At 43.3% G+C, this 288,358-nt stretch overlaps 4 protein-coding genes across 6 annotated transcripts; 2 read left to right on the plus strand and 2 right to left on the minus strand.

Moving 5' to 3' along the window:
• Positions 1 to 7,778: 7,778 nt before the first annotated feature.
• Positions 7,779 to 55,105, minus strand: SUSD1 (sushi domain containing 1). The gene is made up of 16 exons (XM_066612618.1): positions 55,018 to 55,105; positions 50,181 to 50,306; positions 48,499 to 48,654; positions 46,203 to 46,355; positions 40,773 to 40,958; positions 38,072 to 38,251; positions 33,244 to 33,423; positions 26,485 to 26,576; positions 25,733 to 25,919; positions 22,804 to 22,901; positions 21,316 to 21,505; positions 16,253 to 16,346; positions 15,181 to 15,439; positions 12,422 to 12,461; positions 10,271 to 10,364; positions 7,779 to 7,853 (listed from the first exon to the last, which is right to left on the minus strand). Exons 1-16 carry the CDS (start codon positions 55,103 to 55,105, stop codon positions 7,841 to 7,843), a joined length of 2,136 nt encoding a protein of 711 aa, XP_066468715.1. The 3' UTR covers positions 7,779 to 7,840.
• Positions 55,106 to 65,036: 9,931 nt separating this feature from the next.
• PTBP3 (polypyrimidine tract binding protein 3) lies at positions 65,037 to 124,254 on the minus strand. 2 transcript variants are annotated; one of them, XM_066614108.1, is made up of 14 exons: positions 124,176 to 124,254; positions 94,670 to 94,745; positions 89,607 to 89,776; positions 87,912 to 88,058; positions 82,717 to 82,881; positions 80,507 to 80,617; positions 78,718 to 78,892; positions 77,148 to 77,225; positions 76,690 to 76,829; positions 75,856 to 75,889; positions 74,453 to 74,545; positions 73,344 to 73,560; positions 72,696 to 72,773; positions 65,037 to 71,458 (listed from the first exon to the last, which is right to left on the minus strand). In XM_066614108.1, the coding sequence occupies exons 2-14, from the start codon at positions 94,692 to 94,694 to the stop codon at positions 71,326 to 71,328; spliced, it is 1,566 nt and encodes a 521-aa protein (XP_066470205.1). In that variant the 5' UTR covers positions 94,695 to 94,745; positions 124,176 to 124,254; the 3' UTR covers positions 65,037 to 71,325. The 2 variants fall into 2 exon arrangements, with proteins under 2 accessions (XP_066470205.1, XP_066470207.1); XM_066614110.1 differs by lacking the exon at positions 124,176 to 124,254 and adding an exon at positions 112,026 to 112,038.
• A 30,242-nt stretch (positions 124,255 to 154,496) lies between these two features.
• HSDL2 (hydroxysteroid dehydrogenase like 2) lies at positions 154,497 to 183,256 on the plus strand. Of its 2 annotated transcripts, none has more exons than XM_066615167.1 (11): positions 154,497 to 154,604; positions 159,726 to 159,889; positions 161,777 to 161,875; positions 162,055 to 162,169; positions 169,995 to 170,098; positions 173,834 to 173,932; positions 175,123 to 175,317; positions 176,764 to 176,835; positions 177,776 to 177,994; positions 179,743 to 179,871; positions 182,327 to 183,256. In XM_066615167.1, the coding sequence occupies exons 1-11, from the start codon at positions 154,588 to 154,590 to the stop codon at positions 182,437 to 182,439; spliced, it is 1,326 nt and encodes a 441-aa protein (XP_066471264.1). In that variant the 5' UTR covers positions 154,497 to 154,587; the 3' UTR covers positions 182,440 to 183,256. The 2 variants fall into 2 exon arrangements, with proteins under 2 accessions (XP_066471264.1, XP_066471263.1); XM_066615166.1 differs by lacking the exon at positions 154,497 to 154,604 and adding an exon at positions 154,866 to 154,960.
• Positions 183,257 to 198,395: 15,139 nt separating this feature from the next.
• On the plus strand, positions 198,396 to 279,872 carry KIAA1958 (KIAA1958 ortholog). The gene is made up of 8 exons (XM_066612619.1): positions 198,396 to 198,475; positions 220,361 to 220,460; positions 226,863 to 228,054; positions 251,565 to 252,573; positions 271,156 to 271,265; positions 271,482 to 271,547; positions 275,364 to 275,536; positions 278,898 to 279,872. The coding sequence occupies exons 3-8, from the start codon at positions 226,887 to 226,889 to the stop codon at positions 279,672 to 279,674; spliced, it is 3,303 nt and encodes a 1,100-aa protein (XP_066468716.1). The 5' UTR covers positions 198,396 to 198,475; positions 220,361 to 220,460; positions 226,863 to 226,886; the 3' UTR covers positions 279,675 to 279,872.
• Positions 279,873 to 288,358: the final 8,486 nt, after the last annotated feature.

Below are 288,358 nucleotides of genomic sequence, written 5' to 3' on the forward strand. Positions count from 1 at the left end.
TCTTCGAGGTAGGTTTTTCAAAATGAATTCTCTGCCTCTGTAAAGATGCGTACTCATGGCACATTACAAGAACAGTGCAAGACAGCATTGAACTCTTGTTTAAATGCTCCCACATGCCAAATAAAGGTTTTGTTGACTGTTGACTGACTGCTCCCACATGTAAGGGTCTAACTAAGTGCACTGGGGGATGAAAGGCCCCTGCTATTCCATGGCTTCTCCAACAGAGGACACCTGCAGACAGAGACGAACACCGCTGGTTCTAGTTCCAGGGGCTCCTGATTGTAGGTTACCTTTCCTTCTGAAAACACATTCTTTTTGACTCCTCTCTGTGCCATGTAGCTTGTGGGCTGAAGTGCCAAAAGACCAAAGAAACATTATTTCCCTCTACATTAGCAGGTATGCTTCCTCCAGCAGCCCTTCGTTTGCATTACCAATGCAACTTTTTTGCCTGTGTGTTCACTTTTCCAGCAGCAAAAAAAAAGAGGAAGCTCCATATTTCCCATTTGCAATTAAGACAGCTTTACAATTATTTGCCACTAATGGCTCATTAGCAACCATCTGTCACTGGATTTAATACTACACCAGTCAGCAAGAGTCCTGTGTTGTTCTTGTGGGTAGGCATTTTGTAAGAGATCTCTGGCTATATACCACCCCTATGCGCTCAATCACGGCAAAAGTGTCTCAGGCTGCGCTGAGTGATGTAAAAAAACCTGTCGTGTGACTTCCTTCCTGTAGAAACCACACTATATTTCTGATTTATAAAAAGAAAACCAAAAATGAAACGAATGTACAAAAATATAACCTGACCACATGGAATACTTTAGGGGCTGTCTGGCTATGAGAAAAGATAATGTGGTCCAATTCTGTAGCTTCTCTACATCTCCTGACTTTTGCAGTAGCACACTTGCTATGATAAGGAAAAAAAAATTCTAGGCTTCAGGGCCAATTCTGGACTCCTAAACAGGACGAGCTGCTCTCTGCCCTCTCCCCAGAATAAAGGTGTGCAGTGCATTTGGTAGCTAGAAATGGGTCTTGCAGGCAGTTCAGTTTGGAGATAGAGACTCTCCAACACAGTGATTCTCACACATTTAACACTGGGACCCCCTTTTTAGAATGTGAATCTGTCAGGACCCACCAGAAGTGATGTCATGACCAGAAGTGACATCATCAAGTAGGAACATTTTTTAACAATCCTAGACTCCAATCCTACCCACACTTACCCAGGAGTAAGTTCTATTGACTATCATTGTTAAAAGAATATACATAGTAGCTTGTTAAAAGTACAGGTCTATAAGATTTCCCCAAATTGCAGTCTCATCCCATGGTACCATCAAGTCTAATATATTAAAAATAAAATATTGAAATGAATGGGGACCCACCTGAAATTGGCTCACAACCCACCTAGTGGGTCCTAACCCACAGTTTGAGAAACACTGTTCTAACACACTGAACTCCCTTCACTTTTAAGAAGATTTCCTGCTTATAAGTTGCAGAACAAGGCCTACGAAAGGAGAAGCTACTCTGCTCTGCTTAGATAGTGCATGCTTTGCAGGGGGGGTGTAAGTCACTCGTATGGGCCATCCTTGTGGTGTGCAGAAATTTGGCAACAGCAACCATGATCAGCATGTATGAAGTTGCTTTCTGCGAGCCAGATTCATTGGTCCATATAGTTCAGTATTGCCTATACAACCTGGCCATGGCTCTCCAAGGTCCCAAACAGGGATCTTGACAAGCTTTATCTGGAGATGCCAGGGACTGAATTGGAGACTATCATATACAAAATAATGTGCTGTATCACTGAGCTATGATACAATGATGATCATCCTCCACCATGTTACTGTTACTGGCCTGTCAGAGTTTAGCTACCCCTGGTTGGTCACTCTGGGGCCAAAGTACATGTAAAGTTAAATGTGTCCACCATCGTGCACAGCAATCATGCAGGGCTCCAGTTTGAATCAGGATTGCAGCATGAAGGTCAGAGGCATTTAACCCTTCACTTCTGTATATTTCCTACTGAAAACCTCTTCTGCTAAGTGGCTATTTAACCCTAAAATGCCATTGCAGCAAATGGATAGCAAAGAGTAATCAGCCAAAGACCAGCACAGCTATTCTTACACCTTGAAGGCAGTCTATTCTTCCCCAGTCTCCACCCATTAGCTATTGGTGTTCCTGAAACATCTTGCTATGACTTGGATTGAGAATTGCAGGAGCATCTCATAAATAATGTTGCATGGATAGATCAAGCTTTGGGAAAGGAACTTCGTGAAAAATTCTTTTAAGCCCATACTTCACCTTCTGCTTTGTTCACGAGTAAGAAGCAAAAAGATTGTTTTAACAAACATCCCTGTTGGAGGGCACATAAGCACCAGAGGGACCAATTGTTTAATACTGTGACAAGTAGCATCTTGACAGTTCTTCAAAACAGAAGGCTTCTGTCATTGGCAATTTGCACAGACAGCCTCAGTGCAAGTTTAGAAGCCCCACTTTGTAAAACCAGCCAATACAGACTGAATCCCTGTCTGGGAGGCCCACCAGACTTTTTCTCTGTGGAGCACCTGCTTCTGTGCATACAGACTGAAGCTAGAAATCAATACAACAGCCATCTGTTGTAATTCACAGCAGGTAGAAGCACCTTTGGAAATCTCCAAGAACATTAAAACATTTAAATTTTTATCTGGTGTTCCGTATTATGATCTTACAATTTCACTCCCAAGCCATATGGATTTCAGTAAAGCGCTAGGCGCTTCCAGGTAATACAGGAAATTGTTTCAATTAGCTGAACATTCTTGAATTTTTTTCCTGGGCAACTTCTAGAAGATTAACATTGTGATTTCCAGATTCAAACATGGCGGTTTTCTAATTTAACTTCAGAGCTTGGTCGGCTTTCCACTGCACCAAACCTGACCATTATAGCCCAAGCCTTTTGACAGAGGCTACTGGTGGAAGAGTCTGGATCCAAGAGACTAGTGGATCCAAGTGGAAGTGCCTGGATCCATCATGTTCACCAATGCTACCCAAACACCATCTGCCAGTGCCAGGTTTGGCAGTGGAGGGGACAGGCAGCGGTAGGAATGGGGGCATTTCTGGGCAGGGAGGGGGAAAGACTGAGGAAGGGAAGAGATGGATCAGGTCACAATAGTGCAAGTGGAACTTATCCCCTCTTTTGAAAACCTCCCTGCCCCTTTTCCCTCCTTGGATATAGACCACCAAAATAGGTATTGTATGTCTGAGGAGATAAATTACACAGGCCAACACACATTTTGCTTCCTTAAATGTTACACCAATTCCTGGGTATATTTGGGGTGCCGATTCAAAAAATGGTATCCGTTTTGCCCTGTCACGTCTAGTTTTGGAGACACAGCATAGCCTCATTAGTGAATGGTTCAAGCAGCTTCCTCATGAGGAAGCCTACACCATGGCTTCCTCGTTATCCGAGTTATTCATGCAAAACATGTTATTCATGTTATCCAAGTTATTCATGCAAAAAATCACTGCCTAGAAGCAAATACCATTCTTGCAGTGGTTTTAGTTTAAAATGTGCTGCCATGATGCAGAAATCAACATTAGGAAGCTGTGGTTCTACACTGTGTTATGTACATCCCTGAGGACAATTGGAAGCCACTGTGTGAAGATGTTAAAGATCTAAACTGGCCCCAAAATTATCTTAAGGGGCCTACCATGTGAAAGACAATACTGTTGCCCCATAGAGTGCCTAGGGTAATGGATATCTAGGATGGGCTGCTTGAAGCAAAGGGTAGATCCCACCCTGGAGGAGGCCAAGTCTACCAGCCATTCAAAGCAAAGGGTAAACCTCGCCTCCACCTCAACATCTCTAAGGGAGGCAAGGTCTATTGGCTGCTCTGTGGCACATTTGATGCCCTGGGTGTATTTGACACTCAGAGTGGACTGCCCCCCCATCCCGGCCTTGGCACACCACTGCGGAGGCCATCTGTTTAATATGCTAGATTTTTGCTTTTAAAGAGCCTCACTATGAGGAAATTGCAAAACACCATGCTTTTGCAGGTCAATTAGTTATCCTGAGTTCATCTTAAGTAACTGCTAAAAAATGCCAAACCATACAGTATTAACACATATTCTTTGTGAAACCTGGCTGAAAACCCCTGAAGCCTTCTTAGCAAGGAGAGTGTCCTAGAAACAGAAAATGAAATATCAAAAAATGAAATTAAACATCCAATGTAAAAATGAAAAGCAGAAAAATGCAGCCCACTGAAAACTAAAATAACCTTTTCACCAGAAAGTTGCAAGATCTTGTTCTTAGCTAGTAAAGCTTTTGCATAAAATTCTTAATTTGAAGCTGACACTAAATACTGAAAGTCTAGATTATCTTTTACCGAAACGCACCGTAAGAAATGTTCTTTCTTGAATTGACTGGTTTTGGCAAAAGGTATATGGAAGCCACAAGCCAAGAATAAAGCTTCACTCAAGCTACACTTGAAAGTGATTGAGGTTTCATAATGAGGCTACATTTATTCTAAAATAATTCCTCTGGATACTTAAAAATAAAAGGGTACAGCCCAACTTTGAGCTTCATAGATGGAGAGGTTTCCGAGTTATCAAGCCAATGACTGAGAGGCTCCTCACCAGAGACTGTTACAAGCTCCATGTTGATTTCTGCTAGTTTAAATAGCACAGTAGGAAATTAAAGTAGGTCAATAGAGGTGGCACTGCCCAGATGATGGACTCTGAAGCTATTGTACAAAACTCTATACAACAGTGGTTCTCACACATTTAGTGGTTCTCACAAGTGTGGTTCTCACACTTTTTAGAATAAGAATTTGTCAGGACCCACTGGAAGTGATGTCATGACCAGAAGTGACATCATCAAGCAGAAACATTTTTAACAGTCCTAGGCAGCAATCCTACCCACACTTACCCAGGAGTAAGTCCCATTGACTATCATTGTTAAAGGAATATATATAGTAGCTTGTTAAAAGTACAGGTCTATAACATTTTCCCAAATGCAGTCACATACCATGGTAGCATCAAGTCTAATAAAAATAAAATAGTGAAATGAATGGGGACCCACCTGAAATTGGCTCACGACCCACCTAGTGGGTCCCGACCCATAGTTTGAGAAACACTGCTACACAACCTTTAGGTCTTTTTCTTTCTCTCTCTCTCTCTTTCTTTCCAACACTTTCAATTTAGCCATAAATAGCACAAACAGCAGTGCAGAAACCGACCCCTAGAGGCAGCCTTAAAGATGGGAGACTAAGCAAAGGAGCTTACCAGTTACAAGGCCATTTAAAATGTTCCTCTGTAAGCAAAAATCTTTCCACACAGACTGGCTTGAGGATTACAGACAAATGACCTGTCTTTGCACTTTGCAGAAGCAGTGATGCATATGATCCAGCCTTAAGGCCCTTGTGCAAGATGCCTTGCCACCTCTGGGATTGGGACCAGCTCTGATTCACGGATTGCCACCGACAATACCAGAGCCAATACTCCTAAGTCCCCTCTATAAGGGACCTTTTCAGGGCAAGTAGGATGGCAACAGCAATAATAACATCTGTATAGTGCTTTCAAGTGTTCAAATTCGTCACATTAATTATCTAGTTGTAATTCATACAACAACTTGGCAAGGTAAACCAATATGATTATCACCGTAGTGCACCTGGAGAACTGAGGCTGAGAGGGAGCAGTTATTTTAAAGCCACCTAGTGAGTTCATGGCAGAAGTGAGATTCAAATCACGGAAGTGCTCAGCTCAGTCTTTGGGCCACCACACTTAAACTCACTTTGTCAATTCTGTTTGAGAGCAATTAAAGGGTTGCCAAAGGATTCCGGATGGCCCAGTTTAATACTAGCAATTTGGAGCCAAAAGAGAGGTAACAATGGGCCCTTGGTATCCACAGGGGATCCATTCCTGGAACCCCTGTGGATACTAAATTCCGTGGATAATTAAATCCACGGGGTGGGGGGAGCGCTCCAGCAACCAGAAGTGCCTCTCTGAAGCGTCAAGGAGGCATTGTGAGGCACTTCTGGTTTTCCAAAAAATTAGAAGTTCCCCTGCCTCAGAAGGCCTCCTGCATGTGACCAGAAGGCACTTCTAGTCATGTCCAGGAAGTTCTTAAGACCCTCCAGATGCTGGGTACCAACGCTGAGTGAAATTCATGGGTGCTGAACTCGTGGATGGCCCACTGTACGTCGGAGATTTAGAACAGTTGAAATGGCTAGAGGGACAGAGCTTGATTAAAGAACAATGTATCATTTCACATTTTAGCAGCACAAACTTCTGCTTGAAAAGCAACAGCTGACACAGCCTACTAGAGCAGTGATTTTCAACCTTTTTCATCTCACGGCATGCTAACAAGGCACTAAAATTGTCAAGGCACACCATCTTTTTTTTGACATTTGACAAGGCACACCACACTGCCAGTGTGAGGCTCACATTCCCCAAAGGCCCTACAGATAAATAAACCCTCCCCCAAACTCTTGCACCACACCTACAGACATTCATGGCTCCCCAATGTGCTGTGGCACACTGGTTGAAAATCACTGTACTAGAGTCCAGACATGAGGAATCTCAAACCATGTTACATTCAAAAACATGTAAATGAAATCCAATATCCTTTTTTAGGCTGAATAGCCTTGGGGTGCAGGTGGGGAATTACAAGTGAGTCCTTAGTTCTTTTCTTGCATAAAATTGTGCCCCCCCCCCCAGCTGAAGTTCCTTTTCCACTTGGTAGGATTTCAAATATTTGATAAAGATTGGGAACATGACTATAACAAGCAAAGAAAGGGGTAACAATCCCATTTCTAACACACACACCCTGCCAATGCAGATGCTCCAATAGAGAGGCATCCTGGCACACACTGGTGCTGCTGGGTCCGCCATATGCCTCCCACTCACCTTCTCCCACCCCGGGCAACCTCACTCCTCCCCCTCCCCATTCCTCTCATTGCCTGTCCCTTCTGTGCCAGATTATCTACACTCCAGCGGCAGATGGTAATGGCGGTGGGTCACCAACACTGCTGCTGTTTGTTGTGGTGGCTCCGAAATGGCGGCTGTCAGTACGATATGTACGCTGCCATGTGGCCATTTACAGCTGCAAAACCACTCGGTTGTAACTCCTAGTTAGGACTGGGCTCTAAGTGACACATCTTCTGTGTCGCTTTTTTCACTCTCACTCCCCCTTTCCCCAAACAACAAAAAGAGAGAGGTTAGGCTACAGTCACATGTGTTTGCATGTAGCATGTAGTTTGGCTCTAAGAAAGCCATATGGGCATATGGTGGACCCATATAGTTTGGCTCTAAGAAAACAAAGCACACGGAAAAGAAACACTGAAACTAAAATACATTTCAAAAAGTGAGAGATGACAACAATGTGAAAAATAAAAGCTGTTTTTAAAAAAAAATTCAGTAGTCAGCAGCACGGTTTTGCAAATATTTTGCGCACTCTGAGCATTCAAGATGACTGTGGGACAACTGAATACCACCATGCTGTCATTTCTTTCATTCTGTGTGCTGAGTGATTGGTAGACAGACACATCTGAGTGGAGAGACAGATGGTCTGAACCTCTTGAGGTGATGTACTGCTGTTTAGTGACAGATAACTGTCCAATCTCACTGCAAAATGTTCTTCTGTCCATCGTATCTGGAGATATGTGTACTGCTGTATTGTACAGCTAAAACCCAAGGAACAGATATGGGGAAAATTGGGGAGACAGTTAAAGCCAAAATATTTTAGTAGCGAAAGCACGTTACAAACAAAAACAACAAAAGCTCAAGAATCGCCAGTTTTAATTGAGGAATTTTGTGTTTTGAACTGATGTTTTAATTTTGAGGTGCCTTTTGTGTTTTGAACTGATGTTCTTTCTCAGGAGCAGAAACTATAAAATAATACAAACAACTTGTCAATAAAAATACAAACACTGTACAAACAATTCTTATAAATGATTCATTAAAACAATATCCCTATCAATAGACCCCATTAAAATCATACTTAAAAAGAATAACACAAATCATAGATGCAGACCATCTCATTAAAAAAGAAAAGTTATAAATAGACTTTCAAGAATTCCATATATACTAATTTTTAGATTGCATCGCAATTCAAATCAAAATGTATATAAACACAGCCTGGTGACAAGATTGCCACAATCGCACTGCTGCCAGGGACAAAAGCGGTTTTTTAGACTTACTTGGGTTTCACTATGACTCTGGAGGGTCTGGGGAGCCTGCAGCCCCTTCTGCAGGGCTCCTAGCATGTCAGAACTGCTAAAAAATGTGATCACAGCCCACTTCTGGTTTGCAATTGTGAAAAGGGGCTCAAAAGCAGTGCTGGCAGGGTGGTACAGACCACCCCACTGACACTGCTTATTTGCAAGGTGTTACAATGTGTCTTATGGCATGTTTGCTACACCCTCTGCCAACACAGTAAGCACATACGGACTGCACTCTCTGAGTCAGGAATGAGAGGGATGAAAAACACTGATTGCCCATATGGGTGGTTAAAAGAGTATTTCATGCACAATATTGTTAAAAATATTGTACAAAATTACCTTCAAGCTATGAGTTTAAGGTGAATTTGAAACAAATGAATTTTGTGTTTGGACTTGGGTCTCATCCCAAGATACCTCATTATGTATATGCAAATATTCCAAAATCTAAAACACTTCTGGTCCCAAGCATTTTGGATAAGAGATACTAAACCTGTATTTACACAATCTGGAAAAAGTTCACCCCAAACTCTGTAGTATACAGAAGGAACTCTTGAAGCAAGTCTGCAATCATGTAGTAAAAGTCTACCAATGCATGCAGGCATCTTTTCTTTTTATGGGATAGTCTGATTTGAGTCACTCATTTCAATTATGATTTTAAAGCGTGTTTTGAGATTTACATAGTTTCTCTCTAAATTATTTGTAAGGACTATTTGAGCAGCAGGATTTATTGATGAGGCTGCATTATTTTATAAAATTCCTTTTGTCCTGACAAAAATCACCACTTTGAAACAAATTGTGCATTTAATTCCTTAGTCAATTACTGGCTGTACCTGCAGCTTTTCTCTTCTCTTCCAGTTTCCTACTGCTGTGAAGGACTGCCCTTCTCTTTCTTCCCCTTTCTGAAAACACTTAGCCATGATTGTACCTGTTTATAAGGTTAAACCATATTGGATATAACCTGGAGAAATATTTTTAATCATACTGCTCTGAAATTTTTCATATTCTGTGAACTAACAACACTTTTGATGAGACCATTTTCACCTTCTAAACTGGTTTGCTATTCTCAAAATTGTCATCTGGTTTCCAGCTGTGAATTGTCACCATGCTTATCATGAACATTTAAGCTTTCCACCATGCTTACAGCCCATAATTACAGCCCAAGCTGATCTAGACATGTACAGCATGCACGCTGTACAGCCACCTCATCAAAATTCCCTTACCCTGGGACAAGCCTCTGCTGCCCTAATGGGTTTCTTCAGATCTGCACCAGCCATTTTGCTGGCACAGAACTGAGTAAAGGGAAAGGGGATAGGATTCTAGCACATGCACTAGTTTATAATATGTTTCAAGATTCAACAAATATGTCTTCACATAACTCTATTAAAACATATACACACCTGTAAACCCCAGTTTGCCAATCAACCGTGCCTGTTTTACAGCTTTAGGTATGTTTTTAACTAAGAGGTATGTCTAGGGAGGCTTTATTTCTGTTCTCTTCCTGACATCTCATTTGAGAGGCAAATAACCTACATTTATTTTGCTTTAAGAGTTACAGAGGTCTGATCAATTTAAGCTGCTTGTTTGGCATTCAAAAACAGAATGGCATAAGAGAGCTTGAAGAGTCAAGGAGCTGAGGAGAAAGAGGATTGTGATGTTAGAAAAATTTTAATTAGATTCTCATGATCCAAATCCCAGAGCAAAATTTCCAAAGCGTCTTTGTGCTATTAATGGTAATAAGTTAGGTAAGTGACACAGGCTTCTGCCTGGTTGTAGACCTCATGAGGGACGTAATACAAAATGGAGTTCTCTCTCAATTGATAATATTTAGGATTTAATGTGCTTGTGTAATATATAGAAGGTATTTAGTTAGTTTGCTATAACTAGTAGATCAAAGTAGAATCTTGATTTACTGTTACTAGTACTCCAGCCCACTGGCAGCTCTGTAGTACATGCTCTGACTGCCTTTACGTCTGTCTTCTTCCTTATTTCCCAGAAACTTAGTGACTGCATTGTTCACGATTTGAAAGTACTGAACACCAGAAGACAGATTAGAGTTATTGGAGTTGATACTTAGTGCTACATACCATGCAGCAAGGAGGGACAGTAACAGGATGGAGCAGAAAACAGCAACTGACCCTAATAAAACAACGGCCACATGATGTGCTGGGGATAACAGAGCTGAAAGAAAACAAAATGAATAACTCAAGTGGACTTTAAAATTAGAGTGATATAAAACTAATAACTGAAATGGAGCAACTAAGGGCCCAGTCCTAGCCAACTTTCCAGCACCGGTGCAACTGCAATGCAGCCCCAAGGTAAGGGAACAAATGTTCCCATACCTTGAGGAGGACTCTGTGACTGCCTCCCCACCACAGGATGCAGTGCACGCCCATTGGCATAGCTGTCCCGGCACTGGAAAATTGGATAGGATTGGGCCTGAAGTTTTGTGAGCCATTTTTTTTAAGGAACTGGTTCAAAAACTCTTAACTTAATTCAAACACAGAATTATTGTTTTATCATGGAGCAACAGAGTGAACCAAATGAAGGATTTCATTATGAGCTGATTCTTATAAAGAACTGTACTCTATTACTTTCTTGATTCCCTTCCTTCACTTCCTGGGACAGACGGAGACACTGTCATCCAACCTGCACCTACAAGCAACCCACGGACACTCAACACCTGGCCCAAGTGCAAGCAGAGTTTAAGCAAAAGGAGATCAACACCCCAGCACATGCAAATATTCACTGAGAACTGAAAAAGCAGGCAAAACATCAAAGCGTAGGTGCAAGGCTGCCATGTGATACCCACACCCACACCCATAGGGCTGGGCTAGGGTGCCCTATGGAGAAAAGTTAAATGCCAATTCTCCACTGCAAATCATTTCCCTGGTCAAGTTTGTTTTTTAACTGTTTCCTCCCAGCTGGGCTTTGGGATTAGCAGCCCAATCCTGTCCTTTACATCTCCCACATCAAGGCAACCACTTCAAAAAGGCATGCACTGTATCCAGCGGGTGGAGGGGGGAATCAGGAGGCTTCAGAAGGGAAAGAGGAATTATGTCCTCTTACCCCTCCATAAGCTTCTCAGGGCCCATTCCTATTCAACTTTCCAATGCAGATGCAGTCCCGAGGTAAGGGAGCAAATGAACTTGTACAATGAAGAGGCCTCTGTGACTGCCCCACTGTGTCTGCACCACTGCAAGGTGCAGTGCATGCCCTCTTGGTGCAGTTGCATTAGCACTGGAAAGTTGGATCAGATTGGCCCCTCATTCTGCAATGGGTCTCCTCAGACCTGTGCCAACTCTGTAGCTGGCACAAGTTTGAGGAGAAGATAGGAGGCTGGCCTAGGTTTAGGTAGGTCCTGATAGATGGTGGTTTTGAAAACTGCGTTGCTGTGTAAAAAGTTTGGGAACCACTGCTATACAGGATTTGCACCATAATGGAAGACAATCACAGCACCTATTGGCAGAGCAGCTGTCCTCTGACCAAAGAAGACAACAGCACAGCTGGAGCACATTATTTGCAGGGTAGGGTGACACCTTTTGGGAGACTACTCCTCTCTTGCAATTGATATCTGGACTAGATTTGAGCCTTGGCATCCTCTGCGATTAGACACTAGCAATAAAAAATCCAGATGTACATTTGAACACAGGCTAATCAGGACACAACAATGAGGTGCTATATACTTTGGGACAAATGAAAGCACATTTCTTTGAGGCAAAATAAAGAGCTTTTTATAAAGGAAAAAAAAGAGGAAACCCTGTGCCATTGCATGGAAATAGGAGCAAAATATTAGCACAGGTTATTTCTTCAGGGTTTATGTTTGCCTTTTTCAGTGAAGAGAATGAAACACAGTACTGATTATATGCTCAAAAACTGGTAGAAGATACAGCTATAGAGAAGCTGCCATAGCAATGGCAACAGCACCTCCAGGATCACACCACCACAGCAAAAGAAAGGGTGTTTTTTCACTCACCAGGGGTAACAGCCTTCTGGAGGGCATGGGGGCCCCACAGTAGTTTCTGCGGGCCTCCCTGTGCCTCAGAATGGTTCCCTAATACAACCCGCTTCCAGTTCTGGAATCATATTTTTCCCTAGTTTTTTTCAGGTCTTCATGCCTCCAGTTCTGCTTGTGCTATAGTACACCACGAGAATTTGTTTAAAATACCATAGAAGCTGTTGTTTTCACAACAGGAGGAGCTGGCAGTTGTTACTTCTTCAGTAACTTGAAAACCTACCTTTTATTTCAGCCCAGGCAACACAGGATTGCATTATCTTCTGAAAAAGAAAACATGGTCTGTATTACAGGTTGAGTCTAGGTATTCATGAGGGTTCAGTTCCCAGAACTCACATGGATGGCTAAAATTGCATTAAAGCAAATCCATTAAAAAAACCAGTGTCCCTTTGCTAGGCAATTTAAAAACAGCCTTGCCGACCTTTGTGATGTAAGACAGAGTCGGCAGACAATCCATCAATCAGTCTCTCTCCAGGCACTTAGAAAGGCTTCACTCCGAGCCAGTGACCCCTCCCTTCACCCAGAGTGCAGTGCTGTGAAAATGCAAAGTGATTATCTTTCTTTCATGTGCACAGGGGGAAGGGAGGGATCGCTTACCTTGGAGTGAAGCTGTTCTAAGTGCCTAGAGAGAGAATGATTGATGGATTGTCAGCCAGCTGCCCTTTCTTGCATTAACATTATTGTTAAACAACTTTTTTCCTTTAATTTAAAGAGCCCTTCTCATCACGTTGAGATAAAACCATGGGTAGGGTAAAAAATCCATGGATAATTAGGTTATACGTGTACTGTGTTTCTAAAATTCTGTCTGACCTAGACTACTTTGAACTACAGGTTACATTATTAAAATCTTCACACACACACACACACAGCCCCATGCCCACGAACAAAGAAAGATAGCATGACAGGGAGAAGGGTTCGAAGGTTAGCCTTCTTCAGGGATTTTTTTTGACAGAGTATAGAAGAGCATTCAGTCATATGAGTCCCCATCTGCAGCCTGATAAATCAGCCCACATAACGCACCTTTCCCAGGCAAGGGCGGGCGCACAGAGGCCACCACATGTCCATGCACCGGACTAACTCCACTTAGGTCGGCGCAAAAGTACTTTACGGCACTTTCACGACAACAATGGGCCAGTGCAAGGGACTTGCATCCGCCCATCTACCCCTCTGGATTTGCGCCCTAAATATATTAATAATACAGGTGGTAAGATAAGTTGGTAAGCATCCAAAGCCCTGCGTTAGCTCAAATACGTACATCCTCAGTGGAATTTTGTATATTTTTGTATCCCCATGTCGTATCACAGTGCTTTTGAAACTCACTCCCCCCCCCTTTCAAATACGATTTGCTCTGTGGAGCAGCTGCTGTGCAAGAAACTCATCCAGAAGCTCCTATGGAGTCATGGAATTAGTTGTGCTGTTCTTTGAGTCCAGGACATGATGAGCATCCATCTCATACTTGTATTTTGCAAGGGAAAACTCAAAGGCCTTGAGGAAAACTCAAAGGCCTTGACTCTTGGGAACTGTGGTTGTCATTGAGCTATTTGGGCTTTAGCAGAAAACCAGGAATATATCATCTGCTTAGGGCGCTACACTATGGTTCTTTTTTCCCTGGGGAAGTTGTGTACAAGGGGATGTTAGTGTGATGACACTGAGCCATCTACACAAGACCCAAAAGCAGTCGGTTCAGGGTCTTACTATTTTGTGTGGCAGCTGCCTAACAGCTTTCCTTTCTACTTCCTGTCCTACTGAAGTGTCCACAGTGAGATATTCATGCATAGCCTCAGGAAACTGAAACAAAGTGCTATGAAATTCAGAAGAAAAGAGCCAGACAACAACTAACTATTGTTTGCTAAATATTCACATCTGTCTTTTCAGCATATGAATAGGATTTGGTAAACATGCCTCACAGAATAACTTAATAATCCTATTTCAGTACATAAAGATATGTGTCTTTATGCATGTGATAAGGATTTCTGAAAGCACTACTAAATTTCATCTGAATGGGGTGGGAGAGTTAAATAATTTCAAAAACTAGACCAGGGATGTCAAACTCGTTTCATACAGAGAGCCAAAGTTAGCATTCAGGGCTCCAGCTGAGGGCCGGAAGTGATGTCATTAAGCATAAAGTGGCATCATTAAGCAGCTAATGGTCAGAAATCAGACCCTGTTCTCATATAGAAACTGATTAACTGCAAATGACAGAAGAAGGGTCTGATTTCTGACCATTAGCTGCTTAATGTTATCATCCTGTTAATGAATAACAGGATGGAGTAGACATGTCTACACATGTTAAAAGTTAGTTCAACTTAAATTTAATATTATCAACACACAGCACCCTTATTAAAAAATACAGTGCTCTTTCACAGTGGCCCCACTGCTCTGAAAATGTTGTGTACATCTCCACACAAAATGGCCCATCTAACTTGAAAGCTTATACACTCTTGCACTAAGAGACACTAGTTCAATAAAAAAAGATACATCACCTATACATTATGTTTTACATGCTATTATCATTCAAACAAAGAAGAATTAAACCAATAGGGGACATCATCCTGCAGGTCTCACTGCCATCATCAGAAACTTGCCAGCAGTGACACTAGAGAAGGTCTCCTATGTGGTGGCAGTACAAATGTGGAACTCCCTGCTTACTGAGATACGATTGGCTCCACCTGTCGGTATTATGATGGCAGTCAAAATCCCATTTATATTTTGTCCATGATTTCTGGCTCAGACCCTGCCCTTGACTTATCTGTGAGATCAACCTATACTCAAATATCTGTGGTAATTTTGCCTCATTTTTGTTTGGTTTGGTTCTTTGCTGCCACATTAGGTTGCATTTTTGCAGTACCGCTTGATTTTCTCGTGGTTATGCTTTTAATTGTGGTTTTATATTTTGTAAGCTGCCCTGACCTCTCTTTAGGAGGGGAAAGGCAGAGAACACATATTTTAAATAAAATAAATAAATTTGGAAAGCACCCTTACCTCATTCCATTCACTGACTGTCCTGAGTATGATGCAATAATCTTTTCCTTGTTTCAAGGGGGCATTGTAAAAATTCCCATAATAAAGTCTGTCTCCAAGAGCAAAGACTATCGTGTTGTCAGCAATGACCTCGGCTGGGAATTCAGCTGTGACATAACCATCTGAGTCAGTGCTTTTGCTGAAGTAGGTGGGACGACTCAAGGAATAACAAGCAAAGTTGCACTGTGCGCTCCAGGGAACAACAATCACTTGGTAAGAACTAGAAATAGACAGAAAACCAACAAGTATTAGCATAAGTCATTTACATTCAATTGGCTCTGATGTCTGCTTCAAAGTCCTGCTTTGTTTAAAAGTTTTCAATAATGGGCTATTACTGAACTGCTTATAACTTATTTATTGTTTATTTAATACATTACGGCTGTAATCCTAACCACATTTTCCTGAGAGTAAGCCCCATTGAACAAAATAGGACTTACTTCTGAGTAGACCTGGTTAGGCTTGTGCCCTATGCCATATCAAATAAACTGCAGTCCTAAATTAGTAAACTATATTTACATCAGTAGTGTAAATATAGAAGACATTGTGCTTTTGGTAGTGCAAACTGTTTTTCAACTTCAATCCTTCATTCAACTAGCCTGTCAGACGATTTCCACCTTTACGATTTCACATTTTACTTATAAATTGGAAACTGGAGAAATGTCCAATGTTAGTCCAAAAAGGCAGCCTCAAAAAAGTTATCTCTTAGTATTCTTTAATGATTCTATCACACTCAGAGAGTGGGTACAGCATGAAATAAAATGGACATTCAAATTTGTTACTAATTGAAATTGAACTAGATTGTTGTCTGGATTAATTACTGAACATAAGCACAACATTCTGTGATTTGGAGATTGTTGAATATTTGAGCCAAGAAACAGATATGTGCTAGAAAGTAAAACCGAAACCTTAAATAGTGTGGCAAAAAAATTAAATTCCTTAAATTATAGTGAAAGGGAAAGGATTTGACAGAAACTAATCTAAATTCAGACAAAACAATCAGGTGTTCTTCGGGGGCTGTATAAAATCCAGCTACCTTATAGGTCCATTTATTTCTTCTGCCTTCTTCAGAGTGAATAAAGGGATAGACCCTTGTACTGATATGAATTCTACTTCTGGGGATTGAGGTTCTAGAAAGCAAAGCATACATCATTATTTTTGCATTATATCATTACTTTTAATGTGCAAAGTGCTGTTTACATATATTTGCCCTCAACATCAATTATGTGAAACAGCTCGTTCTTAATGCCTAAAGACAATAATCTGAGAGCTCCTGAGATAGCAATTTGCCTCGACAGACCAACCAGTGAGAAAAAGACTGCTGAAATTTGGTTGCTCATGGTCTTTAAGTGTTAGCCACTGGACCACAGTGGTTCTCATATTTTTTAACTTTAGGTTAGCCCAGGGGTGCCCAAACCCCGGCCCTGGGGCCACTTGTGGCCCTCGAGGACTCCGAATGTGGCCCTCAGTGAGACCCCAGTCTCCAATGAGCCTCTGGCCCTCTGGAAACTTGCTGGAGCACACACTGGCACGACATAACTGCTCTCAGCATGATGGCCAACTCTGACCGCTAGCATGAGCTGTGGGGTGAGGGCTCCCTCCACTGCTTGCTGTTTCACATCGGTGATTCAGCAGCAGCAGCAAAGGAAAGGCCAGCCTTGCTTTGTTCAAGGCCTTTTATAGGCCTTGAGCTATTGTAAGACCTTCATTCATTCATATAAGTTCCACCTCTAGTATATTAATTTATGTAAATTTATTCAAATTTTAAATGTAAATTAATTCTTTTCCCCCCTGGGCCCCAACACAGTATCGGAAAGATGATGTGGCCCTCCTGCCAAAACCTTTGGACACCCCTGGGTTAGCCTGATGACTCCATCTTAAAAGTACAGAATTGCATTTCCTAGTTTCTAAGAATGCAATCATGAGATTTTAGTGGGCCGGTGTAAGTCCCTTTCACCAGCTCAGGAGTGTTGCCAAGTGTGCAGTAAGGCATGTCTGCACCTGCTTTTGAGCCAGTGCAAGGATGCACGCCAGCTGTGGTTGAGGTGAGTTCATGTCAGTGGTGGACCACTGGCGCAGGGGTTTGGAGAGGGTGGGGGAGGGCAAGTGGTAGGCAACCAGTGGGCAGACTGGGCCCAGCCTCCAGCACTTGGGCCAGATCCTAACAGACCCTAACCCCTCTTAGCTGGTGCAGATCTGAGTAGTCTCATTGCAATTGCTTGAAGCCTGCAAAAGTTTATGCTCACCCCAGCTCCTGCCCTGTCCCCAGTATGAGGTCATGGATATTTTCCATCCTTTTCTCAAACCCATAGAAGGGTGACAGAGACCTGTCAGACCCCATGCTGACTTTCTGAAAACAGTGGGATGTCTAAGCTTTCAATGCTTTCCTAAATCCATGCAAGTTCTGGGGGATTTTCCACCTTTCCCCCACCTCAGGAGAAGGTCAGAGGAATCCCATCCACATTAAAAACAAGTGTCTGCAGTGCATTGCAAGCTCAGTTGTGGGCCTCTGCCGATAAACTTTATCAACTGACTTTACGTTAACTGCAGATGAACACAGTACTAGTTCATAGAGGATATACGTTTTAATACTCTGCTTTTCAATTCTCTGTGCAAGGGTCCATTAAAGTTACTAGTCCACAAAATCTTGGAAAGCACTCCAGGTCTGGAATCAGCCTCCAGGACACAAAAGCCTACGTCTGTAACACAATAATAGTCCCAAAATAAAAGCAAATCTCAGCTCTCTTTCAAAACACAGGAGCTTGCTTGCCTTAAGGCAATTCATTCATGCCACAATAAACTTGTAGGATAGCTGTTTACAAGCCTGTTTTAAATTCATGCCCAAGGTAAATAAAGTAGCATTCTACCTGCCTGACCTTCCTTAGAGATCACTTACAAATGGGAAAAGCAAGTTTGGAAACAATATACAGAATCTTTAAAGAGAACTAAATGAATAAGATATATCATATTCACAACAGATAGTTTTCTTTTGAAAAGGCAAGTAGCTTTACCAGCAGTCATGTTCTCATCTATTTAGGGCTAGAGGGTAATCACCACTCAGAAGTAAATTACATGTAAATACCTATAATGAAATCCTGACACCTGGTTTTGAGAAACAAAAGCTGGGAGGAAGAATTTATGTGTAGGGCAGCCGTTCCCAAACTCCTACTTTCCTGCCTCAGAGGATACCTCCAGAGGGGGCTTGGGGGAGGCCCAGAGGGTGCACTGTGGACCCAATCCATGGATAAGTGAATCAGTGGATATGGGATCCACGGGTGGGGGGGTGACCTGTATTTCTTTCTTTCTTTTATGACAAGACAGTGCTATTTCATCATAAAAGAAATGATTAAAAAAACAAAACAGAACCAACCCGGTAACTGAAACATCTTCCCTTGCCCATGGGAAGTAACAGCTCACGAAACAAAGGGCAATTCTGCATTAATCTCCCAGCCCTGCTGATCCTGCTATGGATCTGGATGACTGCTATGTCTGATAAAATGCTGGTGGGCGAGGAAACAGGTTCCTCACTGAGCTCTTGTAAAATAGGGAATTATTAACAATACCTGGCACACATAATATATTTAAATGTCATAAAAATCACTCTTTTGTTTCTTCAGAATAATAAAACAAAATCCAAAGATACTGAAACAATCTATCTGCTGAAGATAAACAGCTTCACCTAGTGGAGGATCACAGATGAAGAAGAATGTAAAAAGCTTGCAAATGTTTCTTCTACGTTGGCAGCTTGCTGGCTGAAAGGCCTTTCAGTGAATTGGAAGAGTGCATGAAAAAAACAAGGATTTTTCAAGAACAGAGAACTTTTTTCTTTTTCTTTTTTTGCATTTTAATGCACTTTGTCTTGCTTCATTTTCTCAAACTCTTCCTCTCCTTTTCTGCCACCTCAGGTTGCAATAATTTTTCAGAATCTTCACTATCATTCATCTGAGGAGACCCATTGGGGCAGTGGAGGCTTGCCCTAAGGAACAAGGAGATCACTAGACTCCCCCACTCCTCCCCATGCCCCAGAAGGCCTTCTGGAGGCCTCCAAAAGGCATTTCCAGTTTTCATGAAAACCAGAAGTGCCTTTTGGAGGCCTCCAGGAGGCCTTCTGAGGCATGAGGAGGCTGCACATGGCGTCCCCAGGCCTCAGAACACCTGATCACATAGCAGGGAAGATTTTGCACCTGTAATGCTCACAGAGATATGAAAGCCACCAAACTACAGTCAGTGACTTGCCCAAAGCCACTCTTGTCCTCTGGTGATTGGAAAGGAAGCCCTGGTGTCAGCACATCCCTTTTCATCTTAAACTTGCCCTTATGCCAGGGCCAAAATCAGTAGACTTTGCTGCCACCACAAAGCTAGGCAGACAGAGCCACTCCTCAAAATCCTCCCTTCCTTCCAATTACATGGCTCTCCACAAGTCTGTGCTGTAATACTGAACCTTACACATAACATAAGAACAGCCCCACTGGATCAGGCCATAGGCCCATCTAGTCCAGCTTCCTGTATCTCACAGCGGCCCACCAAATACCCCAGGGAGCACACCAGATAACAAGAGACCTGCATCCTGGTGCCCTCCCTTGCATCTGGCATTCTGACATAGTCCACTTCTAAAATCAGGAGGTTGCACATAACCACTATGGCTTATAACCCATAATGGATTTTTCCGGCAGAAACTTGTCTAATCCCCTTTTAAAGGCATCCAGGCCAGATGCCGTCACCACATCCTGTGGCAAGGAGTTCCACAGACTGACAACACGCTGAGTAAAGAAATATTTTCTTTTCTCTGTTCTAGCTCTCCCAACACTCAATTTTAGTGGATGTCCCCTGGTTCTGGTGTTATGTGAGAGTGTAAAGAGCATCTCTCTATCCACTCTGTCCGTCCCCTGCATAATTTTGTATGTCTCAATCATGTCCCCCCTCAGGTGTCACTTTTCTAGGCTGAAGAGGCCCAAACGCCATAGCCTTTCTTCATAAGTAAGATGCTCCAGCCCAGCAATCATCTTAGTTGCTCTCTATTGCACCTTTTCCATTTCCATTATATCCTTTTTGAGATGCGGCAACCAGAACTGAATGCAATACTCCAGGTGTGGCCTTACCATCGATTTGTACAACGGCATTATAATATTAGCTGTTTTGTTCTCAATACCTTTTCTAATGATCCCAAGCATAGAATTGGCCTTCTTTACTGCCGTCGCACACTGGGTCGACACTTTCATCGACCTGTCCACCCCCCCCCAAGATCTCTCTCCTGATCTGTCACAGACAGCTCAGAACCCATCAACCTATATCTAAAGTTTTGATTTTTTGCCCCAATGTGCATGACTTTACACTTACTTACATTGAAACGCATCTGCCATTTTGCTGCCCATTCTGCCAGTTTGGAGAGATCCTTCTGGAACTCCTCACAATCACTTCTGGTCTTCACCACTCGGAAAAGTTTGGTGTCGTCTGCAAACTTAGCCACCTCACTGCACAACCCTGTCTCCAGGTCATTTATGAAGAGGTTGAAAAGCACCGGTTCCAGGACAGATCCTTGGGGCACACCGCTTTTCACTTCTCTCCATTGTGAAAATTGTCCACTGACACCCATTCTCTGTTTCCTGGTCTTCAACCAGTTCTCAATCCATGAGAGGACCTGCCCTCTAATTCCCTGACTGTGGAGTTTTCTCAGTAGCCTTTGGTGAGGGACCGTGTCGAACGCCTTCTGAAAGTCCAGATATATAACGTCCACAGGTTCTCCCTCATCCACATGCCTGTTGACCTTTTCAAAGAATTCTATAAGTTTCGTAAGGCAAGACTTATGCTTACAGAAGCCATGCTGATTCTCCCTCAGCAAGGCTTGTTCGTCTATGTGTTTTGAGATCCTATCTTTGATGAGGCATTCCACCATCTTACCTGGTATAGATGTTAGGCTGACCAGCCTACAGTTTCCCGGGTCCCCCCTCTTTCCCTTTTTAAAGATCAGCATGACATTTGCACTGAGGTTACCTTAAGAAAAACAAGCATCACAAGCCCAAACTAGGCATCATGAGACTGCCATTCTCTGGAGGTGTGACCTTGTTGTAAGGAGGAGAAAAATATAAAGCAAGACCTTACCAGAAATAGGGGTTGTCATGAAGACTAGGACCTTGTGATCCAGATTTGCTGTGGAGATGTTAACAGTGAAATTGCTCCCCGGAGGTAAACCATTAAGGCAGAATTCAGGAGTGTGTGAATCTGTGGTGAAATTGAGAATCGTCTTATGATGAAATTGCTTCTGATACCAGCGCTGACCCTGTATGTGAAACTGTAATGAAGTACAAACAAGACTATGAGTTAAATGCTTTTTTGAATTAAACACTGTAACTGCTGTGTTTGAAAACAAAGTATACTCTATGAATTGGAATATCTGCTTCTAAGATAAGGTCTACACAAGGAAGTGTAAAGAATTGTACCACTTCAGACAACAGGGATGCTTCTTCTTGAATGCTCTTCCATGTAAAAAATTCCCTGCAAACAGAAAACCAGTACATCAGGGAAAAACATTTTAGGAGACCTCTTTCTCCTATTCAGTACTTGCAGTCAGAGGGTGTGTGTGCCACTCAAAAAATGTGAGCACTTTAGCCTGCAATGTGAAGTGGTCCAATCCATTCTACTATGTCAAAAGTCTACTGTCTCATTCCGACCTAATTCTGCTGCTCAGGTAAACCAGACCTCAGATTCAGATTATGTTGATTCAGGCTAGTGGACCAATCAGCCTACATTACACCTACTGAGTCCTGAGAAGAAGTTGCCTATTTCTGTGAAAACTAATATAGGATTATAACAGCTATTACGGCAGGGCCTTTGCCTACAAGGTAAACCCAGTTTCTCAACTCAACATATTACATATGATGCTAGACTGGTGAACTTCTTCTCACACCAAGGGGGTGACAGCACTTTGCCTCAAAGCCTTGAGCATCAGGCAGACTGATTCTATTTTTAGAAAACAAAAACCTGGAAATTCAAACAAGGGGCTCTGAGGGGACTAGTCAACCTCTGCATTAATAGCCCCAGCATAAAATGAGACCCGATACAAATTACATGTCTGCAGCATATTTCTAGTCTCAAAAATATCACCATAGTTCTAAATAAAGACTCAAAACACTTCCACTATTAAACACTGAAATAAATGGGCTTTCTGAACTAGAGAAAACCCATGCAGATATAGGGAGAATGTACAAACTCCACACAGACCGTAGCCCTGGCTGGGAATCAATTTTTTTCCCCCTCAACTTTATAACAAAACGACTTTAAGTGAGGACTGTATACTAGTGGCAATAATGGGATGAATATCCACATCACTGGCAGTGTTGCCTCTCTTGCATTGTTATCAACACGTTGGAAAAAATCATTGCTTGTATCTAGCTTCACTGGTGTTCCTGGAAGTGGGGGGCAAAAGCTTTTGCAGCCGCAAGTGGCTCTGAAGGCAAGGTGGAAGGGCTGCTTTATACCAGAAGTCAGGCGCCTGAAGAAAAGTAACATTTTGCCCCTTCTCAAGGAATGCCAATATCTAGCCTCAGTCTCAATACCTTCCATTGCATTCAAAAACTATGCCTCACTTACTATATATGTTTCTTCAGACTGTTTTCTTTTTGACTTCCTCTGCCATTTAACACAGGTGCTATTATATATGGAGGTGTTGCCAAATATGACTTCCTTTTCTGGAATAAAGAGGAAGAGGAGGAAGACACTGGGGGGTTAAATGCTTACAATCAACTCTAAGCAATAATAGTTCTTGTTGGCATCCTTCAGTCTCGGAAGACTATGGTATCGCGCTCTGAATAGTGTGCTGGAACAGAGTGTCCTCTCCAGTGCGCGAAGCCTGGGTAAAGTAGATATGGAGGATAGACTGTTACCCATGCAGCAAATCCCCCCTCTCCATGTCGCTGAAATGGTCCAATGGAAAGGCAGAAGCCAATATGGTTGGTTCCAGCAGCGTCGCAGGAGTTGCCAGAACGTGACTGTGTTCAGCCATGAACTGCCTCAGGGACTCTGGCTCCAGATTTTGCCTCAAGGTTGACTCCTGAAGCCTTTTCCATAACTGGATGTAGCCACAAGGCAGCGGAGGTTTGCGATCAGAGTTTTCCTTCTCTCAGATGAGCTGCCTTCCCAGGCTGATGAATCCCATCTAACCAATGGCTGTTTAGTCGCCTCTTACGACAAGTACAGCCAAACTGAGGGCCTATTCTTATCCCCAGGCCCCAGGGGAATAATAATAGTAATTATAGTAGTAATAGTAGTAATAATAGTAGGTTGTTAATAAAAATGTATCGTGCAACAATAACAAGACAGAATCTTGCAATCAAAGTACTAGCTGGTTAGTTCAAATCAATACGTAGAATTTAAACCCATTTCCCTGCTACTTTATTTGTTATTGCTTCAGGTTGCCTGGTCATTGGCTACTTTGCATGCTTCCTTCAGTCTCCTTGCTGCCCTATCCTTTAGTTTCCCTGCTTCCTATAACCTCTTGAGTCATCCACTGGCTGAGGTTTTAATTCCAGCCAAACTGACAATTTTCTCTTTCCTCATGGAAATTGAAATGCAAACTGTTTAGTTCTGTGAGAGCCCAACCCTATCCCCTGCCATGCTGTTGCATGCGGTTGTGCCGAAAAGGTGCACACTGCATGCTATGGTGGGAGGGGGGGCCACCTGAAGGCAAATGGAAGGTAAGTAAAAAATATTTCTGCTTACCTCCAAGTAAACTTACAGGCCATCTATAGGTCTCCTTGGACATATCCCAGCCATTTTTGGAGACACACGTCTGAGGATATGAAAGGGACAAGGAGATTTTAAAACAGGGGTGTCAAACATAAGGCCCTGGGGCTGGATGCAGCCCGCAGAAGCTTTTTATCCGGCCCTCAGGCGCTGAGGAGTTACTGCTATAAGGACAGCCCACATGAAAATTGGACTCTGCCATAACTTGAAATATGATCAAGATTTGTGTATTTTCTGTCATTTGCAGCTAATGAGTTCCTAAGTGCAAAAAGTGCTTTTTTTGGGTTATGACCTGATTAATGACATCATTTCCTACCTAATGACATCACTTCCGGCCCTCAGCAGGCACCATGAATGCTGTTTGGCCCTTGGTATGAAACGAGTTTGACACCCTGTTTTAAAAAATGGGGGATAGAATCTGGTGTGTGCAACTGCCACTGGATCCATCCCTTTCTTTCCCTGACATGCCCCCAGTTCCTCTCCCAACATGCCCCATTAACCTTATCCCTGCCCATGAACCACCCCCATGTTGGCTTACTGGAGCAGGTCATCGGCCACAGCAGCTGGCCAATGCTGCTGCCACTTTGTAGTGCTGGCTCAAAAATGGCAGCTGCCAGCATCCCTGTGCATCAGCAGCAGCTGATTTACCACACCGGGACAGTGTTCTGCTTTGTAAATCAGATCATAGGATGTAGTCATGGGTGACTCAACAGTTTTGAGACATATGCACACTAGAGATCTAAATCAGAAATTGTGTTTCTATACAATGAAAGTAAATGACTTTCTAGGGGCCCAGGCATCATCTGTATGTCATAGAAACACAGACATCAGAATGAATCTTAGTTACAGAGCTTATAGCACTTGCAACTCTGTTGTTTGGCCCTCTCCACAGCGTGGAGCTGAGGCAGAAGAATGTGAGCATCCTGTTGGTGCTTGTTAGATAAGAGAATGGAGCCTAACCGGCAGTTGCCAGGGACTGAGGATTCTTCCCTCAGTCCCGCACAATCTCCACCCAACCTTCCCTTTGTGTTGTCTGAGATTAGATAGTTGCCCCCTCTTGGGAAACAGGTAGTAATTTTTTGCTTGATAGGCCATAGTTGGCAATTTTTTCACCTACCACAGACTGACGTTTGACCAGGTTGGCTGACATTCTTTTTTACATTGCTTTTGGTTTTTGCTTCTTTCAAAAACCTTACTTTCAGTCACTTGAAGCAAATGTTGTGCAGGCCAGGGAGGTAGGAGTTGAGTTCCTTGCGTGAGTCTTGAGGCAGCAAGGTCAGTGGGTGAAGCAGTACCGCTCCTCAGATTTTGCTGGCTCAAAGAGGCTGGTTTGTGTTGCATTCACACAGGCCAGCTGCCTCAAACTTTATGGGTTGGCAGTGACAAGGTCCATCCATTCACAGATCACAGCTTCGAGTCAGGGTGGTCATGCTCATCCCTTGAGGAATACACAATCATTCCATCCTCTCCCCTAAATTAGATGCCCACACCCTGCGGGGGTGGAGAAATTTTAGGTTACTTGTTGCAGGTGTGTTAACCTGATATTATAAATAAAGTGGCCCAGCTTAACCCAAGCCTCTGTCTTGAATTTTTATGGGGGGGGGGGGGGAATGCATGAACAATGCAACCTGCAGAAAAATGTTGACTCTGACACTTGAGCCATCATCTCACCTAATGAGATGATGAATACTAATCTGTGTTCCCAAAAACTACAAATTTTCAAACGAAATTACTTCTTATTTACCATTTAGAACATATTTTGAACAGTGGAACCTACCAATAATTACCGGTTGTGTTATTGAAGCTTGTAAAAGCATATTGGTGGATTTCTCTGTGACTGTGAAACTGTAGTTTGCATCTTCACGTATTGGCAAACATACTGTTACATTTTTCTCTGGTGTTGTGAAGTTAATCAGCAATTCATCAGTAAACACAGATTTACTGCCAAGCATCCTCATAGTAAGCTGTAAAGGGTATAAAAAGGAAGACAACTCTCAGAACCAAGACTTCAGATCACATTTACAGTATAAACTGGTTTAATGGGAATTTCCATTCCCCGGGGATGATTAGGGGCTGTAGTTCTATAAGATGGGGCAAGGGAGACCTTTGAAAGAGAATTGCCAGTTTCCTTACTAACCAGGATACTATGGGGGAAGTCATGAGAGTTAAATTAGTATAACATTTAGCTTTGTAATGTAGATACACCTTTCAAATACATTTGAGATGGCAAGGATGGGGCTCATTTCTGGGGGGGGGGGGAAAAAGCCAATCAAGAAGTAGCTACGTATCTCAATTATGTATTTCTTAAGATCCAATGTCTTTGGGCAACTGAAACCTAATTCAATTCAGCTTTATGTTTTTGGAAGATTTCCTATGTTGTGCCATCTGGAAGAAAACCTGAGCAGAAGTGCTTTCTAAAAAGAAAAAAAAAATGAGACTTCAGCATTTTTTAAAAAAGATATAAATTCTCTCACAGACACTCCACTAGAAACTGGCTAGCATTGTAGCAAAATATTTTAACAATCTTACCCAGTAGGTTTCATTTACGGCAGTACTTCTATTATGTCTCCTCCACGTCAAACAAGAGTTCTTCAATGCAACACCAATAAACGATTGCATTTCTGCAAAAATAGGAAACAGAACATTTTCTAGCTAGACTTGTAAACTGATGTACTGGAGGGGCCCCCATATCCGTGGATCTCATAACTGCGTATTCACTTATTCATAGATCAGGTCCGAGGGCCTCCTGCATGCGCCCCTTTTGGAGGCAAGGGGAGGGCAAGGAGGCTCCCCTCGCCTCCTGAGGATCCTCTGAGCCCAGCAGGGGCCGTGGATGTCTGTATGCGAACTCTGCCAAGCTCAGATTGAGACAGGCAGTTTAAAAAAAACACTACTTCAATATTCCTCCGTGAAACCAGAAGTGATGTTTTAAATGCCTTATAAGGCATTAAAAACGTCACTTTCAGTTTCACAGAGGAAACCAGAAATAGTTTTTTTTTTTTTCCTGTTGGGCTTAGAGGACCCTCCGGAGGAGATGGGAGCAGAGCTCCCCTCTGTTCTGGAGGGTGGGGGGGAGCTGTTCACCCATATCCACGGTTTCACATAACTGCAGGGGTTCTGAAAATCCCCCCAAATATGGGGGCATGCCTGGACTTTACTTATACCTGTTATTGTTTATATTTTTGGTGGTAATTTCAAATCTAGAACCCAGTGTGTACTCCTTGATCCAACAAAGGCCTCACAGCTAACTGATAGTCTAGTATGGGAACCCAATGAGGGGAGTATAGGACTTGAACACTTAACAATTTAAAAACATTGTTAGACTGGATGATTAACTATCATTACCATTATCAATACAGATTGAGACATTCTGCTCCTTGCTATCCATATGTAAAGTAAAATCAAGTAAAGTGAGACCTGTATTCAAGGCAGACCTGAATGCCAATGTGATCATAGGATAGCCGATACTAAAATATGTGATATATTCATTGAAACAATGTTTAAGAGATGTTTAGGAGGATTATGTTTTGCAAACTAGTGGGGATTAGAAAACTACCTTACCACTTGACATCTGTTAAGGAATGTCAAATTTATTTCATGCTGGACCAGAGGTCACAGTGAACAACAATAAAACTTCAAGAAAGATGAATTTACAGTAATTTGCTATACTAATTTGCAGTACAATTACAGTAAATATGTGGTTTAAAAGAACATTCTCTCCAATTAAAAAATACTGATCTGTTCACTTCCCACAAACAAAAACAAATATCCTAAGAGCAAAAACCCTTCCCAGTTGCTGCTACATGTTTGGCACAATCCTTTTTTGGCCCCAAACAGTTACTATGTGAGCTGTAATGTACATATGGAGCTTCTATATGCTCACAGTCTCTAATTTAACATATTTATACGCCCAACTTGGTTTCAGTCATCACCAATATATCTTCTTCATGCAAAGTGTTCAAGAAGGCCACTGGGTGCCACTGTTGTTCTGTTAAATAACACATATAACTCCTAGCCACAGGATACAAACCTCAAAGTCTCTCTCTTCCAGACAATCCCTAAATTCCAAGTGGAACAGAGTGGCTAAGACAGAATCAAAGATTTTACTGCCACTTGGCAAATGCTTTTTATTCATTATGATTCCAAAATCTAGGGATGTTCTGTGCCATTCACTGGTGCTTCATCACTTGTGTTTCAGTCAAGAATTTTCTTTACAATTAGAATTAGACAGCAATCATTCATACCTGGCAGTAAGCACATTGAACACAATGTGAGTGTGTTCACACTTACTTCTTACTTCTGAGTAGAACACAATGGTATTTACTTCTGAGTAGACACGCACAGGAGTATGCCATAAGTTGGGTTAATTAATGCATGACTGTTGCCAAATTTGGAACACTGCAGCCTATAATGAAATCATCTTGGAGCTCTCTAGTATGGAGAAAGTATTTAATGTTCTCCCATTATAATTCCTTCCTTTTCAAAACAGGGTGCTTGTTTCCTTATCCCATGTATAAAAAACAGTGGCTACTTTCCTGAGTGGAAAGAACTTTAGACATCCGAGTTTAAATTGCCACTCAGTCATAAGCTTGGACAAATCACTCTCTCTCACCCAAATAACTTCACAGGCTAAAAATTATTGCCACTACACAGAGCCCTCCCATGGCTGTGGAGCAGCTTGGCAATCTTTTTGGTGACAATGTCATTATGTAATTGGAGACTTCAAGTTCAACCAAGCTCCGAGCTGCACAGAGCTCTGTTGAGAGCTGCATGGTCATGCAGCTTAGCAGGAATGCTGCTCACGGGGTTGTTGTTAAGTTCAACAGGAGGAAATAGATACCCCCCCATGTATGCTACCTTAAGTTTTTTGTGGGAAGGACGAGATAATAATAAAAAGTTGCAGTAATAATAATAATATATTCATGCTTTCTTGATGGTGGCAGATTTCAAGCACAGCAGGTGCGCCTCTGAATTTCAGCAAGTAAGCCTGCAATCCTATCCACACTTATCTGGCAATAAACCTCATTGGCTATAATGGTACTTAATTCTGAATAGACATGCATAGGATTGAGCTGTAAGTTAGTAAATAAAATATGTGCACAGGTGGTAGCATAGGAAAGACATGGGGAACCTCAAAAAAGTCTGAATGTTTTGTGGCCATATTATTTAATCAGTAGATCAAAATACTATCTTGCCTTGTGGTTCAATTGCCCCACACAGCTGCCTTCCACACTGCAGTGGTAATGTACATGTCTCATATGGGGAAATCACATGAGTGTTTCCTGCATTTCTTACCTCTCTCAAGTGGATCTGCTGACACTAGAATGGGAAATACATGATAGAGACATCCCATGTTATTGATGCAATAGGAGTAGCTGCAGGGAAGCAGGTGCAAAGGAAACATATGTATTGGTCCAGAATCTGACAGTGATGTGCATTATCCAAATATTTCAAAACAAAAAAATGGTTTATAGTGTGGGGGAGCAGTGTGAAGGCAAGAGAGGAAGAGAAGAAGAAAAGAAGATTCCCAACACAAACACCTATGGAATCAGTCAAAGACAGAAAAATAAATAAGCACAATGTGATAGACCTATTTTATACAATGTTTGTGTTATAATATACTGCATGGTGATACAGAATTATATGTATCACAACAGAGTTGTTACGGAGTATGGTTACAATATCTGACAGAATAATTCTTATAAACTTAGCTTAAGGCAGGTCTGCCTAACTCACAATCCACCAAGACTAATGCAAGTTCATGGCCTTTTAGGTGCTTGACAATTCTCATGTTGCAATCCCAGGCTGAATGATGGAAACCATTAGGACTATACCATTTAATATGGGGCAACAGCTTTGTGCCATTAATGGAAGGAAGAATTTCAGCAGGTGTGACCTCTTTTTACTAAAACACTGTGATAGACAGAACTGTAGCTACTGGAACAATTTCATTGATGCAACTGTTAAAAAGTCAGTCCAGTCCTGTATGAGTCTGGAAACCACAGGAATCCATTTAAAACTACCAGCTACTTCCCCATCAAACAGCCTGTTCCCAAACTTGCTGTTCCCAAGCCTGTTCCAAGCCTACTGAGGTCATGGTGCCCTGTCACGTGACTTAAGATGCCAGCACCCATTAGGGCTGGTAAGAAAAGGCAGGGCTTTCACATCACTGTAACATGGCCTATGACAGTGGATCCTGAGATCCACTGCCATAGGCCCTGCATAGGATTGGGCTGTAAGTGTACCACAAATTCTCTCTCTCACACAGCAGTTAAGCTGAAATGTCAGACACAAGCAAGAATAAACAAAGGCTGAGTTAATGATTTACTTCTCTCTTTGGTCTAAAAATTTCATCATTAAACTACTGGAGCAAAATAATTTATGTGCTGAAACCAAATGCCAAAGGCACTTGCAACATGAGAATGTTCAAAGAAAGAGCAGCCGTGTAGTGAGGCAAAGCGGGTCAAATGAACCAAAAACACCCTTAAGGAAAAAAAGCCTTCCACTGTGAAAGTCTGATATACTTGGTCAGAAATCTTGCCGTTACTGACTTACATTGTAAACACAGAAAACTGAACCTAGACTTGTCTTTTATAATGACTGAACCAAAGCTCTTTGACCTGAAGAACAACAGCTCTTTCAAGGCAGGCATCCATCTGTGGCTTTCTCCAAGCAATTAAAGAAGTTATCAGATGACCGACTGATGGGAGAAGCAGTTATTTACAAGTCTTCAACTCGATGAGCCTCTCCACTTCTGATCGTATGTAATTATTCTCTCTGCTGAACATGAATAACCGTTTTATCTCAACACATGTCCAGTTGCACAGCTAGTGATCCAAAGCCTGAATGACTATTCAAGTCCAGTGCTATTCCTTCTCACCTGGCAGCAAGCTTCATTGAACTCAGTGGGACTTACTTCTGAATAAACGTGCATTGCATTGGACCATTTATTTTCTAACTAAATTTAATACTATATTATTGCACATCAACAATTTCTAGTTTAAACCATAAAGTCCTCATTAGTGATAGGTGAGCTTGCCTCATCTTGATTCACTATTGGCCTGTTCTTTCTGACCTTCCTCTGAGAGTGAGCGTGAGAGAAAAACCGTGAACTCTTTATAAGACTTTTCTCTTCGTTCATAATGGTGGCTTGGATACACCACTGCCATCTCATAGATGTATGTTATCACTGCAATTTTAAAACAAGGGATGTTTTGATGGCACATAATTATTCCCCCCTTTGGAAACAAGTAATCTGAGAAACCCAGGATACATCCAATATATCCAGGGCAATCCAAGGTACATTCTTCACAGCCCAATCCTAAACTGTTCTGGCAAAGCAGGGTAGCATGGCCTCCACTGCATCCAGCACAGTTTTGAAGCAGACTGGAGAACTCGTCAGGGTAAGAGGATATCTTTCCCCTTACGCTAATGCCCCAGCCTGCCCTATGGGGCTACTCGAATATACGCCGGCTAAATAGCAGGTGTAAGTCCAAGCAGCCCCATATAGCGCATTCATGCTCTGGAGCAGGGGTGCCCAAACCCAGGCCCGGGGGCCACTTGTGGCCCTCGGGGTCTCCCAAACCGGCCCACAGGGAGTCCCCAGTCTCCAATGAGCCTCTGGCCCGATGCAACTGCTCTCAGCGTGAGGGCAACTGTTCAGCCTCTTACGTGAGCTGTGGGATGAGGGCTCCCTCCACTGCTTGCTGTTTCATGTCTGTGTTGCAGTAGCGGCAGCGAAGGAAAGGCCCTTTTATAGACCTTGAGCTATTGCAAGACCTTCATCCATTCCTATAAGTTCCATCTCTAATATATTCATTTACGTAAATTTATTCAAATTTGAAATGTAAATTAATTCTTTTTTTCCAGCCCCCAACACAGTGTCAGAGGGATGATATGGCCCTCCTGCCGAAAAGTTAAGACACCCCTGCTCTGGAGGAAAGATAGGATATAGTAGAGGCCTACTCTGCTGATCCTGACCCTCTCCTGGGTCCAATCTTCCTTCCTGCCCAACCTAGAAACATCAATCCACCCTCCCAACCTCCAGTCCACCCTCCCGCCACCCCTCCAAAACCTGGCATGACCCTCCACTGGCAGGTTTCCTTGCTGGTGCTGCTTACTCTCCAGGTGCCACAAATGTTCTTTATAGCACGTTTGTAACACCCTCGGGTGGCACAGTGGCTGCTGGACCCATAGAGAGCCTAGTTTGAATTTCAGTTTACTTTGAAATCTGCCAGATTCATCAATGGGATAAATGAGGTTGGGGGAGGGGTAGCTTGCCTATCAGCAAGAGACCCTCAGGAAGCCACCAGAGACGTTAAGAAGGCAGCAAAGACCTTCCAGAAGCAGCACAGAGAGCTGAGATTGCATTGTGGATAGAGCAAGGAAGGTGTCAATCCTACTCCCCACGGATAAGCAAATCCATGTGTTACAAATTCATGGGTAGTGAGGATTGATTGTAGCATTTCAGATCCCAGTCACATTTATTCATGTTTTCCTCCATTCTAATTAAATGGGAGTTATTCCCGCTGATCACCATTCCTTACAGAGCAAAGAGGAAAAAAGGAAATGATTTTTGATGTCGTGCAGAAATAATCAGGTGAAGCAATGTATGTTTTTTTCCAAGTCAAATACTTAGATTCATAACATTATATTAACCTATGCTAATCTTAAAGACATCATTAATGAAAAAGAAACAGACATTTTGTTAAAGTAAAAGGTATCTGCGGCAACAATAGCGAGTGCTACAAACACAGCAGGAAGTCAGTAAATCACTGTGATGCTGACCTCTTTTAAATATTTATCCAATTATGTTTTCACCTTTTAAGTAACTTTCTGAAAAGGTCTGTCTCTTTTTACACAGTCTTGGAAGCTTTAACAACTTGTTTACCTATAGGTAAAGATTAAGGTCTTCATTCCATTAATATCTGGTCTCCCTTCACCGTGACTAGCTCATCAGACTCCCACCATCAAAACTGTCAGTGACTGATACCCTACCAAAATTTATACCAGTGTGACAAAGCCAACAGACCAATTAAAAGAGAGAAATGGTCATGTTATAAAGGAGTTAGACAGAAAAAAAAAGATATAGTACCTTCTCAACATTCTCTACCAGCGTAGCCAGCCTCTCACTTGGACTATTCCAGCAAACAACATATTCAGCAGACATATGCCCAAAGGAGCAATGTCCACTTCTGAAGTGACAACCCAAACATCTCATTGTAAAAGCAAAAATTCATGTTCTACTTTGTCCAAAACAAGTGTTGAGGTTTTCATCCACATGCTTACTTTCACATCTTAGATCCAAGATCTCCCATGATCCATTCCTGGTACATCTTGACGTGCTCTTCAGGGTTGTGGCAATGAAATCTTCAATACATTTGTATTTCACAACACTTCCCAGCTGAGATGTATTATCCCATGTCATGTTTGAGTGAGGTATTAATGGAGGATTGCCACAGTTTATTTCTAAACGGAATAAAAAAACATTATTAACCCAAAAACACATTTGTCCATATTATGTGATAATAAATAGTGTTGATGGGGATGGACGAATAGACTGGTGGGAGACTGCTGCAAATAAGACCCCCTCCCTTCTCAGTGAAGTCACAATTCCAAAAAATGCTACATTTCTGGGCAGTCAAATGGATACCAGCAACCTAGACAATTATTTATCCCATTCCACTGTTTCAAACAAATGTATCTATGAGGAATTAAGTGCACTTAATTAAATTAGGACACCCCAAAGTGTCCCCTGCTTCCAAATTAATGTCAAATGGTGCCAAATACCCTTTTGAAATAGTACATACCTATTATCAGCACAGGATAGAATATGAATCCAATTGGGAAAACTACTGAGCCTGCACTGATCTCTCAGTGGTCCATATCAGCAGTGCGTAACGGCATGGGGTAAAGGACATATGTAATTGTGGTGTAGGATGCTGTGCACTTATTTGCTTCATGGAATCCATAACCTGCTTTTCTCTCTAATCTGGTGGCCCAATCAAGCAAATAATACAAAACAATCCTACATATAGCCATTTCAAAAGCACAAGACACCCTTAACTGGTGATATAAGTTATAATCAATTTAAAACAAGCGACTGTATTAAAACTTCAGTTGATTGATCTGCAAGCTCTTATCTGAATTGGTGACAGCAAATTTTAACAGCGAAGTTGGAAGTTAATGGCACATTTGTTTATTTTTGAGGCTCTTTTGATTTATTGCTCATTAAAAATATCCATAATTCCACCCTTCAGAACCAAATCCTCCTAGGGTGGCTAACTAAACAACTTAAAACAACCACAGTAGAGGACAAAACACCACAATAAAAACTAAGTAGCAGATAAATCAGAAAACCCAGTAAAAATTGGTCATTTGCAGAAGAGGGGAGGCTTTACACCCCACTTAAAGAGTGAGAGAGGCTTGAGAATTTAAAAAAAGGCTTTTGTTTTAATCATGAATGGTAACTTTTGTTCACTAAATTCTTTTAATATGCTTGTGAATATAACCTTTGTTTATAAAACAAACAAAACAAACTATTGTTTAAAAAATAAAAATGCTTGTTTTATTTCAAAATAGCACTTATATTAGTGGCAATATTTGGTTAAAGGGCAGATGATGAATGAATTAAAATTTAGCTGCTTGACAACCCTTTTAAAAATAAGCCAAATAAAATACAGGGGGGCCCTTATCCACAGAATCAATTATCTGCAGATCTGGTCCGTGGCCCCCATTGCACACTCACCTCCAGAGGGTTGTTTGAGCCCAGCAGAGGCCCTGCATGTCCATTCATGGCTTCTGCTGGGTTCACTGTGGAAAAAGTCACTTTCGGTTGACTTTTTTTTTTTTTTTTTTGCTCTAAGGCTCAGTCTGAGGCCAGCAGAGGCTGCGAACAGACATGAGTGGCCTCTGCTGGGCTTAGACAACCTTCCGGAGGTGAGGGAAGCAGAGCTTCCCTTGCCTCCAGAGGTAGGGGGCATTCCCTGGTATCCATGGTTTCATATAACCGGGTGGGAGGTTCCAGAACAGAACCCCCAGGGATACCGGGGTATGCCTGTATAATCATTATTTAGTCATTTATTTTTTGTTATGTCTACTAGGCATCAGCAGCTATTTTTTCACTTCGTCTGTTTGGCTTTTATAATTCTCTAGAACAGTGGTTCTTACATATTTAGCACTGGGACCCACTTTTTATAATGAAAATCTGTCAGGACCCACCAGAAGTGATGTCATGACCAGAAGTGACATCATCAAGCAGGAAAATTTTCAACAATCCTAGGCTGCAATCCTACCCACACTTACCCAGGAGAAAGTCCTGTTGACTATCATTGTTAAAAGAATATACTTAGTAGCTTGTTAAAAGTACAGGGCTGTAACACTTCCCCAAATGCAGTCACATACCAGGGTAGCATCAAGTAAAATATATTAAAAATAAAATTTTGAAATGAATGAGAACCCAGCTGAAATGGGCTCACAACCCACCTAGTGGGTCCTAACCCACAGTTTGAGAAATACTGCACTAGAAGGTGAATTGTGGAAGCTAAAATAGAGGTTTTAAAATAACTTTTATCAAATGGTGGCAGCAGAGGGGTTACACTTCACAGAAAAGAAACGAAGATCATAATATAAGATAATTAGGTGGTTGAGAAAGAAAAAAACCCTTCAAAAAATTCCACTGGGCAAGCCTAAGCCCTTAAGTATGCCTACCTATCTGGACCCCAACCACGACCTTGATTTTTTAAATTTTCAGTCTCACAAAGCAGATTCATAGAGCCCCATCACATAAATGTACCAAGCCACATGGGAGCCTTTATGTCATGGCACTGGCGTCGCTAGGGGGTGCGGGCCGCACCGGGCAACGCGCCAGAGGGGTGATGCGCCCTGGGGGGAGGATGCGCTACCTTCATGGCGTTAGGAGCTACCACATCATGCCATACACCGTTGGATGTGGAATGGCGAGCAGAGTGCAGTGCAAAAAACAGAATTGAAATTGCTCCTTTCGTTCAAAAGTTATGGCCAAAATCCGGAAGGAAAAAATGCATGGAGCCCTATGGAAAGTGAAAGTGAGCTGTAGTGTGCATTTACTTGCAAGTAGGCATACTTGCCATAGTCCGTTGGAAAGGGCAGGCTGAGAGGAATCCAACGACACCAGAATGGTCCCGATCCAATGAATGCAGCCCCCCAAAAACACCCGAGAAACTCCCCCCTCCCAGTTGTGAGTCTGAGCCCGAAACAAAGCCATGTGGTCGCATTTACTTGCAAGTAGGTGGACTTGCCTTAGTCAAGGCAGGCTGAGAGGACTCCAAGGACGTCAGAATGGTCCTGATCCAATGAATGCAGACCCCAAAAACACAGAGAAGGAGGTCCCCCCTCCCAGCTGCGAGTCTATGGAGTCTCATGGAAAGTGAAGCAGCCTTACGTCGTGTTTACTCGTGAGTATTGCAGACGTGCCTTAGCTGGTGGTCAGGCCAGGCAAAGGGGAATGCGAAGACACTGGAATGGTCCCAATTCATGGAGCTGGAGTGCAACAAATGCTCCAGAAGACAGCCTCCCCCCACCCCACTAAAAAGGACAAAAAAGTGGCTTGAACTGGTAAGGGGAAGATTTCTATTTTGCACTTGCAAAGCCAGGTGGGTCTTTATCTTGATATGCCTGAAATAAAAGAACTTTAAACTGGGCACTGGGGAGGGCTGGAAATTTCACTGATTCTTTTTGGGGAGTTGTTATTGCAGGCAGGCTACAAAGGAAGCTCCATTGACCACTATGGGACTTACTTCAGAGTACACATGCATAGGATTGGGCTCACGGGCTGCAATCCTACCCACACTTTCCTGAGAGTAAGCCCCATTGACCACAATAGGACTTACTTCAGAGTAGATTCACTTGGTGGAACAGGAATGGCTCCCCCGTATGTAATTATTTTATTTTATTTATAATTATTTATTTTAATTTGCTTGATGTTGTCACTTCTGGTCATGACATCACTTCCAATGGGTCCTGGACAGATTGTCATTCTAAAAAGTGGGTCCCAGTGCTAAAAGTTTGAGATCTGCTGCAATAAGGCATTAGTCAGCTGACGGGGGGGGAGGGTGTGCAAGACTCTACAAGTTTTCAAAATCACTAAAAGCAGAGTTTGGAGGAATAAGACCATCATGTTATATACGTATCAATCAATGCATAATTTCATGCACAATGCAATGAAACAAACCACATTGAAATATCTGTGTTATAACAAAAGGTACAGCCAAAAAACCGGTGGGGGCGGGGCAATGGTACATCACCACGCCCACCTGGGGCATTGCCCCGTCCACTACATGGGGTGACGTGCAGGCCTCCCACACCGGGTGACTTGAATCCTAGTGATGCCACTGTGTCATGGTACTATCCCACATGACTTCACTGTGCATGTGAGAGAGGTCTCAGAATCCTCAGAAAGGGTCCTCAGAAAGACGTAAGCAATCAGCTCAGTCCACATGTTCCAGTACTCACATACACTGGGCATCCATAAGAAATAGCTCATATGCAATTTAGCATAAATGTGAATGGTTTCATATTTATACTTGGATGAAAGGAAAGCATCCATCCATTTTGAGGACCAATGCTCGATTTATATTTCATAATCAGGAAAGGACACCAGAGTATAAAAGCAATCAACATCTTGTATTGTGAAGAATATGCACCCATTTCTTTAAATTACTCTGGTAGCAGCAACAGGGAAACAGCCGAGTTCTTGTTTCCAAGGAATTTTTTAAAATATGTTGAAAAATTAACACATATGGGCTGCATGCTTAGGGAATAAATACAAACAGAATTCAGAAGGCTCTGGTATTGTGTTCTCTGATTTCCATACCCAAATATAAAATGCAGAATGAGAATTAGCTCTTAGAGAGAGTGAAATATGAAAACTCTCCCAGGGACGTAGTTTAAAATTTTAACTACTTTGACATTGAATCTGTACTATGAAGACAATTCTTTTGCCACTGCTAACAAGAAATGATAAGACTGGAATACTAGGAGATAGAAATTTTTTCTTCAGAAAGAGAACATTATTTATGGTTATGTCTATTCATGAATCACAAGCATGTTAACAAAAGGTTAAAAATAGAATATTTACCTTTGCATTCAAAAGTAGTCTTTTCCCATTTCTGAGTAATTGTACATTGTGAAAAATTACTTCCTCCAAAAGACTGAAATCCTTCCCTGCATGTATAATATATTCTGCTTCCTAAAGTCGTGCTGTTATCCCAGATAATGTGTGTATTTGGAAGCAATGGTGGTTTTCCACAGTCTACTTCTAAAGGATGAGAGATGGAGAGAGAGAAAGAGATAACAGTGCAACAAGTAAAGGTCTATCACAAGGTTTAATGAGGCATTTGGCAAATTTTCAATTGCTCAATTCCTGCATTTTAAGAGGGCATCTGCTTACAAACTGATGATTTGAAATTTTGCCCCCTGCCCCACATGGGGCTTTGAGGACCATAAAAACAATGAAGGGTTTCATGTTGGAATGAGAGAATATGCAGCAAGTGATAGTCCTGAGAATCAAGAATCAATATTTTACACCATGGATGGCCAACCTGAGACATGAGTGACTCACTCCTTGTCTTCCCTCTCATAGTGAGGAAAGAGTTTTGGTATATGTGAACAATACTCCAGGGACTGGCTACAGCACAGTCAGGCCTGCAATTCTGCCTGTCTTTCCAGTGCACTGTTACTGTCTGCTTTTCAGCTCAGGAGGTTAAAGGAAACACTCTTTATGTATATGTACTACAGCAGAGGTCCCCAAACCCCGGTCCGGGGGCCAGATGCAGCCCGCAGCGGGCCTCTATCCGGCCCACGGCCAGCCTCTTGTTCCCTGAAAGCCTCTGGCCCACTCGACTGAACATGACCAGAACTGTGCTCTGATTGCATCTGGAGGGTGTTCTGAGGGCCAGAGAGGTTGAGTGAATGAGCCCACTCATTCATTTAGTCATTCATCTAAGTCAGGGGTGCTCACACTTTTTTGGCTCGAGAGCTACTTTGAAACCCAGCAAGGTCAGGAGATCTACAAGAGTTTTTTTTACAATGTTTGCGCCATCATAACATATAACATTTATGTGTACAATGTATGTTGGTGTACCTTGAGCCCCACTGAGTATAACAGGACTTACTCCTGAGTAGACATGCCTAGGATTAGGCTGTGAGGCTGCAATCCTGGCCACACTTACCTGGGAGTAAGCCCCATTGAGTACAATGGGCCTTACTCCCGGCATTTCCTCCCAGAGGCACCTGAAGGGGGGGGGTCGGCACTCCGCGATCTACTCATTTTGCCTCGCGATCTACCGGTAGATCACGATCCACCTATTGAGCACCCCTGATCTAAGTTATATCTCTAATTTATTTATATAAATTTTATATTTAGATTTTTTTTCTGGCCCTCAGCACTGCACCAGATATTTCATGCGGCCCTCTGGCCAAAAAGTTTGGAGACCCCTGTACTACAGCATGCATTAGATCACAATCATATACTGAATCTCATGTTTCAGACTTTGCTTGCAGCACATGGAAAAGTTGTTTTGTTACCCTTTCAATATTTCCAAATGTCCCTAATTGGTGGTGAAGGGGAGAGTCCCTGGTTCCAGATAATGACAGTTTCATGGATATGCCCCCTTTGTGAGAACACCCCGGATCCTTAACTCTGTATAGAATTAACATAGAGACTGATTGTGCAAGCCTAGGAATGTCTACTCAGATGTAAGTCCTATTTATTTCAATAGGACTTACTCCCAGCTAATTGTGCATAGAATTGCAGCCATATGACCCAATCCTAACAGGGCTTTGTATTCCAGCAACATAAGAATGCTCCACCCCTACCATTAAAGGCTGTTGCAAAATGTGACTTGCCATTCCACATGGCTTGGATGCTGCCACAAACTGCAAGTAGTTGGAACCACACTCCTCCAGACGGGGAAGGAGCTCTGGCATGAGTAAGTCAGTGAGGGGGCAGGAGGAAGGTGGGGGGGGAATGGGATGGGGGGGAGAGAATGGGGTGGAGAATTGGGCAGGGAGGAAGGCAGATTGAGGACAGGAAGGAAGCAGTATCAACAGTGTGCCACCATTATCCTATCCCACTTCCCAGTTTCAGTCTACCTTCTCAGGGCCAATATTGCTGGCACAGGACCAAGTAGACACAGCGGGGTGGTAAGGGCTACCCTGGGGTGAGGGAACAAATGCTCTCTCACTCTGATTATGGCCTGAAATTCCCCTGCATTCCACCCCATTGGGGTGGCTGTATCAACACCCAGGGAGTTAGGTTGGATTGGGCTGTTAGACATTCTAATCCAGTTGTACTTCTTTGAGTATAACACAGCACTAAAGCCATTGCTTTGCCCCAAACAACAAGTCATTCCTTGCGAGTTTGCCATACACTGATTCACAAATGCAAAATGTGTAAAATTACCCACAGGAAAATTTAGATATGCATTTGGAGTAGTTCACACATTTTTTTGCACTTAAATCAACAAATGTTTATAAATGCATATATTTATATAGGAGTACATGCTAAAAAAGCCAGGGCAAGCTGCTTCTCTCTGCCAGAAGAAACACATATTTGCAGTTAGTAATGTGTAAAGCAGCTTTGTGTACAATCAAGACAGCCTAAGCATTTAAAATGAATGAAACTTCAGTATACAGCTAATTACATGATTATCAAGGATTTCCACTGGGTTTAGGTATATCTATTTGAAATGTGTTCAAAATTAAGGTTGTACCTGCACATGACTATTAACACCGAAATAATTGCTGAGATAGGACTTTTAAATCTATGTATTCTTTACCTTTGCACAACAGATTACCTCCTTCCCATTCCCATTCTCTTCTAGAATTACAAATGGCAATCCAGTTTCCATGTTCAATGACATAACCTGGCCAACAAGAATAAACAACTTTGCTTCCATAGGTTGTTTTGTTGACAGAAGCTATATCTGCATGAGGAAGTGAAGGTGGAGACCCACAATCCACAACTATAGTAAATTGAAAAGAAAAAAATAAAAGAGAAAGGTGAATATACAAAAAAGGCAAATACTTCCAAAATTAGAGAATACGGTAAACAAAAGAGATAGATATTCCTTATAGAGGAGAAGCCTTTGATGCTGTTCACATTCTGTCTGTCATTAACAGCCCAATCCCATTTGGACACCACACTGGTGCAAGAAGCACTACATCCTAAGCTCATTCAGGCATTGTAACACCAACGCAGCCTTCCCAGTAGTATCCATGGAAACTTGACACAGCTGTCATCCATGGAGAAGTGTCCTGATAGTGGCGCAACACTGATGCATCAACGGCACAATGTCCAAGTGCCACTGCACTGCAATGCATCTATCACTGCAACTATCCAGCCCCTATGCTGGAGGCCAGAAAAGTGCTGTCAGGGTGAACCAAGCAGGGGCTGGGGAAGAATGCAGGGACAATGAGCGGTCACTGCTAGGGGACCATTCCTCTGCCAGCCACTAGGAATGAGCGACACAACAACAGGCACCACCAACAACACCAGGAGATGCCCTAAGAATAGCATGTGTGGCATCAACAGCAAAGGGGCAAAAGCAAAGAACTGCTAGGAATCCAGGGTTCATATCCCACTTACTCAAACCTGAACACTCAAGGAATAGCTTTTGGAGCATAGTAGAGCAAGGGTAGAAAGACAGCTTCATCAGAAGTAGGCAGCCACATGAAACAAACACACAAGTCTCTCCATGGTAAAGGTTCAAGTTCCTGTGGAGGCATTTACCTGCAGGACAGAACCCTTTTGTCAAGAGAGGAAGTGAGACAGTCACAATAGGAACCTCATCAGCACTTGGGCAAAGTTGGGTGAAGGCATCTCACTGCAGTCTGGGAACCAGGCAAGATGAATTTGAACCCAGTAAAAGGACTTGCTCTAAGGCATTCACCTTTTGCATAACTGGCAGAAATTCCCATGGCAGGTACAAAATTAAAAAGGGAGGCAGGCCTATAACCTGCACCAGCTGCCCCATAAGGCTGCTATCTAACCACCCAGCCACAGCAGGACACAGGCACAAAGCACCTCATCCAGCACGTAACACCTTACAACACCACGAACAGGCAGTGCAAAACAGGCTGGGATGCTGTTACACAGGGACCTGCAGGAGCACTGTGTGGGCCAGTCACTGGGCTGGTATGTAACAGAAGGCACCTATGACAGCAGTCTTCCCATTTAACCACACTCACACACCCCATACCTTTTGCAACATCACTGGCACCAGCCGATGTGGCTGTCACTATGCTGCCATCACCATGCGCCAGTATGCTGTCATCCCTCTTCAACTGTTTGCCATCAAAAGACAGGGGGCCAACAATCACTGAGGAGAGCCCCCCCCCCACCACCCCGAACCCAAGGATTCACTGAGTAAAAATAGAACAGACTCTGAGAGCAGAGATGCCCCTTCCCCTGCAGAGTCCCACCCTGAGGATAGCTGAGGTAACAAATGTGGTCAAATGTGATTATATTGAACTGTATCCGTGATAGAGCAATATCTGAAAGAAAAACACATAAGTGGGGTTGCCAAACATCTCCCAGCAGTGCTGTTGTGCCATTACAAGTTATCCAACTGACAGCCAAGTAACAGTTGCCTGTGAGGTCTGGCTGCACATGCTGGTTCACTGTCTGTCATGGAGTTTGCAAGGGCCTCACAGGAATGAGTAAGTTAGCAACCTAGATATTCCAGATAGGCAGGCCACGGGCTTCCCTTGGGGTGTGCAGTGTCTTTTCCTGTGGGACAGATGCCTGTGGGGAGCAAGGAGAGACACCCAAGAAGTTGAAATGTATGCTCATAAACATGTTTGTGACATTCCCATTTTACACTGTTAAGAGGTGGGTTCCATGTTGCAGGCGAACACACATACCATACTTTTTGAAAAGAGAAATTACTTTGGGATGGGGCAACTTTGAGCAGAGAAGCAACAAACAGGAGGAATACATAACCTCTTTTCTGCCTCTTTCATCTCAAAATCACCTCCCCAAGCAGCTAGGGAAACCACAGGCACCTAGAGTTGATCTCTAAGGAAGGGAAACCCCATGGTGGCAATTTAAAACACAAATGGTTGGTAGGATAAGGGCAACTCTTCCTCCCCCCATAGCTGTTTTAATGTTTTTAAAAAGAAAATAATGCAGCCTTCGGGCTTTGTTGAATGCTTCTGAGCATAATATACACACTTAAAAATGCAATGTGGAAATTCACATCTGACCTGGGATGCATGTTGTTTTATATATCCAAGGTCAATTTCAAGTCTACCACATGCAATGTAAAACTGAGGAATTCTTAACATCAAGAGGTAACATGTATACAACTAACATGTATTATGTCTGTAGAATGAGAAAATAAAAACAGAGCCCAGGAAGCATTTGTTTACTGGATCACATTTCATTTTCATTATTGATTAAATTAAATTGCATAGTCTCCCACTTCCAAATATAATTTGCACGGATTCTGAAAACAAGTAATTTATACTAACACCACACAGTGCAGTGGTAAAACTCCAGACTTTATCATTATTACTTTCCTTTGTTTAATTTTTATCTGAAAACCCAGTCTCTGATTTACATTTTCCCATGGGATCACTACTGCACTAGGTGTTTCCTGGGGAAAAAATGAAAGACACTTGTAGTTTAATTGTTTGCTATGCTTTTTCTTCTAATGTTACAGGCGTTCATACAACATCATAAGAACATAAGAGGAGCTCTGCTAGATCAGGCCCAGGACCCATCTAGACAGCTTCCTGTATCTCATAGCGGCCCACCAGATGCCTCAGAGAGTACACACAAGACTGCAAGATACTTGCATCTGGTTACCACCTCCCTGCATCTAGCATTCTATTTACGCTCACACACCCCAGCGAAGACACCAGATTGCAATTGGGTTTAACTTGTGCTACTTTATTAAACACAGTGATCAATGTTTAATGCATGAAACCTACTGAACATGCCTTCCCTCCCTTGCCAGTCTGGGGTAGGCGAAAAAACATTACTGTGCTAGGGTGCTTCAAAATTTCTAGAAAACAAGGATAAGAAATCAAGGTTCCTCTTCTCTCCTGCTCCCCTTCAACCTCCCTCCCTCCCTCCCAGTCACATTTTGCTTTCAAGTAACCAAATATCTGTGTTTATCCACAAGTAAGAGAGAATGGTTTTCAACATTAGTCACTAGTAATAATAGTAATAATTCCATATGGAATTAAGCGTTTTCATTAATATTGTAAGAAGAAGTATTAATAAATTGGTGCAACCTGCTATCAGCATGTTATCAGATTTTACCGTCAGCTTAGTTCCCATCCAAGGGTAGACATCACTTGCAGCCCAATCCTATGCTTCCCACCCACCAATGCAGCAGCGTCAAAATGACTTACACTGCATACTGCAGGAGGCGGAGTTCTGGAGGTCTCCTCTAGGTAAGGGAACATTTGTTCCCTTACCTGGGGGTAAGCCTCTGAGGTGCAGAGGGGTATACTCAGTACTGCACCTGCAAAATCACTGGTGCAGGTCTGCATGAACACAGGCCATGGGATCAGATCCAGAAAGAGAATTTGGATTTGGTGGTCACTACTGACACAAAACCCAACCCTTCCTGGACCTGATCTGTCCTTCCAGCTTTGTCACCACCACATTTCACCCTCCCCCCACACTGTCCCACCTTCCCTGCCAACTTACCTGGGTCAGTGGACCTTCATGGAGCCACTGCCACGTGCAGGGCTGCTCCAGCCTCATCACCGGTGCCCTGGCAGCACGCAGCTTCATGTGCTGCTGGAGACGCATAAAGCAGTCTCCACTGGCAGAACGTGGAGAACGCCAGCTGTTCTGCCACCTGAATTGCCCAATAGGATTGGGCTGTTAGGTAGTCTCTTGAATTTTTCCAGAAACCTGAGGACGTTATGGTCCAATCAGCCTCAAATTTTTACAAATAAAATAGAGATTCAATGCAAGTGTTTAAAATACCACAGGTCCTGAACATTCCCTAAGCCAGGCAGAGGTTTAGTTGAACACAGAGTCTATTATTTTGGATGGAATAAGATCTATTGCCTTTTCCAGTTTAGAATATTCAGTTTTAAAGAATACCATGGATGCTCTGCCTTGTAAAGCTGTCATCATGATCACTGAGATAAAGCATGCAAATTGCTTTGGGTGTTCGCTATATAAAGTATAAAAATTCACTATATAAGATATTGTTCTTACAGCCCAATCCTAACCTGTGCTGGGACAGGCAGGCCAGCTAGCCTTCTTTGTATCCAGCACAGGGTTGGAGGTGGCTGTAGCACAACTCAGGGCAAGGGGATATTGCCCCTTACCCCAAACACTGCCCCAGCCACCACTATGGGCTACTCAGATCTGCACCAGCTAAATTGCCGGCTCAGACCCAAGCAGCCTGGTGTTAGGCTGGGCTGCTCGGAATAGGGGTTAGTATCTGGGCTAAGTGCTGGGCGCTGGTGCCACCCTCCTCCTGGGGGCTATTTTTTTTTGTAGGACAGATGACATTCCCCAAGACATTGCATCACCCTGCCTGCGCCTGCACAATCACCCCCCTCCTCTGTGCACGCATAGCCCTGGCCCTGGAAACAGCTCCATTTCGAACTGTACGTAGAACAGGGCGGGCGGGCAGACGGCCCATTTTGCAGTATTTGCCATGCTCCTCCAGTGAGTGCAGTCATGCCCCTCCCCAGTAGAGACAGTGGAAAACCACCACTCCTCCACAGGGGGGGCAATGCACTCCCCTGGCCTAGCTTAGCTATGTCACTGACAGTGGCTCACCACAGTCTCATACAGAGGTCTTTTCAAGCACTGCTACAAAAGATTCTTTTAAATGGACACATTAGAGATTCAACCTGAGAAGATAATTAAAAATTAATGGCAAACATTCAAGCACTTGGCAAACATCACAGTGCCTTTGCACTCACTGGTCAAACATTATAAGCCGAGAACAAGCTGGGTGGAATTTTCCTGTATAGTTTTTCTTATACCTCCAGATGTTAAAAGCAGCTAAGAGACATGCACCCTTTTTTCAAACTATATACATTATCAAAGACTTCTTATTCTGTTATCCACTCTTATGGCATTGTTGTCTTGGTTTTAAAGTACTAGTTATTGCATTTTTTCATAGCTGTTTTTATTATGTGTTTTTATTATGCTGTATGCCGCTTGGAGTCACGGAAAAGTGGCATAAAAATCTTTAAAGCAAATAGTTCTCCACACATGCTCTCACCTTTGCAAGAACGCCTGTCTGTAGGTGGGTGGAATGGTTCAGTTCCATTTTCTAGACTGTATCCTTCAGTACAGTAGCATTCATAGCTTCCAGCAGTATTCACACATCGTCCTCCAAGGCCACAAATGCCCGAGACTTCACATTCATTAATATCTAGAAAAATCCATGCCAATTATGATAATTTTATGAGTATCACACTGATATTATGAAGCTGATGATAGACAGGTTTGAAAGAGGGCCAGGTTGTGAGCAGTGGGAGGGCCTGACCTGGCTCCTCATCCCCGGGCCTCCAGATAGCATCCCACGTTGGGCTCATCTCTAGTGCCAGCCCAGCATAATGGTATGCATTGCTGAGCTTTTCCCTGCCCCCCGCCCCAGTCAGACACCTCATGTGGAGTGGCCATACCCACCTGTACTTCACTGATGACAGAGGTAACATCATTGGGAACCCCATGATGGCGCAGAACTCTTAGCACAATTACACAGATGTGCCTCACCAGTGGACAGCAAGATGAAATTGGGCAGGTGCAGGAGCATCACATCCAGAAACACATTGATGCATAGGTAATGGAGGTCTGGGTGATGCCATGTTCCCATGCAATGACCCCCTGGAAATTCCTTGCCTCCAGGTACTGGGGGTCCATGCAGACCTTTTGGAAGGCAGGAATGTTCCTTCAGGTTGCCACACCAGACTGAAGCCTTGGACCCAGGAGCTGGCAGAGTACCTCCACAGCCATCCATCCAGATAGTATGCCTGGTATATTCCACTTCCAGTATGGGAGCTGGCCAGAGACCCAGCTGGGAATATAGCATGGGGTGCCAGCTGTGAGCACGGCCACCTATGTAGATGGCCACAGGCAACTGCAGGCCTGTGGCCAAGGAGCTAATCAATAGGGTCCCACTGCATTTTTCCTTGCCTCTGTTTCCTGGGGTGTCCATTTGTTTTAAATTGTGATTCCCTTTGTGACAAGGAATCTTTTTTTCAGTTATTCTGCTATGTAAACTGCTTTATGAATTTTTTTTGTTGGAAAGTGGTATACCGCATTACCTCCCCCAAAACACTGCTTCCTTTAGTGCTGTTTCATTACAGCACTCTTCATCCTAGGTGTGATTGCCAGCTGTTGCACCCAATGGGAGCAGTGTGGACCAATCAGTACCAGTTACCTGCCTTATTCTTAATGACTTCTCCTATCGCACTGTTTCACACAGTTCTTGGCTTCGAAGGAACATAACTTTCATGTTATCGGGTATTAGTACTTTATTATTAATTGAATTAGTGCTTTATTATTATAATTAATTAGAACATTTATATACTGCTTTTCAACAAAAGCTTTATTATTAATAAGATTATTTCTTATTAAATAGTCTAATTAATAATAATAAAGTTTTTGTTGAAAAGCAGTATATAAATATTCATCATCTATATATAATGATAATAGATATAACAACAGATATAATGATAATAGAAAATCAAAACATCTGGCTAGTTGATATTGCAATTCCTAGAAATGCCAGTCGATGAAAAAAAACTAGAAAAAATGATAGAATACCAAGGCCAGGCCATTGAAATCGCATGACTATGGACAAAACATACCAAAGTGGTCCCCATTGTCATCGGGGCACTTGGAACAATCTCGAAAAGTTTTGCAAATGAAATAACTGCAGCTTACTGAAATAACACCATTAGAACTGCAAAAAAAACCAGCACTTTTAGGAACATTGTGCATACTGTACCAATACCTAGTTGATACTTAAGTCTCAGGCTGAGACTTGTATCATTTGTGCAACACCTGTTAACAACTGTGTTTCAGGTAGTTTGAAATAATAATAATAATAATAATAATAATAATAATAATAATAGCAGCAAACCAGCAGTGGTCATCCCAGAAGTGATTGGCTCATTAGGTGCAGTCCCAAAAATGCTTGAATTGCATCTAAAATATCTGAATATTGACGAAATTACTATTGGTCAAATTCAAAAAACCACCCTGCTTGGTTTGGCACATATTATTCGCAAATTATGGGTGGGGCTTGACTAGTAATTAACGCCAAGTCCAGCTAAAGAACTGCGATATGAGAAATAAGTTAGGGCACAATCCTAACCAGGTCTACTCAGAAGTAAGTCCTATTTTCTTCAGTGGGGCTTACTCTCAGGAAAGTGTGGTTAGGATTGCTGCCTTAGTCAGTCAGTCAGTCAGTCAGTCAATGTATGTTATTTAAAACACCAAGGCCAAATGTCAAGTAAAACAGTTTCCCAAACCTGAATATTTTACTACAGTTGCTGTACTGTACTTACCTGCACACAATGTGCCATCATTGGGAATAAATATCTTGTTTTTACTGGAAGCCTGGTAGCCACCAAGGCAAGTGCAATAAAAACTTCCATGCGTATTATGGCATGAAGCATGCGCCCCACAAATCTTGCCTGTTCCAAGCTGGCATTCATCTTTATCTGATGGTGCATTTAGAACATGTTAGAAGTTAAACAAAAAAACAAACAAGCATGATCATCATCATCTCCACCAGAATACTTTTACTATTAGAAAAAATTTAGAGGAGTTTGCTGTTTGGACCTGGCAATAGTTATTGCCAAAGTAAGTCACTCTAGCTTGCTCAAGACTAACAGCCCAATCCTAACTAAATTTCCAGCTGCAATGCAGCCAAGCCAATGGGATTTACAGCCCAGTCCTATGCATGTCTACTCAGAAGTAAGTTTCATTATAGTCAATTAGGCTTACTCCAGGTTAAGTGTGCAAAGAATTGCAGCTACACACTGCATCCTTAGGGGGGGGGGGAGACAGTCATGAAGTCATTTATTCCTTTACCTAAGGGCTGCATTATGGCTGTATTGGTACTAGGAAATAGGTTAGGATTCAACTGTTTAGTCAAAAGCAAGTACTGAGTAGTTAGTATAGGAGTGAATGAGCCTTGTTATAGACTGAAAAGTGGAATATAAATCAATATCTTAACTTCAAATAATAAAAAAAAAATTAAAATAATAAAAATACAGGCAGTATAATGGCAAGGAAGTAAACAACAGACTACACTGACAGACACTAAACACACTTATATTTGTAAACAATGTTGCTCTGTCCCTGAGAATAAGCAGTCTGACCATTCTGCCTGATGAATTGTTCTATAGAATTCCAAACTCACAGAACGATAAAACAAAGGTTAGTTGTATAATGATGCTACACTTATCCTGCAACTCTTATGGTAATTCTGCTGGCCTTTCTTTACCGACCTGGCTCTGCAATGCAAGATTTTCTAATCCTGAAATTGGACTACTGCTAAACACTCTCTCTGGGACTCCGATTCCCTGGGGACATCGGTTTGTGTACAAAGTGCTGGCCGGGCTTTGTGCTCTACTACCTTTACTAGCTCTTTACAATCTCTTAGGCAGAGTTCAGTGGGCTAGGTTTTCTGAGCTGTAAATCCCTTTAGTCTTGAGCTCTGCTGTTAGATGCTAAGATCTGGCAAATACCTAGAGCAAGCGGGCAACTGGGACGTCCACAGCAGTCTAGTGGTACAGGACGCCCTATCTCAGTCATAATTTGCAAGCAACAGTATACATGATGAAGATGGGATTGTACAAGCCTGGGTCCCACTCCTAGGGCCCAATCCTAACCAACTTCCCAGCACCAATACAGCCGCAATGCAGACCCAACAAATGTTCCCTTACCTTGAGGAGGTCTCCATGACTGCCCCCTCCACACTGAAAGATGCAGTGTGAGCCATTTGCATGGCGGCATCAGCACTGGAATGTGGGATAGGATTGGGCCCCTAATCTCTTAACTATGGTTAAGAAACTGGGAAACATTACATCTGCACAAGCCCTGCAAAGATGATTTAATAAAAACTTAGAAACATCTGAGGCAAGAATTACCTGCCATATTTTCAGTATTATTATTCTGAATAGCATATTTTTGTACAGGCATCTGAAATCATATGTTAATTAGTTTGTAAGATTTCACCTACCTTGACAATAAGTTATCCCATTACCCAAAAATCCATAATTACAGATGCAGACATCTTTGCCATCTTTTTGCTGGCATGTGGCATCGGCATGGCAAGCGGCACACAAATTCAGCTGTGAATTGACATCTAAATAAATACATAAAATACTGTAGGATTGGGAGATTCCAAGCAATCCACTAGATAGACAGCCTTCTGGATTCAATGGTAAGAACCAGCCAATACTAAAACAAATTTGTTCCATGTATTTCAATGAAACACTGAAGCATCTGCTTAATACTGATGCAGGGACCTACTTCTTACTTCCTCCTGCTGCACCTGCAGCTCTGCCACCAGTCTTGTAAAATGACTGGCAGAAGGAATGCTAGGAGCAGAGAGTTTGCTCCCCCATCATTCTCTCCACTGACTACCTTATGAGAAGTGGTGGCAGAGCTGCAGGTTCAGCAGAAAAAGGAGGAGTCCAACAGTTGTGCACTGGGGTTGATGGTGATGCGCAGAGGTTTACCTCTTCCTGTTGAACCTGCAGCCCTGCTGCTGCTTCCTGTAAAGCTGGCAACAGAGAAAATGCTGGAAATGGAGAGTTCCACAGCCAAAAGTCTCTCAGCCAAGTCACTTTACAAAAAGCTGCAGAAGAGCTGAAAGCCGAGGCAAGCCTGCACACACCACTATCTACTCCACCCTAACATGCACCTTATTGTCTTCATCAAAGCAGGATCCTCTTGCTAGGAACCTTTCACACAATTCTTTTAAGTCATTTCTGCCTAACGTTGCATACACGTAACAGGGATCACATGTGTACACCTGTGAGCTGGGCAGAAATGGGTTTAATACATCTTCATTTTTCTTTAATACCAACATCCTATTGGACCCTCTTCTATGTTTTTCAATATTGTACAAATTACTATTCCTAGTATACGCCTTTGAACTTACTTGTTATTGCAAGGAAAATGTTCACCACCTGTTGAAAAACATGCTCAAATCCCACAATACAAGAATGGTTAGAGAAACTACAGGAAAGTCAGACATTGATCAAAATTAATAGTTTATTGTTAATTCTGATGGTGCTGAAGATACTCGAACACCTGAAATGGATTTGAGTACTCAGATCTGGTATAAAATTTAAGTACCAATATGTTTATTCTAGCATGATCTATCTATGCTTAATCACTGTATTGTTTGTTTTGCAGTGTATAATTTTGTCTCCTTTAACAAGTGCTTCTTTTCTATATACCATTATCATTGATAATAAAATAAATAACTTGGCAGTGCACTTTGGTTTGCTGTCTCGGGAACAAAGCTGTTTCTTTTTATCTTTGCAGCTGTGCCATTTACTGATAGCATTCACCACCACAATATAAAATGAAGCATGAATTCTTTATCTCAGATGGTAAAAATTATCTATTGGTGCCTTCCATCTTTATCACAACCCAGGTTTTCTCACAGAAAAGCAAGCAAACTGTTCTAATGTTTTAAGAAATTGGTTTTTAATCTTACTGTTGCACTTGCTTGTTTTGCAGTTAATCGACTTTGACTTGCAGCATTTCTACAGAATGGTGACTACTAAATTGAATAAATAAAATAATAATAACCTCTATATTACATAAGAATTCTGTCCCATTATCCCAGCATGTTATCATAGTTAGCACAGAGGTATTCAAAACATAGGCTGGGACCAAGATCACAACCCAACCTCAGGTGGTTTGTAGCAATGCTGCCATGGCCATTTTGTCTTAAGATTCAGGCCTGCACAATTTTAACAGTAACCAGGGCTCGGGATCCTAGATAAGGTACAGGTGTGAAAGCTGTACCACCATTGTGTGCTTTGGAGCTGCAGGCGGCAATGGCCAGAGGCTTTGTGTTTTTGCCAGAACTGCTCAGATGCTCTGCCAGTGCAGGTAAGGTGGCAGAGGGGGTGACTCTTGGGAGGACTGGTGTGCAGATCAGGCCAGGCTGGGGGAATGTTGAAGGCAGGCCAGTCACAGATCTTGGTAGCGGCGGCAGCACTGCTATCCTATGCAGTGGCATCCCAAGCATGTGCGCCAGGCCCAGGGCCTGAGTCATCCCCTACACTACATGACACCCCTGCACTTGCTGGAGTGATGGCACAGCATACAGAAATGATTCGGCAGTGGCACAATGACATCATCAGGATCATAGGCACTACAGAATCACTTTTGGGGTGGTTATTTCCAGATATGTGGATGCTCAGGGAGGGCCACATCCCCTGCCAGTATGGTGCCCCCTATGCTCGGAAGGTGCTCAGATGGTGCACCTGTCACCCCCGAGGCATGTCATCTGGGGTTGGGGAGCCCGGTCCTCCGCTCCATATGCTAATGATCCTATACCCCTGGCTGAGGCCCAGCAACCCCCCCCCCCTTTATTCTATTCAGAATTACACCAGCAAGAGAGCTGGCATTGATCTGAGTAAGCCCATCAGGGACCAGGAAGCAGCAGGGCAGTTAAGTATAAAAGTCATTTACTTACCCCTCTACTGCTGCCTGGTCCCTGGCCAGCATGCATCAGAAGTTGCGTCACTATCACTTCATGCTCTGGGCTGGCCCAGGATAGGTTGGGGTGTTAAAGAGTTTCCTAATATACAGAAACCACTTATTTGTGGGTAGCCATATTCTGCTTCCAATCTGATAGGCACACAATTGCCTGAGTTTGCTATTAGCATATTGATATTAACATAGCTATTAGCATATTAGCATACTGATATATAATATATTTAATAAATTTGGTATAATATTAATACAAACCCCAGCTTCAGTATTCCCCAGCCAGCAGAAGAAGAGGATTGATGCTAAAAGACCAAGGGAAAGTGTAGACACATGGAGGCTAAGGGCACAATCCTAACCCCTTATGTCAGTACTTTCCAGCACTGGCATAGCAGTGCCAATGGCGTATGTGCTGAATCCTGCAGTTGAGTAGCACTCATGGAGGCCTCCTCAAAGTAAGGGAATGTTTGTTCCCTTACCTCAGAGCTGCATTACCCTTATGTCAGCGCAGGAAAGCACTGACATAAGGGGTTAGGATTGCACCCTTAGTTGTAAATAAACAGAATATATATTTTGAATATTTACATGACACAAAGGGTAAGGCTGGGTGCCTTAACTAACAATTTCTGAAACATGATTTGTAATGAGTAGAGGTTGGAGGAAAAGGTGATAATGAAATAAAAACACATAACACTACTTTCTGCACTTCTCATTTTTGTAAAAAACCAAAACCCAAAATCTGCAAAACATAAAACTGTTTTGTTTGGTTTTTATTTTTTATTTAAAGGGGACTGTGGGCCCAATCCTATCCAGTTTTCCAGAGCTGATACAGCTGCAATGCAATTAATTATAATGTAAATTTTGAACAAAAACACATAATTGCACTTCTAACTTTTGAAAAACACAGAAATCAGTTTAAAAAAAAAACAAGACCATTTTCGCCCACCCCTGATAATTAGGTAGAATTTAAAATATTTTCTCCATCTGCAAACACTTGGAACAACCCACTGAAAGCAGAATCTACTCTAGCCCTTCAGCCATTCTGTGAGGAGTAGACCCTGGACTGCACCTGCCTAGCCTGCTCTCTCTGATGAGCACATCAGCCCTGCCCCACCATCATCAGTGTTTGCCTGCAGGGACAAATGCTGAACATGGAGAAAGACCCCTCAGATTGCCACCCTGGAACATAGGCATGCTCTTTGGAAACCCATGGGTTCCCAAAACCTGGGCTTCTGTAAAATGTGTGAATTGGGTTTTAGCTATTTTGCACTAACTAAGACAAATGAGGGCCTGAAAGTAGGTCAGTCTCTTCCAAGGGGTTATACCTGTACACAGGGGGGTACACCTGTACCTGCATCATGCATCTATCTTGCTAACTGGACAACAGGCACTGCTCCTCTTTTAGTATTTAGCAGGGGGAGAGTAACTGGCCTGCCTCACCCCAGCAGTGTCTTTTCTAGTGGCTGTCTGCTGGTGTTCTTTTGCATCTTTTTAGACTGTGAGCCCTTTTGAGACAGGAAGCCATTAGTTGTTTGTTTGATTTTCTCTGTAAACCGCTTTGTGAACTTTTTGTTGAAAAGCGGTATATAAATACAGTTTGTCATCATCATCTATGGTAAGCATCTAGGATCAGATAGCTAAACTGCCGCAAGCCCTGGAGCTACTCAAAAATCAGTTACTGTGGCAGCGAGTTATCCTGCAAAGAACTTGGCTCTTACAGTTTGCAAGCATGTGTCAATATAGGGAGATAAAGTTTCAGGGTTTTTTTTTCTGGTTATTATTACTTCTTGTATTTATTTTATTTCATTCTAGATCTCCCTTTTCAAAAGTCTGGTAAAGCTAGGTGGGTCCCGACAGAGTGTCATTTTTAAAAAGTGGGTCCCGGTGCTATCATGTTTGGAAACCACTGGTGTAGAGGATTGCATTCGGAAGACATATACAGTACTATGCCATGGTTTTTAAATGTTTTTGTTCTACTTTTGTATGCAAACGTGCATGCTGGTTTGCAGGACGGGAGGACACTGCACTGAAGATTTTTTTTTTTTAAGCAAGCGTAAAGCACGCTGCGCCTTGTGGCCAGGCAGGAGTTTGTTTGGCTGGGGTTCTCCAGCCCAATTCTCTGCATGCCTACTCGGAAGTAAGTCCCATCCGAGTCCATGGGACTTACTCACGCCCAGGTAAGTGTGCACAGGATCGCAGACCTCGCTCATCCTTTCCTCTGGCGGGGGGGGGGGGGACACTCGTGCGCCACAGCCCGAGGGCGTTTTGCTGCGGGGCTGAGCTCTGGGCCCGGCTCCAGAAGCCCTCCGGCGGGGCTCAGCGACCTGCGCTGCGGCACTTACCTCGCTTCTCCGCTGCTCCTGAAGGGAGGGAGAGGAGAAGGGGCGCCAGCAAGAGGGGCAGAAAGGGAGGGAGGAGGCGCCTCCACATCTCCTCTGCGCTGAGAGTCCCTGGCGCTAGAGCCTCTCCTGGCCCCCTCGCAGCGGCTGTCGGGCGGGGGCCACTCGCTTCCAGAGCGCTCTCGAGTCCGCCTTCTCCCCGCGCGTTCGAAGGGGCGCTGCAGTGGCCTCCCTGCGGCAGTTCTCCGCCCCGCGCCGCCTCCCCACCCCCGCCTCGCCAACTAAGCAGCCTCGGCCTTTGCTGCGCTTCGGCTCTGCGGAGAAAGAAGAACGGCACGAAGTTGCAACATGTCCGGTTCTCGTGCAGGGAGCCCCTGCCTGAGCCTCCCCTTCCTCTTCTCTCATCCTAGCCAAATCGCCTGCGCTGATGCAGCCCCGGGGTAAGGGAGCAAACACGCCCTTGCCTTGGGGAGGCCTCCGTGACTGCCCCTGCGCACCCTGTGGGCACCGACTGCTGCATCAGCCCTGGATAGTTGGAGAGGATTGGGCCCCGAGGCTGTAGAAGCCTGGCCTGCAATGGCAGGGGTGGGCGTGTGCGCGCGCACCCCCCATTAGACCTTCCCTTGCAAGCAAGTCCTAACATAAGAACTACACCAGCCATTTTCAACCACTGTGCCGCGGCACACTGGTGGGCCGCCAATGATGTGCAGGTGTGCTGCAGCAGTTTGGTCCTACTATTATTAGTAGGGCCAATGGGGGATGTGAGCCCCCCACTAACAACATGGTGTCCCTTGTCAATGGGCAATAAACCAATGGTGTGCCTTGACCATTCTAGTGCCTTGCCAGTGTGCCATGAGACAAAAAAAGGGTGAAGTCCCTTACTGCTAGTAGCTCTCATATACGGCATCTTCCAAGCTTTGAAAGGATGTCCCTGATATTTAGCTTTTGCCACTTTGGGGCCTGAATGCTATATAACAGTGACATTTACAACCCCTGAAGATGCTTTCCACAGTTGAAAGTGAAACATTGGAAGTTGATGCTAAATCCTTGGCTTAAAGACTCAAGCAACATGTTAAATTATATTTTAAACTCATCCAGTCACAAAAGCCCTAATATGTTTGTAGAATAAGTCTACATTTTCACAATACAGTTCCAGTACTTCTGCTTGTCCCCCCTGGGGGCTGGGGATAAGAATAGGCCCTCAGTTTGACTGTACTTGTCGTAAGAGGCGACTAAACAGCCACTGGGTAGATGGGACTCGTCAGCCTGGGAAGACAGCTCATCTGAGAGAAGGAAAACTGATTCCAAACCTCCACTGCCTTGTGGCTACATCCAGTTGTGGAAAAGGCTTCAGGAGTCAACCTCGAGGCAAAATCCGGAGCCAGAGTCCCTGAGGCAGTTCATGGCTGAACACAGTCACATTCTGGCAACTCCTGCGACGCCGCTGGAACCAACCGTATTGGCTTCTGCCTTTCCATTGGACCATTTCAGCGACGTGGAGAGGGGGGATTTGCTGCATGGGTAATAGCCTATCCTCCATACCTACTTTACCCAGGCTTCGCGCACTGGAGAGGGCACTCTGTTCCAGAGCCACCATTCAGAGCATGACACCATGGTCTTCCGAGACTGAAGGATGCCAACAACTTCTGCTTGTGGCAATGAGTGTGAGAATTATATTCCTGAAGAGATGGTATAATGAAGCTGCAAAGACTTTATTTGTATTCTTTAAGCTCACAACTTGGTCCAACTCAGGAGTAGTTTTGTTATTCATATTTTAGTTTTGAATATTCATATTCATATATTCAATTATTTCCTTAGGGTGATCTGTCATTTTTCCTTACACCATTCCTTTCTGAGGTCTCCAGTCCAGAAAAACACACAACTGGCTTCACTGATAAGGAGCAGATGTGATTATTTTCAGCAGGCGGGCAAGAAGTAAACAGTGGCTGAATGATTTCACACAGGAAGGTCATAAATAATTTTTGTAATTTGCTTGTTAATGTCCTTGTTCACAAACGGAATTACACTTTTTTCTCTTTTTTTTACAAATATGAAGTGCAGTTGAAAGTCTGCTTTTATTCACAGTCTTAAAATTTAACTATTACTTTTAATTTCAGGTGTATGATGTAGATCAGGACGGTCCAAGGGGAAAAAGTTAAAACCTTACTCCCTACTACATAGCAGCTTCAATATTCCAGTTACCAAAAAACTGACTTCTTTAAAGTCACAGTTAAAATGCGGAGATCTGATCACAGAACTTCAACAGCACAGAACATTTGATCTTCTAATGTCTGTGACAGTATCAAAAGTGAGAAGATACAGAAATACTGTATTTTCTTTAAAGGGGGGAAATGTAGCAATAGAAGGAACCAGCATATGAGAATAGAAGGAACCAGCATATGAGTGGATACTGTCAAGGAAGCAACTTTGGAATCACCATTCAGCATGGCATCTTACTGGCATCATATCTGCATTTTTTTTAAAGATTATGAGCCCTTGATGATAGGGCACCGTTTATTTTACTATGTAAACCACTTTGTGAGTGACTTTTGGTTGAGAAGTAGCTTGTAAATATTCTTCTTAATAATATTAGAAACCTAGAGCAGGAGCCATTTTGAAATCAGTAATAAAGGGTTACGTAAAAATTGTTCATTCCGTACAGTACTTTAATTTTTATGCCATCATTTTACAAAGTTTGCAGAGACAAACTAGTTCAACCACCGCCTTTTATCTCTTCCTCTCAAAAAAGCAAGTTCCGGTTACTCTTTTTCAGTTAAGTCTTTTAACAGTTTCATAATGCTTTGAGGCAACTGAGGGCTCAATCCTATCCAATTTTCCAGTGCCAGTGCAGCTGTGCCAATGGGCATGCGCGGCATCTGGTGGTGGGGAGGCAGTCACATTGGCCTCCTCAAGGTATGAGAATATTTGTTCCCTTACCTTGAGGTTGCATTGCAGCTGCACCAGTGCCGGAAAATTGGATAGGATTGGGCCCTGAGTTCCCTACTCTCAGCAGGGCATTTTGCAAGTTTCTTTTCCTCTTCTTAATCAATGCTGATAAAAATTATACTTCATGGTGCCACTGCCATTACTGGAGGGTGGGGTAAAATGCTAAGTTTTTCAGGTACCTGGTGTAAAGCAGCCCCACCCCTTGGCCTGCAGAGCCATTCAGAGCAGGAGAGCGAAGTGGAGGCAGGCAAGAGAGAGGGGCTGTTTTACACCAGGTTCAAGTGCCTGAAAAACTTAGCATTTTGCCCTCCCCTCCAGGAACAGCAGTGCATTGTGCCATGAGCCATGATATACTGTGTCCTCCTTCTTAATAGCTTTTGGACCATTTTACACATTTAGCATAATTGTATTTTTTTTTTTTTTCAGATTACACAACTGCAAGTTGTGGCTGAGGATGTTTAAGAGATCTATTTAGAAAAAATTATACCACAGCTCTCTGCATGCAGAAAATGAGCACATTAGGAAGAACCATCTCCCTAGCCTTCTCTCTGACCTGCTATATTTTCCCCAGGCAAGGAGGCATGCATTCAGATCACCTCACTTGCAGCCTGAAGGGATACTGTGGAGGTCAGATAAGCTTTACCCGTCCATCACTTCTGCTGCACATGTCAACTGACCCATATCTGAATCACATTGCTTTAAAAAACTAAAGTTTACTCTTCAGAAAAGCTTAAATATGCTCTTCAACATCTTGACCTACATTATTTTCAGAATGACACATACAAAGCATAAATCTTTAGATTTGAATATATTAAATATGAAATACTGTATACTTTAATGGCTCCAGTCCGTTTTTTGTATAATGAAAAATTATCCTTCAGTAGAAGTGAAAATGCATAAATGGAAATGAACTCAGTAAATACAGATCTGCCATTCGTCACACAATATATGCTTATTTTTATTTGCCATGTCAGTTGGCTGCCTTCTGAACTGCTGATATGAGAACAGCTAGACCCTGATAGGAGGCTGCCTTTGTGTGGCTTGAATAGCCTATTTGCAATCAGATTAACAATTGCCTCCTAGTACTCTCATTAGGTGACAGTAAGCATAAGCAATAAAGTTTTATGGAGCATAAAAAACTGAAAATAGGTGGGCCCTGGTTGTCTACTTCTTATCAAAATACTTCAGTGGTTATTGTGCAGCTTATAAGTTTTCCCTGTACTAATTTATATTGCAAAAACATCATGCCACCATTTGTATTAGTCACATTTCTATTAGATATTTCTTTGATTCTGATTTATAGGCTAAGTGCAGCCACAACAAAATTATTAAAACAATCTCTTCCTTGAAAGATGCATACAGTGCAGTCAGTGCTAAAGTGAACATCTAACTATTCAATGTTCAGAGCCATGTGGTGTTTATATGCATGCCAAGACTTTTCAGAGTGTCCTAATTCCCACTGCAGCTTCTCATCATGCTCCACCAAGCCATTCTTGAAGATTGGGGATGCTCAAGAATGGCAGTTGATGGAGTGCAAGACGCTGCTACATCACATTTGACAATATTTCACAGATGAAAATAGGAAGACATCCTTATGGACCTGTAGCACATCTATTCTCCCAATGAGGATGCCTCCTCCTCCCCTCTTACAGATTGCAGAAGGGTTTTTCCCTTCTGCTGTATATTTTACTTATATTGTATCCATGTTCATTCATTTACATCTACATAACTTCTAGAGCAGTTCTAGGGCAATTTTCACAATGGAGAGAAGTGAAAAGCGGTGTGCCCCAAGGATCTGTCCTGGGACCGGTGCTCTTCAACCTCTTCATAAATGACCTGGAGACAGGGTTGAGCAGTGAGGTGGCAAAGTTTGCAGACGACACCAAACTTTTCCGAGTGGTGAAGACCAGAAGTGATTCTGAGGAACTCCAGAAGGATCTCTCCAGACTGGCAGAATGGGCAGCAAAATGGCAGATGCGCTTCAATGTCAGTAAGTGTAAAGTCATGCACTTTGGGGCAAAAAATCAAAACTTTAGATATAGGCTGATGGATTCTGAGCTGTCTGTGACAGATCAGGAGAGAGATCTTGGGGTGGTGGTGGACAGGTTGATGAAAGTGTCGACCCAATGTGCGGCGGCAGTGAAGAAGGCCAATTCTATGCTTGGGATCATTAGGAAGGGTATTGAGAACAAAATGGCTAATATTATAATGCCATTGTACAAATCGATGGTAAGGCCACACCTGGAGTATTGTGTCCAGTTCTGGTCGCCGCATCTCAAAAAAGGCATAGTGGAGATGGAAAAGGTGCAAAAGAGAGTAACATGATTACAGGGCTGGGGCACCTTCCTTACGAGGAAAGGCCTCTTCAGCCTAGAAAAGAGGCGCCTGAGGGGGGACATGATTGAGACATACAAAATTATTCAGGGGATGGACAGAGTGGATAGGGAGATGCTCTTTACACTCTTACATAACACCAGAACCAGGGGGCATCCACTAAAATTGAATGTTGGGAGAGTTAGAACAGACAAGAGAAAATATTTCTTTACTCAGCGTGTGGTTGGTCTGTGGAACTCCTTGCCACAGGATGTGGTGATGGCATCTGACCTGGACACCTTTAAAAAGGGATTGGACAAGTGTCTGGAGGAAAAATCCATTACGGGGTACAAGCCATGATGTGTATGTGCAACCTCCCGATTTTAGAAATGGGCTATGTCAGAATGCCAGATAGGGCACCAGGATGAGGTCTGTTGTTATCTGGTGTGCTCCCTGGGGCATTTGGTGGGCTGCTGTGAGATACAGGAAGCTGGACCAGATGGGCCTATGGCCTGATCCAGTGGGGCTTTTCTTATGTTCTTATGTAATGTAGAATGGAGTACAAAGGGCAATAAATTCATTAGTGGAAGTTGTGCTGCCATTTTGCCTTAAAGCGGCAATGTACACTCAGCCCCTCCCCAAAAGAATTCCTCTCTGGATTCAATTCAATCTCCTGCATTCCATTCTTGATCAGTGTGTATGTAGTAGCAAACCAATGCTACCCAAGACACAATAGGATGAAACCAGTTTGCTAGACCCTTTTCAATGTGGGTTTTGATCAGATTTTGGAACTGAAATGGCATTGGTCACTCTAGCAGATATATTCAATGCTGGGAACTGGACAGGGGGAACATGTTCCTATTGGTTCTGCCGGACCTCTCAGCAGTGGCTGATACCATTGATTAGGTTAGCTTTCTGGGCTGCCAACATAGGTTGGGTGCTTGGGACACAGCTTTGCAATGGCACCACTTCATCTTGGAGGATGGTTCCTCGGCGGTGGTGAGGGACACCTGCTCAACCTTATGGGTAGGTATGGGCCTGTATTGTCCCACAGTGTTCAGTCCTGTGCCTCATGTTGTTTAGCACCTACATGAAGCTGCTGGGGGAAGATTATCTAATGAGTGTTGATAAATAGAAAGTTAAGTCCACTGTTTCCTCTATTTCAGCCTTAGTCCTCAACTTATCTTGCACAAAACTTTACCTACATTATGAATTTAAAGCAGCACTTGCATGACTATTAGCTAATTTGCAGTTTGTTGAACTAGGGAGACCAAAACAGGATGCTACTGCTATGCAGTTTGTCTTGCATCATATCACTCTTTTTGTCCCCCATTCTGTCTTGTAGAGTTAATGTTCTGTGGGCAAGAACTATGCAGTTGGAATATGGAGTATGATCGAGGCTGTGCTGAAACACCCAGTCTCAAAATTAGAATATGACTGACTACCAGCAGGCTTGAAGTAACAAACCAGTTTCAGATATTCAGCACTGTAAGACTTGAAAATATTTTAAAATGCTTGATCAAAAGAGAACAATTGTAATGATCTACTACTGCAACCGTTTTCAAACTCTCATGGAGAGTTTGCACCACTAAGTTCTTGTGGAAGTGGGGGGAAGCAGCAACATGATCCCCAGGATTGCGTCGCTCAGGAGGGCTGCAGACTGGGATGCACTCACAAGTTCCTGCAGCAGCCGTCCCGGGGTGCAGGGAGCCCTGTGCAAGCATGTGCAGGGCTCCCCAACCTGCAGAAAGTGAAAGTGGAGCAATTGCTATCACTCCACTTTCACTTTTGATGAGCAGATGCTCACGCAGGGCTCCCTGCACCCCAGGATGGCTGCTGCAGGGGCTGGTGAGTGCATTCCCTTAAGGCAGAGTGGGGCAATCGGGCCTAGCCTCCGCTAAACCAGAGGCGGAGCACGATCGCTCCACTTTCCCTTCTGACGGGGCTGCAGTGACTGGGGTGCACCCTGCAGTCACTGCAACAGCCGTCCCTGGCTGCGGGGAGCCATGTGCGAGGGCCTGCAGGGCGCCCCAGGTCAGGGAAAGTAAGAGTAGAGAGATTGTGCTCTGCTTCCAGTTTTTCATACCTAAAACAGAAGTATAAAATGCTACCCTCTCCTTTATTTGTCCTATCAACCAGGGGTGGACAAACTTTCAACTTTAGGGATCCTGGACCTTTAGCAGTTGTATAGCAGCAGGAATTTCAGCAGGTGCAGCTTGTCATCTCACAGATGACACATTGCACCTGCTGAAATTCTCTTCCCTACACAATTGTTAAAGGTCCAGGATCCCTAAAGTTGAAAGTTTGCCCACCTGAATTAGATGAAAGGGAGGAAAGGACTGCACACATACCCTTTCTTAAAACTTACCTTTTCATGGCACTATCAGCCCTGACAGGAAAGGGAAGCACTAATCCAGGACAATTAACTTCAGGAATAGGTTGAACTAGCTTCTGGCATATTTTCAGGGATCAGAATAGAATTCTTAGATCCATTTGTTTTATCTCACCACAACTACTGCCCTTGAGCAACAGCTGCTTTTAGCTGTGCTATGTTGGCAATTACTCTCCTCCATCTTTCAGATTTTCCACAAAAGGACCTTACTAAAAGGAGTCCTGTCTCCAATTGCTTTTGAGCACAACTTATAACAGTGATTCTCAAACTGGTGCAGGGGCAGAGCAGCAACACAATCCCCAGGATTGTACTGTTGCCTAGGAAGGGGGGCTATTTTTAGACTTAGCTGCAGGGTGCCCTGCAGAGCACTCCATGGGGCTCCCCACACACCCCTGGACCCTGGCAGCATGCAAGTCTAAAGATAGCCCCCCCCCATAGTAGCATGATCCTGGGGATCACATCACTGCCTTCCTCCTTCCCCTGCAAAGACTTCTCTTGGGAAATTTATTCCTGAGAAGTTTTGAGTACCAATTTCTTACAAGACTGCCTGCTTCCCACCACGCATGCGCTCAAATCATGTCTATGGGAGATATGCTTGTTCAAGTTACTAGTGGGTGCAGGTTAAACCTAACCTGGCCTGCCTGTGAGGGAGGAGCTTCCCACATGACACAGACTGATCCTGCCATGGAGATCCCACGGAGGAAAATGAAACTTATATTCTCTCTGACTTATGGGCAGCTGTGTTGCCGCTTTCAAGCAGGATGTCCTTTGCTGGTGCTTTTGCATAGGTATAATAGTGTGGGCAGGCAAGAACCACCTACTTAACTTCATAACCTACATACATTCATAACTTTTAAAGTTATGAATGGGCCTCCAGAACCTAACCTTTCCATTAGAATTGGACCATAAGTCCCCTACTATCTCCCAATGAGACAGTGAGAAAGCATTCCACTGCCACAGAAGGCCCTGCAACAGCACACAGAGCGCACTGCTGCTGGGCCAGTTCAAGCTGTTGCTGGAAAGCATCAGAGCTGCACCAGCACTCACCATTTCAGGGCAGGTAAGTTGGTAGGGGGGGTATTTCGTGGCCAGGGAGAGGAGAGTTTCTGGATCAGGAGAGGGCAGGGGATGGGGCACAGGCAGATCTCAGCAGCAAACATGCACACTGAATCTTGTCCCCCTCCTTTACAACCCGCCCTGCAGCCCCCATTCTCTCCTCAGACTTACATCACCTATACAGCTAGTATAGGTCTGAATCGACTTGCAGGTCATCAGGGAGCCTATGCAGAGGTAAAGTAAAAGTATTTTTCTTTGCTTCTCAGTTATTCCAATTTCCCCACCATAGCATGCGGTATAGGCCTGCGTAGCGCCCACTCTACTGGTGGGGGAAAAGATTGGGCTGACTGTGTAAGAATCAATTTGAGTGAGGAGGAGAGGAGCAAGAAACAATCAAGAACTGCACATGTACTGAACTAGTCTACAGTAGTGTTTCTCAAACACTAGGTAGGTTGTGACCCACTAGGTAGGTAAGTAAGCCAATTTCAGGTGGGTCCCCATTCATTTCAAAATGTATTTAATTTTTAAGAGACTTGATGCTACCATGGTATGTGACTGCATTTGGGGAAATGTTACACATCTGTATTTTTAACAGGTTACAATGCATATGCTTTTAACAATGATAGTCAATGGGATTTACTCCCAGGTAAGTGTAGATAGAATTTCAGTCTTTGGGATGCTTGTTTTAAACAGATCAGCAAGTGCTTGCAAGAGGTAGGAAGGTTCTTTATTTTAAATAAATGTTTAAAATTATACTTATTGTAAACTTTTAATTTACTTGATAGATTTGATTTTGTCATATGGGGGTGTTAAATATTCCTGCTTAATTATGTCACTTCTGGCCATAACATCACTTCCAGGTTAATGAAATCATTTTCGGAGAGTCCCAACAAACTGTCATTCTAAAAAGTGAGTCCCAGTGTAAAACATTTGAGAACCACTGGTCTACAGTATTAATACACAGCTGGGTGAATACCAACCTACTCTTGACTATTAAGTGGATTAAGAAATGTGCAAGAATTAGTTCAAGTGGACAACTATTCTCAGTGGGACTTGCGTGAATATTTGAGCAGCTCAGTCATCAGCTTAAACTTGCTTTGCAAGTGCGCTGGAAACAAAGTCAATCTTTTGCTTAAAGGTATGCCGTATGTCATAAGGATGTTCTATGGAAATGTGGCTGTCAAAGACTTCAAAAACAATCCAGAGAGCAAGTGTAGATGACCAATAGAGGAGAAGGAACACAAATAAAAAAGACAGACATTAGCTTTACAATTAGAGGAGAAAACCCAAAGCAATAGACAAGAACGCAGAAAAGTTTGAGAGTACAGATGTCATGACATTTATTAAGAGGCATGCTACAACTAGAGTTGTTAGAAAAAGAGTCAAGTATAGATACTCAAGTAATAATCAGCAGATACACAAAACTTAAAAGAAATGGAGTATACGGCAGTGTACAGAAGTTCAAATTAACCATGCACTACGCAGTTAGAAAATAGGTTTCTTTAATATTTCAACTTTGCATTTATAACATCAAATCATCTCAACAACATGGAATCCTTTTCCCCTCCAATGCCACAAGCTGCTTAACAAATGAAAGCTGGTACTGTTGCTTATCAAAATATACAAGACAATTGATTTTTTAATATAAAAACCATTTTATACTTGTTCCCAAAAACCTTTTTTGCCAGGTAAAAAAGTTGTTACAAATATTTACAGCATTTTCTTCTGTTAGATGAATCTTTTTACAAACTTAAGAGGGACTTATGAACAGATGAAAAATTAGGGAATGTCTGACTCCTGTGATCATGCTCCTTTTTCTCTGAATACAGTACTAAATAGTCCATTAGCCCCTTGCCTTATGCCATTACATTTGGTTCACATTTTAAAAAATCTAATTTCCCATCAAGCAGTCCATTCACTAACAGTATTTATATAAAAGGCCACTTTACACTGAGTCTTTCAAGAAAAAATAGCTTGAGAGAAAGAACTGGCAAGATGTCTCAATATTACCAGGGCAGACAATCTTTGGTCATTGCAATGAGGTGAGAATCTGATGCAAAAATTTGCTTGGTCAGCAACCATATATGTATTTTTATATATGTGTTTTTGAGAAAGAGGGTGTGAGAATTATCAGGAACAGGAAACTGAACTGGAAATAACTAAAACATGTTTAAAGAAATGAAAGTACATAGCTGGTTAGATTGTCACTATTATCCCTAATACTGCCCACAGATCCAAGAATCAAAAGTTCTACCAAAACATGCACCTCGAATTACAGTGGAGGATCTCTGCATACAAGGAGCTTTGCTCTTATTTCCCCAGTTATGAGCTACATGACAACCACAAGCCTATGAGTTTAACTTGGATTCCTGCATGGTGCAGCATGATGTATATTACAATGGTAGAAGGCAAAGGGGTAACAAATGCAAATGAAATAATTAACAGGTTGCACATGGATAGTTCATGGGTCATTTGGCTTTTACTATATAAATACATATTTTCTTGAAAACAAGTGTATTGATTCTAAAGACTGAAATAGCAAAAAAATTACAAGTTACTGAAGGCACATAAACTTTGGTCCCATTTTGCTTTTGTAAAAACCCTGAAATTAAATTTTATAAGTTTGATTTTTCAAATAATTCCTAATTGTTAAGATTTGCTTTAAAAAGAATGAACAGTCTCATATACAATATACAGATCTATGCAAAGACAACTAGGAGCAGTTAGTTTGCTTCAAGAAAATCTCTGTGCAACTTGAACAGTTTGCAGCACAACTGTTTAAATCTGGTAGTTTTGTTCCAAGTTACCAGTTCACAAAAATGTAAAGGCAAACAAAAATGGCTTTAATGCAGTTAACCATTCAGGCCCTCTCCTTTGAGAATAGTAGTACATACTACATATAACAGGATGAAGACTGAAAAGGGCAAGTGTTATTCCCAGAAGAAAGCGCACTTAAGATTCCTCACTTGGTCATGTGTATGTAGTTGGGAGATAGAGTTGCTCACTGTAAAATTCACATGCTTCATGCTGTATTTTACAGCAACAACATGATTCCACTACATGCAATCTCTCAAGCCTGGAAAAAACAAGGAGCTGCCAATCAGACAACTCAAGGTTACACATTCAGATATATAGGCACAGCAAGCCATCAAGACATCCTCCAAGCACAATAGTGCAAATAGTGAGAGGCGTGAAAGGCAGCCAAGTTGAGGAAAGAATTAAAATGAACATTTGTTTGAGGTTCAGGCAATTGCAAAATATGAAGGGCTGAAAGTTTTCATTAAATGGTGCAATCAAAGGTTTAATTGCCAATTAAAATTTGCCCCTCCAACAATTAGTGTGGCTAGCAGACGTCAACATACGGGCAAGGACTTGCAGCTATGGCAGGTCATGAAAATGCACTGTCTTTCCTGAGACTGTTCTGAAAGAGGAACACAGTTAAGTCATTTCTGCCCATTTCTGTTACATATATGCGACAGGAACCAAACATGTACATCTGTGGGCAGGGAAAAATGGGTTAAGATTAACTTTTCCTTTCAGTTGGTATCCAAAGCTAGCAGCAGTTTACCTTTCAGGGTGAAAACTATGATGACTTAGCCTCTTCCAATAAGAATTATAGACCATGGGAGACTACTTGATGGAAGCCAATACTGATTTTTAAATGCAGGTCTTCCACAACACTGAGGAGGCTTAGAATTATTTCTGGCTGAAGCCATTTTGACTCTGAAGTGTTTCTGTCCTTGAGAATGTTCAATTTTCTTTAATTTCATTAGAAACTTTTTCATTCTTACAACAAGTAGAAGCTTTCATTTTTTAATTGCAAATTCCTACTGAGAGATAATGTCCTCTTCCTACAGTACACTAAAAGGCACCTTCAAGTCAGTGTATATATGTTTAAATTTGATTGAAAGCCAATGTATTAAAACAATTAGCTACAGCCCAAAAAACTCTCCTAATGTGATTTTTCTATTACCTGTTGAGTTTGTGATTAAGATGCCTGACATGCAGGAGACCAACTTGAATAGCACTTACTTCCAAAGCAATTGCAAGGGCAACAGTTTTAATTGCAACCACTTTGGGGATAAAGTGTGAAAACAGAAGATTCTGTCTATACAAACATTAGCAAAGATCAAGTAGTCTGAAAAACCGATTATTCTATGCCAGGGTTCTTGTCAAGAATTTTGTTTGTGGAGAAGGATAACAGCCAATAACCACATCCACCTGGGCCCATTACAGCCCAATCCTAACTAACTTTCCAGTGCTGATGCAGCTGTGCCAACAGGCAGCATGCTGCGTCTTGTAATGGTGGGGGACCATGGAGGCCTCCCTTAAGGTAAAGGAGCCGCTGTATTGCAGCTGCATCAGCACTGGAGAATTGATTAGGATTGGGCTATTAATTCCACAAGATGCTCACTGCAAGTCTAAAGGCTGAAGAATTCAACGATAGCATTCTGCAAAGGAACAAAGGAGGACAAGAAATGGGGAATGCCATTATTCCAATCAAAGGGGTTGCATTCTAAAACATGAATTTTTTTTTTGCATAACTGGGAAGGAAAACATCAAACTTACTATTGCTGTCGTGGAACTAAACTGTTTTAACATACAAAGTGTACTGCCATTTCTCACATTTGCACTTTGTTAAAAAACCTTGTTAAAAAAACCTTGTGAAACAAAAATCAACCTTCAGACACTGAACACACATGCACAACAACCAAGTTGATTTCTACAGAAGATGACAAGACCACACAATATGAGTAAATCTGAATTTAAATTTTAAAAAAGATGTGCCAGCATATCAACTGCATTTACCACTCAGGACTGCAGGTAGTCTAAAAATGACATTTTCTAGGGACTAAGCGAAACTATTTTTCATATGTTAAGCTGACCGTTTCTCCATTAACACTACAAAGTTGTTGTTTTTTAGACTAGTTAAATCAATAAATTAAATGCTTGCAATGTGCATCAGCATACACATAGAACATTTCACACAGCACACATACACACCCCACCCTCCCCCTTGATATTATACATGCTAATGCTCATTCTCAACTTGTTTTTTCCTGCTTCACAGTTACATTCAACTCTAACAACATTCTCCTCCCCCTCTGTAGCAGCATTCAACACATCATGGTGACCAGATTTAAAAGGAGCTTACAGTGCAATCCTATGCATGTTTCCTCAGAATTAAGTTCCTCAGAGCTCACTCCTTTGTATAAATGCTTAGGATTGTGCTGTTAGTAAAGTTGTGCTAAGGAGGCATATTCATTGGGAGTCCAATCCAGTAAACTCTTGCCTAACTAGGCTGTCATCCCGAACATGCTTACTTTGAGTCATGCTCCACTGAAGGTCAATGGAGTGACAGAAGACACATTTAGGATCAAGTGCCATACTGGAATTAGGCAATAGTTTAATCACATTGCTAAACTGAGGGACTCTTAATATCCTAGGCCAGTGGTTCCCAAACTGTGTGCTGTGGTGCCCGAGAGAGCCATAGCAAATTCACAGGGGCGTTATGGGATGTCCCTGATGGCCTCTTCTTCCTGCAATCCTGGATACTGCCATCTTGGATCATGTGAAATCCACACAAGTTCTTGTGCAATTCAAGATGGTGGCGCCAGAAGACGAGGCCACAGTGAAAGAAGCATGCTGTGATCCCAGTAATTTTAGGAACCACTAACCTAGGTTATTTCTTAAACTATTTTCAAATAGCTGTGAAGCGATGGTGAACTGTGAACATTAGATAAGTTATTAATGGACACAAACATACGTTTATCTAAAGCTATCTGCTGACAAAATGCACTCACTTCAATAAAGTGTCCAAACTTTCCATGATCAGCTGACTATCTTCCAGAAATATAGCTACATAAAATTTAAAGCAGCAAAAATGTCTCACTGCCTGTCTTCATAGTACAGCAATACCTAGAAGATTGTATCTCATGAAGAAGTTACCAGTTTTGAAAGGAGCTTTCAGCTAGACCCAATGCTGTGGAATTATTTCTGCCAAACTACAACTGGTATTCACAGAATAATCTGACTAGCTAAAAATCCCAATACAAATAAGCGCTACAAGCCATTACACTCCATTTCGTTTCTTAAGTCATTGTGTCCATTTTCAAAACAATTTAAGGATTCGATAGCCTTATACTTTAGAGGAATACCTTACAAACAATGAAAATTCAGTAGACATAACATCGCAAGACATCTCTAAAAACATTGTATTACAATCATAGAAATAACTTGTTTATACCTATATTTCACAAAAAAATAGTAATTGCATCTTATCTTGCTCTCCAAATAGGAGTGAACATTCTGTATTGAAGTTATGACATTTATGAAGGAAAGCAAGTCCACATTTAGTACAGCAATCCCAGTATTGTTGGGTGAAAAGGAATCCTGAGACAAAATATTCTCAAATAGCCAATGGCTCAACAGGTTAGATACCATCCAAAAACTGGAAACATTCTTTAGAGCCCAACAGTGGTGTCACTCAACTCAATCCCCATCATATTGTGAAGAGGCCGATAGGATATGCATCGAGTTATCTTCAGTCCCACCTCCCCATCCCTGCACCAAAGCACCAAAAATCTGATTAGACTTATTAAAAACATTTTTTTAAATCACCAAACGTTTAAAAACTAAGACAAAGGAAAAAATCTCACCAAGCCACAATACAGTTTAAGATACTTCAGATAAAACTCTAAACTACTGTATCATTATAAGCACATAATAAGGCACATAAGAAATTAAGTAAATACACAGTAATTCTGATTTAAGTATTAGAGATTATAGTGGTACAAAAACCCCTTGAGGTTTACCTTTATATTTTTAAAACAAGACCTTACCAAAAATAACCTTTCTAAAAATTTGTCAAACCATATGACAGACCTGAATTTTTTTCCTTAAGAGTGTAAACATTTTTTTATGAAAGAAATGTAAAAAACTTGAAATCAGGACACGTTTCTTCTTTCATTGTCTCCAAGAACTTATTACACATCATTTCATAATAATAAAAGCTAACAATGTCACACACCATGATACCTAGTTAAAAGTGTCACTGTCACCACATTAAGACAATTTACCATTGTCAATTATACAATTTATTGGGATTTAATTATTCTACTCCATAGAGAAAGAAGGCACTGCCTTTCCTCCAATAATTTCAACAGGTGCTGATGAAAATGTTAGCTAGTTTGTCAATGAAATTTTAAAGGATACTGTATAATTAGTGTTTAAAGCCATCCGCTATTCTTAAAACATTATTTTGATCAGTTTAATGGGCCACAGAAATGTTGTGTAACATTGTTTTGGAAAAACTAAAAATTATGTTCCTGATATCGTTCGAAAAAGAGGGGGTTCTGCCAAAAAAAGTTTTGTTTTTAAATACTACAGAAGAACAATTTCTGGAGGACTATTAGCCATTTGAACAGAAAAGGATATGGAAAGATAATCCCTTGATTTGTTACTGTGTATAAAAATACACATGAACTTTGCACAAGTTTCATTATTTAAGGATGCAGCGTTGTTTTGGCTACTCCAGTCTCTTGTCTGAAGATTTTACTGGTAACTGTGGGTGGGAATAGTAAAAAGAAAAGGTCACACAAGTATCAAATTGTAGATTTAGAGAAGGAGACTCTGAGGTGATGGGTTTCACCAAGGTCATGATTATGAAGCTCAATAAGAGCCTGGATTGCTTCTTCCACAGAGCCCAACTGGATGAGAGCCATTTTGCGATCTTTTCTAAAAAGTGAAAAGAAACCAGTTTAGTCCAACCACATCTGAACAATTCTTAGTTCCCAAAGTTTATGAATATGCATTCAAGACAGTAGCTGGACAGTGAAAAAGAACTAGCAAAAACAGGAAGATTTTATGATAGTACCACCATACCAGTTTTTAGGCATCTCATGTTGGTCCTTCAACCTGCCTACATCTCAGGAAAGAAATTACTAAGCTCTATTACCACTTGGAAAATCTCTGATCAAAAACTATATCCCTTCCTTCTATGCCAGGGCTCCCTAGACTCTGGCCCACAGGCCAGATCCAGCACCTTGCCCAATCCCTTTTCCACATGAATGGCGATTACCACGGGGGAGCTCTCTGCAAAGCCCGTCTTTGAACCCTAGCCTTTGCATCAGGCAGCCCTTCCAGATTCCATCACCCCAGCAGGCTTCGTGCCTGGTTTTCTGGGCAGACATGGCTGGCTGGGATGAAGACCTGAGGTGAAGAGCGGCTTTCCTGAGACTCCCTGGCACCACTTTGGAGACCGCTGTTCTATGTAATTCTGCTAAGGCCTTGCTCCCTGCAAAACAATGCTCTGTTAAACCAAATACTTTCAACTCTAGCAGGGGTGTCCAAACTTTTTGGCAGGAGGGCCACATCATCTCTCTGACACTGTGTTGAGGGCTGGGGGGGAAAATCAATTTACACTTAAAATTTGAATAAATTTATATAAATGAATATATTAGAGATGGAACTTATATGAATGAATGAAGGTCTTGCAATAGCTCAAGGCCTATAAAAGGCCTTGCACAAAGCAAGGCCAGCCTTTCTTTTGCTGCCACTGCTGCATCACAGATGTGAAACAGCAAGCAGTGGAAGGAGCCCTCATCCCACAACTCACATGAGAGGTTGAGCACTTGGCCATCACACTGAGAGCGGTTGTATCAGGCTAGCGCAGGCTCCAGCAAGTCCCTGGAGGGCCAGAGGCTCATTGGAGACTAGGGGCTCCCTTCGGGCTGGACTGGAAGCCCTCGAGGGCCACAAGTGGCCCCGGGGCCGGGCTTTGGGTACCCCTGAACTATAGCTTTCTAGCCTCTGCACTTTCATTGATAGGAAAAGAAGGCAATGTTTAAGACATGCAAGTATACAGAACTTACCATTTGCCTAAATAAATTTTACTCATTGTTATTCCATATAACCTTACTAAGTTAATATATAAGAATGAAACTGATTTTAGTAAGTTACCACAAAAACTTACGGAAAGAACTTGAAAGCTTTCACATTACATCCAGTACTAGCAAAGAGATTCTTCAGGTCATCAACTGTGATGGAAGGTCTGTAATAAAAAAGTTAAACTATCTAACACACTCCTTTGAACTTCTATTCTTAAGTTTCACAAATAATCAGGGTTGCTTATTTAATATTTTTACTTTTCCTTTCCACACTTTAATGAGAACTCAAGCAACATTAAATTCCAGAACCCCAAACCAAAGGATCAAGTACTACTCAGACCAGCTGTTCAAAAACGTTATGGCACTTATGATGGCTGTAAGCTGCAAAGAAATATTTTGGAGCCATTATGAAATAAATGCACTTTATGCACATGAACTGTAAGCAGATGATTCTAACATGCAACAATGTCCAAGCTTCTCTTGATACAGCAGCTTGTGCAGCTCATAACAAAAGCTGCTTTTGAAAAACAAACTGCTTTTCATCCCATCTGCAAAGTGACCTGAATCAGGAAGTGTTCTAAAATAATGATAAAAGCATTAAAGGAAAACTAGTGTAGGGCAATGATTTCTTAGTGATCCATACAGAAATTTACACATTTTGGAAAGCTACCCAGCAGCTCAGATATACCGTGCTACTTCATCCCTCTCAAAGAAGCTCCTATCTGGATACCTACGGAATGTTGGAGAGGTGCAGGGTGGCAGATGGTGGGAAGATATTTTGGAAGTTCTTTGAGCCAGGTTTCTTAAAGCGATGCAAAGGACTATTACTATAGTCCTTAGTAAGGCCCTGGTCCTCTTGTCCCTCACGAGGAAGCTGCACAGCCTGATGTTTCGAAAGTGTAACACGGAGCACTTTTCCATAGAGTTTTTGACCATTTAAGTGATTCATTGCTAAAATATTCAAGCAAAAAAGGTACAACATGAGAAAACAGGAACATTTAATCTGTACATCCAAAAATGTGTTTCAGTGATCAACTCATGATATAATTGATACACATTTCACAGTTTACTTTCATTCTCATTTACAGATCTTTAAAGCCCTTCATGATTTGTGTCCAAGTTATATGAGGGACCACCTTCTTCTATACATTCTGGTCTGCCCTCTTAAGTCATCTGAGGGAGATCTCCTACAAGTGCCACCTATGTCTCAAGTTAGAGGGATGGCAGTGCAAAGGCAAGCCTCCTCTGTAGCGGCACCACAGTTATGGAATTCCCTACTGGAGGAATTAACAACTACCTCCTCCCTCATGGCTTTTTGATGGCTCAAATCTTTTGTTTTATATGGCATTTGGTGTGATGGGTTGATGGCTTCCCTCTGAAATAGTGTTTTGGTTCTGCTGTCTCTTTCTGGACCAAACAGTTACCATCCAATGGTTTTATTGCTTTTAGTAATGATTTTACTTGTTTTTATACATTATGAACTTTGTAAGCCGCCTTGAGCATTTGCTTTTGCATGGGAAAAGCAAGATATAAAATTTTTAAAACAAATTACATTTTTCAAGTTTCTTAAGTTAGTATTTCAGATTTTCACATGATGGTTTTCTGAAAGCACATATAGCTACACCAGCAAACCAGTCGAATGAAACAAGTTTCCTCCTATAATCTTTCTGAATGCTTTAACATTAAACATGAAGTTTGCTACTCAGGTGCCTTAAGTTATAGTAAACTAGCTGAATCAGGATATTATAATTTTTTATCAGAGAAAAGTATGGCATCTTAATATAAAACTGGAACAAGCAGATTGTGTAGGTATTTCTGTAACATAACTATATTTTATTAATACCTAGCTGGGCTTGTGTTGCATCTGCCATCTGAACTAAAGCGTTTTCCTTTTTATTAAACATGATTTTCACACGGTGGACATCACCATAAACACCTGCAAAAGAAAAAATGCATCTTTTATGTACTCTGAGTGATCATATATTTTACTTGAGTATTAGGCTTGCTTTTTGCTAATGTATTTAAAATAAGCTAGTATAGTTCAAGGCTCACATTGTACAATGTCCTCCTATAAAAGAGATAAATGCACATATCTTCAAGTGACTACAGTTAATTTTATCCTCAGTTAATTTCATCTTATCTTTGAATCTATGCTTTACCTTATCTTTGAAATAGTACTTTACTATGGTCAGTAAATCTGCCCTATGCCTATCTGAGAGACACATACAGTAATGCAGTGATTCCCAAACTGTGAGTTGTGGCTCTACAGGGAACCGCAGAAGCCAGCCATGGGAGCCATGGAATCCTCATGGAAGACCAACTGCTCTATACAATGTATAGGATTGTAGCTCTAATGGTGATATAGATTTTTAGGGTTAACCTAACTTCTCTCAGAGGAGGAACATTAGGAAAAAGCATGACTAGTGTTTTTCTGTTAAAAAACAGGGTAGTAAATGTCAAGATGACCTGCAGAGAGAGAAAAACATGTGCGTCATAGCTTTCCCAAAAGGAACATTCCAGGGTCTTGTGAAATCAAAGTTGCAGGCCAGAACTTCCATACTTGGCTAACAGATTTCCCAGTTAGGGCTAGAATCATGCACCAGTATGCCAAATAAGGAGAGGGAAGTAACATGAATATCACATGGGTCACTTGTTTTTCATAGAGTAAAAGTACAGAAGTTTTGGGTGTGGTTCGGAGAAATCAAAGATCCACCATGGGGTAACTTAGAACCTGTATCCATCCTAATCTATTCTTAATCTGTAACTAGCATGTAAATAAATTTTTCTATATGCTTTTAAAGGAGTCTATGTCTGCTTAGCATTTTGACCCAGAGACCAAGTCCCAGAAATCTCTCTATCAATGGGGAGCCATGGCCAGTGGTCTAGTAGGTCAAGGGAGCTGCCAGTTTAAAAAGTTTGGGAACCACTGCAGTAATGTATTTGACTTTCAAACATATGTTCTGCAAACACTGGCAATGATGCAAAGATTAGATTCAGAAAGATGGTAGAGTTAAAAGGAATGTTGGAGGAAATCTGCAAAGTGTGTGTAGTTGACAATTTTAAGTTACGCATGCCCAAACAACCTGTCTTAGATTTTGCAAATCATCACATGTTAAGTCTTTCACAAAAATTAAGAGCGGCAGTCTTTTAATACAGAACAATGCAATTTATATTACATTTTGGAGAACCAGTTCCTCAGATGTTACTTTATTATTTTGATTTTATTCTGTTCACAGATTAACTTACCGAACAGAATGAAAAGCCCATCTGGTATGATTGCCTGAATAAAGTGACAAGATAAAATAGGTTGTGAATTGTAAAAAAACAAACTGATTTATTTTTAATACTTAGACTGCCTTTCATACTTGGATCCCAAAGCAGTTTACAAAATAACTGGTCCTCTACCCAAAAGGTACCTGCAATGGCTGGCTGACAATATTGTTCTGTCCAGTAGCATGGCTAGCATTCCCAGCACCCCAGGGTTCCATTGCTGGGAGAGAGTTGACTGCAAAAGCTATGTTCCTGGACGCAGGATGCAGAATTTTAAAAAGTTTGACCCATGAGAAATCATCCTGGACCATGGGTGAGACCACCTACCACCCCCCAAAGCCTACAACAGCTGTTGAACATATAGCCCTCCAGCCCTGGAAGCTGATACAATGGAAAGAATTACAGGGGGAAAAACAGGTGCCCGATTAGGACACAAATTTAAAAGTGGCCTCTGATTCTTTTTCACAGCAGTTTGAAATGGCAGGAAGGTTATAGGGCAACTGTCCCCATGGGTGGGCAGAGTACATGTAATGGTACCCTGTGAGAAATGGTTACGATGATAATTACAGGGAAGCTGTATGTCTTATGGCTGCCAGAGAATCCTAATAGGCAACTAAAGCACCACAAATACATTATAACAAGTATTTCTGGGAGATTGAAGCCATGGTTTAATAGTACTATATCATTAACAATAAACAATTTTAGGGTTTTTGTTGATATCGATTATTCAACTTCGATTTTTGTAAATACTGCAGACTGAACTGCCAACTATGTTTGCATCATAATTCATGTTCCATATATTTTACTTACATCAGGATTGAGATTGCTGACAAGCAGAACAGAATTTCCAGGCATTCCAGTAACTCCTGGGATAGCTACTCGTCCTGTCATGGTAGAGGTGGTGATTGCAAGAGGGCCTAGTGCACTGGGAACAGCCGAGACGGAGAGACCTGAAAAGAGTAAAAATAGTTCCATAAACACATTCAGAAACATACATCACAACTCAACTTTTACATGCATTATACAGAATAAATGACATACTGAGTATACAACTGCTCCAGAAATAAAGCTTTGTATTTTTTTCTTCCTCACCTAGTTAAATGCCACATATATTAATGTTCACAGCCCACAATGACAATACAAAAAAAATAAAGTTGTCTCATCCAACTCTTGTAAAAGAAACAAAAGACCTATGTAATATATTCTGGTAGGCAACATACTGATAATGGAACAAAATTAGGCTTTAAGCACACTAATAAATAACTTGCCTGCAGCTTGTGGAAAGCCAATGGCAGGAGCAAAACCAGCAGCTCCTGCATATGGTGAGGAGATGATACCTGGAGTGCCTGAAAGGGAAAAAAAAAACAAAGATTGCAAGAGCAGCCCCTAGGACAAAGAGAAAAGGTCCAGTTCCTCATGATCTAGATGACACTTAGAGTGATTTCTTATTTCAGGGACTGAATGGGCTCATTCAAACTTCTGGTCCCCTCAGCAGAAGAAAATTCCATTTTTTAACAGAAAGCATTATTCTCCGATTCACGCACTTTACCTGCTTAATCGGGAGATAACAAAGTTTAACAATTTTGAAAATGTAAGAATAATGCAAAAATGTTTAAGTGAAGCCATCTCTTTAAAAAGGAAAAACTTGCACAAAATAAAGCCAGCAAAGAAACAGCAAAGAAACATTAAGTTTCATAATATGCTGATGTGCAGAGGTGACATGGTTCTGAATCCTCCTGCAGTATGTTTACATACCTGCTATGATACTTCTGGTTAGCAGCAAGTTGCCATGTTAACCACAGCTGCAGTCTGCCCTCCCATCTAAATGATCTCAGCCTCTTCCTACACATCTTTATCTTTAGTCACAAAATGGCAGTTACACATATATTGCAAAACATTAACACAAACTGTATAGTTTACAGTTCTAATACCTGTTCTGTACTTTGTGTGTCTAGCATTGGTAAAATAGTTGTCATTTATTCACCATTTCAATTTCCATTATATTGCACATGCAGCCAGTGACAGAGCTTATTCAGCCAAATGAGGTCTAAATACAAGCATACAGTGCTACCCTTTTCAAGCAGTAAGCAAGAGTTCTAAGCATGTAACATGCAAAGCTGTTATATTTCATTGACTTGGGTACTCTAGTGATTAATCCACTATGTCCTGGAAGCAAAGTCGAACTATTTGTATCAGAAAGAATTGATTTACTCAGGGTTTCAACACTAAATCTAAACACAATGAACTACCACCCATCTACCACCCCAAATTCTTTAAAACTGTGACTCTTTTGTATGCAGTCTACCACCATAAGCAGCAACACACAAAGTGAATAATGAAATACAGGTATTGCATTATGGCTTCAATGAGCAAGGAGTTCTGGGTTTACAGTGCATCCCACTCACCATACAGAACTGCAGTGTTGTGTACTGCCTCTCATTATACAACTTCTGCCAGTGTGTAACTCACATGAAGCTCCCACATGCACAACTGTCACATTAACTAACATTTGAAAAGACCTACAGACTGGAAGAAAACTTGAACACATTAAGGAACCTATACACATTTTAAGCATTCTATTTTAACTCTGGGTTTGGCAAACTAATCACTAACCTCATTCTGTTTAGCTAGATCTCTACCCATCCTGATGGATAAAATTCAAGTCAAGAAACATCAGCCCCATTTGCAAGATAATGGTATCCTAGAGAGGTTGACAGTCTCTCTAGGATGGTACACCAAATTTCTCAGTGCAGCAAAATAAGCAATTCCAAATATTTCAATGCTAAAAGACAAAAGCAAGTTCTTCTATCCTTCCATCAACAAGAGAACATTTCCTACCAAAAGCAGTCGCCATAGTAGGGTCAAGGGATGGCTGCCCATCACCTGAAGGAAGGTCCACACGAGTGAAGTCTCTGCTTTTATCATTGTTGTATTTTACATTAAGGCTTGTTAGCTTGGAGAAGTCAATACGAAGAGTGCAGCAAGCATTGTAAATATTTTGACCATCAAGAGCCTGAGAGAACATCAAAGTTCAATATTAGGTTTTCATCAACAGCAAAAACATTTCAGCATCTATTGGTATATGCAAGTTAGTTACTAGGGATATTTGCAACAACATTCCAGAATTCAACCCACCAAAGCGCGCACACACCCTGACAAAAAGGAGAGAGAAGCCCCACCATCCTCTGCCACTTGAAACTGATCATAGGTTGGTGACTGACCCATAGAACTATGTAGAAGATCCTCACTCTGCTCCCCAACTCCAGAACAGTGAGGGAGGAGTGTCTGACCATTTTAGTGGCATGCAACAGTTATGCTAGGAACCCCATGCCCCCCAGCACAAACATGAACTTCAGTGCTTATTTTTTATTTAGCTAAGGATTTCTCTCAGCTTTCAACCCCAAGAAAGTTCCAAACAACAAAAAATGAACACACATTAAAAACATTTCCCATGGCTCTTGAGGGGAAAGTTGGGGTTAGCTGTCTAGGGAATGGATAGCACTTGTTAGATCCCCTTTGTTGCCGGGGGGGGGGGGAATCATCTGTGCAGTTGCAAAGGTGCTTTCTTGCTTCACTGCTCCCCAGCTGCCTGGGAAGCAAGGGATTATTCCAAGACAGTGTGATCAGGACCTAAGGTAGAAATCCTATGCATCATACCTAGCGGTAAGCCACAATGAATACAGTGAAGCTTACTTCTAAGTCACAGTGAAGGGGAGGGATTAACCATATTTTGGCTTGGCTACTCAGGTCAAACAAAAGTTGTGAAACTCTAATCTTGAACAAGTTTTTGGTTAGAGTAGAAGAGGCAACAAGAAGTTAACAATTTTATCATTCCCTATATTCCTTTAAGCACTTAATCCAGCATAATTAAAAAGGAACTACAACACATAGAACTGCAATACATTACTACCACTTTACTCAAGTTTCATGACAGCTGGTTTATAACATCCAAATGAATTAATAAAAACTGCATTTGCTTTGTTCCATATTGGCATACTTAAAGTCTACTATTAATGCTTTTCTAACGAGATTACTTGACTATACTACGGTCTTATCAATCCTATAAACACAGAATAAGAGGTCAGACATTTCAATGCAAATTGCAAAGTACAACTGCTCTGCAATTTGTCAGTATTTCATAGTAAATTTGCTTTAAACAATACATTTTCAAATTCTACTGTTTACAATTCATAAAATGTGTAGAATTTATATTAGCATAACGTTACCTTTTCCAAGATCATAAATAGCTACTGTTTTTCTAACACATTTGAATCAGGTTGAGCTTTCATTTTAATATGTTATGTTAATTTTGCTAAAACTGCATATTCATGTATTTTTCCATTCTTCCACTTTTGGAACTTTGAATTTAAAGTTATTTTAGGCCCTTTACACCAAATCTTATGAGCAAACAAATGAATTATGAAGCTATAAATAAAATTAATTCTTGGGTAGACATTCATTGAATTGGCATGTGTCACATACTTGACTTGGTACTAGCATGCTCTGCAGACCCATTAGGATACTAGTTTGGGAACTAAGAACGTTAGAGAACTTAAAACTTAAACTCACAGACAAATTGTTATCAAGTTAAACTTCAAATACACTATATATATAGCCATGCACTTACCATTTTGGCATAATGTGCATTCAATGGATCAGCATATTGAAGCAAGGCCTGAAACTGATTGTTCTTTGTGAAAGTGATAATCTTCAAGACTGTCCCAAACTTGGAGAAAATCTAAGTAAAAATTCAGCCAGTCAATTCATTCTTCAGTATTTTCAATGAAATATGAAGCTATCTTACGCTAAGCAAGACCATTAAGCCATCTAGCTCAGTACTCTGCATACAAACTAACATCTCTCCATGTTTTGCAAAAGATATTTCCCAGCCCCTTCAGAAATCCTAGGTCAGTCCCTGGCATCTTCTCTATGGTACATGCTCTACCACTGAGATACAAATAAAAATAATTTTAGATGTTAACTACATGGGTATTCAAAACTGAAATGCTAGTTTCTAAACTTATATGCATGGAGGGCTTCGACTATGGTGTTAACTGTGCTATAACTGGATCCTCACCACAGACACTCGCCTATAAGTCAATCTCACAGATAAGACAATGGCAGATTCTGAGACAAAAATCATGGCATTTTCTATGACTCTCGGATAAGTTGGGGATTTAAACTAAGGGGGTGTCTGACTATAGTTTTGTCTGATTTTACCTGAGGCCAAGTCCTGAAAAATAACTTTCCAGTAATTGTTACCCAAGAATTGTACAGTCTCCAATTAATAGTATTTATATACCGCTTTTCAACAAAAAATTATCAAAGTGGTTTACAGAAAAAATCAAATAACTAATGGCTCCCTGTCCCAAAAGGGCTCACAATCTAAAAAGTTGCAACACCAGCAGACAGCCACTAGAAAAGACACTGCTAGGGTGAGGTCCCTGCTAAAAGAGGAGCACCCACTTGAAAAAGTGCCTCTTAACCAGTTAACAGGGATAAAAATTTTAAAATAAAAATAATATTTAAAACATAGTAAAAGATCATAAGATAATTTTAAAAATTCTGGTCTTCACCACCTTTATGTAAACACTATCAGTAAGTGCACTGTAAACATACCAGAAAAACAGTGGTTCCCAAACTGGGGTTCATGTACCCCCAGGGTCACGCAACAGGACCTTTAGGGGTACTTGTAAAAGAAAGGAATAATGGAAGAAAAAGGCAGGTAGTGCTCCAGAATGCCTTGCAGGACTAGCAAGGCAGGAAGGGAGGCAGCTAGTTGGCTGTGAAAGCCCCACCAAAAACTAGTTTTTGGTCAATTCATGTATGAACCAGTGATTTAAAACCAGCACAGTAAAAAGGCAAAGTAAAAAATATAATGTGGAAAGTGATCAACCACCAAGAATCTCTCAGGGCACTTCTGGTGCAAAACAGTGCAAAGGCATAGTCCTCTGTTCTTCAAACGGATAAAAAGAGAAAATACTGTGATGAATACATGAAGTATGGGTTTACCCAGGTGGACCCTTGACTGGTGCCCTACCTGGCCAATTTGATACCAGCCCCATTATTTATGCTGCAAGGAACAGAGTTAAACAAATTCAACTTGTTCAAAAAGCGATTCTTGTGGAAAATTAATGTTTAGAGAATACCACACCACAAATTAAAATGCAAATAACCCATACTAAACTTAAAAGTATACTTTGATTTTTGATTTAATATATATGATATGGGGTATGATTTTACTATAATTCCAGTAATTATAGGCATTTATACCCTTCATCATAGGCTCTAAGGGCACTTTACAATATTTTATGAGGCAATAAAACTAAAACAAATCAATTTGTAAGAAAAGTCTTTAGCAGTAACAATCCAAATTCCTGGTGTAACAGGTGTTACAGCTTTTTGAAAATGGAGACTTCTTGATCCATCTTGGTAAAGTAGTCCAAGCCCGGGGATCACCAAGGAAAAGGCCCTCTCTCACAAACATGCCAACTGTAACCCCCTAGGCAGTGGTGCACAGCGCAAGGCCTCCTCTGAAGATTTTAATGGGTGAATAGCAGCGGATGGGTCTAAGTAGTGCTTTAAATATAGCAACTAGCACCTTGAATTAGCACCCAGAATGCAATGGGTAGATAGTGTAATTCCCACAAATTGGACATCATGTGCTCTCCCAACACAGTTTCTACATGTTAACTGTTCTCCTGAGTAACGTGCAAGATCCTTACTGAATTAGGGTTATGGAGGAGGAGGAGTACTGGGGAAACAGGTTTTCAGTGCCATTAAAAACAGAGCTGACAATGTAAACATGTAATCTACTTTTTGGGCTGGATTTCTTACCTGGTGTAGCACTTCTAGAGTTACAGGATAGAAGAGATTTTCAACTATAATGCGAAGAACAGAACTCTGACCAGGAGGTAGTCCACCCTCAGTAGCTGGAGCACCAGTAAGCGCCAAACCTCCAGACTGCACAGCATTCACTGCTTGTAATGCAGCTTGAGCTCTCTGAAGGACAGGGTGGAAAGAAATGATAAAATAGAAACAAATATATATTGTCTATATAACCATAACTTGCATACAAATAATTCTATAAACCATTTATTCCTAACAGAAATCAAAAGTACAGAGACATGTACTTAGAAACATCCTCCCTGAACATGGCCTGTAACTAGGAAGAACCCACGAACACCCTCAACTTCCTCAAAAATGGCCACCTACCCTTTCAAAATACAACTTTTCTCATACTGTTCCACAGGTCTAAGACTGATTCAAGTGAGACTGAATCAACACAATAATTAGTTCAGGATGCAGATATAAACAAGATTTTGTTCTCAGTTTACAGTTATACAAAAAATAATCCATTTTTGTACAAAGTTTATTTTGTACAATCCGTGGATGAGACGGTGGTGTAGGGAAGAGGGGTTTAGATTTGTTAGGCACTGGGGAACGTTTTGGGACAAGCGGGGCCTGTACAAGAGGGACGGGCTTCACCTGAACCAGAATGGAACCAGACTGCTGGCGCATAACATTCAAAAGGTGGCAGAGCAGCTTTTAAACTGATCCCTGGGGGAAGGCCAACAGGAGCCGAGGGGTATCCGGTTCGGGACTCCTCATCCCTATGGGACGAGGATGGGGAGGTTAGAGAACAACAAGACAAAGGCAGAATAGGAGAAGAAATTGGGAATGGTAGCGTGATGGGATATGATAGACGGTTAGGCACAGTGAAAGGATGCAGGGAGAAAGGAGCAAATAAGCAGCCCACCCTGGGGCATTCTGTGTACAAATGCTTTTATGTGAATGCCTGAAGTCTCCGAGCAAAGATGTGGGTTAAATTACCAGGCCTGTGGAGCAATGTAATACTGGGGGCGTACTATTGTCCTCCAGACCAGAAATCGGAAGGGGACCTTGAAATGAGGAAACAGATCAGGGAGGTGACAAGGAGGAACAAGGTTGTAATCAGGGGGGACTTCAATTATCCTCATATTGACTGGGTCAATTTGTGTTCTGGTCACGAAAAGGAGACCGGATTCCTTGACAAGCTAAATGACTGTGCCTTAGAGCAGTTAGTCATGGAGCCCACCAGAGGACAGGTGACTTTGGATTTAATATTGTGCGGTACACAGGACCTGGTTAGAGATGTCAATGTTACGGAGCTGTTGGGGAACAGTGATCATGCTGTGATCCGTTTCGACGTGCACATCGGGGGAAGAATACTGGGCAAATCTCACAAAAACCCTTGACTTCTGACGGGCGGACTTCCCTCAGATGAGGAGGCTGGTTAGAAGGAGGTTGAAAGGGAAGGTAAAAAGAGTCCAATCTCTCCAGAGTGCATGGAGGCTGCTTAAAACAACAGTAATAGAGGCCCAGCAGAGGTGTATACCACAAAGAAAGAAGGGTTCCTCTAAATCCAGGAGGGCGCCCGCATGGTTAATGAGCCAAGTTAGAGAGGCTGTAAAGGGCAAGGAAGCTTCCTTCCGTAAATGGAAGTCTTGGCCTAACGAGGAGAAGAAAAAGGAACTGTGACAAAAGAAATGTAAGAAGGTGATACGGGAGGCCAAGCGAGGCATGGCCAGCAACATTAAGGGGAATAATAAAAGCTTCTTCAAATATGTTAGAAGCAGGAAACCCGCCAGAGAAGCGGTTGGCCCTCTGGATGGTGAAGGAGGGAAAGGGGAAAGGAGACTTAGAGATGGCAGAGAAATTAAATGAGTTCTTTGCAACTGTCTTCACGGCAGAAGACCTCGGGCAGATACCGCTGCCCGAACGGCCCCTCCTGACCAAGGAATTAAGTCAGATAGAGGTTTAAAGAGAAGATGTTTCAGACCTCATTGATAAATTAAAGATCAATAAGTCACCAGGCCCTGATGGCATCCACCCAAGAATTATAAAGGAACTGAAAAATGAAGTTGCTGATCTCTTGACTAAGATATGCAACTTGTCCCTCAAAATGGCCACAGTGTCAGAGGACTGGAGGATAGCAAATGTCATGCCTATCTTTAAAAAGGGAAAGAGGGGGGACCCGGGAAACTATAGGCCGGCCAGCCTAACATCTATACCGGGTAAGACGGTGGAATGCCTCATCAAAGATAGGATCTCAAAACACATAGACAAACAGGCCTTGCTGAGGGAGAATCAGCATGGCTTCTGTAAGGTTAAGTCTTGCCTCACAAACCTTATAGAATTCTTTGAAAAGGTCAACAGGCATGTGGATGCGGGAGAATCTGTAGACATTATATATCTGGACTTTCAGAAGGCGTTCGACATGGTCCCTCACCAAAGGCTACTAAAAAAACTCCACAGTCAGGGAATTAGAGGACAGGTCCTCTCATGGATTGAGAACTGGTTGAAGGCCAGGAAGCAGAGAGTGGGTGTCAATGGGCAATTTTCACAATGGAGAGAAGTGAAAAGCGGTGTGCCCCAAGGATCTGTCCTGGGACCGGTGCTCTTCAACCTCTTCATAAATGACCTGGAGACAGGGTTGAGCAGTGAGGTGGCAAAGTTTGCAGAAGACACCAAACTTTCCGAGTGGTGAAGATCAGAAGTGATTGTGAGGAATTCCAGAAGGATCTCTCCAGAATGGCAGAATGGGCAACAAAATGGCAGAGGCGCTTCAATGTCAGTAAGTGTAAGGTCATGCACATTGGGGCAAAAAATCAAAACTTCACATATAGGCTGATGGGTTCTGAGCTGTCTGACAGATCAGGAGAGAGATCTTGGGGTGGTGGTGGACAGGTCGATGAAAGTGTCGACTCAATGTGCGGCAGCAGTAAAGAAGGCCAATTCTATGCTTGGGATCATTAGAAAAGGTATTGAGAACAAAACGGCTAGTATTATAATGCCGTTGTACAAATCAATGGTAAGGCCACACCTGGAGTATTGTGTCCAGTTCTGGTCACCACATCTCAAAAAGGACACAGTGGAAATGGAAAAGGTGCAAAAGAGAGAGACTAAGATGATTACTGGGCTGGGGCACCTTCCTTATGAGGAAAGGCTACGGTGTTTGGGCCTCTTCAGCCTAGAAAAGATGCGCCTCAGGGGGGGCATGATTGAGACATATAAAATTATGCAGGGGATGCACAGAGTGGATAGAGAGATGCTCTTTACACTCTCACATAACACCAGAACCAGGGGACATCCACTAAAATTGAGTGTTGGGAAAGTTAGAACAGACAAAAGAAAATATTTCTTTACTCAGCGTGTGGTTGGTCTGTGGAACTCCTTGCCACAGGATGTGGTGATGGCATCTGGCCTGGATGCCTTTAAAAGGGGATTGGACAAGTTTCTGGAGGAAAAATCCATTACAGGTTACAAGCCATGATGTGCATGTACAACCTCCTGATTTTAGAAATGGGCTATATCAGAATGCCAGATGCAAGGGAGGGCACCAGGATGAGGTCTGTTGTTATCTGGTGTGCTCCCTGGGGCATTTGGTGGGCTGCTGTGAGATACAGGAAGCTGGACTAGATGGGCCTATGGCCTGATCCAGTGGGGCTGTTCTTACGTTCTTATGTTATGTTGAGTTGTTCCATGAAAGTTTGTAGCTTTTTTTCCTGTACCACAAGTGCTGATCATCATCCCCGGGTCAGGACACCCATTTTCTCCAGAACAGACAATGTAATCCCATAAGTGTTGTCAATGAGACTGGTTTTACAACTTAAACAGCAACTATAGGAAGCCAGATGGGGTCTGTGGTGGAAAGGGACTTTAAACCTTTGACCCCCCCCCCCCCCAAACACAGCAACTTATCTTTTGTAAAGTTTGGCAAGCTATCTGACTTACAAGTAGGGATAGGTTTAAAATGAGAATTGTTTTTTTAATAATCTCACCAGAGACTTTCCAAGTTTATCCTTATTTTAGGTTACATGATATTTTTCACTACAGAATGTGCACCTGTACATCTTATCTTATGTTTGCCATCTGTTTCCTGGTCTCTTTGCTTTGGTTTTATGATTTTTTTCAAAAATGTCTCTCCCCTTAATGAACCAACAAGTACATTCTTAAGCAAAAGCTGGCACTTATGACCACTGAATGCAACTAGTTATGCCTTAACAATGTATATCTTGCTTTTTAATACACACACACGCACACACACAGGTGAACCTCAAGGATTCCAGTAAAAATAAAATTGACCACACAAGACTATTAGCCCACCATGCTGTAAAATAGAAAAGATCACTATATTACAGTCTGAAACATGGATAAGGATAGGACATTTGCCCCCTTTCTGAGTTCTGGCCATCCGGGATTTTAAGGTGGTGGAAACAAGTTGGAGAAACTAAACGCACATGTGGGGGGGGAAGAGGGGAAGGTGATAAATTGCTGTTGGGCCAGTTAATGTTGGGCCAGCTGCTCCTTTTCAAGTGTCTAGATAACATATTTGCAAATTGAATCTGACTGAAACTATACCAGAAAGGATACAGCAACTGTGATCCTGGCCTCAGTGACACAAAATGCTGCCCTCCCCATGCAGCCCAAAGACCTAAAAACACTATTTTGGAAGTGATGTTTTTAGACTGGAGGCCTCAGAAGTCTCCATGTCAAGAAACTGAGCAGCGAATGGGGGAAGCTGTATAGCGCTGTGTATCCAGAACAGAAACAGAGCAGGATTCCTTTATGCAAGAAGGCACACAGGCATTTAAGTAGACAGTTCCAGGATTTTGGTCTGACACATTAACACACAAATGGCAAGGTAATATGATCTTTTGCTAAGGGGAAGCAAAAGGAGGAGTGGAAAAGGGGGGTAGAAACCTTGGATTCTTTAATGAAATATTACAGTAGTACAAAGCATAGTATAAGCACTTGTGTTCAAAACTGAGAAAGATCACTGAGACACCTGTTTGCAAATTAGCATCCTTCAACTTCACATGCAAGAACAGTATAGCTGAAGCTCTGCCACCACTGCCCAAGTTCAAATCACTTAGTTTACCTAAAGTTACCAAACTGCAGTTTCATGAAAATTAAGATGTTTTAAACAGCTCAGCAATATTTTACACTTTAACAAGTGTTATACATGGTCATGAATGTAGTATACTTACAGCCTGATTGGGTAGATTGTCAGTCTTAAGTTCTCTATGATTAGAATACTGAATATAAACAGGTTGACTGCGGAGGTGAGGTGTAACAGGAGTGTAGTAGTTCACCATAGTAACAGCAGCTTCTTCTGAAGCCATTTCTAGGAAAGCCTACAGTTAACACAAAGAGCTATGTTTTATTTGTAAAGCCACATACACTAAAAAAAATTACGCCAGCTTTGCTGATGCAATTACAACACACTTCAAAGCATCCATTAAAAAAATAAATTCTCAATAAGAAATAAATCTGCTTTAAAAGACCCCATTTTTTTAAACATTTTATAAACATTCTGGATTGGAGTCCAACTTTTCACTGAAGGTACTTTCTCCACATTTTCTCTGCAGCTCCTCCAAATCAATTTCTGAGAGTTGGGGGATCCACCAGAATAGAACATGTTGCACATCAGCTGTAGCAGAAAGAGGAGCTCTGTAGTAAATCACTCCCTTTGTTCAAATGGAATCAGCCAAGGTCTTCACAGGAAACTAAGAAAAAGAATTGGTGGCACAATACTAAGGAATTGTGTGTGCCTAAATTGTAAGTATATTATGTGTGATTTTACAAAAATGTTTTACTTTACTACTATATAATATCTTTCAAAGCCCTAATGATATTCTTTTTTTTTCTTTTTTCTTTTTTTTTTTACTTTCAGCCAGCAGCCAAGTTACAACTTTTTGTATATCACTCACACACAATCACCATTCAAGCTTCTTATAATAGGCTAGGGCAGTGGTTCTCAAACTTAGGGAGTTTTACTCCCTAAGTAAGTCTGTGCAGAGGAGGGGCTAGGGCAGAGATCCAATTCCCAGGATCATGTTGCTTACAGGGGTGAAAGGGCGCTATTTTTACTTATAGAGGGCTGCAGGAGTTGCAGGGAGCCCCATGCAACTGGAGATGGTGTCACTATCTCCGACACTTCCGCTGTTCCTTAAAGGGACTGGGGAAGCTTTACACAAGCTGGTGAGTCACAACCCACCAGTTTGAGAACCACTGTGCTAGGAAATAAAGTTCAAACACTGGAACAAGTTACCTGAAAAACTGCCCCAAATTATGAAGGCTGTTTCTAGCTTACGGAAATGGTAACTTTTATGAAAATTTATGTTATAGCGCACATACACTGTTCTTTATACAATGTGGAAAAAACAGGTTCCTGCTCCAAAAGCTCATTATGTTTTATTAGTGACAGCTGACAAAGTAGCAAGAATAACTTATCATAGGTAACAACCTTGCAAAGGTAAGAAAACCTTGGCAGAACAATTGGCTACTTAGCAGTGGATGAATTGTGAACTCAGAAAATTACATGTTCCTAATACTTTGGACCAGTTTTTGGACCGAAGTGGAACTGCTAGAAACTTTCAAATGTTTCATTGCGCTGTTATAGTGCATGGAACAATCTCTCTCATATTTTATGCTGACATCTGACTCCATTTCTTTCCACATGAACTTTATTAAAAGCCAGCATTCTACTTCCACGACAACTATGGGTGCTGACACTGGGAAATGGTCTTGATACAGATGTGTTCACGTCTTCCACAAATAGACCACACCATTAAGAAACTGGTGGCAAACTTTTGGAAAGGTTTCATACGCAAAGAGTACCAGACAAACAGTACATGAACTACGTTTTGTTGTGTTTTGGATACTGTCAAAAGTGTACATACCTGGCTTTTTCCCTTCAACATCAAGAGATTGGTTACTTTGCCAAAAGGTAGTCCTAGAGAAATTACTTCTGCTTCAGTGACATCATTTGGAATTTTACGAAGATGAAGGACTCGAGAAGGGGAGCAAGGAGATCTGTCTCCTTTAAATTTCTTGTTGTCATTCCCATTAGCTAAAATATGAAGAAATAATTCAGCAAAGAAAGCATAGTGAATCACCAAAATGCATTTCCTATTTGAGTTGTAACATTCTAGTACCTTCAGTCAGTAATAGTGACAAGCTTTTTCCTTATTAGACTCCCTCTAGATTAGTGTTATGAAAATATGCTCAGTTCCAAATTACATGACCTAAGGCCAGTCAAAAACCCAAACCACACATGCAGAAATTCATATAATAATGAGCATTTTCCACAGAACATGCACACATCAGGAACTAAAACTCACATGGGTTTTGTGCCACAGAATATCCAAGTATCTTCTGCCATCCATCACCCTCCCAATTTAGGAGTTCATATTTTTCCATGTAGGTTTTTCAACATGTTATTGCAAAAATCAAGTGGATCTTGATTTCCATGAGTTTCATAGATGAGATAGCATCCTGGGGCCCTCCAAACTGTGGCCTGGATCCTGCAGCAGCTTTTCTTCGTGCCCAATTGTCCCACAGCCACACACCAGGCAGTCACTTCCAATGCCCATCACCCCAGCTGCCTCTACAATCTGATTTTCCAGGGACAGCAGCTGCCCGGCATGAGGCTGTGGGGCGATAAGGCATGAAGACAAGTGGTTGCAGCCTGGAATGGAAAGCACCACGCCCAGCTGGCTTTTTCACAATGCAGAGGGTTGTGATTTGGAGACTTCTGTCCTAGACCATCCTTTTAGGGAGCCCTTCACCAGTTTCTACTCTCAACAGTACAGCTTTAAAAAGGTAGTCTTCTCCACCCCCTCACTTATGGTATGCAGGAAAGAAAAGTACAAAATTGGACCAAATTTGAATTGTGGATCCAAGAAAACTGCCCTCTGTCTTTGATCTCAGAACATCCATTTTGCTCATGGCAAAGAAAAGTTGTCTGGCAGGGACCACACAATGAGCTAAACAAACTGTATTCTCCTTTGCAGAGGTAACACAATGTAAGCCTCAGATGACAGGGTGGAGAGGATGGGACATTTAACAAACTGGTAAAGGCTGGCTTTCTCCTGGGAGCTCCTACAGTCAAATAAGGACATGAGTAAGAAGCTCACAGAGAACTTAAACTGTCTTCATGACAGGGACCTCTAGGAGGTAAATGTATGGTTGGAGAGGGCAGCATTCCAGCCATGACTGGTCCTTCCAACAACTTCCACTTCCATGCTAGGGGCCCTTACTCAGAGATTACATGTCGTTTGCCTGATGGTTGGCACCGTGGAGGGCACTCAGCAGATGTGTGCCTTCACAGAAAGCAATCCATCATCATGAAAGATCACCTAGCTAAGCTTGACCCTCCAAAAGCTGGGGGGGAGGAAGAAACTTTTAGAAGGTCAAACCACTGATGGGCTGAGCAATCCCCCTTATGTATGTACAGTATGTCCTCACCTGATGATGTTAAACATTGTTTCATCATAACATCGATGAAAAAAAATCAATTCTCAGCCAGGGCCACTATGTAGAGTTCGCACATTCTCCCCATGCCTGTGTGGGATCTGGCCACAGACCCATCTAGTCCAGCTTCCTATATCTCAAAGTGGCCCTCCAGATGCCCCAGGGAGCACACAAGACAACAAGAGACCTGCATCCTGGTGTCCTCCCCTTCATCTGGCATTCTGACATAACCCATTTCTAAAATAAGGAGGTTGCACATACACATCATGACTTGTAACCTGTAATGGATTTTTCCTCCAGAAATTTGCCCAATCCCCTTTTAAAGGCATCTAGGCAAGTTGCCATAACCACATCCTGTGGCAAGGAGTTCCACACACTAACTACATGCTGGGTAAAGAAATATTTTCTTTTGTCTGTTCTAACTTTCCCAACACTCAAATTTAGTGGATGTCCCCTGGTTCTGGTGTTATGTGAGAGGGAAAAGAGCATCTCTCTATCCTTCCCATGCATAATTCTGTATGATTCAATCATGTCGCCCCTCAGGCGCCCTTTTTCCAGACTGAAGAGCCCCAAACGCTGTAGTTTTTCCTCATAAGGAAGCTGCGTCAGCCCAGTAATCATTTTAGTGGCTCTCTTTTTCACCTTTTCCATTTCCATTATGTCTTTTTTGAGATGTGGTGACCAGAGCTGGACACAATACAGAACTGGTGTGGCTTTACCATCAATTTGTACAACAGTATTATAATATTATCCATTTTATTCTCAATACCTTTTCTAATGATCCCTAGCAAAGAATTGGCCTTCTTAATCACCGCTGCACATTGGGTTGACACTTTCATCAAGCTGTCCACCACCACCCCAAGATTAGCCTGGCATGACAGAAATGACCCATTGACAGAAATGGGACTTACTTCTGTGTAGACATGCATAGGATTGGGCTCTCACAACCCAAGAGTCCACACTTTCCTGGGAGTGTGGATAGGATTGGGCTGACAGTTTGTTCTTAGTCACAGGGTGGGGGGAAGGTCCAAATGCCACAGTCTTCATTCCTCTGTCTAGTCTGGGGGAAGAGGGGTGGCATCTGTGTGTTTCAGTCAGGGTGTATATGTGAGCATGCCCCCCACTATCTACTATGGTGGTGAGTTGTGGCCTCACTCTGTGCCAGCTTAGCCAAGAATCATCACCTCTTTCTCTTCTTCCTTCCACCCCCCAAAAAGAAAAAAGCCACACTTGATCAGCCAAGCTTTGTCTCCCAAAATGATTAAAACATAAAAATACACATTACTTTTCAGTAATCAAAATTTCACATATAGGCTAATGCAATGGTTCTCAAACATTTTCAGCCTATGGCTCCTCCCCCCAAAATTGGAGATTTTTTTTACCCCAATATACATTACTTTACACATCCCAAAGATCTGCACATTAGGTTACTTAGAGATTAGATTTGTGCTCTAGATTTAGAGCATTTATATACCACCTTTCTCTGTAAATTGTCCTTCACTACCATAGCTACCAGACAAGGTTGCGTGCTAGTCCCACAGTGGTTGTTCATCCTGGGCAGCAAGCAGAGCTGGAACATGCACACAATAAACCAACACCCCAATCACTACAGAGAACACATTTGGGTGCACAGAATTTTTGAAATGGGTATTTATGTAAATGTTTGGACTGGAACATCTTTGGACAAAGGTTCTTTTTGGAAACTTTGTTTTTAAAAAATTAAAAATAAACTTTGGCACTTTGGGGAGGGAAGCCATTTCACCTCACAACCTACCTCAAGCCTCTCTGACTGCTCAAATTGCAAGGGACAAGCTATGAATGTGTTGAGTTTCTGTAGGCCTCCATTAACTATGTCTCTGGCCATTCTATCTTCTACATAGATTTTATAGACATGAAAGTGTCCCACGAAATTTCTGGACAGGGATCCCCTCTGAAGAATCCCATTTTGGTGATAAAGAACAGAACTTAGAGATGGTACAAAAGACGCTACTGTTAAAAGATGGGAATTAAAAGATTTCAGCCTTGGACCTACTACTACTGCAGGGTTTTGAAAGGAGGGGCATGGAAACATGCTGCTCTGAGAAAGGCAAATCAAATGTACCACCAATATGCATGATAGATGTGCCCCAAGTTGTTTTTCCCATGCACAAAGAAAATTGTGAAATCAATGCATGGGAAACGTGGTTTTCACAACACTTCCATTCTTGGGCCATACTGTGTTTGGTAATTGATTGATGGCTTCCAGATTCTTAAGAGCTCCCTTCTCTGGTTCTGAACAGGAAAGTTGCCCTGAGAAACCTCCTAAACAGTCCTCTGAAACCTTGAACCCTTTTAAGCAGGCAGGTGTTGCTGGGATTTCTTTACACATAGGAAGTTGACAATTGGCAGGTTAGCATGACTGGTAGTGCAGATGCGGGAACTGGCATGGCTTGGGCCACAAAGATAGCTGTCTGCTCTGGTCCTGCAGCACACCTGAGGAAGCCTGAAAACTGCTGAAGTAGGGTCTAAGTACGGTCACAAAGTTTTTCTTAAGGCTTGCATGCCATTCTAGAAAGCAATGGCAGCTAAGTCAATATCAGCTAAAGCGGCTACAACAGCTTGGGTGTGCTTCTAGCTTTATAAACCACTTTGTAAAAGCAACCCCAAGGCCCAGCAGTTAATTGCTTTCTGCAAAACTTGGCTGCAAAAAACGTAGACTCAGTGATGCCAGTAAATAAGGCAAGAGAGATTGAGTAGCCGGAACGATTAAAGGTCCAGGGGAAGTTTCAAGAGTGGAATGATAAAAGGGTAAAAGAGGTTCAACAATGCTTCAGCCCATTTTACTGATCTAATGATATTAAAAATAGTATGCAAAAGGGACCAACTCTTATGCACTACCAATTTCCTTACATAGCATGCTCAAGCTAATCAGACTACCTTGGCAGGATGTAGGCTGGAAGGACATTAACCTGCTTATCCTCAAACCTAGTGAGGGAAACTTCGCAGCTGTTGCCAATTCCATAGCACAGAAAATTGAATTGGCAGTAGAAGAAGCAAATGGGTTTGAACCTACACAATCAAGGTGGCTTGCACATAGGACCCAGGCCACTTGGGGGTGTTCTCAGGTTGTTTAGAAAGTAGTGGGTTGCTATCCAAGTCATTGCTAAGAAAGTGGCTGCAAAAGGTACCATGTGAAAATGACACATATTGGGGGAACAGCACTTAGTCTTCAGCCTTTCCATTCACTGCAAATCTTTGCAGGCCACCGTTTGCTTTATATACTTTTGTCAGACCATCTTAACATTCTCTTCATATGTTTCTTACAGTATGAGATGTTCAGACTAAATCAGATTAAGCGGTAGGGGTAGGAATGGCAGTCTCTATGTCTATCTATGCTTATATTAACATATTGCATCCTCAAATGCAACTAACTCAGAAAATTATACTTTTGGCAGGAGACCAGGCAAATAGGCATCAGCAAGCCAGGTAAAAAAGGCATTTTTAATCATACCTGTAGCAGGAGTAGAATTGCTCATGGTAAAAGGTCCGTAAGTGATCCCAGAAGAAAGAAGCTCATCAGATCCACGCTGAAAAATAAGTCAAAATAGTCAAATGTTAACACACGTGGCTCACTTTGATATCTACAAAATGTATCAACTTTTTTGACAGGTACCAAGATGGACTGCTCAATTGGCAATTTTAGTCAGAGTACAAAGTTGTATTTTAAAGAAATGTTTATCATGGCTTGAAAACCACCACTGAGGTTTATCATTACGTGGCTGTTAAACAAGTTTGTTCTCCCCTGAAGTAGAATAAAGATAAAGACTTGCTGCTTTTCTGCAGCCGTGAATGAGGTGGGTGGGGCAGCATGAAACATGGTGGGGGGAGGTGGGAGAAAAGGTTGGCTGGGCAGGTAGAGATGCTGCATCTCATCATGGAGCTCTTTCCATGTGCAACCTCGCCCCAAGGACTACATTTCCCAGTGTACCCCTTGCCCTGGGCATCCTGGGATTGGTTAAGCCTGCTTGGGAAGGAAGGAGCCAGCCTGCTCCTAGTGGGGGGCGGGGTGTCCAAATGCCCCAGCCTGCATCCCTCCGTCTTGCCTGGGGGGAACAGGGGTGGCATCTGCATGTTGGGTGTATGTATGTGAGTAGCCCCCATCTACTTTGGGGTGAGTTGTAATCTTGCTGTATGTGGCTGCAATCCTTTCCACACTTTCCTGGGAGTAAGTCCCATTGACTCAAATGGGGCTTACTTCTGAGTAGACCTACATAGGTTTGGGGTCTGTGTCACCTTAACCAAAGATCCTCACCCTTCTTTTTCCTCCACCTTCAAAAAAGAAAAAAAAGCCGCACTTGATGGCTCTGTCTCCAAAAATTGATTAAAAATAAAAATCCCCATTCCTTTTTAGCCATTCCCCTTTTTCCTCCTGCCTCCTTGGGGGGGGGGGGGTACTCTGTTGGCTGCTATTGTAAGACAAAAGGCACAATCCTAGCTAGGTCTACTCAGAAGTAAGTCCTATTGTGTTCAATGGAACTTACTCCCAGGAAAGTGGGGTTAGGATTCCAGCCAAACAGTCTCTAGGTCTCAGTTTGCAATTAGCAGATACACACAAAACAAAGTCTTCCCCTCCTGCAAATTCATCATTTCCCCCCTCCCTTTCCAAAACCCTCCAGGTGTGCTGCTAACAAACTCAGGGCACAAGCCTAACCAGGTCTACTCAGAAGTAAGTCCTATTTTGTTCAGTGGGGCTTACTCTCAGGTAAGTGTGGTTAGGATTACAGCCTCAGTGTGCTGGCAGCCTTGTTTCTAGTGTATAATTATAACACCTTCATCCCCATTTTGGGGGTAACTGAGGTGAGGTGTTGTAATGGGGAGCCATGGCCAATGGCTACAAGGATCAGGGGAGGCGCGAGCCGCAAAAGTTCGGGAATGTACCTTAGATGTACACTTGGTACCCGAAATTTGCACATTCAAATTACTGGTCACATCGCCACTTTTGCACAGGTGCAATCATTGTTGTGGTGATTCTGTGCAACTGCAACAGTACTGAGCTGGTTGTTTTGACTTCTGGACAAACCTCTAGAATGGCACTGGCAAGTAATTTGGGACTTTGTACTGGAAATTCAATAAACTGAGCAACAGAGTTTATTACTAACAAACAAGATACAGTGACATGATCTTCTGTCTACTACAGTTTCTTCAATTCCTCGCCAATCTTCCAAAAACTTGGAATTCCTCTACTCCTAATCCAAAGGAACAGTTCTGGACAACTATGCAGCTGTACACTTGTTGATAAAAGGTGCACTTCTCAAACTTCTTTTTTAAATTGAAAACGTACTTCTATCACCAGCACTTCCAAAAGACATGAAGCATTCAAAATGTGGAAAGACACTAACCGTTTTAGCCAGCTGTAAAACTAGAACACATTACAACTGAAAATAGAACCCATCAATATTGCCGTAAACAAGAGGAAGTTTTAATTAAAGGGTAGAAGGTCTGATCTAGAGGGTAGAGCTGTTAAGCCGAAGGACTGATCTAGAGGGTAGAGCTGTTAAGCCGAAGACAACACTTGAACGTCACCAGTTCAAGAACACCAGAACCTTCCATGTACTTCAAAGCTGAACCTCAAAGACAGAACTTTTATTTATTATAAAAACCCCTTAGGGCTTTAGAGAAAGCCTGCCCATGTAAACCACCTCGAATAAAGCCAAAGGAGCAATCCAACAGCCAGAAAGGCAGTATATAAAATACCTGTATTATCTCAAACATTCTTCTCTGCATACTAGATAATGTCACTATTATCCAGAAACAGAATGAACAATATAAAAGCCTACAAACATCTGTTTATCTGAGCCGCCAGGGGATAAGAATATATCTCATGAGCAACAATTCTTTTTAAAGTTGCTTCAAAATACGGAAAACCACCAGGATCTGTCTCTAAAGTAACTTTACAGCACTATGGACTCTCAACAAATCCTAATGTCTTAAACTTGATTGATACACTGAACTGATGTATCATCACAGCTGGCTTCAGGTACCAGGGCTCTCAATGAACTACCTGAGCGGATACTGAGGAAGTTGCTCTGCCATCACCACACAAAGGCTATGAATAAGGTGTAACTTGACAGCTGCCCAACAATGACTCCCTACACCGTCCCAATGTATCCTCACACATGTTAATAAATGAATCAGTTGAAACACTGAATAGCCTTGAAAAATACCACCTCATGTTTTTCTGATCAGAATTGGTTTCTGAATGATTAGTGGCTTCCAATACTAACTTACATTATTTCATCTATGAATTTCAGAAAAGTTAACATAAGAGCTCCACTGGATCAGGCCAAGGCCCATGTAGTCCAGCCTCCTGTATTTCACAGTGCCCCACCAAATGCTTCAGGGAGCACAAAGACAGCAAGACAAAACTTGCATCTGGCACTCTGAGGTAGACTACTACCTCTAAAACCAGGAGCTTGCACATACTTATCATGACTTGTAACCCATGATGAACTTTTCCTCCAGAAATTTGTCCAATTCCCTCTTAAAGACATCTAGGCAAGATGCCATCACCACAGGTTGGAATAAGCATCTCTACTATTTCACAATTTCTTTTGCTTCCTCCAACATCCTATCAGGATCTCTGGAATGCTGGTGTGCTACACCTGCTTTCACTAGATCATCTTCTTAGTGCAGTATACTCTATTCAGCAGTTCTCAAACTCTCAGAGAGTTTGAGAGAGAGAGAGTTTGAGAACCAGTAAATGCTTGCAGGAGAGGGGAGGGGGCAGCAACATGATAACTGCTATCACACTGCTGCCAGGTGACAAAGGGGATTTTCAGCTCACCTGGAGGTCACTATAGCTCTCTGGAAGTTTCAGAGAGCCTGAGACCCCCTCCGCAAACCGCCCCATGCCTCCAAAGCACTGTAACAAGCAAAAAAAACCACACGCCACCACTTCTGGTTTCCTTTGAGAAACGCTAAGTAGTTGGGGGGCACGCTTTTTACAGTATTTTGGAGGCATGGGAAGGGCTGCAGAGGGGGTCTCAGGCTCCCCAAACATGCCAGAGAGCCATAGCAATCCCAGGAAAGTTTAAAAAACCCTTTCCTACCCACCAGCAGCACAATCAGGTAGCTGCTGATGTCCTGACCACTCCCCTTAAGTGGGAATAGCTTTCTTCCATTTTCCCACAGTCGCAACCTAGCAGTTTGGAGAACCACTGTTCTATCTGAACACTTTAACAGCAAATACAATTTTAAAAATGACGACATTGAATAAGAAACACAGCACAGCTCATGTGAAACCCTAGCCTGCAGTTCCCAAACTGTGCGAAATGGCACCCTGTGAGAAGCTGCAGCAGTATTATAAATTTAGGGGAAACAGCTAGAAACAGGTTAAGTATTTATTTTGGCCTGGAGTGGTCAAGAAAAAATTACTGACACACTAAGGGCTCCATGAACTGAGAAAGTATAGGAACCTCTGCCCTAGACAATAGCTCCAATCAGTATAGAAAATATTGACCAGTGGGCCAAAAATTCAAGCCACTTCTTTTGATGATTTGGAAATGGGAAACATCAGCTAAGGGCACACTCCTAATCAATTTTCCAGCACCCAGGTAAGGGCAATGCAACTTTGAGGTAAGGAAACAAACATTGCCTTACCTTGAGGAAGCCTCCGTGACTGCCCCCCCCCCAACTGCAGGATGCAGCACATGCCCCACCGGCACAGTTACACCAGTGCTGGAATGTTGGGTGGGATTTTGCCCTAAGTATTTTAAAAATCTTGCTTTAGTCATTTTGCCCATCGTTCGAAACAATTTATAAGAGATTGCTTCCATTGGAAAAGATGCTTTGGAACACCACCTCCACTCATTTTTTCCTCCAGATCTTTACATAGGTATACCCCACATAAACAGCCCCATTCAGTAAGCATACATCTTGTTCAGTCTTGCTATGCCAAAATGGTGTAATGAGATGTGAGCAAATGCAGAACTGCCTTAAGCCACAAGTGTCATTTTATAGCTCAATTGTTTCCCTTCCCCAATGCCAAGAATTGCTTTGTTCCATAATGCTTTATCCCTTCCCATGGCTACGAGGCATCAAAACTCTAACTGAAGAAGCTGACTTGAGAAGCTTTTAAAGCTTTTCTATGCAATAACTTTAAAGTATGCCAAGCTGCCTGAAAATAAATCTATCTCTGAACTTTTGTCTGAAGTGTTTGATAATTTGGGAAGCAAAGCAAAATATTCAGTTTTTAAATAATCACATTTCATTATAATTATACTGGCCAACGAATTTTTACAAACATCATGCCCCTAAGATTAGTCATTTCTTATATACTGAGGTATTGAACATGAATATGACAATGAAAATGCAAAATTGGCTATGTTTTGGGAGAGATCCATAACAGATAGTTCCATAGATGTATACTGATAAATGCCTTTCACTTTCACTGCTACATGTTTGAGAACTAGTCTACTTCTTTCCCACTATGTACACAATATATTGTATATCTTCTAAACTAGAGCCAATCGACAGATTGCATTGTCATTTTGTGTTCAGCACATTGAAATTAGTAAAGATTCACTATTTTCATTTCAGAGGCAAATTGTGCGCTGTCCAATGTTATTTGCTATACTGGGAACAATGATTGTGAATCTCACAGATACAAAGATGGTTTAAAAGAAAGTATCAAGACAATGACTATATGTGAGCTAATGTATGTCATTTGCCGAATCGGTTTCTTCATGTAATTGCATGAGAAAAGTTTTACAGAAATATGAACTTACACCACACCACCACCACTATTCTTTGCAAGCAGAAATGCCTTGTGCTCACACAATGGAATCTTTAGATCTAAGCAAGACTTTCAGTCCAAGCCTAACCCACTTTCCAGCACTGATGCAGTTGCAGTGTAGCCCCAAGTAACAAATACTCCTTTACCTTGAGGCCTCCATGACTGCCCACCACCACCACAGAATGCAGCACACCACCTTGGCACAGCTGCATCAGCACTGGAAAATGGGTTGTTAGTCTTAGCATCTACCATAACAAACCCCCCATTAACTTGTGACCAAGTAAAAAGGGAGATTTGCTCAAAAAACTAGTTATGTAACAACTAGTAAGTAATTTCAACTAGTTATGTAACAGCTCAAAAAACTAGTTATGTGACAACTAGTAAGTAATTTCAGCAATACTATTCTCAGGTAGACATGAGTGAAACACATGGCAGTTTAGATGAACCGCTGAAGGAAAGACTATCAGTCATGCAAGAAAGAGAACATTAACATAAATATTAGTCTGCTGTTCAAAAAAGGGCACATGTGCACACATACACATGCCCCTTTCCAGAAAACAGGCAGAAAGGTAAAAGTTTTAGGCCCTGCAAACCAAAACGGTGCACACCAATACAGGTGTGAAAGCACCATATAATCCTGTTTAACTCTGCATGTCATGAAGAAAATCAGCAAAAGGATTCATGTCACTAAGTGTGCAAATTCTTCTGTTGTAACTACTCAAAGTAGCAATGATGACTATGTTCTGGCTACCGAGGATACCAAAGTTGTATAACAAAAAAGACTTAACACACTATCTGTCAATCTGTGCTGCTCTCATTTTTACCGAGTAAACGTGCATAAAGGTGAGATGCTCAAGTGATATTTGGTTTGACACATTACACTTACTACAGAACCGATCTTACATAATCTCTGCTCTTACCTCCTTAATATTTTAAGAGCTCTGGTTTTGTATAATGCAGTAAAGTGTATGTTGTCACATTTTATGTTACAGAGGAATAAACAAAACATTCTTTGCTGAGAAGCTAATATGGAATAAATTAGGAGATAGTGAATGGACAGTTTCACAGTGTAGTGAATCCATCTAGCTCAGAAGGTACAGAGAACACACTTGTTCTGACAATATGCTCCAGGTGGACTGATAGTACACACAGCTGGGACATCATTCAAGGACAGTCTTGAAAGTAAGAATCCAGTCTCAACTTGTTGCAGATGGGAGTAATCTTCAAAATTCAGCCTCAATAGAATGACAGTACCAAGGAAAGGCCCAGAGTGGTCATTGTTGAGTCACATATTAGCATCAACATACAGGTTGTGTCTCATTATCCACTAGGGTTCTGTTCCAGAACTCCTAGTGGATAAAAAAAAATATGTGGATAAAAAACAGTGGAAAAATAGATTTAAAGACCCACTTCAGGTTTCTTGCCCATCCATTGCCCCTAATAAGGTTGTGTCTTGACAGTCACAGGGGTTTGACTCTGGAACTCCCTGCTGATACCATAAAATGTGTTAAATAAAAGCAATTTTTTAAAAAATTAAAAAGTGCATCCCTTCACAATGGTGGTTTAAAAACAGCGTTTCTTATTGTTGTAGAGAGGCAGTCTGCAATTAGGAATGGCTTGCCTTTGCCTGGCTCAGTTGAATGGAATGATCGCTTGCATGACTGTCTCTCTACAACATTAAGAAAAACAAGTTTTTTAAAAACTGCAATTTTAAAGAGATGCTTTTTTTCCCTTTCTCCAGGCATCAGCACATTCCTTCTCATTTGCAGTGGCCATTCACGTTGAGTCAAATCCACATATAAAAAACAAGATTGGACCTATACTTACCCACTGCCAAAGATTTCATAAAGTATGTTATAGACCTCAAATCAAATTGATGGGGTTTTGGATTACATTTAGTTTAAGGAGCAAGACAACTTGCTCTGTACAATCATTAACATTTTAATTGCAATCTCATACTAGAGAAAGTCAGATAATTCACAAAATTAAATACTAACACCACAACTTGGGTATGAGTAAATTTATAAATGACTGCCAAAAATATTTACACACATACACAAAAAAAGAATGAATCAACTGTGAGTTTCGAATTCAATTCCAAGGACAGCAACAAACTTGTTCTTGCTTTTAAGCAATGGAATACCAAGATTTACCATTATGCCATAGTAACTGGATATCAAAATCTTATTTGACTGAACCTATCCATTTAGGCAGACTCATCTCAGAAGTCCATTCAGAAAACTCTGAAAGTGTTTAAAGATCTGTTTCGGCTAGCCTTTGGGACTTGGGGATTAAGTAAGGGAAGCCTACTATGTTCTCCTAAAATGGTGCATGCTTTTCTTGCGCATCCACCAGTCTTCAGTATGGGATAGATTGTAGATTCTGTAGTAAATGATTCTGCTGGCCCAAAGACCATTCTACCAACTAGCCATTCCAGACCCTTGTATATCATACGGCAACTTGAACTCTAGGCTCAAACTATACACAAATTATTCATCCATAAAAGAATTCTCTGGTACACAGATAACTGCTTAATACAGGTGAGGCCTCAGTATCTGCAGTGGATACATTCTCGGACACCCTCCCCCGATACAGAAAATCACAGATCAGCAAATCCACAATTTTTGGCCCCTTAAGCCCTTCAAAGGGGACTAGTCCCTTCAGAGGGTTTCCTGAAGCCCAAAGGGGCCAGGTGTATCTTTCTGCAGCCTCTGTGAGCTTCGGAATGGCTCCTAGAGCCGAAATAAGCAACTTCTGGTTTCATGAGGGAAACTGGAAGTAATAGCTTTTATGCCTTTTAAGGAATTCACAGGCCTGAGGAAGCCCCCTCCCTTAGAATGCCTTAAAAGGCATAAACTTCCCTCAGAAAACCAGAAGTCACATTTTTTCAGCTCTAGGAGCCATTCTGAAGCCCACAGACACACAAGGCCTCTGTCGGCTTCAGAAAGCCCCACAGAGGGGACCAGATTTAGTAACCTTTGAAGGGCTCATGTGGGACTGAGTCTGGTTCAACATGTTGAGTTGGGGGACTTGCATTAACTCAGATATGCGAATGTAAAATCCACAGATAAATAGGCTCCACCTGTTAATTACTAAAGGAAAACAAACGCTCTATAGCCTGACTGCTGTGAAACCCCTTCTTTTAAACAAGGGCAAACACTTTCTGATTTCAGATGTACTAGTCATATAAGATTTTTAAAAACCTTAAGCTGTAGGCATGCTCTCAAACAATCTAAGACAGATGTATTCAATTCCACAGTTCCACCAAAGGCATACACGTTCTACTTAAAAATTGTGAAACAAAGCGGCTAAAGGCAGGGAGAACAATTCAATATCTAATATCCTTCATTAATTTTATTAAAACTCATCTCCACATTAAGGCAGAATCAGAACTACTCCTGGGGTGTTTGCTACAGTTGCTTTACCCAAAAACAGTTCATTTCAGTGAAGAGTCTCATAGTGCCTTTTTATTTAATCACCTATTTTTAAAAACAGTTTCTAATTCATAAGTAGACATATGAATTACTCATGCTAATCAGTTGGCTTATACATTGGAACTGAGATAATCTACAGGTATGGCCTTCTTCCCCAAACCTGCCCAGAAGTGTTTTGTTTGCCTGTGACTTTGACAGAATGACAGTTCCAACATTTATGCACCGTAGTCACTCGCCTATAAGTCGATCTCACAGATAAGACAAGGGCAGATTTTGAGCCCAAAATCATGGAATTTGCTATGACCCTCGGATAAGTCGGGGGTTTAACTTAGGGAGGTGTCTGACTATAATTTTGTCTGATTTTACCCAAGGCGAGATCCTGAAAAATAACTTCCCAGTAATTGTTACCTAGGAACTGTACAGTCACTAATTTATTAAAAACACAGTATATATACATAGTATGTATACATCTATACATACATACACACACTATTTTTAATACTGTTTTTGCTATACATAGTATGTATACATAGTATAGCAAAAACAGTATTAAAAATAGTCTCTAACTATGATCTCTCTCATAGATCATAAGATACTTTATTCACTAATTTTTTAAATTGTTCTCTCAACAACCATTTGTAAACACTATCAGAGTAAGGCCACAATCCCATCCACACTTTCCTGGGAGTAAGCCTCATTGACTTTAATGGGACTTACTTCTGAGTAGACAAGCCTAGGATTGGGCTCTAAGTACACTGGAAACAGCATACCATTAATGAAATCCTCCTTTAAAGTGCCTGGTGCCTTAAGCCAAAGGCTCTGCACAGAACACACAACAGGGAGTGTGCAATTCAGTTCACAGTAGAGAGACAAGCAATAAGGAGTGACTGAGCAAGTGCAGCTGCACATAGTTGCACCTGGTTTACTTGGAAGTAGACCCTCTGTGGAGGAAGGGCAGCAGCACCTCCAGGCCTCCTGTGGAGGTCCAGGCAGGGGGATACTGCAGAAGCAAGCATGCTCTCCTAAAAGCTTACGTAAGCAGCTGTTGCAAGTGCTTCCTAGCTCCTGCCAGCATGCAGCTAAGATCTCTGCCTAAAATACCTGTTGCTGCAGAATAATTCTACTTTAAATTCTACTCTCTGCTTTTCCTGTGTTTTGCATCTTTGCAAGGTCTCCAGGACTCTTCCAGTGAAAAGGACACACACACAGGGAGATTGCTTCTCTCTCTCTCTCTCTCACAGATGCTCCCCCCCACATACACAAATGCAGGGACTTTCCCCCTCCTGTCCAACTTCATTGGTGAGGATAGGGGGAAATGAGGTTAGCAAGGAGGTTTGCAAAATATTTTGCAAAGGAGAGAGGTGGAGAGGAAAGCAAGAGGGGGAAATAGACTGGGAGCCCAATCCTAGGCATGCCTACTCAGAAGCAAGTCCTTTAATAGTCAGTGGGGCTTACTCCCATGAAAGTGAGGCTAGGATTGTAGCCTTAACTGTTTTAAGTGCTCTCTCTCACTCACACACACACTCACACACACAAACTTTTCTTTTATAAAAGTTAACTCTTCCTCTCCCCCCCAGTACAACTTCATCAGTGGTGAATGAATATGGGGAGAGGGGCTAGCAAGCCTCAGCTTCGCAACAGAGAGTTTAAAGTTTGGATTCAATAGGGGGAGGGGGCAAAAGCAAGAAGAGGAGATGGACTTAACCCTTTCAATGGCTTGAGAAACAAAGGTACAGCCTTCTGCAAGCTGCCCCCCTCTCTCTTTAAAAAGATCACTCTCCCCCCTTCCCCACCCTGTCCAACTTCATCTGTGGGGAGATGGGAAGGGGGTTAGCAGGTTGGGCTTTCCAATGGAGTGCTTGAAGTTTAAATACAGTAGGAAGGGGGGAAGGGGGAACAAGAAGGAAAGAGGAGATGGACTCAGCTGTTTCAAATGAGTGCTTCTCCCTCCTCAGATGCCCCCTCCCACACACAGCTCATTGTCTCCTGCTCTGTCTTGGGTGCCACTCCAGAGATGCCTTCCCATGGGCACTGGTGCTGAGCAAGGGGGGCTGCTGATGGCTTCGGTGGCAATTGCCCTGCCCTGCACTTGGAGCTTCTGCAGCTGGGCCACAGCCTGAAGGAGCAGTGGAGCACACCGGCACCACACCCAAAGGCAGCTGCAAACACTCAGCAGCAGCCCCAGCCTGCACAGCCTCCTCTCAGCAGAAGATCATTTGCTCCCTCGCTCTCTCCCTCCCTCCCACAATAGTGATTGACTGGCTCACTCACCTCCCCCCCCCCACCCTCACTGCTTGCCTGCCCCGGAGATAAGGCAGGGCAATGATTCAGGCTGCTTTTCTGGGAAGAAATTTTTTGCCTTATAGGCAAGTATCTATGGTATATAAAATCATGTACAAATCATCAAGATTTGTTCAGAATGCAAGTGAGCACACCTTCCAAGTTCTTGCTTACTACCTTTTCCAACAAGCATAACTGTGAAAGATTATAAAGAGCAAAGCACACACAGGTACAAGAACACACCTACCTGACCAACAACAATTTGGGGCTAATTCAAGGTGGTTATCTCCACTAGATTCTGTATCATTTTAACTGCCATCAAGACTTCTAACCATTAGAACTCTTTTTTAGAGTGACAATGTGACATATGCATGCAAGTTTTGCTATCACTTAAATAGATCCCATTTCCACCATAGTCTGTGTGGTATAGCATTTTTAATCTAAAGGCCTGTTCAACTTTCACTTTCATGTCACTTTCAGCCTAACCCAACTCATGGGACTACTGTGCAATTACAGCACTACTTTAAAGGGTAAAATATTAATCTAAACATAAATCAGAGATAAAAGTTACAAGGCAAAACAGTCTTAAGAGACAAGTAATGTTGACAGGGGATAGAATCTGTGGTAGCTAAGTATTGTGGATGAGTTGATCTTACATTAAAAATTCTACTTTACAATGCCAAATTTACTAAACAAGATAGTACATTTCACCAACCAAACCAAACCATTCCACACTGATTCGACAAGTTGATAGCAATCTCCCTAGAAACAGGACTGTTATAGAGAGAGCAGCTGTTTCACTCTTGCTTCCTCACTGGCAGTTAGCAGCAGCTAGTTCCATTGTCTCATGTATCAATTATTGAAGTTCCCTGCTAGATCAGGAACATGATACAGTGGGCCTAACAAAAGGCACACAAGATTGTAATTAAAGAGCTAGTGGAAAGGATGTTTATAATTGAAGGAACTGCTTCAATATCTATATAAGAATTCCAGAGAAGAAAAGCAACATACTTGAAACTCAAGACTCTTACCAAAATAATGTTGAAGATCTTAGAATTCTCTTTTCACCAAGTTGAAAGGATAGGAGAAAATGTTTTCAATTAGTCCATGGCCTGATTTGTCATAGAAATGGATTTACAGAATATGCACAAAAGCAAGCATTTGTATTTACAAGGTTCTCAGACCATTTCTACCCACATTTTTGAAGAGGAGGGGGTTATCAGCCTTCCCTATAAGATGTATGGCCATGTAATGGAAGCACTATGCAGCTGAAGAAGCTTGCTGTACACCCACAAGAGGGCAGCACAGTGGCAGGTGCAGAGATTCATGGCCAGAAGCTGTGAACCTGGGGTTTGGCCGGGGTAAATCATATAGGTTGGTGGTTCCCAAACTTCTTAGAATCACTTTTTAAAACCCATGTGGGATTTGCAACCATGTGTTCACTCCACTTCAGTGGTTTCTTTGCGGAAAAAGCTACGCTAGTCCCTCCTCATGCACTGTCAATCATCTTTCAGCAGACTTCCTGGATCTGCAGGTATCCCAGGAGTACTTACCAGCCCAAAAGGGCTGGGGTAGGGTTTCACCACCTGATGGCTTGCGCTTCTGAGAGCAATAAACATCTTGCCATTGGCAGCAGGATTTGTGTGCTTTGTTTACTGTAACAGGTGCATAAAGGTTGGGCCACTCAGATGGGAGCAAGATGTTAACCACTTCTTGGGGCTTGCCTCCAACCAAGTAGGCATAGTATTGTGTCCCAAAGCATGTGGAAACCGTCACCCAATTAACCACCCCATACCTCTTCACACTCAGAAAACATTCACTGTGTTCAATTTAATCTAATTAAACCAATTACAAGCTTAATTCTCAAACAAAAATCAAAGTGAACAACTGCATTGTTCAAAATGAACATTAGTTTGAATCCTACAGTAACATAACCATCTCTACTCCACAATAACTACCATTCACCCTTTCCCAACTAAGTTTGCTTTACTGGCTCCCAAGTCTGATGCATGTGAACTCACTACTTACAATCATGTTCAAACCTTTATCTACAAGTACAATGATGACATTTTCATCCAGGACTATCTCCTTTTGAACAAATCTATTTTATCAGATGAGTCAATCTTACTAGTGTGATCCCTACAGACACTGAAATTACAATGCTACTCTGAATAACAAATATCTCTATTATTACATAGGATAGATACACAAGATTCTTCAGGAACGGACACAACATTCATGATTAAGTTGTATCACACAAAGTGGGGAACGAATGCTGGAAGGGTAAAGCAAAAAAAATTAGAGGTGTATTATTGTCATAAGAAGTGGCTTTGCAGAATAAAGTAACATTTAATGTCATAAAAGTTATGCTTAACATTAGGATGAGCCGTCTTGCAAAGATTAGGCAGCCAGAATAAGCCTAGGACAATAATTCATGATGACACACATAGGCAAAGCTGTGTAAGTACACAAATGGGGTATACAGCTGGTCTTCTGTATCCAAAGCAGATCCATTCCCGGACTGCCCAATGGACACCGATAAACACAGATAATGGAATCTAAAGACAGGGCCTCAGGGACATCCCAGATGTGATCAGAAGCAACTCCCTGCTGCATCTGGGAGGTGTTCCAAAGTCTCCAAAAGGCACTTCCAGTTTTCAGCCACAGCCAGAAGTGCCTTTCTGAAGCCTCCAGAGGTTCAGAGAGGTAATTATAAGCCCCTCCCCCTTGTACCTCAAAAACCTCCGGGGCATGAATAGAAGACCCTTCCAATCATGTCTGGCAGGTTCTTCAAACATGGAATCACCCACATTGTGTCACTCACGCAGGTGCTGAACCCAAGGATGAGGAGGTCCACTGTATACGGTATATTATATTAAGAATACTTATATACCACTTTCCAACAAAGTACTTCACAAAGCTGTTTACATAGAAATAAATCAATAAATAGTTCCCTGTGGCCAAAGGGTTCATACTCTTAAAAAATACAGAAGACACCAACAACAGCCACTGGGAAAGATGCCATGCTGGGGTGATGAGGGACAGTCGTTCCCTGCCCCATGCTAGGTAGCTGCAAATATTTTTTGACTCAAAGAATTGAGTTTCTATTTGTGTTTCTGACTCACCTGAAATGGCACAAAAAAGTTCCCAAAACAGATGGAGCAATATATTCAAGATTCTACTTACAGAAAAACAACTGCTCAAAGGTTTTCCAACTTTATTTAGAAGTTTTAAAAATCTATTTAGGTTTTCAACTTTAAAATGGAGCACTTTCTGTTAACATTCAGTTAGGGTCCCAGTGTAACTTTAGGGCCTGCATGTTACTCTTCAGTTTAGCAAGAATTTTGCTTGGTTTAAGGAAGAAACTCCTTCTAGTACACAAAACAAAGGTAATGAAATGGGCATTGGGGGGCCCTCTGGAGCCTCAAAGGACAACATCATTCATCTACCCAACAATAAGTAGTTTCAATTACTGCTGTACTACTGTACAGTAAACCAACAGATTTGGTCCATTGTTGGTTGGAATGTTGCTAAGTGATGCACACCTGTATATTGGTAAAGTGGTAAATCCATATGCAATCAACTGACTAAACCAGTGTTTCTCAAGCAATGTTATGGGTACCACCAGTGGAACTTGCAGTGGTGTCTGGTGGTACTCACGGGATCCCTGCCACTCAGCAGTGATACCAGGAATGCAACAAAACCAACAGTGGTAGGAGGCTCGGTTCAGTGGGCAGAGCTCCAAAGCATGCTTCCTTGCACTCAAAAAAGTCCTCCTATCCACTCTGAGCCTCTTATTGTAGAATAAGAATAAAATGTAGAATGTAGAATAAAATGTGTTTGTCGCATTGCATCTGGCCTTTCAAGTCAGGAATAATTGGCAGTGATGTTACTTCTGGTGATACAGCTGAGGACAAACATTGAGAAACACTGAACTAAACAGAGATGGAGAACAAGTTTGTCTCTACCAACGACAAACTCTTACCCTAGAAAAGAGGGGGTCCTCAGAATATACTGCCCCACAGATATACGAGAGGGGAACAATGACTTGGCATGTGCAACACTCCAGAGTTCAAACAAACCCTGGATACTGGGATGCAATGCTGACTAGAAAGTTGATCATGGAGCCTAGTAATTAACCTGCTTTACTCTTGGGAGAGTTGTTGCAGACTTCAACAGCCATCTTACAATTACTGCCCCACCTCCATGCACAGCTGCTGAGCAAAGTGACCTGGACACATGCACTGCCACCATCAGAATACATGTGTCACACGGAGGCTGAAGCAGCAGCATAGGGAGGACGAGTCTATGAAGGCAGCCACAGCTTGCCAGTAATGGCATGTGTGCTGCTGCTCTCTGTCTCAATCTCCCCACTTCTTAAATGAATGTGGTGCTCAATGATAGAAAGGATGTTTGTTTCTTTTGCAACTCTCTCAATGTTTCCTCCCCCCATTCTATTCATGTATGTCTTTAAATGAATGCCTCCCTCAATCTTCCCCTCACCCAGGCCTAGTTCTCTCCCTCTTCCTTCTCCCAACTACTTCCCCCAACTCTGCTACCTGTTCCTTCAGTGACCTTTGTCAATCTCACACAGCTCATTTAATCTCCTGCCCTGGACATCTATCTATTCTACATGCATCTCAATGAGCTGCTCTTTTGTCTGTCCCCCAACTGTCCACTCCAGTAACTACTCTCAGACACTCTTTCCTCCTCTAGCCACCTCTTACCTACAGGCTAAGATGCAATTCTGTGCATTTCTACTCAGAAATAAGCCTCATTAAGTTCAATGGGGCTTATTCCCAGCTAAGTGCATATGATTGCAGTCCCAGTCTTCTCCTTGCCCTTCTGCTAAGACACTCTGCCCATTGTGCAAAATGTTCCAACTTTGAACAGGTTCACTACACAATTAAGTACCAGGCACAAAGTCAACCAAAGCAGGGAATACAGTAGATATCAGCAGCCTATGGCCCATGGGCCAGATCTGGCCCACCACCAGAAAGAATCGTCTGGCCCTGTGTGAGCAAGTGAACAGTGAGTGAGCTGGAGGAGATGGTGCAAAACCTCCCACAGCCACACAAAGGAAGGAATCAAGTATGGACTGACGGCCTGCACCTCTATCCACTTCTAACAGTGGCCCAGAAGCAACTGACAGCAGCCCAGTTTTCACACCACCACAGAGGGTCGTGCACTGCTAGAATACAAGTTCTGGCAGCACAAGGCCCAGACAGGATTGGGTTGTAACACTGGGGCACTATGATAATTTCCACTGAAGGGACATCTATGGGTTATAACAATCACAGTCCTGAAAAGCAGTATAAGATTCAAAATCCCGGACAGGAGGTCTGGTCTAGAGGGTAGAGCCTCTGTTAGCCAGAAGATAAGATCTGAAGGTCGCCAGTTTGAGGCCACCGGCAGCTCCGTGAAAGGCAAGACCTTGTGAGTTATTCCACCTGCTCTTTGGTGTGAGCAAAGAAGCGTCTTGGCTGCCCTTCAAGTGAGAGGTGAAGGAGCTGCTTGTCAGCGTGGGTGGCAACCGGGGGCCAGAAGTGATACCAGACCACGAAAGATCCATCTGAAATGCTGTTCGGTTCCTGAAAGATAGAACCTTTCTGTTATTGTAAAAATCCCCTCAGGGATTTAGAGATAGCCTGCCTATGTGAACCGCCTTGAATAAACATCGGAGCAATCCAATGACCAGAAAGGCGGTATATAGAACCAGTATTATTATTATCTTGCACAGCAACTCAGGATGATACAGTAGATCTCTTTGGTGATGGTCAACACAGCATCTGTTGCAGAACTACAGTTTACACAATGTACATTTCACCAGTCACATACATACAGTGCTACTGTTTGCAAAGTCTGAATATCGCAGACCACTGAAGGGCTTCAGCCATACTGAAGTTCAAACACTACTACAACTTATTATAAACTCAACCTTTAAAATGCCATTTGTAATTTTTTATTTCAAATTTTATTTTATTAATGCAGGGTTGAGATGCAACATTCCACACTGAATTACTTTTAAGAGTTGAATTTTCAGACATAGCATTTAGGTAATTAAGACCTGAAGAGGACAAAGTGGAGACTCAAACACCACTCTAGCATTTTGTGATGACTTTTCTTTAACAACTTTTGGTTCCTTTCAAAAAAAATGCAATTTTAATCTTTCAATCTAACACTGAATCAAAACTATTGTGAACCTGCAAGGAGCATTATGATTCACTGAATAGGGGGAAAAAACTGGCTTGAAATGGAGTAACATTGCAAGAGAACAAAAATGTGTATGAACATCAATGATCCAGAAATTAAGGGGGGGGGGTAACAAGTGCATATGAAGGACAGAAAAAGATGCCTACCTTTAAACCGACTGCTATAAGATCTGTAACAACACTGTGTGAAAAAATGGAGAAAATGGAAGAGTTAGAAAGGTAGTTATTGCACAAGCAGTGGTAAATAAAGCTAAAGGAAAAAAATCAGAAGAATGTAATGAGTAATGGAGTGTTTTGAAAAAGAAACGTGACAGTTTAGTAACACACAGTATGAGAAAAGAGAAGTTTAGTTAGATCAGGTAGTACAGAACTCTGCACAAATCATTAAAATGCTTTGGTTTATACACATTGATTAGACTCTTGTACGACAAGTCATTTTTTACCCTTCATCTGCCACACAAAATTGGATGAAAGTTTTACCATTAAAAATCAAACCTTTGTTCAACAGAATCCAAACAAGTGAGGTACATCAGCAAATTCTGGATTGCTTTTTGCATTTTATTGCATAAGACTATGCATTATGATATTGTCTCCTTAAGAATAATCAAAATCAATGCAGAGATGAGTAGTACCTTACTTCTCCTGTACTTCTTTCCAAACCCTGGCTATTGATAAGCTTGCCACCAACACCTTAAAGAGGTGCTTCCTCAACAGAAACAGCAAAAACCACGCAAGCAGAGAGGATTCTTCATGCAGAATATTCTCAAACCGATTAGGGCCATTAATGCTCAAGAAGAACATATATTCCTGTCCAATTCTACAGTAACATTTCATTAAGAACCAAGGGTATGTTAAACTGAAACAGAATTACTAAAAAAAGTTACTAAATACAGAAGTGTCCAAGATGAATTTAACAGCCAGTTACTCCTGCTCACTTCCTTCAATCAACTGTATTCCTTAACTTCAGCGCAAAGACCTCACATGAACAGTTTTTCCTACAGATGTGCCTCAGTACTGATGATGCAACAGCTACAATACAATTAATCATTTCAAGTCTAGTTTTAAGAAATGTGCTTGCTGTGTTACATTTAAGCATTTAGGATCAACCTATTTTGCATTTCTTTTGAAGATCAAGTGTCCCACTATACCAGTTTCTCTCAACATTTGTTCTCCATTGTACCACTTCGCATGGTCCACTATTTGAAGTACCACTGGAAGTAATTGGCAATGGCATCATTGCCACTTCTGGGTTGGGAGGCCAGATATGACTGGACAAATGGTAGGAGAGGCTCAGGATGGACAGGAGGGTTTTCTTGAATGTAGAGAAGTATGCTATGGAGCCTCCTACCACTGTTGCATCATGTTCTGGTCCCACTGCTGGGCAGCAGGTGTCCAGGGATCCCATAAGTACTACTGTATTGGAATCACAGATGATCTGGCAAGGAGATAGAATGTGGTGTCTGCAGTGGCCCCTTTAAGAGTTAAGGCCTGGGCTTTCAGCAAAGGGTGTGCTGCACAGCTGCAGCCACTAGAGGCAATGAGGTCCCATGGGATATAAGGAGCACCTGAGGCAGGAAGGGTTTGTGGGAAGCAGAAGCAGCAAAGCTTGAGGAAGAACAGATTAGAATAATGGACTGAGGAATTGATGGCTAATGGACTGCTAGAACTGCTGATGTGTGAATGGACTTTGGAAGCTGCTGGAGCAGAAACTACTGGAGACACAAAGACTGGTGTTTGGCTGCTGTGCCCAAGACCTGCTGAGGACCAAGGGGCTGCTGTAGTGATGGGAGGCTGCTGGCAGGAAGGAGGACTTCTGTAGGTTAAACAGGCAAGCTACCCTGGTGGTGGGGTCCAGCAATACTGTAGGACAGAACCAGGGTCATTTTTTGAAGAAAGAAGGGGAGCTAATTAGCTAAAACTGGCCATAATTCTCCAGGCAGAGCTTGGACTTCGAATCTGGCAGAACTACCAGACACCACTTCAAGTACCACTGGTTGAGAAACACTACACTATACTTCCCCCCCCCTCATGTTCTCTCCTTCCCTTACAGGTAGGAGTCTTTTTTGTGATATTCTTTCCAAGATTTCTTGATTAAAATACCAAATTGTGGTGTTTTTTCCAAATTTTTATTTGGAATTGTAAAAATTGCACAATAAGCATTTCAAATGTGAACTCTGTATCATTTTAGGCCATTACCAAACATATAGCCATTGGTTTTCCAAACATCTCCAAAGTGCCATACTATAGAGATGAGCATAATTTTTTTTGTAACCACAATATATCCCCTTTGCATACCAGAATGGTATCAAATGCGCAAAAATGTCACAGGAAGTGATCAGGTCAAGGTGCAGTACAATATAGAGAAAAATAAAATCAGAGAAGGGTTTTCCAAGCTTCTCAAAAGCACAGAAGCACACAAACTCCAGAAAAGGCATTTACAGAGGGGAGATCCAGATCCAAGCACATTCACCTGATCACAGATCACATACAGATCACAGTTTAGAACTCAATTGCCTCACCTCCAGATTACAATACAGTGCTAGTAACCCTACTTGGACATCCCCCCCCCCCCTGCCACACATGCACACACTTTCTAGCAGATACTTTTACTTAGCTGGCTCGCTAATGAAAACATTTCAGGGGTTTGCTGCCTTAGAGAAAACTACTTACAGATTCCTCAAAAATAAGCTTCCCTATCCCTTATAATGCCTTTTAAAGGCATAAAAACCTCACTTCCGGTTTTGCCAAAAAGCAGAAGTGGCTTTTTTCAACCTAAACAGTCATCCTGAGACCTGCAGCCCTGAAGTGGCTTCTGGGGCCTCCTACTGATAACACCAAGGTATGTTTTTATGCATTTTTTCACACTGAGTAACAGGCTTCAGAGAATGTAAACCCATTGTTAAACAATGCATACTTTGTTCTTAGTGCACAGCTAATAATCTCAGAGCCATATGTGGTAGTCCTGTGGAGATGAACAAATGCGAGGCCAAGATAGCATGCAAGATCAAACTACAAATGTTTATATACACCACTATTCAAGGTATGCCATGATTTGTGAAGAACCAGGAAAAACAATTGCTTTGTGAGAGAAACAGTCTTCAAACACAAATACGACAAAACAAGACTATTACTTTATAGAACAACTCAATCAGTTAAGCAACAAATATCCAAAGTTAGATAATACAATGTACAGGGCCTGAGCAAAGTAGTAACAGATGTAACACTGCCTGTGGCACTACAACATCTTTTGTGATAGTCTTTTTACACAAGCATCTTAATGGGTAAGGATGGACATGCTAGGAGGACAAACAAGGAAATATACTTTTAAAAATTGCTTTGCGTGAATCAATGGAAGACACCCAAAAGAAAAGCAACGCTTTAATATAGAATAGCTGCAATACACATTAGCTTAGGGTGTGTGTGCATATAATATTAATATAAATATATAAATATAGTGTCCTAACTATAATTAGCAAAAAGTCAGTATACATTACAATAACCATATTTAGCACCAAAACTGGAAAGGCAAAACGCAGGTGTAAGCTGACAGATGGAGTACATAACAGTGAAAGGTGTTCCAGTAGTCTAACCATGGTTAGGAGAAGAATTTTGCCATCATAAATTTGATTTTTTTTTTTTTGGCATATAGCAGTGTAACGGTTGAGAGGACAACCTGCCCCCCAAGCACCAGCTAAGGATTAAAGAAGAAAGAAGAAAGGGGAAGAACTGTATATGTGCTAATGCGCTACAGTAGGACAAACAGGAGAATATCTCCAGTAAGGATGGCAGAAAGAAATAAGGTCATATGTATCATAGGCATTCAGACCCACACATCATACGCATTCACTAGAAAAATCCTGATTTCAAGAATCACCAGGACAGTAAGATCACTTAACCCATTTTTGCTGGACCCACAGGTGCACACATTTGGTCCCTGTTGCATATACAGGTTGAGTCTTATTCCAGAGGGTTCCAAACTCACTAAACTCACTCACTAAACTTGCACTAAAGTAAATCAATTTAAAAACAAAGTCCCCTTGCTCTGTGATTTAAAAACAGCTGACCTTTGTGATGTTAAGACAGAGTCATCAGGCAGAAAGTTCATCAATCAGTCTCTCTCCAGGTTAGCCAGCTACCCCTCCCTTCTGTCAGAGCAAAGTGATCTTTCTTTCATATGCTCAGTGGGAAGGGACAGGTTGCTTTGCCTTGGAGTGCAGCCTGGAGAGAGAATGAGGAGTCAAATCCATGTATAATTGTGCCAAATATATAATGTGAATCGTGCTTATATATAATCATGTTTATAATCATGTCAAGTCAAATCCATGTATAAAAAATCAGTGTGTAACAAGGTTGGACCTGTATGCAACATTGGGCAGAAATGGCTCAACTACAGTGGCAAAACTAATGCACACATCAGCTTCAAGTCACCACTAATAATGGGGGAAAGCAACATCTACCGAAGAGTGCATGTACAACTACAACTATACCTTGGACTCTACAGGACCCCTTTCATCTGTACAACCTAGTACTTCATAATACAAGAAATTGATTAAAAGACAACAAGAGACTCTCTGAATTCAAGAAATTAAAACAAAACTGCATTTTAGCACTTATGGGTTATATCCAATAATTCCTTAATCATCTAAGAAATGTGTTTATAGCACACAGATGTCAGAGGAAATTCAGAAAACACTTCAATTATGCACTCAATACTGGTGCTACAATAATCTTTTTAGCACCATAATAAAAGGGTTAATGATTCTGGTACTACCATAACACAAAGTATTTTGTATCCTGTGATAGCTATATTGACTCATCACCATCTGCGTGACTACACATCATGCTTTATAATGCATACCACCTATATTATTTGAATAGAAAAAAGTTTGCAACTTGTGCAATTGTGTGCATGTCTCACTACATCTGGCTCCTTGATGTTAGTGCTGCCATCTGTCTTAAAAGATTATCTCCTTACCCACTGAAAAATTCACCATGCATCCTATTCCTAAATATTAATTTAGAACAGTGTTCTTCAATCTTGGGGTTGGGACCCTAATGGGGTCGTGAAGCCTCAGTTGTGGGGTCACAGCAACTTATGGGAATAGAACAGTTTGAAGATCACTGGACTAGGGCACCACCAAGTAAAGGAAGAGACAACTGATGTACCCCTTTAGGTGCCAAGAGATTGTGCCTCAGCCCTGCTCAGGTTCTTAGCAATTGCTTTCACTAGTGCCAGGCTCCATGGTAACTTTTTCTGCTCTCTCTAATAAGAATATTTTGTTATAGTGAACAGTACTGGGGGGGCAGAATGAGGGCAGGTGGTGGGCAGATAGGGTCCTGGGAGAGGGCAGGGACCCTTTAGGTCCCTGACCTAAAGGGAGGATATAACTCTAAAAACAAAGTACAGAATTTTTGTTGTGAACAATGCAACATAATTTTTATGCCATTCTTCTTGATAAATCTGCCATTTCTTAAACATTGCAATGCAGACACTAGAATATTAAGGTTTTAGCATGTAGATTTGATAGTTAATTGGCTAAAGGCAAAATTTTGTCAGCCCTACTATTTAGATTTCCAAACTGAGGGCACAATCCAGGTCTACTCAGAGGTAAGTCTTATTTTGTTTAATGTCACTTACTCTCAGGAAAGTGTGGTTAGGATTGCAGCCTCAAACTATTTTAATACCAAAGTGAGTTCAGTATTATGAGCATTCTGCACCACATTTTAAATTATATTCATTTTATGAAGATTCAATTATTTCACTGACAAAACAATACTGCTCACCCAATGCCATCAACACCATACAGTACTGTAAAATTTTTCTTCAAACCTACTAGGAATATTTCCTTCAACCATTCAGTCAAAAAAGAATCAAGACGAACTGCTGCACAAAACCCAAAAAGCCAGAACCTGTTAAAAGGAATCCTAAGCATATGAGTTCTAGATATTTTATTACACAAATAAGTCCCACTCACACCATGTACAATTATAGTATAAAATATAATTAAAGTCATTTATCAACTGATACCTTACCTAATTGTGGACAGCTGAAGTCATAGCCACAAGTTTAAAAATGTTAATTGCAAGACCATACCATTTTCTGATAGGCATCTGTACCTTTGGAACCAATTTCCTATATCTGTTGAATTCCACTGAACTTTCAAGGAAAACAGCAATCTCAATTCCTATGAATGGGATCATTTGAAGATTACAATACAGTGAGCACAGAAAGACAAAATTAACCAACAGTTATAAGTTGAAGTCCTATGCAAACTTACTTGGGAGTAAGCTTCAGTGAACTCACTGAGACTACACATGGCTAAGATTGGATTGCTAAAATATGAATGTAGCTGTAAACAATGGGGGAGGCAAATGTGATGCAAGTTTTTTTTTAAAGAAAAACTCTGAAGTACTCTACGCACTCTAGATTGCCCCACTCAGTCACACTCAAAACCACTGTACGAGATGGTACTATCCCCATTTTCAAACACAGATATGTTTAGATTTCAAACAAAACTTAGATATACTGAGACATAATGTTTGTTATAGAGTGCCATCTGTATACCTCGCACTACAACAGATGAGAACAAGTCCCTGCCCCAAGGGGCTCACTATTTCTAGATTGACACAAGGGAGTCACCAATGGGAAAGGAGTGACAGCAGGGAAAATAGGGGAAGAATATGCAATAATTTTGTGTGTGTGAATTTAGAATTAGCTGCATTCGGGAATAGAGGCTACATCAATTTCATGCCTAAAAAGAATTTGAGTCCTCTCTATATCAACTATAAAGCAAGTCCTAATAGACACGCAATGCAGACCAGACACTTACTAGCATCTTGAAAATCTCAGGTTCCCTTGCCCCAATAAGTTACATGCCAATATAATTTTAGGAAGTGTGTCTGAAAGGCCTAGAGAAAGGTAGGAAATAGACAAAGATTATAAGAGTTGTTCATGTCAGAGTTTCAGGGGGACAAAAATATTTGGAACATTTGGGCATAGTAATCCAATACCCCAAGGAGGAAGACGTAGCTGACAAAAGAGCAATGCTAAATTACTCAAGATGGCAGGGATTTTTTTTAAGTGATACACAATGAGCATTCTTAAAGCATTGTGTTAATGGCACTCATACAATATATGCAAAATTAGCCACTGATGAACAGTTCAATGTAAGTTTCTAAGATGGCCTGCTGTGGTCAACTATCAGTGGTACAACATGACACATTAGATGTCTGCAACAGGTCACAATTATTTTACCAATAAATCATTTTTGAGTGAACAAAAGTTAGATTAACCCAAAAATGGCATGTTGGGATACAGTCTAATATACACCAAACTATAAGATGAGCTTCAACATATACTTCCATTGCATACTTTATACAGCTACACTTACCATATTTGCCGGCGTATAAGACGACTTTTTTGCCCTGAAAAACATGCCTCCAAGTGGGGGGGTCGTCTTATACGCCCAGTCGTCTTATACGCCGGCAAATACGGTATATTAAAATGAGAGGTTATTTATATTCATTTTCACAGATACTGGCATTAGTAAGTTTGAATGCAGGTTGTAACAAACTTGTATGGTTTAATGAAACTTCAATTTTAATTAAATCAGGCTCTATTTCTAGAGTGTTTTATTTCCTATCTTTAAAAAAATGTAGTATTAGCTGTTTTACCATCTCCCTAGCTTCCAAAAATAATTAGGAGACAAAACAAACTGAAATACAACCTATTATTGCCTGCTTATCAAAAGAGTTGCTTTTTTTCTGAAACAGATGTGATCAGTGACATAGTCTACCTGATCTAAACAAGCCATAAAGTTGTATGTCTACAATCAATAAGGTCTTCAGGCTAGAATCTGATGCTCCCAGGTGAAGTGTAGGAGTCCCACTAAACTCAATGGGACTTATTTCTGAGTAAACATGTATAGCATCAGGCTACATATGACTCATCCAAAGGCACCATTCATTAACCTATTTTATTGCAAAATCCTGCTTTCTATAACCTCATTTGTGCAGAAAATTCTTTCATCCTGAGGCTTTGGCTTTTTTCCATTACAGCAAACTGAAATGCTTCATGACAAATTTTTTAAACATTCTCTGGTTATAACCAAAGACCACTATAATTAGTAGCAAAACTACTTGAAACCTAACCACCTGATTGATAGACAGCTCCTTATCCTTCCCGACTAATTTAATCACTGTGTGGCTGGCTGTCTAGATAGGCAACACCTCTACTGGGGAGCATGTATTCCAAAGCTGTTTAAGGAGGCAGCAGTTGCCCCCATTTAAAAAAAAAACTCACCCTGGTTCAAAACAGGTGATAATCAAACCAATCTCTAACTTGCCATTCTTGGGCCAAGTCCTGACCTGGATGGTGATAACTCATGACTAATTCTAGATGAGATTACTTAGATACATTCCAATTCACGTTCCAGTTTTGCTATGGGCTGGATACTATCTTGGTCATCCTAGATAACACACACAGGAAGAAACATAGATGGAGTGCAACAATTGGTTTTGCTAAACCTATCAGCAACATTCAGTACTATTAACCATTGTATCCGCCTGAGAACACTTTCAGGGTTGGGGCCAGGGTTCTGAAGTGGTTCTCATCATACCTGGAGGGCTGACCCCAGTAGGTGATGCTGAGGGATTACTACTTCTCCCCTTTGTCTCTGGGATACCACAATTCCATCTTGTCTCCCTGCTTTTCAACAACTACATGATACTATGGGAAGAGGTCACCTAGAAGTTTGCGCTCAAGTGTCATCAGAATGCTACACGGTGTAACAAAAATGGTTCAAGTTGAATTTTTAATGTGCCTTGTACTATTCAGAGGCACCAGTGCCAGTAATAACCTTAGTTTTTTGAGTCATCAGAAGTTTATCTTAAATTTTGTGTTTATTGCCTAATGCAGCAGTCTTGACACCATGAACTGCTGCATTTAGAAAAAGGCATCCTTGTGTGGTGCAGCACTTTCCATTCCACACCACAATATTTTTCCAGTTGATCTGCACAAACTTGCGCCGGGCAGCCATTCTCACTGCCCATTGCCCCAGCAGGCTCTGTGGCCCAATTTCCAGGCAGAAGTGGCTGCCTGGTGTAAGTTTCTGTGAAGATTGGCTGGAAAGATAAGATGCTGCAGTGCAAAATGGAAAGCCCTTTTCTAAATGCCAGGCCCAGCCTGTGGGCCACAGCTTGGAGCTTGTTGGATTAAGCATTGTAATAAACATTGTTATATACAACCGCATTTTGAAGTTGCATAACTAATGATGCTATGCTAAAAATAGCATTTTTAAAATCCTACCACCAAAACAAAGAATCAGCAAACTATTCATACAAACACAAAATTGTTCAATTTTGTTAGTGTTAACACTCAGCTCTACTTGCAATTCCAGCCTTCCAATTCTACAGAAGCAATGGAAACCTGGGATGAATACTTAAAGCAAGTTTTGGTGCACATGAACCAACAAGACAAGACAGAAATCCAAACAAGACAGAAGTGCTGTGGGAAGGAAAAAGGCTAGCCCTTGCAGGACTGGCATTAGAATGCCTTAAGGGGCTAATATGAGGGGCACAATTTATGGAAATGGACTTCTAAGGGATACAAAAGTGAAAAAAAATGTTGGGAACCACTGCCCTAGATAAACCTATCTACATACCCATGCATTGATTATGTCATTTTAAACATTTATATCCCACCTTTCTAAAGACAACAAGTAACAAGTATTAAAGACATAAAATCCAATAAAAAAGCAATTATTAATTGCCCAGATGGGACTACTGTAATGGGCTCTATGCAGAGCTGCCTTAAAAACACAGTCTGGAAGTTCAATTGGTTCAGAATGCAGGTGGTGGATTACTAGTAAAGGCAAACCAACAAGAGTACATTTCACCTATCCTGTTCCAACTCCACCGGCTCCAGTTTGCTTCCAGAACCAATTCAAAGTACTGGTTTCAATATTTACAAACTACTTTTAGGACCGACTAATCCAATATCAGCCTGATCTAGCCGTATTTTTTGAACACTTATTTAAAATTTGAAGAGCCCCACACTGCTGCCAGAAACACAGGGTCTGGTTTCATGGTGCTGAGAGTTCCAATTAATTAGTTAATGGACTTCATCAGTACAGAGTCAAGATTACAGTTCTAAGCTTCTTCAGTTGTTGCTTACAACAGCGCCAGGGATGATAAAAAGCTTGTATCCCCTTAAGAGGAAACAGCTTTCCAAAAAAAAAAATCACACTTCTAAAACAGTGTTCCTAGCTAAGGACTGCAACCTCTAACTTAAGCTGGTCCTCTCCATTTCCTGGTCATGTTCTTCTTAACTTTTCACCACAATGCACTCCAACAACAACCTCCTCCCTGTGGGAGTCTCCCATCCTTGCATTCCCTCCCCCCCCACACTGAGGAAGCACTCCCTCAGCCTTGTGTTACTTACTCCCCGCTCCATTTGTTTCATCAGGTTTACAACTCCCCCCCACATTCACTGCGCACATAACACTGCTGTTCAGCTTTTTTCCAACTGAACCAAAGAAGCAAATGATCATCATGCTTTCATTTTGCCATCATCCCCCTAACAACTCAATGCCAAGCGAGATGCGCACCCACACCTGACAAGTGGCCACACAACAGCAAGCAGTAGAACTGAGCGGGTAAGCAGGAAACAACATAAGCTCCAACCGGTTTTTCTCAACGCACAACACAGCAGAACGCAGCTTCACTCGCAACCAAAGAGGAAGAGAAAATGGGGTGGAGAAGGAAGAGAAATCTGTTGCTCTTTCAGGAGCAGTTTTTTTTTCTTCCACCTTAAAAAGATACGAAGGCCAGCTACAAAAATGCAAGGAAAGGCTTGAAAGCCCAGCAGCAGCACAGTGTGACTGCTGTGAACATAATAACCAGCATAGAAGTTTATGGCTGCTGCCTCCTTGGTCATACCTGAGGGAAAAGTTAGGAGCTCACTCTTTCCTCCCTTCTTCTTCTTCCTCCTCCTCCACCTCCCCCCCTTCAGGTTTGGGGAGGGGAAAAGCAGTTTATTTTCTTCTTTGACTCTGCATCCCTAGGAAGCAGCTCCTACTGCAAACTCCACACGACCCCCTCCTGCTCCCCTCCACCCAGGCTGGAGAAGGGGGTGAATGAGAGGGAGGACTCCCCTCCCCCTTCAGGTCTGGGGAGTGGGAAAGCAGCTTGCTTTCTTCTTTGACTGTGTATCTCTCGGAAGCAGCTTCTGCTGCAAACGCCACATGACCCCCTCCTGCTCCCCCCACCCAGCCTGGAGAAGGGGTGGATGAAGAGAAGGACTATATAGGGGGGAAGGACCTTCCCTCCCCCACTTTAAGTTTGGGGAGGGGAAAAGTAGCTTGGTTTCTTCTTTGACTTCACATCCCCAGGAAGTGTCTCCTGCTGAAAACTTCACATGACCCCTCCTGCTCCCCCCATCCAGGTTGGAGAAGGAGGTGAATAAGGATAAGGGAGGAGCAGTATGATTGTGGGGGGGGGGGGAATCTGTGGGAGGAGAATAGAGTGCTGACCTATTCAGCGGCTCCCCCATCCTCTCTGCCCCCCCTCATCTGTCTCAGGCTGCAACCCTATCCACACTTACCTGGGAGTAAGCCCCATGGACCACAGTGGAACTTACTTCCGAGTAGACATGCTTAGGATTGGGTTCTAGGGCTGCAATCTTATCCACACTTACCTGGGAATAAGCCCAGTTAACCATAATGGGAGTTACTTCCAAGTAGACATGCCTATGATTGGGCTCTGAGGCTGCAATCCTACACACTTACCTGGGAGTAATCCCCACGGACCACAATGGGGCTTACTTCCGAGTAGACATGCCTAGGATTGCGCTCTGAGGCTGCAATCCTACACACTTACCTGGGAGTAAGCCCCATGGACCACAATGGGGCTTACTTCCGAGTAGACATGCCTAGGATTGCGCTCTGAGGCTGCAATCCTACACACTTACCTGGGAGTAAGCCCCATGGACCACAATGGGACTTACTTCCGAGTAGACATGCCTAGGATTGGGCTCTGAGCCCTCCAGTGCTGCTCTCCGACGTGTGTCTCGCCCCCACCCGCCACCTGTGCCAGCTGCGCACTCCCCACCCACCTCTGCCCAGCCTCCCCACCTTCTCCCCCCCACCTCATGGGGAAGCCAGGGAAGGCTCGTGGGGGGGGGCCGGCCCGTGAGGCGGGGAGGAGGCTGGGGCAGTACTACTACAACTACTAGTTCTTCCTCCTCAACAGGCGGACAGCGACCGCTCCCAACGGCCGGGGGGCGAGGCAGGTACTCACCCATCCATGGCACAGACAGGAGGAAGGAAGCGGGCGCGCGGCGAGGGACGGGACGGGGCGAAGGGGGAGGGAAGGGAAAAGGAACGGAGCAGCCGCCACACAGAAGGGAAAATGAGAAAGGATGGGCGGAGGGGGCGGGGCGGGGCTGCCGGTGGCGCGCATGCGTGGCAGATGTTCCGCGCTGGGTCCTGTCCTCCTCCCCTCCCCCCCGCCGCCAGGGACACACCCAGGCGTCAGCTGAGGGGGGGAGGGCAAGAGCGCGCAGGAAAAGGTGCGCGAGCGCCTGTGGGCGTGTCCCCGAAACGGCAGCCAACGGTCGGTCGCTGGGGCGCGTGAAGGCGCTCATGCAAATGAACGTGCGCGCTGCTCTGTTCCCCGGGAGAGTTCTGGGCGCTAGCGTCAGGAGCGGCAGCAACAACAGGCGGTGCTGCTGCTGCTTGCAGGCTGCACATATGTGCCTTCCAACCCTGTGGCCGCTTCTCTTCCTCCAACCTGAACAGGTCGTTGGAGGGCTGCAAGGATCTAGATCAAGGATCGTTGCACCTTCCCCGTGTGCCCGCTGTGCCTCTGAACTCTTCTGAAAGTTTTTATTCCAATTCACAGCCCAATCCTCTCCACACTTTTCTGGGAGTAGCCCCATTGACTATAATGGGACTTGCTTCTGAGTAGACATGCATAGGATTGGGCTGCAAGGCTGCAATCCCAGCCTCACTTTCCTGGGAGTAAGTCCCGTTGAACACAATAGGGTTTACTTCTGAGTAGACCTGGTTAGCATTGTGCCCTAAGTTGCATTTATTTGCTCATTTAGAACCAAAGTGGAAAAAAAACACTTTGCAGCTCTTGCAGGAATTTAGAGCAATCCTATTTGGTCTACTCAGAAGTAAGTCCCATTATAGCCAATGGGGCTTACTCCCAGGTAAGCATGGATAGGATTGCAGCCTGAAAACGAAAGACTCCTCGAACACAGCCATTTTCAACCACTGTGCCGTGGCACACTGGTGGGCCGTGAATGGTCTCCAGGTGTGCCATGGGAATTTGGGAGAGGGTCATTTATTAGTAGGGCTGTTGGGGGTTGTGAGCTCCCCCCCATTGGCCACATTGGTTTTAGGAATACATTGGGCCGGATCCAGCACAATGAGGCAAGCTTGAACCCATTTATTTCAGTGAGAAGAAGAATGTCTGTCCCATTGAGCTCACCCCACTTTTTGAGGAACTAGATGTAATAATAAAATAAAACAGGAAGACCAGCAGCAATAAAACGAGCAGTATAAAAGCAATTATTAAAAGCAGCCATCATGCCCTCTATCAGGCATCAAATGCTTCCTGGAGAATGGTCTACATAGGATCCCTCCAGCCCCCATTTGACAATAGCTGCCTACTGATAGAGCCATAGCCAAGAAGAAGGAAGGCTTGGATCAGAGCATCAGAGAGGAATTTTATCAAGAGGTATAAAGTTTTTTGGGGGGCCCTTCCCAAAGGGGGGGAAGGTGGCGACAGCTGGAACAGTCTTTGGAATCCAGGTCTGCAGGACTTCCCAATGCAGAGCCCATGTCTACCTGCCCACGTGGAGTCAGCAGCTGGATACAGTAATATGGAACACCAAACGCATAAGTCTCTCTAAAATATTTTAAATATATAAAACCATTGCAGAAAATTAGCATCATTGTATTTAGACTCACAGGAGAATAGAAAGTCTCTTGTGTGTACCAAAACTTACTTCTGCAGCTGTGTCCCTGAGCTTCTGCACTCATGGTAAGTGGATCCATAAGCCAAAGAGCTACTGTGGTAAGCCAGTTTCCAGATTTAACACTGTGTTGAGGAATGTTATGTGTGCCTTCCTCTGTTTGGTGCATCTGGCTTGCGATAGCAGCCACTACCATGCCCATGGTAGTGTCCCTAGCATCCCACATGGGCAGCAAGTCTGGGTAAGATCAGAAAGTGTCAGATTCCAGGAAATTTCTGGGCTGCCTCCTTTGGGGCCCAGGCCCGCTTTTTGGTCCTAGGCCTGGATACAAATTACCCTCTTTACCCCCTTCTCATGGGCCCTGGCTTGGATAAACTAGTATGACAGCTGAGCCCAATTGAGCTCAGCTGGGGGAGGGTAGATTATTGCTCCCCAGTCCCCTCTTCTTCATTGACCTTCTCTCAATTCTCTTCATTGACCTTCTTCTCACCCCAAGAGAAGGGGTGCCTTTTCCTTCTGTAGGTCTTCATGTTGCCTTTGCACTGAGTGCCTCCACATGCTGGTGTTGATGTGCCATACTCTGGCTCAGCAGAGAGGAGTTGGAAGAGGTGGGCTTGGTGGCTATCCTACTTGGGCTATGAACCTTGTCAACATACTGTCTTGCTGTTGCCCTGATGGACCTTCAATTCCATCCTATCTAACCAACCCCCATGCAGCTGTGTCACTGAAGCATGCATGGCATCTTGCAGGCAGGAGTGTCCTGGATGTCTACTCTAGGGAAGGGAATGTTCTTTGCTGCTGCAATGGGTCTTGGACCTTTGCCAATAATTTTGCTGATACAAGTCCTAGTGGACCTGGGAATGTGGAGTGAGGCCAGGGAGGGGGCTAGATTTCTGCAGAGCTGCTGCTGCCTCCAACACTGCCCTTCCTTTTTTCTTCTGGTATATGAACTGTACAGTTTCAGCCATCTGAGACTGTGGGCCCTTATCTTACTGCCTGGGACTGGCACTCTTTTGATATTGTTTCTTGCAGTCGATGGTGGTATGTCTTCTCTGAAACACTGAAAGTACTGAGGATAGCTGGCTTCACCTTATAGTTCATTGCCTCCTGTGGCATCAGTGTGTTTACTATTTCTTGAGCTGGGTCCATCAGACAGGTGGTCAGGTCTCAAACTGCTGCTGTGGCCACACATTCAGACATATCAAAGTACACCTGGGGATATTGTTGGGCATCATCTTGGCCATTTTAATGGGCAGCGCACATAACCTTTGAGGTCTTGCTATCCTGGTTGTTGAGGCACTTAATAATCTGCAACCAGCAGGTTGATTAGGGTTTTCTTGTTGCCAACAAAGTCAGCAGCCAGCTGGCACTGTTTGGCCTACTGGGCTTGCTGTTGAACTTCTCATCCAGCTAACACCAGACAGAGGTCCTGCTCCGGGTGAGACTGGAAGGGCAACCCCTGATGCCTGCATTCTCCATCACCATAGCAGTCCATCCCAGTGCCTACCTCATCCCAGGGAATGGGAGGTCAATACTGAAGGGGTTTGACAAACTCATGACCCTGTGGGAATCTGCCTTGCTGGATTTATGATGATACCTGTATTGCTGCTTACAATGATTTATTCAGCAATCACATATATGGTCACTGGTGGATAATTCCTCCCGTTCCCTCTTCAATTTCTTCCCCATCAATCCTCTCTCTCAGGAGAAGTGGTGCCTTGGATGTCGACCCCCCTCCCATGAGGTGGGTACCAGGGGGGCACTACAGTGTGTAACTTCCTTTTGCTTACTTTTTAAACAGAAAGTGCGTCCACAGCAATGACTCTTACAGAGAGGTAGCAGATGAACTCCTAGACTTTGTCAGACAAAATGAGAATCTACAACATTAAAAAACAGCATATTATATTAACATTTTAGATTTCAGCTGCAGTAGTTTCACCAAATAGTGTCCTGTGTAGCTGCTAATTAGATTTCCCCTTGGTCTGAGGTGGGATGGTTTTTTGTGTGTGTTCTCGGGTTACAGAACTGAAAGGAAATTGGGAGTTCATGTTCCATTATTTTACTCAAACTTTCAGTTTTATTTCCTTTCTGTAACTTGAGAACTAAGGTAATCCAGTCTATCTGTGACCATGTGGAAATCTAATTATCATCTATGTCAGGCTTTTGAGGATGGAAACCAGTGAGGGTTGGACTGAAATTATGGTTCAACAAAAGGGAAGCTCCCTAAAAAGGACAAAACAGCAAGACAATTTACCCCTCTAGCGAGAGTACACCAGCCTTCTCATCACAACCCCCCACCATTCATTGAGTCGACATATGGAAGGTAAAATGATCGCACTATTTGGTCATATCTCAGTCATATCTCTGCACACTGGTCGACAAAGTAGTACCTGTTCTTACATTTGTACAACACTACAAGTACAAAGTTACTGCATGCATTTGGGAACCAAGGTTGTGTCATGGCTTCCAGTTGCAAGGAGAGGTGCTATGCGCATATGGTTTATGTAGTATTCTTACACTGCATTCATTGTATAGGAGTGAGGCCAGCTGGTGCAATGCTGTGCATGGATGGAATGCATGGAGGAGAGTGCTACTATTTGCAGAGACGGGGTCCTTGTTCTAAGTTTCTCCAGTATATCTTCCCTGCAATTTAAGTCCTTAACTTTTTGAGGAACTAGATGTAAAAATTCTCCACACATGTCCTTTACTAATGTAGCCCCACCTGCATAACTTCTTTCTCCTCTGGGATCTTAAAAGGTCATCCCTAATATTTTGGACTTTGCCTTTGTTGGCCTACCTTCTTTCTCCCCACACCTCCAAGCTCTTAAAGGGATACCATTGTTTATTACTGTGTTGTCAATTTTGGTGGTGGTGTTATTGTTGTCATTAATTGGAATGACATGGAGAGTAACCCTCCAACCCTGCCCACTTGGCTTACCTGTCTCCCTAGGCATCCAGTGCTGTTGTTGCCTTTAAAATGGCTGCAGAGTGAATGCTGAGAGATTGGCATTGCCTCTGCAGGTCATTGGAAGAGGAGGAGGTTGCAGTAGCAGTATTAGATAGCAAGAGAGAGAGGTGAACTCTCCCCATTCTCTGTTTAGTGTCCAGTGCTGTCACCAAAACCATCTTCTCCTCTTCTGATGACTAGTGAAGAGAATGCTGGGACCTCACCATTCCTGCTGTGGGCATCAGAAGAAGCAACTGTGCTGGGTGCCAAGAGAGAGAGAGAGAAGTCATCCAGTTATTTCTCCATTGCCACTGCCACTGCCACTACTTCATCTAATAGACATAGAAGGAATTCTGGGCTTGATTGATTTTGGGCGCAATCCTACCACTCTGTGTGTCGTCCCCCCCAGGAACGGGGGTTGGGAATCTGGCATTACTGCCGGATCCCAGCCCCGCCTCCCGCACCTCGCCCACCCCCGGGGCTGCCCACTGCCCACCCTCCCCCTGTCCAGGAACGCCTCCCTCCCGCCCCCTCCCCGCCTACCTCAGAGGCTTGCGTAGGCCCAGCCAGATTGTACCCTTTGTCTATAAATTACTTTGTGAACCTTTTTGTTGAAAATAATAATAATAATAATAATAGCTCCAGAGAACCCAGAGAATAGCATTGGGGCAAGAAGATCTAAGGGATATATGAAGTTCTGCTTTACTGCTTATGTTTCAGATGTCAAAGCTCTCAGGCCAGTTTGTTTTGATAACAGATACCAAAGCTTTTATGTAAAGGCTGGAAGAATTGGGCCTTGAATTTCCCACCCCTGGCCTCAAATGTTTTTGGATGTAGTGTTTTTTACTAGGTTGGTTAGTATTGCTAGCCACGAATATTCTAAAAACATGAGTCAGGCTGCTGCTGCTGCTTTTTAAAAAGACTTATGAGGCTCTAGAACTCGCAAAGTACTGTGCTGGCACAACTCTTACCACAATGGACTTGTGCCAGTGGAGCATTCTGAGGATTAGGTTGTTATTTCATCTTTAATCATCCTTCAGATTTCAGATTCTTTACACGGGTACATTCTTACTCTTTTCTCTTTGAACAAAAGAAACAAATGTTTGTGACATTAGTATCTATATACACCAACTTAGGGTGCAATCCAAACTGTGCCCTATGCTGGCCCAAGTCCCTTACGTAAAGCATGTTTGTGCCTTCTCGAGGGGAAGCCAGGCCTAGCTAAAATGCTAACATAAGCCTCTGTGCCGGCTTCCCTCAGCTCTTGTGTCGGCCCACCTGCGCTGATGCAGGCAGACAAGGTAGGCGTGGGGGGCGGGGTGGGGAGGAGGAGGGAGGGAGTCGTTCCTGGGTGGGGGAGGGCAGGCGATGGGCAGCCCTGGCAGCGGGCGGGTGGGGAGCTGGAGGCGGGGCTGGGATTCAGCAGTTATGCCGGATCCCAACCCCTGTTCTCAGGGAGAACGGAGTGGCTTGAAGTCGCTTACCTTACCTCTTACTTTTTCCCTTACCTCTGGCTGAGTCGCTTCTGTTCCAGCGCAGGTTAGGATTGCACCCTTAATGGGTTACCCCTCTGTATGATAGTGTCCGAACAAAGCATGTGACCATACATGAATCTAGAATGGGGCTTTGAAAGTTGGGACTGAAAAGTAGCAACTCTAGTACTGAAAATGATGCTACTCTAATGCTATGATTCTAGCATATATACCACACCAGGCCAGTCTAGATTCTTCATGCTACCTACCAGTCTTAGGCACCCATATTGCACTCTCCTGATCCTTTCTGTGCCTGAAAAAGGCTCTGAATCCTGAGCATGCAGAGCCTCTAAGTTTATCAACATCTGAAAGACAAAGTTTTGGTACATCATGTAGGAATCTAGAACTGTGTATCTCTTGGGTGGAGTCTAAGGGTGCAATCCTAACCGGCACATAGGCCAGCATAAGTTCCCCCAGGAGGGTTGCAAATGTGCCGTAAAGCATGTTTGTGCCTCTGTGGGAGGATGCCGTGTCGGCGCATGTAGATGCGTAGATGCACGGAGGCTAGCAGAAGCCTCCTCAGCAGCTTCCTAGCTGCCACTTGTGTCAGCACACCCGCGCCAACACAAGCGGCAATGGTAGGCATGGGGGCGTTGAGAAGGCAGGAGGGGGCGTTTCTGGGTGGGGGGAGGGAGGGCGATGGGCGGCCCCAGGGGCGGGGCTGGGGCCCGGCAGTTATGCTGCATCCCAATCCCCGTCCCTGTAGAGAACGGAGCAACTTCAAGCCACTCCGCTCTCCTTGGACTTGCGCCACCTCCAGAGGTGGGGCAGGTCTGAGGAGACCCATTGGGGCACGCAGCCCTTACCCAGGGGTAAGGGGAAGAGCTTCCCCTTGCCTCTGGCTGAGCCATCCAACACAGCCAACAAACCTGTGTTGGATGCAGCACAAGCCTCCTGGCTTGCCTACTCCAGCGCAGGTTTGGATTGCGCCCTAACAGTAATAGAGTGAAGCCTGTGCCTGGCATGGAGCTAAGTGGAGAATGAGCCCAGCTAAAATGGCCTATTCATAAAGTGTGCTGTTGTTGCATGGGCTAACAAGTCCCCTGGCATCAGGCAACACATCTGTACCCGATATCAGGCAAACATAGGTTAACAACAAGACACAATCAGACTCTAACAGTGCAATCCTATGCATATGTACTCATAAGTAAACCCCATTGAGTTCAATAGGACTTACCACTAGGTAAATGTATCCCAAGCACAAAGCAAAAATTAAAAATGTGTAACTAAGGGCACAATCCTAACCCCTTATGTCAGTACTTTCCAGCACTGACATAAGGGCAATGCAGCATCGAGGTAAGGGAACAAACATTTCCTGACTTTCAGGAGGCCTCTGGGAGTGACACCCAACTGCAGGATGCAGCACATGTCCCATTGGCACTGCTATGCCAGTGCTGGAAAGCACTGACATAAGGGGTTAGGATTGCGCCCTTAGCAGGTGAACTCAACCACAAATTACGTATTAGGTATGCATATAAGGGATATATTAAGTATCCTGGCCTATATCCTGGCCTGCCTGTTTCAGCGCAAAATAGGATTGCGCTGTAAGAAATTTAGTGTTGAGCAGATATTTTACAAATGGGAAACATTGAGAGTCTCTGGTCAAAAGGAGAATCAATGAATCCATGATGGAAAACTCAAAGCTTTTGTGAAATGAGCTAACCCAGCAGTTCTCAAACTGTGGGTCCAGGACTCACTACTGGATTGTGACCCAGTTTTTGGTTGGTTTCAAAACTGACAGTGCAGATTAAAACCCATTTCTGCCCAGCACACAGGTGTACACATTTGATCCCTGTTGCATATACGTTGGGCAGAAATGGCTTAAGCTATGTGCATCAAGGGTTAAACAAGTTGCTACTAGGAGGAGGAGCACTGCTACCCAGTCAGCAGTGTAACCACACCCCTTGGAATTTATACATCTGATTTATAAATCTAGGGCCTCTAAAATGCTTAGGAACCATTGAGCTAACCTAGTCATAGATAATAAGTCATACTGCTATGAATCATTCCAGGAATTAAGCATCTAACAAGCACTTGCCCACTGCAGACAGACACGCATACACATACATGTGCAGACAGCCCTCTGGTATCCTATTTTTCTCCTCCCACAATCCATTGGGCTGCCGCTGCTATGACCTGCTGCTCCGTTCTGTCAATCTTATCTTCGGTCTTGGGCTAGAAAACAAGTTAGGAATGGTGATGCTGAGGCAGGGTCAGGCGGAAACCAACATACACAGTCCTGTTACAGAGGAAAACAAAGATGCATTATAATAGGCGGCTACCGCAAGATGACACTCAGAGCAACTGTTCCAGGTGACTCATGCAAGGAAACCAAGCCATATACTTCCCACAAAAATTTCAAAAAAAAAGTCATAAGTTATCCACTACAGCGAATGACCAATTATTAACCATTAAGGCCCCAATTCTAACCCACTTTCCAGCACTGGCGTAGCTGTGCCAATGGGGCATGTGTTGCATCCTGCAGTTGTGGGGCACTCATGGAGTCCTCCTCAAAGTAAGGGAATGTTTGTTTCCTTACCTAGGAGCTGCATTGCCCTTATGTCAGTGCTGAAAAGTGGGTTAGGATTGTGCCCTTAATGTATTTTTTAATCCAAACATACTTTTATTAAAGCAAATATATATTTATTAGAAACCTTGTACATGCAATCCATGACTGATGTCCCCAACAGAAGTGAAGCGGGGGGGGGGGGGTAATCTAGGGAAGGCCAGTTCTGAAGCATCTTTCTGCTGAACCATCACTGTTGATCTATAGTCCTTGGGAGCAGAGAATGGGATGCCCCTCTACAAATTTCTACAAGAAGATGTAGTCCGCATTTGTATTCCTTGATCTAAAAGCCTTGTGGTTACTGATGAGCAGTTCATTAAAGTTCATTGTTTCAAGATATATAAATGGAAAAAACATTGGTCTCATTTTGTTCTTGCCCCTCAGACAGGCCCCCACTCAGAAACTGGGCTTTTGAAATCAGTGCAAGTGAAAGTTATAGTTCACTTCAGTATCCTTAAAAATATCTCCCTTAGAGGTTCTGCTAAGGAAAGACCCCACATTTTTATGAGAGCACAGATGTTTCTTATTACAGGCTAAATTTAAAGTTTGACTTAAAATACTATGGAGAATATTTCTATATTTGGTATATAAAAAGAAGTAGGCCAGTCATATTGCAGCTTCTATTATCCTGCTAGGAAACCAGATTGACTTCTATTTCCTTTTATTACCAAGAGTCTGTAGGAACTATTACATTGTTTATTAATGGCTACAAGAAAAGACAAGAAAACATTAGAAGTTTAGTAGGGTTAGAGACCTTGCTGTGTGCAATAGTAGAAGGGAGGAAAGACCTGGGAAATGATCAAAAAGATCAGTCTGGGATAAAAGTAGGTTGTGCAGAAATCCTTATGCACATTAAGGCCTAATGTTTCAGAACATTAAACAGCAGACTCCTTAAAACAGCTATTGTGACTTCTAAGTGTCTCACAGTTTGGAACTTTTGTTTTGGCAGCCCAAGCCAAGAAAGCTAGTTTGTTTCATGATTTATTTGAACTGATTTTCAATTTGTCTAAAAACAGGATGCTTTCAATTCTACCCTGCTTTCATATTTCTTTTATTTGAAAAGGCAAAATTATGTCAATTTCCACTTGTCTTCACCTAGATATATTTGACTGTACATTTAGCTAGGCTGTCTGGAATAACACTAGAAGCTAGTTAAGGATTTCAACTTTTCTTAGGACAGAAGAGAGGAGTTACATTTTCCAGACTGGAAATAGATAAAAGCATGTTTTCTGTTTGTTTTGAGAACCGAAGGTGATGTTCAAAAGGAATCGTTTTATTTGTTTTTACCCACTGCAGGATTTTAGAGCACTAGAAAAATCTCCCATGTGGAAATGGCTGGATTCTGCCAAAAGTTGTGCAACTTTATTGCTCCCTTCAGCACCACTGGTCAGCACAGCAAGGCCACCAGTGTAGTCACTGGCCATGGCATAGGCTGGCGGCAAGGCCACCATCTGCCAGCGCAAGGTAAGGTGGTAGTGGAGGCAAGTGATGGGCAGAACGTAGTGAAGGAGGAATAGGGGAGTTTTGGGGTAGGGAGGGGAGTGAGGTGGGAGGGTGGGTTTGATGGCATGAATGTGTGGCTGAATCCTAACCTTCTGCTCTTCCTTTCCCATCACCTTTATGTGCCTCAGACCTGCACCAAAATTACTGCTACAGGACTGAGGAGTCCCATAGAGACTGTGGAAGCTTTCCTCAAGGCAAGTGAACTTACCCTGAGGAGACCACTTCAACTGCCCTACAACCATAGGATGCTTCGCACACCTCTTTGGTGAGAGGGGGAGGAGTTAGATTGGACTGGGTTGTGAGACAATTATGGGTTTCGCAAACTGTGGGTCGCGTCCTGATTGTTGGTGGGTCATGAAACTGACAAGCTGATGGCAGACAAGGAAAACGTATGAAAAGTGAAATGTGTTGCATGTGTTTGTTTACTCGTGAGTAGGTGACAAAGTTCACTTCGAAGGGCAGACTGAGAGGAATATAACACCACCAGAATGGTCCTGATCCAATGAACACAGGCTCAGAAAACACTCAAGAAGAAAGCTTTCCCCCATCCAAGCTGACAAGGAAAATGTATTGAGCCTATGAAAAGCGAACCTGAGCCACGTGTGCACATTTACACATGAGTAGGCAAGTGTGCCTTGGCTCCAATTGAAGACAAGGCGAAGGGGAACACAAGGCCACTAGAAGGGTTCTGATCTAATGAACGCGGAGCTCTGCAAACACTCCAGAAAGTGCCCCCCCATAGTAAAAAGGATAAAAACGGAGGCTTAAGCAGCTGTTAAAGCATAACCTTTTTCAGTCTTATAAAGCTAGGTGAGTCCCAACACAGTGACATTTTAAAAAGTGGGTCCCAGCACTAAAATATTGGGGAGCCACTGGGCTAAATGTATACACCATAGGCAATATTGCCTCTTTCACACCAACTTCAGTCCTCTCAAGATAGTCTCTCTCATATTCTTTGGGGTGGAAAAAAAGAAAGAAAGATTTCCTGTCGACCTCCTGCCTGCATATGGTATCTTGCATCAACAACAAATTCTCATTAGTGGCTGCATTGGAATGTGGGGCATGTAGTGGACAGAATTAACATTTCCTTCCCCCTGCACTAGCTGCAGCTAGCAACAAATCTATGCTATCCTTGTGCTGACACATACTGTTGTTCGGCTTGTTGTAATGTGATTTTTAAATATGCTTCTCCTATGCTTCTGCTGCTATGCTTACAGCTTCCTGTTGAACATTTGACTATTGCTCCCTAATAGCTCCTTTATATTTTTTGTAATTTAATTTTATTTTTCTGCTATTGAAAAAACATTTCATTTTGTCAAAAGAAATAAAACTTCATTTTTTTTTAGTTTATCTAGCTTCACATCCACCCATAAATGTGATTAGTGATTCTAAGCATCTGTTTCTTAATAAATAGACCACAATCTGGTTTAGTTACTATTTTTACTGATACTTTGTCTTTCCCCCTCCATTCCTTATCTCATCTCCATTGCTCTTTTGTTTCACTGCTTTTTAATAAGACTGTACAAGCATCTTCAAGTGTATTAAAATGGCTGCCATATGTAATCACTGGTTGCTGGGAAGCTAGTAGCTGGCCCATCACCTACACAGAATGTTAAGCCATTTCTGCCCAACATTGCATATACGCAACAGGGACCAAATGTGTACACTTGTGGGTCAGGGAAAAATGGGTTTTTAATGACAGAGCTGTGATTTTTAGATTGGTCTTGAAAGTCCTGTTCAATGACAGGCCAGTGACAGAAGTTTCATTGGTGGATACCAGAGACAGGGCCCTCTCAGTGGTAGCCCCTCGAGTACTTACACACTGGCATCTTTAGGGAGAAATGTAAGAATTTTTCTTCCATTCTGGAAAGCTTTTGGTTCTACAGGTTAATTCTGTCGTTGTATTGCTGCTTTTTAAATTTTGTTGGTTTTTCCTGTTTCTGTGTGCTTTCTTACTCTTATAAACTGCTTTCTTGTTTATTACTAAAAACAAGATATAACTAATTGAATTAAATAAATAATAATATTGTTTGATAATATAATAATTTGATAAATAATATTTGAACTGGAGACTGCATATCTTTTTGTCTTGGGGTCAAACTATAACGGCAATAGATGTGTAAACCTGAATCTGTCCCAGTCCAGGGGAGCAGAATGTGGGCAGGGAGAGTGAAAATGGGGTCAGGGTGGGTGGTAACAGAGTGGGGAATGAGTGGATTGGGCCTGGGATGGGTGAATTATCACCTCTTTTGAAAATTATCACCTCTTTCCTACCCCTTTCCCTCAATGGACATATGGCCTAAGGGCTTATGTTGAGGTAAGTAAAAATGTTTTTATTTACCTCCTGTTTATTTTCTAGTAACCCCACCACAGAACACAGCTTGTGCCCTTTTGGCATGGCTGCATGCTATAGTATGGTGGGAGATAGGATTGGGCTTGCTCTCTCTCTTTTTTCGAGGAAGCTGGGTTTTCTACAAACACTTATCTGCAGCCAGTCCAAGACCCTCTTTTATCGAATGAAGATGCGTAATTTATTTTAGCCATTTTTTCCCAGAAATTGCTGCACGTGTTAATTCCCCTGTGACTTTTAGAGAGAAGTATCTATTAACAATTTCCCATTTCTCCTTTGCTAATGGCATGCCTACCCTACTACAAATCAACAGCCCAATTCTAAGTCTCCTGGTGCTCATGGCTCCAGCGGCGCCAAAATGGCAACTGCTGGATGCAGTGGGCTTCGGGCTAGTACCAGGAGTCTCCTTGGGGTAAGGGAGCATTTGCTCCCTTACACTGGGTAACGCAGCTGCAGCATCAATGGGTCTCCTTGGATCTGCACCCGAATTCAGTGGCATCACTAGGGGGGGTGCGGGGCACACCTGGTGATGCGCAAGGGGGGTGACCTGCACTGGGGTGGTGGTGCACTAAAATCATGGTGGTTAGGAATAACTGCATCATGTTATATACCTTTGGATACGGAATTTCCAGCAGAATGGAATTTAAAAAACCGGAGTGAAATATCTCCTTTTAATCAAACATTATTGGCAAAAACTGGAAAACAAAAAATTCAAGGAGCCCTATGGAAAATGAAACTGATTCATATCTCGCATTTACCCACAAGTAGGTGAATGTGCCTTAGTCCTTTGGAAAGGGCAGGCTGAGAGGAATCCAAAGACACCAGAAGGGTCCTGATCCAATGAAAGCAGCTCCCAAAAACACCCAAGAAGGAGGTCCCTCCCTCCAAGCTGGCGAATGTGTTGAGCCCTATGAAAAGCGAAACTAAGCCACATGGTCGCGTTTACTTGTGAGTAAACAAACATGCATTGGCTCATGGCCAGGACAGGCAAAGGGGAATGTGAGGCCACCAGAATGGTCCCAATCTGATGGGACTGGAGCTCAACAAATGCTCCAGAATGCAGCCCGCCCACCCCCCTCCAGGAAGAATAAGACAGAGGCTTCAGCTGGTAAGGTGAATGTTTTCTATTTTAGACTTGTAAAGTCAGGTGGGTCCTGATAGTGATATGGTTGAAATATAAGAACTTAAACTGAACTGGGTACTTGGTAGTACTGAAAATCTTACTGATTTTTTTTGGGGGGGGGGGGGGTTGTGATTGCAGGCAGGCTATAGAGAAAATTCACTTGGTGGAATAGGGCTGGTTTCACCTTATTTAATTATTTGTTTTACTTTAATTTAATTATTTATAATTATTTTATTTTCTTTATGATGCCACTTCCAGCCATGACATAACTTCTGGTGGGTCCTGGACACATTGTAATTCTAAAAAGTGGGTCCCAGTGATAGAAGTTTGAGAACTGCTGCAAATAAGGTGTTAGTAAGTTGACACCCAGGGGTGTGTGTGTGTGTGTGTGTGTGTGTGACATCACTAGTGCCCAAAATCACAGTTTGGAGGAATAATAACATCATGTTATATATCAATCAATGCGTAATTTCATGCAGAATGCAATGAAACAAACCATGTTGAAATATCTTTATTCTATCTAAAGGTACAGCCAATAAAATCACTGGGGGTGGGGCGATGGTACATCAGCACGCCCACCACCTGGGGTGTTCCCCCGCCCACTGCATGAGGTGATGCACTGGCCTCCCACACCGGGTGACACGAACCCTAGTGACACCACTGCCCGCATTTGAGCAGGTGCAGACACAAAGAGGCTAGTGCCGGGCTGCCCAGGCCAGGAGGGAGGTTAGGATTCAGCATCAGCCACTGTCTCCTCCCCCCTCCTGGGCCCAATCCTCCCCTCCCTCCACCCTCCCTCTGCCCTCTTCCACCCACTCTCTGCCTTACCCAGCCCTGAAAATACTGTCGGCCAATGTTGCAGGCACACAGTCCACATGGCACTGAGGCTCACTGCCAACTGGCACTGGCCCAGCACTGATGACACCTCCTCTCTGGGTGCTACAAACATGCTCTACTGAGCAGCAGCGCTGGTGCTCCAAGACCTCAGGACTGGGCTCTAAGTTCCACTGATTTCAGAGACTTACTCCTAGGTCAGGGGTCTCCAAACTTTTTGGCCAGAGGGCCGCATCAAATATCTGGTGTTGAAGGCTGGAAAAAAAATTTAAATATTAAATTCATTTAAATAAATTAGAGATAGAACTTAGATGAGTGAAAAAATGAATGAATGGGATCATTCATTCAACCTCTCTGGCCCTTGAACACCCACCAGATGCAACCAGAGCATAGTTCCAGTCATGCTTGGCCAAGTGGGCCAGAGGTTTTCAGGGGACAAGAGGCTGGCCACGGGCTGGATAGTGGCTCGCCGTGGGCCTCATCTGGCCCCTGGGCCGGGGTTAGGAGATCCCTGTCCTAGGTGATTGCATATAAGATTGCAGACCAACAGCCCAATCCTGTATAACTCCCCTCACACTTATGCAGCCACACCAATGGGATATGTGCTGCATCCTGCAGGGGAGTTTCAGGCAACAAAGGCCTTCTCAAGATAAGGGAATATTTGTCCCCTTGTTCCAAGGTAAGTTCTCACTGCCCCACTGCGCCAGCTATATTGTTGGTGCAAGTCTGAGTGGACCCAGGAAGGTAGATCAAGACCAGGAAAGGAATATAATATAGGTAGTGCTGCTGCCACAGATACCACCCCTTTCTGGCCTGGATTAGCTTTCTTATTTTATTTATTTATACAGGTATTTATATACCGCCTTTCTTTGGTCCTCAGATTTCTCCTCAGACTTTAATCCAAGTCGATTTACATAGGCAGGCTGTTCTAAACTCCCGTAGGGATTTTTACAATTGAATAGTTCTAGTCTTATCAAGCCATTCCTCCCCCCCTCCCCTGTTCTGGTGCACAGGTCCAGCCACATGCTGCTTGTGGTGAAGGCCAGGCTGTGCTGAATGATTGTGATTGCTGTAAACAGGGGTGTCTAAACTTTTTGGCATGAGGGTTGCATTGTGTTTCTGATACAGTGTTGAGGGCTGGAAAATAAATAATAAATACATGGCGGACCGATGTGCTGAGAGTTTGACTGAATAAAATAAGTGGGTGGAGATGGAAGGGGGAGGGAAGCAGAGGGCAAAATTGACTTGCACAGGAAGAAGGGGGAATGGATTTTGAAAAAGCATCAAGCAACCTATGATGCAAATCTCAAACTTTTTTTGTCTCAGGTTCTGCTCCATTTTAAATTTAACTAACATATTTATATTCCAGGTCTCTCAGCATCAGAATACAGTGTATCTCATTCAGCCACTAGAGATGCTGAATGTAATGCAATGTAATGGAATACTTTCTTTACATTGCATTACTGTAGGTACCTTTAGTGGCTGAATGCGGTATACACCTGTAAGTGTGTCTTTTGAGTTATTTTTAGCCCTGAGAGGCTGGGAAAGCTCAGGGGGCAGATAAAATTCTCCCGAGGGCCAGATTTGGCCCCAGGCAGGGGTTTCAACACCCCTGGCTGTAAAGATGCTGCCAGAATGCTACTTTTGACAGCATAAGGCCATATTAGATCTGGGTTGTCAGTTTCAGGAGCCTAATTTTCTCATGAGGAAAAATGTTAAGCACCTTGGAGTCCGAAATTCTTGTCAAGCTGTTATAAATCACCCAGAGATCTACTAGACTCTACCTTCTGCTGACATCTGCCTTGGAGCACACCAAATACCTCATGTGGTAGCATTCTGCAGAGAAGGACCATGGTGGTGAACAGGCTTTCTTTATGGGAAGTTTGTCTGCCATTACTGATCTCTTTATCAAAAGACTACTATTAACCTTCCAAGTAACCCCAGTGACTCACTGACTTAATATGTTCAGGGCTCAGTTCAGTACCGACACTGGAAGGAATGTCTGGCATTAGAGTTCTCAGCTCCAAAACACTGACATTTCTTTTTATCATATTTCTGTGCTGTGGACATAACTGGAGATGAATGTTATTATATCTGAGCTGAGTGAGCAAGAGCAACTACTGTATTTTTTTGTTTGGGAAATGTGTCCAGAATATGCTCTGTTTAAAAAAATAGGCTTTGAAACATATACAGCAGTGTGTTTGTCCAGAAGGAGCAAAATAGTTTAGCAGATGGGCTACCTTAATTTCTGCAGTGCAGGAGAAAGAACATATGGCAGTCACTTAAAATTATTTCAGCTCTCAGGGCCCAAACCTATCCAACTTTCCAGCACTAATGCAGCCGTGCCAAAGGTGCACACACTGCATCATGCATGGGGGGAGGATAGCCACAGAGACCTCTTCAAGGTAAGGAAATGTTTGTTCCCTTACCTCAGGGCTGCACGGTGGCTGCATCAGCACTGGAAAGTTGGACAGGATTGGGCCCTTAGCCACGTATATCTGATCCTTTGGCTGTCATTGTGAATGATGGTTCTGATTTCTTTGACACATGTCTAATCTGCTAATATGTGAATGGCAAACATTTGCATGTTTAAAACTAAGTGGGAGGAATTGAACAATTTAAGTTTGGATTCTAATTTAAGAGTTACCCTTCACATTATGTTGACAGTGAAGGGTTGGACCACAGTATTCAAATGAGGCAAGCGGCACTGAAAACAAATCCTGAGCTGCTGCAAAGGATTATAGTATTTAACGAAAAACAAAAACCATCTGCTGGTAATGGCTAATTGACACACTGACTATCTTGAGAAGCTAGTATACCTTTTGGAGCTTGACTAAACAATTAAATGAATATTTCATGTGATGCGTTAACCACTCAGGCAAATGCATGTTCCCCAAACTTGCATTGGTTGACTGGGATAATCAAAAAGCAGGGGGAAGATTTGTAGGGAAGAACTGGAAGACAAGAAGTGTGGAGCTTAAGCTTGCTGGTATCCACCAATTTCCATCTGTAGATAACAGGCTTACATTCAGCCCAGCAGAAATGTAGAGGGACCAGGGTGACCAGACACCCTCTTTTTCTAGGATGTGTCCTCTTTTTTAGCCTCTTTTAGCCTGGAAAAGAACTTAAATGCCCTCCATTTCCCTGTGAGCAGGCAGCACACAGCCTTCTTGTAATTAATAAACTATATGTAATAATTATATGTAATATATTTTAAATTTAATAATAAGTAACATAGTGTTTAAATTAACCACATGAAATCATAAAATCATATATCATGATTTTAGCTTTTATTTTGTCATGTCCTACATTTTTCTTAGATGTCCTACATTTTGGGGTGCCTTGTTCCTCTTTGGCAGTTATGACATCTGGTCTCCCTGAGAGGGACAGGTAAAAAAATGGGATGGGGAGTATTTGCAACGTAAAATCAGTGAGTTGTGAAGGATCACAGTCATTCTTAGCCACCAATTCATCCTGGCAAACGGCCACTATAACCCAACACTCGAATTTCTGCTTGCCCCGCACTTTGTAGTTCTTACAATTCAAGACCCAAAGCATACAAGAAACATTGTGCCTATTTTTACAAAGGGCAAGTGACTGATAATTATACAGATACAATGAAAGTAAATAATTTACAACACTAAAAAGCAGGGATGGGCAAGTCCAGTGCGGCTTGACTTGAGTCGAGTCACCGAGACACTGCCCCCCACAATTCAACTTGAAAACAAGTTATAATGGGGCACTTTCCGAGTCGCTGAGTCACCTTTTAGGGTTTCTAAAGAACTTGAGTCAAGTTACCCCCCCCCCCCTTTAAAAAGCCTCCCACAGAAAAAATGGGGCTGCTGCTGAGGGGGATGTGTGTGTGTCGGAGTTCTCTTTGAGCACTCCCCAGATGTCCCTGCCCATCTGTAAACAGGGCAGGAGGGGTGGGTGGAACTGTGAGAGAGCGGGACAGAAGTGGCAAGAGGGAGGAGGGTCATGTGCAGCAGCTGCGAGGCTTACCAGGATGACCCGATCCTTTGCAGCCCTACTCAGAAGTAGTCCCACTGTAGCTGGTCATTCAGTGAGGCTTCCCCCTTCCCACCAGTTGGCAACCTTCAGTCTCGAAAGACTATGGTATAAGCCTACAGCACCTGGCATTCCCAAGCGGTCTCCCATCCAAGTACTAACCAGGCCTGACCCTGCTTAGCTTCCAAGATCAGACAAGATCAGGCATGTGCAAGGCCAGCCATGGTGGAAAGCTTGATCACTATGAACTACCTTCCCCCCAGTTCCCCAACTCCTTTTTCCCCCTCTAGCCAATCGTAAGGTGAGAACCCGCTTGGGCTCCACCTCCTGCTCTCACACAGTCAATGAAAATATCAGAATGCTCATCCTTTTTTCAGTGAACACCTGTTCCTTCCTATCACAGATGAGAAAAGAGTTTTCTCCCCCCTTCCCCCTCCTGCTCAGATGCATTAACTCTTCCCTGCCTCCCGGCTGGCACTCCCTACTGCTTGCCTGGTCAGAATACTGGCCCCACGAGGTATTTCACGCTGCAAAAATAGTAAGCAAGCATGCCCAGATGCAGGTAGACTCAAATCATTATGTGTGGGGATGAGTGCTGAGTCAGGAGGGCCCTGACTTGAGTCTTTTTCAGCCTTCCACACACGCGACTCATGAGTTGCCAAGTCACTCAAAATCACACATTTTCACAACTTGAGTGAGTCATTCAAGTTGAGTTCCCAACTTCGATAAAAATAGTGAAACTATTTTCAGAACTCTAAAAGGAATAAAACCAAAGCAGGAAGTTACCACTTCAAGCTGTGCAATTCAGACAGTAGAAAGAATATTTTGATACAAACATAGATCCTGGCTTTTTATTAAATACTGGTTGAAATAACTTCAATTAGCGTAGGCTGTTAAATATTATGAGTACATGCTGCTATAAGGTGAAATCAGACAAACAGCCCAATCCTATGGAGGTCTACTCAGAAGTAAGTCCCATTATGTTCAATGGGGCCTACTCCAAGAAAACTGTGCATAGGATTGTAGCCTAAGTGGGGTGGTGGATGCAGAAATTTGGGGTGAAAAGCAGCCAATCCCTCAGCTGAAGAAAGAATAGTATACAGTACTGTTCTCAGGAACATGATTGAGGTGGAGGCTAAACACACACTCAACTTCTGTGACCCTAGTTTTGGTGGGGCGAATAGGTCATGCCCTTCTCATAACCATGTTTCCATTTCAGCCTACTTGCTTTACCCCATGGAGCATTTGGGAGCCATTTAAAATTGAGCCCTACTACAGTATTAGCCTATTAACTCTTACACTGACATTTCTGGCAGCCAGAAGCCAATACAATCTACTCAAGTGAGGGGGGTGTCCCTTACCCTTTTTGGATACTAATATCTTGTGTCACTTTGATCTGTTATTTGGCAACACACTTCAAGGGGCTATTCCCCTGTGCCCACGGCAGACAGGCTTGGGGAGGCAACACAGCAGCAGCAGGACTAAGGGCCCAATCCTGAACAGTACGCGTCAGCTCATCACTGGTGTGTGCTGCCACAAATGTGCCATAAGGCACATTTGCAAGCTCTTACCATGGGCCCAGCGCCAGAGCTAGCGCGGCACAAGCCCACGGTGAGCCAGCACTGGTGCTGGGGCCACATTCTGCCGCCTGGCAATCACCTGGACCACCAGGCAGTGGAGGGGTAGGTGGAGGTGTGGGGGGAGGCGGGGAGGAGGCATGCCAGGGGAGAGAGAAGGGAGGGACCAGTGGAGCTCTGCTGCACCAAATCCTGAGCCCTGTGTGGGATCGCATGGTCCAACATGGGACTCTTCGATTCTGCAGCAGCTCCAGAGCTGCCATAGAATCGAGTAGCCCCATTGCAGGGCTGCTTTCCTTACCCAGGGGACGGGGACAAAAGTCCCCTTGCCCAAGGAGCCATCAGTGGCTGTCTGGTTGCCTGCAGGATACTGCAGCAGCCATTTCAGCACTGCAGCAGCTCCATGTGCTGGGCACCTCAGGATTGAGGAATGGTCCTTTTATCTCACCATTTCTTTCACTACCTCCAACAGAAAACCAAGAGCTGCTGACACTGTCTACCCAGTGAAGCCTACAATACTTAAGAAACTGAGCAGATGGAACTGGAGTGGAACATACAGAATTAAGGTGGTTGAATAGGTTTTAATGGTTGCCCAGTTTTACGAGGTAAGCAGGCAATATACAGATAAATGCCTGAAAAGCCTCACACTGAGTTTATATTTTGGTCAGGCCAGGACTTCACTAATACAACTGTATGAGAGATGGTATTGACTGTTTTTAAAGTTATATAATAATATATAATATACAGTATTTATATACCGCCTTTCTTGGTCTTTATTCAAGACTTTATTCAAGGCGGTTTACACAGGCAGGCTTATTAAATCCACGCAGGGATTTTTACAAATTGAAAGAAGGTTCTCTCTTTAAAGAACCACCACATTCAAGCTGTTACACTCCGATCTGGTTTAACATTCTGGCCTCCATCCTCCCACGCTCCGAGCAGATGGAACAGCTCAGCTGCAGCTTGCCAGCTGCTTCAAGGTCGCACGGTGCCGGTGGCCTCGAACTGGCGACCTTGTGGATGTTAATCTTCAGGCAAATGGAGGCTCTACCCTCTAGACCAGACCTCCTGCCCAGACAAGTTATCCTGCGCAGACAAGGAAATGGTTGTCAGCATGCCACAAACTGCTACATTTACGGAAGGCAAGAAGAACCTAAATGTTTATAGTTCAAACACTTTTTAAAAGTCTGTTTTCATTTCATTACTGTTTTACTTATCGTTCAGCACCACATCCATCACAGAAAAGGCGCTATTACCCTAAATTTCCTCATTCATAAACCCTTTCCCTGCTCCACATGCCCTCCTTTAATAAATCTCTGAATTTTCCAAAAGATAGAGAATTACCTGTAAAATGAATGTGCCTTCGCTTGGTAAGCCACAGCAGGGCACGTATTATTAGATAGTTGAAACACTTGAAAAGTAGCAGGTATTGTCTTCAGCCTGTTTCTTGATAACACACTCAAACAGCTTTTAATGCACATCCTGCTGGGATTTATTGATGCCATCAGTTGTGTGTAGCAGCAGGCTGGGGAGAATAATGGCTTCCCTGCTGGTATTTATTAATTATTAGAAAATATATCTTTTTTCCTGGTTTATGCATTTTCACTTCAAGCTACAGACCCACGCTCAAGTTTCTACTAGATTTTTTTTATCTCTGTTCTCTAAATCAGCTTCATGAGTTTTCTTTTCTTACTCCGTTCCAATGTAATGTTTCCTACATCTATCCCACTCACAGCCCAGTCCCCCCTGCTACGGGGCTTCTTGGACTTGTGCCAGCAATTTTACAGGTGCAGATCTGAGTAGCTCCATTAGGCAGGCTGAAGCTTGACACTTCTAGCCTTCTAGTATAGGAGCAGGCTTCTAGCTGGGCCGGCGTAGGGTGTTGCAAATGTGCTGTAAAGCACTTTGTGGCACTGCCCAAATAAGGAGCACTGGCAGGAAGGCCTTGCTGTCCTGCTGGCACTGGATCCAGAACTTCAGTCACTGGTGCAGGTGAGTTCTACATGGTAAGTTCTGCAGCACAGGGGTGGGGGAGGGCAGGGAGGATTGTAACTATGGAGGAGGGAAGAATGGGGAGCATTTCAGGCCCAGAGAGAAGATCTCTGCCTCCCAAGCCTTTCGCCCTGACACTGGGTTCTTGGCTTTGTGCCAGCAATTTCACTGGACGCTGGGCAACAGATACAACAATCCAGAGCATCCTGGTGCCCAGGACTACCAGAAGGACAAGCTACAAAGGAGCAGAACGAAAAGCTGTGGTCTTGATGGGGACTGCATTTTCAGAGGACCGCGGTCACAGCTTTGGGCGTCACTGATTTATACCCTACTTTTAGTAAAAGCAACAAAGCAGCTTATGAAAAAAAGATACTTAAAAATAGTAATAGAAAAATTTAAAGGTGTTAATGAAAGCAGCAACTCACAAAGTAAAATACCATCCCATAGATTAAGGATCCTTTTGGTATCCCACTCCGGAGTCAGCTGGGCCAGCGCAAGGATGTGTGCTGGCCCGCAAAGGCTTTATCCAGCCTCCACTGCACCAAAGCCTGGTAAGTCCACTCCAGCCAAGCTCAGCTGGTTATGGGGGTTGGGGAGGGCAGGGAGAAGATTGGGAGGAGGCATTTTGGTGCAGGGGGAGGGTGGGTGGTGGGTGGGCCCATGGGAAACCTGATGGGGAGTGGTAAGCGGGGCCAGGATCTGGCACTTATGCTGCATCCTTGCCCCATTCCTGGGCAGCTTCAGGCTGCTCAGATTTGTGCCACCTCTTCAGATAGCGCAGATCTGAGTAGACCCGTTGGGGCTGCTGCAGCTCTACCCAGGGTAAGAGGAATTATTTCCCCTTGCCTCAGGCTGAGCCACAGTCAGCCCTAAAGTTGCGCTGGATACAGCGCAGGCCCACCAGCCTGCCTGTTCCAGCACAAGTTAGGATTCCGTGTAAGTAGTACAGCACAGTGTTCTCAAATACTAGGTGGGTCACGAGCCAATTTCAGGCGGGTCCCCATTCATTTCAATATTTTATTTTTAATCTGTTAGACTTGATGCTATCATGGTATGTGACTGCATCTGGGGAAATGTTACAGACCCGTACTTTTAACAAACTACTATGTATATTCTTTTATGGTAAATGGGACTTACTCCTTACTTAGGAGTAAGGGACTTACTTAGTAAATGATAGTAAATGGGACTTACTCCTGGGTAAGTATGGGTAGGATTGCAGCCTAGATAATTAAAAGTATTCCTGCTTAATGATGTCTCTTCTGGTCATGACATCACTTCCAGTGGGTCCTGACAGATTCTCATTCTAAAAAGTGGGTCCCAGTGCTAAATGTGTGAGAATCACTGGTATAGCAGATAGGACAGCTCAGCTTCCAGAGACCTGCCTTAACCACCAAAACACTGAAGTGACTGCTTGGGGTAGTAAGATCTGCTGCTCTGCATTTTTCATGTGTTTCATGTGACCATCACTAAAAACCTGTAGTAGTTTTATTTCACATTCCAAAATACAAGAAGAGACATGTATATTTTTCTTATCCGATGAACATTTGGTGTTTGCATGTATTCTTTGGAGGCAACATGGTTCAGTCAGAAAATCGGAAGCTAGAAATACATTATAAATACAACTTTATGTGAGTGAAATGCATGTGCACTATTTCCAGCCTTGATGTAGCATATGATTGACTGAAATTGTGCTATTGTTTGTTGTCTATATTTGCAGATGTATTGTTCTTTTAACAAATCTGATCTTAACATAAAGATAATGACTAACAGGTTTTAAAGATATTCAAAGCCTCTGAAAAATACAATAAAGAAGAGTTCCAAACAGAAGCAAAGATTATGTTTACCATTTGCTTAAAAAGTTTGGTTTGTTTAGTCCAGAATCATGTTTAGATTATCTGCTGAGAGGATACTATTCCCTCCCCAAATGACCCTTGTCTAGAATTTATGACTGTGAAGGTTGCATGCTTGACATTTCTGTGCTTACTTTGATTTGCAACAGAAACTTGTTAATCAGCACATTTGATCTTCTGGGCACGTACTCTCCTTCTCTGCCCCCATCAGCACTGAAGTCAAGTATTCCGATTATAATGGAAGTATTTTTCATTAAAAGAATTGAACACCCATATCACTATATGCTTTTGTAGTCTACTTTGTACCCCAGCATGTGCTAGTCTTTTTAGAAATGTGAGTTAAAGCATCAGATCCCTTGGGGGAGGGGGGTAAGGAAGTTCAGTAGCATGAAGACAGACCTGTCTCTGCTTGCAGAAACGGGGGTGGTATGTCTCCATCTTAGCGAAGCACACTACAGTACTTCTTAAACATGGGACAAGCATCAGCCACACAAAACTGAAACACACAGAGAGAAATGTGGATTTTATTCATAGATATTTCAAGACAAAATTGGTATGGCTAGAATTTTCATTTCAGAGGTTGCATGGTATCTTTCTCTTTATACTGGGAATAGTATCCAATTAGTGTTGCCGCTGTATTTGGGACACACAGCGAGAAAATGACGTCAACATAGACTCTAAAAATCCAAGAAGCTGTTTTGCTCCATTAAAAAAAAATAATGTTTTTTAACATAATAATAAGGCCGATTAAAACACTCACAAAACTGTTGTAGATTTTGAATTTCACAAAACTCTTACCAGACTTGATTTAAAAGAAAAAGATGTGGCTATTAGAAGCTGTGGTGGAAGATGTCTGCAATGTGTTACAGTATTAAGATGGTGATTGAGGAAGCACTTTGCAGATTAATTTAGTTTCCACCTCATACAAAAGGTCATGAGATGCACCAAAGCATACTTGGACAAAGAAATAAAGACAGCTCTTTCCTTGAGAATATGAAAGTCAGTAGGTAATCAAAGATAACTACCCAATTTTTCTTCATCTCTGTCTTCTAGTGAGTCCTAGTTAGTATTGCAGATGGATTAAAGTAACTGATTGTATAAATTTATATTCTCCAAGGGTGAGTGCCCATTGCTTTTGAGTCTCATAATGCAGTCCTATATTCCCGATCTGCCAGCGCAGTGGTCCCTGCGCAAGCCTAGAGTGGTTGCAAATGTGCCATAAAGTACGTTTACAATTACTCTAGAGCAGGGGTGTCCAAACATTTTGGCAGGAGGGCCACATCATCTCCCTGACACTGTGTTGGGGGCCGGGAAAAAAAGAATTTACATTTAAAATTTGAATAAATTTACATAAATGAATTTATTAGAAATGGAACTTATATGAATGAATGAAAGTCTTGCAGTAGCTCAAGGCCAGCCTTTCCTTCACTGCCACTGTTGCATCACAGATGTGAAACAGCAAGTAGTGGAGGGAGCCCTCGTCCCACAGCTCAGGTGAGAGATCAAACAGTCATCCTCAGGCTGAGAGCAGTTGCGTTGGGCCAGCATGGACTCCAGCAAGTCTCCAGAGGGCCAGAGGCTCACTGGAGACTGGGGGCTCCCCGAGGGCCTGATTGGGAGCCCCTGAGGGCCGTGTGGCTCCCGGGCCAGAGTTGGGCACCCCTGCTCTAGAGCAACCATTTTCAACCACTGTGCCATGGCAAATTGGTGTGCTGTGAGTGGTCAACAGGTGTACCACAGGAATTTGGGGGAAGGTCATTTATTAGTAGGGCCAAGGGAAATGTGAACCCCCCACTGGCAGCATGGTGTGCCTTGTCAATTGTCAAAAATCTGATGTGTGCCTTGACAATTTTAGTGCCTTTTAAGTGTGCCATAAGATGGAAAAGGTTGAAAATCGCTGCTCTAGAGTAAGCAGCGCTGGCAGGACGGCCTGCACTATCCTGCTGACGCTGTATCCAAGGCCCTGATCACTGGCAGAGGTAAGAAAAGTGCCAAGAAGCACTGGGAAAGGGCAGTGGGAGGTTATTCTGGAGGTGAAGAGAGGTATAATGGGGTAGGGGAGAGTGGAATGGAGGGTGGGACAGGCCCAGGAGGGGGCTGGATCAGTGGAGGAAGCCTCTACTGATATCTAATCCCTGTCCTGAGCCTGGCAGCCATGCATGGGGCTGCCTGGATTTGCCCCAGTGAATTCCTTGGTACAGATCTGAGTAGCCCCATTGGGCAGGCTGGAGCAATTCTTTGGAAAAGGGGAAAAATATCCCCTTATCTTGAGGAGACCTTCAGCCTGCTCCTGACGAGCACTGGATACAGTGGAGGCCATACCAGCATTAGTTTGGATTGGGCTGCCATTTTGTGAAACTTTTGCTTTTTAATTTTATTTAATTTGAATCTCTACTTCATCACTGAAATGGAAATTCAACTTATTTTTGTTTGTTTTATTTTCTAATGCAAGCATTGGATATTTTGCTCGTCTTTTAAAGGGCAGCTGCAGGACTATTTCTTTATTTATCTCAGATATTTATATCAGGGCTGCGTAAACCCCGGCCCAGGGACCAGATCCAGTGTTCAGGCAGATCCATCTGCCCAGTGAGCAGACATTTTCATTCTGCTCCCACACAGCTTGTCCTCCTTGCATCTGCCTGCACACCCTGTTGCGCAGCCTTCTGGGACACCAGACAACAGATGCAACAATCCAGAGCATCCTGGTGCCCAGGTCTACCAGAAGGACAAGCTATGCAGGAGCAGAATGAAAAGCTGCAGTCTGGATGGGGACCGCATTTTGAGAGGACCGCGGTTGCAACTTTTGGTGCCACTGATTTATATCCTACTTTTGTTAAAAGCAACAAAGCAACTTATGAAAGTTAAAAAGATACTTTAAAATAGTAATAGAAAAATTTGAAAGGTGTTAATAAAAGCAGCAATTCACAAAGTAAAATACCATCCCATAGATTAAGGATCCTTTTGGTACATAAAAGTCCTTCCTTGCCATGTAAACGTAGCCAGAGAGAGCAAAACAACCAGATCTCTTTGGAGAGGAAATTCAATAAGTAAGGTGCCGCTGAAAAGGCCATGCAAAGATAATACATGCTTAGGGAATTTAGGGCGCAATCCTAAACCCTTTTGTCAGTGCTTTCCAGTACTGATATAAGGGCAATGCAGGTAAGGGTAAGGGAGGTAAGGGAACAAACATTCCCTTACTTTGAGGAGGCCTCTGTGAGTGACACCCAACCGCAGGATGCAGCACATGTCCCATTGGCATTGCTATGCCAGTGCTGGAAAGCACTGATATAAGGGGTTAGGATTGTGCCCTTATTTGCTAATCTGGCAAGAATTTAGCTTCTCTCTTGAAAGAGTTCCATCCTACCCTTCCTTCCAAGAGTTGAAGGTTCTTTATCTGAGTTTATCCCTTTTTATCCTCACAATAACCTTCTGAGGTACATCAGAATGAAAGCTAGCAACTGATCTAGTCTCAGCTAGTCTACTGAACATGGATTTTAACCAGTGTCCAGGTTCAAGTTCTCTTAATTACTATATCACATTGACTCTCAACGTTTTAAATAATGAAATGCTTTATCCATGCACAAAGGCCTGCAAGGACATTTCTCTACAAGGACATATCTCCCTGAGCTTATTTTTAATAGAAATGAGCTCTTGTCCTCTGACCTAATTTATGTTGCCAATGAAGAGATGATTAGATTCCTACCTCCCACTACCTTTAGACATGTAGTTGTTGTTGCTAGTTCCCTTTGAAATTTTAACTGAAACGTTGCCTGTGCCCCAGACAGATTTCCCCAGGATTTCACTAAATGTATCACTCCCACCACACAAAGTAATGCTCTCTCCCTATCTTAACAATGTGCTCTGCTCAGTAGAATCCTGTAATGTTTTCCTTGTATCAGCCTAAACAATGTGAAAGAGCCTTGAACTTAACTTCCAAGACGCTGCAGAGGAGTTTTTGTACTTTTGTCCATTAAATTAGTTCTAACAAACATAGCTAGAGTGATTATTCATGGTGAATGCAACTAGATTTCTGCTGTACTTTCTTCAGCCCTTAAGCCCTTGAGACTGGCATTCTGGCAGCATGAGAATAAACTTAAATGCCAAGCAGTCTAATCCCAGCTCTGAGACTGACTCACTGTTGTGATCTGGGGCAGCTAATTATTCATTATGACTTTCCATCTTGCACGCTATTTGCAGCTCTCACAAGAAGCCTGTGGGAGTTCTATAGATGTTAGGTATCTTCCAAATTTCACCACCACACCCATTCTCTGCCAGCGTATTGCTAAATCTCACTGGCTGCTCTCAGTATGAAAACTATTCTGTGGAAGAGTAAATGAGAGATTTGGTTCAAGTGTCCCTTAATTTGCTGGAGGAAAAAGGTATGTGGGAAGACCATTAATTATTATTAAGAATATTTATATACTGCTTTTCAACAATAAAAAATATCCATAAGAAAGAAGCACTGATATTACAATATCAAGTGTTTGCCTGGGTTTTCCACTCATAATATAATGAAGCAATGTTCTTCAACTTTGGGGTTGTGAAGCCTCACCTGTGGGGTCGCAGTTACTTCCAGGAATGAAAAAGGCTGAAGACCACACTGAACTAGAGCCCCACCAGGTAAAGGGAGAGGCATCTGGTGTACCCCTTCAGATACCAGGTCCCGGTTCTGCTCAGGATCTTAGCAATTGTGCTAAAATAGCTTTCACTAGTGCCAGGCTTCATGGCAACTTTTTCTGCTCTCTCTAAGAAGAATATTTGGAGCTGGGAGGGCATTCCAGGGGCAAGGAGGGAGAGGCAATGGGGTGGGCAGATGGGGTTCTGGGAGGGAGCAGGATCAACAGTGGGGTCCCCACTCTCCTACTTTATCGGGCACAAAGAAGGTACAAATCTACTTCTCACAGGCAGGAAATATTTGAGAGTCTGGCTCAAGGGCACAAAGACTTTCCAGTCTGGTCACTTTATTCTTCTCTAGAGAACCTCTTGGCAATTCCACCTAACTGAAGGAGGAAGCCAATCTGATCAAACCAGATTTCCTTGTGTGTGTGGCAATGGCCATCCACACACAAAAAATAACTTTCATAAATTTTATTATTTCCAAGAGCCTGATGCCAGCAAAACAACCAGATGCCAAGTGGGACAGAGTGCTGTACCTTTGATCACTGTAGAGACGAGGGAGTGCAGCTTTTTCAGGTGCAGCTTTTTCAACCCTTCCATGTTGAGCTGCACCTGCCAGAGTTCCCGCTTCTACAGCGCTTAAAGGTACAGGCACTCTGTTCCCATTTGGTCACTCCATGTGCAGCCTGTTCAGACACCTCTTTGCTTGAAAGCTGAGTTCAGCAGAACTTCGTTTAAAGTCCAGTATGTGCCAGACGGCAGCCAAAGTCCTGCAGGTGGCTGAACTTGTGCTGGATCTGCTCAGCCCTAGTTTCCACTTTTAATCTTATTGTGCTGGAATCAGGCTGCCACCCTATGTGCGCTTTCCTGGGAGGAAGCCCCATTGAACAAAATAGGACTTACTTCTGATTAGGACTGCATAAGCTCCTACTGTCAGTCACGAAGCACCTAGTAGCCCAATCCTATCCACACTTTCCTGGGAGTAAGCCCCATTGACTTTAATGACACTTACTTCTGAGTAGACATGCATAGGATTGGGTGTGAGGCTGCAATCCTATCCACATTTTCCTGGGAGTAAGCCCCATTGACTACAATGGCACTTACTTCTGAGGAGACACACATAGGCTTGCGCTCTAAGGCGCCAATCCTATCCACACTTTCCTGGGAGTAAGCCCCACTGACTCTAATGGGACTTACTTCTGAGTAGACATGCCTAGGATAGGGCTCTAGGACAGCACTCCTACCCATACTTTCCTGGGAGTAAGCCCCACTGACTCTAACGGGGCTTACTTCCGAATAGACATGCATAGGCTGGGGCTCTCAGAACGATAAGATTGCAGTGTTCTTACAGCCCCACGCCAGGCATATCTACTCAGAAGTAACTCCCATTGTAGTCAATGGAGCTTACTCCCAGGAAACTGTCGATAAGGTTGCCGCCCAAGTGGTTGAGCGAAGGCTCCGCCCATCTCAGCCAGGAGTGGCTGGGCAGGCGGGCGGAGTCCTCCGATCACGTGCCCCTGAGCGGTTGCTATGGACGCGGAGCAAGGGGCGGGGCCACTCGGGCGCTAGCGGGTTCCGCGGGTGAGGCGTGAGAATGCGCCTCGCGCTCGCATTGGCCGGCCGTCGTTGCCTCGCGCCTCGGCAGGTGACGTCGCGGGAGGGGGCTGTGCTGTGCTGTGGGGCCCAATTGTTACGCTCTGCGCCCTCGTGGTGGAGGGTCCGGGACGCGCTGAGCTCTGCGTAGCCGTGTGAGGCCCCGAAACATCGACGCCACCCGAAGTGGGCCTGGCTGTCTGCCCCCGCCCGCCATCCCGCCCCGCTTCACCGCCATGCTGCCCAACACGGGGTAAGCGCCGGCCCCCTCCGCTCCCGCTCGCCCTCGGCCCTGCTGAGAGGGGCAGGCGGCCCGGGGCGCCGCCTGGGCGCGTCTGCTCGGAAGGGAGCCCCGTTCGGCAGTGGGGCTGCTCTAGGAAAGTGTGGCTGGGTTGGCAGCCCTGGAGCCCGTCCTAGGCTTGTCTGCTCGGAAGTAAGCCCAGTTAGTTCATGGGGTTTACTCGCAGGACAGTGCGGCTGGGTTGGCAGCCCTGGAGCCCGGTCCTAGGCATGTCTACTCAGAATTAAGCCTCTTCAGAGTCCATGGGGTTTACTCCCAGGAAAGTGTGACTAGGATTGCAGCCCTATCCTAGGCATGTCTACTCAGAAGTAAGTTCTATTAGAGTAATGGGGCTTACTCTCAGGAACGTGAATAGTTTTGCAGCCTTAGAGCCCAATCCTAAGCATGTCTACTCAGAAGTAAGTCCTATTAGAGTCAATGGGGTTTACTCTCAGGAAAGTGTGAATAGATTTACAACCCTAGCTATGCAACTATTTCCCTCCCCGCTTGGTGAAGTGTGAGGTGACCTTGAGTGCCATCCTGGGTCTAGAGCAGCCATTTTCAACCCTTGTGCTGTGGCACACTGGTGTGCCACAAATAGTCTGGGGGAGGGTCATTCATTAGTTGGTGGTGAGATCACATTCCCCAATGGCCCAACAGCATGGTGTGTCTTGGCAGTTTTAGTACCTTGTCGGTGTGCTGTGAGATGAAAAGGTTGGAAATTACTGTTCTAGAGATTGGAGCAAACACACCCTAACTTACTACTATGGCCGGGATGTTTGCTAATCAGAGCAAACAATACTAACCTTTGACCAGAGGTCTGTAGAAGGCAGCTTCATAGATAAATCACAGTATTTACGTTAATAGTTTCTGTTGTTGTTCAAGCACCATTAGTGTACATGGTGCTTTCAAGAGAAGCAAAAATATGTCCCTGCCCCAAGGGGATTACAATCTAGATATTGGCCCCATGAGACAATAAAGGGGAATGAAGGTAAAAGGAGATTGGGGTTGGGTGTGTGTGTGATTGTCTCTGTTACCATTACTTAAACTTAGTTGCCTTTGGGGATTAAGACTAGGGGTCCAATCATTTCTAGCTTTCCAGTACCAATACAGCCACAATGTAGTCTTGAGGCAAGGAAACAAACATTTCCTTACCTTGAGAAGGCCTGACCTCGCATCCCATTGGCACAGGTGTATCAGTACTGGGTAGGATTAGGCCCTAAAGCATGGCATCATAGACTTAATGAATGTTGCTGGTTTTAAGAAGGGATTTAAAGAAATGGAGAGGAGGCATTGTGTAAGGCAGTGGTTCCCAAACTTTTTAGCACTGAGACCCACTTTTTAAAATGACACTTTTTAAAAAACTCACCTAGGTTTACAAGACTTAATATTCTATCTATCTATCTATCTATCTATCTATTTATTTATTTATTTATTTACACACACAGAATAATAACCATAAAAAAGATGCTCCTATATTTACCATATGCTTGCAAACTGCAGGAGCTCTTTGAGGGGTAATTAGCAGTTATCTGATTTTTGAAAAGCCTCAGGGCTTGAGGCAGTTATCTGTAGTTTATTTCATCAGCTGTTTTCATTAGAGCCTCTGCTCAGCTGCTATGGGACCCACCAAAAATCAAGACCAATCTGTGGGTCCTAACCCACAGTTTGGGAACCAGTGGAGTAAGGGTTCTGGAAGGCAGTTGCAAGCTTCAAGGGGCACCATTTCCTGTTAGAAGAAACATAAAGTACAGTGAACAAAAATGCAGTTTCAAAAGTACAGAAACAATAAATCACTATTTAAAAAGCATCAAAACACTGTAGAACTTATATAAAAAGTTGTTTTGTTGCCCCTTAATGAATGTGGGGGTAGAAGATAAAAATAAATTTAAAGTCACATCTATAGGAGTCAATTCAAAACACAGCAGCCTTGATTGACCAGTACATGTCAGTTACCCCAGTGTTGTGGGAATGGTGGGGTTCAGGGCTTTTTGTAATATTTGTCTAGTAACCCCCCTCCAGCAGCCTGTTAGCCCCATTGCAGCTTTTCCTTAATATAATAATCACAATAGCATTCGTGCATACTAGAGGCAAACAACATGGAAGGATGTTGCCTTTCTGTCATACCAATAACATCTAGGAACATCATATTATTGTAAATCAGGGCAGTCAAACTGGTTTCATACAGAGGGCTGAAGTTAGCATTCAGGGCTCCAGCTGAGGGCCGGAAGTGATGTCATTAAGCAGAAAGTGACATCATTATGCAGCTAATGGCTAGAAATCAGACCCTGTTCTCATATAGTATTGGCAACCTTCAGTCTCGAAAGACTATGGTATCGCGCTCTGAAAGGTGGTTCTGGCACAGCGTCTAGTGTGGCTGAAAAGGCCAATCCGGGAGTGACAATCCCTTCCACACCGGGAGCAAGTGCAGTCTCTGGTCTGTCTCCCTGGCTATGGGCCTTCCTTCTTTGCCTCTTAGCCTCAGACTGTTGGCAAAGTGTCTCTTCAAACTGGGAAAGGCCATGCTGCACAGCCTGCCTCCAAGCGGGCCACTCAGAGGCCAGGGTTTCCCACTTGTTTAGGTCCATCCCTAAGGCCTTCAGATCCCTCTTGCAGATGTCCTTGTATCACAGCTGTGGTCTACCTGTAGGGCGCTTTCCTTGCACGAGTTCTCCATAGAGGAGATCCTTTAGGATCCGGCCATCATCCATTCTCACGACATGACCAAGCCAACGCAGGCGTCTCTGTTTCAGTAGTGCATACATGCTAGGGATTCCAGCATGTTCCAGGACTGTGTTGTTAGGAACTTTGTCCTGCCAGGTGATGCCGAGAATGCGTCGGAGGCAGCGCATGTGGAAAGCGTTCAGTTTCCTCTCATTAACTGCAAATGACAGAAGAGTAAGTATGCAAATCTTGATCATATTTCAGGATTTGGAAAAGCCCAATTTTCATGTGGGCTGCCATTTCAGCTGTAACACCTCTGCAGCTGAGAGCCTGAGGGCCTGATAAAAAGATTCTGGGGGCTGCATCTGGCCCCCCCTGGGCTTTATGTTTGACACCCCTGTTGTAAATGAACCACTGGACTGATCCAGGGGGTCTCATATTTATAGACACAAAGATATTTTTGGCATGTTTCCTAGTAATAAGAGAAGATGGTTTCCCACATTGTCTTCTATTTACACAGCCTTTAAAGATACAGGATCCCTTTTTTGTTTGTGTTGGGTCCAAGGTACTCCTTTAAAAAAAGTGAGTTACGCACATTATTTTAGATATTTCACAATTGGTTTATATAACTTTATTTACATAGTAACTATCAATTTAAAAAATCTACAATGAAACATTGAAGACAGAGTTACATCTATGTGGTGATCAGATTCAAAAGGGAGAAGGGATCCTGTAGATAGAGCTCTGGCAGGTGCAGTTGGCCATGCAGAGATGAGAAAAGCTGCACCTGTTAAAATTTCCTGCTGTCCTTTCTATCTGGTTACCATATAGGACATATCTGAAAAGCATAGATGACTCTCTTTCTTGGCATCTTGTGTGCTTCCTCAGTTTTCACTCTGTGGGAGTGGAATTCCTTGATACTTCAGTGTGATACTTCATAATCTACTAGCCCACTTCTTATTCTAATAGTGCCTGCTGGATTCTTGAAAAAGATGCTCTGGTCTGATCCAGTAAGGCACTGCTTATGTCCCTTAAGTGAGACTGCATGCTTAGAATCACTGAACACAGATTAGTTGTGTCTTAATTTTTGAATATCCTGAGTATGCCCCAGGGATGGGAACTTGAATCAGGTGACTTGGTCTCCAGTTGTAAAAATGTGTGTTTTTCACTGACTTGTAGACTTGTGAGTCGTGCCCATGGAAGACTCTGAAAAACACTTGAGTCAAGGGCCCCCTGACTCAGGATTTGTCCTCATGCATGCTGACTCAAGTCTGCCTGTGTCTGGGTGTGCTTGCTTACTGTTTCATGGTGTGTAAAACCTTATGGGGCTATCATTCCAACCGGGCAAACAGCAGAGAGGTTCCAGCTGCGAAGCAGGGAAAAGGTTAATGCATCCAAGTGTGGGGTGCGTGGGAGCGAGCTCTTTTGCCCATCTCTGGTAGGAAGGAAGGAACCAATGGTCATTGGACAAAGGATGTGCATTCTGATATTTTCTTTGGCTGAAGTAGGGTAGAAGGATGAGCCAAGGGGGTTCTTGCCTTCTTCTTGGCTGGAGAAGCCAGGGGAGGAGGCAGGGAAGCTGGAGGGAGGCCAAGGCAGTTCATAGCAATCACACTTTCCACCGAATGGCTTGGCTGCTCTGAACTCTGTTGTTACTTGGGGGGGCGCCCTCATTGAATGACCAGCACAAATGGGACTACTTCTGAGTAGAGCTGCCAAGGATTGGGTCATCCTGGTAATCCTCACAGCTGCTGCATGTGACTCTCCTCCCTCTTGCCACTTCTCTCCTGGTTCTCAGGCAGTCCCTCCCACCGCCTCCTGCCTTGTTTACAGATGGGTGGGGACAGCAGGGGTGTGTTTAAAATGAACTCCAACACACACACACACACCCCCACCCCCAGCAGCAGCCCCATTTTTTTCTATTGTGGGCTTATTAAAGGGGTCCTTTAAATACTCAGGATATCTCAAGTCCTTTAGAGTTGCAAAAGGGTGACTTGGAAAGTGCCCTCCTTATGACTCATTTTCAAGTTGAGTCATGGGGAGCAGTGACTCTCGACTTGAGTCAAGCCATGCTGGGTTTTCCCATCCCTGGTATGCACTCTTACTTTGTAAATTTAAAACATATAATGGGAGTTTTGGTTAAAGAAAAATAGGAAAAACATCATGATGATGATCTGCAAAATAAGTAATTGGATCAACGTTCAATTGCCAGGGGAGGTTGTTCTTGCTGGCATTTCTACAATGAATATTAATGTGCACTTTGTCCTGAGAGTAGGGGGGAATGTGGGCAGGACTGGAACAGCACCTGGGATGAGTTATGTGATATGTTACTACCATTTTCTTCATCATGGAGCTTGGGAACAAACTGTATAATCAAAAGAAGCCTTTTTATTAATGGCTAAAGATATTTTTTCTCCTTCTGTTTTTCAGGAAGTTGGCGGGATGCACTCTCTTTATCACAGGTGCAAGCCGTGGCATTGGAAAAGCGATTGCCTTGAAGGCAGCAAAAGATGGAGCAAATATTGTGATAGCTGCAAAGACCGGAGTACCACATCGCAGCCTCCCAGGAACTATCTACACCGCTGCAGAAGAAAGTAAGCATCAGAGATACATTTGAATGATCTGAGCTCAAATGAATCAGTTGGCTTATTATTTCTATACCTATCTGAACTGAGGAGAACCTTACATTAACTTCTCTGGTATCAGTTCGTTTGTAATCTGTTTTCCACCCAGGAATCCAATCACTTGCACGTATTGCCCATTTCCGTCCTTTTACTTAAATCAACATAAAAGATGTGGCAAGGGCTCTGAGTCCCATGATATAATGTTGAAATGGAATGGTACATCATTTTATTCTGCGTGGGCTAGAATAATCATTTAAAAAAATCTTCATGTCATCAACCATGTGCTCTGTTCCCTAAATTGTCATAAGCTTTATAGCAGCCATTCTCAGTGGGAGCCGTATGACTTCCTGAGGAGCCCTGGTAGATCTGAAGGGGGCCAACTGTGAGAAAGGGTTTTTATGTGTATCTGTTCATGTTGTATCCTTGTTTGTCAGGGGGCCCCTGGAACCTGAGAGAAGCTCCTAAGAAATTGTATCCCCCCCCCCGAAGGGTCAAGCTTGATGGCCTGAATGAATCTGGAGCTCTGCTCCTGTCATGTCCAGAGGATGTTCTGAAGCCTTAGAAGGTAATTTCTGGTTTTTCAGCAAAACCAGAAGTGATGTTTTAAGGCAGGGGTTTCCAAACCCCGGCCTGGGGGCCAGATGCAGCCTGCAGAGAGCGTCTATCTGGCCTGTGGCCAGCCTGTAATCCCCTGAGAGCCTCTGGCCTAGTTGATCAAACACAACTGGAGTTGTGCTTGTGGGGTGGTGAAATGGTGGTCCATTTAAGTGTGTGCCTTGTTTCTTGGGCTGTGTTGGTGCTTGGAGAAATCTTAGACATACATTCATTCATTAATCTTCCATCTCTAATGTATTCATTTAAACTATATATTTAATTTTTTTTCCGGCCCTTGACACTGTGCCAGATATTTGATGTGGCCCTTCTGCTGAAAAGTTTAGAGACCCCTGTTTTAAGGCCTTAGAAGACCTTCTGCAGCCTGGAGAGGCTTCAGTGACGAGTTTTGAATTTTTTTCCTACTCCATACTTTCTGAGTAAATTAGTAAATTAGTAAATTAGTAAACTACAACTTAGCTAGTTGTAGTATGGAAAAGTGTATGTTTGCAGTTACTGGTGCTGCAATGTTCTGGTTTCCCTAGGTGCTAAAAATGCTTCAATTACTGATAATTTGGGTAGAGTTACAGTGCCATTTTGCAGCATAGAGGTAGGTGGATCTCTTGCTTTAGAATTTGGAGTCTGTGACTCAAATTTGTACAAATAAAACATTTGTGGGAGCAGTCACTGGAACTGATCTGTTTGCCATATAATTTCCATGCTAAGCTAAGATGTTGAGATCTGTTATGGAACTAAAAGGCTGAGTTCTATAGATTGGGGGTATGTAGGTTATCCCTTGTTGCTTTGTACATCTTTGTTCATATTTATCTAAAATATCAGCAGGTTGAAAGGGTATGTTGAAGCATTATTTCAAACGGAAAAGTCTGTGATGTTTGAATTTTTCAAGGCATCTAGTTTTGCAAGCCCCTGAGAGTGTTGGATTATGGTTTTTAAATAGCATTCCATGCTATATTCAAGGGACGTTTCTAAAAAATCTTATGTGGTACAGCGGACTGTTTATGGGAACAGTCAAACATCCTACTGTGCATGCTCAAGCCCTTAGACAAATCCATAGCTCGATGGATCCCTTCCTGTATCTGCACGTATATATATTTGAACCATTACATACTTCAAACTTTGAAGAGCTCCTCCTGGCTTCTTCTAGTAATCTAATCAGTTTTAACACTGCTTTACATAGCATCATAGATTATTTTTTTTAATATCTGTAGATTGAGCTAAACGTGTGTGTAATTTTTTTCTTTTCAGTTGAAGCAGCAGGAGGCAAGGCTTTGCCATGTATTGTTAATGTGAGAGAAGAAGATCAAATTGCTGATGCAGTAGATAAGGCTGTTCAGAAATTTGGAGGTATGATCTAAATTGAATTCTGAAGTGTGTGTAAAGTGTGTTAATTATTAGCACAGGTTTAAAACTCCACATTATTTTTTTAATTTTAAAAATATGATAGTTCAAGTCAGTTGGACTGCTCATTAGTTTATTGTAAACGATGAATTTTATGATATTAAGATGGCTTATTTTAAAACCAGGGATAGATATTCTTGTGAACAATGCAAGCGCTATCTCTTTGACCGGCACTCTGGAAACACCAACAAAAAAAGTGGACCTTATGATGAGCGCCAACACAAGAGGAACCTACCTTACGTAAGTGCTTATGGGTAATATGTATTTTTAAAATAATCAAATGTGTGTAAATTCTTTTTCCCATTAGGTTTAAATTAAAGCTCTCATGAATAAAATAACTCTGAGAATCCAATCCTATCCCTGTCTACTCAGAAGTAAGTCCCATCATGTAATGGAAATGTACAAGTTCCCATGAGGAGATAGGATGTGGTGTCAGCAGTGGCCCCTTCAAGGGTTAAGGCCTGGATTTCACAGGCCTGCACAGCTGCAGCCACTAGAGGCAATGAGGTCTCCAGGGATATAAGCAGAACCTGCAGGAAGGAAAGAGGTGTGTAGTAGTAGGAGGAGGAAAGCTGGAGACAAGGATTAATGGACTGAGGAGCTAATGGACTACTGCAGGGGTGTCCAAAGTTTTTGGCAAGAGGGCCACATCATCTCTCTGACACTGTGTCAGGGGCCAGGGAAAAAAATAATTAATTTACATTTAAAATTTGAATAAATTTACATAAGTTAATATATTAAAGATGAACTTATATGAATAAATGAAGGTCTTTCAATAGCTCAAGGCCTATAAAAGGCCTTGCACAAAGCAAGGCTGGCCTTTCCTTTGCCGCCGCTACTGCATCACAGATGTGAAACAGCAAGCAGTGGAGGGAGCCCTCATCCCACAGCTCACACGAGAGGTCAAACAGTTGCCCTCACGCTGAGAGCAGTTGCGTTGGGCCGGTGAGGGCTCCAGCAAGTCTCCAGAGGGCCAGAGGCTCATTGGGTGTCCTTGAGGGCCGCAAGTGGCCCCAGGGCCGGGGTTTGGGCACCCCTGGATTACTGGAACTGCTGATGGGTGAATGGACTACTGGAACAGACAGCTGGAGACACTGGAGATTGGTGTTTGGCTGCCATGTCCAAGATCTGCTGTAGTGGCGGGAGGAGCTGCTGACAGGAGTGAAGGGGAAGGAGAACCTCTGCAGGCTGAACAGGCGAGCTACCCTGGTGGTGGGGTCCAGCAGTGCTGCAGGGCAGAAATAGGGCCACTGCTGGGGAAAGAAGGGGAGTTAATTAGCTGAAAGTGGGCATAATTCTCTAAGTGAAGCTTGTACCAGGAATCCGGCAAAACACAGTTAATTGATCTTACTCCTAGGAAAGTGTGGATAGGATTGCAGCCTGAGTCAAATGCTCTCTGGAGTTTGTTTCTCCTTTTGAATAGAAAGATCCTTAACTGAATAATGAATCTAGTCAGTCTTTTCATGGATGGAGTTTAAGTTGGAATGTACTGATGAGGAGGACAAGTCTGAGTGTCTTGATGGTTATGGAGATAGACTAGGATGTACTAGAACTCTCTAATTATTAAGACTGCTGCAGAAACTACCCACTAGTGTTGTGTGTATTTTCCTGCCAGTTGTGAGGGCTGGAAATTGTAACAGACTGACTAACCCTGGCTAGTGTAGGGGCCATACTCCATGTCCGGATGACCATTCCAAGATCCTTCACTTTATTAGTTTGTAACCTTTGCCAAAGCTTTTTATTATCTTTGTCTGTCTTCCTTCTGCCTTACTCTGTTTCTTTGGGCTTGTGCAGAAAATAACATGTTCAGCCTGATCCTGTCCCTTGCTTCATTTAGAGCAGCACAAACCTGTTTGTGCTGCAGAGCAGCTGCTTGTGTAAGTGAAATCAAGCAGCCCCACCCACATGCCTTTAATAACTGCCCCTGCAACTAGTCATGCAGACTTTCAGTGTTTGGAGGTATCCTGTAAGCAGTGGTCACTTGATGTGCACAATCTGGTAGTACAGAGTATTCTCTTGTTGTTTTTCTTAAAAAAAAAAACAAAACACGGGGTGACCACAGTGAAGATTTGCTTTGACTTGGAAGGTTTGTATCAGATCTACATATCAGCAAGCTAGCAGGGAAGGGACAGAGCAGGAAAAAGATATGCAGTGTTACTATTCCGTATAACTATCAATAGTAGATATTGTTGACAGTAGGTGTTGATGTTGTAAGCAGCTACTAGCCAATGAATCCTGCCTTGTAATCCACCTCATTGTCCTTTAAGTTGAGAGACAGAGAGGTAGGGCCAAAGGCTCATTATTCTTCAATTTTATGCCATCTTTCAACACTTCACCACACTCCAGAATGACCAAGAAAAGAAATCCTGGCTGCAGTCTGTAGAGAGGAGCAGTGTGATGACATGCATCTTGCAGAGCCTGACTGTGGTGGCATTGAGATGCCACCAGTCAACTGAGAGAAGGTTCGCTGGTTGGTGATGTAATTGGGTGGTGCCTGTTTCCAGCTGGAGCTGAACACAACGAAGCACAATCAGCTGGCGGTGGTTCAAGGCTGTCATCAAATGTAGGCTGCAGATTAGTAGAGGGGTGAGCAAAGAGATGGATGGAGTAGGAAGAAGGTGAATGAGAACAAGAAAGAGAAGGGAGAACTGTGAAAGAAGGAGATGAAGGGGAAATGGCAGAAGGAGCAAAGAAGAGGAACCTCTGCCTGACTGAAGGCATTCAGCCCATTGGCATTAAGGGTGAAGTAACCCTCATCTGCTCTGTATCCCAATCAATGAAACCCTTGATTGAAGTGAGAATTTGGGCCACTTTTTGGTGAATGCCCTCTGCCCACATTGCCTTCTAAAATCTCTTTGAGGCAGAACTGCCATCTTAGGGGAACTTGACAAGCAGGCTGTGTTGTCATCAGAGCAAGGAGCAGCTTTAACCTCCCCAAGAGCACACCTTTATTTTCTGCCACAAAGGTGAATGGATTATATTTGCTCCTGGGGACTAAAAACAAAGCATTCACATCACTGCAATGACTGCAGGGACTGAAGGGTGCACCCCAGTCCCTGCAGCCCCATCAGAAGGAAAAGCAGAGCGATCGTGCTCCACTTCCGGTTTTGCGGAGCAGGGCGTGATCGCTCCGCTTTCACTTTTCCTGACGTGGGGCACCCTGCCGAAGGTTGCGCAAGGCTCCCCGCACCCCCTGGAGGCTGCAGGAGGCTTGGGCAAGGCTTGATCCGCAGGATTGCACCGCTGCCTTCCCCCTGTCTCCTGGCTGCCCCCGCCCCTTAAGGGGGCAGAGGCCAGGACCCACAGTTCTTGGGTGTCACAACACCCCAGTTTGAATACCACTGCCTTAGGCCTTTGATCTTAACTAAGATATGCTGCTGCCTTGCTGTGTGGGTAGTAAGAAGGAACTATGGGTAAACTATTACACCAGAACAACTAGGAGAGAAGAGAGACAACTTCCTCTCTCCATGTCTACATTTGTGAACCCTGCTGTTTCTCTAGGTGATGCTTTTGGGGCTCTGAGGAATAGCAGTAGATCTTAAATTCTGTTTTGCCACCCAAGCTTGAGATACAATCTTCCTGGTGCCATGGTTAAATAGTCACCTTCCCACAGGGTTCTGCCAAACGGTTTCTCTTCTGAATTTTGGGCAAATAATATAGACACATCCATTCTCTCAAGTGTTTGGTAACTGCATATAATTTCTGCTTCTTTGTTTTATTTTTATATTTTGTGTTTAATGTAAATTTCTAAATATAATCTATTATTACTACACTGTACTTATTTGTACTGGGAACATTTCCGACTGAATAGCATTTGTAAACATGGTAAATGCTGGCCAGAGACTTGTAGACAATTGCATTTTTGCCACTTCTATGGAAATACTTTTGTTTTCCCATCTGTAGATCTATAAATAAATGTAATTTCACAGCAATCAAATCAGAAGCATTGAGAAGTGGTCAGTGAGATAAATCTAGCCATATGTACACCATGGGTTTCATGAGGCTATTTCTGGTATGTATAATTGGCTTCCGAAACTGAAGTATAAGAATGGAAGCTTCACGCCCCTCCCCCCCAATTTAGCATTCCTTTTTGTTGGAATTGGCTTAGTAAACCAAAAATATTTTATCTAACATGATTTTAGAGAGCCTTCATTTAGATACATTGTCTCTCTAGTAGGACCTCTTCCAGCGTGGGCTGATGGCTGGTACAACTGAATATTTCAGAAAGAAACATTACAATAGTCTAATCCTGATGTTACTGTGGCATGGATCACTGTGGCCAGGTCTGCACAATCCAGGTATGGTCTCAGCTGGTGCACCAGCTGAAGCTGGATGAATGCTGTCTTGGCCACTGCTGCCACCTAGGAGTCCAGGAGCAGCTGCTAGTCTAGGTGAACCCAGAAGCTGTGGTCCTGAACCCCATTCAGATCAGGACCAAGGCTTTATCACTTGCACTGTAGATTACATACATTTCATGTGGCCAAGTCCTACCAGTACACTTCCTTTAAACCTGTTTTGTTCTAAAATTTAAGCTAGGCATTGTTCTAAAAAATTTTCTGTTTTATGAACTACATCTAACATGCGCCTGAGTCCATGGTCCTCACAGAGCCTCAAGGCTCGCTTAAAGGAGAATCACATACTGTAGTTGCTAGTGAGGCACATGCATTTGAACATCTTCCCCTCAAAACTTCTTGGTTACAGTCTTTCTGTTAACTGGATGAAAAGGACTAATTGTAGCATTGTTCCTTTCCTGTCACTTTCAGGCAGGCAACTGTGGATAGTGGTTCCCTCTATTTCCTGCATTATGTGGGGTGGCCACTTCCCCCTCCTAAATGCTCTTCCTCAAGGTCTTCCCTAAGTGACCTGATGGTTGACTTTTCCACTAGCTGGTCTTCTCTGTTAGGGCACAACTGGCCAATTTCACACTTTCTGTGCCATGAGGACACTTTCTCTAAGGCTTCTTCTCTCATAATAGTGGAGGTATGTATAGAAGGAACCTCATGGGCAGGCCACTATTGTGGTCCGTTTCCCACATGAGTGTTGTCTGTCTGTCCTGCCCTCCCAGCTGACTGAGCCACTGGGGTGACATATGAATATGGCTAGTGAAATCATTTGTATTGAATTTGCTTTAATTGTTCTTGCTTTGTTGAGCAGGGACCAATTATAACATATTTATTTTATTTATCTTAAAACACTTGTATTCCTCCTTCCTTGCCAAGAAGACCCAAGTTTACTTACTGTAAGTATTAAAGACCCTATATAATCTGGTATAGGAGAGTTTAATTATACAGCAGTTTGAAAGTACTGTATTTGATTGTTTAGTGTTCCAAGGTTGTCAATGGGGTCAGTGTATGGAAGAAAAGAAACACATAAGCACACACATATATATTTATATATATTAATAGTTTAAGTCCCTAAGTCAGCCATTTTCAACCACTGTGCCGTGGCATATTGGTGTGCCATGAGTGGTCCTCAGGTGTGCCACAGGAATTGGGGGAGAAGGTAATTTATTAGTAGGGCCAATGGGGATGTGAACCCCCCACTGACAGCATGGTGTGCCTTGGCAATTATCAAAAACCTGATGGTGTGCCTTGACAATTTTGGTGCCCTGTCAGTGTGCTGTGAGATGAAAAAGATTGAAAATCGCTGCCCTAAGTACTTGAGGTGACACCACCTTCCTTATAAACCCCTGTGCTGGGAATTGAGATCAAGCTTTGAGGTCTTACTGCAAGGTCTGCCACTGACAGAGGCAAGGTTTTCAGACTTTAGAAAGTAGATCTTTTTAGTAATGACTATGACTTCGTGGAATTTCCTCCCACAAGGGACACACAACAGATCGATTGGGTTTTTTTGGGCAGGCGGGGGGAGGGGGGGAGTTGAGACCTTGTCTTTTGAGTTGTATTTGCTGTGTTTGAACTGTGATGTTTGCTGTCTCATACTTTTTGATAGATTTTATTATAATTTTAATGATACTGTCTTATTTTTAGTGGGACTTCTGACTAATTGTGCAGTTTTATTTGTTTGTATGTGTGCCCATGGGGGGCCATACCCTGTGCATGTATGCACATAAGTATTCCTGGTCTACATTATGATGTATGTTTAAGTAGTTGATTATTTCCATGTAATGAAACAGCCCTGAAATATGCCCTCTGTCTCAAGGAAAGGAAAACATTGCGTATGCTTGGCCCACAAAAGTACTTGATTGGTTTTGTTTTGTCAATGTGCACTTACAAATCTTATTTGCATTAGAAGAGCGCTACTTTTTCATAATACTAACAGATGAGGAAGTTTACTCATATAATGTTTGAGAATTTATGGTATTTAAGTGAATGTGCTCAGAAAAAGTTAAAACAGCAGCTGCACTACTAGGAGATTGGCAGTTTCTCATTATATACTGGAATTAAATCAAGCTGAACCAAATAGTGCAGTCACAGATATTCTTGGTGTTTATAAGTTAGAAATAATGGGAGCTAATGAAGGTCAAATTGCACATAAAGGGCTAGGTTTCTTACTTCTATGTAAATATTTTTATACACATAATTAAATTAAAAATGGTTAGACATTCATAAAGCATTTAACAGTTAAAAGCACTGTTAATTGATAGGTTTTATCATTATGAGACTAATATTTTATTAACAGTATTTATATACTGCTTTTCAACAAAAAGTTCACAAAGCGGTTTACAGAGAAAAATCAAATAACTAATGGCTCCCTGTCCCAATAGGGCTCACAACCTAAAAAGATGCAAAAATTTATATAATTCTGGTTGCCATGCCCTTTTGATAACTGAAATTTTTGCCTCCAAAGAGCATATGTTGTGTCCAGTACTTGCGGAACGATAGGCATGTACTAATTCCTTATTTCAAAGATAAATGCTTGAATAAGTCTTTGGGTCTAAACCTCAGCCCTAGTCCCTGTTGATCATTCCACTCAAGCAGCTATTAATTTAGTCTCTGCCAGATACTTTATCTCAGTGCATGGCTAAATAATGTGCGTGTGAGAGAGTTTTTAAAATTTATTTTGGATGTTTAAATATATATTGCTTTCTAAAATTATACAGTTAGGAAATGAAGATTAAGCACCCTGAAATCACATTGATTTCAACAGAAGCAGGTTTAGAACGTGTTCAACTCCACAGATGAAATCATTATGTCTTCAGAGCTTAATATTGGCTGGATTGTGCTCATATTCTTATATTGCAATGGGCAATAGTTACTGTTTTGCTTTTTTCCCTCCAAGGAAAAGTGGAGTTTTTACATCAGATCATTTTGTTTTAAAAAATGTAAAATATATATGATCATGCTAAATGCAAGTCTTCCTGAATTAATACCCAATATCATATTATAGTAATGCTTACTATATCTTGGAAATTATGTTGCAATAGTAGAATTATGATAAAGCAATTATGAAACAACATTAGAGTAGTCAGAACAAGACCCCATGCTATGTCCATTGTGAATTAGTGAGGTCTGAAACAATTTGCCCATTAATAGCTGATTGGGAGTATTTATGATGGATGTCATATTCAATTTATAATAAACTGCTTTCTGGTAGTTTTTGAACTTGCAAATTAAGAAGATAAGTATGACTTGAATGTGTAATAAGTTATTCCTCCTAACACTTTTTATGAAACTGTTTCTGTTGTTGAACCATAGGCAGATATGGGGTCTGTTTCTGAAAATGCTTATCAGCATAATGGACAAAATGACCCCCTTGTGAAACTCACTCTACCCTGAAAATTCAGCCTAGAGAGTAGAGACATACAGAATAATATCTAGAAACATGTTGTGATGGAGTAGAATAGATTCCTAACTGGAAACAAAAGGCCACTGAATGATCTGGAGAACACAGTTCTATAGCACTGTTAAGGCTAAGTGGAGGAGGACTGCCAGCTGATCTGGGCTTATAGCTGGCATAATACTATTATAATAGTATTTTGCTCACCCTCTAAAAAAACTCAGAACAGATGTAAAACGGGATGACAGTGACACACAGAGGAAACAAAATTGGATTGATGATGAAATACTAACAAGTCTAATTATGTCCTTTGGTTTTACGTCTTCAGATCTAAAATATGTCTTCCTTACTTGAGAAAGAGTAAGATTGGTCATATCCTTAATATCAGCCCTCCAATAAATTTAAATCCTGTTTGGTTCAGAAATCACTGCGGTAAGTACACTTTTATTGCTCACTTATATTGAAATCTCCCATACTCAAGAGAGATCTAAAGATTGATTCTCTGCTGCTTTCTTGCATCCTGGAAGATGGTGCCAATTTTTGTGAATGTCAGACCTTGTGTTCTCATCAGCAGCTCTCTTGCACTGCAAAAGCAAAGTGCAATGAGCATGAGTTTGCACCTCCTTTGCCTTTGCTCCAGAGAAGTTCTAATAGGATCAAACCTTAACGCTATCTTTACACTGGGTTTGCATATCTTGTTTCTGGGGAAACCCCAAACCTTTTAAACCATAATTCTGTGGTAGAATCAGTGCCACTGCATGGTGTCATAGCAGTGTGTCACATGTTAAACCCAGAAAATTCTCCTAGGGCCTGAATGGTGGTGGTGGTTGGCAGATTACATTGCTGCATCAGTCCCTCGTGCAGAAATGACCACCTGATGGCCCATGGCATACTTTTGGTCTCAAAAATTATTTTCTAAGTTAAGTGGTGTTAAACAATTTCAAAAAGTGGTTTCTCACCTTCCCAGTGGTTCTTGCTTTGCGTAGTACCATGTTGGTCCCATGCTAACAAGTTATTTCTCCTACAGCCTTGAGCTTAGATGGTTAGGCTATGTATTCCCACATCTCCCAAGGCTTTTAAAGCTGAACAATTGCTAAGATTACAACAGTCAGGCCTGGCTGAACCCAAACTAGAATGTGAAAAAACGCCAAATTTATCTGTTGTCCTTTTTCTGTTTTTTTCATGTGTCCACACTAGCATATGCTTTCCACTGTCTCCAACTGTCCTGCTGCTGCCATAGCCAACTTTGCTTATTCAAGCAGGCAGAACCTGGGGAGAGGATTGAAAAGGAAAGTTTCTCTTCTTTCCCAACCTGCTCAGCCTGTTTAGAAGAGAGTCAGGAAGAAGATTGCAGTGAGGCTGAAGTAGAACCCCATTAATGGTGCTATGATCCTCTTCCTAGCTTCCTCTCCTTTACGTAAGGAAAGTGAAGAAGTGAAAAATGTATCACAGGCGGCAGTGTCCTACCTTCTCCAGCCTTGCACCCTCTTCTTGTTTACATCCTCCAGCCTTGTCTTTGCTACCTTCCCTTCCCATTTGGGAAGGAAAGCAAACAAGAAGTTTATCGTGATCACAATGTTAGAGCTGGAGGCTGCACAATCACAGCGTTGATTCTCGTCTTGTTTCCCTTGTATTGTGAGAAGGAGAGAAAGCCAGGAAAAGAATTGCAGTAGACAAGGTAGCAGGTCCTGAACCAGGTGAGCTGGTGGAAGTGGTTGGCAGATGTGACACATAGGGCACTCCACCACCAGTTTGCCACCTCTCCCACTCCCCACAGTGGCTGCTTCATCCTGCCTCTTGAGCAGGCCAATCCTGATAACGTGCGGTGAACTACCTAAAAGCAGCTAGTTGCTAATGCTATTTATTTATATTGCACTTATATGCCACGTATGCCAAAATTGGCTCTTAAAGCAGCTTAAAACAGTTAAAATGTGTAACAAAGATGCAGTATAAGCTATACAACCTGGGGGCCACTTGTTTCCGTGCATCTGTCTCCCCCACCCTGCCTCTGAGCTTAAGAAGATGACCATACCTGAATGTATGGATTCTATCTGCAGAATTTATGCTTCTTATTACAGTGGTAGCATATGAAGCCACCAATGTGATTTTACTTCCTAATCAAAGGTCAGAAGACTATAATAGGCTTTCATGTGTGGAAAGATTTGATTTATATGCCACATCAGCAATTTAATCCTTGTGTACGCAAGAGGATACCAAAACCAACCCAGTTAATAAAATAGTTAAAATAAAAACTCCTGTTGCCCTTTGTGTGTATATAAAGTGGGCTTAGATGTCATTTGAATGTTTGCAATAACAAATGGAAAATTTTCAAGGACTGGACTGTCCACTGTATCGTATGTCTGCATTGGTGGTCCGGGGGTTTCAGACAGTAAGCACAATTCCTTAAGTAACAGATTGTGCTAGCACAAATAGCTGCCACATTGCCCTGTAAGAGGGTGTCTGGGACCTACAGAATGTTAAGTCTGCTCAAATCCTGCTGCTATATCAAGGTGTTGTAAATGGAAACCCTTCATTTTACTCAAACTCTTTCTCCATCTAACATGGAGCTGGTTAAGATGAATCAGGTTGTTCTTCTCCAAACATGGTCGCTTTTTATGTGCGCATCCACAGCGATGTGGCTAGAATGTGTACTGTATTTGGGTACAGGACTATGTACAATATAGTATAATGCTAGAGAACCTGGCCTACGTAAAACAAACGGCCAGTAGAAAATGGCTAGCACCTTACTGGGTTTGACATATGAGTGCTTGTTGGTGAAGTTCAACTACCTGATCATGGTCAAAGGAGATTCTAGGGGCTGATCCCACTTTCCTGCCTCTATATTAGCCATCCAGAATAGTAAGAGCTGGGCCAATTGGAATTCCATAAAAAGTGGTTACCAGTTTGACTCTGGATGCATCTTAATTCAAGTACAGTACTGGCAAAAGTTACCTGTCCATTGCTGATGGCTCCCCATAGAGGTAAATAAGGAAACTGCATCTAAGTGATTTCCTCTCCAGGCAACATTGTACCTGGTCAATCATATAATGTGTTTCTTATTTTCATTTAGCATCAAACTCAAATGTGTTTTTTAATCAAGTTGCAAGTGCCTGTCTTTAACCTGCCTTCCCTCCCTTTTTTTTTTTAAAGTAATCTTTTTATTTTTACCAGTTGATCAGTCTTTCTGTCCAGAGCAGAGAGCAATTTCCCCTTGCCCTAATTGCTTCTCAGGGCTACCAAGGGCAAATACTTGAGGTTAGCCTGCTTACTCAGCTTCCCAGATCACTCCTATAATTTTATACTGAGGGAGCCCAGACTTTTGGGCTTACCAAGATGGGATTGTGGATCTGGGCACCTCAGCTTTACCCCTGATCTTGCAGGTAAATCTCCCTCCCATGTGGCCAGCAAAGCTTCCAAGGTGTTTTACATTCAGTTATGTTCCCTGCCTTCTCAGTAACTTGTGCTGACAGAAGAAAAACACCAGTGCAGTGCTGGGAACTTGTAGCTCGCCACCAGTGTTTAAACTTGTATTGTTCATGGTCTTGTTGCAAACAGTGCTGCATGAGGGGATGAACAAAGGCTGTGAAACAGGAGGGGGGGAAGCAGTGGTGGCACAAGTTGCTTTTCCTGTACTCTTTTCTGTTTTTCCCTTCAAGAATGTACCAACCAAGGCATGCACAGAAGCCCTTCTCCTTCATTCTTTCTCCAATAAGGGTGTATAGAAAAACCATGTGAATGATACCTCCAGACAATAGTGTGTATTACTGGAATGACTGGTTCACATGTTCTTGCACAGTGGAGGGAAGGAGGACCGACAACAGGATGGATGCCCCCAATATACAAACTGGGGCAGAGATGTTAGAGAAGGTTGCAGGGGATGAGGAGATGGATAAGAGGGTAATTCTCTAGTGAAGCATAGATGGTGCAGGCTTCTTCGGAGTAGAATTTATCAGCCAAAAAACTGGCTGCCAACCTCTAGTGTCACTTATAAAGCCAAACTTTCAGTATAATTCTAATGCAGGCAGCCTGACCATCTAGAGAAAACCTGTACACTTTTAGCATTGCATGAAAAGGACCCTCCAATGTTGAAGTGATTAATCTCTGAAAAATTAATAAGTATTAGAAATTGTTTTAAATGACTGAATCCATCTTTATATTTTGTTCTAGCTTATACCATTTCTAAATATGGAATGTCCATGTGTGTGCTAGGAATGGCAGAAGAATTTAGAGGAGAAGTTGCGGTTAATGCTTTATGGCCTCAGACAGGTATTTGGGTTTTAGTCTTTTAAAGAAGGCTTCTATAATGCTTAGCTTTCTTTATTTTCCTATCTCTTTGTTTAATTTTTTTTGACTAAGCAGTGATTGTATATGTTGCCGTGGAATAAAAACATTTTTTTAAAAACCCTGCTTGATCTGACCAAACGCCCATCTAGTCCACCATCCTGCTTTCCGCAGTGGCCAACCTGCTGCCTCTGAGAAGCCAAATTCACAAGATAGAATTTGGAGGAGAGGGAGGCATTCTTATCTCCCACCATTGCTCCCCTACAGCTTGTACTCAGAGGCATATTTCTGCTGAATCTGGAGACTGCCATCATGACTAGTAGTCATTGAAGGGCCTGAATCATCCCTGATTGTGCCCAATCCACTTCTAAAGCCATCCAAGCTGGGGACCATCATCACAGCTTGTGACTTCAAATTCCACATGATAATTATGTACTGTACAAAGAAATGCCTCCTCTTGCCTGCCCTTAAATCCCCTGCCAATCGGTTTCATTGGATGACCCTTGGTTTTAGTGTTGTGGGAAGAGAAATAGTTCCCTTTCCACACTGCATTTCCCATGCTAAAACGCTTGTATTTAATTTCAAAAACTGTAATAGGATTTGTGTTTAAAATGCTTTTCTTGAATATTCAAGTATTAGGGGGTTCACGCTATTTTTGCTGTTCTTCGTATTTCTAAGATTGTTTTATCTGACTCTGAAAGCTTAGACATACTGTTCATATATAGCACCTTTTGTTCCTTCAGATTGCTTTCCCCTTAAACCTGAGGTTCAGAGAACATATAGAAATTATGTCCAAGCTTCTGAAAGTGAGGATTGTATCCTCGGATCCAAGGAAGCTATTTGACTTTGGTTAGTTGTTGGCTTTATTAGTTCCTTAATTTTAAAGGTTTTTTTCTACACATGATGCAGAGGCAAACCTGAGTAATGCTAAAGAGTATACCATTAGCAATGTATTTGTATGATATCTGTGGTGGTGCAAATGATTCCTGTATTCACATTTCACAATTTTAGGTCTAAGAAAATCATATCTAAAGATCCCTAGAATGAACTTCTTGCACTAGAAGAGAATAAAAAATCATGTACACATATACAAATCGTTACACATATGGGGTAAAGAAGACAGTATGAAAGCATCCTTGCTAACAATCTCTCCCCACCATCTCTTGTTCATTTAGCGATATATACGTCTGCTATGGATATGTTAGGAGGAGCTGGTGTGGAGAAACAGTGCCGGAAAACAGATATTCTTGCAGATGCTGCATATTGCATTCTGTCAAAGCCGAAAAGTTTCACTGGAAACTTTGTTATTGATGAAACTTTGTTGAGAGAAGAAGGAATTAAGGATTTTGATGCATATGCAGTTGCGCCAGGTAATCAAGATTTATTTTTCTTTTTTACATTATTTACCTAGTACTAATACTATGGCATTGCTATTCTATAACTGTATGGTTGTAGATTTCTTCAGCATTGTACTTGCAGGAAATGGATCCTGGTTTCCTATCCTGTCTTGTTTACAAATTGTGGATTGAACAAGCTGGGTTTGTATGACAAGGTGCAATCTACCTGGTGGCAATTCCCGAGTAGACTATAATTGGCACATGCATGTGCAACATCATCGCCTATTACAATTCTAGTCCTGAGAATTGCACAGTTTTGGAATATAATAATGGGTGAAACTGTTCTTGGGAGCCAAGTTCCACTATGGCTGCAGTCCTAACCACACTTTACTGGAAGTAAGCCCCACTGACTATCATGAGACTTACTTCTGAGTAGACATAAATAGGATTGGGCTCTAAAATAAAGTGAGACTGATAAGGAGCTTCTCCTAAAGCCTCTGTCTCTAAATACAACTTACTTTTTTATCTACATGTTTCTCTGCATTTTTCCTAATCCCACAAGAACATGCCTGTTCAAAGTTCAGTCTTTTTCCTGTAAAAAACACAAATCTGCCAAATCTTGAGACCTGTCATTAATTGATGTGTCTAGAAAAAATGGACACATCAAATGGAAGACGAGGCAAAAATGAAATCCACTTGAAGCAGTGCAGCTTATATGTTTCATTTCACTACCAATGTGTCTTTTCAAAGGGCAGCTGCATGCTTTAGAATTGCTGCAGAGAATTCCGGTGTTACTTTAGATTGGGGTCTCCAAACCCCGGCTTGGGAGCCAGATGCAGCCAAGCCTCTAGCTGGCCTGTGGCCAGCCTCTTGTCCCCTGATAGCCTCTGACCTACTTGGCCAAACGTGACAGGAACTATGCTGTGGTTGTGTGTGGTGGGAGTTCTAAGGGCCAGAGAGTTTGAATGAATGAGCCCATTTATTCACTCATCTAAGTTCCATCTCTAATTTATTTATATAAATTTTATATTTAAATGTTTTTCCGGCCCTCAACACCATGCCAGGTATTTGATGCGGCTCTCTGGCCAAAATGTTTGGAGGCCCCTGCTTTAGATGTACATGGCTGTCGCATAGCAAACATGTGGTGTGTGGCTATCTAGGCACCTATGTGCATACTTCTGGAAACCCTGGCTCAATCAAGTTTCCTAGTGCATGTAAACAGGTGTTTAAAGCTGCTTGCAAACACACATTTATGATGTCTACTATTATGCATGTATGATTGTAGAAAATATCGAGCAAACGCTAGTTTTCCTGCAGTAATTTTAAGGTGTGGAGCTGTCGTAAGTCTCTTGCTGGCCTGTTTTTGGTTCCTCACTGGGGGAGAAAAGCAGAATAGAAATACAGTAAACAAATTAAACACCTAGCTTCTTATTGCTGCATGAAATAAATATCTTTGTCACTTGTTTACTCTCATTTTAGGTCACCCTTTACTACCAGATTTCTTTTTAGATGTGGATCCTGAAACACTAGCAATGAAAATGGAAGCACATGGTAAGAACTTAGGTGGTTATATGACATTTCCTGAGACACTGAAATACCCAGCTAAATCTTTTCTTGAACTTGGTCACTTTCAGACACTGTGAAAAAGTTCATTGAGTGTTCATTTTCTGCACACAGTTATAGTCACTGTTAAGAACATACGTTGGCTCCTTTATATAGAGCAGTCAATTTCAACAACTGTGCCATGGCACACTGGTGTGCCGCGAGTGTGCCACAGGAATTTGAGGGAAGGTCATTTATCAGTAGGGCCAATGGGGGATGTGAGCTCCCACTGGCAGCATGGTGTGCCTTGTCAATTGTCAAAAACCTGATTTTGTGCCTTGACAATTTTAATGCCTCGTCAATGTATCGTGAGATGAAAAAGTTTGAAAATCACTGTAATAGAGGCTTGAGGTGCTCTGAAAGTAGAAAATGCAGATGTGTTTTGAGGGAAAATGTGGCCCTCACTGTGTAATATAATGAACACATGGATTTTCAGAGTCAGTTCTATGTCAGGTTGTTGCAGAAATTTTCCATTTTCATAATTCAAGCCGGATATTCAGTTTTATAGTTAACAAAGCCCTGAGAGTCCTGAAGCCTTGCTAAAAAGTCAGCAATGAGCACATTTTTTAATTGACTTTTAAGGAAGCACAAAAGGTATTGCAGTCAGGAAACCTGTTGTGTAAGTGGGTCAGTAGTTTCCCTAGTCTCAGATCCTAGGGCCATCAGGGTCTGGGTGGGGTAAAGGAAGAATGTACCTCACGCTAGCAGTTTTTCTGATTGCTGATCTTTGTCCTTGTTCCATGAGTTTGTAAGAATACTGTAGCATATTAGGAGAAAATCTGACTCTTGTTTGCAAAGAGGTGGAACTATGAGCTGATTAGGAAGCATTAGAGCCATCACATAGTTTGAAGTACTGAGAACTGAACAAGCATCTTACTTGGTTCTACAGGAGGTGCGCCTGCTTTTAGAGGAGGAAAAAAACCAGAGATAATAAAGCATGAAGCTGCAGACCACACTACCCCTGAAGGTCCTGATAGAGGCAAGCATCACGTACACTTTGCTACTGAGAAGATGGGACCTGTGGCAGAAACATTTAAAATCATAAAAACTGCAATCAGTGAAGATATTGTAAAGTCAATCCAGGGTGTTTATCGCTTTGAGCTATCTGGTAAGACTGTTTTTTCTCTTTGGTATGTATTGCAGTCTGATGTCTGTGCCCAGAACTCTTGTGGATAATGAAATCCACATCCAGGGAGTGGTCTGAGACCCTGCAAAGCCACACACAACCTACCCAGGCCTCAGAAAGCCCCCAGAGGGCTTTAGAAATGAACTTCTGTTTTTTGTGAACATAGAAAATTTGTTTCTAAACCCTTCCAGGGGCCTTCTGAAGCTTGAAGTGGCTGCACTCAACCTCTCCAGGCCTCAGACCACCTACAGTTTGGCCTTCCTAATGTGGTTTGGAACCCCTGGATTTGACCATTGTTGGTCACATTTGCGGGACCCAAATCTGCATTCACTGACTAGTCCTCAACATTTTGTCCTTGATCAAGAGATGTGCAATGCCCTCAGTTATCAGATAATCCACAGAGAAGTAGTTTTCTGTAACCACATCACAAGATAAACAGGATAATCAGTTTGAACATATTCTTGAATTTTCAGTTGAACATATGGAAAAGAATACCTTAGATATTTCTTTTGAAGATCTGCCTAAAAAATAAGGATTTTGTTCTATGAAAATATCTGGATAGTGTACAGAAATTGAATAAAATCACTTGTGATAAATGAGACAGATGTGCTGTTTACAACTACTGCTCTTACAGCACATCTGTCTCTTTCTCCTTATGATCAGAAGGTACTGAGTAGATGTGGAGGCCCTAGGAGAGTTACAGAGCAATTGTATGCATACTGCTCAAAAGTAAGTCCCACTGTGTTCAGTAGGGCTTATTTTCAAACAGGTGTATTTAGAATTACTGCCTTAATATAGTGGTTAAGAGAATGAGCTGTGAGCTTGGAAGCCCTGGGTTCAAATCTTTCTCTAACCACAGTGCTGGATACCACTAGACAACCTCTACTTTCTGCTATCAGCCCTTTATCAGTACAATAAAGGATGATCATAATAGCCTGTCTTGCATGTTTGTTATAAGAGTTACAGAGATAAGGTATGTGAAATAATGTTACTTGTTGTACATCTTACAGAACCTTCCAGAAGCTTGTCTTTTCTTGAGCTCTGTGGAAAGGGTGGAATAAAAAACCTGGACTGGTATATAATTACAGTGAGAGATCCAAAGAGAGACACAAAAGGGATCAAAGTGTATGTAGTTCAGCCCCAGTCTGCAGTTTATCCTATAGAGGTAAAGCAGATTGCATCAGTGGTAGACTGCAAAGAGTCCAAGGGGTCCATTTCACCCTGAGTCTGCCATTGCCTCCTCCCAGCCTGCTTACACAAGCTGCAGTGATCCACTTCCTGCTCACACAAGTGAGAAGTGGATCATAGCCTCCTCCTCTTGCTCCCCATGCAGTTTACTTAAAGCCAGAAGTGCAGGACTTCTGGCTTTATTACAGGGACAGTGTGCACTGTCCCTTTAAATAAAACAATCAGACTAGCACTTCTGGGTTTGACCACACTGTGTGAGAAGCATGGTTAGGAGCCTTTTTTCTTTTTCTAAGGCACTGCTACACAGGTGGCAGCATCGATGCAGCATGGTGTGCTAGGTCATGCCACCTCATCTTACATTGCACCCTTTTGCATACAGGTTGCATACAGGTTGGCAGTGGGAAATGGGAATTTTTAAATAAATTATGGTTAGGATCTCTTCTTTGATGTCTCCATGGAACTTACTTTTAACTTCAGTCTCTTAACTGTTAGAATTTGGATAGAATACATGGCATAATGTTCAATATGTTCCTCTTCTTTAGGTGAAGAAGGAGGAACATGGTATATTGACCTTAAAAACAAAGGTGGCAGTGCAGGAAGTGGAGAGCCACCTGGAAAAGTTGATGTGATTATGAACATGTCTAGTAGTGACTTCGTAAAAATGTTTTCAGGTAGGTATTAGAAATGTCTGTCCTTGCCTCGCCTAGACATATGCTTTTGTGCCCAATTTACAAAATAGATTTGGGTTAGTCCTCATTAGGGTGTGTTAATGATTAGAGCTACTTAGATTTGATGCATCTTGGTTTGGTGTTAAACTCTTTGCTAATTTTTATTAATAGCCAATGTTCCTTTCACACCCCTGCTGTGAGGCACATTAGTAAGCCACAGTAACTGGAAGATCACACAAGTCAGCTCCAGTTTTTTAAATCCTGCTAGCCTTTCTTTGTGAAGCATAGGATCCTATTTCATTAGAGGGCTAGTTTTGACAAACACCATGTTTGTCACGTAACTAGAGTTCGTTTCAGCAAGATGCAACGTTTCAGGGTGGGGTTAAGGAGGGGTTCTATGTGTATGAGGAATGCTGTGTCTAGGTTAAAGAGGGCAAAATGCAGTTTATATCATGCAACCTGTCACCACTGCCTCCTGGTCACATGTTATGTGATCCACTCTGTTGCTGGGCTATGAGCCACTTGCATGACTGAGTCACTAAGACATGCTAGGGTTGAGTGATGTATACTGCTTCCTTGTATGTGTTGGAGCATATCCCTGCCCACAAGGTGGCAGGGTTCTAAAAGATTTTCTCCTGTGCACCTTATCACTCATTCCAGGCATTTGCTCACCTTCACAGAACAATAGCCTGGTGATTTACAATAGTGTGGTGATTTTTGTGTGTGTGTGTGGGTTTAGGAGATATGTAGAAGGGTCTTTCTGTCTTCGTTTCTTACATTTGGGTTGCTTTCCTCTTCAAACTGCCAAACCCACTCAAAGGGCCTGCTGTAAATTGAAGTCTGCAACCCTGTCTTAAAAAATAGACCAAAGCGTTGGCTTCTGTCATTTAGTTGGCTCAAGTCTACAGCATACTCAGCTATATATGTTTTTTTTATATTTATTCAATCTGATTATTGTATATTTTAAATGTGATCAAGTGACTTAAAATATCTCTAAAACCACAGTGGAAATTGACTAGCATTCATATGTTACAACAATTAAAATTTGAATTCAGCCACCGAATTTGAACTGCAAGTTACATGGGCTTAGATCCAAAGGTGCATTATGCTCGCAAGCAGAAAATCCTTCTGCTAGAGCAAGATGGGCTTCATCATTTTTACCAATTCCTCCACCTCATGCTGTTCTGGAGGGTGTCCCCAACCCTCCATGGGCACCTCCCCAACTTCATGGGCACCTGTTTTGGAGGAAGCTACAGCAGGTAGGAAACGAGTGAAAATTAGAGAGCTGATTTTGCCCAAGGAGACATGCTTTCCACATGCTCAAAAGCACCCTTGAATTCAGCCCATTCTTTGATCACTCTTTGACTTCTGTCCCACATCTTGTTTGAAAAAACTGAGGCATTGACAGTAAGCCTAGATGTGAATTAGCATTGGTAGAAATTGTCTAGGGCACTGTTTCTCAACCAGTAGTGCAGATACCACCAGTGGTACTTGAAGTGGTGACTGGTGGTACTCACAGGACCCCTGGACCACTGCCTCCCAGCAACGAGACCAAAAACGTGATACAACAAACAGCGGTAGGAACCTTGGCTTGGCGGGCAGAACTCAAAAGCATGCTTTCCTGTACTTGAAAAAGCCATCCTGTCTACCCAGAGCCTCTTACCAGTGTTTATCATGCTGCATCTGGCAATGATGTCATTGTTAGTTACTTCTGATGGTATTTCAGATAGGTGGACCATGTGCAGTGGTATGGTGTAGGACAAATGTTGAGAAACACTGGTCTAGGGCTTCATTTGGAAAAAAGTCTTGATAATTTTACCATACATTTTTATGACCTACCTGTATTTTGATGTGGTAAAATTCTTATGGCTTGGTGTGATGATATACAAATGATCAAACTCCTCTGATGTGGAAGTTTTCTCTGAAAGCTTATCTGAACAGCTTCCTTTGTTATTATTTAAGGTTATGAAAGCTGTATTTGCATATCCTGCAAAACCTGTAGCGCGAATATGTAACAGGGAAAGCAGTTTCATACTTGGATACACCATTGCCAGGCCTCACTGCTACATTTGTTGTACATAGCATATTAGTGGTGTGAACATGTATAGACTTCAATGTGGTTAGAATGGAAAACATGCCATCTATGCCTAGGTAATGTGCCTAGGTAAAGACTGGACTGGATCTGTGGAGACTGTGCAGCATGTTTATGGTCAAATTTGGGCGTGGTCCTTCTGCACACCGACTCTACATTATTTGCCTGGGCTATATCTTTTTAATGAAAGCAAAGAGAAAGCGAGCAGTCCAGATAATATTGCACAATGCTGTTTGTACCATTCACTTGAAAGTAGAGAAGGCACAACTGAAAAACTTGGCAGATGTTTAGTAATTAAGTATGAAAGGCTTTTTGTTTTTTGTAGAACTTTACAGTGCCTTCACTAAAGTCTCTTTCTCCCTTCAGGCAAACTAAAGCCAACAATGGCTTTCATGTCTGGAAAACTAACAATCAGGGGTGACATGGCCTTAGCAATCAAGTTGGAAAAACTGATGGGTCAGTTCAACGCCAAACTGTGATGAGAAAAGGCTGGTGTATGTGTCACTGTGACCTCTCAATAAAAATGCAATGCTTTGTTAAAGATCTTAGTCCTTGCTTTTGATAATGTATTACAATTTGATGCATAATTTCCCTGATAAATTACAGCTGAACTATAACTGCAGCTATTTTAAATTCGATTTTCTTGGCATCAGAGTCCTATTGATTAAGATGAAACTTCTTAGGAAGTTTTCTCAAGATCAGCGTAGTCTATATAAATAAATAAAATAAATATTATTCCTAATAAGAATCAATATTTGCAGAAGAACATCCACTTGTTCAGCTGAACTTTGTATCCCCTAGGTAAGGGAATGTAGTCCTCTTTCTGAGGTATTTTTAAGTACTGGGTCGCTTAAAGTTAATTCACTTGTGAGTACTAAAAAGAAGTTGCACTGACTGAGTAGCTATAAGATTATAAGCTATAATCTTCAGCCTCAAGAAAAGAACCTCTTGTTATGGCACATATTAAAGCCAAACCAAGAGTTTTGAGATCTATGAACCTTGAAAGATCAGAAAAAATGAGTATCCAGAGGTAAATAAGTGATTTGCTTCTAAAACTGCTTCTGGCTTTTTATTCTCAGTATTGATGCTTTGAAGACTCATGTGCCTCTTCATGGTTTTAAAAATGTTTTTTACACAAGTTTTATATTATAGAATCACCTTCCCCCCCCTAAAAAGTTTTAAATCTTTTGCACCAATCTCAGGTACTCAGAAGAGAAAAACATGTTGCTTTAGTTGCAGTGAATCTGTATGATTGTCTCCAATAGTAACATTTAAAAATAAAATATTTTAAGCACATTTACTGTTGTACTTTGTTTCTGCCAAACTGTTCTTGTTAATACTTATATACTGCTTTCCAGCAAATGTAGTTCACAAAGGAGTATACATAGCTAAATAAGGGCCCAATCCTATCCAGCTTTCCAGCACTGATGCAGCCATGCCAGTGGGGTATTCACTTTATCTTGTGGTGTAGGCACAGTCACAGAGGCCTCTTCAAGGTAAGGGAACATTTGTTACATTACCTCAGGGCTGCATTGTGTCTGCATCAAGACTGGAAAGTTTGATAGGTTTGGGCCCTAAACAACAGGTTTCCTGTCTCCCAGAAGACGTGAAAGATGTGAAAGAGATGCCAGCAACAGGCACGGAAAAGATGCTATGTTGTGATAATGGACAGTTATTCTCTCCCTCACCCATTAAATATAAGAGGACACCACTTTAAAAGGTGCCTCTTAGCCCAGTTAGTAGGGGTTTCCTCCAACACAGGGCTTCTTGGACTATATTCAGGAATTTCACTGGCATAGATCTGAGTAGCTCCATTGGGCAGGCTTGGGCTCAACAAGGGATAAAGGAACAAATGTTCCCTTACCCTAAGGCAGCCATTTTCAACCACTGCTGTGTGCCGCAAATGGTCCCCAGGTGCGCCATGGGAATTCGGGAGAAGGTTATTAATAGGAACACTGGGGGATGTGAGCCTCTGACAGTACAGTGTGCCTTGTCAATTGTCAGAAACTGATGGTGTGCCCTGCCCATTTAGTGCCTTGCCAGTGTGCCATGAGACGAAAAAGGTTGAAAATCACTGCCCTAAGGAGCCCTCCAGCCTGCTCATTCCCATCACTGGATACAGCATGGATCAAGCAGCCCTGCTGCACTAGTGCTAAATAGGATTGGGCTGTTAAAATAGCTGTATTAAATAAAATAAAATGCATTTTATGTATGTACATCTGGTTATAGTACTTTGAAAAGTTGTTGAAAACTCTCCTTCTACATCTCTTTAAAAAAATTAGCTCTGGCAAACCTAGCTGAAAATAACTTGCAGACAATGAGCACTCTACTACTTTATAGCAAGGTGATTATAAAAAATGATGTAATTGTAGATGGCCTGAGTAAGGTGGGGTTTCTTTTTTTTTCTGTTAATAGCCAGTGACTGAAAACATTGATAAAAAATTGCTCGCTTTGGAAACAAAGCATAGGTTCAGACTGTGCTGGATGTTAATTGCATGTTGTCCCCAACATTTCTTTCTTTCTCTTAACTTAAAGCATCCTGTCTGTGCTACAGTTCCAACCATGAGATGGGGGGGGGGGGTTAATCCTTTTTCTTTCCTAAATATCATTTTTGCACTCTGAATCGGTCTCCCCAGCTGTTTTCATCTTCGTGGAAGAAAAAAAAAAACAGGTATTCATAAGGGAGAGGCAATCTAGAAGTAGAGAAAAGAGCTAGGATACCTCTCTTCCCATTGTGTTGGTCTCCTGTTGGATAGTGCAGCCTGATTGCTGTAAGTAAGACAAATAAAACATTTTGGGAAGAGGAACAACTATATCTGATACATGTAATGTGCAGTTTGAGTTGTGGGCTCACTAATATAGTAACGTTAATTTATCTTGGACCAAGCCAAAGCAGATTTAAGCTTTGAAAGCAAGGAGCACAACATGGGTACAAGATGTACAAAACTATCAGGGAAACCTTTCCTAAGAATATAGGAGCAGCCCAGCAGCGTCAGACCAAATGCCGTCTAGCCCAGCAGCCTGTTTAGAACTGATAAGTAAAATGCTTTCAGGAAGCTTATGATGGAGCATGAAAACCCTATTTTGACACCATCAGCCCTGGTTTCCTTCTGGAACGGTTGACCAAGTTGGGGATTGGGGTCACTGTTTTGCAGTGGTTTTGCTCCTTCTTGGCCAACAGATTCCAGATGTTGTGGTACTAGGAGACTCCCATTCGGCACCTTGATCCTTGGAGTGTGGGATGCTGCCGCGTTCTATACTGTCCCCAATGTTATATCTGTATGAGACCACTGGGAGAGGTCATCTGAAGATTTGGAGTTGGGTGCCATCAGTATGCTGATGACACTCAACTTTATCTCTCCTTTCTATTGGATACCAAGGTGTTGTCGTGGTCCTGAAGAGCTGTCTGGAGGCAGTTGGGATCTCGATAAGGGCTAACAAACTGAAATTAAATTTGGACAAGACAGAAGGCCTCTTGGTGCAGAAATCCACAATGCAGGTGCTGAACTATCATCCTGCTCTGAATAGGCTTGCATTCCTCCTGAAAGAGCAGGTTTGCAGCTTGGGGGTTATTCTGGACTCACAGCTGCTCCTGAATGCCTAGGTGTCAGCTGTGGCCTTTGCCCACTTTGGCTGGTGCACCAGCTATGGCCATACCCGCCTCAGTCAGCTCTGGCCATGGTGGTCCATGCTATAGTGACATCAAGATTAATTATTGTAACATACTCTGTGGGGCTGCCCTTGAAGATGGCCCGGAAGTTGCAGCTAGTGCAGAATGTGGCAGCTTATGTGGCTACTGGAAGTCAGTGGTTTGATCACTGGTTGCTAGTTCTTTTTTTGGCCCAGTTTAAGGTGCCTTTAAAGTCCTTTACTGTTTGGGACCAGCATATTTGAGAGTGCCTTCTTCCATACAGTCTGGTCCATTCTCATTGGTCATCTGAGAGGGGCCTGTTGGAGGTTAGGGCAGAAATAGAGACTTCTTGGTGGTGGCACCTGTAGTGTGGAATTCCCTTCCCTTTGAGTTGAGAACAGCTCCTTCACTGCTAACCACTGCTAACCTGGTAAGACCTGAAGATTTTTATTATGGAAAGGCTTTGATGCCCAGTAGAGGGTATGATGGTTACTTTTTAGTAATTATTGTTTTTTAAGTGATGATTTTAATCTCTGCTGCTGTTTGATTATTATTGTCTATTTTATAGTTTTATCTGTATTATAGTTTTTTATGTATTATCTTTTATGTATTTTAATTATTAGCAGTCGTGGTTGCCTTTTGGGGAGAAAAGGGGGTACAAATAGAATAAAATAAATAATGAAAGTATCAATAATCTTTATTTATCCCCACAGTCTGGTATTCAAACAGGTCCTGCTTCTATTCATGGACATTTCATTTCGCTACCATGATTGGTAGTTTATGATTAACCTATCCTCCACAAATTTGTCTAATCACTTTTTAAAGCTGCCTGACACTGGTAGCCATCACTACACCTTGTGACTCTGAAAAATGCTTTTGGAGCGAGATCCTTCAGAGGTTTTGAGTAGCCAATGAAACAAAAAGACTACTCAAATACAAGACAATGCGACTGATCTCTTTTAGTTAATGTTCATAGTTCCAATCATGCAATAGTAATGTTGTATATTCTAGAAGTCACTAAACCCTGGCCTGTGGGCTGGATTTGGCATGCCAGGATTAGCTTTTCCAGGTGTGGCGGTAGCAAAGCCTTACTGTTCCACTCTGCAGCCTCTAAAGTTCTCAGCCAATCTTTACACAAGCACATGCTGGGCAGCCTCTCCCCCCCCCCCCAGAAATTGAGGCCTAGAGCCTTCTGGGACAACAGACAGTGGAAGTGGTTGCGTGCCGCGAGTTTGTACAAAGATTGACTTCGTGAACTGGAGGCTGTGGCACAGAACGGTAAGACTTCACTACTGCTGTGCCAGAAAGCTAATCCTGGCATGCACCATGGGTCAGTTTGGAGACCACTGGTGTATACCATTAAAATGTAATGGGGTTGTAGCCTTATAGTAAGAAAAGTTTTTATAGGCTCCTTTTGAACAAAAAATTGAAATATTCATTCCTCTTCATATACGAATTCACTATTTGTGAATTTGCATGTCTGTGAGGGGCAGAGTTTCTATCTTGCCTCATTATCTGCACCTCATAATCTGCTATGCAAAGACCTTCCAGATGCTGAAGGGACTTTCAGAATGTTACCTGTGACCAGTGTGGACCCCTTTAAAATGGCTGCCACCAGGAGTCTGCACCAGTTGTGGATGCCATTCTGAAGGTCTCGGCAGCATTCAGAGATATTTTGGCACTACCTGCTGCACTCCGCTGGCTTTCTGAGGGTCTCTACTGGATTCTTCTGGTAGCAGGGAAAGTACCATTCCTCCCCATGGTACAGCTTATACCTGATCCCATAGGATCAATGGTTCATTATCTGCTATCTGTTAGGGTTTCCAGGAACCTAACCCTAGCAGACAATGAGAACTGACTGTATGTGTGTTCTACAGCAGTGTTTCTCAGACTGGCTTGGGACCCTCTAAGTGAGTCATGAGCCATTTTCAGGTGGGTCCCCATTCATTTCAGTATTTTATTTTTAATATATTAGATTTGATGCTATCATGATATGTGACTGCATTTGGGGAAATGGTATACATCTATACATCTACTCATTCTGAAAAGTGTGTCCCAGTGCTAAAAGTTTGAGAACTGCTATTCTAGAGCCTTGGGAAGAAAAATTTTCAAAGCACACAAAAATAAAATCTTTAAACTGGCAGGTTAGTGATGTGAGCAAGAAGTATTCTTGTACCAATTTGCTAAAGTAGGAATGTGCTCACGCATTATGGGACTTACATACAGTGCTTCCTTAAAAACAATTCTAAAACTGCATGGGCATTGGCTGAAAGTTCTGGATTGTGCTCTGTGATGTCACAGGTACTTTCCAAGGCTTTCCATTGTGGCCAATATCCCTTGTAGTAATTTAAGAAAGCAATGTAAGAAATCAAGCAGATAAATGCAGTCATATAAATTAGTTCCATCATGAAAAGTTAACATTTTTTAAAACATTATTTTGCATAGGTCTCTGCACAAATTTGTTGCTAACACCAGGTGTCACTGCTAACTAATTCCAGTGATTTTTCTGGGAGCCAAGTTTCTCTGAAACCACTAAAGTGTATTTTATATCATAATAGTGAGTTAAATTAATTCTGCCAATCAGGTTAATCTGTGTTACTTAGCAGCAATGCCACAACATCCTTTGTGTATAAAATTAGTGTACCCAAAATGACTCTCGTTGACTACTTAACTTGAAAGATTACACCAGGATTCATGAAAACATTCCAGAGATGCATGCCAAATGAGCAGACAAGACAAGCAGATGGGGAGTTTCAGTAAACCCCTTGTGTTTCTAGATAGACATTTATATATGTGGTCAGCTCAGTGAGTGATTGTTATAAGCAATTATGTCTATGAATAAACTATGAATACCAAAAGCAGAAATCCTTGTATTCAAAAAAGGAAGGGGGGTGAGTGTTTGCTCTGTGTAGATAGTGTTGCTTTCATGATGAAGTATATAGGAAAAACTAAACTGGCATTTCACAGTTGGAAATAGGGACACTAACTTGATACATCTCTGTTCCCACTTCAAGCATCACTGCATGAGCCCTTTCTCCCATTGAAATACTGATGAAAGTTCTTTACATGCTCTGTCTGCTGTATTTGATGCATGGCACCCTAATTTGCACTTTTGCCACTTAGAACGTTCTTTGTGAACAGAAGAACCATTCTTGGTTAAGGACTTTCAAATTCTGGCTAAGAGTCTATTATAAGTCTAGTCAGAACAGCCTTTTATCTGAGCTTTTACAGGACTTGCTTGTCCCAGTGGAATCCATGGGGGTTCTTCATAAGTTCAGGACAGTTGGTATTGATGTAGAGTTGTTGGGAGCATTGCCCTTAATGTCGGCATATCATTTAATTAAAAGGAGATTTCTGGACACCCAGGCCCAACTCCTTTATAGTGCAGTGAGTCAAGTCTGTTCCCCACAGAGCTTTCAGATTTTTACGAAAGCAGGTGTTATGCCATCATATTTAACCTTGTTACTGTGTCCTTATGAGTGTAGGGCATTCACATTGACAAGATGCAATTCATTTCCATCAGCTATGCTGTATGAAAGATACAGCAGCATCCCTTACAGCGAACATCTTTGTAACTGGGTTAGGTGCAGTTGAGTCCCTTACTCACATGGTCCTACATTGTTCATTTTATCAGACCTTGCACAACCAACTTCTCCTTTTTTTGAACAAATGGGCTGCCTGTTTGGATGCCATCCGATTAAGAAATCTGTTGTGATCTGTGGATCCCACTACAACAGAGGCCATAGGGGTCGTCTTAAAGTTTTTAATGAGACGTCATAGTTTTATTTGTAGTAATGGGGAGTGCAACCCCTCCTGATTAATTGCCTGATTTGTTCTTGGATTGTAAACTATGTGTTTCTGGATGTACTTTAAAAAAAATGCTAATAAAGGTTTCTGTCTCTAAGCAGATGGTGGCCAACAACAAGCACTTTGTTCTTATGTGGGAACTCAGCTGCAAATGACAGGAGAAAATACACAAATCCTGATCATTATTGCAAGATATGGGAAAAGCCAATTATCAAATGGACCACCCTTTCAGCAGCACCGCTTCTGCGAAGGTGTCACTTTGCAGCTCAGCTGTTGAGAGGTGCTCTGCAAAGTGATGCCTCAACAGAAGCAGTGCTGCTGAAAGGGCAGCCCGTGTGATAATTCAGCTCTCCCAGTGCCTTGGCAGCAGCTCCCTCTTTCATCTCTATTAGTATGCCCCTTCTCTTTCAGCATTCCTTGCCTTTTGAGGCCTCCTTCCCAGAACATTGGTAGAAATGGCCTTGCTGAAAGGGTGGTGCTAGAAGAGCCCAATTGACATGTGAGCCAGATAGAGCTTCCAGGGGCCATATCCAGCCTGCAGGCTTTGTGTTTGACACCCCTGTACTAGGATGTGTAAGCGAAAAGACTGTACAAGAGGAGTGAATCCTTTCTTACAACTGTTGTTAGAAGGCAAACGTTTTGCATCCATCTAGATGACAGTGCACAGGCATATGTCAGTCTGGATAAACAAGGGTCTCTAAATGTTTTGGCCAAAGGGCCACATCAAATATCTTTGCAGTGCCAAGGGCTGCAAAAAAAAATAAATATAAAATTTAAATAAATACGAGACATCTCGTACATTAGAGATGAAACTTAGATGAATGAATGAATTAATTAATTAATGGACTCAAATGTCCAGGATTTCTCCAAGCACCAACACAGCCCCAAAAATAAAACATATACATAAAAGGGCCCACATTCCCCCACCCCACAAGCACAACTCCAGTTGTACTTGGTCAGCTGGGCCAGAAGCTCTCAAGGGATCAGAGGTTGGTCGTGGGCCTGATGGAAGCTTGTGACGGGCAGCATCTGGCTCCCAGGCCAGGTTTTGGAGACCCCCTGTAGAAGCAAGTGGAATGGAAGTGATTGGTGGAATGCCTTGATATGAAAATGCATTATAATAACCACTAACAGAGACTTCCATAAAACCTTTTACATCCTGAGCACAGGAAAAAAAAAACACATCAATAATACTGAACTTTGTAATGGAAGTACTTATCCAGAAGAGCTATAGGAAAAAAGTCATGTTCTAGGTAGGATTTGCATAGCATTTTTTTTTTTAGTCTTCAAGGTTCTTTGTGCATGTGATCTCAATGACAGGTTAGCACCCATTCAAATTTAGCAAAATTGGCCTAGCAGTGTGAAAAAGCATTAATTGAGATATGGGATGGAAATAGATTTGGGTTAAGTGAATGATAACCATCCATGAACCTTCTTCTCCATAAACAAAGAATATTGCTTCCAACATCATTACTGGACATTAAAATGAAGAGATTGCACAATTAAGATAAAACTGTACTATATGCTGAAAAGATCACATGAGATTTAATCACCAAACCTGCTGTGTCATGGCTTTACAATGTATTCTGTCCCTACACTACATTACCCTGAGGCAATTGAAAATGCCTTCCCATACATTGTTAATAATCTCAGTCAAGCACCTAGCCTGTAATTAGGACATCTGTTTACCATCAAAAGTACTTTCAAGTTGCATTCTTGTTCATCTGTTATTACTCCACATTCTTACATACTATTATGACCAAGATACTAGTTAGTATCACTATACCCTATTTATGGTCTTGTATTATTAGGTGCCATCTGGGCCTAAGAGATTCTCAAACTGAGAAAACAAAACATCCTACCATATTACTTGCAATCCCACACAGAAAATCAGTTTTCCCAAATTGCCTCCAGCTCCCCTTCACATATGGCTAGTTCCTTGGGTACTCTTGTTTTGGCAACAGTAGCTTAATTTCTTTCCCTAACTAGAATAATTCTACAAGCATATTAATTTTTATAATCAACTATATCTTAGGGAACACAGGTTGGCACATATTGTGTCTATTACCATTTTACTTTAATAATACTGCCCCCAAAACTGATAGTACGTTGATCAATTAATGTTTTGAGAGCACTGGGACAAAAACACAAGGAAAATCCTCTGAAGGAAATGACAGCAGCTCTGAAAAATTGAACATTTTTCATGTTGCTTTTCCCCAGGAGGGATGCTGGAAAGATAGGAGGTATCATAAATGCAGCTTCACCTGCATTTATATTTGGGCCCTTAATGACTAACACCAATGTGGAATAAAAGTATGTAACGTTCCCCTCCCCATCTGTGCCATTTATATTTCTGTAATAAAAGGGTCAATTGTTCTGTGACTTTTGGCTTCCCCTCTCACTATACCTATATATATTGGGGTCAGTTGTAAATAAATGGGGTCAGGGAATGAAACACTGCATATCTCAAGAGCTGAGGTCCAAATGACAAACCCAGGGAAATACTTATTTAATGAGACAATAGTTATTGTGTAATTGATGCAGTACTTAAGGCGATGTTAATCATTCAAAGACCAGTTTATTATCCACACCTTCAGAGGTGGTGGTTTTAATGAAGTATTTTTTAAAAATGATAGAGATTATCAAAAAGATTGTATCAAGAAGTTAGAATCCTTAAAAGAAAAATTCAATGAGGTCACATGGGCACTTAAGAAATTATGTCAACCTTTAACTTGGGTAAAACTTTTTTCCAAAGATAAGATTATTATTAATTATTAACAGTATTTATATACCACTTTTCAACTAAAAGTTCACAAAGCGGTTTACAGAGAAAAATCAAATAACTAAATGGCTCCATGTCCCAAAAGGGCTCACAATCTAAAAAGATGCAAAGGAATACCAGCAGACAGCCGCTAGAACAGACAGTGCTGGGGTGAGGTGGGCCAGTTACTCTCCCCCTGCTAAAAATGTGATACTTGCCTTGCCAGAAAAGTGTGATACTACTACTATACTTGAAAATATAACCATAGAACAGGTCAAGTACACTGGCATGCATCTAAAGATCAGATATGTGAGTGTAATGCATGCATGGAAGGGGGGGCTGTCAGTCTCCCCACCACTTCACGACCCCCTTGTGACACATATCCTCCAGAAAAGCTGCTCTGGTGGGCCTCCCAACCCTTCAGAGCTGGTTTTAGGGAGGCTCATAGGTGGCAGGTTTGGTGGATACACCTACCTTTCCTTGCAAGCATCTTCTCCTCACTCAAAGGGATCTCAAGATAACAACATAAACCAGCTACAATTGGGTTTGCCAGTCGTAGAATGTGATAGTTCCTACAAATGGCCCCTTTTAACTTTTTCCACAGGATTTGACAAACAGTATAAGACACTCTGATATTTAAATTCACTTATTCACTAATTCATTTTCTTTTAAAGATTCTACCTTCCTGAAATCACACTCTTGCTCTTAGTCTTAGGATTTGGTGTGGAATGATATCTACCAAAGACAGAGCCATTTGTCCACTGTTCCACATGAGGGGTGAGTTGTCTTATGAGAGAGGGGAGACTCTCTTTTTGTGAGATTGTAGTAGCATTGTTCACCCCTGGGGGCTGGGGAATAAGAATAGGCCCTCAGTTTGGCTGTACTTGTTGTAAGAGGTGGCTAAACAGCCACTGGGTAGATGGGACTCTACCTGGGAAGGCAGCTCATCTGAGAGAAGGAAAACTCTGATCCCAAACCTCCACTGCCTTGTGGCTACATCCAGTTGTGGAAAAGGCTTCAGGAGTCAACCTGGAGGCAAAATCTGGAGCCAGAGTCCCTGAGGCAGTTCATGGCTAAACACAGTCACATGCTGGCAATTCCTGCAACGCCGCTGGAACCAACCCTATTGGCTTCTGCCTTTCCATTGGACCATTTCAGCGACGTGGAGAGGGGGGATTTGCTGCATGGGTAACAGTCTATCCTCCATATCTACTTTACCGAGGCTTCGCGCACTGGAGAGGACACTCTGTTCCAGAACCACCATTCAGAGCGCAATACCATAGTCTTCCGAGACTGAAGGATGCCAACATGTATCAAGAACATAAACTAATTACATTTCATTTCAATCACCTTTATTGGCATATTAGACATACAAATAAAAAACAGTAGCAATAAATAATACAAAAAGATTACATGAGCATTTAATAAGAACACCTTCATGAGGTTTTGAGTTGGAGAGAGAAATGCTTGAATAAGGAGCCAAAGAGTATCTTGGTTCCTGTAAGAATCAGCATTGGGGGACATTGTAGATCCACATACCATTTGTGGTATGTATATTTGTGCCCTTGTCCTTTAATCTTTAAAACAACGTATATTTTTGGTCTGTATATTTGTGCCCTTGTCCTTTAATCTTTAAAACAATGTATATTTTTGGTCTGTATATTTGTGCCCTTGTCCTTTAATCTTTAAAACAATGTATATTTTTGGTCTGTATATTTGTGCCCTTGTCCTTTAATCTTTAAAACAATGAAATTGGAGTTGTGGTCAGATACATTTGGGGGGGTGGGGTAAATTACTTGATTTGACTACAGTATATTAGTATACAGGTCAGCCTATTTATCCACAGATTTTTTTATCTGCTGATTTGTCTCAACACAAATGGGGTAGGGGAACTGAAAGTCACACACACCTTTGCCCCCTTTGCTGGCATCTTGCTCCTTTTCCAGGCAGTCCAAAACACTGCAAAAACGGTCAGGCAGGGAAATAGCCCTGGAGCCATGGAAGAGGCTCCCCTTGCTAAGGAACAGTAACACTCCTGGAGCCCCTGAGCCAGCAAAGAGGCTGAACGAGGGGGCAGAAAACCTCTGCAGCCAGAGCACATGCAGCAAGTTGGAGCTCTCTCTCTCTCACACACACCCCTGCGGTAGCAATAGAGCGGATTCCTTTAAAAAACCCAGGGAGTGTTTGCCAAATTCCCCCCCCCCAGGTGGTGCAGGACCTCCATGCTCTAGCCTACAGAAACAAAACAGCCCAGCAAGGCTACAATCCTCTCCACACTTTCCTGGAAGTAAGCCCCATTGACTAGAATGGGACTTACTTCTGAGTAGAAATGCATAGGACTGGACTCTCGAAAGGTCAGCATCCCACCTGTAAAAGAAGCAGGGACAGCTGGCAACGGGGAGGGCTGAGGACGGAGGGGGAAGAGAGGGGATTGCTTTAAAAATCCCAGGGAGTGTTTGCCTAATACCCCCCCCCCCATGGTGCAGGCTCTCCTGCTCCAGCAGACACAAACAAAATGATCCACAGTTTCTTAGGAATAAGCCCCATTGACTACAGTGGGGCTTACTTCTGAGTAAGCAGGCATAGGACTGGACTCTTAAAAGGTCAGCATCCCACCTGTGAAAGAAGCGGAGGGCTGAGTACCAGGGGAGGGGATTGATAACAGCTGCCTTAGTTTCCTTCCATCCAGAAGTGTCAGGTTGCAGCCTATTTGCGTAACTCTATGGAATTTAGCACAACTCGTTCTTTGTTAATAGTGCCAAGTCACGGAGTGCCAAGTCAATAATGCGGATAAATAGGCTCCACCTGTATTTGAATACTGTATATTACAGTATACAGTATATTAGGATGTTGATTTGTCCAACAATATATTAAGTGCTTTTTACCAACATAAAAAGGTGAAGAGCCATTTAGTTATTTGATTTTTCTCTGTAAACCGCTTTGTGAACTTTTAGTTGAAAAGCGGTATATAAATACTATTAATAATAAATAATAATAAGATAAAACTGTACAAGCCCTGGGAAAACAATGTTTCATTCTAAGTGAAATCAACTTTGTTAGTGTTTCTCAACCAGTGGTACAATGATGTCGTTGCCAGTTACTTCCAGTGGTACTTTGAATAGATGGACTTGTGGAGTGGTACAGTGGAGGACAAATGTTGAGAAATACAAAACTATGTATACTCAGCCTTTAAAGAGTATGTCCAGCCCAATACTCTTCTACCATTTCTTTTCATTTTTGTCTTTTACTGTCCACAAAGCTACTGTTTCCCATCAGAGGTGTGGGGGGAGTGGAGCTCCTGGACTTCTCCTACAGCAGGAATTGCGACATCAGCATTTGCATGTGTGTGTGTGTGTGTGTGATTATCTCCTGCACTTTAATGTTTACCATTACACCACTGTTTCCTATGCAAACATGCCTTCTCTCTGTGGGCTTAAAAAAAAACAAAGACTTTTTTAAAAAATAACAAATTGGTTCAATGAAGCAAAATCAGCATTAAAATACAGGAGAAAAGGACTATGATAATGGAGGAAGAGGAGAGGCAAGTTCTCTGTGAATCATTGACACATTTATATCTCTTTTAATAAGGTGCACACTTGTGTGGAAATAAAAGAAGAGAAGCACTAAACAGTGCCAGATAAGGGAAGATAGATGGCTGGCCCCACCATTAGGAAGTGGTCTGGCAAAATGACAGGTTTAATTAAAGGGCAACAAATTCCCAGTTTAGGCTGAATACGCATTCAGTTGAAAGTATGTCCTGTTACATTCAATAGGACTTACATGTACAGGTTTGCACTGACATGCTACTATATTTTTGCTACCCTGGGGAGGAGGGTTGCCATTTAGATTTTCTGCCTCCAGCACCAAAATGTCTTGAAACATGTCCCATCAACCCTGAACACACATATCTCATCATACCCTTCCAGCCTGCTGTCCTACAGACTCAAAATTGAAGGGGGGGAGGGGGAAACTTGAACTGTTCCTCACACCAGATTTAAATACTGTTTTATAGTAGTATGTAAGGGCCTGATCCTATCCAATTTTCCACTGCTGGTGCAGCTGTGCCAATGGGGTATGCACTGCATCCTGTGGTGGGGAAGCAGTCACAGAGGTCTCCTCATGATATGGGAACACTTGTTCCCTTACCTCCGGCTGCGTTGTGATTGCACCGATGCTGGAAAGTTGGGTAGGATTGGGCCCTCAATCATTTGTGGTGGTGGGTTCCCCCCCATACAATTTTGAGGCCTCGGGGGTTGCAAACTAGGAACAGGTGATGAGTTGTGAACACGCACCTTTCACAACATGTGGCTGGTTTCAGACGTGTTGTCTGAGCACAGCCAGTGTCCACTGCACCATGTGTATACTGGAGACTGTCATCAGGCCTTGGCTCTAGTGTACACAGGTACCTATCATGTTTGCTGGGGGTGGGGTGGGGGGAATCCACACAAAATGGGCCAGTCCAGTGTGGAACAGCTCTGAATGGGGATGAAAAAAAAAAGCGCTACTCTGCCACTTCCACGGGCTCCAGCCAACAGCAGCACCGCCTGGGCATATGCGCTCCCTCCCCTTTCATGCAAGCAACTAGGGAGAGGAACAAGCAGAGCTTCCATTCCTCCCTCCCACCGCCCCACTTCTCCTGTTCCCAAACAACAGCAACAAAAAGCTCCCACAAACTGCTGGACCAGAGATCTTGAATTGAATCCTGAGCGCAGATGCCACGATTCTCCTGCTGCTGCTTCTGTGGAGACAGGGAAGAGCTGCTGCCTGCTCCAAAGGCGGACTTTGTATCGAATGTGCTGTTTATTGCCTCGCCATTGAATAACACTCTCTCCCTCCCTCCCTGCAGCTCCTCCATCTTTCTCCCTTCCCATATCAGGAGATACAGTATCTGACACCACACAGCTGTCCTTTCAACGCTGGAGAGGGGGAAAGGCAAAGCAATCAGAGGTGTTATTGTGCTGCTACTGCTACCATCACAAATCTTGCGACTGCATTTAGTCCCTTGCAAATGTCAATACTTAAGGTGATGGGGGGGGGGGAGAAGTCTGGCTTTGCTTAGGGAAAGGAGGAACCACTTCCTTGGCTCTCACATGAAATAAATACTGATTCACACGTACCCTGTGTATATATTTGAGCACGTGTCTGCGGGCGGGCTATGTATGAGACACTGAGCGCTGCTCAGGGACACTGATCTGGGGCAGGGAGAAGTGTGTGTGTTGTGGGGGGCACGGCCCGTGCTTAATTAATCACATGCTTGCTTAATTAAGCATCCCCCTGAAGGACAGATGAAGGACAGATCTTGGGCAAGAAGAACGTGTGTGTGTGTTGCCGGGGGTATGGTAGGATCAGTCCATACCTACCTAATTCAGCACCCCCCTGAACAAATGAATGGCTCCACACCGAAAGGATTTCAATGGGACTGAAAAATGTGTTGAGGTTGGAGACTGAAGCCTGTGATGGGAACGAGCCTGTTCTCTGAAATGCCCTTCCTCGGTGCTTTCAGCAGGCTGTGACACACGACCTGTGTGTGCGCGTGCTGGAACTATGGAGTACAGCTGAGTTGTGAGAGTTAGTACACACACACACACACACACACACAGAGAGAGAGAGAGAGAGAGAGAGAGAGAGAGAGAGAGAGAGAGAGAGATCTTCTATGAATTCCTGGAGAAGTCTGGCAATTCTCGCCCTCCCTTTCTTCTATACAACATGTGCAGACACATACGACATGCTCTGTGTTTGGGTGTTGAGATCCGTGCCTCCGATGTTGTGCTCTAGTGTACTGATGCGTGCTTACGTGGTGTGGGTATGCCCTAACGAAATCCACACAGATGGCTATATAATAAGTGAGCAGCGGGGACTGGCAGACAGACAGACTCCTGAAATCCATGCTAGTGGCGCTCTTCCCCCCTTCTGCGTGCGTGTGGGCGGAGGCAGGGACATCCTTGGAGCAGGATGGAGGTGCGTGTTGGGGGGGGCAGTGGAAGGGGCGGCAGGTGTTGGCTGCGTGTTTCACAGTAGAGATGTGTGTGTGCCTGGGTTCTATTGCACACTTCCTGTGGTATATTCATGACCAGGGCTTCGGTTTCCGGTAGCTGATACGAACTCTCTCCCAGCACATTTCACATCCCCGGGAAAAGGAGGAGGGCAGCCCTCTGCCAACCCTGGGGAGAGGAGGCGGAAGGAGTGGAGGGAGCTGGCAGGCAGGCCGTGCAGGGCGCCTGATTGATCGCCTCCCCGTTCAATATTCCCAGTAGACCACACTGCCCCCCGCTGCAACCACTCGCCGCGCATTCCTATGGACAGGCACGTGCAGAAGGTAGGTGCTGAGCGCTGGGGTGTGTGTGTGTGTGTGTGTGTGGTGGGGGCCGGCGGCTGCCAAACGGCGTGGAGGCGGTGGTGCTGTCTGCAAGGGGCATCATAGATACACCTACCTGTGTGATCTCTCCGGGCAGGCTGTGCCCGGGACTGCACCTGGTTGGGATCCCTCCTGAAATCCGAGGGCTGCAGAAAGTCTTTGCCTGTGTGTCCGTCCGGGGTGGGAGGCGGCTCTGCTGAGAAGGGGACAATGCATAGAGCATCTGCCTGTTCTCTGGTGCCAGGGAGATAAAACAGTTCCTGAATGGGAGGAGGAGATCTAGGTGAGGAGGAGAATTTCTATCCATTGAATCAGTGGGGGCACATCCTGTTCGGAGGCTTGAAAGGCTGGATCACCACCACCAGCCCCCCAATGAGAGCGTCAATAGGGCCTTTATTGGTCAGTGTGTGTGAGAGAGTTTATTAGAGCATGAAAGGAATGAACTGTGGCTGTCGCCCCCCCCCCCCGGCGTGATTGAAGGCAGTGGAAGAAGGAGAGGCAGCTTTGTTGTGGTTTGAAGATGTGCGTTGATTGATGCCCATTTGAAAGAGATGTGGCTGGGTTTAGAAGTGGGGGGGGGGTGACATGGAAGATTGTCTAGGCAGGTGCCTTTGGGGGGCGTGGGGAAATTACTTTGGGATAGTTCTCAAGCGGTTGAATGGAGAAGATGGTGTGCTGTGCACTTGATCGAGGGAAGAGGTGCGCGGGGATGCATAGGGCAGGTGTGCCCATCCGGAGAGGGGGTGAGGTGTGTGTGTGATCTCCAGAGGGCAGACATGTTGGCTAGAGAGGATAGCGAGGAGGGGGGTGACGTACGTCTATATGCCCGGGGGACAGCCAGGTGTGGTAATATGGAGAGGTAAAAATGTGTGCTTTTTATGGGGACACACACAGAAGGGTTGGTTGATGGAGAGGCACCTGGAAAGATCGCCCCCCCCCTTTCTTTTTCACACGGATTTGTACTGACACACAAGATCATGTGCCAGCCTCTCTCTTGACTTTGACCTAAAAAGATGAAGAGGAGGAGGAGGGGCAAGGGAGGGGGAGAGTCACAGGGGAAAGAGTTCTGCTTTGTGAAGTGTGTGTGGGGAAGACTCTGGTCGGCTTGCAGAAGGGACGAGATTTCTCCAGTTGGTCTGAAGTTCTCTCGCACACGCTCCTTCCTCTTGCAGGGATATTTCCCTTTATTGATTGCTTCTAACGGAGTAGAAGGGAAAGAATGAGGAGGAAGTCATGCTCTGCGAGCCTGCGCACGGGGAGCGATGCTGAGGATCTGCCACGGTCCGCCTAGGTCTCCTAGAAGACCCGAGAACTTCTTTCTTCGGAACTTAAGACCGCAATCCTGTACGAAGGTCCCTGAGAGAAAGTCCCACTGAGCTCAGGAGGGAATCTTCTGAGTAGACATGCCTAGGTTTGAGCTATAAGAAACTTATTCACAGCACAAGCCTAAGGCCTGTCTACTCAGAAGTAAGTCCCACTTAATCCAATGGGACTTACTCCCAGGTGAGTGTGTATAGATTTGCAGCCTTCACACCTGGCACCTTTGCTGCACCTAAGCTTTGAAAACTCGAAATGAGGTGGAGAGGGAATATGGTTGTATTGCCCCCTCCCAATGCCAGGTACCAATTTGTTTTTCAGCTTGACAAGTAAGGTGAGAGTCACGTGATAATCGCACAGAACCTATGACATTTTATGATGTTTAAAGGATTTAAAAAAGAATCCCTGGATTCTTGCCCTATTTTCCCACTCTGCTCATACTTCCCAGTTATCAAGTCCTGCGGAAAACATAGTTTGAACCATAGTGGTTGCTAAGTATGTATGCTGTTCAATCCAGTGTAGATTCTCCAATTCAGAGAGTCCATTTGCAGAATTTCATCTTTGTTCCCGGTCTGCATGTTTTACTCAACTCTACTCAGAAGTGAGTCCTATTGTACTCAATGAGGCTTAGACCCAGGAAAGAATGTGTATAGGATTTTAGCCCTAGTCACATTCAGTAACTCTATACATTATCTGCCTTCTGCATCCACTCATTCATTGGTGTGAACCAATGGAGTTTCTTTAATCCAGCATTAACATAAAAGTTAAGACCTCTGTCCACAATGCTCTACTGAACAGATACTTGCTCTAGGGCAGTTTAGAAGAATAGGTTGTCTTTTATTTTCCAAAATCAAGGATTCTAAAGAGTTAATTTTAGTAATAAAGGGTAAACTTTTAGGGTGCAGTCCTAACCCACTTTCCAGCACCGACATAAGGGCAATGCAGCTTCAAGGTAAGGGAACAAACATTTCCTTACTTTGAGGAGGCCTCCATGAGTGCCACCCAACTGCAGGATGCAGCACACATCCCATTAGCACTGCTATGCCAGTGCTGGAAAGTTGCTGAGGATTTGGGCCTTAGTGTTTCTCCTATGTCACATTGCCAAAAATGATTTATATCCACAGGTATGAATGTGTCAAATGCCCTTGGGTGTCTAGGAGCAAAGAATTGTTAAATCCCTGTTGCATTAGAGAAAAATGTATGTACAACATACCATTTGGCTCTTTAGTGATTTTTCAGAAAAGTCTTCAAGTGAGCTACTGGGAGAAGTGTGTACCAACCAGCCCTTGGTTTTGCTGTAACATTACAAGCCCATAGGTAAAAGGGGAAGGATGAGAATGAATGAATGAGTGAGTGAAAGGAAGAAATCACATCATTTTTATTCACAGCTCTCATTCTGTAGGCTTAACACAGTTACAAACATCGCTGTCATTTTTGAAAAAAGATAATGTTGTGACTCTTATTTACATCTTGGCTGTGGTTCTATTGATTCTTTTAGATTAAAATCCAACATCCACATATTTAATGTGTTTGCTCATCAGATTTACGCACACTGTAATCTACAATACTGTGTTAAAATTCATAAGTTCTTTGAAGTATGATATAAAAGTAAAATAGCTCACTGAATTGATTGGTTAACAATCATGTAACAATCTCCACATCCTTGTTATAGCAGAGATCAAAGATTTAGGGAAAAAAAACAGGTACACTATATGAATAATAGAAGGAATATGCAAATCTCAGTTATGCATTTGTTGCTACTGAATGTCTCATCTGTCATGTGCAATGGATTTATTATTTGGGACATTTTGTGGAATTTAGTCCTAGCCAGCAATAGCGTTGTGCAGGCTTTGTTTTCTAGTTCAACCACAGGAGCTGAAATTTTGTGTGATAAAAACCATGCTGAGAACAGAAATACCCCTAGAGCAGTGTTTCTCAAACTGTGGGTAGGGACCCACTAGGTGGGTCATAAGCCAATTTCAGGTGGGCCGTCATTCATTTCAATATTTTATTTTTAATATATTAAACTTGATGCTCCCATAGTATGTGAATGCATTTGGGGAAAAGTTACAGATCTGTACTTTTAACATGATACTATGTAGATGCTTTTAACAATGGAACTGACTCCTGGGTAAGTGTGGGTAGGACTGCAGCCTAGGACTGTTAAAAATTTTCCTGCTTGATGATGTTACTTCCGGTCATGACATCACTTCTGATGGCTCCTGACAGATTCTCATTCTAAAAGTGGGTCCCAATGTCAAAAGTGTGAGAACCACTGCCCTAGAGCATTGCTGATAGTGTTGGCATGGTGAAGGAGAGAATGCTGGAAGACAGCCTGGGAGACATGTACTCAGATCTCCATGAACCAGCCACTATTTCTCAATCTAACCCACTGCATAGGATTGTTGTGAGGCTTATATGGGAAGAGGAGGAAGGAGAACAATGCCACTGTGAGGTCCTTGGAGGAGTGTAGGATTTTAAAAATGTAAATAAAAAAAGTTAGATAAATGTTCTTCTCCACACTGTCCTCATTCAGCATGCACCTGTGAAAATAGACTGGAATGCTTCTTGTATCTGAGTTCGTATTAGGTCATAGAAACTTGAAGTAGTTCTTTTAGTCCTGGAAATGGCTCAGTATGATGATATTTGCTAGATACAGAAGTCTGCCTCCAGCATTATTCATTTAAAACTGCAATGCATTTAAACATTTTTGCAATGCATTTAAACATAGCACAGAAACTGAAGCAACACATATTTCCAAATAACCTAGAATGATAGACAATGATAGAAAATGCAATGTTATCTTTTAGTAGGCCAACCATCCAGTTCAAATATGTGCAGAATTTTGAGTTTCACTGGATTCTTGCTTAAAAGGAGCATTTGGAGCATCTGGAGCATTTGGAGCATTTGAAGCTAAATGATTCATCAGGGCTGTGATCATATGACACTTACCTGGGAGTTAGCCCTACTGAGTACAGTAGGACATACCTCTAAGTAAACTTGCATTATTATTAAGAATATTTTTATTCCACTTTTCTGTAAAACAGTTCACAAAGCAGTTTATAAAGCCAAATAAATACTGTAAATCAGTGGTTCTCAACTTTTAGCATCGGGGCCCACTTTTTAGAATGAGAATCTGTCAGGACCCACCGGAAGTGATGTCATGACTCAAAGTGATATCATCAAGCAGGAAAATTTTTAACAGTCCTAGGCTACCCACACTTACCCAGGAGTAAGTCCCATTTACTATCATTGTTAGAAGCATATGCACAGTAGCCTGCTAAAAGTACAGATCTGTAACATTTCCCCAAATGCAGTCACATACCAGTCTAATATATTAAAAATAAAATATTGAAATGAATGGGAACCCACCTGAAATTTCCTCATGACCCACCTAGTGGGTCCTGACCCATAGTTTGAGAAACACTGCATAAATAAATAAATAAATGGGTCCTTGTTTCTGAAGGGCTCACAATCATAAAAAGATGCAGAAGAAACACTAGCAAATAGCCACTAGGAAAGGCACGATGCCAGAGAGAATGGGGACAATAAGAAGCACCACCTTAAAAAAAGATATCTGTGCCCACTTAGCAGGGGTTACGTAACTGTTAACTTACATGATCACTTTGGGTTTTTACTTCAGTTTCCACAGGCTAAGCCAGCATTTCTCAAACAGTGGGTTGGGTCCTGCTAGGTGATTTGTGAGTCCATTTCAGGTGAGTCGCACAGCACCTAGCTCAGCCACCACTGAAAATACAGAGCTGAAAATATAGAGCTGCTGGGCCCAGCGGGCTCTCGGTGGGAGAAAGGCATGGTGCTTTGCCCTGAATAGGTGAGAAGATAGGATGTTAGAAAGAGAGGAGGCCTGTGTGTTTGGAGAATGAGCCAAGTCTGCATTCTGCTTTGACTTTTGTGTTGGAATGTGTGGATTATGAGCTGTGTGACATAACAGCTCAAGTGCACTGTGTAATGGGACTTTTAGCTGACTGTGGCTGAGGTTTGAAGCCTAAATTGATGATGTCACTTCTGGTCATGACATCACCTCCAGGTTAACAACACTTCCTGTGGGTCCTGACAGATGGTCATTATAAAACGTGGGTCCCGGTGCTAAAACATTTGAGAACTACTGGACTAAGGCCGAGCAAGGCTGAGAATTAGATTACTTTTAATTGGAAGGTGGTTCTTGCTAGTGCTCAGGTTACAAAACTGAAGGTAAATTCAGGTCAATACAATAAAACATGCATTAATTTTAATCTAAAGCCATTAAATATTTTGGTCTGACACACAGTCTTTAAACCAGTGTCCAGATTTTTGCCACATGTGAATTTTTGCAAGCAGAAACTATTAGTTTTATTCTTCCAATATGGTGTGAATACCACTGGATGTAAAAGTAACGCCAGAAGTGTTGGGAGAATCACTTGGCTTTCCTTCTGTTTCAAATGTGGTTGTGATCAAATGTGCTTTATATAGGTTTGCTTTAAAATTCCTCTTGATGTTACTTTAATTGGATTCTTCAAAGGGGCAATGCAACAATTTTTAATGAGTGAAAAGCTAAAGAGTTATAGTAATGTGATGCCTTGGCATACCATTATTATTGTTTTTTTAATGCACTGTAGTTATCAGACAGGCAGCCCATCCTACCTAAACTTCCCTGCGATGATGCAGCTGCACCAGAATGGGCTATGCTGCACCCCACAGGGGAATTTAGCAAATGGAAAATCTTCTTGGGACAAGGAGACATTTGTTCCCTTTGTCCTGTGGTAAGCCCAGCCTGCGCAATAGGTCAACTCAGACCTGCATCAGTGATATCACTAGTGCACGTGTGAGTTGATCTATGTTGGCAGATCAGGCCCAGGAATGAGGACAGGATATGGTGCACGCTGCTGCTACTGATTTCCCTGCCCTCTCCCGCCATTCCCCTGTCCCTGTGCTGCTCAATGCAGAGCTTACCTGCTCCATCTGGCCTTGCACTGGCGCTGGCGGGGATACTCCAGCTTTCCCACTGGTACTGCAAACAGGCATGCTGCTGCAACGTGCTTTACAACACGTTTGCAACAGTCTGCATCAGCTGACTGAGTGATGTGTGATGCTCTGGCAGCCCAGAGGCCAGATTGGATTGTACCGCAAATCAGGATATCGTCTTGAAGAGCTGTTCTCTACATTATAGAACAGTAAACCTAGATTTTCCAAAGACTGTACAGGAAGGCTGCAGGAAGTCGTAACCAGTCCTTGCTCTTTCCTTAACAAATGTACCTGTATGATAACTTGTGTCTTCAAACATGTATTTGTTTTAATCACTCTTACATCTTTAAATACATATGCTTACACATAGGTGTACACTTAAAAAAATGTAGTATGTGAACAAGATTAGGAATCAGCCAGATGATTCCTACATTCAGCATTTATATTTTTGATTTTTTAGGCAATCCTCTTTCTTACTCCAACAGGGTTAACTATGTGGCCTGATATTCACAACAACAGTTCTATGTGGCTGTTACTGCTCTTTTTGGTATATGCTCAGGTGTTACATGACCCAGTACTTGCCAACAGGGATTCAAAGGTCCTTAGATCTACATAACAGTTGCACAAGTGCACCTGTTGGGGCAGAGCTAACTGCTCCTGTTTTACTCATTCAGTGAACACATAGTTCTAAAGTGGTCCACAAAAAGTGGTTACAGGATCTGGAGTGGTTACCTACCACCATTCACAGCCTCTGCTCAGAATTTGTCTCCCTAGAGACCTGTGCAGGTAGTACAAAGAATTATGCCAATAGTAAAATTATGGACACAGTGCAGCTAAAGTAAAGCACTTTAAAGTCTCACTACTTTCAATAGAAGAGTTAAGCACATGCAGTGAAAGCCTGGTATACTGTATTTATATGGCAGAAATCCTCTTTTTTGTTCAATGGGGCTTACTCCCAGATAAGATAGGATTGCAGCCTAAACCTTTGTCAGTAAAATAAGTGGAACTGAAAAATGCTTAACTGTGGCTGGTGTAATTTTTACAGTGTTAGCAGAATATATTGTGTCTACAGGTTTCCTTAAATTTCCTGCAAAATACCCCAAAGTAATCTGAAGAAGTTCAGATCCAAATTACATTGGGGCAACAACTGCTTAATCATAAATCCCCTGACTTTTGTTCAAAATGGGGTGGGGGTGGGGAAATGAGTACTATCACGGGATTTTTTTCTTGCAAGACAGAAATTAGTGTATCAGTACTCTAGTATGTTTCCTTGGTAACAAATATACTACACAGATTCCATAATGAGATTCCCAGTCTGCCAGAAACATGCAGATTACCTTGTTCAGTATGTGTGTCTTGAAGTAACTATGAGGACTTCTTTATCTGACTATTCAAAATACATGCTATTAAAGATGAATCACTACTGAAAAACAAAAATGTTCCACCTATGGGAATTTATTGCTTTATACACAGAGCGATGCACTGTATAAAAGTTTCGGTGTAAATAACACAAAATATTTATTCTGCTTGAGAGGTTTTGCAGCAGTTATTATGCCTATGTTTTTAGTTGCATTTTTGCCTTCTTTTGTGTGATTTAACTCTGATTGTAAATCATGTGCCGCACGATCTTATGTACATGTTTATTTGGATGTAAGCTCCAGTGAGTTCAGTGGTTGATAGCTCAGTGAAAACACCAACTGTTATATAGTGATGTTGAAAAAAGGCAAATTCTGTGTTAGATTATTAAATGACATATTAGGTGGTATCCCAAAGAACGCTTCAGTGACCATGAGCTACCTCTGAGAACAGAAGGCCAAGGGGACCATGCGTGAGTGGAATCTTCATAGACTCTCTTTCTATTCTCAGAAGGCACTTGCTTTCATGGAGTGTGTTACCTGGATGCCTCCCCTCCCCGAAAATAAATTTGCCAGTATCATAATGCATTTGTGTAACCATAAGGTGCAGCCACATTTTGAGTACCATATGCAATTCTCATTGGTTCATCTCAGAAAAAGGCTATTGTAAAGTTGGAAAAGGAAAAAAAATGGAATTACAGTGTATGGTAAAATTATTCAATGATTGGAACAACTTCCTTACAAGGAAAGGTTAAAATGATCGAGGCTTTCTAATCTAGGAAAAAAAGATGAGGTTTATACAGTCGTGCATGGTGTGGAGAAAGTGGACAGAGTAAACCATGCAGGTTTAGGGGCCAAACAAAATAAGCAAACAAGGTTCATTACAGTAATGCCAGGAGAAGATGGAAGGCTGAGTGGGGAGGAGAGCCACATGGGCAATAGAAACCTCTGTGCAAAGGTGGGGGATAGTCTCCTTCCTCAGGTAGCAGGTTCTTTTTCATTGGTGGAAGCCACCTCATGAGCAATAGTGTGCTTGGGAGCAAGGATCTATTCACTAGCAAGGCAAAAGAGGCAGAAAGCAGGTAGGGCCAGAAAACCGGATATAAAAGACAGAGCAAGAGGGGCAGTCAAGCAAAAAGGAGCTATGTGGCTCTCTACTGGGGATGGTGTCAGAGGTCAGCCTGTGGCCAAGAGCTCACCTGGCTGAATTGATCCCTGAATACCAGTAGCAATGATAGCACCCAGTGTGTCATGAACAGGTGAAAGGCCTAAGGCAGGGCTCCCAGCGGCTTGAAGCTGCTGGCTTTGCTCCCTCTGCTCAGGGAGCGAGCCTAGGAATTACAGAGGAGAAGGAACAGAATGTGTTCTATAGCCGGGCCTAAGGTTTGCCTCACCCCCTTCCTCACATGAACTTTTTCTCAGTGTCTATAATACCAGGTGTCACTCATTGCAGTTGATTAGTAGTAAATTCAGGACTGGCAGAATTAAGTACCGGCTGCTCTTCTCTAACTCAGTAGTTGCATTCTCAAGAAACCTTGTGTTATCAGGCACTGTGTTATAGAAAGAATTGCTTCAATGGGAAACAGGAGACCAAGGGCTAGAGTTTCAGACCTGCATAGTCTTGCACCTCCAGTACTGTCAATAGCACAGCGCTTCTTATACACACAGTTATCACCCATTGTCAAGATGGTAGAAGAAGCACAACCTCAAAACAAACTTCTGTTCACAACTGCTGAAGGCAAATAAAGAACCCAATGCCAAAGTGAAGAGCCAGTCCAACACAGCAGCTGTGTGTTTCTGCAACCAATGCTGCATGTGCGACAGCTTTGCTCTAGTTCACAGTTATGGTGTAAACAACAGTGAACCACACTGTACAAAACATTTTCCCTATTTTATTGATTGCATTACTGGTATAACCAATTCACATTATAAAAACTCACACTGTAGGAAAAATGCCTGTACCGCACAGAACACAGGTTAATGTATGGAATTCACTAACACACTGGTTCCCAAACCCCTACAGGGGAGTTGGGGACCAGGTTCGTATTTGTGCGGGTGGGGAGGGAGGCCGAGAGAGGGGCAGCAATGGTGCTGCAGAGATCACAGCGCCGGTGCTACCAGGGGGGCTTATTTCTTACCTTGGGGGCAGAGCTGGCCTCCTGCAAGGTCCTGGGGTCTTGCAGCCCCCTCCAATGTCCTCCAAGGTGTCTGTAAAAACAAGAATTGTTTTTGCATGAAGACAGGAAACAACTGCTGATCAGAGATAAGGACTGGATAGCTTCAGAGGGTATCAAAGGGGCTTGAAAGCCTCAAGCACCCTGCAGGAGGCCAACTCTGCCCCCAAGGTAAGAAATAAACCCCTTGGCAGTGGGAGCTCAGCAATCTCTGCAACACAGTTGCTGCCTTCAGAGCAAGGCCACTAGCTTAAGGAGGAACGCCCTGCTTCTGGTACCCCTGGTGGGTCACAAACCACCAGTTTGGGAACCACTGCACTAACAAGTTGCAACAATGGCCACTGACTTAAATGGCTTTGAAAGGGGGATTTGGCACGTTCGTGGAGGATAGGACTAATCTGTATCCTGTACTTCCTACTCTGAAGAGTGACTGAACTGAATGGAATCATGTTGACCAAATATGGCCCTCTGGTGTCAACCATACCTGCCAGATTACTAGCCTTATCCTGAATCACATCATGGACGACAGATGTCTTGTTTGGCAAGAACTAATTGTACCGCCTCTATAAAGTTAAGTTGGTGGAAAAATATTTGCCCATATGCTCACAGGCAGTGATATTGATTTGGAATGGAATATCTGCAATATGCTCAGTGCCTTTTTCAGTCCCATATAGCATTTATGGGTATCGTTTGCAGTTCCAGTGAATTGGATGTGTATTGCTGGTTGAATAACAGTGAGCCATGTGGTTAGTTATGCTGTACTCCCTTCCCTTGTACATTTGTTTGCAGCCTTCCCCACACCTTGTTACTCTTCTAGCTAGTAGCTTGTTAATAAATAAGCTGCTCTGAAGCACTGTGTAGCATTCTAATATATCAATCTGCAGAAAATTAAGGCTGGCCACCTTCTGGGTGCAATCAAAAGAGCTCTTTGACACCAAAGAACATGGAAAGTGGAATTGTATTTTTCTGTTTCCCTTTGGCATGCAAAATACTCTGTTCTGCCAAGCTTGTGTTTGCTGAACTAGCTATGCATGACAGCAGCCAAGGTTTACAGAAACAGAAACAGACAATTTGTATGGGAGGTTGTTATTCAACAGGGCCTTAATTTGCAAGAAACATGCTGCACTTTAATTGAGCCCTTTTAAGCAAGCTGCAGCTGCTTTAGTAGACTCACCTTGTAGACTTGAGTAGACTCATCTTGTCATGTGCATATGTGCACAGGATCTGAAGGATGGTTTAAATCTGTTCTGCTTTAATCCAAAGCCAAGACAAAACAGCAACTTGTAGCAACAGCACAGGGATAGCTGTAGTTATTGGGTGACCATTCTTTGTTAAGCAGAGATGTTCCTTGAATGTGATTTAATGACCGGCAATCTCTCTCCCTGCATTTGGAAGGGAATACATACAGCTAATGGGAGGGGCAAAAAATTATGTTATTACATTTTAAATTGGGAAACAGAGAGGGGAATTTAGGACAGAGTTTTCAAATTGGCGTTTGACTGATGTGGAAGTAGCTTAGAGCAGCGGTTCTCAAACCGTTTTGGTTGTGTGGCTTCTCCCCATAGGGAGAAGCACCTATAGAAATGATAGCAGAATGTGTGGGGGCTTTGTTCCTTCTCCGTTTGGCTATGTGGCTTCTCTCTGGTAGTAGCACTGGGAAAATGGAGTGGGGGAAAAACTAGTTGGGGGATGTTGCAAGAGAGCAGAGAATAAGAAAACACTGCACCAATAAAAGTGGGTTAGATACATTCAGGGTTGCTGCTGTCTGAGTAAGAGGAGATGCTGAGGAACATGGCAGTTGTGCCCTTGAGGGCACTTCCTTGACGCAAATTGGCTTGTGGTGCTACTATGGAAAAGAAGAGGGGGTGTAGGAAAGTAGGAGGTTGTAGAAGGAAGCTACAAATGGAGTTTCTCTCTCTACTTCCACCTGATGAAAGACTGAGTGAAACTCAAGCATTTTGAGGTTCTAGTGCAAAGATTCCAAAGTGATGCTGGGGGGGAAATAAGAAATCCCCAGGGGCTAGATTTAGCTCCCAGTTGCTTAAGCTTTATTTACACATTTAGGTTAACTTTCTGTATCATTGGGCTAATGGTAAGGAACAGCTTTTAATGGCACACTGAAATATTAAAGTATATTAAAAATAGACAACAGTACTAACTGAAACTGCAGGTGCCCGGGACCAGAGGGGAAAAAAGCTGGAATAGCCAGAATGATCAGATTTCTTTGTGCATAGATTTTGACTACAGTTCATAAACTGTGTCCAGCGCAGTACGCTTGTTGCATTTCATTTGATTTCATTCTTGTTCCCTACACTTCTGGTATCATTTCCTCTTTACACGTTGTTCATCTGATCAGAATTTCAGACTTTGGCCTCAGTACAACTAGGATTGTAGATACAGTATATATGGCATAGGAGAGCTGTCCCTTGTACTTGCAGCTAGAGTGTGGTAATGATGGGCAGCCCAATCTAAACCTTCAGTTGACCCAGTGCAGACTATCCTGCACTGGCTCCTGAATGTCACAAATGTCTCCTAAGGCACATTTGTGGAAAATCAGGAGTTGGCTGGGCCAGCGCTGGATCCTGTTCCTGACCCAACCAGAGGAAGTAGTTGTCCACTGGATGAGAGAGGGTGGTGGGCATTCCGGAGGTGGTGAAGGGGCATGTCTACAGAATGGGGGGGGGGATTGGGCCCGGGAGAGAGGTGGGATCAGTGGTGGCAGTGCACATTGTATCCTAACCCCCTTCTCTAGTCTGGGCAGCTTCCAGCCTGGGCAGCTAAACAGCTGGTGCAGATCCAAGTAGCCCCAAAGGGCAGGCTGTGGTGTTACAAGGGATAAGGAGAAAAATATCCCCTTATCCCAAGGTGACCTCCCGCAGCATCCCAACTTGTTTTGGATACAGTGGAAGCTTCCCTGGGCTTCCCAATGCCTTATAAGGCATTAAAAACCACTTCTGGTTTTTTGGAAAAATCAGAAATCACATGTTTTTACCTTTAAGATGTCCGCTGCCTCTGCTGGGCTCAGATGACACTCTGGAGGGTGAGGGGCATGCACCTGTATCTGTGGTTTCACTTAACCACAGGGGATTCAGGAATAGAACCCCCGCAGATATGGGGGCATGCCTGTAGTTTGTGACTTTATGCTGGCTCATTAGCTGTTATGTTTATGTGCCAGTGTAGCAAGTCTCAGGATCAAATCATTTCCAGTTCCACTTTTTTTTGATTGATCATTAACAATCCTCAAGGTTGTCTTACAAAAGCGAGGTAGGTATTGCCTTGTCAAGTGACATTCAAATGTTGCTCTACTCTATCCTTAATTACCCACTCAAGCTGTGAAAATGTATGGTACATTCTGGAAGCTAATAGAATCATATCCTTTCCTCCACAGTCATAATTGTATTGTATAGTGTTTCATACGGTATCGGAACAGCATATAAAATTGTGTTATGATATATGTTAATAGTTTCTCTGGGCAGGTTTTTCCAGGATTTGCAAAGGAAAAATAACTGCTTCATTTTCACATGGTTTGACCCTTTACGATTGTTTACTGGAAAGTATTTGAATAGTTGGCAAATTCTGTTGCTTTTACATTTTCCAGACGTTTAAGAGAGGAAACTGAAAAGGCAGCACCAGATAAACAAGCATCACTTGTTTGCATCAGTAATGCAATATAATAGCATTACTGCCAAGGAAATTTAATTCACTCTTCAGTTATGGGTTTGGACAGATGAGCTGCATTCAGTTTGAGATAAGGTAATGCATCAAGTTACCAGCAACAAAATGAAATAGATATATTTTTTGCATTAGGTATGTATTATTTATTGTATCTGATATAAATGTATAGCAGATACCTGATACAACCACCATCTGCATGCAACGAGATACTCAGCGACTCAGTGGCACTAGCGGAATGGGTACTCTTTTAACTGTCTTCCCAAAAACATGTTTAAAACCATTCCTGTTGCATTAGTGCATTTGGGAATCCTTAATTAGTTCTTTGTTATATAATTTAACATTTAAATAATTAAAAATTAAAATAACTTGGTTTTTATGCAAGGAACTGAAAGGGTAAGTTGGAGACCATTAAAATCTAGGCTGGAGACTGGTTTATGACTTTTTTCAGGGAAAAATTCAGCTTAAAAGAGGGAGAGCTGCTAGTGGTGTGATCATTCATGTCGCAATCACTTTATTAACTGGCTTGGTTGATTTTTTTCTTCAAAAACTTGCAAAATATGTTGGACGGGAGGCAACAAACAAATATAAAGTGTAAACATCATGGGATAGAATGCCATGGTGACTTTCAGTTCTCTTAAAACTTGTTGCTTATTTCCTGCCTTGCAGTCTGACCCCGAATTGGATCTAATGAGGTTGTTATTGTGGATAATAGAAGTGCACATATTGTGCACAGATACAGTCACTATTCCCGTCTAGCTTAAGGATGTCTTAGCCTTCTGGGTTAGATGTATGGAGTAATCATGTCAGAAATTGCTAAAGTGGACTTCATCTAGCTATCAAGAGATATATTAAGGAGAGAGGGTGTGCTTGGTATTTTGAGCCCATGCAGCCTTGCATCTCTGCAATGAAACAGTGCAGTGGCAGTCCATGATCCCCCAGTGTGTACCAAAGAATAGGGGGATGGAACAGATCAAGATTTGTGGGGGAGATGGTCCAGCACACCGCTCTCCTCTTTTCCATACCAGGTCATAGTGCCACCTGAAGCAATGTGCAAATTCCATCTCCCCTCCTCCCCAAAAACACTTGCCTGTGCCTACTGTCACTTGTAGCTGCCTTGATCTCCTTGCCCACACCTGGGCTGCTTAGTAAAGCAGCTGGGTGAGCAGGGAGAGGGAGGTGTGGTGATCCAGCTCCTTGCCTTTAGGTCTGGTACCACCTCCTTCCTCCATGCCATCCTGTTTAAAACAAATAGGAAGAGTGGAGAATGCTGGAAGCGAGGAGAATGCTGGGCGAGGAGGTGGCAGTGGCAGATTTGTTTGTTTTCTCATCCAGCCCTGCTGGAAGGTGGGCTGCCACAGGCCCAATCCTTTTCCTGCTTGTTTTCAACAAATGGAACTTGGATTAGAAAGCCAATTAAAGTGGATTGGTGAGTGGTGGGCTGGAGATAGTGCACAGCAATCGTCACCAGTCCACAATTCCCCCCCCCCCCCAAACATCACGTGAAATGGTGGTTTCAGTTGGCTTCATTGTTAGGTTGACTCTGCTCCACAGTTCCTATTTTGCTCTGTCCCTCTTTTTCTTTTTGAATAAAGGGAGAGAGAAGAGAATGAGGAAGAGCAGTAGAGGTGGGCAGGTGGATGGAGGTGCTGTCAGCCTGCCGCCAGAGGTTTGTTAGCCTCATGGATGAGCTGGCCCTGAAGCAGCTTGGATATTCATAACTGAGTTCAGTATGATCTTCAGAAGCAGGCACCCTGGCCAGTTTAACCATCCTGCATAATGGAAGTGGCTGACAATTTTCGTGCTGGGTCAAACTTTATTAACACAGAACTTCTGAAACTGAGGTCAGACTTTACTTCAAAATGAACACAGTCAGTCTAATTAACACAGCAATCTATAGTCTTGGGGACCATTCTATTGCCCAGAAGGTGATCCAGCATTCAAAAGTGTATTTTGGGGCACTAATTGCTTCAAATTGCCACCCCTGCTAATTGAACAAAATGGCACTTTTTAAAATGGTGCTTCTCATATATTTAGCAGGGACAGAGCAGCTGTTTCTAATCACTTCCTTACACCATCTTTTATAGTGTCTGTTTACTGGTGTTTCTTACTGTAATGTCCATGGCGGGAGGAGGCCCCTTCCCTGGGGTTGCTGCCGAACACGAGGGAATTACCCAGTCGATGAACAGAGGTCGGCGGTGGATTAAGGGACGAGAGACAGGTATAGTTGCTTGGCACAGGCGGTTTAATAGCGTTAGTTGTTTTACATTCATGTGGACTGTTATGTCACAGTCCACCGTACATTATGTGGACGCGTGCCATCGTCGTCTGGTAGGCTCTGGACTCGACGCTTCCCATTCCTTAGCGGCCTCAACCTGAGCTTTTCGCCCAGCGTCTCTGGACCAGGGGTCACGGTTCTTGAGGGCTGCCACCCAGCTGGTCAGGGTCAGGCTAGCTGGCCTTAGGGGGCCCCCCAATACCCCTGTGCTTGTCTTCCGGGCAGCTGGCCACCACAGGGTATAATTGGCTGTGAGCCCCTGTCCTGATAGCTCCATCTCTCCAGGGGTCACCTGCTGGGTCAGGGAGGTCTCTGCCCCAGCCTCCTCTCCCCAGGGCGAGCCCCAGCCCTCTCCCTCTGGAGGCTTCTCTCTTTCCCCTTAGGCAGGGGTGGTTTTCCCCTTCTGGTTTCCCCCTGTCCTTTCCTCTCTCTGGAGAGGAGCCTCCTCTCTCTTCCCTCTCCAGGCTTCTTATGAGGCTAATCCCCAGGTTGGGCCAGCCCCACCCCTCCTGCCCCAGTGCCTGCTTGTTGTTCCCAGCTGGTCCTTGCCCCTACTCCCAGGTAGGCATTCTGCAAGGGACCCCAGTCCTGATGGCACTTGGGTCTTACCCCCGAGGAGGCCTCTACCTCGAGGAGTTCCCTGCTCCGGGGGAGCTTTTGGCCACCTGGGCTGGGCCCAGGTCACACGCCCCCCCCCCCCGCCAAGACCAGGGCCACGGAGTCAGCAGGACACGGATTCAGGGTTTCCTGCTGGGAAAGAAAGTCAGCATTAGCATGCCTCCCTCCCTTCCTATACTGTACCTCAAAGGTGTAAGGTTGTAAGGACATGTACCACCATGTCAAATGGGGGTTGGTGTCCTTCATCCCGTGCAGCCAGATCAGAGGGAATGGTCAGTGATCAGGATAAAAGGGGTGCCCAACAAGTAGTACTTGAGGGTTTGCAGGGCCCATTTGATGGCTAGGGCCTCCCGCTTGATCACCGAATAGCGGCGCTCTGCTGGGGTGAGTTTCCTACTTAGGTACATCACAGGACGGTCATACGGGGGATCCCCCTGGGCCAGCACTGCCCCCAGGCCAACCCCGGAGGCATCTGTTTGCACTATAAAGGGGCGGTCAAAGTCTGGCGCTTGCAGCACTGGCCCCCGAGCACAACGCCGCCTTGATGCCCTGGAAGGCCTTTTCACAGGACTCAGTCCACTCTGTCTGCCTCCTGGGCTTCCCTCTCAGTAAATCCGTGAGTGGGGCAGCCTTCGAGGCATAATTGGGAATAAAAGTACGATAGTACCCCGAAAGCCCTAGGAACCGCTGCACCTCCCGGAAGTTTTGAGGTCTTGCCTGTCACTGTAGTACATGTACCTTGTCCATTACGGGCCATACTTGGCCCCCCCTACTACATGTCCCAGGTACTGGGTCTGTTTTAGCCCAACAGCACACTTGGCTGGGTTCGCCATCAGTCCCGCTTGTCTTAGTGCCTCTATGACGGCTTCTAGATCCTTCAGGTGTTTCTCCCACTCGCGGCTAAAGACGATGATGTCGTTGATGTAAGCAGCCTCATAGGCTTGGTGGCCCTGCAGCACCTGGTCCATCAGCCGCTGGAACATGGCCGCTGCCCCGTGCAGCCCAAAGGGCATGCGCGTGAACTGGAAAAGTCCTTGGGGGGCAGCAAATGCCGTCTTTTCCTGTGAGGAAAGGGTCAAGGGAATTTGCCAGTATCCCTTGGTTAGGTCAAGCTTAGACAGATATTGGGTGCCCCCTAAATGTTCTAACATTCCCAGGACGGCGGGCATGGGGTAGGCGTCAAATTTCGACACCTCGTTGACCTGATGGAAGTCAATACAGACCCTGAAAGAGCCGTCCGGCTTGGGCACCATGACTGGATGGCTGCGCCAGGGGCTCCGCGAGGGTTCTATCACCTCCAGGCACCTCATTGCCTCTAGCTCCTGGTGGAGGGTCTCTTCCAGATGTTTTGGCCACCTCCGGGCAGGCGCCCTTTCTACCCGCCCTTCCTCTGTTGATATGTGGTGGGATGCCCGGTGGGTACACCCAGGGATGGTCGAAAACATGTCCCAAAACTTGTTTTCGAGGTCCCTTACCTGGTTGACTTGGCTGGTGGTTAGATCTCCCCCCAGTCCCATGGGGTGGACACTCCCTGCCTCTGCTCCGAGGGCCCGAATTCTTCCTCCTCACCGAGGAGGCAGACTTGCTTCCGCCAGGCCTTCAATAAATTCACATGATAGGTTTGTACTTCGGGGTGATGGTCTGGCCAATGCAGCTCATAGTCAACCGGGCCTACCTGCCATATCACCTCATAGGGCCCTTGCCACTGTGCCAACAGTTTGGAGTCCATGGTGGGCAGCAGCAGTCGCACCCGATCCCCGGGGTGGAAGGCTCGGGGCCTGACCCGGCAATCATATTGGCCTTTCTGTATGAGCTGTGCCTCCCTCATATGTAGCCCTGCCCAGTCAGCCAGTTGGGTCAGCCTTTCCCTCAAGTCAGCTACATAGTGTATGTAGGACTTGGGTTGCCCTCGTGGTCGCTCCCAGTCCTCCCTCACTAGGTCCAGCAAGCCTTTGGGCTTGTGCCCAAACAGCAGCTCAAACGGGGAGAACCCAGTGGATGCCTGTGGTACCTCCCGGACCGTGAACAACAAGGGGTCTAACAACTGGGCCCAACTGCTGGGTTGCTCGTGGACGAACCGATGCAACATTCCCTTTAGTGTTCAGTTAAATCGTTCCACGAGCCCGTTTGTCTGGGGGTGATACACCAAGGTCCTCAAGGGTCGCATCCGGAGAAAGTCCCACAGTTCTTTGAACACTCGGCTCATAAAGTTAGTGCCTTGGTCCGTCACCACTTCCCCCGGGAACCCTACCCATGAAAATACCCACAGTAGCTCTCGGGCCACAGTCTGGGCCCCCGTCTTTCGCAGGGGGATGGCTTCCGGATACCGGGTGGCGTAGTCCACTATCACCAGGATGTGGGTAAAGGCGCCCCTGGCAGCCGGGAGCGGTCCTACCAGATCGATACCTACCCTCTTGAAGGGGACTCCTACCACCGGCAAAGGGATCAACCCCCCTCCAGGTGGGCCACGGGGTTGTACCCGCTGACATTCTGGGCAACTCTCACAGTACCTTTGTACCTGGCCGTGGATACCAGGCCAATAAAACCTCTGTGTTAGCCTCTGCAGGGTATTTCCTGCAGCTAGATGTCCTGCGGTGGGAACGCTATGGGCTATTCTAAGCGCATAGTCCCACAGGGGCTGAGGCATTACCAGTTGGTCCACCTCCCTGCCAGACTGGGGGTCCTAACCTACCCTGTACAGGACATCCCTCTTGAAGACGAATTTGATTCTCCCGTCTCCTGGGGGAGGGTTGGCTGCTTGGGCCTAGTGTGGGGTCCTCCCTTTGTAACTCCCATAAGTCTCTGTCTGGGGGTAAAAGGGCCTCGGCGGCCCCTGCCCTGCCATCCCTCACTGCTTCCCCTAGCGCCCCTTCCTGAGCCCCTTCCTAGGCCAGCAACGTTGTGAAGCAAGGCCAGTCCCTTCCTATCACAACCCCATAGTTCAGCTGGGGCACCACCCCAACCTGCAGGAACTAGCACTTCCCCCCGACCCGGATCTTGGCCCACCACAGGCTATAGGGTTGGACATCCCCATGGATGCACCAGACTAATAGTGTGGTGTCCAGGGGTTTGCCCCGGGCTTGTTGGACCAAGGTTCGGGTGCACCCTGAGTCCAACAAAGCCCACACAGGGTGTCCGTCCACCCAGGCCTTTACCAGCGGGTGTGTTTCCGCCTGGGCCCCCTTTACCTGGGCAGCGGCCCATGCATCTGCCTGGGAACAGTCCATTACAGGGCAGTCCCTCCTTATGTGGCCTGGCTGGCCGCAGGTAAAGCAAACGATGAGGTTGGCCCGGGTGTGCGTGAGGGGTGATGTGCCTTCGGACCCTCGTTCCGGTCAGGGCCCGGGGTATGGTGCTCGTGCTGGCGGGAGTGGTGGTGGCACCCCGGGGTGGCATGCCCGTCGCTTGTCTCGGCTTCCGCTGCGGGCCACAGGCGGTGTGATGGTGGATCGCCCGCTGAAAGGCCTCAGGTTGGCTCTGGGTTGTAGTCCTTGCACTCCACTGGCAAAACTGGTACTGGTCGCGGTGTCGTATGTTTCCAAGAGCGTGATTGCCTTTTCCAACGTGACGGGCTGGTTGCAAAGCACTCAGTTCCGGGCCGCTTGCGGCAGGATCGAGAGAAAGTGTTCTATCATCACTAGTTCAGCGACCTCCTGCGCTGAATGTATGGCTGGCTTGAGCCAGCGTGGGACATTGCTGCGGATTCGGTTACCCGCCAACCGGACGCTGCCTCCTCGGGGCAGGTCTACTTGTCATAGCCACCTTCTGTATGTCTCTTCGGAGACGTTCAGGGTCCCCAGTATCGTGGACTTCACGGTTGCATAGGTGGCGGCCTCCTCAAGGGTGAGGGTGTCCACAGCCTCCTGGGCCACCCCCATGAGGCATGGTGTTAAGATTGCAGCCCATTGTGTAGGGGGCCATGCTGCTGCTGTCGCAATACGCTCAAAGGTATTTAGATACGCCTCGGGGTCGTGCTCGGGTCCCATCTTCATCAAGCAGATGGGAGGGGCGCAGTCCAGTCCCCCTACGGGGGCTGTCAGCGTAGCTGCATGAAATCCGGCCGGAGGCATGGCGTTCGTCAGGCAGTGTACCAAGGTTCTTTGCTGGTCCGCTAGCATGGCTAGCAGCCGCTGCTGTCCTTCCGCCAGGTTTTGTTGCTGGACCCTCCACCATCGTATCCATTTGGGCGGTCCCACCCCTTCGGGTTCCCCAGGGCCTGCGGGGGCACTGCCCGCATTCTCCACCGTTTGTAATGTCCATGGCGGGAGGAGGCCCCTTCCCTGGGGTTGCTGCTGAATGCAAGGGGCTTACCCGGTCAATTAACAGAGGTCAGCGGTGGATTAAGGGACAAGAGACAGGTATAGTTGCTCGGCACAGACGGTTTAATAGCATTAGTTGTTTTACATTCGTGTGGACTGTTATGTCTCAGTCCACCATACATTATGCGGATACGTGCCGCCGTCGTTGTCTGGGAGGCTCCGGACTCGACGCTTCCAGTTCCTTGGTGGCCTCAACCTGAGCATTTCGCCCAGCGTCTCTGGACCAGGGGTCAGGGTTCTTGAGGACTGCCACCCAGCTGGTTGGGGTCAGGCTAGCTGGCCTTAGGGGGGCCCCCAATACCCCTGTGCTTGTCCCCCGGGCGGCTGGCCACCACGGGGTATAATTGGCTGCGAGCCCCTGTCCTGATAGCTCCATCTCTCCAGGGGTCGCCTGCTGGGTCCAGGTCGGTCCAGGGTCAGGGAGGTCTCTGCCCCAGCCTCCTCTCCCCAGGGCGAACCCCAGCCCTCTCCCTCTGGAGGCTTCTCTCTTTCCCCTTAGGCAGGGGTGGTTGTCCCCTTCTGGTTTCCCCCTGGCCTTTCCTCTCTCTGGAGAGGAGCCTTCTCTCTTTCCTCTCCAGGCTTCTTATGAGGCTAACCCCCAGGTTGGGCCAGCCCCACCCCTCCTGCCCCAGTGCCTGCTTGTTCCTAGCTGGTCCTTGCCCCTACTCCCAGGTAGGCATTCTGCAAGGGACCCCAGTCCTGATGGCACTTGGGTCTTACCCCCGAGGAGGCCTCTACCCTCGAGGAGATCCCTGCTCCGGGGGAGCTTTTGGCCACCCAGGTGACACTTACTCATCTTTTTAGATTGTGTGCCTTTTGGGGGCAGGCAACCAGTTATTTATTTTGCTATGTAACCTGCTCTGTCAACTTTTTTTTGTTGAAAAGCAAATCACAAATTGATCGCAAGCTCAAGCTCTTTAGATTATCAGTTTATCTTCTGATGGCCAAATTCTGTTCATTGTTACAGATGTGTAGAGCCGTTTGAGTGCAGGGAAAAATAGATTATTTTTCCTCAACCAATGGAGAAACGCTGTACAGTAGTACTAGCAGATTACTTACTGGCTGAGAATGTTCATCCATATTGATGATCTTTAGACTGAAGGAACAGTCTCTTAAAAATGTTTGTTGCTTTTTTTTTTTTCTCCCTCTAGAAAGAGAAATGGATGATCTTCTGGTTAAAACTCTGGTTTATACCTGAAGAGAGACGGGCACATTTCCTCAGTCTTCCATAGGCTTCCTGGTTGAGCTTTGGTGAGTCTACTTCTTGTGTGTGTTTCTAACCAGAAAATAGAAATGACTGTATCCTGATCTTTATCCTCCAAAATTTTTATGTGCTGCTATTCCCATGAGGTTTGCTAGCCTAGTAATACCCCCGTCCTATGTTGTCTGCCATGTCTTCTATGCCAGGATCCCTTCATGGCTAACACAGGACATTTGTTCAGCATAGAACATTCTGGGGCATGATTTAAGGGTTTGTGCAGGAGTGGTATCCAAGCCACTGGAGCACCACTGTTGCTCCTCATTGTGATTGAAATAACCTGTTTTGAATCCTCTTGCACCCATTCTGAGTGACTAATCATGACATGCAATAACTATTCAGTTGGTAGTCATTCACTGCTCATCCAGAAATATTAGCATCTATCCAGCAGCCTCTTTGGGTTTATCCAGAGGTAGCATAGGGCTTTTCAAGTTATTGAATTAACTCTTGCTGTAAGAAACATTTTGGATAAAGGAACAGACGTCAGAGTCATGGGCAACAACTACACCCAAATCCACCCCCTGGCAGCTCATCTCAAGACTTGAGCTGGAGTGAAGCAAATAGAATCCACTGATCTTATTAGAAATTGTATTTTGTTGCTGCTGTTGTTGTTGTAATATGGCTTGGCAAACTCAGACTTTCATACTACCTAGCAATGGCAAGGGAAGATGTTGCACGATATTCTCTTCTGCACTTGAAGAGGGCTCTAAGGCCTGAGGTCACACATTTCATTAGGTCCAAATTCCAGATCCCAAGATTCCGGGTTTAAATTCCTAGAGGTCCTGACAATGAGAACACTGAGAGGAGCCTCTGAATCCATGGGTAAAGTGGGTGTGGGTGGGATCCAGGCACAGCCTAGGAGAGGGGGGTAAAGGGGGTAATTTGTATCTGGGCCCAGGGTCAGAAAGGGGGCCCGGGAGCCAAAGGAGGGGGCCCAGAAAGTTCCAGGGATCTTACATTTTCTTATCTTACCTGGACTTGCAGCCCACATAGGATGCGGGAAGCACTACTTTGAGCATGTGGTGGTGGCTGCTGCCATAAGCCATATGCACGGGGCCCAGGAATGCATACATGGCATTAACATAGTGCCAAATCTGGGAGGAAACTGGCCTGCTACAGTAGCTTGTTGGTTTGTGGATCCCATAACCATGAAGGCGTGCGTAGATGCTCAGTGACCCAGGTGTGGGGCTACTGCTGCTGCAGAAGTTCATTTTGGTCCATTCCAGTGTGAGCCTAAACACAATGATGCTAATTTTCTGCAGTCGATTTTCTATATTTCAAAGATTTTAGAGAGACTTTCAGGAGTGTGTTTGGTTTTCCATATGACTTTATCTAGCCACCAATGCCACATGATCAGGTAGACCTGGGCTGTGCATCAAGAAGCCTACTAGACCTTTGCTCCAAAGACTATTGTGGCTATCAGCACCCTACCCTTGCCTTATTTTACCCCCCCCCCCCAGTCTGCCTGTCCCCATTGCCTGCTCCCCCTTTGGGAAGGGGCCCAGAAGAGACTTTGTACCCCCTGACAAAATTCCTCTCATAGGCCCTGGATCCAGGACAGTTGCATCCTATGCATGTGTGGGTCCTGTGTATGCATGTAATATAAACATGGCTAGGCAATTTCTCATCAGTCTATTTTGTCTGCTCAAGAAGGATATGAGTACCAGTTATTTCATTTGACACACACTTTCCCTCATCAGTACTTCTAGTGAGGAAGTAATATGTAATTCATTACCTGTTCATATTGCAGGGAATATGTATGTAATTATTTCTGTTCCTGGAATTACAGTACCCTCCACAACCATTAGTAAATTATCTAAGGTTGCATTTCCTGAACTAAAGACTATCTAGGCTTATGTGTAGATGAGTCTGGGATGTTGTTCATCAGCTTATAAAGAGAAGCTACCACATTTGGGGTTTTTTGGCTTGGAAAATGGGCAATTAAGAAAGACAGTGCAATCATAGGCATGCCTCCTCAGAAGTAAGTCCCGCTATGCTCAGTGGTAGCTTGAGACATATAAAATTATGCATGGTGTAGAGAGGGAGAGAAGTGTTTTTCCTTCTCTCACAACACTAGAACCAGGGGTCATTCAGTGAAACTAATTAGCAGGAGATTATGGAAGAACTAAAGGAGGTACTACAGCATATACATAATTAGTCTGTGGAATTATTTGCCACAAGAGGAATGATGACTACTACCTTGTATGGTTTTAAAAGAAGTTTTGGCAAATTCATGGAGGACAGATTTATCAATGGTTACTAGTCATGATGATTATGTGCTATCTCAAGATCCAGCAGTAGTGTGCCTCTGAATACAAACTGCAGTGGCATCTGTGGGAGAGAAATATGCATTTGTCTCTTGCTTGTGGGCTTTCCAGTGGAAGTCGGGCCACTGTGAGAAACAGGATCCTGGACTAGATGGGTTTTGGGCCTGATCCAGAAGAACTTTTCTTATATTTTCTTATATTCTTACATTAAACCACTAATTAATAAATAACTGGCAGAAAATGAAAAAATGTTGTCTCTGGCTGCATATACACAAAATTTAAACCTGCAGCTAGAAAACTGGAATTCTGTGACCTGCATAACTTAAGCAGATTTGCATGATTTTTCTTTTTTTGCACCCTACAGAAAGCATCTGGGACAAATTTGCCCTCCTACATGGCCTGTCTGAGGCATTCCCATTATGATAATGTACAGCATTGTGGAATATGGACATAGGATTTTTGTGATATAGATGACTCTTTGGTGGGTGGTTCGCTTGCAGTGCTAAAACTATGCCTTAAGTTGCAAGCTTGTGCCAAGTTAGCTATCTTTGTGCCTGATCCAACCAATTAATTTGTCAATAGACTGACACATAGGATCAAGCCATAAGAAAGAATGTTTGACCACTGGTCAAAGACCACTGATCATAGACCATTGGTCTATGTAGCTCAGTGTTATCTACACTGATTGGCAATGCCTCTCCAGGGTTTTTAGGCAGGTTTTTTCCTTACACCTATCTGGAGATGTCAGAGACTGAACATGGGTTCTTCTGCATGCAACACATGTGCTCTTCTGCATGTATTCTGCTGCTGAACCCCGAAGAGATAAGATCTTTTTCCTAAGATAAATAATCAGATTAATTAGCATCGGAAGCATGGCTAGAATGGGCTGTAGGATGGATGGGAAATTATTTTTGTCAAGGTTTATGAAGTATCTGAATTTGTGTTTATTCGGGGGAAAGACGATTGTCTTTCAGAAGAAATAATTTTCTTTCTTGCCTCAGCAGAAGGCATTTAGCAGCCAATCTGTTCGTAGTCTGTTGCTCTGCACCTGTTGAGCAGGCAGCTGTAGCTGAAGTCGTGCCATGCTGTACTTGGCAGAGAAACCTTTTTCCCTAAAGGCTTGCCAGTGGTAGCAGAATGGTGGTAGTTGACTAGAAGGAATGTGGCAGTGTGCTAAGCTTTAATGAATGGAAAACAAAATCCCTCATTAAAATAGCAGAGGCTGGAAAGAAGAATTTGGTCACTGCTTATTAAATCACCTGCTGGTGATGCCCTATAGATAGAGCAGCCTCTCCTGATAAGAGAACCACAATTAATGCTGACTTCTGAGAATGCCATTGCACTGTCAAAGCAACTTTTTAACCATTATTTTTTAAAGTGGCCTGCTGGGTCACGTGTAAATACAGACAAAGTAAATTTTAAAAGAGTTTCTGTTCTGTACAATGCAATAAAAATTGAATTGAAGCAGTAATGGATTCTCATAAGTGCAAAAAGCATTAAATGAAATGTAGCCAGGAGGTTGCATTCAACGGGAGGGGGCCGTTTCAGAGGAAAGTGTTGTGGGAAAGGGTGCGAAAAAGGAACTACAGAACACAATTGGAGCAAGTGACAGTCTCTATTTTGAGATACTTGCAAAATATGCATGTTGGTGATAAGCAAAGTGTACAGAGAGGTGATCTGTATATTGTGGAGACTTCTAAGCAGATCAGGCCTAAGCAAAGGTGAGGAGCTAGGTCATTAAGGTCCAGGTGGGACCAGGGGAGCTGGCCGTCTCTGCAGCAAAGATATGGTCCAAAACATGCAGGGGTGACTTTCAAAGCAGCAAACAAAATCAAATAAGATCAAAGGGACCAGAGCAGGGTCAGCCTTAGGAGCTGTGGGGCCCAATGCAAAACATTTTTGTGGGCCCCTCCAGTGACAAGGCACCTGGCAGCGGTGTCCCCAGGAAATGTTTCCAGGGGGTAATTTCAAGCCAGCTTGACCCACGGATGGGTGGGAGGGAGGGCCGTCCGTCCAGTTGCAATGCTTCCATTTGCAACACTTTCCTCGCTGCACCTTGGCATGGAAGATTTCATGCTAGAACATCAGTTACAGAGCAAGGTGCCACCTGCGACTGTGGGCATTCTGCTTACTGCCCCAGAACACGGCATCTCCAGGCACTGGGCTCAATTTGGTCAAATTGCCCTAAGACCAGCCCTAGGCCAGAGAGACATTCATAGTCAAAACCAGGCAGAGACAAGATCCAAGGCAAAGTGGGATCAGAAGGGCCTTTTATTCATAGTCAAAGCAATACAGCCATCGGGGAGAGGGAGGCAAGCGTCCAATTCACTCAGTATGAGGTGCAGGCTCTGAGGTTAGGACATTATAATCTTGCAGACTAGGTTGTCCCTTGTGGCCACCTGACTAAATAGTCAGACAAGCTAGTACTGCAGCCTAGATGGTGTCCTTGAAGCACAGAGTTGAACTGTTAGGCTTACCAGTGTTAGAGGTGAGGAGCAGGTTGTTTGCGCTTCACTGTTGTTGTCTCTCAACTATGTTTCAGATGTTAACTGTTCTACAAAATTCAGTGGGATTCACTGTGAACTGACTCAACCCCATCCCTTCATTTGCATAGTTTTGTTTCTTAAGCAAACCAAAATATGGTGGAGCCCAGAAAAATGACTGTCTTTTTAGGAAATGATGGAACGTTACGTATTTTATATTACATTTTATACTTCGAGAGCTGCTTCACAGGGGCATTGCCCAGAAGCAGAATAAGTATTGAATAAATAAATGTAATGTGTTGGATATGAGTTGTTTAAAACATCCTACAATTTAAAATTGTTTTAGAAGTTAGTTGTAAAGAATTAAAAAGGGAAAAATAGGAATAGGAAGCAGGTTAAAGTACACACCTGTTTTTCATTGACTCCGGGTGCAATTCAGGTAAGGTTGCTCCACCAAGCCCCACCCCTACCTCCCCTGCCATCTTACCTTCCTCAGCAGGCAACTAGTGCTTCAGTGATGCTCCAATGATGCTCCAGCCTTCCTGCCGTTGCTCTGGCAATGCGCTACCCAGGTGTGCTGCCAGAAGGTGCTTTACAGCTGTAGTCTCTGCCTGCAGAATATGCATTTGTTGGTGGCTTCAGCCCATAGAATTGGGCTGTGAGAGTCAGTTAATGGATCTGGCAGATTTGAGAAATTGTTTTATATTTATATTAATCTAGGTCTCTGGGGAGGGAATTGCATGTTTGAAATGCCCCCACAATAAAACTTCCCTGTACATGGAAAAAATTATATTCTCAATTTCTAAAAATTATATATTGAATTATGTTAAGAAATGCCTTTTACAGTCTGTTAGTTACAGCAATACCTTGAATAGTTTTGGGCAGTGGTTCCCAAACTGTGGGTTGGGACTCACTGGTGGGTTGCAACCTGATTTTGGGTGGGTTGCCAAAGAGTGATGGAAAGATCAGATAACTAATTGCCTCAAGTCATGAGGCTAATCAAAAATCAGATACCATAGTTGCCAATTACCCTGCAAAGAGCTCCTGCAGTTTGCAGGATAGCTGCAAATTGCCCTATAAGGAGCTGAGCTCATGAAGCTTGAAAGCATGTGTAAATATAGGGAGATAATGTTTAAGAGTCTTTTTCTGGTTATTATGAAATAAATAAATAAAAGTATTTCTTTCTAGATCTCCTTTTTAAAAAAAAAAAAAAAAGTCTGGTAAACTTAGGTGGGTCCTGATAGTTGTTTAAAAAGTGGGTCCCAGTGCTAAAGCTTTTGGGAACCACTGGCTTGGGGGATAGTTCCCTGAAAGCAGAGTACTGCATGGAACAGTGCAATTGGAGACATTGCTGGTTTAATAGGTAGGAAATGGGTGCTGATTGGCTAAAGTGCACTGCCCCAATAGGTTAGAATGGCTGTCTATCATGCTGGGACAAAGAGCACTATAATGAATCAGTGCTAAAGGAAGCAGTGTTATGGAAGGTATGACTGTATTTGCCTACCATTTAGGCATGGGTATGCAAGGAACACAGAGAAACACTTCTTTCACTTCTTTATGTGCATAAAACTTGAATTCAAGTTCATCTGTACATAATAGCAAACGTACATTATCCTGTAAAGCTTCCTTCATTTTTGTCCTCTAGGAACAAAGCTATTGGACCTGTACCATGGAGGACTGCCTTCATACCTCTTCTGAAAACCTTTCCAAGCTGGTCAGTTGGGCCCACAGCCATGGAACCATTTGCAGTCTCATTCCAAATCTAAAGCACCTACTTTCAGAGGGTTCCCACGGCAACCTGACAGCTATGTGGGGCTGTAGCGCAGGCCATGCCTATCACTGGCCGTTAACAGCAACCTGTAGGGCTGGCTCACAGGAAAGGGTCTGTTTTCAGGACAACAGAAGCTTCAACTCGGACAGTCCCAGCATCATAGGGGTGCCTACAGACACACAAACCAGCCCTGTGGAAAGGTACTCTGGGAGGTCAGGGAAAGCAAAGTTGGACTGCAACAGGACCAGAGACTCCTGTGATTTCTCCTACTGCAGTGAGCCTTCTGAATTGGATGAAACTGTGGAGGAATATGAAGATGAAGCTACTCTTTTTGACATGGTCTGTGAATCCTCGGTGACAGATGAAGACAGTGACTTTGAACCTCATCTACAAAGATCTCAAACTGCTTCTCGTAAAAGGCCAGGTTCAAGTCCATCCTCCTCATTTCATTCAGGCTCCCACTCTCAGGTCGTTGACGGAGGCAGCAATGATCTGTTAGTCAAAAAAATCAAACAAGAGATCCCTGAGGATTATTATATCGTGGCTAATGCAGAAATCACTGGTGGCATTGATGGGCCTGCATTGTCCTTGACACAGATGTCAAAGCCCAAAGCTCATGCTCATCCCGGAGTTTCCTACTCTATGTCCTCCAAGCCCACTCCTCATGCATCACCTTCACTCAGTGCAGACTTTGAATTACAAAGCATCTCTGCCTCGTTGCCAGCCATGCCAAGGCCAGCAGTTCAGAAGCCTCCAAAAGTTACTTTGGCATCTCCAAGCAAAGGGCCTGGTAGCAGCCCAGCAGTCAATCCTCAGGCAGCCCTCCAGATGCCTGCCAGCACTTCCAATGCAGGCAAACAGATAAGCATTCCTTTATCAGCCTTGCAATTCCCTGGGCAAGAAGAACAAGCAGCCTCGGAAGATCTCCTCCAGCCTGGGTCCAATCAAGTTCCCAGTGATGTAGCATTATCTCCTTCTGTTAGCACAGAGCCAGAAGTCAGCTCTAGCCAGCAGCAGCCAAGCACTGCTCCCATCACCAGCGAGCCAATGGCACTGACAATACCAGGTATCCACACTTGGGATGCTTCACAAGCTATTTGGGTTGTTTGAAAAAAAAAAAAATCTGTTGTATGTTCTGGAAGTCAGTCTCAACTCAAAGTATACAGTTATTGGCTGGTTGTTGCTTAGGGAGAATTTTGAATATATTAAAAATGAACATACAAGGTAATATTAATGTATCAGTATATGTGTGATTTGGGGGGGGGAGCGAGATGCTTAAAACAAAGACAGTTCATAAATACTGTAAACCACCAAGGAAGTTTACTGCCCTCAGAAGGGCAAACCCTCAACGGGGAGCTTTTTGCTGGTAGTTGCTGCTGGGATGCATGCAGAGATGGGAAGTCTGCTGGAGGTTGATGGACAGCACAGGAGGAAGGATTTGCATTGCTTTAGCCACAAAGAAAGCCCTAGATGGGAGTGAATGGGTGGTTGCAAATCCCACATGTGTAGAAACACATGGATGTGTTTTCCCATGGAATAGCTGGATGCTTGGTCTGGGCCTTAGTGACACCAGCCCTAGGTAGTTGCAGGGTTTATGCTCCTGGAACCACCTTGCTTATGCTCAGACTGCCAGCCCAATCAGGAAGAGTATGAGACTCACAGCCCATTCCTGAGCTGCCTGGGGCGCACGGCTGCAGCAGTGCCGAAAATGGCTGCCGCTGCATCCTGTGCACCTTGGGTAGCCACGGGCGGCACCTCTGGAGAAGGGGACTTTTGTCCCCTTTGCCCTGGTAAGCACAGTAGCCCTGCAATGTGGCTACTCGATTCACCACCAACCAAAAGGTTGGTGGTGAATCAAAAGCCTCCGTATCAGGCAGTGAGCCCAACATGGAGGCTTTGGATCCGGTGAAGCGTTGTTCCACCAGTCCTGCCTCCCTCCCTCCCTGCTCCCTCTGCCCGGCATGCTTCCCCCCACCGCTCCCTGCCTCCCCGTAATGCCCCCACCGCTCCCCGCCTCCCCGCCTCCCCCCACGCCCCTTCTTACCTCTCTGCTGCTCAGTGGTTCGCGCAACCACTGAGTGGTGGAGGTTGGGCACCCGCCAGGTGGTAACCCAGCAGTAGGCCGGCACGCCAATCCCAGGATTGGGCTCTCAGTGTGTTCCTCCTTGCTATGTTTCCTTGGAAGCAAACTAGAGAAGAAAAGAGACTGAGAAGGGCTTTCAATAAGAGGAGAAGCAAGGCCGACCCAAGACTTCCTGGTACCGAAGGTGGTGTGCCAAATGCTTCCTCCCTTACCTGCCAATGTGCCAGCCTCTGCTCCTCCTACTCCCTGGTTTAGAAAAGCAAGAGGGCGGGTGGGGTGGAAGAGGAAGTGTGGAGGATAGGACAACAAAATACAACTCATATTCACCTCACCCCCATAGAACTGAATGAATGAAAACATCCCTCATATAGAAGTGTTACGCTTCTTGAGGCAGAGGATGATATTGCATCCCCTCCCTCTCTCCACCCGCTCCAGTATCATATTTTAATACAGGGTGACCCAAAAAAACTCAGAACCCATAAAAATTTTATTTAATCCTACAAAGGCCCAGTAAATTTCAAAATGTCTTTTCCTTGGTTGACCAAGACATATTGGGGAAGATTATTGTTCCAATATTTCATGCACAAAGTCGACTTGTATACCCTGAAAGAAAAAAGAAAAATTAAAATTAATAGTTTTATTCAAAGATTTGTGGGTTCTGTTTTTTTGGGGGTCACCCTGTACCTTCATATAAATCTGTGGTGTGGCCACATTTGGATTACTATGTACAGTTCTGTTCGCTACATCACAAAAAAATTATTGTAGAAAAGGAAAAGGTGGATACAAGTGCAACCAAAATGATCACTGGAGGACATTGGAGCACCTTTCTTGGGAGGAAAGGCTATGAAGTTTGCATGTTTTAGTTAAAAAAATAGACAACTAAAGGCCCAATCTTTATGGCTGCCACAAAATACAACAAGCCATGTCATATGGCATGGCCACCACCATGAACTGTGAGTAGCTGGGTTCGCAAACCAGCAGAAAACCACTGGCACTGGTAACTTAATGCTGGGGGGAGGGTTGGAGGGAGGTGGGGAGGGGTGGAATGTGGTGGCCAAGAGGCAGGAGAGAAGACAGATAGTCATGAGTGCACAGACAGGGACAATGGGACAAGCAGACAGGTAAGCTAGTTGTGTCCAGTGTGAAGGGAGTGAGCAAGTGACTACAGCTTCAGTGAGGAGGACTGCTGGAGTCCTGAAAGCAGAGCAACTGACCGGCGATGGCAAGGTGGGCAGACTTTACAGACACAACCTTGTCAACTTGGATGCCTCTACTACTCTCCCCCACCCCATATGCAGTCTGCTTGCAGTCAGTGCACATGTGTGGGAGAGTTTGCCAACCACAGAGTGGTGCTGCAGGCAATGGGGTGGGGTGAGGCTGTACCTAGGGCAAAGCTTTGCTTGGCCAACAAAAGGCAGGGTGGAGCAGCTGACAGATATAGGGGGCTGTGTTGCACCAATCCACCAGTTCAAAGTGGCTGCTTCACCCCACCTAATTGGCAGGCCATCCCCAATCATAATCACTAAGAGAACCTCCAAACTATCTATATCAGTGTTTCTCAAGATTTGTCCTCCGCTGTACCACCTCACATGGTCCACCTGTTCAAAGTACCACTGGAAGTAACTGGTGATGACATCGTTGCCAGTTACTTCTGGGTTCGGAGGCCAGATGTGAAGTGACCAACACCAGTAAGAAGCTCAGGGTGAACGGGAAGGCTTTTTCAAGTGCAGAAAAGTTTACTTTGGAGCTCTGCCCGTTGAACCGAGCTTCCTACCGTTGTTTGTTGCATCACGTACCTGAACTCTCTACCAGGCAGCAGGCATACAGGAGTCCTGGGAGTACCACCAGACATCACCTCAAGTACCACTGGTTGAGAAACACTGATCTATACAAATTCTACCAACTGCATTTCAGCTCAACAGACAAAATCTCTCCTGAACAGTGAGTTTCAGTCCATAGAACATTCTGTAGAGGACTAAAGGGCAGTGAGTGACATCAGAGGTTGGGCACTGGCCTACCCCCATCAGGCAGCCCATTTAGACAGGATGCCCCTGAATCTTCAATACTGATGGGATTTTATGGTTGAATGCACCACTAGAGAGTAGGTGGGGGCCCAGTGCCGGCCTTTGCCCTAAGAGTCCTGCAGCCTAGTGTCAGCACCGTACAAGGGAGTTGACTAGGCAGGCCTCCCTTGGTAGGCAGTTATACAATAGGGAAGCCCTTTGTTGTGGTATCTCTTGCCATACTAGTAAGGCGTATTCCTAGCAGACCCTGCCCAGTCAATGCTCAGTGTCCAGTCAGTGGTTATCGGAACATCACACAGGAGGAGGCACTCTTAGATCAAGATGTTCAGGGGTTTAGGAAGCAGCTGTTTGCTCAAAACCAGAGCTTTAATGACACCAGCTTTGTATTAAAGTGCAAACCAGTCACAGCACTTCAGGATTGCAGTAAATTATGTCATTTATGGCTGCCACCCCAAAATTATAATAGAAATAAATTAAACAGACAAGTCCTATCAGGTCAAAATTAATATTCCATTGCAGTGTAAACATTTAATTTTAAGTTGCCGCTCTCCTTTCGTATGCCTGTTTGCTTTTGTGTAGAGGTCCAGAGCTTGAGCTAGCAATATCATCAGTCATGACTGGAACAAGCTCAGGGAGCTTGTAGTGAAACTCCCAAGACTACATGTGCTTAGCTCCCAGGGCCTAGCACATAAGGGAATAGGGATGTGAACCATCACACCCCTCTTTTTGGCAAGCACTGAGAGTTCTTGGAATTGGCCAGGCTTGATAGATAGCCGGGAATGTGCAATTGCCTAGTCAACGGAGCAGAATCATCTTTCCTTCAATGTGTTTTGGGAACATTTCTGTGCAAATCTCATTTCCCCCTGATTTTTATGAAGCATTTCAGTATATTGAATCTCACGTTCTCTACCACCCCTTCATTTTGAATGTTATTGAGGAGAATTGAAGTGTTTGGGTTTGTTTTATTTTTTTATGTTGCAACTTAAATTTGATTTGAAATCTGTTCAACATCACCTTTGAACCAACAGGGTTTTTAAAATGCTTTCTTATGTATGATCCCCTTGTTCTTATAATTTTGCAAAAACAATTAGCTGAAAATGTGTTTACAAGTAGCAGGTGTTTTATTGACTGACAAAATGGGAATTCATTTAGAGTTTTTGGATGTCTCCAAGGCATAGATTTGCTTCTGCAAATAGTGATTCATCGCAAATAGAGAATGTTTTTATATATGGACTTTGGGCTCCTTTAAATGTTAAAAGTAGGCTTATTCATCCTCAATGGAAGTTTGGCTAGTCAAAATGCATGATAAACCTTTCATGCTGAAAATAAAAAATACTAGTCACCAGTTTTATAACCTTGATTATCTAAGTAGCTGTGCAGTAAAACAAATCTATTGAACTTAAACACAGGTTTCAATTCTGTTCTTGTGTAATCATGTCTACTCAAAATGCTTCCTGTGTCTCTAGAGATTGCTGAATCTTGCCCTTCTCCATTGAAATCTGCAACACTTGCTTCTGGTTACCATCTGCAACAAATTCTTCAGGACTGAATATCTAAGCAAAGTCCAAAAAGCTTCTCTTTGATATATTAAATTATGAAAGTACTGTGAATATGAAGAGTGTTTTTTGCTATTGTTCTCTACTTTTTAGCAGGGATGGGTGAGTCCAGTGCAGCTTGACTCAAGTCAAGTCACTAGCCTCCACTCCCCATGACTCAAGTTGAAAATGAGTCCTAACAGGCGGACTTTCTGAGTCGCCCAGAGCATTTTGGCAACTCAAAGACTCAAGTCATGAGTCTGTCCCTTTAAAAAACCAGCCGTGTTTCCAGGGAAAAAAGGAGCTCCCTATCCCTGCTTTTTAGCACTTTATAATAACGATAACAATGTCATCAATACTGGATAAGTAGTGACTCTTTTTCTGAAGCAGAGGGTTTTTTGCTTTGTGCATAGCTTTGTTGAATACTGTACTTATGATGGTGTGCTTGCAGTAGACCACGAGTTGGTCAAAGATACAGATGCTTCTGTAGTTTAATCAAATATGGCTTGGAGCATTTGTATGTGTCACTGCCAGAATAAGAGAAGCTGCACTTGCAGAAAATCCCCTCTCCTATACAACTATTAATGGTACAAGTCAGAATTCTGTCTTCCATTGCATCTGATAACTATGAAGCTAGCCATTCACTTATAACAGCCTTTCCCAAAGTGTGGGTCACAGGCCCATGCAAGGTGGGTCATGGGCTGGGCCCTGCTACCCACCCTTGCATCTGAATGACTCCAAATCAGAGCCATTCCATAAGTATTGGGTGGCCTTGGAGGTTTCTTCTGGCCCACTCTACTGGCCTCTGCTTGCCTCAGAATGGCCTTCTGAAGCCTCTGAAAGCCACTTCTGGTTTTTAGAGACTTCTGGTTTGCCTCCAAAAACCAGAAGTGGCTTCTACAGGCTATTCTGAGGCTCGCGGAGGCCAGTAGAGTGGGTCGCCGTCGTGGCCCAGAAGAGGCCTCCCTGGCACCACCAGGAGCATCATGACTCAGCACGGAGGACAAGGTGAGTTGCTGCACCATTAAGATTGGGAACTGCTGACTTATAACATCTGCTGTGAAACAAAAAGATTTGCTTTTTTGCTTGTGCATCTTATACACACTGGGTAGCTCTTAGAAAGCCAACTGAAGCACTGGCAGTGGATTGGTTGGGGGTGCCCATCCCTGTCCGCTTACCTGCCTCCACTGCTTCTCCTTATCCTTCCACTCCCTGTGTTAGAAAAGGAATGGGGGCGCAGAGGGGGAAGGGGAAATGTGGAGGGGAGGACAGTGCTGAGTGGGAGGAGCAAAGCCTGGCACATCATCAGGTAAAGGGGGGCAGCAAGAGGTCTTGAACCAGCCCCGCTTGAACCCTCAGGGATAGGCTAGGCTAGGAATTTAAACAAATAAAAGAGCACTGGGACCCCAACTAACGAAACTGAGTCAAAGTCATTCCGGATATAATAGTGTACAAATGCAGAAACTGCCATGCCTCATATTATTGCTTGGTGATCCATCATGTGGGTAAATGTTATGGAACCTTATATACCATCTTCCCAGAACTCTTGAAAAACATGCCTGCCAACATTACAATTTTACACAACAAAATCGATGCTTGCAGGCAAGTCAGCTTCTGGAGATAGCTTGTAGAGTCACATGGGTCAAATGAACCATTAAACCACTGTTGTGGATTAATCAGATGCACTCTCCATGTCTCTTCAACTTGAAGTGGAGAGTTCAAAGGTCACTGACAACTCACTAAGCATCCTAAGTTGAGTCTGAATCTATCTAGACCTATTTTACCATTAAGCTAAAAATAACACAATTCTGAAATATGTCTTATTTTTTAAAAAGATGTCTTTCCATTTTAGTATAGGCAATAATGTCAAAAACAGAAACAAAGAACTATGCACCCTAATAACCAAGAAATCACAATGGAAATTGTTGTTGTTGTTATTAATAATAATATTCATAATAACAACAGTATTTATATACCGCTTTTCAACAAAAAGTTCACAAAGAAAAATCAAATAACTAATAACTAAAAATTCAAACTTTTATTTGAATTGTGACTCAAGTTGGTGCCATTTGTTTTTGAGTACTGTACTTATTTTGGGATATTTTGTACTTATTCCCTTTGTTTGGGAATAGCAACTGTTACCCTGCACATGCCTGATCTCGGAAGCTAAGCAGGATCAGGCCTTGTTAGTATTTGGATGGGAGAGAGCCTGGGAATACTGGGTGCTGTAGGCTTATACCATAGTCTTTCGAGACTGAAGGCTGCCAACCACTTATTTTGACAGTGATTAGATTAAGTACTGCATATTATAATCTTCATGATACAAAACCTTAAAGATGCTATGCTCTCTTGTTTCTCTGTCCAAAAGTAATTTTTTTTAAGCTTCAAGTTTTTGCACAATTTGCATTTTTTTTCAAATTTAAAAAGGAAACATTTGACATAAACACACCATGTTGTATGGTATGATATGGTGAAGATGCGCAATAATGAGAGGAATTCTGTATGGGAAGAAACTATTTTCTCATTGGTTTGGTTTGTAACACTGTGCATCTTGGTTATTTTGAGGGATTCACTGGTTTCTCAAATTGCACTGCTGAACAAAAATAAAAATGTGGATACTTTCTAAAAAGCCATATTCATAGAAATAGGAAACTTTGGAGAGAGAACTTGTGAAATGTTGTGCTGGGAAAAACAGCAGCAGGTGGCTATCTTTCTGCTATGCCTTGCTTGTGAACTTCCCAGAAACCTCTGGCTGAACTAAATGAACCTCTCTACTTTTCCAGCATGGGAAGTCATATGCTCCTATGCTTATATTTTCCTATAAAACTTAATGATGTGGAGCAGGAGACACTGCACATGGAGACATTGCAGAGTGTAGTTGTAGGCTTTCATCACATAACAACTTACAGCCAGAAGTAATTTGATTTGTGTTGTGAAGTATTCTGTTTATGTATTTATGTCCTAATATTGTAGGTAGTTAACATTGGTGAATCTGAACAGCAAAGTCTTCTCAACTAAGTGCACAAAAGCCTCATTTGAGTATTGTCTAATAAGCAGTGCGGATGACAGAGAGAAGATGCATCTTCTGGAATTCACAGTGATGGATTGCATCTGGAACGATGCATTTTCTTGGATCAACTTTGTCACTAAATGCCATGCATCGTAAACAAATGGTTCTTCAGATGCCTGACCTTGAGTATTTGAAGTTAAGGCTGCACAAGGCTAAGAGTTATGCTTGGGGAGAATCAGAGATGATGTCAGATGTTGGCTGAGCTCGGAACTGGCTGAGGACCCACCAGTCAAGCCAACTTAACACTGAACCAGGGTAGTGGTAGTACTCATTTCATTCATTCCACCTTTATTGGCATAAACAATCCAACAAGAAAACAAAATTAAAACATTCAAGGTAGCCACCAATCATTGATCAGGCAAAGAAATACAGAGGAATTTACGCCTCGACAGTACCTTAAATATATATTTTGCTACATTTGATGAGCGGCACTCATTTCTCCCATCCAACAAGTACCGGACCAAGTCTGTATCTGAACCATGAAAGTTTTCCAGGAATGGATATAGAAATCGATGGCCTAAATCAATATAGTGGGTATGTTGCGAGCTGCTGTGCTCAGGCCGCTGGGACTCCGCTCCGATATCTGCTGCTACTGGAGCTCCGCCAACGGCGTGGCACGCAGATAGCTGCCCAGTTGTTATTGTGTGCCTATCTCCCAAGGTCGGAGCGCTCTCTGCTCCCGGCGAGAAAGAAGGACTCAAAGGCAGAAGTTCTCCACCACACTCCTTCTTTACTATATACAAAATATTTACAATGTCCAGATAGTACATACAGTACACAATTCTCAATTCCAACGGACGTAGCCTCCGGCTCAACACTACTCTGCATCTCCCACAACTTTGCTTGCCCCTGCTGGAACTTATACTTCTAGTGACCAAGCGCAGTGCAGGAAATACTGCACAGTCATGCTGACTATGCAGGTGCAGTCACACGCTCACACACTCACATTATGTCACATGATGCACATCACCCGATGTTGCATCAGCTCCAAGTTCCCAGGGGGCTGTGCTGGCTTGCTCTGGCCAAGGCTTCAGGCCTGCCACTATGCAGCCAGTAAATTACTTGTCAGGACTGGGGCTCAATCCGTGACAGGGTACAATACAATTGTATTGTATTGTATTGTATTGTATACAATCAATATAGTGGGTACAATTGAGTGGTAGTACTCAATGCACCATCAAGGGGTTGGATGGGGGTGCTATGCAGGATCCAGTGCATGACTTTGCCTCATGACCCCAAGCAGCGTGGTGCCAGCTCTGGAAAGAATTGACACATGCCTGAGCACATCCAGTGCTACTTCAGGCTTTGTGAACATGCAAAAATCTTATCATCCAGAGGGGGTATCTTGTCATGAAAATCTTTTGACTTTCAGGTCAAAGTGTATTGCCTTTATACTTGAGGATCACTTTACACCTGAGGATCATTTTAAGGAAGTTTTATTTAAATTAATTTTCCTGCATTTTGAAATCATTGCATGTTAAATGCAATTAAATTAACCCATTCCTGCCCAACCCACAGGTGTACACATTTGGTCCCTGTTGCATATATGCAATGTTGGGCAGAAATGGCTGAACATGTGGATACTGGTAGAGTTGAGAGGTTTTGGCACCACACCTTTGTCCCCTTTCCTTCCTGTAATTAATGGCCTAATCCTATCCCCCACCATTGAGGACTAGGCAGCTATGCTGACAGAGCATGCACGGCATCTCATAGTGGTGGTGGGGGAACCAGAAGGCCAACCAGAGGTAAGTAAAACACATTCTGGTGGCCTATGTGTCTCCTTGGACACCTGCCATCTATGTAGCTTGCATATGTCTGAGCAGAGAAAGGGGGCAGGTTGAACTGAAAAATGGAAGATAGGATCTGGCATGTGTTTCTGCCACCCAGATCCATCTCCTCCAGTCCACTCCTAGCCCCCTGCCCTTTCCTCTCTCCATCCTGGAGTGCCTCCAAATCCTCCATTCCCTGCCCTTGCTGTCAACTTACTGACACCAACATAACCTCTGGGAGCCACTGGCACGCAAACAACACCTCTGGTTATTTGCTCCTGAAGTCCAGAAGTATGTGGTGGCATGCTTCCCCTGTTACCCCTCTTTATTGCCCCCTTCTTTTGTTTCCCTTGCATCTATTTCTAGATTGTAAGTTCCTTGGATAGGGATCAGTCTTCCCATTACATCTGAAACACCATATATTGATGGTGCTAAATAAATAAAGAAATTGTTGCAGGTTCCAAACTGTTTCTACATGTGAGACATAACTCTTCTTCCAGGCATTATAGCCAGAGGCAGTGGCGTAGCTGGAGGGGGGCGGCTCAGCGGGGTGGGCAAGCGGCCCTTCCTTTGGAGCCATTCCTGGCAGGGGGAGCAAAACGGAGCTGTACGGCTCCATCTACACCACTGGCCAGAGGTTGATGATGCTGGCAGAATCAGTCTTTTTTTTTGGGGGGGGGGAGAAAATAAAAATAACATGTTTGTGTGTGACTTCCCTACAAGTGATCTTTGCTTGATCTGCCTGCCCTACACTCCTCACCCCCTATCCTGTTGTACATCTATTTATAATGCTGCTAGCAAGTCCTAACAGAAAGATAAGCAATGATATACACTGGGATTTCCTTCAGCAAATGTTACCTTCCATAGTTGGCAGAGCATTTATTTCCCCTCCTGGTCTAACAGTGGGTTGCTACTAGCTACCTTTATGTGCCAAGCTTGTGATCTGCTCTCACAGAAATGCAGGTGGGCACATGGCTCCCAACCTGCCAGTTATTTGGGGCTTGTCCTGGGTAACTCAGGGTGCAATCCTAACCCCTCATGTCAGTGCTTTCCAGCACGGACATAAGGGCAATGCAGCTCTGAGGTAAGGGAACAAACATTCCCTGACTTTGAGGAGGCCTCCCTGAGTGACACCCAACTGCAGGATGCAGCACATGTCCCATTGGCACCGCTATGCCAGTGTTGGAAAACACTAACAGAAGGGGTTAGGATTGTGCCCTCACTTGATTAATTGGGGCTCAGGGAAAGCTAGAAAGGGTGGTTTTTCCCTTTAAGGCAGAGGTTTTCAGACTGGGGCGCTGCAACGCCCCAGCCTGAGGGCCCTGGCCTCCTTTTCCTTAAGGGGCAGGGGCAGCCAGGAGGCAGGGAGGAAGCAGTGACACAATCCCCAGGATTGCGCTGCTCAGGGGGCTACAGGGGCTTGGCTGCACTCACCAGAGCCTCCTGCAGACTCCTGGGGATATGGGAAGCCCTGCGCGACTGTCTGCAGGGCTCCCTGATGTTTCCAAAGTGAAAGTGAGGCAATCGCACCCTGCCTCCGCTAAATCGGAAATGGAGCGTGATCGCTCCACTTTCACTTCTAACGGGGCTGCAGGGACTGGGGCGCACTCACCAGTCCCTGCAGCAGCTGTCCTGGGGTACAGGGAGCCCTGCACAAGCATCTGCAGGGCTTCCCAGGTCAGCAGAAGCGAAAGTGGAGCGATCATGCTCCACTTTCGGTTTTGCGGAAGTGGAGCGCAATCACTTCACTTTCACTTTTGATGACCCGGGGAGCCCTGCAGACACTTGCGCAGGGCTCCCCGCACCTCAGGATGGCTGCTGCAGGGACTGGTGAGTGCATCCCAGTCCTTGCAGCCCCCCTGAGCAGCGCGATCCTGGGGATTGCGTCACAGCCTTCCCCTCGACCCCGCTGCCTCCCTCCCCGCCTCCACAAGGACTTACTGTGAGTTTCAAACTCTGGGAAAGTTTGAAAATTGCAGCTTTAAGGGAAAAATGTGAATATTGATTACTTTCAGTCCAAATCATGAGGCCTCTGAAAATCGCATTTAAACCATACTATGTGTATAAATGGGCTGTAGCCAATTTCCTCCTTTTTTTAGTGATTTATCGAAAATAACTGAAGTGGTTTTTTTTTACCTCCCAGGATTAAATATTCAGTTTATGCCGCTCTTGGTCCAGAAACAATTTTTATGAGAAGCAAATGGAGGAAAAATTGCATTGCACACTTAAGTCAGAGATATGAACAAACACTGCTCTTAAGCCCAAGTTTGTATGTGCCCCTGGAAGAAAAGCAAGCTTTGCAGTTAGACTCAGAGATGCAAGAGTCAGATTATATCAGTGGCGTAGCTAGCTAATGATTGTGTTGCCTGGTGCCAAGTTCAAAATGTCGCCCCAGAAGTGGTCACAACCGGAAGTGACGTCACACCCGGGCTTTTTAAAAAGTGAAAATAGGGAGGAACCCACCTCCTCCCCCCAGCAGCTCACCACCCACTTGCTCTGCTGCGTTCCCCCAGTCAGTGGCATAGCTAAGGCATCTATCTGCTACCCGGGGTCAAAGAAGATTTTGCAGCCCCCCCGCATGACAAAATCAAATCTAATTAAGTAAATAAATAAAAAGTTATAGGTTCCATGGTGTATTATAATAATATCACATTGGCACTCAGAACAATCTGTCCCATAGGTCAGTTTGGAGTTAAGCAAATCCACTTTTTGTTCCACAAGGCAGTTGTGTTTTCATTTTCTGGTTAATTTGCCATAACTTTTGATAGAATACAGATATTCCAGTTCAGTTTGTTGCATAGCATTCTGCATTAACTTAACTTTCCAGTGATATATAACATGATGGTATTATTCATACATACCAAGATTTTCACAATTTTGGTCACTAGAGTCAAGCTCAGCTTGTTGCCCCCCTAAAGCTTGATGCCCGGTGCAACTGCTGCCCCCTGCACCCCCTTAGCTACACCACTGGATTACATATTACATTAAACATGTGATATGGCCTGTTGGTTTGTCTTTTCTTTTTTAAGTAGTTGAAGGGGCAATGGAACAGGGCAGAACCATGGCGGGGTAGGTGAGTGAATGGGAAGCTGTAGGACTTTGCCTCTTTGGCTTTCAATTGAAACTTTTCTTCTATTTGAAACAGAATAGGAAACACAATCAGGACACCCCCCCAGCTGTGTTCCATCTCGTGGCCCCACTAGGCCACTAGTTAAAAAAAACCCCACTGGGCCACCTTATGCATTCAGTGTAACATGTGATTTTGCCCCAAGACTAAATTATATCATTGCATTTCTGTCTTTTTGAACTGTTCCTCCTTGTGGCAAATAATAGCTTCATAAGGAAATTCTCACTGGCAGTTTTCTTCCTTTGACTAGGGCCCTATAGCTGATATTTTTAAATAAGTTCAAAAAGATATAAATGCAATGGCGCACTGAGGCTGCAATCCTATCTATACTTTCTGAGTAAGCCTCATTGACTATAATGGGACTATAATGGGACTTACTTCTGAGTACACTTGCCTAGGATTGTGCCCTTATTGTTTCATTTAATCTGTCCCTAATTCAAGAGGAGTTGGCATATTAGTCTACATGAAGCACTAACCTAGCAAAATGATCAGAGAGGCTAACTAAGGTGTTAAAGGCTAACAAAGGCTAACAGGGCAGGCAGTTCTGTACATGCTTACTTGGAAGTAAAACCTTCAGTGTTAAATGGAACTTACAGCCTAATCCACCTTTCATTCTTCCTTATCTCTTCTGTGAAGTACCTTCTCTTTTCCCTATCAAAACCAGGCCAGAGCCATGGGCCACCAATCCTAAATCCAGGCCAAGGAAGGACGTGTTCAGATGATACGTTCAACTCCTGAACAGGCCCTACGTGATTACAGGCAGGCGTGCTTATGCTGCATGCATATTCGGACCTCACCACCTTGTTATATTCTGTAATTGCAGTTGTGCCTGAACTGTATATGTACTGCTAAATGTGTTGTGGGTTCAAATGTACTGCCCCTCCCCCCTTGTGCAACTACCAAGAGTAACTAGGAAGGGAGGAAAGAACTAAGATGTGCACGCAGTATGAGCTCACTTGTCTGTGATTGTGCGGGATTAAAGTATCACCCAAACCAGCTCAATGTGTTTTCACCAGATCTGGGTCCTTAAAACCAGTGGCTGGAGCTGGGAACTGGAGCCAGGGCAAGGATAGTCTTCTTCTAAGGCAGTTCACAGCAACCCACTGACAGAGATTTCTTTTCTGAGTATTCATGACACTTCCTTCTAAAGTCCAGCAGAGCCTGAGAATCAGACAAAACATATCTTGAGGAAAGGGAAAGCAAATTATTTAAAAGTCAGTGACTTGATCCGATTAAAACATGGAAATGAAAGAGGACCAATTCCTCAGCAGCAATGTTTTCTGGCTATGTCTTCATCTTAATTGAAAGGAGAGAATGGCATGGAAATGAGGTTCCCTGGGAGGTGCATATGGTTTTCTGCCTTATTAGAAGCTGATAGCAATAGCTCACAGCACATGCTCTATATTTATGTCTGTGGTGGATGCTGCAGATAAATCAAAACAGGGCACCTGTGATTCACTACCTTTGGCAATATAATAAAAAAAAACTATTTAGGGGGAAGGAACTGCAGAGCTCCCCCCTTCATATGCAATATATCAGCCAAGTTCTGTAGAAAATTCCAGAGTGTGATTTGTTATATCAATTACAGGTTTGTGGCTCTGTGCTGCTAAGCCTGAAATTACAATCACATTCTAAAGTTGATTTAAGAATATTCTTTGGCTAGGGCTACAGCACATCTTATTATGATTAATGTAATAAAATATTTATTACATCTTCTGTTGCTTTCCTTGATTTTATTGTTTAGTGCCTTGCTCAGAGGGGCTGGTTTCAGAACGGTGATATCATAATTAAGGCAAACTTATATGTGGTGGTAGCAATCATGTTTGTGGTTTAAGTGTTATCCTGTTCATAGATAAAGTGTGTGTGTGTGCGTGCGTGTAATTTTAAAGCCAAAAAGTGAGGGGATCTGAGCAGTACCTCACCCAAATTCCTTTTTCCATAGCTCAGCTCATACTGGAAGCAAGTTGGGCTGGATAAATGAGCTGAGGATGATGGACTGGAGCAGGGGTGTCTTTTAGGCAGGAGGGCCACATCATCTCTCTGACACTGTGTCCGGGGCCAGGAAAAAAAGACTTAATTTACATTCAAATTTGAATAAATTTACAGAAATGAATATATTAGAGATGGAACATACAAAAGAATGAAAGTCTTGCTATAACTCAAGGCCTATAAAAGGCCTGGCACAAAGCAAGGTCAGCCTTTCCTTTGCTGCCACTGCTGCATCACAGATGTGAAACAGCAAGCAGTGGAGGAAGCCCTTGTCCCACAGCTCATACAAGAGGTTGAACAGTTGGCAGTCACGCTGAGAGCAGTTGCGTTGGGCCAGCAGAGGCTCCAGAAAGTCTCTGGAGGGCCAGAGGCTCATTGGAGATTGGGGGCTCCCTGTGGGCCGGATTGGGAGTCCTTGAGGGTCGCAAGTGGCCCCAGGGCTGGGGTTTGGGCACCCCTGGACTGGAGGAATCATGGAGGAAGGGAAGGTGATGGTGAAGGAAGATTTCTTCACCCATGCAGCCCCTGTTAAAATTAGGCTCCACCCCCTACTTTCTATGTGAGTGTAGCAGGAATGTGATTAAACAAACATGGCTGCTACGCCCTCTAGCTTGGGCTTAGAATTCAAATTATTAAGAGGCTCCCCAGTCTTACACTTTCCAAATCATATTTTTCAACCCTCTGTTTATTTTTCATTCCACTTATTTGCCTGTAACGCTGAGGGTCAAACTACGTGCAACGCTGAATATATGAGGTCTTCTCCAAAAGTGGTTTTTCCCCCTCATTTTACAAAATGCAGTTGCAGAGACTGCAACCGGACTCAACATGTCCCATATGGGATAGGGAGCAAGATAAGAATTATTTACTCTCTAGCGGTTTTGCAGTTGGAAATTATTCCCCAGCTGTTTTTCCCATGTAGAGGGAAAAAGCAGCTGGGGATCAGTTTTCAGCAGAGAAAGTACTGGCTGCCCTCATGCCTGATGTAGATCTTCTGACCCATACTGCAACCTTCATGTCTGCATTTTGTAAAACAAGAAACCTTAGCTTGTTCTTTCCTTACCATTTCTTAAATGTGAAAGCTCTTTTACATGTACTCTGAACAACTGAAAATTACAATGTACTTTTCAAATTTACATGTACTACAATCAATTGAAAATTTCATTAACTTGGACTTCAATCCTATACACACTTACCTAGGTGTCAGTCCCACGGAGTTCAATTGAATTTACTTCTGAGCAGACATGCAAAGGATTGTGCTGTTAATTGAATTTAACAAGAATTTAAACCCAGCCCCTGGGTTATTTGAGCCAGATTCTCAGCAGATGAAGACCAGTGTCAGTGAATTTAATAGAAATGTGTATCACTTGGAAAATTAGTCTGTTATATTCAAGAAGGGGACACACCAGAATGTAGAACAAGTACCATAAATTGGACTGATACAGTGATGTGTAGTGAGGCCAGGGCCCAGGGAGGCACAGCCGCATGAATACACACTCTCCCCCTCCCCCCTTAAGCTCAGTCTCTCTGGGTACCTTCCTTGAAAAAAACACACACACATAGTCATACTCTCTCTTCCGCTGTCTCCTCTGGAAATAATTTTTTTTAAAAACCTCACCTCTTCTCCCCCCCCCCCCCGAGCTAAGGAGCTTGCCAATCCCCCTGAGGCAACCGAAAACTGCCTCATCGGGTGCTTTACAGAGGTACCATTACACAGGCTCTCTGCTTTTTCATGGCTTTTTAAAAAAAAAAAAACAGAACAGAGGCAACTCTTCCTGCTGCCTCCCCAGAGCTTGTTGATGCAGCAGTCACCTGCTTGTTTTTTGTTTTGTTTTAAATTGGAAGCCACCCATGATTACAGCCTAACCTGCTGGAGGCAACTCTGCTTGCTGCCTCCCCAGAGATCCTTATCACAGGGACCCTGCCTATTTTTCATTGAAAGCCAGCCATGATGGCAGTGAATTGGCTGCTGGCTGCTTCCCTGTGTATTGTAATGGGTGTATGTGCTCTGCTTAACTCACTGACCATGCTGGAAAAGAAAAGAGCAGAGCAGAAAGGCATGCAACTTTTTCTTTTCACATGTTGGTTCTTTGGGCTTTGTTATTCTACTTGTTAGGTCTGCTGAGGCTCTACCCACTGGTGTCGCTAGGGAGTATGGGGGGTACGGGTCGCACCGGGTGACGCGCCGGGGGGATGACATGCCCTGGGGGGATGACACACTAAGATCGCGGCTTTAGGAGCTACCCCGTCATACCATACTCTGTTGGATGCGGAATGTCCAGCGGAATGCAATGCAAAAAACCAGAGTGAAATAGTTCCTTTCCTTCAAAAGTATCGCAAAAAAACTGGAAGGAAAAAATGCATGGCGTCCTATGGAAAAGTGAAAGTGAGCCGTGTCGCGTGTTTACTCGCGAATAGGTGTGCTTGCCATAGTCCGTCGGAAAGGGCATGCTGAGAGGAATCCAACAATCCAACACCAGAATGGTCCTGATCCAATGAATGCAACCCCAAAAAAACACCTGAGTAGGAGGTCCCTCCCTCCCAACTGTGAGTCCATTAAGCCCGAAACGAACCCATGTGGTTGCATTTACTCACGAGTAGGCAAGCTTGCCATAGTCCAGGGGTCTCCAAACCTTTTGGTCAGAGGGCTGCATCAAATATCTGGCGTGATGTGGAGGGCCGGAAAAAAATTTAAATAAATAAATTAGAGATGGAACTTAGATGAGTGAATAAATGAATGAATGGGCTCATTCATTTAACCTCTCTGGCCCTCATACACCCTCCAAACACAATCCAGACACAATCAGAGCACGGTTCTGGTCACGTTCAGTTGAGTGGGCCAGAGGCTTTCAGGGAACAAGAGGTTGGCCACGGGCCAGAAAGAGGCTTGCTGCGGGTCGCATCTGGTCCCCGGGCCAGGGTTTGGAGACCCCTGCCTTAATCCGTTGGAAAGGGCAGGCTGAGAGGACTGCAACAACGTCAGAATGGTCCTGATCCAATGAATGCAGTCCCAAAAAACTCCCAAGAAGGAGGTCCCTCCCTCCCAGCTGCGAGTCTGTTGAGCCCTTTGGAAAGCAAAGCAGCCTCACAGTTGCGTTTACTCATGAGTAGGCAGACCTACCTTGGCTGGTGGTCAGTCCAGGCAAAGGGGAATGTGAGGACACCAGAATGGTCCTGATCGGATGGAACTGGGGCACAACAAATGTTCCAGAAGGCAGCCTCCCCCCCCCCCCCCCACACTAAAAAGGATAAAAATAGAGGCTTGAACTGGTAAGGGGCATGTTTTCTATTTTGCACTTGCAAAGCCAGGTGGATCTTTGTATTGATATGCTTGAAATAGAAGAACTTTAAACTGGGCACTGGGGAGGGCAGAAGATCTCACTGGTTCTTTTTGGGGGAGTGTTATTGCAGGCAGACTACAGAGAAAATTCACTTGGTGGAACAGGACTGGCTCTCCCTTATTTAATTATTTCTTTTATTTTAATTTAATTATTTATGATTATTTATTTTAATTTGCTTGATGATGTCACTTCTGGTCATGACATCACTTCCAATGGGTCCTGGACAGATTGTCATTCTAAAAAGTGGGTCCCAGTGCTAAAAGTTTGAGAACTGCTGCAATAAGGTGCTAGTAAGTTGACATGGGTGTGCATGTGTGTGTGAGACTCTACAAGTTTTCAAAATCACTAAAATCAAATTTGGAGGAATTATACCATCATTATACATCAATCAATGTGTAATTTCATGCAGAATGCAATGAAACAAACCACACTGAAATATCTGTGTTCTAACAAAAGGTACAGCCAAAAAACCAGCGGAGGCGGGGCGATGGTACATCACCATGCCCACCACCTGGGGCATTGCTTCGTCCACTGCATGGAGTGACACACAGGCCTCCCGCACCGGGTGACGTGAATCCTAGTGACGCTGTTGCAGGATGTTCCCAGATGTTGCAAGGTTCAAAAGCAAACTCAGTAGACAAGAGTGGTGATCATTTCCAAGCCTTTATTCCATATTCCCATCAACCATCCTTTCCAAGCATTGAGAGTGAATGTGAGAGTCAGAACGTGAGAAGTGAAGTGTTTTCCCAATCTGAATCCCTCTCTTTTATTACAATTTCGAGTTCCCACTTTGAGACACGAACATTTCTCATTGGCTCAGGATAGTCTTAGACATTTGATTGGTGAGCCTCAAGTCACCAGTTGTTCAAATTAGGCAATTTCATACATCCAACATATACAATTTACAGATTTTGAGCAGTCAGTAAGTGGTACTGCAATTTCAATTGTGCTCAAAACTGACCATTTGGCCTTATCTCTTGGCCATCTTTTGTAGCCAAAGAACCCTTGAAATGTAACTTACTTGCCGTTGAAAAAAATGTTTGCGGGCTCAGCTAAAAAAACTGCTGCCTTATGCTTTTTCTCTGGGAACCTGACCTATGATGTTAACCGGAAATGGCTTTGATGTTAACCGGAAATGGCTGTGTTATGACTTCTGAGATCCTATAATGCAGTTAGGCAATTAAAACTCACTTAAGATAATGTTAGTTACACCTGTTTAGACACAAAAACTGGCTTTAAAATATTAAAGAATTAGTAAAAATAATGAAAATTAAGCTGTCTAGTATTCTTCTGTGATATAGCTATGAGATTTGGTATAAATACTGGCCATAATACTTTTTCCCAACATTGCATGCAACCTTTTGCTCTTCAAAAAAGCCTTCAAACCAAAATTTTAAACTGCAAACGTTTTTCTTTCTCTTCTTTGAAAACAAAGGCCTGTTGTTCCAATGTATTATTATCAGAATACAGTGCTGAGAACATCTTGACATACGGCCATGATTTAACTTGCTTGCAATTTGAAAATTTTTAGACAAGAGACAAAAATGATTTTCTAGCATACTCTGAAGCTGAACATCTATTTCAAAACTGCAAACCCTTTGCTCTGCAGACAAAGGCCTGTTGATTTAACACGTGCCTTTGTTCGAATGTATCAACCTGTTCTGTTGTGCGGCGAACATCTTGACATGCTGCCAAGATCCAGGAAAACGGTTTGACTTTTAAAACAATTTTTTTCCCTTTACTCTAACTTACACATACAGACACAGACCGACCAAAAAAATGCTGTTTATGCTTCAGGTAAGCATCCCTGTTAAACTATACTTATAGCATAACTAGCAGGTCTTCCATCAATGCCACTGGCTCTACCTCCCCTGACTGCACATCACTGAACTAATGTAGTCTTTGACCATGATGATGGGAGTTGTCTGCTGTGGGTTAGCTATTGGGACTGGGCTGCAAGATCATTGTCCTTTCACTCTCAGAAATGGTCCAAGAAATGTTGACTCTAGAGTGACAAGTTTGCTTACTCTCTAATGCAGTGATTTTCAACCTTTTTCGCACACTGGCAAGGCACTAAAATGCTCAAGGCGCACCATCAGTTTTTTGACAAGGCACACTGCGCTGTCAATGGGGGGCTTACATCCCCCAATGGCCCTACTAATAAATGACCCTATCCCAAATTCCCATGGCACCCTTGGGATCATTTGTGGCACACCAGTGTGCGATGGCACAGTGGTTGAAAATGGCTGCTCTAATGGTATCCCAAAATGCTTTGCTTAGCCTGCCGCCTTAGAGCACAATCCTAACCAATTTTCCAGCACCGAGGTAAAGGCAATGCAACTCTGAGTTAAGGGAACAAAGATTGCCTTACCTTGAGGAGGTGTCTGTGACTGCCCCCCAACTGCAGGATGCAGCACATGCCCCACTAGCACAGCTATGCCAGTGTTGGAAAGTTGGTTAGGATTGGGCCCTTACCTGGCCAAATGCTAAGGTCATCTTTATCCCCTGAGCTCCCTCACATGTGGATTTCCTTTGTATTTTTTTTAGCATTACATCTGACTTTCACCAACCCGAATTAAGGGAGTGTTAATTTCTTGTTAAGAGCACTTCTGAGCTCATACCCTGTGGCTCATCTCACTTTTGATCCCTAAGCATTAAACAATTATTAGTCCTTATATCTGTATAGTTCAAAGTGGATGTGTTTATATTGCAAGAAGGCTGGCAAGAATCAACTGTATGCCAGAAGAGTTGATGATTTAATAGCTACTGCAGGGGATTTTTAATACTTAATGATATCATAATAGCCTCATTGCAGACATGTCATTCACAGGCAAGGAAAAGAAACAACACACCTGTGACTGACTGTGTGACAGTATGTTGTGACAAGCTGTTCTATAATAATGTGATGACTGCTTTGCATATTTCACACTGAGTCATTTATTATGTCTAAACAGGAGCATATTTTGGAATACTTCTCTTGTCAGTTAAAGTTCTGATGGCATGAAAACTTCTAAAATAATTGTTGGGTAGATACAAAATACAGCATGGGCATTCTGAGCAGCATAGGTACTTGAGCACAATAGTGTATTCTCTGAAATAACAGGGTTCATTTAATACCTGCTTCAGCTAATGTCTCCTATATTTAGTGTTTCTATATGAAACGGCGTTTTTAAGTATTCATGTCCTGTGGATGCTTCTGAAAATAAACAAGATAGCAATAATCACATTGTACTTGATCCCATGTTAAATTCCATTTGGCCCTCTGAGATTTTCAAACCCTACTGGAAGACCCAATGAGGACCTCCTGGACGTGTTCCATTCCAGTTGCATCTGGGAGGCTTTCTGGGGCCCTTAGAAGTTGTATGCATCCATAGGTCCTATTGATTTAGGGCCTCATCCTAGTTGGAGCCAGTGCTGAGCTTGAGTGCCGTAATTGCCCTTCTTGAGCAGTTGGCAGTGACATTATCACGTACTGCCACCAACTTCCCAGGTGCTGCACTTTGCACAGGGCACCATTGGCCCTGGGCTCATTCTGGTGAGTAGGGGGGGCCTGCATGGGGGTGTGGGCCCCACAAAAATGTTTTGTATTGGACTCTGCAGCTTTTAAGGTTGACCCTGCCCCCAGTCCAGCCCAACCAGTCTACAAGTATGTAGAGCTGTTAGAAAGCAGTTTTATTTTTTTCACAGATTTCGAGGGTTTTCAAAAATTTAATTTAATTGTATTTTTTTACTTTTTTTTTTTTTTTTTTTACAAAAATGAGAAGTGCAGAAAGCAGTGTTCTGTTTTAGTTTTGTTATCACTAAAAATCATACATCTACTAATGGGTCTCCTTGGTCCTCTGCTAACTATTTTGTAGGCATAAATCTGAGGAGAGGAAGGGGTTGGGCTGGAAAATTGAGAACAGGATCTTGACACATGCTGTTGTTGCCAAGATCCGCCTCCTACAGCCCCCAAAGCACCCCTTGCCCTCCTGCCCCCCCTCCACTTCCCTGCTCTGATATGAACTGGGTCCATAGGTGGAAAGCTCGTGGAGCTGCTGGCCATATGTGCCAGTGCCACCAAAGTGCTTGGTAGCCATTTACAGTGTGCCATTTACACTGCCAGCACAGCCTTTATGGTGAGATCAGCTGTTGTAAAGGCCCGTTCTGTAACCCTGAACCCTGAAAGTTTTCTGCCTGGGAAAATGCCAAACGTTTTCCTAACTGCTAGTGTTATTTCTTAACACTGGAGTGTGCATCCTGTTATGTGCTGGAGTTAATAACTATCCTATTGCTTTAAGAGGCAGAACATTTGCTTGTCCATGCTCCTAAAACAAGGTTGTGCCACTTATTATGTGGAAACAGCCTAATACAGTATTGGTGCTGGATCACATCTTGCACAGGGAAAATAGGGCATGTTTACTGTGATTATGGGGAAAAGACCCTACATCTCTGCAGTATAGAGGATAAGGCTGCCAACTGATGAAGTTTTGCTTTTGCGTACAAGAAGAGGGAGGCATCTGTGTGCTTTTGTAGCAGGCATGAGACATAACTGTACTCTCTCAATTCTGCTGTCATTGATCGTTTCAGTTGTGGACTGTTGATTTTATTGTTGATTTTAACTTTGTAAGCTGGGCTGGCTTGGGAATCAGTTAGAAATCACAAGGTCAGTTCAGCACATACTGGCAGTAGCATAGCTAGTAGCAGCAACAGCTAATATTGGAGTCCGAGATGAAGGCAAAGAGTCATTCTGATTAAACTAAGTACTACTTACCAAGTACGGTACTCAGTAAGTAGATGTGGATCTCATTGGTGCCTGAATAGGAACCCTGTGTAGACTACACTGAGCCTTCCAAAGGAAGAGTGGGATATAAGTATTTAAACAGCATATTCACTGTGACTTTTTATTTGTTGAGTTTTATAAAGCATAAATTATTTCATCAACAGACAGAAAGCTTCATTCAATAGCCTATTCAGCTTTCACCCAGCATGGTGGCTTGACTGTTGCAGTTTGAAGTGCTGTCTTGACAACTCCTGCTTCTGTGTTCCTGAAGATATATTGCATATTCTGCCTCTTGTAGCAAACCGCACGCTGCACTCTAGTGACCTTTCAAGTGTTGCTTTGTGCAGGAATCGACACATTCCATAAGTATGTATTATGCTGATAGAGACTGCTTGCTTAGCATGTTGGAAAGTAGATTTTATTAAAAAGAACTTTTGTTATATAAAATGTGGCTTTAGTTCTTTTTTTTTTCCTGCCTTGGAACCAGTACAACCTCTGGTTTCACAAATGAAATGGTATGGAATGATTTTTCCTTTTCTAATTGGGCCTCTGCACTCAACAGTGGGGTCAGTATAAAAATTTTCTATTTTCTAGCTTGTTCTAAAATATGGACCACCTAAAATCTCAGATTTTTCTTTCCATGCGCTAAAATGTGTGCCAGTGACTTGAAGAACATGTATTAGTTTGTTTTACATACCTCTAAACACATCATTTGTGAAACTGGAGTTGGCTTGTCAAACATGACAGGTATGTAATAAATAATACCTTGGCGATCTTTGTGAAAATTAACGTTTTCCTTTGTTTTAAGGAAAATTTAATTTGAGGAAAGGTATGTCTCACAAACTCATTCTCTCCCATCTCTTCCTTTGCCTCTCCCAGACCAAGATGAAAGAGCAGCAGAACTGAGCAGAGAGCAAAATGAGAAAACCATACGCAGCACCCAGACAGCTCTCCGTAACTTCAGGGAGTTTCTCATCTCTAAATATCCCTCAGAAACCCGGGAGATCTACGTTATTCCTTGCAAAGAGCTGGATGCTTACCTAGCATCATTTTTTGTTGATGCCCGCCAGAAGGATGGTTCAGAATATGAGCCAAATAGCTTGGCCAACTACCAATGTGGGCTGGAGCGATACCTCAAGGAGCATAGATATGGATACAGTATCACTCGGGATAAGGAATTCAAGAGGTCTCAAGAAGCACTGAAGCAGAAGCAGATAGAGCTGAGGTGCAAAGGTAAAGGAAACAAGCCACACAAGTCCATGAAGTTGACCTTTGCGGATGAACTTATCCTACGCAAAAGAGGCTTGTTGAGCCGATACAATCCTGAAGGACTGCTGAACCTTGTCTGGCTTAATAACACCAAGGCGTTTGGCCATTGTACTGGTTTCCACGGATCAACTCTCAAATGGGGGGACATCAGGCTTCGGATGACTGAAACGGGATTGGAATATTTGGAATGGATGGGTCAAGATGGCAGTGATGGAAATGCCAAGACTAAGAGAGGAGGTACGGACTCCAGGGTGTACGCAACGCAGCATGCGCCGCAAACCTGCCCGGTTCAAGACTACAAGGAGTATGCACAAAGACGCCCGCCTGCAATGCGGTATGAGGATGCACCTTTCTACTTGTCCATTAAGCCAGTTGTCAATCTGGCTGCACTTCATTGGTACAACTGTCAAGCCCTTGGTAAAAACAAGTTGGCGAAGATGGTCAAGACAATGTGTGAGAAAGGGAACATCCCTGGTCGGAAGACGAACTTCAGCGTGTATCAGAGCTGCAGCACACTCTCCGAAGCTCAGAGCAACCAGCTGGTCCTGATTTGCAACAACTTGAGCCAACAGGCTGCTCAGTCAATGGCAAGCCATTCCAGCTCTGGCAACTTCATCATGTCTGCATCCTATGACTCTTCCTCGGACACTGCTTGAAATAACGCAAGATGGAAACATTTGTGTGTCAGGCTTTGGATCTGTGCCCAGTAACACATATCAGCTGTGATTGTACAGGACCCTCCCCACTCACCTTACCCCAGTGTCGATTCACTTTATTAAAACAAATAATATATATATATATATTTTTTTCTTTTTACAAATATGCGAATAGAAATAGTTTAGTATAACACTGTATTTATAGTGCTAATATGAAAAAAAAAAATGAAGCCTACTTACAGGGTGCTAATATAATGGCACATTTTAATAGGGGGAAGTAGTTTTCATGCAAATAAGAAACATGCCATAACCTTTAGCCATCATCACCTGAGAAGAGGCTTACATTACAAATTGAAGAACCAAATCTGATCCAAAGTTCCAGTGCCAATGCAGCCCTGAGGTAGGGGAACCAACATCCCTTTACCTTGAGGAGAAGTCCATGACTGCCCATGATGGCATGCCTGCGTCAGTGCTGGAAAATTGGATAGGATTGGGTCCAAAGTCAGTATGAAGTTAGCTGTCATGACTTCCCCCAAAGTCCCATGGGAACTATAGTTCCATGTAGGTGATGAGAATATTTTGTTAGAAGCCCTGATCTCTTCATAGAACTACATTTCCCAGGCTCTCTGGTAGAGATCCATGATGATTATGCATGTATGAAATTGGTTTAAGTTTGTAAGATGGACATTATCCCAAGAAGATAATTTGTGAAGGCAACATGGTTAATTAATGGGAATTGAGGGCTAGGAACATTTTCAGTGTAAGGTCCACGTTGATGAATGATGTTTCAGAATGCTCGTGCATTTCCCATCAGTTGCTATTGAGTTTGAGCAGATGCTGTTGGCACTGAATTGTGCCTAAAGTACATATGGTGCATATAAATATAATTTTTTAAAGAGTATAAATTCCCCATGAGGTCTCATGTCTTTTGAAAGTATATAATTAAGATAATGTAAATTCCATAATGGGGAGGAGATAAGACTTTTTTTTTCCTTGCCCACAAATATATTCCTGTTCAGCCAGATGGCGGAGTAGGAGACAGATAGCCAAGCTGCCTAGTGTCTGAAGTAGCATGCCACATGCTGCCCCCCTTTACTGGATGAAGTGCTCGTCTCTGTTCCTCCCACTCCCTTGATTGGAAAAGGAAGAGGGTGACATAGTGGAAGAGGAAGTGTGGAGGAGAGGGTGGTAGTGGGCTAGAGTGTCAAGAGACATTCCCCCACCCTTCCTGTTGCAACCCCCCTTCCTTTTCTGATCCAGGTAGTATTAGGAGAAGGAACAGCAGTGAGGCAGAGTGGGCAGATAGAGGTAGGCACCTTCTCCAATTTACTGCCTTAGGCAGCTTGCCTCAATTTGCCTCATGAATGAACCAGTCCTGGTGGGAAAAGAGAAGAGTGGAATGCTGTGCACTATGGCTTTTTCTCTGCTTATGGTTTTGCTTCTTGTGACTTCCTCATGCCATCTGAGAATATATATAACAGACTGTTATACAAATAATCTTAAACTTTTCTAAATTAAGCACCAATATTTCAGCACTTTGTGTCTTGTCATTGTTTTGAAAATGCTGTCAGAGATTTAACTCTATTGTAGCTACACCAGCCAGCCATTTCAGGCAGCCCCAGATTGCTTAACTCTGCATTGGATTGTGGCCAGCATTTTATTTCCATGATAAAAGAGGAATAGCAGCAAAAATAAGGGCATCCCCATCACACACACTCACAGACACAAGGATGAAAGGCTGGCTTTAAGCCAATTACTCCCAACTGGGTCACTGTGCCTAACAGCCCAAGCCTATGCAGGTCTACTCAGAAGTATGTCCCATTATGTTCAATGAGATTTACTCCCAGGAAAGGATGGATAGACCAGCGGCCTGAAGGGATCCTGCACTAGGGTGATCTACACTCTAATCTACATTTTAGACTTGTATGTAAATTTATATTAAAATGTACTTAGATCCATTTGGCCCATTAACTCACATGCACTTTTGAAGTGCACATTTTGATTGTTCTCCGTTCTGCCACAGAGATAGAAAGTCTACAATAAATTGTTTTTATCTCTGAGATTCTACAGACCTTGGGTGTGAACCTGGGGCCCCGCAATAGTATGTCTCCACTTGGGTCCTGCAGCTCCTGAGCCACCTCTGCACAGATCACACATCTTCCATCTGCTAAAGGGGGAAAGGAGGAGGTTTCCTGGTGCCTGCCACTTTAAAAAGTGGCTTGCATGCTACACATGCCTGCTACAGCAGTGGGAGTGCTCAGCCTTCAAAGAGAAAATCTGGTACCTTAGGGGAGAGGAGTGGAGCAGTTCCCTGAGGGTGCCGCATGACATTTCCACAACTTCATTTCAAACTACACTGACAATTGCAATGGATATCCTGGGTGAAAAAACTGCATTTTGCAAGCAGCAAAATAATGTGACTGCAGATTGGGGAAAAAAGCAATACAGGTTGAGTCTTGTTATTCGAAAAAGCTCTGTTCCCAGAACCCATGTGGATGGTAAAAATTGCATTAAAGCAAATCCATTTTAAAAACAATGTCCCTTTGCTAGGTGGTTTAAAAACAGCCTTGCTTACCTTTGTGATGTAAGACAGAGTCATTAGGCAGACAATCCGTCCATTATTCTCTCTCCAAGCGCTTAGAAAGACTTCACTCCAAGCCAGTGACCCCTCCCTTCACCCAGAGCTTAGCGCTGGGAAAGAATGCAAAGTGATTTTCATTCATTCTTTCACTTGCTCAGGGGGAAAGGAGGGGTAGCTTGCCTTGAAGTGAAGCAGTCTAAGTGCCTGGAGAGAAAATGATTGATGGGCTGTCAGCTGGCTGCCTTCTCTCTTATTAATTGTTATTACAATTAATTGTTATTAACAATCACTATTGTTAAATAACTTTTTTCTTTTAATTTATAGAGCCCTTCTCATGGTGTTGAGATAAAACCATGGGTGAAAAATCCATGTATAAACAGGTTATACCTGTATTTGTGTGACAGGGGTTCAGTTGGTAGTCTTGTGTGATCACCTGCAGGACCTCACCTGGGCTGGAATTTGTGAATTAAGTGGTTCCAAATGGGGGTTTTGTTCACTGTGATTTGCACAAGCATGGCAGCTCAAAGGAGGAAAATCACGGCAGCCATGTATCCAGTCACCAGGTGGAGGTGCTGGTTTATTCAATCGGTACTTCCACAACTGCCCAGTTGGGTTGCAAGCATGCTGTCAGACCCAGCATCCCAACTAGTGCCTTCACCATCTGTGACCAAAAGGAGTGTTCCATTAATGCAAGGGGCTGGACCCCCAGCGTGAGCAGGGTGCTCCTTCCATTCCAACAGCAGAAGTGCTGCCCTCAGCATCTGTGGTCTAGAGCCCACTTTGCCAGATGCAAGAAGACCCAGGGACATGCCGTGGGGGTGTAGCAGGTAAGACAGAACCACCCCATCGTAGTTCAAGAAAAGCACTGCAGCTGTCCTGCCTGCTTATACCTGAGGAGGCTGTCCTTACACCTGAGAAAGCTAGTGTAAGGAGAGCCTCCTCAAGTGTAAGCAGGTAGGGCAGCTGCAGTGCTTTTTCATGGACTACAATGGGGTGGTTCTGCCTTACCTGTCACACCACAAGTCCCTGAGAAGACCTATTGGTTGGCAGGTATCTGTCTATACAGACATATTTATGGTTGCCTAAGCCTTTGTGGCCAACTCAGGAAAACACATCATGCACCTGATGAAGAGGACTCATCCCCAAAGCTTATGCAGTAATGCAGTCGTTCTCAAACTTTTAGCACCAGGACCTATGTTTTAGAATGAGAATCTGTTAGGACCCACCGGAAGTGATGTCATGACTGGAAGTGACATCATCAAGCAGAAAATTTTTAACAATCCTAGGCTGCAATTCTACCCACACTTACCCAGGAGTAAGTCCCATTTATTATCATTGGTGAAAACATATACATAGTAGCCTGTTAAAAGTGCAGAGCTGTAACTTTTCCCCAGATGCAGTCACATACTATGATAGCATCAAGTTTAATATATTAAAAATAGAATATTGACATTTCAGGGGACCCACCCTGAAATTGGCTTGTGACCCACCTAGTAGGTCCCAACTCATAGTTTGAGAAACACTGCATAATGAATTTATTTCTCTTTAAGGTGCTGCAGGGCTCTTTGTTAGGTCTGTACACATATTTATTAATGATTTTTTTTTACATGCCCCCTTCTTTCATAGCTGCATGTAACGCAGCTTATGAGCAGTGCTATGAGCAAACTTTGTATGACAGCCTTGGTCAAAATTTTATAGGGGCTAGATAAATGCCTTTGCGGTTGCAGTCAGTTCCCACACCACCAGCTGGGCACTGCAACATCACTGTATTTTTAGTATGAAACAGGACTGGAATTGTTTGATGGAAAACTATCCTGTAATGAATCAATACATATTTCTTCAAAAGATATGTTGGGAGAATAAACTACAGTATTAAATTTGCAGCCATCATTATGCTTAATAATACTTGCAGAGTACTTTCTGAGTGTGTAAAATGTTTCACGTGTTTTATTTTGATGTTTTCCATTCAACAACCCTGTAAGCATTATCTCCATCCTGCAGCTGAGGAGTTGGGGCTGAGAGGGATGGCTTTCCCCAGGCCACCTAGAGAGTTCATGGCAGAAGTGAGATTTGAACTGGGGAATTCCTGACATTGATTTTCTAGAGCGAGACATGGTAGAGCCAGTTTATACAAGCATATTCATCCTCTCATGACTGCAGCATCACATGTCCATGTGTGAATGACCCAGGTCAATACCACAAGAGGACTTCCAGATTATAGTGCTTGTCAGTGAGTTTGCTAACAGCCCAATCCTATTGGGCTGCTTCACTGGCTGAACTATTGTTCCATCAGTGCAGGCTGCTGTAAGGCAAATGTAACTTGTGTTTCACCAGCATGTGCTGCTGGAGTGCCGGGGGAAGTCTGGAACCTTCCCGCATTTGTCATCACAATGTTGGCTGCCTGCAGGAGCACATAAACTGGCAGGAGAAGTGAGAGGGCAGAATGGGGACAAGGAGGGGTGAAAGTGGGCCAGACAGGAATGGCGAGGCTGCAGGAAGGGTGGATCAGGTGGTGATGGCATATACCAGATCCTATCCTCTTTACCTGCAGCCTCCTCACTGCCTTTTTCTCTTTGGTCTTGTGCCAGCAATATCACTGGCACAGATCCAAGGAGATCCATTGAAGGGCAGGCGGTTTCCATAATCCTCCCACTCTCCACCCCCCCCCCATGGGTACAATGTGTGCCTTTTCAGCACAGCTGCACTGGCAGGGGGGAAAGAATAGATTGGCCCATAAGGCTGCAATCCTGTACACACTTTCCTGGGAGTAAGTGCCATTGAACACAGTGAGACTTATTTCTGAGTAGACATGCATAGGCTTGTGCTATAAGTGTTTCATAATCTAACATTGTACAGGCACGTGTGAACCAGCCCCCCCTCCCCAGCAGAGTGTGATTTGGTAATAATTGTCCACATTACCCATATTTGCCCTGATTAACTATTAACAGAAAGCAGGCTATAAGTTAAGTCCCAGCCAAATTGGGCTAGGCAATTACAGCTGCAGCAACTGATGTTGGGAACAGTGCAATGAAAAAAGGGGACTTTCTGAGTCAGAAGTTGGGAGTTGATAGGCAAGTCCTGCACAAGCATGGAATTTCATTGACTGTTTTCCAAATATAAATATTGGGAAGCAGCCAGGTGACCAGATACAATGGAGGACAGAGTGCCTATACCTTTAACCATAGTAGAGAAAAGAGACTTTTGGCAGATGCAGTTCAACATGGAAGAGCTTAAAAAGCTGCACTTACCAAAATTCCCTCTTCTATACAATGGTCAAAGCCAAAGGCATAAGCATTCTGTCCCCTATTGTATCTGGTCACCCTGGATGTTACCCTTAGTCTACAATAAGGAAAGGTGCAACAAGATTTGTTTTTCTTTCAGCAGATTAAGGGCCCAAATCTTATCCAATTTTCCAGTGCCGGTGCAGCTGTGCCAATGGGGCATGCACTGCATCTTGTCCTGGGGGAGCAGTCACAGAAACCTCCTTAAGGTATGGGAACATTTGTTCCCTTACCTTGGGGCTGCATTGCGGCTGCACCGGTGCTGGAAAATTGGATAGGACTGGGCCCTAATATGGGAACTCCTCTAAAAGAAAAGAAAAAAAAGCACAATTTTCAAGTTGTGAGAGCTACTCCACACTTATTTGTTAAGCATCTTTCTGTGGGATTTTGTACATAATTCCCAACTTTAGCCTAAACTCTTTCTTTATAAATGTGAAGCCTTTACAGTGGAGCCTATCCACTCGTGAGGGGTTCGGTTTGTACAGAAAATACCCTCTACCACCACCCCCACCCCCAGACCACTGTGGCCCCAAGAATGCAGAAGCTGGCCATATCTGTTCTTCTAACTACTACCCTATTCTAATTCAAATCAACTTTTTACAGCATTTTTAAAATAATGAATTTTTGAGAAAGCGGAGAAAAGACTTTTGGTTATTAAAAGAAATCTGAGTCTTGCAAAAAAAATTAATACAAATAAAAAGGAGGATGAAATTCTATGCATTGTGTAATTCAGTGATGTTCCTATTGAATATGCATGTTTTATAGATGCATTTGTGATATTTGTAGGCTTGTTAACCATTGCTGCTATAACCATTTATTGTAGTTAAATGGTGAAAAAAATGGTACTGTTTTGGCTGTGCAAGTTAACTGTTTTATGTGTGACATTACTAATTGCGTCTTTTGTTTAATGGAGCCCATGCTCGTGCCTTCCATAGAAGGAAATCATGCATTGTGGTTTATAGGTTGTGCCAAATATCCCATTCATGCTGTTCCATGTGTCCAATCTGGGCCTGGACAATGAACCCATTCATGTAATCTTTTGGGCCCAAGCTTGTATTGTTATTATGGATAATTTAATAGCACTTTTTAAATGCCCTGACTATAACCTTCTTAGATAGGTCACTATAATTCCTTGTATCAAGTGTTTTCTCCCTAAATTAGATCATTTTGAACACAAAGGTGATTGCCTAATTACTACATAGGAGATGCATCTTGTTGGCCATGGATTCTTTGTTTATGAAGCCAAATATGGCTTATTTTATCTGGCTATTTGTACTTTTGGGAATGAAACATTATTGCTGATAGCAATACCTTAAAAAAAAAAAAAAGAAATTTTAGGTAATGAATTTCTTTATTTTTTCCCCAGAATGACTTTGTTGTGATTTTTTAAAATTAAACTGAGAAGAATGTGGTGAACCCCCAGAAATGGGCTATTTTGGTAGCATAATCAGGGGTGGGTATCTGGAGTTCTTGACCAAATTTACCTACATAGAGAGTGCTGGTAAGATGGAACTGGTGAACTGCCTTCACTGAATACACAGACAGGCCACATTCATATGCAACACTAAACCATGGCTTAACATTATGAGAATAGGGCACAGTCCTAACTAGGTCTACTCAGAAGTAAGTCCTATTTTGTTCAATGAGGCTTACTCTCAGGAAAATGTGGTTTGGATTGCAACCCAAGTCCCATTGAGCCTTGGGCTTGGCAAACTTCACCATTCCTTCTTCTCCTTCATGCATTAGGGGAAGAGACTAAAAGCACCTACTTTCAGTTTTGAATAACTACTGTGTTCCATTCAATCTGAACTTGGGAAACTCATTTTTTTCTGACTGGGGTGAGTTCAAACAAACCAAAATTAATCTCTGGTTTCAGATCTTTTTAAAAAAAATTTTTAAACTAACCACAAATAACTGGAAATTGTAGGTTATTGAATTTGAAAACGTTTAACGTTCTCCCTTTGCATACAATTGGAGGGGAGCTGAGGATCACTGTGGCTCCTTCTTGTAGCTCCAAATCAAAATAATAGTTTAGTGTTACATCTGAAGTAAACTGGAAGGAAAAAAGCACACGAATGCATCAAAACCCACCTTTACTGCATTTCCCTTTCCCATGTTTTTCTTTCCACCACTACCCCGAAAGCTTGTCCAAGTTATGCATAAAGTGTATGATTTCCTTGGGTACTAAAACTGGCATTTTCCCAGAGCACAAAAACTGCTGGTTAAAGCAGAGCAAGGCTACACATCACACTCATTGCACAAGAGCAGCCTGGCTGTACCTGTTAACATAAGACTATAAGAAGCGTCTCACTGGATGAGGCCAAAGGCCCATCTAGTCCAGCTTCCTGTATCTTACAGTGGCCCACCAGATGTCTCAGGGAGCACACAAGACAACAAGAGACCTGCATCCTGGTGCACTTGGCATTTTGAGCTGGTTTACTTCTAAAACTAGGAGGTTGCACATACCCATCATGGCTTATATAACCTGTGATGAATTTTTCTTCCAGAAATTTATTCAATCCCCTTTGAAAGGCATGTAGGCCATATACCATCACCACGTCCTGTGGCAAAGTGTTCCACATCCTAATTACACGCTGGATAAAGAAATATTTTCTTTTGTCTGTTCTAACTCTCCCAACACTCAATTTTAGTGGATGTCCCCTGGTTCTGGTGCTGTGTGAGAGGGAAAAGAACATCCCCTTTTCCACTCTATCCATCCCCTGCATAATTTTGTACATCTCAATCATGACTCCCTTCAGGTGTCTTTTTTCAAAACGGAAGAGCCCCAAATGCTGTAGGCTTTACTCATAAGGGAGGTGCCCTATCCCAGTAATCATTTCGGTCAGTCTCTTCTGCAGCTTTTTCATTTCCACTATATCTTTTTTGAGATGTGACTGCCAGAACTGGACACAATGCTACAGATGTGGCCTTACCATCGATTTGTACCATGACATAATATTGGCCATTTTATTCTCAATCCCTTTTCCAATTATCCCAAGCATGAAACTAGCCTTCTCCACCACTGCTGCACATTGGGCTGACACTTTCATCAAGCTATCCATGGCACCCCAAAATCTCTCTCTGATCTGTCACAGACAGCTCAGAACCCATTAGCTCAGAATCCATATGAAGTTTTGATTTTTTTGTCCCAATGTGCATTACTTTACCTTAATGCACTGGGGTATTTACCATGTGGATCAACAGTCAACACATTGTGCTATTTCATGCATCTCTGAGGGACCTCCTTGAAAGTGGAATGGGGTAGAGGCTCCCAACCCAGGAACCTCTCATACTAACTCAGCAGTTAAGTATGTCTGGATTCTGAAACAGGAATATTTCCCAGCTCCACTGGCATTATTAGAGGAGTGTGTGGGGTGCAGGCTGCACTGGGTGACATGCATGGGGAGGTGACACCACTAAAATCTTAAAATCTTTTAAAATATATCAACTGATGTGCAATTTCATGCCGAGTGGAATGAAACAAACCATGTTGAAATATCTCTATTATATCAAAAGTTATACCCAAAAACCCAGCAGGGACAGCTCAATAGTACATCACCATGCCCACTGCCAGAGGCATTTCTGCACCCATTGCATGGGAGGGGAACCATTATGGGATCACACGTGGATGTAATCACTCACCAAATTTCAGACATTAATTATTAAATGACATTGGAAATTGCACAAGCTGTGGCCCCACACCATGCAAACAACACTTGAACATGCTATAACAAAGACACACTATGACAAAGTCACTTGCCATGTGATCACATCCTCTCATTATCCATAATGTGTGATTGTGGTGTGACTCTCAGCTCTCTGAAAGATGGTTGCAGTTCTTTTTCTTAACAAAGAACAGGCATCTACTATTGAATCCAAGAACAAACAGGAGCTTCCTTCACTTGATTTGAAAGGTTGAGAAGGCAGAGCTGTGTCTTAACACCTCGGTGCAAACTGTGTGCAATTAATTAGGAAATAAGTTATATACAGTAAGTTGGAAAAAGTGGAAGATCTAATCCTTTATGCAGACAATTATATGATCCTTATTTTTTAAAAAAAGTAGTTGTGTATTTGAGTACACAACTAATGTATTGTGTATTGTACTAATTTGAGTATTTTATAAGAGCTTTATTTTACAATGACCAATTGTGACATTTCAGAAATATATTTCACCCCATATGATTGTGTTCAAAGGTTGGGATAGGACTTTTGGAAACAGGTTGATTTCATTGTGTGTACAGTGTTGTCAACTGTTGTGTGGCAAAATATGTATGAATACAATCTTAAATTTGTAAGACTTGCATCTTGATCATAAATTCATTTGCTGGAAATGAATTCCGTCAAAAGAACCTGGGGCTGGTTCAGATGTGGCCGGAATGAGTGCATGGGCTGGATCAGTGTGGCAGGAATGTGGATCAGCGTGGATCTGTGCACAGTTCAGTATGTGATCCAGCAGTTGCACGAATGCTTCCTCATGTGTCTGAGTGTCAGGAGATTCCTGACTGCAACCAGGAATCTCTTGACCTATGTTGGATCCCAGCCAAAAAAATTTCTCTAGTAGTAGCAGCCATCTTCATCCTTCAGACACCAGAAAAGTATGTGGAAGACCAACCCTCACTTTCCCTGAGGAGACTTTTTCAACTGCTCCCCCTCCCATAGATGCAGCACATATTCCATTGGCACAGCTGCATCAGTGGGGGTTGGGCTGTGTCATAAGTCAGAGTTGACAACCTCACTTCTGGATTGGCCTCACCTCAACAAGAAGGTTGGTCTTCTGCCCTGGTTGGTCAATGGATCTGCGAATCCTGTATCTGTGGATCTGGCTCAATGCAAGCCCCCCTGAGTCGGCCCAACCTGAGCCCTCCAGAGGGCTTCCCCAGGCCTCAGAATGCCTTATTAGGGCAAAGAAGTCACCAAGGGAAACTGGAAGTCAACTTTTTTCATGCTCTGTGGCCATTCTGAAACCTGCAGAAGCCATGGGCGGATGCACACATTGCAGCCCTGGTACCCTCCGGAGGCCTTAAAGGGGTACAGATTTCATTTAAACTTCCAGATTTAAAGAAACTGTGGATTTCATTATCTGTAGTTTTTAGTATCTGCGGGGGGGAGGGGTTAGAGAATGGATCCCCCACGGATACCAAAGCCCCGCCTGTAATTATTACTACTATAAATATTGTTTCTTTCTAGATCTTTTCCCCTTGCCTAGTGGGTCATGATAGATTGTCATTTTAAAAAGTGAGTCCTAATGCTCAAACATTTGGGAAGGACTGCAATAACGCATTATTTTTGGTATTTTGTTCCAAAACCTTGGAAGTTAATGTTTAACCTCTCTAAAAGGTTATTTAAAAGGTGTCTGCTGCACTCTTTAGCAGCCAGTGTTGTAACTATAAAACACAAATTACAAGGCTGTATCCTTCTTTCATTACACATAGCCAGATGTCAAAAACGCTGCTGTCAGCTGAGACACTACCCAGAAGGCTTGCATTTGCATCTTTGTTCACATTGGCTATGTTCTTTCCTCCAGAATCAGACAAAGAGCCACGATGTTAAAAATGCTGCTATTGGCTGAGATCCTACCAAATGCCTGCATTCACATTGCTGATTGGCTTATCTATAACCCACAAGGTCCTTTTGGTAGCAATCGTGAGCCCATCATAAAGTGAATAACTTACCATATAGTGAAACTTGTATTACTACAGAGAGTCCATTGTAAAGTGGTTTGATTGTAAAGTGAACCCATTGTGAAGTGGGAATCCACTGTAATCCTTATATATTTCATCCTGTGCTCCCTGAAGGAAGAGTGCGGTATGAGTCAGATGGAGAGCACAAATTTATGGGTACTGAACTCCAGCTATGTGTGGCAGAGACCCCGAGTTGCAGAGGCATATCTAGGATGTGGCAGGTAGGGACACCTGCCCTGGGCACCACTGGCTCTCGTTGAGCCTCCTTCAGTGGAGAAGGAAGGGGGTGGCAGCCAGAGGTGTTCCCAGGGAGAACCCTATATATATGCCCCTGGGTGACTGCACGCCATGCAATAAGTGTTGTGGGGCTGCTGGTAGCAGCAGGAAGGAGAGGAGCAAGCCAGCTTAAGCAGAGAGCTGCTGGTGAAGGAGGGAAGGGCTGGAGGGCCTGAGGTGCAGCCTTTGTGGGGTGCTGAAACTTCCTGGTATGCTGTCAGATCCGTGGGGAGACCCAGACCCATTGGGGCTGCTGCGGCTTTACCCGGAATAAGAGGAAGCGATTCCCCTTGCCTTACACAGGCTGATCTGTTTTCGGCCCCAACCTTGATTGGCTATGGAGCAGGCCAGCCAGCCTCCCCATTCCAGCACAAGTTAGGATTGGGCTGTCAGTCAATTATGTCTTTGAGAAGTACATACTTTTAACCACAGTATTCTGTGCCTAGCTATGGCGACATGCTAATTTAATAAACAGTGTTCTGCAAAGTTGGCTGCTTTCTTTCATGAAGAAAGACTTTATGTTTGTTTTTGAGTCACATGCTATAGACACAACAGTGACAAAAGAAAAGTCCACAATATTTCTGCTTTATCTCTTTTCCTGCCTTTCCAGAAACTTGCAGGCCTTTGAAGCCAATATTATTGTACATTTGTACCCTTTCCTTTGTCTGAGGAATCAGAGTGTTGGTTTTTTTTCCAGAGTTTACACAATTCTACACTTCAGATTGAGAGATAAGATTGATCAAAGATCTTCCAGTAAGGGTCCTAGCTGAGCAGGGATTTAAACTTGGATTTCCGACTTGCAAGATAAACTGTGATCCAAACTAAACACAACCCACTAGCTATGTATGGCAACCTACCAGGAACATAATAAACTGTCCCAGAAGAGCCGCAAAAACAGGGATGGTGTGTGAAGAACCTGGCAAGCTATAGCATCAGTGTTATAATGACATTGCAGAGACCTGTGCAAGACCGACACATTGCACTGCATTGCCTTTCCAAAGTTGAAGCTGTTCTGACTTGCACTGGGCAGGCCTATCGCTCTTTGCATGTAATCATTTGGAATGCCATTAATTATCACTTTAGTCCACCAAGAACTTGAAGACTGTGGGATCTTGAAGGCAAGGGCTGCCCCAAACACTCTCCACCTTTGGTTTTGTGATTTTGGTGACGTTAGAAGTTCTCTTGCAAAACACAGCATGCAGATGGTCACCTTTTCAGCAGTCCTGCTTGGTGCTGGCATCTCCCCTGGCTGTTGCCTCTTTGGTTTCATATTCCATTTTTCCTGTTCTGTCTGCTTCTCATTCCTACTTTCTGCGCTAGTCCTTTGGATGATCCTACCCTATCAGGGAATCACAATGTTACACCTATCACATGTGGTGTCAGAATACTGCACATAACCAATCAGATTTGGCTGTGCGATGATGCCAGTGAAGGTATTTCAACAAATAAGTTTTTTGCAAAGAGTGCTGCAAAATTGTTAAAATTGGGACATCTTTTTCAACACTGAAACTTGCTTGCAAAAATGTGTGTGTATTTTTGGCTCTGTCCTAATGAGCCTAATGAATTAAAATGAAATGAAAACATAATGAATGAAAGCATAGCCTGTTAAAAACAGCCCAAGAGATTGAGGCAACAATTGACAGAGGTCAACCAGTTTATCTGTGCCTTTGGAGAACCTTGAGCTTTTGAGACTCCTCTACAACAAGAAAGCTCGTTGAGTCTGAGAAAACTCAACACCACAGTGTTGCTGTGATGCAGTGGTTAGAATGTGAGATTGAGAGCCAAACATATGTTCTGTTGGTACTCCATTACTGAAACCCCCAATGTTCTATTTTGTAGAAAAAGCAGCCATGAGAGCCCTTCAAATTGGATTGGGGCCATGGCCTAGGAAAAGAATGGCGCTCCCCTTTCTATGTTGATTCCCCATGTGTTTATGCCCTACCCTCTGCCATATGGTCCTAGGATGGCTTATTATAAAAGACAATAAAACCAAACCAAAGAGAGAGCAAATCCATTTGAAGTGATGGCTACAGTCCAAAAACCTAGTGAAATGTGATTTTGAAGCAGTTTTTGAAATATAGGGAGGGTGGGGGCATCTCCCATTTCTCTTGGTAATGCACTCCAAGTCCAGGGAGCCACAACTATTAGCTGACAGGGGGTGGTGGTGAAGCATGCTTTTAAGTGGCTAATAGCTTTGAGGATTGGTGGCTGGCTGGGACTTAGATTGGGACTGCGGTGCAAGAGGGAAAGAGCTGGACCTCCTTGCCCTTGCAGCTACTTTACTAGGAAAAAGAAATTACACTGGAAATTCCAATCACAGGACTCTAAGATAATGTAGGCTCAGGACACGAGACTGGAGAGTATCAGATATTAATCTCTGTTCAGCCAAAGTGCTTAAAGGATAACGCTAGGCCTGTCACCATCTTTTAGCCTGACTTACCTCAGAGGGTTGATATAAGGATAAATGGAGGCTTCCTACACCACCTGAGCTCCCCAGAAGAAAGGGTGGGATAAAAACAATAATAAATGCAAATAGTAAAGGAGAATGCCCTGATATTCCAAGACAATGCACAGATACGACAGACAGTTGTCATAACTATGGTCACACTAGTGTCTAATCTTTTTCCTTTGAACTTTACACATAAAAAAGTGTCCCATCCAAATAATGCTCTGTCTCCCAATGCCTGCTTTTTGGCTAATTAATACCTCCCCTTCTCCAAGAACAGCAGGTGCAGTGTGCAAAAGAATGACTACAGAACTCTTTATCAGTTTGAGCAATTAACCAAATTTATTTGGTTACAAACACACTCCCTGCAATTCCTCTTGTCCAGAGGCTTTCCCCTCCCAAAACTCCACTTAACTTAGTGGGTAAAGGTCTGAAGCCTCCTGTCCAAGTCCACAGTCCAATCTCCAGTCCAGTCTTCCCAATAGCAGTCCATTGCAGCAGAGTCCTTCCTCTGTGTCAGAGTCCTCCAGCAGGGTCCTGGCAGTCCTCTTCTCCCAATGTGTGGGAGTAAGTCCCTCCATCCCATAGGTCAGGATACTTGCTCCTTCTGAAGCTGCCTTTTATTCCTTGCAGCCTCTATTAAGTCCAAGATGCAGCTCAGCTGTGAGCTACCTCCTTAGTCCATTTCCATTCAAAGTCCCATCAAGGTCAAATGAGGCTCAGGTGTCCATCAGAGTCTCCATTGGCCTTGATTGATTACAGCTGTGGAGCCAGCCCTGCCCTTCCCAGAGCTTATCAACCAGCTGTCAAAACATGGGAATAGCAGTCAACATCACTTCATCCACCTGATGATCTTCCACTTCAAAGAGCTGGCATGTCACTGACTCAGCACACCTTCCTTTCATTCTCATATGGACATTTCATAACTGTAAGTCCCTGTTTGCAAGCAACTTAATTTTAATTAAGTAAGTCTTGCCTCACAAACCTTATAGAATTCTTTGAAAAAGTCAACAGGCATGTGGATGCGGGAGAACCCGTAGACATTATAAATATGGACTTTCAGAAGGTGTTTGACATGGTCCCTCACCAAAGCTTACTAAAAAAACTCCACAGTCAGGGAATTAGAGGACAGGTCCTCTCATGGACTGAGAACTGGTTGAAGACCAGGAGGACAGGTCCTCTCATGGACTGAGAACTGGTTGAAGACCAGGAGTGGGTGTCAATGGGCAATTTTCACAATGGAGAGAAGTGAAAAGCGATGTGCCCCAAGGATCTGTCCTGGGACCGGTGCTCTTCAACCTCTTCATAAATGACCTGGAGACAGGGTTGACCAGTGAGGTGGCTAAGTTTGCAGATGACACCAAACTTTTCCGAGTGGTGAAGACCAGAAGTGATTGTGAGGAGCTCCAGAAAGATCTCTCCAGACTGGCAGAATGGGCAGCAAAATGGCAGATACATTTCAATGTCAGTAAGTGTAAGGTCATGCACATTGGGGCAAAAAATCAAAACTTTACATATAGGCTGATGGGTTCTGAGCTGCCTGTGACAGATCAGGAGAGAGATCTTGGGGTGGTGGTGGACAGCTCGATGAAAGTGTCGACCCAATGTGCAGCAGCAGTGAAGAAGGCCAATTCTATTCTTGGGATCATTAGAAAAGATATTGAGAACAAAACGGCTAATATTATAATGCCATTGTACAAATCGATGGTAAGGCCACACCTGGAGTATCGTGTCCAGTTCTGGTCGCCACATCTCAAAAAAGACATAGTGGAAATGGAAAAGGTGCAAAAGATAGCGACTAAGATGATTACTGGGCTTGGACACCTTCCTTATGAGGAAAGGCTATGGCGTTTGGGCATCTTCAGCCTAGAAAAGAGATGCCTGAGGGGGGACATGATTGAGACATACAAAATTATGCAGGGGATGGACAGAGCAGATAGAGAGATGCTCTTTACACTCTCACATAACACCAGAACCAGGGGACATCCACTAAAATTGAGTGTTAGGAGAGTTAGAACAGGCAAAAGAAAATATTTCTTTACTCAGCGTGTGGTTGGTCTGTGGAACTCCTTGCCACAGGATGTGGTGGTGGCATCTGGCCTGGATGCCTTTAAAAGGGGATTGGACAAGTTTCTGGAGGAAAAATCCATTACGGGTTACAAGTCATGATGTGTATGCGCAACCTCCTGATTTTAGAAATGGGTTATGTCAGAATGCCAGATGCAAGGGAGAGCACCAGGATGAGGTCTCTTGTTATCTGGTGTGCTCCCTGGGGCATTTGGTGGGCCGCTGTGAGATACAGGAAGCTGGACTAGATGGGCCTATGGCCTGATCCAGTGGCGCTGTTCTTATGTAATTCACACGAGTGTAATTCAAGATCAATGTGGCATGTTGCCTACTCAACAGTGTTATAGGGAATGCTGCTCTCAAAGAGACTAAAGAAAAATTCTCACATACAGTTTAAAGTGAACTGATATTTTCTTTTGTAATTCTTGCCAAAACCAAATTAAACCTGGCCGCTTTCCCTGAAAAGGAATGTGAGACTGCTGTACTGCAGAGCTAATATTCTTCTCTCTGTTTATATTATTATTGGACTTTAATTACAAGTATCAAGAGTCATGGGAGCTAGTTTATAGGCACTGGTAGGGATACACTGTGAAAGCAGATACAGCAAACATACCTGTTTATGGAACATTTTCATATAGAGCTGGGTCAAAATTTCACTTCCAATCAAATCAGTTTCTGTGTTTAACCAGATATTACATTATGTACAAGAGCAAATTTTATTATGCTCCTAACCGAGTTACATTTCTGTTGTTGAGTACAAAGCCTTTTCTTTCTCAATAACGTGACCCTGCAGTGTCGAATGGAACCCATGCAAATCCTCGATGGTGCTTCAGTTACCCCAGCAAAGCACTGTAAACTGAGATAAATTCCAATAGGTGCCCAGATAGAGGTGCTGCTTTAGTTCCAAGGCTGGAAAATATAAACTGTAAAGATCCCAGACTGTTGTTCTACAGCCAGGGCACAATTGTACATTCTGACTCCACCATGCCTCTTCAAAGCCTGGTCTCCATTTTGCAAAACAAGACTCATAGGGGTTGGTTTCTGGTGGAGAAGTGGTGGATGGGAAGAGGGCACAACCCAAGGCTGGCGCAAGACTTCCTGATGCCTCAACTGGAGTGCCAAGTGCTGCCCCCCCTTACCTGGTGATGTGCCAGCCTTTGCTCCTCCTACTTCCTGGTTTGGAAAAGGAAGAGGGTGATGGAGTGGGAGAGGAAGTATGGAGGAAAGGAGAGTGGTTGCCAATTCCCTAGCCAGCTACTCTCCTCCAGACTTCCTTCTTCCTCTCTGTCTCTCTCTTCCTTTTCCAATATAGGGAGTGGGAGAAGGAGAAAGGTGAAGAGGAGGTGGAGAGACCAGAGTGCCCGTCATGCTCCAGGACCCTGGGGGGGGGGGGTCGCCCCACACCTGATGCAAGCATAAGCCTTTTCAGGGAAGGCTCCACCTGCGAGGAAGTGGGTGTAACCCAGTGGGAAGCCCCACTCCCACACCAGGGGGACCAGGCTGGGAAAAGGAGCAGCCTCCAAGGCAGAAGTGCAGGACCTAACACTCAGTCTCTGGGGCATCTGTGGGCAGATGCGTCGAGGGAAGAGAGTCCTGCCCCACCTTGGAGACAGGTGCGAGCCACTAGGGTCCTAACCGTAGGGCCTGACCAAGACCATCACTCTTTCCGGACCACTGTTAACCGCCAGACTCAGCTGGTGCTACCCTGGAAGTCCTGCCCGAGTGGGCTGGTCGAGGACACTGGCACATCCTACCTGGACCCCTTTCTCTTCTAAGCAGGTCAGCCCACCTCTTTTGCCAAGCCAAGAAGGAAGGGGGAGGCATCAGTGCCCTGCCTCCTCCTCAAGGCAAGGACCCTAGCCATACCCCGACAGAGGGAGAGGAGAGACCATGTGGGGACTTAGGGTATAATAGCTTTACCCAAGGCAGCTAAAAAGGACTTCCAGAATGAACACTCGGCAGGCCTGGACTTGTTACCTAAATAAAGGAGTTGTTGTTGCACCTTTGCCTCTTCCTCTTTGGTAAGCCATGCCTTTTCTGGACCCTGCGGTTATATAGACAGGAGGCCCCTTCAATGCCCCCTCCCTCCCTGGGCAAGGGCACACATGACAGTGCCCCCTGCCAATCTGTTGCCCAAGGTGAGCTCCTCAGTCAGCCTCATAGATACATGGCTCTGACTTAACTGTCCCTTGCCCACCAATTCTTCTTTCCAGCTGGTTTATTCTTAACATGTGTTCTGAACTCATGATTGTGATGGACATGGGGATCGAGAACACCTGTGAGGGAAAAGCAGATGGGGAGAGGTGGAGGTCAAAAATGTTGGGTAAGAGAAAGGTTTTTAAAAAGGAGGCATTGGGTTCTGGGGTGACCCTGGCATTGTCTCACCTGTAAACATCTCTGTCCTCACCCTTTCACCAGGATACTGAAGCTTATCTTATCTGGTAGCTTATCAACAAATTCCCGAACTTGCACAAATTTAAACAGCAAGCAGAAGTTATGTGATGGTTTCTAATCTAATGTTTTCTTTCTCTTGAAAAAGCTAGAGGGGAAATTGTCACCACACAGGCCCTTTCCAAGAAAGATGTTCTGCTAATGGTAGTTCTAGGTAAAAATATATGCAAAATATACAATGTTTGCAAATGCTCATTAATAAAGGAAGCTTGTTTTGATATGGCCCTTACATTTGTTTTATGTCCTTCCACAACCACCCAAACCCATAATTGTAGTGAGCGAATAAAATAATAATAATACTAATTTAAAACAAGCTGTGCAACTGCATCACCAACACAGCTAGTGCGGTTTTGCTTTCATTACAACTTATATGAGGCTAAAAGGAAGTTGGTTGAATGAATTAAGGCGCGAGGGGGGGGGGAATAGAAAGCTTACTTTCAACTATGCTCCGCAGTCACCCTGGAACAACAATGTTATATATCCTCAAGAGCAGTTGTGAAATCTAGCAGGGATCTGAGGAAATATACTTTCAGTCAGCTCCTAAGTGTATTTCCCTAGAAATGTCCGTCACAAAGGCAGGGTGTTTAAGATGATGCCAAGTGATGACAATGTTTCTATCCATGTGTTGATTTGTACTGTACTAGCTAGTCCACACGTTTCAGTCACTATTTGAGGCTGCAATCCTCACCTGTTAAACTTCAAGGAGTGAATATCAGCCCAATATTTGCATCACTCAGAATGCAATCCAGAAAAGGAGATGACTGGTGCAAGTCCCTTGCGTTGTCCCAGGCATGTCGCAAACATTCTGTAAGACATGTTTACGACTCTTCAGATGCTGGCTGCACTGGCACGAAGATGCACACCAGCCCACGGAGATTGCATCCAGGCTCCGTGCCACCTTGAAAAGGTTGCACCGGTTGAGGCAGATGGCATGAGAAGTTGAGGAGGGTGAGGGGAGGGTGGAACAGGGGTGTTTTGGGGTGGGAGAGGGCAGGGAAGGGAGGGTCAGTGGGCAGTCCAGGCTTGGAAGGGGGGTGGGACCAGCCTCAGGCCAGATCCTAACCCCCTTCCTGAGCAGCCCACCATTACACCAGGCTGCTCAGATCTGCAAGAGCGATTTTGCTGGCACAGATCTGAGTAGCCCCATTGCAGTGGCCGAGACATTACTCAGTGTAAGGGGACATAACTCTCCATACTCTGAGTTTTGCTCCATCCATCTTCAAACCTGTGCTGGATACACAGTCAGCCTGCCTATTCCAATACAGGTTAGAATTGGACTGCCCATATCTGTTCTAAGCATACAGTCAGAACCACAAATGTAGGTTCCCTACACACTATTCTCTGCCATCTTATGTTTCTTTGGTTCATGGACACACAGCTGAGGCGCTGATATTCTTTATTTCCCTCTGGTTGTTCTAAACCTCCTGGCCAGTCCAATATATGTTCATGGTGCACAAAATTTCATAGTTTTTCAAAGCAGAAATGCCTCACTCAGCCATTTATTTATTTTTTTTTTGTAAGAAATTTTCTTTCAGGAGAGCACCTTCAAAAGCCATTTCTTGTTTGCTATACGTTACCTACAGAGGTTACAGCATTTCCAGACCGTAGATGTAAACTGGAAATGTGGCTTGAAGTTTGTGACGCTCAATTCTCCGAAAGTATAAGGCAATCATTTTCAACCACTGTGCTGTGGCACACTGGTGTGCCATGAATGGTTCCCAAGTGTGCCAGGGGAGTTTGGGGGAGTTTCTTAGTAGGGTCATTTTCTTGGGGGATGTGAGCCCCCCACCAACAGCATGGTGGGCCTTGTCAATTTTCAAAAAACTGATGTTGTGCCTTGAAAATGTTAGTGCCTTGTGCCTTGTCAGTGTGCCATGAGACGAAAAAGGTTGAAAATCACTGGTATAAGGCTTGATCACAAATCCATCGCCTACTGTTAAGAAGCTTGAGCACAAAGATCCATAGAGGAATGTTTATGGGAAAGTTCATTGGGTAACTCAATTTCTAGGATGTATTCTTCTGTTCACCATTTAGGAAAGACAATGTTACACTCAGAAGTGTAGATCTGTGCCTGGAACACTGTTCCATGCACAGTTTACATTCACCAGTTCGTAGTGATACACTATAGGTTCTATAACATGGCATAGCACAGCCCTCTTCCAGTCCTGGGCAACTTGTGTCCCACAAAGATGAATGCAGCCCACTAGCTACGTAAGGAAGTTTATCAGGGGTTCGGTAAACCTTTTGCTGATTGTCTGCAATGGCAAAAATATGATAGGGTGTGTATGTAGAGCACCTGCCAGGCTACATTTCATAGCTGAGGAGCTGACCCTAATAGCATTAGCATTAGAGTTAGCATTAGCAATGCCTAGCATTAACAATCAGTAAGCCTGCAGCCTGATATTTGATCAGCAGCTTCTTCTAATCAACATACACAGTATACAGTAAACTTCAGTGTTCCTTACCTCTGCAGATCCTGGTTGTATGTACCATTTATCTTTTCCAGTTTTCTTGCCTTTCTCAAACATGTCTCATTCTGAGCCTTTGTGTTCCAGTCCTCCTCACTAGCCCTGCCCCATGGCTTTTTTCAGGACCCTTCCTCCTGCTTCTTCGACTCTTCTGTTTTCCCTGTCTCTGGAAGCTGAGTTACTCAGCCAGTGGCAATCAGAAAACTCTCTTCCTGCCCTGACCCTTTGTGATTTTTAGGACAGTCCAGCTAGTCACTTCCAGTGGCATCAAAACAGAACCCTCTCCACCCACTCCCACCGGTACATTATAATAAATCTTTTGTAGCAGAACCACAGTCAATTTGGGGGATGCACAAATCAGTTTACATTTTGAGAATAAACAGTCTTTTGCTTTTTTATCTTTCTTACACCGAAGTCCTTTGCACAACCATACAAGGAAGAAAGTCTCAAAGTGTTCAATGACACTTACTTCCAAGTAACTGTGACTAGTGCCGCCAGAATGAGTGTTCCCACGATGCTAGGGACTTTCTGGCAGTTGCAAAGTGTGACATGCCAGAGCGTGTGGGCTGGCGACCACTGGAAGTGGCGGGTGGTCAGCTCTGCATGGCAACCAACTCTGGATGCCTTCTGCCCCAGGTAGGATCATGCAGGGGGTGGGAGGGTGGATCAGGATCAGGAAGGGGCAGGTTCGGCTGTTAATGTAGTTTCCTTCTGGTTGCACTTGGAAAGGGTGTCTCATATCTTTCCTCCATGTAAAGGTCATGTGTATTGTTTCACTTGTAAACATATGTTAGGTTTAATCATTTTCTTCCCACCATAGAGACAATCTCAGTATGACCTATTCCGGAAACATTTTTTCACAGCCTGAGCCTTCAATCATAAAAATGTGCTACAGCTGAAGCTTTAGGCCACATGGTTGATAGTTCTGCTCCTTTGACATTAGTGGGAGGTTTTTAATATAATACACTAGAGCAGTAGTTCCCAAAGTTTTAACACCAGGACCCATTTTTTAAAGGGTCCAACCTAGGTTTACCAGACTTTTTTTTTTTTTTTTTTTTAAAAAGGAGATCTAGACAGAAATAATATTTATTTATTTATAATAATAATGAGAAAAAGACCCTCAAATGTTATCTCTCTGTATTTACATATGTTTGCAAACTGCAGGAGCTCAGTTCCTTGCAGGGCAGTTAGCAGCTATCCTTCAAACTGCAAGAGCTGAGCCCTTTGCAGGGTAATTAATAGCTATAGTATCTGATTTTTCAATAGTTTCAGACCTTGAGGCAATTAGTTCTCTGAAATTTCCATCACCCTATGGCAACCCACCAAAAATCAGGTCGCGACCCATCAGTGGGTCCCGACCCACTGTTTGGGAACCACTGCACTAGAAGCTGGATTGCACTCATACTTCTAAACATGTTTACATGCTTGCTGTAACTGCTCTAAATTGTCATATTAATAATGAACTAAGCTAATATTATGCTACATTTTTTTCTGTTTTCCAGCCTATTCAACAAAGCTTAACAAATTCCCTATCTTTAATTTTGATGATAACTTGAAGTACCTCTGCGTTAGTGCCGTGAGCCCAAATACAACAAAAGCAACCCTGTATGCTCTGAATGTGTGGCGGTACTGGTGTATGATGAAAGGGCTGAAAGATTACATGGACATTACAAAGGTGAGAGGCCTTGCTTAAATGTCTGAATCAGAACTCAAGAAATGGATTGGAGTGGTTGGATTCAAGCTACAGAGGAATGGCCATCTTAAGGGTCCCTGGGATTCAACTGTTCTAGCCCACGGGTCAACAATGGCACTTCTTTGACGCAAAGAATCCTTCTTGTGTTTGTTTGTTTAAGAAATTTTTATCCCACCTTTCTACCTCGCTGAGGAGCCTTCAAGGCAGCTTACAAAGTATTTCAATATAATAGATAAAACAATGCTAAAATATTAATAAAAATTATTAAAACCGTAAAACAGTAAGTCAGTTGGATCATTAAAAGATATTTCATAAAAAGTGCCAGCCCCACAATGTCAGCATTTAAAAGCTTCCCTACATAAAAAGTCTTGAGACCCTGCCAAAAGGATCTAAAGAGGAACTGTTCAAAATTCAAGGGGGAGGGATTTTTATAGACAGGGTGCCACCACTGAGAAGGCCCTATTTGTTGCCGCCATCCCTCTGACCTCTACTGGTGGTGGCACAGTTAGAAGGGCCCCCTCTGATGAACTGAGAGGACGAGTAGGATTATATGGAAGGAAGCGGTCCTCAAATACCCTGGACGTTAGTGGTAAAGAGATTTAAAAGTCATAACTAGCACTTTGAATTCAGCCCAGAAACGAACCAGCAGCCAATGTAGTCACTGAAGCAGGGTCCCAACAGTGTTGAACCAGTGAGTCCCAACAACCACAGGGTCAGCCATGTTCTGCACTAGTTGCAGTTTCCAAACCATCTTCAGAGGCAGCCGCATGTAGAGCACATTGCAGTAATCTAATCTGGATGTCACAAGGGCATGGGTCACCGTGGCCAGGTCTGAGTGACCCAGGTATGGTTGCAGCTGACGAATCAGTTGAAGCTGATTAAAGGCTCCCCTTTAGATGGAGCTGAAGTGTGAGCACTTTCAAGTGCTGAATCACAGATCCAGAAAGAACACAACAGTGCTCTATTCTATCAGAGACAACTCTTGGTTGATGCCTGTATTCTCTTGTAATATCACCAGATTCCATATTCCTTAAAAATGTCAACCTTTCTCATATTAGATGGTCATTCACTGATCTTTGAGGAAACTCACAGGTTACATTTTGGAAATTACCTTTGTACCAGCACTCTGCAATCTGATCTTGCAGCCTTCTGGAATTAGCAGTGGGAGCATCTCATCTCCATGTAGCAAGAATGCTGAAATGTACCATTTGCTTGCAAGGCCATAGCCTTGCGTGTGTATGTGCACATGTGAATGTGTGTGCATCTGTGCTTGTGTGTGAGGTTTCCTCACGCTGTTCTCATTCTCAAATGTTAACCTTTAATGGAGAAAAAACAACCAAGAAATATCTACGTCTTTTACTTACAGAGCTATAAGCATGTGAGATATATCCTGGAAGTATTTCTTCCACCCCATTGTTAGGTAAGATGTAATGATACTCCTGTTTTCCAATGGTCTGATCCAGGGATGTCAAACATAAGGCCTGGGGGCCGGATGCAGCCTGCGGAAACTTTTTATCTGGCCCTCAGGCTCTCAGTTGCTGAGCAGTGCTGAGGAGTTACTGCTGAATGGAGCTCTCCCATATCTCAAAATATTATCAAGATTTGCATATTTTCTCTTCTGCCATTGCAGCTAATGAATTCCTAAGTGAGAAAAAAATGCTTATTTTGGTTATGACCTATTTAATGACATCACTTCTTGCCTAATGACATCACTTCTGGCCCTCAACAGGCATCATGAATGCAATTTGGCCCTCTGTATGAAATGAGTTTGACACCCCTGGACTCTGATCAATGAGTATGAAGCTACTGGGGCAACAAGCATTAGGGGCTTGTTTTGACATTTCATACTATTAATTTTTATTCTATTACTACTCAATAACCTAAAACATATTTGGCTATCAGGTCCGAGTTGCTCTGCACTGATCATCCCAGTGTGCTCTTAAGCCCATGCCCATCTAACACAAAACCTGAATCTGGCTAGACCTGAATCTGCATGTATCTTAATAATGACGGATGCACAGATGTGAAACAAGATAGCTGAAATTAATGTTGTGTGGTGAGAAGACGAGAAAAAAAACACGCTCCTTGGAACTTTCTCAGCTCTAGGCATCAAAGGCAATATTATTCATGCCTTCATCCTGTTTTTGCAAGCATGAAGCTTGCATTATAACCAACTTAAAGCTTTCCTTTTAATTATGAGTTTTACAGAGCTTTATATGTAGATCTGAGTGGAAAGTCAGGATAGGAAGTTTCCACTAGTAAGATGCAAGAAAGAATGTCAAAGCTTGTGCTGTTTTAAAGGCCCCAAAAGTTCAAACTGTCAGTCAATGTACCACAAGCAGACAGAGCAAATGATTCAAGATAACTAATGCAAGTGAGCAAAGTAGAAGAAAAAAAACAAACTAGGATAATTAGTAGGCTGGGTTTAAATTACTTCTTAACTCCAGATATGATGACTTGTCCAGTCCTGAAAATCAGTCATTCAAAATCTGGCTGGGTGCATTTCAACATTACCTAGCTTCCTTTCTTTGGCTGGAGTAGTGTTGCAATGTGCATCTGTGGGTCAATTTGGTACAGTCTGTTACCAGATGTGCCTGGCGACATGAGGAATAACATGTTCACACAGGGGTACAAGCAGGTGTGCAGGAACTGTTGTTGTTGGCTCATGGCATACCTCAGTGGAAACCAAGGATGAGAGAGATAATTTGTGCAAACTCAATAATTTTTATTGGGGGGGGGGATAAATGTGCAATAAAACAGAAGGCGGCATCAGGAGGACGGGAAGTGTAGTTCAGATGCTGAGCTTGTAGCCTTGCCTGAAGAAGCTCAGTAGAATGGGCATAACAATGCCCTAAACATGTTAAGGGAATAATGAATTTTCCCTGATCTCAGGAACACCTGATTTTCTCCTGCTGTTTGGAAGGTAAGCCAGAGTTTGATGTGAGGAAAACAAAAGTCAATTTGAGAATTAGAAATTGTCTTGGTGTTCAAACCCATCTGATGTTACTGTAAATGCAAAATAACAAGATGAACTTGAAGTACTGCGGTGACTGGTTGATTGACTGTTTGGTATGTTGGTTACAAATTGGGTAGGCATGTGATAGTCCTAAAATTTGCATATTTTTAGACTGAGGAGGAACAATGTGGACGGGGTGAGCATCCATGGCACTGGCTCTGACCAGCTTCTTTAAGTCCAGGATCTAAATGCTAGTAACTTCGTAGAAATGTCACTTCCGTCATTACGTCTATCTAAAGCAGACCCCTCATAAACAGAAGAACACAAACACCACCCTATGAGAGTTAACACAAAGGTTTTTTTTCCCTTCAATTTCTTGTGACCTAGATTCCAGCTGTGAAGCTGAATGAACTCCTTGAGGATTTCTATGTCACTGTGAAGAAAACGGACGGCTCCGATTTCCTGGCCACATCCCTACATGCTATCCGTCGAGGATTAGACCGGATCTTGAAGAATGCTGGGATAGGATTTTCCATCACAAGTGGGAGCTTCAGTTCTTCTACAAAGAAACTCAAAGAGAAACTGCGAGTGCTGAGCAAGGCCGGGATGTCTGGATCTCGTTCCCGCAAAATAGTGTATTTTTCTCTTTTGGATGAAGAAGAGATGTGGAGGATTGGATGCTTGGGTGACGGAAGTCCGGTTGCCCTATTGTCTACTGTAGTAAAATATAATAGCCAGTACCTGAACATAAGAACTTTACAGGAGCATGCTGATTTAATGTATGGAGACATTGAGCTCCTGAAGGATTCGCAAAACCGGCCATTTTTCGCCCGAACAGACAATGTGAAACGAGAGAAACAGATGAGTTCCAACAGAATATGCTATGGCAAGATTTATCATGAGCACTCCAGAGGACACAAGCTATGCCCCTACTGTCTTCTGTACAAGTACATGTATATCCATCGACCTCCTTCACAACTGGAAGCCAAGTCCCCTTTTTATCTGACAGCTCGAAAGGAAACAGCTGGTCTAGGCAACACGTGGTATGAAGAGCAGAAGATGGGGCTGCGATCTCTGAGGGGGGTTGTCCCCAAACTGGCCAAAAAGATCAAACTTGACCACTGTGAGAACTTTACTTTTGTCTCTTTCACTCAGGCCTCCTGAACGTTTGGCCCTCTTAACTCTGGTCAGTAAGTCCTCTCCGCTGCTCCTTCTGCTTGGATCTCTTCAATCCTGTTGTGCAATAACAAGCCCTGAAGGTCAGCAAGGGTCAATCTGCACATGGTTGACTTGCTACATTGTGAGTTTCACAGGCAATTCAGCCATTTCTGCCCAATGTTGCATATACACAACAGGGATCAAATGTGTACCCCTGTGGGCTTGGCAGAACTGGGTTAAGAACAGTGTGACCTGCTCATGTTTGCTTTGAAATCTTTACTGAAGCACCTGCTACTTTATAGAAATGGAGAAACCTGCCTTTAAAGTACATTAATCTGTTATTATTAAGACACTATACAGCTATGTACAGTACACGTCCTTCAAGAATCTGTTCAGCATAGTGCCTTTTAGCATAGCCTTTGCCTGCCAGCCATGGTTTAAAATTACTAAGGGCGCAATCCTAACCCACTTTCCAGCACCGACATAAGGGCAATGCAGGTCCGAGGTAAAGGAATAAACATTCTCTTACTTTGAGGAGGCCTCCGTGAATGACACCCAACTGCAGGATGCAGCAGGTGTCCCATTGGCATTGCTATGTCAGTGCTGGAAAGTTGGTTAGGATTTGGGCCTAAGGAAAGAATGCCCACTAACTCAATCATAATGAGTGTTGCTAGTAAATTCTATAAAAATATGGAGAATAATAAAGACACTGTTTGACCATACAGTGAACCAGAGTTAACAAACGGAGTGCAGTCTATTGAATTATACATGACTTCCCTTTCCCCCTTCTCTCTTATGTATAGGTTCCTCTTCCTCCCCACACCTTTCTGCATATGAACCTGCTTGATATGGAATCAGACTGCTTGTCTATCTAGGTCAGTATTGCCTACATTGCCTGTTGTTACCAGCAGCACTTTTCAAAACACGTGTAACACACACACATGGGGGAAAATCATGTGCAGGGATCTTGTGTTGTGGCCAGTGGTACAGCTGTATAATTTGGTGGGAAAAGGACCATAGAGGTGAGAGTGAAAGGTGCAAAAAACCACAAGAATTCTAAACTGGGGCTGAGCTAAACTTGCTCATTCACACTTTTGACAGAGGAAAAACTATAGCTACAATTTAGTACAGAGCCCTATGTACCCAAAAATTGGTAGCACACTAAACCTTCTTTCCAGCATTTCTCCACCTCTCTCCCCAAGTGCAACTGAAGCCGATGAGCCAGAGTGGCCTGGTCAGCTAACCTTCATGGGCCATCTCTCAGTGTACCCCTTCCCCTCCAGGAAAACAGCATGGCTCCCTTGCCTTGCTTCTCCCTTTGATTAAGGCTGCAATCCTATCCACATTAACCGGGGGGGGGGGGGCTAAGCTCCACTGACTGTAATGGAATTCCTGAGTAGACATGCATAGGATTGGGCTCTAAAGCCACTGCCTAACTGCACAGAAGACTTTGCTTAATACTGTAGTCCCTTTTCTATCTGTGAGACCCCACTTTTACTCAGGGAGAATCACTTGGCTCAGCTGCCTTGCCACCACAGCCAGGCAACACTCTCAAGCCTCACAGAAAAAGGATTGGTAACCTTTGTCCTCAGTGCAGCCTTGCCAAAGACTCACAAGCTCATTTCTAACCTTGTTTCTGTCTTACGTTGGTCACATTGGCTGCATGCTTAGTGCTTATTGCGTGTGTTCTGTGTGTGTGTGTGAGAGAGAGAGGGGGGGGAGAGGAAGAGGGAGAGAGAGGATCTGTCTAGAGTAGTGATGGCAAACCTATGTCAAAGGTGACATGTCACAATGTTGTGGGTGACACGTCACCGTTCACCAACACCCGACAACAACAGAATTTGTTTTACTCATATTTCATTTTTGTAATTATTTGATGTTTCTGACAACTGGGATAATTTAGTCCCCCTGTGTGAGGATAAGTAGTGCTTTGGAGCTCAGTCATAGAATTGTTGATGAATTCTGAAAAGGACTTTTATTCTTTCTGCATTGCATCATTGCTTTGAAATATATTTATGCATTTTGCTGACTGTGTTAAAAAGGAATCTCACATTGAAAAACTGTTGTCAGTTCTCTAAATCTTGTTTTTATATTATATATTACTATGGTACAATGTACGCATAGAGCACTACTGAGCTGCCAGAAATGCACTTTTAGTAAACCACTGGGAATTATCATCAAAAAATAGCCCTAAACTATGGAACCAGAAAGAGGAAGAAAAATACACTCCTGTTCTTTTCTTGATTAACTAGATAAAATCACAGAAATATCTTCTCCCCAATCCAGTTAGAGGCTATGCACAAACAATGCAGGTATCCACATGTCTCTCTTGCTGGGTGGGGAATTGTGTACACAAAAGGGGCTGCATGCACCATTATCAAGTGGTGCTGTGCGCATATTGTCCCTTTTCAAAACGTCAGAATTCTACCAATCAGCTTTGGGGGAGGAGCTGGATTCGGTCCCTATCCTGCCAAACAGAAGCCAGGAGAACACACACTGTTGGATCAGGGCTGTTAGTACTTTTTTACAGTCTCTACTCTCCAGTTGTAACTTGTCCCTCAACTTGCAACTTGTCCCTCAATATGTAACTTGTCCCTCAAAATGGCCATGGTACCAGAAGATTGGAGGATAGCAAATGTCACGCCGATCTTTAAAAAGGGAAAGAGGGGGGACCCGGGAAACTATAGGCCGGTCAGCCTAACATCTATACCGGGTAAGATGGTGGAATGCCTCATCAAAGATAGGATCTCAAAACACATAGACGAACAGGCCTTGCTGAGGGAGAATCAGCATGGCTTCTGTAAGGGTAAGTCTTGCCTCACGAACCTTATAGAATTCTTTGAAAAGGTCAACAGGCATGTGGATGCGGGAGAACCCGTAGACATTATAAATATGGACTTTCAGAAGGCGTTCAACACGGTCCCTCACCAAAGCCTACTAAAAAAACTCCACAGTCAGGGAATTAGAGGACAGGTCTTCTCATGGACTGAGAACTGGTTGAAGACCAGGAAACAGAGAGTGGGTGTCAATGGGCAATTTTCACAATGGAGAGAAGTGAAAAGCGATGTGCCCCAAGGATCTGTCCTGGGACCGGTGCTCTTCAACCTCTTCATAAATGACCTGGAGACAGGGTTGACCAGTGAGGTGGCTAAGTTTGCAGACGACACCAAACTTTTCCGAGTGGTGAAGACCAGAAGTGATTGTGAGGCGCTCCAGAAGGATCTCTCCAGACTGGCAGAATGGGCAGCAAAATGGCAGATGTACTTCAATGTCAGTAAGTGTAAGGGCATGCACATTGGGGCAAAAAATCAAAACTTTACATATAGGCTGATGGGTTCTGAGCTGTCTGTGACAGATCAGGAGAGAGATCTTGGGTGGTGGTGGACAGGTCGATGAAAGTGTCGACCCAATGTGCGGCGGCAGTGAAGAAGGCCAATTCTATGCTTGGGATCATTAGAAAATATATTGAAAACAAAATGGCTAATATTATAATACCGTTGTACAAATCGATGGTAAGGCCACACCTGGATTATTGTGTCCAGTTCTGGTCACCACATCTCAAAAAAGACATAGTGGAAATGGAAAAGGTGCAAAAGCGACCAACTAAGATGATTACTGGGCTGGGGCACCTTCCTTATAAGGAAAGGCTACGGCGTGTGGGTCTCTTCAGCCTAGAAAAGAGGCGCCTGAGGGGGGACATGATTGAGACATACAAAATTATGCAGGGGACGGACAGAGTGGATAGAGAGATGCTCTTTACACTCTCACATAACATCAGAACCAGGGGACATCCACTAAAATTGAGTGTTGGGAGAGCTAGAACAGAGAAAAGAAAATATTTCTTTACTCAGCGTGTGGTTGGTCTGTGGAACTCCTTGCCACAGGATGTGGTGATGGCATCTGGCCTGGACGCCTTTAAAAGGGAATTGGACAAGTTTCTGGAGGAAAAATCCATTACGGGTTACAAGCCATGATGTGTATGTGCAACCTCCTGATTTTTGAAATGGGCTATGTCAGAATGCCAGATGCAAGGGAGGGCACCAGGATGTAGGTCTCTTGTTAACTGATGTGTTCCCTGGGGCATTTGATGGGCCGCTGTGAGATACAGGAATCTGGACTAGATGGGCTTATGGCCTGATCCAGTGAGGCTGTTCTTATGTTCAGTTATACACACTCTCTAGTATAAAACAAATTAATCTGTCAAATATTTCAATGTAAGAACTTAAGAGAAGTCACAAAAGAGATAATAATTCTGCCCCATAATTTGACATCTCTCAGTCTAAAACTGTATCACATTTCTCACAACAGGTTCCCTTCCCTCATTCCTCCTCAGCTTTCCCTGACAAAACATGTTAAATTCACTGCTGTTACCATCTTCCATTTTCTCGCCTCCATTCATCAGTCCTGTACGGAGTGCTTTAGCATGTTTCAGTGTTTGGAAATTGCTCCCTTTTGTATAAACATTACAATCAGTATCTGATCAGATCCAAATGTTATATGGAACCATAGTTTAATTCGGCGTCCATATAGTATTTGTGAGTATTCGTATTATCCCCACCACCACCATTCTTATGAAAGGGCAGGAAGTGTTCAAATTCTGGGACGGTTTAAAACAAGCCAGAATTTGTTATAATTTCCAAAAACAGCAAATTCCAGTTTGTTCTAGCCAGTTTCTCAACAGTTTAATATCCTAGCTTGTTCAGACACTCTGGTTAGCGCAAGCCAGGATTTGCTGAGTTCACAGCATATCCCAATTTGTTTTATTTTTTAAAATGTATATCCTGTGCTTTCAGCTCCTGTGTTTTCCTGTGCTAGGGAGATATTGAAGATGGTTAACAGCACAAAGTTTAAAAACAGGCAAACAAGGTATTCTTCTGGCAGGGACTAAGGGCCCAATCCTGAACTCAGCATGCTGGCTCATCGTCAGCATGCACTGTTGCAAACGTGTCATAAGGTACATTTGAGAGCCTTACCATGGGCCCAGCACCAGAGCTGGCCCAGCACAAACCCATGCTGGGCCAGCTCCAGTGCTGGGCCCATGGTCCGCCACCCAGCGTTCCGTGCAAAGTGCCAGGCAGTGGAAAGGTAAGATGGGGTGGGGGGAGGCAGGGAGGAGGCATTCCAGGGCAGGGGGAAAGCATGGCGTGGGTAGGGAGCCAGGCAGCAGGGGGCAGGACTGGCAGAGCTCAGCTCTGCTGCATCCAGAGCCTTGTGTTGGGCCGTGCAGACCAGCACGGGACTCCTTGATTCTGCACCAGCTAAAGAGCCGCTGTAGAATCAAGTAACCCCATTGTAGGGCTACTTCCCTTACCTGGGGGAAGGGGACAAAATCCCTCCCCCCCCCCCCCCCCCACTGGTGGCTACCAGGTGCACACAGGATCCTGCGGTAGCCATTTTGGCAATGCAGGAGCCCTGCACACTGGGCAGCTCAGGATCCGGCTGTTAAACTCATCAAAGGCAATCTCAGGGGACAGGCAGTGTTATGTAGGAAGAGGAGGTTTTAAATGAGAACTGGAAGTTTAAAACTTGGAAAGGCAGTGAGGCCTGTAGAAATCAATCAAGCCTGCGTGCCTAACACTGTGTTAGATTGTGGCCCTCCTATTCTTTCCTCCATTGCGACAGATATGAACATGTTTGTATGTTAGTGAAACACAGTGTGGACTTTGTTCATTCATGGTTCTGATTGCACCCTCCAAAGGGGCATTGTATTGTCTACAATTAGATCTCTGTATCTTGCTAAACCTCCTTGTCCATTTTCTCTGGAATTATTATGCTCTGGAAAAAATGAATATTATATGTTATTGAGGCTAGAGGGGAAACATATGGACTCAATTTTCCCTTCAAATGTATCCCATATTCTTCAAATGGAATTCAATATCCTATGTTTTCCATTTTTTTGTGACCTTTCCTCCTTCTGACCCACAGCATTTTGTTACGTTCTCCCCAGTTCCCTGTGGGTGAGAAGATCCAAAGGTAATGTGACTCCCAATTTGGTTTCCTTTGGAGCAGAGAGGACTGGAGATGGATGGTGTTTTAGTAATCTTTGCTTTATTTACAAGTAGGGCAGGGGTAGAGCCCAGCAGCATGGACATGGCACCTGCTACCTCAGATCATATCCCCTGAAAGAGATCTTTTGCACCTCAAGGTGCAAATTTGCCTCTATGGGCAGCCCTCAGCAATTACCTCCCCTAATCCAAACTGCAAACCACACATCTGACATTTCTCCCTTCCCTTAGCAGGCCACCTGTGGTCTTACTCTAAAGCAGGGGTGCCCAAACCCCAGCCCGGGGGCCATTTGTGGCCATTGGGGACCCCCAGTCTGGCCCACAGTGAGCTCCCAGTCTCCAATGAGCCTCTGGCCCACCGGACACTTGCTGGAGCTCATGCTGGCCTGACATGACAGCTCTCAGTGCAAGGGCCAACTGTTCGACCTCTCACACAAGCTGCAGGCCGAGATCTCCCTCTACTGATTACTGTTTCATGTCTATGAAGCAGGAGCAGCAGTGAAGGAAAGGCTGGCCTTGCTTTGTGCAAGGCCTTTCATTAACTCATATAAATTCCCTCTCGAATATATTCATTTATGTAAATTTATTCAAATTTTAAATGTAAATTAATTCTTTTTTCCCCGGTCCCCAACACAGTGTCAGAGAGATAATGTGGCCCTCCTGCCAAAAAGTTTGGACACCTCTGCTCTAAAGCATTCCAATAATATAAATGCAAGGTCTACACCAGCCTACAAAAAAGCAGTCTGTGCTACTCTGAGGGCACAGAGAATCTATTTCCACTGTAAAGTTTACTTGTACATGATATGGGTAAACTTTTACTTGATGCAGTATTAGCTTACATGATACAGGACATAGATATCCAAAAATAACAGTGATCATTGCAATATAAGTATCCTCCTTACGTAAATTCTCAAAGCATCATGCCCTACCTTGAGGAGGCCTCCATGACTACCCCACCACCACCACCACCACTGGACTCAGCAGATGCCTCATTGGCATGGCTACATCAGTGCTGGAAAGTTTGATAGGATTAGGCCCTTTATTAGTTACTGAAGAAAACCTAACAGAATGTAAGGTGCTAGCTCAGCACACTTTCTCCTGGCAGAAGCCAGGGATCATACACTTCAGGGATCATTGTATGCTGCAATTTAGCTTAACGCGTTTTTTCTTAATTGAGGTGGGTCAGGGAACGGAACTCACATGCATTAAATAGGCTCCACCTGCATAAGAAATTTCAATATATGGATGCCTTGAACAAGCATTCCTCCCTCCCATGAATTCTGAGGCTGGACAGTTCCATGACAGGATGGCATCACTTTAGGGCCCAATCCTATCCAACTTTCCAGCTCCAGTGTAGCTACAATGCAGCCCCTTGGTAAGGGAACACATGTTCCCATACATTGAGAAGGCCCTAGAGACTGCCCCTCCACCACAGGATGCAGCGCACACCCCAGCGGCACAACTGCACCAGCATTGGAAAACTGAATAGGATTGGGCTCTTAGTCAGCTAAGGCACATTTGAATTGGTTTAAGGGTGAAAGGCCAGTAATGGCCTAATTTTTTCCCCTCTTGACAGCATATTAGTGTCAAAATTAAACTCGACCATCTAAATTAAGTATTCATGATTGTGCCCCTGAGCCTTGCTTTCTGAGGGCAAGAAGCCATGATCAAAGCATCTGAAACAGAGGAGTTCAATCACAGCTTTCCTTGTGACAGTGAATTTGAGAGATGCAGATTTGTGCCAACAAAGTCAATTTAATTTAACAAATAATGTGCACTTGTCATTTCAGTATGCTGTTGGCACAGTTGAAAATGCAGCACCCTCTTATCCTTGCCCTTTATTGTTTTACAACCCAGGGAGGGTTTCTTTGAAAAACATTTCATGTTTATGTACTTAAAAAGCAACCAATGCTACAATCAAACATGAAATGATCTATATCTTGATGTGAGTTCACCAGGGACTTCAGTCATGTGGCAAATTCTTTTCGTAACTAGAGTCCACATAGCGTGGGAAGAGAAAAAAAGCTCAGACTCACAATTATAACTTGACGTATACTCACTGCCCATTACAAAATAAAATAGACTTTAATCTTTCTAGTCGTGTGTACAGAGATTTAATAGAATCTATATCACCCAGAAAAGCTATTCAACTCTCTTTCTAAAAATAAAAATAAAATGGTCAAACCTGATGTACGTTTTCCTAGCAATAGAAATAGTTGTGAAATCTATCCTGCCCTTTGATTCATCATCTGGTTGAGGTTACCACCTACATCACAGTGATAGATTAAAAGTCACAACTATTCTTAGTATAGTGTTATTATCCAAGGCAGATTCTTAAGTTAGGCCTCTGAGGTGATACCTCTGAGGTAGACAATGTCTTATGAAAAATCTGCTGCTCATAACGTGTCATTGATCCAAACCTGAAGGGCTGATAACTGCAAGAAGAGTAAAGAAATCTGAAGGGAGGGAGGCAGTTAAGCCCAGAACAGATGGAGGGGAAGGCAGTTGTAGACTTATGCAACATACCCTATCATCTGATGAGCAAAATGGGTGAACTCAGCATTATGTTTGCAATTAAGCCATTCCTTAATCTAGGCCAGTATTTGGAATGCCCTGGGTTGGTCACAAACTAAGATAGGGGTGGCCAACCTTTAGGGGTTCTGGACCTTTAATATCTGTGTAGAG

Source organism: Tiliqua scincoides, chromosome 2 (genome assembly GCF_035046505.1).
Source record: "Tiliqua scincoides isolate rTilSci1 chromosome 2, rTilSci1.hap2, whole genome shotgun sequence".
NCBI classification, from domain to species: Eukaryota; Metazoa; Chordata; class Lepidosauria; order Squamata; family Scincidae; genus Tiliqua; species Tiliqua scincoides.

Excerpts from the sequence above, each read along its gene's own strand:
- SUSD1 (XM_066612618.1), bottom strand. The coding sequence starts at position 55,105 with ATGTGGAGGCGCCTCCTCCCTCCCTTTCTGCCCCTCTTGCTGGCGCCC. Across the intron at positions 50,307-55,017 it reads AGGAGCAGCGGAGAAGCGAG|ATGTCAATTCACAGCTGAAT; the intron begins GTAAGTGCCGCA and ends GTATTTATTTAG. Across the intron at positions 10,365-12,421 it reads TGCCTGGGCTGAAATAAAAG|CTCTGTTATCCCCAGCACAT; the intron begins GTAGGTTTTCAA and ends GTTTTCTTTCAG.
- PTBP3 (XM_066614108.1), bottom strand. The coding sequence starts at position 94,694 with ATGAGCAATTCTACTCCTGCTACAG. Across the intron at positions 82,882-87,911 it reads ACAATCTACCCAATCAGGCT|AGAGCTCAAGCTGCATTACA; the intron begins GTAAGTATACTA and ends CCTGTCCTTCAG. Across the intron at positions 74,546-75,855 it reads TGGGCTTTTCATTCTGTTCG|GTGTTTATGGTGATGTCCAC; the intron begins GTAAGTTAATCT and ends TTTCTTTTGCAG.
- KIAA1958 (XM_066612619.1), top strand. The coding sequence starts at position 226,887 with ATGGAGGACTGCCTTCATACCTCTTCTGAAAACCTTTCCAAGCTGGTC. Across the intron at positions 271,266-271,481 it reads GTGGAGGTCAAAAATGTTGG|CTAGAGGGGAAATTGTCACC; the intron begins GTAAGAGAAAGG and ends CTCTTGAAAAAG. Across the intron at positions 271,548-275,363 it reads TCTGCTAATGGTAGTTCTAG|CCTATTCAACAAAGCTTAAC; the intron begins GTAAAAATATAT and ends TCTGTTTTCCAG.
- HSDL2 (XM_066615167.1), top strand. Across the intron at positions 173,933-175,122 it reads TGCTTTATGGCCTCAGACAG|CGATATATACGTCTGCTATG; the intron begins GTATTTGGGTTT and ends TTGTTCATTTAG. Across the intron at positions 175,318-176,763 it reads TGCATATGCAGTTGCGCCAG|GTCACCCTTTACTACCAGAT; the intron begins GTAATCAAGATT and ends CTCTCATTTTAG.